The sequence below is a fragment of the Pelobates fuscus genome, chromosome 1 (assembly GCF_036172605.1).
Source record: "Pelobates fuscus isolate aPelFus1 chromosome 1, aPelFus1.pri, whole genome shotgun sequence".
In the NCBI taxonomy this organism is placed as follows: Eukaryota; Metazoa; Chordata; class Amphibia; order Anura; family Pelobatidae; genus Pelobates; species Pelobates fuscus.
The window spans coordinates 335,280,793-335,569,150 of NC_086317.1; the positions used below are offsets into that span (position 1 = coordinate 335,280,793).

The 288,358-nt window shown below is 42.5% G+C and overlaps 2 protein-coding genes across 10 annotated transcripts in view; both read left to right on the forward strand.

Annotated features, from left to right (window-relative positions):
- The first annotated feature begins 121,819 nt into the window (after positions 1-121,819).
- TMTC4 (transmembrane O-mannosyltransferase targeting cadherins 4) lies at positions 121,820-236,999 on the forward strand. 6 transcript variants are annotated; one of them, XM_063425305.1, is made up of 21 exons: positions 121,829-121,907; positions 123,107-123,157; positions 129,405-129,692; positions 130,112-130,240; positions 130,839-131,049; positions 132,919-133,034; positions 138,131-138,344; positions 138,909-138,996; positions 155,679-155,773; positions 163,715-163,807; positions 164,560-164,721; positions 167,501-167,703; positions 172,211-172,382; positions 173,975-174,106; positions 174,644-174,723; positions 196,042-196,149; positions 196,263-196,404; positions 226,605-226,719; positions 229,224-229,336; positions 231,295-231,364; positions 235,021-236,999. In XM_063425305.1, the coding sequence occupies exons 5-21, from the start codon at positions 130,891-130,893 to the stop codon at positions 235,170-235,172; spliced, it is 2,214 nt and encodes a 737-aa protein (XP_063281375.1). In that variant the 5' UTR covers positions 121,829-121,907; positions 123,107-123,157; positions 129,405-129,692; positions 130,112-130,240; positions 130,839-130,890; the 3' UTR covers positions 235,173-236,999. The 6 variants fall into 6 exon arrangements, with proteins under 6 accessions (XP_063281411.1, XP_063281375.1, XP_063281384.1 ...); XM_063425314.1 differs by lacking the exon at positions 123,107-123,157; XM_063425329.1 differs by lacking the exon at positions 123,107-123,157 and having other exon boundaries at positions 129,405-129,446.
- A 23,067-nt stretch (positions 237,000-260,066) lies between these two features.
- Positions 260,067-288,358, forward strand: part of GGACT (gamma-glutamylamine cyclotransferase) — an 86,644-nt gene continuing 58,352 nt past the window's right edge. For 2 of the 4 annotated variants that reach the window (XM_063425363.1, XM_063425385.1), the window contains exon 1: positions 260,067-260,184. The gene's annotated coding sequence lies outside the window, so the exon portion shown is untranslated. Of the gene's footprint in view, positions 260,185-264,464; positions 264,533-264,562; positions 264,797-288,358 lie in introns of those variants that run through there. The other 2 variants (XM_063425371.1, XM_063425379.1) reach the window with 2 other exon arrangements.

Consider the following 288,358-nt stretch of genomic DNA (forward strand, 5'->3'; position numbering starts at 1 on the left):
TACAATAGTGCGTTGCTGGGTCTTCAGGGCTTAGAGGCTGAACCCCGGCAGGGCTTCAAAAATATTGCCTGGTGAGCATAAAAGAAAAAACTAGGCCTGCATAAGCAGACTCCTTCCAAACTGCTGTGAAGGACAGGAAAAAAGACTGCCTGATGGGAAGGGGGTAGATCTATTTATACCAGTTTCAGAGTTCTGTTTCCTGTCCTTTCTGCTGTGAGGGGAGGAGCTAACCCATGAGTAAATGCTGCCATGATTGATCAGGAAACACAGGTTGTGTCTCACAGAAGACAAAATATAGTATGAACAAAATATATTCTAATATAACTGGGAGGTGTTCTTTTCACATAAACATGCATAGAAAATGCCTTCCATAATGATATAGTAACTTCATTAGTGTAATTAAGGCACTACTGGCTGTACAAGTGACCAAGGTAGGTCCATTGAACCTAGGTTGCACTTTTTCCCTTGGACTGAATCCAGGGCCGGTGCAAGCATTTTGGCGCCATAGCCGAAAACAAATTTGCCGCCCCATTTGCTTCACCCACTCATGCAGACTAACACACACGCTGACTCAAGTAGACACACACTGACCATGCAAACTAACACACAGGCACTAACCCTTGTAGACTGATGCACACAGACTCATATGCACACACTGATCCATGCTGACACACACATACAGACACACTGACCTATGCAGACACACACACATACAGGCAGACACACTTACCCATGCAGACACACATATAGACACACTGACCCATACAGACACACTGACCCATACAGGCAGACATACATAAACATACTGATTGAAGCAGACTAACACACATTCTCTGACATACCTTACCTTCATTGCTGTTTATTTCCTGCGCCTGGCTGCCCATCACGTCCTTTCTCTGCACATTTCCTGTTATGCTCCCGCCCACTTCTCCCTACGTCCAGGGGAAAGGGCGGGAGGGAGAAATTGTAGCGCCTGCATGCTGCCGCAATGCACGTCTGAAAGGGGGGCCTAGCTGAGCGGGCTGTGGTGGATGCCATCGGACCTGTGTTCTACCGGGCGCTAGTGAGCAACAACTAAGTGCTTTCGAGCGCCAGGTAAAATGGCCGTCGGCATACTTAATATAATCTAACTTGTCAGGGCCGGCGCCTGACAGAATCTATTGTGGCACCACGGTTTCAGTATGGTAGAATTTGGCTGATATATTTCAAGCTAGATGTCCAGGCAGACTAAACAGAAACTGTATCATTATGTTTCAGGAATTTTCAAATTTCTTCATATTCAATCTGGCAACCACACACTGAGACCATTGATATACTTATTATATTTGGCAATCATGTTAAGTTTTCACAAATCTAACTCATTGCAACATACTAAAAGATAAACTCTGGGCACCAACGCTAGTTAGTTAATGCATTTGATTTGTTTTGGCCTTCTTTCAATGTTTTTTTTTCTCCCTGTTCAAATTTCTTTAGTTCTGCTTAACCCCTTAAGGATGTTAGGACATCCCATGCTATCCTCCACAGAGTTGGCTTTAACAATGTTATGACAGCATGCAACATCTTACAATTTTAGTGTGACCAGGGTTAAATTCTTGCTCACACCATATTTTGTCACCCCAGACTGACTGATGTATGTGTATAGCTTTTTAAATGCCATCTAAATCCCAGCAGCTGGGCGATCATGCTCAGCCACTGGAATTTTAACCCTGCCTTCATAGAGAGGGGAAGCTCCAGATTCTCCCTGCATGCCCCCTGTAACGGAATGCAGTATAATAGTACACGATATCCGTTGGTATCTTCAGGAAATCCACAGTCAGAGTAGAAAGCAAGGCAATATCCCCAATCCTCCCAATAACCGGACGAAACACAGTTTGGGAGTCAACTCACTCGGTTTATTCACAAGCAGCATATTTATACAGTTCCCCATGCAAGGGGTTTCCACACAGATAATCCAGGGGATTTCTCCCAACATGCATTGTGACTTTCCCAACAGGCATTGCTGCACGAGATGGATACTCCCACTAAAATGGACGATTAAGTGGATTATCCCCTCGTGCAGCAAAACCGACAATTGACTTTAAAATATATAATTCACACAATATTCGGTACTTTGGAATAACCGAACGTTCGGTAGATAGCTGGGGTCGGAGCGCACACTTTGGGAGAATACCGCTCCGATCCCAGCTGAATTGACCGAACGCCGCACATAATACATTTAAACATGGAAGTTGGTCTAAAAGTACCGAATAAGTACGGGACACATAATGTACCGAACGCGGGACTCCTGAACGCTCTGGAAGTCCAGCGGTGTTCGGATCATTGAGTAGCCGTTTTCAGTTCCAGGCTCTCGACGACCGCTGCAGAGACAAAGGATCCAAGATGGCCGACCGCCGCATGTTCGGTAGTCGAACGACGGCCACCTAGGAGAGCCCTTAAGTACCGATTGCAACAATGTTGCAATCGGTTAATTGGTACCACACAACTTGTGAATGTGTGGTCGACCTGGGGAGCCCGTATTCGTACGGCGAACGGCCAGGATAACCGTGTTTCGTCGTACGAATGCTTGTATGCTGGCAGCGTACGGCTGTCAGCATGCGAACGGCCATAGCACAATACATATACAATCAACGGAACACATTATACATTCAGCCTACGGACAACCTATACTGCATATAGCTCAGAAGTGGCTAGGTTTGCCACAATGCTCCCCCAGAACCAAGCCGGCATACACAGTCTGATCCCAACGGATCGGCTTAGGGATGTCCGGGAGAGTACCCACAGATCACTTCTCGAGTTCAGTCTGTCTGGATAACCCATCAGCGTTACCGTTTTGTTTTCCGGGCCGATAATGAATGGTAAAGTCAAAGGGCTGCAGCGCCAAACTCCAGCGCAGCAGCCGGGCATTGTCTCCAGATACACGGTTTAGCCACACTAACGGGTTGTGATCTGTGAGTAAGGAAAAAGGTTGTCCGTACAAATATGGCTGTAACTTTTTGAGGGCCCACACCACGGCCAGGCATTCTTTCTCAATGGCCGCGTAGCTCACTTCACGCGGCAGCAACTTGCGGCTTAAGTAGGCTACGGGGTGTTCTCCGCCATCGGCTCCCACTTGGCTCAGTACTGCCCCCAATCCAAACATTGAAGCGTCTGTGTGAACAAGAAATCTTTTAGTTGGATCAGGAGCAGTTAACACAGGAGCATTAGTTAGAGCCGTTTTGAGTTGCTGGAATGCCTGCTCACACTCTGGGGCCCAGACAACCTGTCGGGGTAGGTTCTTTTTAGTCAAGTCCGTTAGGGGTTTGGCCAGGGTGCTATAGTCTGGAACAAACTTCCGGTAGTAGCCGGCCGTCCCTAAAAACGCCAGCACCTGAGTCTTAGTCCTGGGGGTAGGCCACTTGGCTACGGCCTCAATCTTGGCTGGCTCGGGTCTCTGCTGCCCACACCCTACTCGGTGTCCCAGATACTGCACCTCAGCCATACCTATGTGACACTTGCTAGGCTTTAACGTTAACCCAGCCTCCCCAATACGATCTAGGATCGCCCCTATATGGTGTAGGTGGTCTTCCCAGGTCTGGCTAAAGATGGCTATGTCATCTAGATAGGCACAGGCATACTCCTGGAACCCGTCCAGTAGCCGATCTACCATCCGCTGAAAGGTAGCCGGAGCGTTTTTCATTCCGAAGGGCATGACCTTGAACTGGTACAGGCCAAACGGAGTGACAAACGCCGACTTCGGGATGGCGTCATCGGCTAGCGGAATTTGCCAGTACCCCTTACACAAGTCAATGGTAGTGAGATACTGGCCCCGTGCCATCTTGTCTAACAGCTCGTCTATCCGGGGCATCGGGTAGGCATCAGACACCGTTTTGTCATTTAGCCTCCGGTAGTCGACACAGAACCTGGTGGTGCCATCCTTTTTAGGTACCAGGACTACCGGCGATGCCCAGGGGCTATCGGAGGGTTCGATAACCCCTAGCTGTAGCATTTCATCGAGCTCGGCTTTCATATGGGTACGGACTGATTCCGGAACCCTATATGGAGCCTGCCTCATAGGTAGCTGTCCCAGGGTGTCTACTCGGTGAGTGGCTAGCGGAGTGTAACCAGGTAAATTGGAGAAGGTAGCTCCTTTGGCTTCAATCAGCGCTTGTACCTGGGCACGCTCCTGGGGGCTGAGCCGCTCCCCCAGCTGAACTCCCTGGGAGGGCTCTATCGGTGTCTCGGGTTCTAGTAGGTCAGGTAAGGGTAAGTTCTCCTGATCTTCTAAGGAGGAGGCACATATTGCCGTCACATCCTCGATCCTCTCATGGTAGGGTTTGAGCATGTTCACGTGGAGCATGCGTCTCTTCCCTACCCCTGAGCAGGGGCCGATCACATAGGTAGTGTCGCATCGCTGCTCCACTACCTGGTATGGGCCTTGCCAGATGGCCTGCAGCTTGTCTGTGCGGACGGGTTTTAAAATTAAAACCTTCTGTCCCACCTGAAAGCTGCGGTCTCGGGCTCCTCTATCGTACCAGCGTCGCTGTCGTTGTTGGGCCGCCTGGAGGTTGGTGTGTACAGCCTGAGTGAGCGCCTCCAGACGGTCCCTGAACTCCAGTACGTAGGATATGATAGGGGTTTCGTTGGTAGTACTCTCTCCCTCCCAATGTTCCCTAATCAAGTTCAAGGGTCCCCGCACCCTTCTCCCAAATAGTAGCTCAAACGGGGAGAATCCTGTCGACTCCTGGGGAACCTCTCTATAAGCAAAGAGTAGGTGAGGCAGAAACCTCTCCCAGTCTTTGTGGGTCTCCCCGAACGTCCGAAGCATCTGCTTCAGCGTCCCGTTGAACCTCTCACATAGCCCATTGGACTGGGGGTGGTAGGCGGAATTAACTATCGGCTTAATGCCACATACCTTCCACATATGTTGGGTAACTTCGGCCATAAATTGGGTACCTCGGTCCGAGATTATCTCTTGGGGAAACCCTACCCGGGAAAACACTTTCAATAATGCTTCCGCTACGGTCTCAGCATGGATATTAGTGAGGGCCACAGCTTCGGGGTACCTGGTGGCGTAATCCACTACAGTTAAGATGTATCTTTTGCCAGAGGGACTGAGTTTTGGCAGGGGCCCTACAATATCCACCGCTACTCGGCTGAAGGGTTCTGCGATAATGGGTAGGGGACATAGCTTGGCCTTGTGGCGATCCCCTCGTTTACCTACTCGCTGGCAGACGTCGCAGGAGGTGCAATACTGTCGCACATCCTGAGAGATTCCGGGCCAGAAAAAGGCATGCGTTAAGCGGTATCGGGTACGGGTCATCCCTAGGTGTCCTGACAGGGGGATATCATGAGCGATTCTAAGCAGCTCCTGCCTATACTTTTGCGGTACCACTAGCTGTTTGTTAGTCAGGGTGACAGACCCCCCCACATCTTTTGTCGTGACACGGTATAACAACTCTTTCTCCCAGATGTACCGCTCCCCCTCTAGCCCTGCTTGGTCTGTTTGTGCCCGGTCCCTATATACTTGGAGGGTGGGATCGGTCTGGACTTCGGTCGCAAAGGTAGTCGGGGTATCCCAGGGTATGGGGGTCGGTTGGGGGACATGGTCTCTTACCTGAGCCTCAGAGTGTATCGGTGTAGCCGTGGTGCGAGCCTGTTGCCGGGTGGTTACGGGGTGTGCCTCCTGGTAGGGAGCCTGGGGAATAAAAGCGGAAGTCATTTGGCCTAAGTCATTCCCCAGTACAACATCTGCAGGTAAATTCTGCATAAGCCCCACTTCCACAGTCCCCTCTCCCACACCCCAATCCAAGTGTACTTTGGCAGTAGGTAGCCGGTATACTGCTCCCCCGGCCACCCGTACTGCCACTGAACCGCCAGTGTGGGTTGCGCCTGGTACCAAATGTGGTGCAACCAAAGTTAAAGTGGCTCCCGAATCCCGGAGCCCTTGTACCTCCTTCCCCTCTAGGGTTACTAGCTGCCGATGATGTTGTCGGTTGTCGGTGGCTCGGACCGACATTACTTCGTGGAGCACCCCTAGAGGCTCCTCAATTTGAGCGCTCAGCAATTCTTGGGTGGCGGGTGCTACCTGGTAATGGTGTGCAGCCGCCCTTGGTGCCAAATTTTGTCGCACATGATTCCAAGCTTGCCGGCTCCGGTTTTGGGTGCACTCCCGAGAAATGTGTCCCCACTGCTTGCAGGTGTGACACTGAATGTTAGCCCGGCCGTTGTATCGGGAGGGGGGTGGTGGAGTATTCAGTGCTGGCCTGTGCAGGGGTACGTTGGGGCCGGTAGGAGTAAAATTATTGGGTGGCCCTGTAATCCGAGGGAGAGTCTTATGCTGTGATCCGTGATGCCTCCTGGCATCAAAATGCTGATCCGCCAACCTAGCGGCTTCGGGTAGGGTGAGTGGTTTACGGTCTCTCACCCATTCTTGTGCTTCTGGGGACAAACCATTAAAAAACTGTTCCAGTAGCATAAGCTGTCGCAACTCCTCCATATTCGTAGCGTTGCTGGCCTGTATCCAGCCTAGTGATGCTTGATCCAGCTTGTGCGCCCACTCTGCATGAGAATCTTTCTCAGGTTTGCGCAAGCCCCTGAACTTGCGCCGGTATGCCTCTGGGGTAATAGCATACCTCTCCAAGATCGCCCTCTTTACTTTAGGGTAATCTTTGCTGTCCTCTCGAGGTACAGCACGGTAGGCTTCAGCTGCCCTACCCGATAATTTGCCTGCCAGCAGCGGCACCCATACTGCGGGTTCCAAATCGTGCAAATCGCACAGCCGCTCAAAATCCTGTAAGTACCCATCAATTTCGTCCTTTTCTTCACAAAACGCTTTAAATGCGTGATGTGGGACTTTGGGCTTTACCTGTCCGTAGGTGGAGGCAGTAACAGACTCTGCCCTAGGCGGTGTTGCTGGTGGGTTGGTTGCCATCAGATAATCCTGTACATCCGATACCATCACGGTCAATATTTCCAACGGTACTGGTTGCGGCAGAAACGCCAACCTGGTTCGTAGCTCTTTCTGGAATGGGGTCTCTTCCATGGCTGGTGGAGGTGTAGCGCTGCGGGCTCTGTCTCCCTCCATCAGTTCAGCGATCAGCACAGCCTTAGATTTGTTGCTGGCTATCTTGCCCCTGGCTTCCAGTAGCTCTTTTAAAGTCTGTCGTTTCAGTATGGTATAGTCAATCTCCATACGAATTGCCCTTGCTTTCCTTGTTCGGTAGTTCCAGTTTACACGAACGCTGCTTTTCGGCTGTAAGGTTCGGATCCCACCGCTGCCACCAATTGTAACGGAATGCAGTATAATAGTACACGATATCCGTTGGTATCTTCAGGAAATCCACAGTCAGAGTAGAAAGCAAGGCAATATCCCCAATCCTCCCAATAACCGGACGAAACACAGTTTGGGAGTCAACTCACTCGGTTTATTCACAAGCAGCATATTTATACAGTTCCCCATGCAAGGGGTTTCCACACAGATAATCCAGGAGATTTCTCCCAACATGCATTGTGACTTTCCCAACAGGCATTGCTGCACGAGATGGATACTCCCACTAAAATGGACGATTAAGTGGATTATCCCCTCGTGCAGCAAAACCGACAATTGACTTTAAAATATATAATTCACACAATATTCGGTACTTTGGAATAACCGAACGTTCGGTAGATAGCTGGGGTCGGAGCGCACACTTTGGGAGAATACCGCTCCGATCCCAGCTGAATTGACCGAACGCCGCACATAATACATTTAAACATGGAAGTTGGTCTAAAAGTACCGAATAAGTACGGGACACATAATGTACCGAACGCGGGACTCCTGAACGCTCTGGAAGTCCAGCGGTGTTCGGATCATTGAGTAGCCGTTTTCAGTTCCAGGCTCTCGACGACCGAACACCGCTGCAGAGACAAAGGATCCAAGATGGCCGACCGCCGCATGGTCGGTAGTCGAACGACGGCCACCTAGGAGAGCCCTTAAGTACCGATTGCAACAATGTTGCAATCGGTTAATTGGTACCACACAACTTGTGAATGTGTGGTCGACCTGGGGAGCCCGTATTCGTACTGCGAACGGCCAGGATAACCGTGTTTCGTCGTACGAATGCTTGTATGCTGGCAGCGTACGGCTGTCAGCATGCGAACGGCCATAGCACAATACATATACAATCAACGGAACACATTATACATTCAGCCTACGGACAACCTATACTGCATATAGCTCAGAAGTGGCTAGGTTTGCCACACCCCCTGCTTATTGTGATTGATGCTGTGCTTTGAAAAAAGGGGAATAAGGGGCACACCCGGAACATACATTTGCCCCTGGTTGGATACCTCCACCATGGACCGCTTCCAGGGCCGGCCTTAGGGGTGTGCGAGCTGTGCGGCCGCACAGGGCGCCATGGAGCAGGGGGTGCCCTGCGGCCGCACAGCTCACACGGGCCAGCCGGGATAAAAAAAAAACAAAAATTGAGGCGGGGCTTACCGTGAGGCGGGCGGGGCTTACTGTGCGGCAGGGGCGGAGCTAAAATGCTGTGTAACTGCTGCAGGGGAAGCAGGAAGGAGTCCCTGCTTCCCCGAACAACCAGAATCCAGGACCTGCACTGCCTCCACAAGGAACAGAGGTAACTATGTGATTGTCTGCTTGTGTGTGTGACTGTGTGTGTGTGTGTCTGTGTGTGTGACTGTGTGTGTGTCTGTGTCTGTGTGTGTGTGACTGTGTCTGTGTGTGTGACTGTGTTTGACTCTGTGTGTGTGACTGTCTTCCTGTGTGTGTGTGACTGTCTGCCTGTGTGTGACTATCTGTGTGTGTGTGACTGTCTGTGTGTGTATGATTGTCTGTGTGTGTGTGGCTGTGTGTGTGTGTGTGTGTGTGTGTGTGACTGTCTGTGTGTGTGTGACTGTCTGCCTGTGTGTGTGACTGTCTGTGTGTGGCTGTCTGCCTGTGTGTGTGTGTGTGTGTGTGTGTGTGTGTGTGACTGTCTGCCTGTGTGTGTGACTGTGTGTTTGACTCTCTGTGTGTGTGACTGTCTGTGTGTGTGTGTGGCTGTCTGCCTGTGTGTGACTGTGTGTGTATTTGACTGTCTGCCTGTTTGTGTGACTGTGTGTGTATTTGACTGTCTGTGTGTGTGACTGTCTGTGTGTGTGACTGTGTGTGGCTGTCTGCCTGTGTGTGTGGCTGTCTGCCTGTGTGTGTGTGACTGTCTGCCTGTGTGTGTGACTGTCTGTGTGTGACTGTTTGTGTGTGTGTGTGTGTGTGACTGTCTGTATGTGGCTGTCTGCCTGTGTGTGTGTGGCTGTCTGCCAGTGTGTGTTTGTTTGTCTGTGTGTGTGTGTGTGTGTGTGTGGCTGTCTGCCTGTGTGTTTGTGTGTGTCTGTCTGTGTGTGTGTGACTGCCTGCCTGTGTGTGTGGCTGTCTGCCTGTGTGTGTGTGACTGTCTGCCAGTGTGTGTGTGTGTGTCTGTCTGTGTGTGTGTGTGTATCACTGTCTGTGTGTGGCTGTCTGCCTGTGTTTGTGTGGCTGTCTGCCAGTGTGTGTTTGACTGTCTGTGTGTGTGTGTGACTGTCTGTGTGTGTGTGTGTGGCTGCCTGCCTGTGTGTTTGTGTGTGTGTGTCTGTCTGTGTGTGTGTGACTGCCTGCCTGTGTGTGTGGCTGTCTGCCTGTGTGTGTGTGTGACTGCCTATGTGTGACTGTCTGGGCAGACTAGATGGGCCGAATGGTTCTTATCTGCCATCACATTCTATGTCTATGTGTGTGTGTTTGTGTGTGGCTGTCTGTGTATGACTGCCTGCGTGTGTTTGTGTGTGTGTGTGTGTGTGTGTGTATGGCTGCCTGCCTGTGTGTGTGACAGGGTGTGTGGGAAGGGGGAAGGAGTGGGGGAGGGGGGGACGGGAAGGGGGGGCGCTGTGAAGATTTTTCGCACAGGGCACCCAAATGCCTAAGGCCGGTGTTCTGTCAGAATACTATACCTCGTCAGATTTCTATACCGGAAGTGACGCGGCCGCACCGGATGTGACGGAGCCGCACCGGACCTGACGTTTCGGAGCAGGAGAAGGAGGAGCAGAGCGCCGCGCAGGCGCAGAAGAACAGGTAGGATTATTTTTTTATCACAGTAAAGAGATGAGGATGCGTACTGCGCATGCGCGAAGAACACACTGCGCCTGCGCTTGGAGCCACAAGGGGGGGGAGGTAGGGCATCTAATGGGACAGCGCGCGTGCGCACCAGCGGGCAGGGAGATCGATTCTGCCGAATATTCATTCGATCTCCCTGCCCCACACTGCGCACGCGCCACCCAGCCAGGACAGCCTCGGACACCGCGCATGCGCACTGAGGGGGTATAGAAATCTGATGGCCATATCTTCTGCTAAGAAATCTCCTACCCCCGAGTGCGCATGCGCGGTGTCTGCATTCTGACATCTCTCAGGTAAGCCTCGCTCCCAACACTCTCAGCCATCAGGGGGGACTGTGCTGGGGGGGCTGTGCTGTATTGGGGGGACTGGACAGTATTGGGGGGGCTGTGCTGTATTGGGGGGGGGCTGTGCTGTATTGGGGGGGGGGGCTGTGCTGTATTGGGGGGACTGGACAGTATTGGGGGGGGGTCTGGACAGTATGGGGGGGCTGTGCAGTATTGGGGGGGTCTGGACAGTATTGGGGGGGTCTGGACAGTATTGGGGGGAACTTTGCTGTATTGGGGGGGACTGTACAGTATTGGGGGGGCTGTGCTGTATTGGGGGGGACTGGACAGTATTGGGGGGGTCTGGACAGTATTGGGGGGGCTGTGCTGTATTGGGGGGGACTGGACAGTATTGGGGGGGTCTGGACAGTATTGGGGGGGACTGTGCAGTATTGGGGGGGGACTGTGCAGTATTGGGGGGTCTGGACAGTATTGGGGGGAACTTTGCTGTATTGGGGGGGCTGTGCTGTATTGGGGGGGACTGGACAGTATTGGGGGGGTCTGGACAGTATTGGGGGGGGACTGTGCAGTATTGGGGGGGTCTGGACAGTATTGGGGGGGTCTGGACAGTATGGGGGGGGACTGTGCAGTATTGGGGGGTCTGGACAGTATTGGGGGGGCTGTGCTGTATTGGGGGGGACTGGACAGTATTGGGGGGGTCTGGACAGTATTGGGGGGGCTGTGCTGTATTGGGGGGGACTGGACAGTATTGGGGGGGTCTGGACAGTATTGGGGGGGTCTGGACAGTATTGGGGGGACTGGACAGTATGGGGGGGTATGTGCAGTATGGGGCGGTCTGTGCTGTATATTGGGGCTGTCTGTGCTGTGTATTAGGGGGCTGTGCGTTAGATGTGGGGGGGTTGTGCGTTAGATGTGGGGGGGGGAGGGGGGGCTGTGCAGTGCAGTTTGTGGGGCCTGTGTGTTATATGTGTACAGCCCTGGTTTGACTACAAATCATTTTGTTTCAGAAATCTCAGACGCCATGGCCTGCTTTTTGCTAAGAAAGCCCAGCTATCTAGTCACTCACCAGGGGTGGATGAGAAACTGCACCCCAGCCAGAGGGACTGCCCCACATCTGCAACCAAAACTGTCTGTCACTGAATTCTGTAATCTCCGTGACATTGTGCATTGTGTATGTATGGTACTCCCAATTCTTATATTTAATACGGTGTGTCTCTCACAATCTTTGTGTCTGTCTGCTGTAAATATGTGGCACGCAAGTCTGCATGCACGGTGTCTGTTATGCCATTTTACTCTAACCATTATATTTTTGTGTGTGTCACAACTCTGCCAAGCATGTTCTCCTATGGGGCACGAAGTACATAAAGAGGAATGAAGAAGTCCACGTTTGAGGCTCGCGTCCAGGGTGGATTATTGAAGTGCCATCTGACAAGTGACAAGTTTCTTCTGTTTGCACGGCAACTTCAACATTGTGTACTGTGATCAGAGGTAGGTAACCGTAGGCAGTCCACATGCTGTGAATTACATCTTTGCCAGCATTATGGGAGGTGTAGTCCAAAACATCTGGAATACCGAATGTGTATGAATGAAAAGTATGGTGTGTGTGAATGGTCAGTAACAAGGGTTGAAGCCTTGACGTGGCGTTACTGCTCACATGTGTATTCATGTGCCAATTCAACCTATGTGAGTCACTGTAATACTTATAAGGTAACCAAAAGTACTGTGATTGTGGAGAATGAAACGCCTGTATCACCTACACACTGCTTACACTGTGACCTTATCTCCTAAACACGGCTTACACTGTGACCGTATCTGCTATAGACTGCTTACACTGTGACCGTATCCCATAAACACTGCTCATACTGTGACCCTATCGCCTAAACACTGCCCATACTGTGACCGTATCTCCTAAACACTACTCATACTGTGACCGTATCTCCTAAACACTGCTCATACTGTGACCGTATCTCCTAAACACTGCTTACACTTAATTAACAGGTTATCGTTAATTCAAGACAAATTACTGTAAATGTAAAAATTGTTAAGAGTTTTAATCTTTTTAAAAGTTGCAATATACAAAAGTCAAACAATATTTTATTTCCAATTTAACAAAAAAGTGAAAAAGTATGTTATCCATTAATTAATTACATAATAATTGCACATGTGGCCGAATATCAGATATTGTTATTGTCAACCCCCTCTTACTCTGTCACCCCCCCCCCCCTCTCACTTTGTCACCTCACCTCATCACCCCCTCTCACCCTGTCACCCACCACACTACGTCACCCACTCTCACTCTGTCATCCCTACTTTCATCCTGTCCACCCCATATCTTACTGTCACCTCACCACCCCCTCTCACCCACCACACTAAGTCATCCCCCTCACACTATATCCCCCCCTACTGTCACTCACCCTGTCATCCCCCTCTCATTCTGTCATCCCCTCTCACCCTGTCACCTCTCCTCATCCCCCTCTCACTCTGTCATCCCTCCTTCCACCCTGTCACCTCACCAACCCCTCTCACCCACAACACTAAGTCATCCCCCTCACACTGTCACCCCCTCCCCCCCCTTACTGTAACTAACCCTGTCATCCCCCTCTCATTCTGGCACCCCCTCTCACTCCGTCATCCCTCCTTCTACCCTGTCACCTCACCACCCCTCTCACAGACCACACTAAGTCATCCCCCTCACACTATGCCCCCCCCTTACTGTCACTCACCCTGTCATCCCCCTCTCATTCTGTCATCCCCTCTCACCCTGTCACCTCTCCTCATCCCCCGCTCACTCTGTCATCCCTCCTTCCACCCTGTCACCTCACCAACCCCTCTCACCCACCACACTAAGTCACTCACCCTGTCATCCCCCTCTCATTCTGTCATCCCCTCTCACCCTGTCACCTCTCCTCATCACCCCCATCACACTGTCACCCCCCTCTTACTCTTTCACTCTCACCCCCCCTCACTGTCACATCTATTCTCACACGGGCACCACTCTCCGCACTTTGGCACCTCCCTCCATACACACTGTCAACACTCTGGCACCCTCCTGCTCTTTTACACTCACCCTGCCACCCCCTGAAGGCAATCATTATACACACTGTCATAAGACAGAGCTTTGCCATAAACTCAGTGCCAAAGGCCACAGGCAGTACACAAACATACACTTGCTCAGAGAAACATACATACAGATACAAGGATACTCACTGCCAGACACACACTCAGGTAGACATTGCAACGATGTAAACAGAGACTAGCTCTCTGTATCCAGTGCTGGAAGCTCCCCCATCAATATATTTACAGCTTCTTATACACAAAGTCAACTGCTATTTTTTTTTTCCTTTTCAATAATGGTGTTCGTGGTGGCCTCATGTATGAGTTCCGACTAAAGCCTCGCCAAGTCTAGAGCCGCCACTGTAGTACAGCCCTTCAATATCCAATAGTCTCTTATGCAGGGACTCCTCAAATGGGTTTGCTCCTTCCCTCTGGAACTGTAAAAATAAAAAATAGTTACAACTCACCAAATCGTAACCAGAAAGCATATTACAATGTACTAATTTTATATTATAACAAACTACAATTTCAATGTTGAGGATTGGAGGCGTAGAATAGAAAGAATGGTAGAGCTTTTTCAATTTTGAATACAAGCATCTCTGTGACCCCTTTTAGTTTGTTAGAAATACCCAACAGTTTAAACATAGCGCAATCTGATAGTAAATGGTTCAAGTATCCACCATCGGCTGCCATTGTTAATACATAGACATTTTAGAGGGCTCTCAGTAAAATTAAAATGGTCAGAAATTTGGCAGGGAACTTTTTTGTAAAATTCAATATTGGTTAAAAAAAGGTTTTTTCCCACCATTTTTTGAAGCTCAGCTTTGGCTCTAACTTAATCATTTCCTGACATTTAGGAGTATTCTGTATAACCTGCTATGTGGGGGGAGAACAAACCGCGTGTAGCTGCAACGCTGCACCTAACCAAATAATTGAACAGGTTTTACATTATGGTAGATCATGTTAAAATGACATTGAATGTGTATTGTCACTTAAAACGTTTTTTGGGAGTGATTTAATAATAAACACATTTCTAGCAAGATTGGATCCATGAGGATTTAGAGTATGAATACATATTTATTTGCCTGATAAATATTTCATGCAGTGTGTGATATAACTGACCTTTATACTGGAGTAGGGCAGACGATATTTCCAGTCGAGCATTAGCTACATCTTCTGCAGAGGTCTTCACTGCCTGTATGGTTCTGGTCTGAAGAAACTCCTTGGCAAACTGTAATACATTATTACATTTGTAACGGCAATTCACATGTATGATGAATAGCTTTTACAATGGTACATGAATGTTTACCATCAAGATCAAAACTCCACAGCTGCTGGAATCCTCCTGGTTGCTGTGATGCAAAACATGGATATTCCATTGGGCTACTTCTTCTTCAGGAATATACTTCTCCAAGAACATACTATGAAAAAATAACAAGAAATTACACATAAGTTTTAATTGAACGTTGTGCACATCAGTTTAAGTGAAAAAAACTTTTTCCCAATACACACTCACCTCCAGTTGTGCTGTACTTTGCATACATAATTATGTTCATTTCCTAGTGGGTCCATTAGCACAATAACCTTCTTTGACATGATGACAATCTAAAAGATAATTCGGGAAAACACAAAATTTTCTTTATGACATTCATATTATTGGTGTATACAGCAGGTGTGTTCTGCGGTGTCAGAGGGATGTAGGTAAATATCTGTATATGTAACATAATTACATGAATTATAAAAGCACATGATAACACAAGTAAAGAAAGGTTAATTAACGTAGTCATATAGTAAATACCACTAGAATCCAGTGAGCCCCGAAGTTCACAGGGCACAGCCAGAGATCTTCCACAGGAATCCTCATCTGAAGAATACAGAGAAATCATTTTGTTTGTATTTTTTATAACATAAAATTGCATAACGAGGCAACAATGTGATTATTTGCTGAACTCATTACCATATGCTTACCCAGATTCCCCTGCAGTAGTAATATCACTGCGAATTTAAGATTTCTGTGGGAAAAGCAAGTCTTATGGCTTGACAGGTGTGTGTAGATCTGTGTTTAACAAAGCACTGACACATTATAAATACACATCTCTCTCTCTCTATGTATAATATGTGTGTGTGTGTGTGTGTATATATACAGTAGTAGTAGAAGGCAGTAGTAGTCAGAGTTGTGATAGGAGCACTTGGGCTGTGACTCCCAAGTTAGGGGAGTGACTTCAACAGATTCCAGGTGGGACATCTGAGATCGCTGTCCAGAAGAGAAGATATTGCGCAGAACCCTTCAACTCCCAGGCCGTTGGTAGAGGACCCGAGAATGAGGAATAAACATAACAACCAGGAGAGGGTGAGAAAATCTATTTTATTTTTGTTAATGTGTGTGCGTGTGTGTGTATGAATAGCAGTTATTGAGACAAAAAACTAACCTTTCCAAGTCTATCCAATTTTCCAGAAAATAATGCCGATGAAACTACTGCATCGAACTGGTGAATAGGTTCCTGTTTAAAAAGATTCAGAGTAATAATGTAGAATAACAATGCAACAAACATACAACACAAGCATACACTAAGTCACACTTGCCTGATGCTTTCCAATCAGGTGATGAAGGTATGCATCAATCACCTGCAATATAGAGAAATAAAAATAAACAATTTTTTATTAGAGAATTTTGCTTTTTATACATTTTCTCCAGTGCAGACTCTTACCTCATCAACCAGCCACTCTGTCCCATGCAGTGTTTTGAAAGACGACTTATATAGTTTGACTTGTCCGACAATAGCTTCCACCAGGTCGTCATCTTCAGCACTCCACGGCCCTTTAAATGGAGGGGGGAAAAAACAAGAAACTTAAACCGCACTTAAGTTATTGTACTATTGGGACCCAAAGCTAATACAGGTCGAGTATGCCTTATCTTAAAATTCTAAAGTATTGGTTCCAAATACAGCAGCCATTCTGCATGAGCTCTCCTCATATATGCAAATATTCCTACATCAAAATAACCTATGTTCAAAAGCATTTGTGATAAGGGTGTCACTCAACCTGTATAGGTTCTTTGGTATAGTATTAACTTGTAGGGCTAATAAAACAAGAACATAATGCCAAACAGCGGCAACTATAAACAAGGGCCAGAATGGCCAACTGAATGAAAGGCCAGACCAACAGGGCACGGCCAATTGAATGACCAACAGGGTCTAAATAGAAAATGAAGACCTTTGCAAATGCTACCTCTGTCTTCCATGCTCTGCTGTAAATTCAAAGATGCAGAAGGCTTTAAAAAAAAACAATATTAAATTTAAGCAACTACATTTAAAAAAAATATTGTACAAACAGAAAGAATATGCTGGGGATACAGAACAAGCACACTACATGCAATATATGTGTATGCAAGCTATTCAGGAAGGGAGTTTGGTTGTACCTCCGTAGTGCTATCCTGTCTCTTCTGGGCAAATTGAATCACCGAGGTCCTTTCACTTTGCTGCCCGGGGCATGTTGCTTGTTTACTCCTTCTATATGGCTTTATGTGGTTAATATTAATCTTGTTTTTCAGAATAACACCGGCATAATTTGCCAATTTAACCAAATTGCCATAAAGCTCCTTGATGACATATGGGCCAAGGAAGTCAGGTTCAATTCTTCCACCTTTTCGACCACGCTTCCTCATGTTGTAGAGGAGAACCTCGTCGCCAACACTGTAGTTTAAATGCCTGTATTTTTTCTGTACTCTATTGGCATACGCTACCTTCTGCTTTTCTTGCGACTTGGCAATGTTCTCCAGCGTTTCTTTTTCTCTCGACTCCCTCGATGACTTCCTCTCCTCCATATATGTCACATAATTCATCTCCCCCGGCAGAACGATATTTGAAAGCTGGAAAACAAATTGTTTAAATGGTAACACAATTCAGCATGAATGATTTTTTTTAAATAGAAATCATTTTTTATTTAAAAATCATCTTTCGTAGTACAGTTTTCAAGGAAAAAAGTAATTGATAGTTATGAAGATTAAAATGCTTACGGAAACAAGAAGAACATGTTTATTTGTATATGCACACTACCTTTAACCCCTTAAGGACCAAACCTCTGCAATAAAAAGTCATGTGACATGTGCATGTGCATGTGCAAGTGCATGTCATGTGTCCTTAAGGGGTTAAAGACAGTAAAGCAAAACTTTACCATATTATAGTTTATCAACAAATAACATTCAAATGTAATGTGCCACATAAGTTGAAAAAAAGCAAGTAGTTCGAATTAGGTGAGATCTGTATATACAAAACAATTAGTCCATGAAATATAGGCAAATATTTGACGGTGGACATGACAGACAGACATAAATAAATAAAAAAACAGCTACCGGAAGATCAACAGGAACTTCAGCTGGGAAAACTGCCTCCCTCCCATACATCAGAACAAACGGAGAAAATTTGGTCGTTGTTTGGACCTTTGATCTGATGGCGAATAGTGTAGCTTCCAAATACACGTCCCAGTTGTTCTGCTTTTCATTTACCAATTTAGAGAGAGCTCTAGAATGAAAAAAAGAAAAACATTAATACCATTTACAAAACTCTACAAAGTAATGTGAAATTTATAGCTCTAATCACTAATCGAAACAATTAGTTCAAATAAAACCCTGAATGGAAAGTAAAGTTGAATGAAACTTACCTCTTAATAGTGTCATTTGTTTTCTCATCCAGCCCATTTGTCTGCGGATGATACGCCGCTGTCACGCTTCTTTCTATTCCTAGAACGCTGCACATCCGGTCATTAAGCTTAAAAAAAAAATAATTAAAAAAAAAATACATACAGGTATGTCTCATTTAAAAAAAGTTAACTTAATCATTTGTACATGTATGGCACATGGAAAGTAAACATACTTGATTGACAAATTCTCTCCCCTGGTCAGAAAGGATCCTTTTTGGGCAACCATGTCGGTAGATCAGGGAACATAGATGACGTCCCACCTCGGCAGCAGTTTTTGACTTCAAAGGAAAAGCCTCTACCCACTTGGAGAAATAATCCGTGGCCGTTAAAATGTACAGGAAACCATCCACTGTCTTTGGGAAAGGGCCTGTCAGGTCAATCCCAACCAGCTCCCAGACAGCAGACACCTAATGCGATGAAAAAATAAATATCTATTTATTTGTAATAGACCAATGTAATAATAACTCATGTTATTATATACTAGACATTTACCTTAATACACTGTAACGGCTGGGGAGCTAACAGAGGCTTTCCAACCGTCTGACACTTTGCGCATTCCTGGATCTGTAAGAAATCAGTTGTTAACCTGTGTAAAGCATTCATAAAAATTGCAAAACAAAAAAACTATTAGTATGTACCCAGTTCTCAATATCTTTTGTCATTCCATGCCAAAAGAATCGTGAGGAGATTGCCAACCGCGTCTTGACAATTCCTGAATGTCCTCCAATTGGTGCAGAATGAAATTCTTCAAATATCCTTCTCGCTTCTTCTTCGAATTTTACGACTCTTTTGCTGCCGACTAAGACCTTTCCTTCTGTAATAAAAGGAAAAACTTCAAGAGCAACATTCTTCAAAAGCAACTAACCTTGCTTATATTGAAGATACTCAACCTTCAATGTATATTTGGCAGCGGCCTTTCTAAAGCATTGTCTCTGCGACTTATTATACCCGGATGGGTATTCTCCTGCTGAGAGGAATTGAAAGATTTCGTCATACTTCTTCTCCATACCTATAAATGTAGAACACCATTCTCGGGTAAACTATTACAATCTTTCACAGCCGTCATTAGCCATCTGCTCAGATTAATAAACAATCGACAAATGTAGACAATATAAAAACTACCCTAATTACCATAAGTAAACCATATCTAAAACTATCCCTTTCACATTGTAAAAGGAAAGATTCCCCACCACGCTGTGTAACGTCTGCTTACACTACACACTACATTGCAACAGATATAAATTAACTGCAAAGCATATGAGGAGAAAACTGTAAAGTGTGATAAATGTCACAACACAATATGAGTATTACTCACCGGCGGAGAAGCTAATCAGACCGGACACTGTTAGGCAAGAGATTAGCCTGTGAGGGGACAAATTAGCCTGTGAGGGGACAATAAGGATAGTGTTGTAAAATATGATATTTCTCATGACGATATAGGAATTATTCACGGCTACACAGTCTGATAAGATCTGACACTGACAGGCAAGGGATGGATTCAAATACAAAGTCGTTGAGGGGACAATATAAGGTCAATATTGTGAGCTCTGATAAGTGTCTCATCACGATATGGGTATTACTCATGATCAGGAAGTCTATACAAAGCAAAGACTGCTACGCAACTAAGATCCTCTTAACACTTACTGTAAACAGTACAGTGTGTTATATATAGCACAATGTGATATAGTATAGAACCCACTGTTCTATAAATATAGGACAATACAGCCTTATCGTCTCTGCTACAGAAGGTGTAGATGTTCATGGACTTTATTTTCCATGGGTTTCTTTGGCTAAACTGCACAGCTACCCAATATCTAAGCACCGGGTCTATCAGTGCAATATGTATATCCTGCAATGCTGGTAGATACTATTCAAACTACCAACTTTGATTTGTATATCCACTGGCAATGAGGGATTTACATACTGCACTGATAGCTCAGGTTCGTAAAGGATATTAGATGTATCTAGCACACTGGCAATTCTCTATAAGTAAGTACTCTATAGTAGAGAAAAACAGCAATATAGCTGGATGCTTCAAGAGAAACACAAGCTCCTTCTTGGTAAATCACGCACACACTTTATTCCTGTTCATAGACAGAATCAGTTGTGGATTCAGCCGGTTTGTACCGGTTTGTGTGAACCTGTCATTAAAAGGGACACTCCAGGCACCCAGACCACTTCTGCCCATTGGAGCGGTCTGGGTTCCAACTACCATCACCCTTAACCCGGCAAGTGTAATTATTGCAGTGTTTATAATCTGCAATAATTACCTTGCAGGGTTAAGACCTCCTCTAGTGGCAGTCTATCATACAGCCACTAGAGGGACTTCCAGGTTCCTAAAACCCAAAGAGTGTTTTAAATGACGCTGGACGTCCTACGACTGTGGATGAGGACCTCCAGCGTCGCCAGAACCCATATAGGAAAGTATTGAATACTGTTTTTCTATGAGCAGGTCTAATGCCGCACATGCGCATTAGGTCTCCCCCGCCGGCTGGGTAGGAGCATGGGCGGAGCCTGACCCAGCGCTGAGGGACTTTGGCGCTGGATTCAGGTAAGTCACGGAAGGGGTTTTAACCTGATTTTCATCCCTATTGATGATTTAACCCTGCAACTGTAAATATTGAATTTTTCATAAACTGCAATATTTACCTTACAGGGTTAACTCCTCCTCTAGTGGCTGTCTACTAGACAGCCACTAGAGGGCACTTACGGGTGCTATAGCATCGCTGGAGGTCATGACGCTATGTGAGGACCTCCAGCGTCGCTGAAATACCCATAGGAAAGCACGTAAAGCATTTTTCAATGCTTTCCTAAGTTGAGGTCTAATGCGCGTGCACGGCATTGCCGCGCATGCGCATTAGGTCTCACCCGCCGGCGCCCGTGCATGCGCAATTGGTCTCCACCGCCGGATGACGTCGGTGGGGGAGGAGCATGGGCGGACCCGGAACACCTTCAGCAACCTGGGATGGGGGATGGGAGGGAAAGGGGACCTGCAGTGCCAGGAAAACTGTTTGTTTTCCTTGCGCTGGAGTGTCCATTTAAAATTTAACAAGTTCGCCGAACCGGTTGCTACTACGGCTGACTGAAGTGTCGGCTCAAGGGCCGACACCAGAAGGGGCCTCGCACCCGGCGGCATACAGCACCTCTTGCTCCCTGATGATCTAGTGGTCTGCTCCAGCTCCCTGGTGGTCTGCTCCAGCTCCTTGGTGTTCCAGAAGGCTGGGTATGTAGTGTCCCATGGCCTCCCTGTCTGCAGCTCCGCCGGGCGCATAGCTGCCGACTTTGGAGTAGAGATCTCGCGATCTCCGGCAAATCACAGCATTGACATGGGTTACCACGGCAACACTGTTACCTAAGCTCTTAAGCTCTCTACTTTGTACAAGGAGGCTCTGAGAGACTACATACCCAGCATTCTGGATCACCAGGGACCTGGAGCAGACCACCAGGGAGCTGTAGCAGACCACTGGATCATCAGGGAGCAAGAGGAGACCAGTGTACCACCAGGGGCTGGTGGTTGGTAAGTGAACAACAGCCTCCCCACCACAAACTGTCATCACCTTCCACATGGTCACCTTACACCAACACTGTCACAACCTCCCACACTGTCACCATCACCACCCCATACACACACACACACTGTCTCCCTTAAAGGACCACTCTAGTGCCAGGAAAACATACTTGTTTTCCTGGCACTAGAGTGCCCTGAGGGTGCCCCCACCCTCAGGGACCCCCTCCCGCCCGGCTCTGGAAAGGGGTTAAATCTTACCTTTTTCCAGCGCTGGGCGGAGAGCTCTCCTCCGATCCGCCTCTTCTCCTCCCTATCGGCTGAATGCGCACGCGCGGCAAGAGCTGCGCGCGCATTCAGCCGGTCACATAGGAAAGCATTCATAATGCTTTCCTATGGACGCTGGCGTGCTCTCACTGTGAAAATCACAGTGAGAAGCACGCAAGCGCCTCTAGCGGCTGTCAATGAGACAGCAACTAGAGGACATAGGGGGAAGGCTTAACCCATTCATAAAAAAATGGGTTAACCCTAGAAGGACCTGGCACCCAGACCACCTCATTAAGCTGAAGTGGTCTGGGTGCCTAGAGTGGTCCTTTAATGGAGGCATAGACAAGGCACAGAGAGGCTGAGGGCAGAAAGATGGCACAGAGAGGCTGAGGGCAGAAAGATTGCACAGAGAGGCTAGGGCAGAGAGATGGCACTGAGAGGCTGGTGTAAGAGAGATGGCAATTGCAGGTTGTTTAAGGGGACATGGCACTAGTAGACTTTTTTGAGGCACATGTGGCTCATTGGCATGACATGCAGGAGTTATGCATTTACTGCTCATTAGCATGAGATACCAAGTTTATATATTTATAGCTTCATTGGCATGATATATTGTATATTGTATACATACATACATACATACATATATATTTATATCTATCTGTGAGGGATGGAGTCTTGGTCCCAGGCAGCACATTGCCTTTGGCAGATTCTTTAAAGTTGGAAACATAGTCGGAACTAGTTACTAAAATTTGTGAATCACACTACTGTACAGAATACATGGTGTACACGCTGTGATGGGATTTCAGCTAGGTCCAAAATCTCCATGTGGCATTTACAAGTACCATACTGCCCATAAAGCCTAATAATATAAGGTAATACTGTGTATCCTGTTTGACGATTGGTGTAAGGGTATAGTAGGGGATGTGTAGCTTATAAAAAGCTTGTTCTCCATTTGCTCAGTGCTGACATTTTGGACATGAGTTCAGCTGTGCAACGTACAGATAAGACAGCAAATTATTCATTACAGGGTCACTACCTCACCTTAATGAGGGCCTGGTACTCCAACTTCAGCCGCTGCTCCAAAGTATTAGCCAAATTCAGCCAAGAACCAGCCAGATACAAGGCAAAAAACAGCAACTGAGCTCAGCTCAACCAGCTCCAGAAGGTTCTTCTGAACTGTTGAAGTGCTTCCTGTTGCATCAGAGTCCTTTGACTGCACTCTTCTAATCTTACAGGAAGGGTTCTTATCTCTGTAGAATAAACACAGTGTATATCAGTGTCTTTACAACCCCTATCCCTGCCATTAAGCTCTCTGTATAACATTAACTACCCCCCACATCCTGTGTATCACACCATAACCCTCCCCCCATCTCCAGTGTGTCACCTTCATTTACCCACATCTCCTGTTACCCCCATAGCCCAAGCCCATCTCCTGTGTGTGACCTTCATTAACCCCATCTATGGTGTATCACCCCCATTAACCCAGCATCTCCATTATTATTATTTTTTAAAATTCTTTATTTTATTTGTGCAAAGATATTACACACAAGTTCACAATGCCACACCAGCTAGAGTAAGCAAGCATAACTTCAAACAGATTTACAGTTGTTTGGCATTAGAAAACACTGCACATCTCCCTTATTTAACACCACATTAACTTACACTGTGTATGTTACTACACAGTGAAAGCTGTGGTGCAGAAATCTAATAGATGTAACGCGGCGCATCCACCCGAAATCTATCATAATGCTATACCCCGAAGCCTGATGGCGCAAATTCGCGCAGCTGATCTCTTGTCACTTCCAGTGACGTAAGTGCAGAAATCTGATAGTTATACTTTTCAAATAGAATAGGAGGTTACACTGGGCATGTGGGATTGATGGGGGTTATACAATACGGAGTTTAATGGTGGGACACACAGGGATAGGGGGTTTATGGTGTGACACACAGGGATGGGGAGGTTAATGGTGACTAATACACTGGGGAGTGTACACTGCCCCCCATCTAATACACTACCCCCCACATCTAACACACAGTCCCCTACATCTAACGCACAGCCCCCTACATCTAACACACAGACCCCCTCACGTACTGCACAAACAATATACTGCAAAGGCCCCCTCCCTCAAGTGCTGCACAGTGGGTTTGTCTCTGGCACCGGAACCATCAGTAAAGGAGTGTAAAATTGAGAGTGATCACCTTGTTTTTCCCACAAATCAAAAAAAAAAACTCAGAACAGAAGATTGAGGATAGTGGTTAACAAATTAATGAAACTGCAAACACTAAAACTAACTTGAAAAAAATAACATTCACAGTATGAGCAGTGTTTATGGGATACGGTCACAGTGTAAGCAGTCTATAGCAGATACGGTCACAGTGTAAGCCGTGTTTAGGAGATAAGGTCACAGTGTAAGCAGTGTGTAGGTGATACAGGCGTTTCATTCTCCACAATCACAGTACTTTTGGTTACCTTATAAGTATTACAGTGACTCACATAGGTTGAATTGGCACATGAATACACATGTGAGCAGTAACGCCACGTCAAGGCTTCAACCCTTGTTACTGACCATTCACACACACCATACTTTTCATTCATACACATTCGGTATTCCAGATGTTTTGGACTACACCTCCCATAATGCTGGCAAAGATGTAATTCACAGCATGTGGACTGCCTACGGTTACCTACCTCTGATCACAGTACACAATGTTGAAGTCGCCGTGCAAACAGAAGAAACTTGTCACTTGTCAGATGGCACTTCAATAATCCACCCTGGACGCGAGCCTCAAACGTGGACTTCTTCATTCCTCTTTATGTACTTCGTGCCCCATAGGAGAACATGCTTGGCAGAGTTGTGACACACACAAAAATATAATGGTTAGAGTAAAATGGCATAACAGACACCGTGCATGCAGACTTGCGTGCCACATATTTACAGCAGACAGACACAAAGATTGTGAGAGACACACCGTATTAAATATAAGAATTGGGAGTACCATACATACACAATGCACAATGTCACGGAGATTACAGAATTCAGTGACAGACAGTTTTGGTTGCAGATGTGGGGCAGTCCCTCTGGCTGGGGTGCAGTTTCTCATCCACCCCTGGTGAGTGACTAGATAGCTGGGCTTTCTTAGCAAAAAGCAGGCCATGGCGTCTGAGATTTCTGAAACAAAATGATTTGTAGTCAAACCAGGGCTGTACACATATAACACACAGGCCCCACAAACTGCACTGCACAGCCCCCCCCCCCCCCCCCCCACATCTAACGCACAACCCCCCCACATCTAACGCACAGCCCCCTAATACACAGCACAGACAGCCCCAATATACAGCACAGACCGCCCCATACTGCACATACCCCCCCATACTGTCCAGTCCCCCCAATACTGTCCAGACCCCCCAATACTGTCCAGACCCCCCAATACAGCACAGCCCCCCCCCAATACTGTCCAGACCCCCCAATACTGTCCAGACCCCCCAATACAGCACAGCCCCCCCCAATACTGTCCAGACCCCCCCAATACTGTACAGTCCCCCCCAATACAGCAAAGTTCCCCCCAATACTGTCCAGACCCCCAATACAGCACAGCCCCCCCAATACTGTCCAGTCCCCCCCAATACAGCACAGCCCCCCCAATACAGCAAAGTTCCCCCCAATACTGTCCAGACCCCCCAATACTGCACAGTCCCCCCCCAATACTGTCCAGACCCCCCCCCCCAATACTGCACAGTCCCCCCCCAATACTGTCCAGACCCCCCCAATACTGTCCAGTCCCCCCCAATACAGCACAGCCCCCCCAATACTGTCCAGACCCCCCCAATACTGTCCAGTCCCCCCCAATACAGCACAGCCCCCCCAATACTGTCCAGACCCCCCCAATACTGTCCAGTCCCCCCCAATACAGCACAGCCCCCCCAATACTGCACAGTCCCCCCCCATACTGTCCAGACCCCCCCAATACTGTCCAGACCCCCCCAATACTGTCCAGTCCCCCCCAATACAGCACAGCCCCCCCAATACTGTCCAGACCCCCCCAATACTGTCCAGTCCCCCCCAATACAGCACAGCCCCCCCAATACTGTCCAGACCCCCCAATACTGCACAGTCCCCCCCATACTGTCCAGACCCCCCCAATACTGTCCAGACCCCCCCAATACTGCACAGTCCCCCCCCAATACTGCACAGTCCCCCCCCAATACTGCACAGTCCCCCCCCCAATACTGCACAGTCCCCCCCCCAATACTGTCCAGACCCCCCCCAATACTGCACAGTCCCCCCCAATACTGTCCAGACCCCCCCAATACTGTCCAGTCCCCCCAATACAGCACAGCCCCCCAATACTGTCCAGACCCCCCCAATACTGTCCAGTCCCCCCAATACAGCACAGCCCCCCCAATACTGTCCAGACCCCCCCAATACTGTCCAGTCCCCCCCAATACAGCACAGCCCCCCCAATACTGCACAGTCCCCCCCCATACTGTCCAGACCCCCCCAATACTGTCCAGACCCCCCCAATACTGCACAGTCCCCCCCCCAATACTGCACAGTCCCCCCCCCAATACTGCACAGTCCCCCCCCAATACTGCACAGTCCCCCCCCCAATACTGTCCAGACCCCCCCCAATACTGCACAGTCCCCCCCAATACTGTCCAGACCCCCCCAATACTGTCCAGTCCCCCCCAATACAGCACAGCCCCCCAATACTGTCCAGACCCCCCCAATACTGTCCAGTCCCCCCCAATACAGCACAGCCCCCCCAATACTGTCCAGACCCCCCCAATACTGTCCAGTCCCCCCCAATACAGCACAGCCCCCCCAATACTGCACAGTCCCCCCCCATACTGTCCAGACCCCCCCAATACTGTCCAGACCCCCCCAATACTGTCCAGTCCCCCCCAATACAGCACAGCCCCCCCAATACTGTCCAGACCCCCCCAATACTGTCCAGTCCCCCCCAATACAGCACAGCCCCCCCAATACTGTCCAGACCCCCCAATACTGCACAGTCCCCCCCCATACTGTCCAGACCCCCCCAATACTGTCCAGACCCCCCCAATACTGCACAGTCCCCCCCCCAATACTGTCCAGACCCCCCCAATACTGTCCAGTCCCCCCCAATACAGCACAGCCCCCCCAATACAGCAAAGTTCCCCCCAATACTGTCCAGACCCCCCAATACTGCACAGTCCCCCCCCCCAATACTGCACAGTCCCCCCCCAATACTGCACAGTCCCCCCCAATACTGTCCAGACCCCCCCAATACTGTCCAGTCCCCCCCAATACAGCACAGCCCCCCCAATACTGTCCAGACCCCCCCAATACTGTCCAGTCCCCCCCAATACAGCACAGCCCCCCCAATACTGTACAGTCCCCCCCAATACAGCAAAGTTCCCCCCAATACTGTCCAGACCCCCCCAATACTGTCCAGACCCCCCCAATACTGCACAGCCCCCCCATACTGTCCAGACCCCCCCCAATACTGTCCAGTCCCCCCAATACAGCACAGCCCCCCCCCCCCAATACAGCACAGCCCCCGCCCAATACAGCACAGCCCCCCCAATACTGTCCAGTCCCCCCAATACAGCACAGCCCCCCCAGCACAGTCCCCCCTGATGGCTGAGAGTGTTGGGAGCGAGGCTTACCTGAGAGATGTCAGAATGCAGACACCGCGCATGCGCACTCGGGGGTAGGAGATTTCTTAGCAGAAGATATGGCCATCAGATTTCTATACCCCCTCAGTGCGCATGCGCGGTGTCCGAGGCTGTCCTGGCTGGGTGGCGCGTGCGCAGTGTGGGGCAGGGAGATCGAATGAATATTCGGCAGAATCGATCTCCCTGCCCGCTGGTGCGCACGCGCGCTGTCCCATTAGATGCCCTACCTCCCCCCCCTTGTGGCTCCAAGCGCAGGCGCAGTGTGTTCTTCGCGCATGCGCAGTACGCATCCTCATCTCTTTACTGTGATAAAAAAATAATCCTACCTGTTCTTCTGCGCCTGCGCGGCGCTCTGCTCCTCCTTCTCCTGCTCCGAAACGTCAGGTCCGGTGCGGCTCCGTCACATCCGGTGCGGCCGCGTCACTTCCGGTATAGAAATCTGACGAGGTATAGTATTCTGACAGAACACCGGCCCTGACCGCTTCCTAGCTGGAACAGGGGACAAACCACAGCACTTTTGCCTACAGTTGCCGTGGCTTGACTGGGGTCCTGGGACTGCTCCCTCCTGGAGCCAAATAGGGAACCCGCTCTAGCCACCCCCAGGACTGGGCGACACTCAGTCCTGGGAGCTCTAGTACTTACAAGGACTTTCCCTTTGAATCCTCCACACTAGAAAAGTGATCAGTGATTAGCCCTTTCCCCTCCCAGTAACCAGACGACACCTAGTTCTGGAAGTACAAGCTGGAATGTTTTATTCTGGCCAGATGGCCTGCTTTTATACAATTCTGAACACAGACAAGCATGCCCATGACACTCCCACAGAAAACAGGATAATCCCTCCCCTATGCCTGGGAGATAATTGAGTCAGGAACTGTACAAAACTCAAATATCTCCAGCCACAAAAAAACACATTTCACAAACACCCCAAAAGCACCTTAAAAATACATTTTAAGAAACCTAAAAGTTACACCCCTTGATATCCCCGATCTGGGTGACCAACGTATCCAAAAATCACCTAGATAGGTTCAAGGGTTCTGGAATTTCCTGGAAGTCCTAATTTGACCGACCGCACACGAGGCTCCTGCCCAAAACAGATCCATAAGATCAGGGCTAGCGGTCGGTCTAGTTCGGTAGTTTAAAACCAAACAAACTACCGAACATAGTCAATAGTCATAGTCAATAGTCTTACCCTGGAGCTTGTTTCCCTTGTTCATAGGAATGTTTCCTCACACTGCATCCCTTTCATACACAGAAACACACCTTGCATCCCTTATGCATACAAAAACAAAAAAAATTGCATCCCTTACACACAACCAGAAACACACAATACATCCCTTAACCCCTTAAGGACACATGACATGTGTGACATGTCATGATTCCCTTTTATTCGAGAAGTTTGGTCCTTAAGGGGTTAAACACAAACACACACTGATTTCTATCCCTTAAACAAAAACACACTGCTTCAACTACACACAAACACACTGCATCACCAAAATAAATTGATATCCCTATACACTACATTCCATACGCACATACATTAGATCCTCTACAATAACATATAACACATCGCTCTGTGAGCGAACTCATGGGTGGAACATGTACGTGGACTTATGGGTGGGCATTATGGGCATACTCACCATCAGGCCCTGGGGCCCAGACCTTGAGCTGTGTAAGGGGCCCCAAAAAATGGAGCTGCTTCCTGTTCTCCCAGAACATTGAATTTTGTGACCACCGTTAGCCTCCAGGGATCCTGTTCTACACCAGACCTGTGGAGCCAAACTGCAGCCAGAGCCCATCACCATCCTCATTTGGTTGTATGTAGGCAATATAGTATATTATTAGTGACACTAATCTCTAATTTACCTCACATTAAAGGGACACGATAGTTCCCAGAACCACTGCAGCTTAATGAAGTGGTTCTGGTGTCTATAGCCTGTCCCTGCAGGCTTTTTAATGTAACATACACTATGTGCAGCACTGGCGTTAGTTCATATGCAGATCATATGGGTGGAGCATTGTGATGTCACATGGGAGGTGGGGGAGCAGTAAATCTTTCTTTTGCCTAGGGCAGCAAATATCCTTGCACCGGCCCTGGCTATCCTCTGCAGCAACTTAGATTAATATCAATAAAATTTCTCAATTTTTACAAAGGGGTACGATGGCCAAAATTAATCTCACTGGGCTTCACTTTTAAGATTTCTCTGACTGCAAGTCCCAGAAGCCTCAAACAGCCAAAAGAGAGTGTACAGTCCTGGGCCAATCTCAGTTATGGGCTCTAAGACAGTGATTATTAATTTTGGCACTGCAGACACTATGTGCCTGTCTATGTCTGTGTGTACCTTTGTTAATGTGTGCCTTTCTATGTGCCTGTGTGTACGTGGCTGTGTCTTTGTATGCCTGTCTGTTTTAGTGTGCTTCTGTGAGCCTGTCTGTATGTGCATGTATGTGCCTCTGTGTCTGAGACTGTGCACCTATCTGTGTGTTTCTGTCTGTACTTAAGCAATGCCTCTGCTCAGTACACAGTTTGACAAACGGCCTATAGTTAGTTTCAGAGAATAAGATTTTTGTAGATGTTTAAAAACCTTCCAAAATTACCTTCATTCAATGTAATAGCTTATCTCACACCTTTACAAATTATATATGACTTTTTAGGAGTTTTATTATTTAATTTATTTATTTTTAATTCTAAATTGCCTTTAGCAGTCATGCTGTTAAATGATCATGAGTCCAATACTTTTTATTAGTTCAAGGGTGGTACAAAGGTCCATTAGTGTGATTGAGCAACAATGCAAAAGTCGTTGGATCACAGTGGTCCCCTTAATTATATATCCAAATGCTCTAAACAATAGGGGTCTGCTCAGTGGTTTCTGACAAGATATTTGAATATTTTACGCAATTCAACACATATGACCAAATGTAGGTTATAATAAAGATGGCCAAAAGTAGATCTCTGGTTGTTGTGGAACTACAAACCCAGCAATACATTGCCAACAGCAAGGTAATGGAACAAAAGTAGAAAATGTGAGTATGTACATGTGTGATGCTAGAAATAACAAACACCGGGCTTCATGGTAGCCGAAGACATCTTGGGAGAGCTTCTCCACTAGCTACTGTTTCAAGTAACTTAATTGCCTCTCAATCAGCACAATTGATGACTTACCTGCTCCTGATAGGGAGCAGTACTGTACCAAACAATGCCAGCATTTGATTCTATTGTCGGGTTCAGTAAGGTCTGGTGATGGCGTCAGGCGGCCGATCTCCTGGCCCACACATAATTGCCTCCTCGCAGTGACTCTGCATTGTGCTGTTTCCCTCCCCCGTCTGGCCCGGTGCCCACTGTGCTGATCCTAAGCCTCTTCAGACTCTGCTTACCGTTTTCACTGCAGGGTGGAACAAAACTATACTCCCAAAATGGTGGATGATCTCCTTCATCAGGGAAGCACTCAGAAACCAATCCCTCTTACAACAGATTATTAAAATACACTTTAGCTTATTTAGGACTAGCACTATTTAATTTGTCTTCCACGTTGGAATTAGTATAGGACCCACCGATATTGGGGTACTGTGTAGTAGTGGTAGGCTTAACACAATATGGTCATATGGTGGAACTGAATCCCCATATGTGTTTGTTGAGATAGAAGTAGCCTTATAGAATTTTAAAAAATATTTTTATGTGTGCGCTGTTCCCTTATCTGTATCTTGTATACATTTTAGTCTCTACGGCAGCACCAATGCTGAGAAATGCATGTTCAGGTTGTGCCTCCAATTCTCTTTTTCTCTTCACTATGTAACTTTGGAGTCCAGACCAGATTCCTTTTTGATTGAGCACCTCACGCCTCCCCATTTTCAGATGCCCCTTTGAATGTGACCACAGGAAAGTTTAAATTTGAGGAAGTTTTGCACAGTAATGTCACTTTAATTACATTTTTCATTTGATTTAGGTCAGATATATGAAATGCATTGTTGGTATTTACATCAAAGCACTATTTTAATTGTTTTGTTTTGACACTCCATTTTTTTTATTTATTTTTTTTAGTCAATCTTTCTTTTATTAAGGCATGTGCAATAGGGTACAGAATAAAAAGAGGGGAAATGCAATAGTGGTATACAGATAAGGGTTAATACAGCGTTAAGTACATTTCCTGCTAAACAATGCCTAATTTTATTATTTTTATGTAGGTTAACGAGTTTAGGTTCACGTTTGGTTTTGAAACGGTTGAACAAACATGTTTAAAACAGAGTTTTAACAACAAGAGGATAGCAGGCTATTAAACCTTGTAGTTTGGTCTGTAACGGGGTTTCAGTTATACTTGTGACCCTCAAGTAGCCGCAGCTTAGAAACATCAGAGTGTTATATTGGCATAATCTCTCAATGTATGGCTATTGCCAGTTGAAGCATCACCACACGTAAGAAGGCCTAAATTAATGGTAAGGTTTAGAGTGTTGGTAACACTGGCGCTTTTGGTACGGGATGGACCAGTTTTAAGGATAGGCACGTATTAGCTGTAAGCGTAAATCATAACTGTATTCGATTCACTAGCTAGGGTGAGTCAGAAAAAGAGAAAAACAAAAACATTGCTAGATTAACTATGATCATACACGTAAAGCAGAACATACCGTTCATTCCGAGTAGAAATATATAGCTCCTCACTTACAGTGCCTGCCAGGTAATACGGATAGTCAGGGCCTCATAGCATACATGAATAAACTTAAATGATACATGCTTATTATGTGCGGCTGCGGGTATGCAACGTTATTGATGATACAGCCTTATGATATTGTTGCGGGCGTGAAAAACACAATGTCGGCTAATGTTATGTAACATGGCATAAATGACAGATTAAACTTAAGCTAGCAAGGACGTAAGAATTTCAGCTGACGTCCGGGAGAGATAAACAGCATAAACGGAATAAACAGTTTAACCTTGCAGAACTAGCTATGCCGGTCTGGCAATATAATTCTATTGAGCATGCTAGATCTGGTAAGTGTCAGTGTCGCCGTTGTTACAGGCTAGGTCGTCTGATCAAATAGGATACCACGTTTAAGCGATCAAGTCCAATTAAGACAAAACATTAGCTGTATATCAGTCCGGGTGTGCTTAGGGAGATAAACTCTCCAAAACCTTTGTTTGCTCGTAAAAGATGTATCTCCGTGTGGTTGTTGGGTCAAGAGTCTATGCCGCGGCGGCCATAAGTGTACCTTCTGAGTGTAGATGCGGCCTGTCCTTAGTACAGTAGTCGGCTTCAGCCTATACCCGTTGCAGGAGTTTGCCTCATGCTGTTGATTTTCGCCTCCGGTGGGGCGCTGGTCCACGCTGGCGGGCTGTATAGGGCCACTGCTGTGCGGGTGCGGGGAGAGGTGATCCTCCAGCCCCAGGCTGGTGAGCAGGCCTGCATCACTGTGCCACAAACCCGGTGACTGCCAGAGTCCGAGTTTACTCCTCTTATGGGAGAGCCGGGGGGTCTGGTGTTGTGCCGCCGCTTACGGCGCTGGGACCTCCGCCGATGTGGGAGATGCTTTCGGGCTTTAGCCCTGATGGCCTTCAGCCCAGGTGTGCTACGTGGAGTAGGGATGTTCGGCTGTGGGACCGCTGTGCCCGAGGACACCCTCCTCACTCCCTGTCGCGTGTGCCCAGACTCACCGGCGTGTAGCTCGGTTTGTGAGCTGAACTGGGCTGACTGCATGCGCTGATCCAGCTTCTCCCAAAACCGGAGAAAGGTTTCTTCAAGACGTTGCAGGATGTCTGTGTTATTACTGTGGCTGGGCATGTAGTTTTGAGGCTGGCTGCGAGTGTGAGGTGAATCTATAGCCGCCATCTTGAACGTGCCACGAGGCGAGCTTGTTCAGGGCCTTGCTTTACGCTGGTGGTAGAAGTTCTCCACTGCGGTTCTGAGTGGTCCAGGATAACCCCCACTGGACCGGGGGGGGGGAGGTGAGTGAGTAAGAGGCTGCAGTCGCCGTACCTGTGCCCGGAGAGCGGCCGTCTCCCCGTGGCTCAGACCCTGGTAGGCCGCAAGCCTCGGTGTGTCCGTTTGGCTGTGCCGGAGCTTGGAAGAGGCACCGATCGATGCAGCAGCCTCTCCTAGTCGCAGTCGTCGTGGTTTGCCGGCTGTCAGCCACGATTTTCATGCAGAATTCCCCGTTTTATTGTCCCCAAACGTGGGAGCTCTCGCCCGACACGTCTGGGCTGCTTGGCTGCTTGGCTCCGCCCACTCCATTTTTTTATTGCGTTTTTATTACATTAATTTTGCATTATGTATTCACAATGCTCTTACAACAGATTATTAAAAAAAACTTAAGCTTATTTAGAGCTAGCAATATTTAGTTTGTTTTCCACGTTGGAATTAGTGTAGGACCGATATTGGGGAACTGTGAAGTAGTAGTGGACATAACACAATATGGCCATATGGTGGAACTAAATCCCCATATTTATTTGGCTGCTAGAGGTGTTTCTTCTGGGGCAGAGGTGCTTCCTGGCAACACTGAACTTTCCTTATAGAGATACATTGATGCATGGCCAGGGCTGTGTTTGACTTTTGCTGACTCTGCCTCTGATCTGCCTCCTTGAAAGCATTGTGATAGGCTCACAGAATACTTCTGATAATGTCAGCCAAGCAGGCAGATCAAGGGCAGAGGTAACAGCTGCAGACTTGAATACAAGTAAGATTTTACTTTATTTAGGTTTGTGTGTCAGGTTCTCTGGGGGCTAAAATATCTTATTTGGAGGGTGTGCATTCCAATTTTCACAGCTGGTCACCATGCACCCATGTACTGTTTGGGGCATTGTTTGAAGCCGGCCAATTTAATTTACCCCCATCAAATCATATACATTTTTAAAGTAGACAACCCAGGGTATTCAATATGGGGTATGTCCAGTCTTTTTAGTAGCCACTTAGTCATAAACACTGACCAAAGTTAGCATTTTCATTTTTGTTTGTGTGCTAAAAATGCAAAAAACAGGGGGCGGAGCCTAGCTTCCAAGCTGAATAGAGTTGCCTAATCCAAGCTCCTGAACTAACTCACTATTTCAGGGGAAAATACCCAAACCTCTTGGCACAAAAGCGTTTAGAGGGCCACGGCTGTGCTGGGGACACCCGGGTGAACTCATGGACACTTGAATCTTCTTTTTACCCACACGGGAACCCAGAAACGTCAGCGGAAGCCTGTGAGGGACCAAGCAGGGGAGAGGCGACGCTTTCCCCACTTGCAACCTCACACAAAATCCCTCACCCCTCAAATCTCCTACCCCCTAGGGACCGGCGGGTGTTATCCTGGCCCTCGCTGGGCATCCGGAGCTACTTACCTGGACTGACCCGCCAGCGAAGCTCAAGCATCAGCAACACTGAGCTATGAGGCACATGCAACATGGTGGCTGAGCGCTCTTGACAAAGAGCAAGCCAGCCCACACATCCGACGCACCACTGTGGACAAGATGCCGACGTCGAAAGGAGCCTCGGCAAGCTGTTTAGCAGATTCTGGGAGAAGTTACGAAAATGCGCACAGGCAACCCAGATCGAGCAGCGAGTCCCCCTGGAAGCGGGTGAGCAGGGTCACAAACAGCAGGGAACTAGGGGGCCACCCTTGGGCACAGCACCTAAACACACATCTCCACTCATCTACCATAGCCCAACCGGGCTGAAGGCCAAGAGGGATGCGACCCAGAGGAAACCACAAAAGGTCGATCCGAAAGACATATTACCAAGCTTTAGAATGGCCGGACCTAACATTACAATACAACAAGAAACAGGGCCAAGAATAAATCAAGGACAGGAATAACAGGAATACTCAGGAGTCGATACAAAACCTGGTCAGGATACTGGAAAACACGAGTCAAATACGAAGTCGAGGTCAAAATACCAGAAATCACGAGTCAAATACAAGGCCAGGGTCAAACACAGAAAATCACAAGGGAATCTCTAGGAGCACTAAACGAGGTTCTAACAGAAACCCCTATAGGGCCATGAATGGGGGCTAAAACAAGCCTTAAAGAGGCTTACCTATGTTTTGATAGGTCCACGTCATCACTGCAATCCAAAACAGATTAGGTTCGCAATGATGACATGGTCACTTTGAAAGTGAGAGCGACGTCACGTCCATATCTACATATAGACATCCTGCCACGCGGCCGTGTATTTCAGTCAGATCGCGCGGCATGAGGAGGTGTGCTAGGATCGAGTGAGGTAAGTAATGCCACATCACCAGAACAACAACAGCTTAACGCAGAGAAAAGGCAGTGTTTACATTGCTGCCTAGGGACACCTGCAGTGGCAGTCACTCAGATGGCCATTAGAGGTGCTTCCTGTTTTGCAGCATTGACATGCAGAGAGTGGAGATGCTGAAGCATTTCTATGCAGAGATGCTGATTGGGGCAGAGCACTGTTTTGTCATAGCCATAGTCTATAGGATAGCATTGGATTGGCTTAGTGTTTGGATTCTGGACACTATAGTGTCCCTTTAATGCAAGCTCCACTTTCTTTGTTTATATAACAGAGTGTGAAGCTTGCCTTAAGCTCCACCCTTTGTCAAGATTTGTCAAGCGTAGAAAAATACATAAGACAAAATAGTCCCTACTTTGTTTTATGTTTGAAAGAAAACAAAATCAGAAATGAATGAAAGAACAACATATTCTGGAAGAGAAGATATTTTTTATTTATTTATTTTATTTTTTTAATAATTGTATTCTTCAATGGCACAGGCAGAGCATCGGACACTAAAGAGAAAGAGATGAAACAATAGGAGAAAGTAAAATTTTTTTGGTGACAGAGCCACTTAAATAGGCTGGTGGGGAGATAAATACAATGAGCCTTGTCTAGTGTCCCCTGTAGTCCGGTCAGCCTTAACAGCAGAGCTGCAGGAACAGTTCTAAAGGCTGTAAAACTCAGTGCTGTCCCAACTTCTCCAGTATCTGTGTATTAGGCTGGACAGGAAGTGTAAAGGATCACTTCCCATCTGCCCACTAACAGGCAATGCCTTGCAGGAGGAGCAGGAGAAGCACTTAGTGATGCGCTCCAGCATCCTCAATCTGACTGGCTTGCAGAAAACCTAGCATGGGTGATGTCAGGGTAACCTTGGACCTCCATGTTTACTCTCCCATTCTAAGGTCCGGTACACATTACTATTCTATAATACTCTGCATATAGGATCCCAGTATTTCCTGACATTACAACAGGGCCATGATGGATTCGACAGGTGTAAGTACCCAGGCAGGTCCATACGATACCCATTTTGAGGAAATGGATTATCGCATGGGACAAATACCCCTTGCCTTACAGACCCTGATAAATTATTCTACTCCTGGACCAGATGAAGGTCGTACTCCCTCAGCAGCCTCCCTGCCTACTAGGCCCAAAAGTGGCTACAGTGGGTGCCTCTTCTCATAGCAAACCACCGTTGCATTATTGTGGGGCACCAGATGCTTGCCATTGGTTTTTAAACCAGATCAATATCTACTCTGAATTCCAGCCTCATTCATATCTAACAGAGTGAAGGTGGGCTTCATCATAACACTGCTACTTGATAGCGATTCCTCTCTGGGAAAACAACAATCCAATAGTTTACAACTATGTCACTTTTGTAGAGGCTTTCAGGCATACTTCAGGAAGTGACAAGGGAGGGAGGGAGGGGGAGAAAGAGAGTGATAAGGGAGGGAGGGAGGGAGGGGGAGAAAGAGAGTGACAAAGGAAGGGAGACAGATTGACATCCATCACACACACACACACACACACAATCACACAATAATGCAACCCTTACACACACAGAAACACACAATGCATTCCTTACACACACTCAATGCACCCCGTGCACACACACACAATCACACAATCATGCAACCCTTACACACACAGAAACACACAATGCATTCCTTACACACACTCAATGCACCCCGTACACACACTCAATGCACCCCTTACAGACGCACACACTGCATCCCGTACATACAGGGAGTGCAGAATTATTAGGCAAATTAGTATTTTGACCACATCATCCTCTTTATGCATGTTGTCTTACTCCAAGCTGTATAGGCTTGAAAGCCTACTACCAATTAAGCATATTAGGTGATGTGCATCTCTGTAATGAGAAGGGGTGTGGTCTAATGACATCAACACCCTATATCAGGTGTGCATAATTATTAGGCAACTTCCTTTCCTTTGGCAAAATGGGTCAAAAGAAGGACTTGACAGGCTCAGAAAAGTCTAAAATAGTGAGATATCTTGCAGAGGGATGCAGCACTCTTAAAATTGCAAAGCTTCTGAAGCGTGATCATCGAACAATCAAGCATTTCATTCAAAATAGTCAACAGGGTCGCAAGAAGCGTGTGGAAAAACCAAGGCGCAAAATAACTGCCCATGAACTGAGAAAAGTCAAGCGTGCAGCTGCCAAGATGCCACTTGCCACCAGTTTGGCCATATTTCAGAGCTGCAACATCACTGGAGTGCCCAAAAGCACAAGGTGTGCAATACTCAGAGACATGGCCAAGGTAAGAAAGGCTGAAAGACGACCACCACTGAACAAGACACACAAGCTGAAACGTCAAGACTGGGCCAAGAAATATCTCAAGACTGATTTTTCTAAGGTTTTATGGACTGATGAAATGAGAGTGAGTCTTGATGGGCCAGATGGATGGGCCCGTGGCTGGATTGGTAAAGGGCAGAGAGCTCCAGTCCGACTCAGACGCCAGCAAGGTGGAGGTGGAGTACTGGTTTGGGCTGGTATCATCAAAGATGAGCTTGTGGGGCCTTTTCGGGTTGAGGATGGAGTCAAGCTCAACTCCCAGTCCTACTGCCAGTTTCTGGAAGACACCTTCTTCAAGCAGTGGTACAGGAAGAAGTCTGCATCCTTCAAGAAAAACATGATTTTCATGCAGGACAATGCTCCATCACACGCGTCCAAGTACTCCACAGCGTGGCTGGCAAGAAAGGGTATAAAAGAAGAAAATCTAATGACATGGCCTCCTTGTTCACCGGATCTGAACCCCATTGAGAACCTGTGGTCCATCATCAAATGTGAGATTTACAAGGAGGGAAAACAGTACACCTCTCTGAACAGTGTCTGGGAGGCTGTGGTTGCTGCTGCACGCAATGTTGATGGTGAACAGATCAAAACACTGACAGAATCCATGGATGGCAGGCTTTTGAGTGTCCTTGCAAAGAAAGGTGGCTATATTGGTCACTGATTTGTTTTTGTTTTGTTTTTGAATGTCAGAAATGTATATTTGTGAATGTTGAGATGTTATATTGGTTTCACTGGTAAAAATAAATAATTGAAATGGGTATATATTTCTTTTTTGTTAAGTTGCCTAATAATTATGCACAGTAATAGTCACCTGAACACACAGATATCCCCCTAAAATAGCTAAAACTAAAAACAAACTAAAAATTACTTCCAAAAATATTCAGCTTTGATATTAATGAGTTTTTTGGGTTCATTGAGAACATGGTTGTTGTTCAATAATAAAATTAATCCTCAAAAATACAACTTGCCTAATAATTCTGCACTCCCTGTACACAGAAACACACCTTGCAGCCCTTACACATACAAACACAGATTCACACAATGCATTCCTTACACACATATCAGGACATCCCCTACACACTCCACCCCCTGTGAACAAACTCATTGGTGGAACATGAAGGTGGACCCTGGGATCCAGACCTTGAGCTGTGTAAAGGGCCCCCAAAAAATGGAGCTGCTTCCCGTTCTCCCAGAACATTGATTTTTGTGACCACAGTTACAAACAGCCTCCAGAGAGCCTGTTCTACACCAGACCAGTGGAGCCAGACTGCAGCTAGAGCCCATCATCATCCTCATCTAGTTGTAAGTAGGCAATCTAGCATATTATTCGTGGCACTAATCTCTAATTTATCTCACATTAACCCCTTAAGGACCAAACTTCTGGAATAAAAGGGAATCATGACATGTCACACATGTCATGTGCTATAGAATGTAAGCTCGATCGAGCAGGGTCCTCTTCGACCTATTGTTCCTGTAAGTTTATTTGTAATTGTCCTATTTATAGTTAAATCCCTTCTCATAATATTGTAAAGCGCTACGGAATCTGTTGGCGCTATATAAATTGCAATAATAATAATAATAATGTGTCCTTAAGGGGTTAAAGAAACACTATAGTCCCCAGAACCACTGCCGCTTAATGTAGTGGTTATGGTGTCTATAGCCTGTCCCTGTAGGCCTTTTAATGTAAACACGGCGGCACTCCAGCACTGGCGTTAGTTAACATGGCAGAAAAATAATTGGAAAGGGTTAGGGGGGCTACTAATAAGGATAGGGGGAGAGGGGTAGGTAGAAAAATAATTGGAAGGGTTTGGGGGGCTACTAATATGGATGGGAGGAGGGGGGAGGTAGAAAAATTACTGGAAGGGGTTAGGGGAGTACTAATATGAATGGAGGAGGTAGGGTGGGTTCTAATATGCATGGAAGGGGTTAGGGGGTACTAATATGCATGGAAGGGGTTAGGGGGGTACTAATATGCATGGAAGGGGTAGGGGGTTAATTTCGTGGAAGGGGTAGGTGGGGTTCTTTTGTGCATGGAAGGGGTAGGGGTGGTTCTAATATTCATGGAAAGGGTAGGGGTGGTTCTAATCAGGAGGATCCCGGCACTGTATCCGGGTAAGTAAAACCCCTTCCCTGTAGTGACCCTTTAATGTTATTATTTAATCATTTATATAGCGACTGCAAATTCCGTAGCGCTGTACAATGGGATAAACAACTCCTAGTTTACGGAATAAGAATATACCCGGCGAGTAAAAATGCTATCCCCCCAGATTGTTTTGGGTTCCTATGCCCATGCCCATGCATGCTTAAACTCCTTTACTGTGTTAACCTCTACCACTTCAGCTGGAAGGCTATTCCATGCATCCACTACCCTCTCAGTAAAGTAATACTTCCTGATATTATTTTTAAACCTTTGTCCCTCTAATTTAATGTCCTCTTGTTGTGGTAGTTTTTCTTCTTTTAAATATAGTCTCCTCCTTTACTATGTTGATTCCCTTTATGTATTTAAATGTTTCTATCATACCCCCCGTTTAGTAGCCCTTCTCTGAACTCTTTCTAAAGTATCAATATCCTTCTGGAGATATGGTCTCCAGTACTGCGTACAATACTCCAAGTGAGGTCTCACCAGTGTTCTGTACAATGGCACGAGCACTTCCATATTTCTACTGCTAGTACCTCTCCCTATACAACCAAGCATTATGCTAGCATTTCCTGCTGCCCTATTACATAGTCTGCCTACCTTTAAGTCATCAGTGCCTTTAAGTAATCACTCCTAAATCCCTTTCCTCAGATGTTGAGGTTAGGACTCTATCAAATATTCTGTACTCTGCCCTTGGGTTTTTACGTCCAAGATGCATTATCTTGCACTTATCCACATTAAATGTCAGCTGCCACAACTCTGACCATTTTTCTAGTTTACCTAAATCATTTGCCATTTGGCTTATCCCTCCTGGAACATCAATCCTGTTACATATCTTAGTATCATCAGCAAAAAGACATACCTTACCATCAAGACCTTCTGCAATATCACTAATAAAAATATTAAAGAGAATGGGTCCAAGTACAGATCCCTGAGGTACCCCACTGGTGACAAGCACAAGCTTCGAATATACTCCATTTACTACAACCCTCTGTTGCCTGTCACTCAGCCACTGCCTTACCCATTCAACAATATTGGAATCCAAAGTTAAAGATTGCAGTTTATTGATAAACCTTCTATGTGCAACAGTGTCAAACCTTACTGAAATCTAGGTAAGCAATGTCTACTGCACCACCCTGATCTATAATTTTAGTTATCCAATCAAAATATCAATAAGATTAGTTTGGCATGATCTCCCTGATGTAAACCCATTTTGCCTCTGATCTTGAAATCCATGTGTTTTTAGATGTTCAACAATCCTATCTTTTAACATGGTTTCCATCACTTTTCCCACTACAGAAGTAAGGCTTACTGGCCTATAGTTGCCCGACTCCTACCTATTACTTTCTTGTGAATGGGCACAACATTCACTAACCAATCTTCTGGGACTACTCCTGTTAACAATGATTGGTTAAATAAATCTGTACACCACTGAGCTCTTTTAATAAAAAATTACTTAGTACTAGTAAATTATGCCCCTACTCGCTATACCGCGAGTAGGGGTATGTCTATTAAACAGTGAGCAGCCACTGGCTGCTCACTGTAAAAAAAAAAAAACATTTCCCCCTCCCGGCACCCACCCCTGAATGGCGGGTGGGGGCCCTATAGTAAAATAAGGGGGCGACCTATTGTCCTCCCCCCCAGTCCCTAAATTAGAATAAGGGGGGGGACCTATTGTCCGCTCAGGGGTGGGGGCCGGGGGAAGGACAATAGGTCCCCCCTCATTTTAATTTAAGCCCCCACCCACCGCTCGTGGGTGGGGGCTGGGGGGGAGGAAATATGCCCCCCCCCCTTATTTTACTTTAGGGCCTCCATTCAGGGGTGGGGACCGGGGGGAAATGTTTTTTTCTTTTTTTTGGTTTTATTTTTGATAGGCTGCTCACTGTTTAATAGACATGCCCCTACTCACGGTATAGGGAGTAGGGGCAAAATTTACTAATACTAAGTAATTTTTACTAAGTATTAGTACATTTTGCTGAAAGACCAATTTAGGTCTTTCAGTCTTTTGGTAGATAACTCCCTAAAACTGTGGGAATTAGAGCGTTATCTACTAAGTGGCTGCAAGAGAAGTCCCGAAGTCCCGAAATTCTGAAATGCTGAAGTGCCGAAGTTCTGAATTGCCGAAGTCCCGAATTTCGGAATGCCGAACCGAACCAAACCTTTTCTCCATGCACATCCCTAGTTCCAACCATGTCTCCCTTGTCTACGGAAGTTCTGGAACAATACGTTAAGGTGAAGGAAGTGTTTGATAACGGTAAAAGACTAATTATTACCGCCCCTATGATTGTGCCATTGACCTAATACCGGGTACCATGCCTCCTAGAGGTACTGTATATCCTCTTTCCGCTTACGGAAATTATTATAGGAATACATTAAGGAAAACCTGAAAAGGGCTTCATTAGAAGATCCTCATCGTCAGCAGGGGCAGGGTTTTTCTTTGTGTCTAAAAGGAAGGTGATCTCAAGGCCTTGTATTGACTACAGAGGATTGAATAAGATTACTGTGCATAATACTTATCCAGTACCTCTTATACCCGAGTTATTTGACAGATTAAAAGGTGCTAAAATCTTCAACAAATTCGATTTAAGAGGAGCATATAATCTTGTCAGGATACGTAAAGGAGACGAGTGGAAGACAGCCTTTAACACCAGATATGGACATTACAAGTATACAGTTATGCCTTTTAGGTTATGCAATGCTCTGGCTGTCTTCCAAGATCTCATAAATGACGTATTAAGATATTTTCAACAAGAGTGTGTTATAGTATACCTGGATGATATCTTGATATACTCAAAAGACAAAATGACACATCACAAACAAGTGATGAAAGTGTTGACCAGACTGTTACAAAACGGTTTTTATTGCAAACTAGAAAATACTTTTTTTTTTCTAGGCTACGTAATAACAGGAGAAGGGATTGAAATGGATCCCAAGAAATTGGATTCCATAATCAAATGGCCATTACCTAATGGACTAAAAGCTATACAGAGATTTATAGGCTTCTCGAACTATTATAGATGCTTTATTAAAGGTTTTTCATCTATTGTTGCTTCTATAAAGAATATGAGTTATAGAAAGGTGTTAATCCCAAAAAGTGGTCTAATGATGCCTTGAAGGCTTTTGAAGACTTAAAATTGTATATTGCATTTGCTCCTATACTAGTCCACCCTGATCCCAACCTCCCTCTCTTACTTGAGGTTGATGTATCAGAGACTTGTGTAGGAGAAGTGTTGGCACAATGAAAAAAACATGACCAACACCTTCATCCATGTGGCTTCTATTCAAAAAAGCTATCTGACACAGAAAGAAGATATGAAATAGGAGATAGGAAACTTCTTGCTATATTTTTGGCCTTAAAGGAGTGACATCACCTCTTAGAAGGTACTATACACCCTGTAACTATTTTAACAGATCATAAAATCCTCTCCTATATTGGAGAAGCCAACCGTTTGTCAGCTAGACAAGCTCGTTGGTCCCTTTTTTTGGCCAGGTTCAATTTCATTCCCGCTTATAGACCAGGATCTAAAAACTCGAAAGCAGATGCACTATCCCGACAGTTCAAACCTCTTGTCGGTCCTGAGCCGAAGGTTTCCTCTGTTGTTTCATAGCCAACACCAGTACCTGTATCCAGGGCCGGCGCTACCATAAGGCGGCCCAGGCGGCCGCCTTAGGGCGCACCGGCCCTGGGGGCGCAAAATCAGGGTGACCGGAAGGAGGGAAGTGCACTGCGCTCCCCTCCAACCGACGACCTATTGTAGCGTGGCCGAGCGCCCGGTTCTGCGGGCACGCGAGGGAGCACTCTCCCATGTGTGCTTTCTCTTCAGCTCCCTTGCGCGCCGCATACTGATACCGGAGCCGGAAAATGACGTCATCTTCCGGCTCCGGCATCCCTACGCGGTGCGCGAGGGAGCTGAAGAGGAAGCACACATGGGAGAGTGCTCCCTTGCGCGCCCGCCAGCCAGCCAGCTAGCCTGCCTACCCGCCCAGGAGCCCAGCAGCACCACTGGACCCCAGGGAATCCCTTCAGCACTCCAAAAAGGTAAGGAGGCTGGGGGATTAAATAAAAAAAAAAAAAAGTGTTAGTGTGAGTGTTAGTGTGTGTGTGTGTGTGTGTGTGTCTGCGTCTGCTAGTGAGTGTCAGTGTGTGTCTGCTAGTGAGTGTCAGTGTGTGTGTCTGCTAGTGAGCGTCAGTGAGTGTGTCTGCTAGTGAGCGTCAGTGAGTGTGTCTGCTAGTGAGTGTCATTGTGTGTGTCTGCTAGTGAGTGTCAGTGAGTGTGTCTGCTAGTGAGTGTCTGCTAGTGAGTGTCAGTGAGTGTGTCTGCTAGTGTCAGTGAGTGTGTCTGCTAGTGTCAGTGAGTGTGTCTGCTAGTGTCAGTGTGTGTGTCTGCTAGTGAGTGTCAGTGTGTGTCTGCTAGTGAGTGTCAGTGTGTGTCAGTGAGTGTGTCTGCTAGTGAGTCTCTTACTGAGTGTGTTTGTGTGTGTATTAGTGAGTCTGTTTGTCTGTTAGTGAGTGTGTGTTTGTCAGTGAGAGTGTATGTTTTGTAAGTGAGTGTGTATGTATGTCTGTCGCTGAGTGTGTCTGTCAGTAAATGTGTGTCCGTTAGCTGGTGTGTATGCATCTGTTCGTGAGAGTGTGTGTGTGTCTTCAGCACTTACCTTTCTCCCTTGGCGCTGAGGATTCCTCCGCCTCTCAGCTCCGAATGCTCTTGCCGCGCACGCATTCAAACCGCCCATAGGAAAGCATTACTCAATGCTTTCCTATGGACGTTCAGTGTTTTAGAATAGCGGAAGCTCCTCTAGAGGCTGTCAGTGAGACATCCACTAGAGGCTGAATTAACCCTCGGTGAAACATAGCAGTTTCTCTGAAACTGCTATGTTTTCAGCTGCAGGGGTAAAACTAGAGGGACCTGACACCCAGACCACTTCATTGAGCTGATGTGATCTGGGTGTCTGTAGTGGTCCTTTAACCCCTTAAGGACCAAACTTCTGGAATCAAAGGGAATCATGACATGTCACACATGTCATGTGTCCTTAAGGGGTTAAGTGTGTGTGCATCTGCATGCACTGGCGTACATACCGCGGTCGCAGGGGTCACAGCCCTGCAACCCCTGCGACCAGGTGCCCGCCGCCATGTGTTGCGGCCCCGGCTCGCGCAGAGTAAGCGCGAGAGGGGGGGGGGCACGGATCAATTTGCGCACTGGGGCCCCATGGGTCATGTGTACGCCACTGCACCTACCCTGGTGTCTGCCGCAGGCTGTGTGGAGGGGGCGAGGATATGAATGACATCATATCCCTGCTCCCTGTGTACCACACAGCGTGGCTGGCGCCCTGTGATGGGGCTGGGCTGCAGGACAGGACTCCAAGGAGCCAGACAGCATGCATCCAGGGGACAAGATTGAACTGATGTAAGTATGTAATTGTGTATGTCTCTGTATGTATGTATGTATGTCTCTGTATGTATGTATGCATGTAGGTCTCTGTATGCCTGTATGTCTGTACAAAATGTATGTGTCTGTATGTTTCTGTATGCCTGTATGTCTCTGTATGTACAAATGTATGTGTCCGTATGCCTGTATGTCTCTGTATGTACAAATGTATGTGTCTGTATGCCTGTATGTCTTTGTACGTATGTGTCTGTATGCCTGTATGTCTCTGTATACCTGTATATATGTATGTGTCTGTATGACGGTATGTCTCTGTATGCGTGTATGTCTTTGTATGCCTGTATGTATGTGTCTGTATGCAGTGGTGTATCCTGGTTTTGTGCTGCCCTAGGCAGGACAAAACTCAGGCGCCCCCCCCCCATCCCCCCGCGCCACCCCCACCCAACCTTTCCCCCCGCCCCGCATTCTAAATACACACACACACACACTCGCTAACAGAAACACACACACACTAACAGACACACTCACACTCACTAACAGACAAACACACTCACTCACTAGGAGACACAAACTAGCAGACACACACACTCACTGACATACACACACACTCACAGGCAAACACACACTAACAGACACACACAGTCACACACTAACAGACACACACACACACACTAACAGACACAGACACACACACACACACACTAACAGACACAGACACACACACACACACACACACACTAACAGACACACACACACTAACAGACACACACACTGACAGACACACACACTGACACACACTAACAGACACACACACACTAACAGACACAGACACACACACTAACAGATACAAACACTAACAGACACACACACACACACACACTAACAGACACAAACACTGACACAGACACACACTAACAGACACAGACACACACTAACAGACACAGACACACACTCACCCACCCACATTAACACATTTTTTTAAAATTTATTTTTAACACATTTTTTTTAACACATTTTTTTTTATTTATTTTTAACACATTTTTTTTTAAACACGTTTTTTTTAAATTTATTTGTAACACATTTTTTTTAAATTTATTTTTAACACATTTTTTTTTTTTATTTAACACCCCACCCCCAGCCTCCTTACCTTTGGGAATGCTGGGGAGGGGAGGGGTGTCTCTTCCTCCCTGGTGGTCCAGTGGCTGCTGGGCGATCGGGCGGCACTGCGGCCGGCGAGGGAGCACTTCCCCTGAGCTGTCTGCTCAGCTCCCTCGCGCACCTCAGAGTGAGGCTGGGAGCCGGAATATGACATCATATTCCGGCTCCACCTCCCAGCCTCACTCTGCGGCAGGCGAGGGAGCTGAGCAGACAGCTCAGGGGAAGTGCTCCCTCGCCGGCCGGCCGGCCGCCCGCCCGCCAGGCAGTGCCGCCCGATCGCCCAGCAGCCCGCCGGCATGTCTGTTAGCCGCAAGGCTAACAAGACATTTGCCTTGGGCATTTGGGGGCGGCTTTTTTTGCCGCCCCCTGGAAAATGCCGCCCAAGGCAAATGCCTTGTTTGCCTCGCGGCTAATACGCCCCTGTCTGTATGCCTGGATGTCTCTGTATGTATGTTTCTGTATGTCTATTATGTATGTATGTGTCTGTATGACGGTATGCCTCTGTATGTATGTCTTTATATGCCTGCATGTCTCTGTATGCATGTATGTCTCTGTCTGTGTCTGTATGTCTCTGTATGATTATTTCTGTGTTTGTATGAACCTTATTTTAAACGAGGGTGGGGGGCACCAAAATGCATCTTCGCCTGTGTAACTAAAAATCCTAGCACCGGTCCTGCCTGTATCCAGTATCCTCTTGTTTCAGATATCATAGCTAAGCAAACCGTAGCTCCAGGAAATACCCCTGATGGCAAATTGTATGTCCCTCCTGAACACAGTAATATACTCCTTTACCATCATGACAACAAGATAGCAGGTTATCCCGGTATATGCAAAACCTACGAATTGATTGCTAAAGAGTTTTGGTGGCCGTCCTTACGAAAGGATATTATGTTTTGACCTGCTGTGTCTGTGCTAAAATCAAACTTTCCCATACCCTTTCTTGTGGTCTATTTCAACAACTTGAGATACCCAGCAAACCATGGGTTAGTATTGTTATAGACTTTATAGTCAATTTACCCATATCTGAGAAGAAAACAGTGATCTTGACTGTAGTGGACAAGTTTACCAAAATGTCCCATTTTATCTCTCTGCCCAAATTGCCCTTTTCACCTGAATTGGCCACTATCTTCGCCAAAGAGATTTTTCGTATTCATAGTTTAGCTAAGGAAATAATCTCTGACAGAGGCTCCCAATTAATATCCCGATTCTAGAGGGCCTTTTGTTCCCAGATGGGGATTTCTCGTCGGCTTATCATCCACAATCCAAAGGGGCAGCAATAAGGACTAATCAAAAAATTTAACATAACTTAAGATGTTTTGTATCCGCTCATCAGGATGATTGGATTGGCTTGCTTCCATAGGCTGAGTTTGCACTGAACAGCAGGGAATAAAGATGGTTGACGAACATACGGAGAACCTAAAAGGAAGACCTGGGGACATGCTCAACAACTCCCGATTCATAAAACCTCTCTAGATAAGAAACATTCCGATAAACGTAGGCTTGCTGCTCCTGTCTTTTATGATCTGGCTAAGTACTAAACATATTCACCTGAAATATGTTTGCTCCTAGGTTTTTAGGTCCTTACAAGGTGCTCAGGCGTGTTAAACCGGTGGATTATCATCTAAACTTGATATAAAACACACAGAAAAAACAATAACTATCCCTTACGGAGATAGTGAGTGGTATACTAAAGTGCCTGAATTATAAAAGCAGCTCAACACAAAAAGTGGAATACCCTAATCCACAGTAATGTGCAAAATACAAAAAGAGAGGTATAAACAATATACCAACGAGTGGAGTGCTATAATAAATATAAATAATCTGGCGGTATACTCACCCCTCCAATACAGTGACAAAATATATCCAAATGTACATACAAAATAAAACAGCAAAAAGAAAATATAGTGCAGATGGTTTACAGAAATGAAAATGAATAATAGTAGCAATTGGCTTAAACCACCCACGTGGATTGGAGCCTATAAACTATTGGCTCAGTAAGTAGCTCCTTTTTGCCTTTAAGGCAGCAACACACCCCTTTGTCCCAAACAATGTTCTCCTGGGGATATAGAGCAAACAGAGAGAAAGAAACCACATAGGTCGGATTGTACAGAGAGTAAATATAATGTAATAAGGTGGTAATAGTTATGCTCACCTTAAACAGAGCCTTGAATTCCTGGCTCTGAGGTTTGTTGGCAGCATGCTAATTTAACTGGGATAGCATTCCCCACATTAAATTCCTGGAGGCTAGAAAGGACTTTATGGACTAATATAAATCTAGAATAAGCGATCTGGGATATCACTATTTGCGCCAAATAGGAGGTCCCCATAACCAAGCCGGCTTAAACGGAACCTTAATTCAGAGAAGGTGTGGACGGGGGAGAGATATTACAGATGTCCCCATCAAAGTACTGAAACATCCGGTTGGAGGTTGGCGGAAATGATGTAACGGACTGATCCGTTCGCCAGGTCCGCCCCCCGCCGTCGGAATAATATTGATCTAAATGATCAGAATTTCAACAAATAAAGAGGTGTTACAGAAAAAGGGATCAATAAAAAAAACAGGTAATGGCAATTAAGAGAGAAACTATTAACAGATAAAGGGATTTTAATGAGAATAAAATAAGATTTAATGATAACATACCCATTTTCTATAACTACAGTCATGGTAGCCGTCAATTTAAAAGAATTATTAATAAACATTGTTCAATTTTAAAGGAGGACCCAGTTTTGTCCACTATTCTACCAGACAAACCCAAGGTGGTTTTCAGAGGGCCACCCAACATGAAAAAGCTACTAGTAAGGAATCACATCAGAAAACCATGCAGTATAAAACCAATTGACACTAGGAAAGTTTTTTTTGGCTGCGGGATGTGCTTGGCGTGCAGGAGCACTGGATGTAAAAAAAGACATATAGGGAAATTCCAAAGTACTAAAGAAAATGAAGAATTCAACATAAATAACCTTGTCACTTGTCATTCAACCAATGTAGTGTATCTGTTGGAATGTCCATGCGGCCTCAAGTATGTGGGCCGCACAAAACGAAATTTGCACACCAGAATAGAAGAACGCGTAAGGAACATTAAGAAGGGATATGAAGGACACAGTGTATCTAATCATTTTAAGACTGCACATAACAGCAACCTTCAGGGACTCACGTTTATGGGCATATACAAAATTTTAGGTAATTGGAGAGGTGGTGATTTTAATGAAATTTTAGCTCAAAATAAAATGAGGTGGATTTTTAACCCTGGGACTTTACAACCCAAAGGTTTAAATATAGATTTCGAACTCATTTCCTCTAAATTATTTTTAACATATATTTTCAGAAAATTTTTACAATTTCAATTTTATCAATATTATATTATATATATGTACCATCTGTAATATCTTATGTCATTTGTTTTTATGCCCATTTTCAAAATGGAGTTTTGAATTTCACTGGGAGGAGCTTGCTTTGATTGCATTTCCACATACAGAAAGTTTTTTTATTGATCCCCTTTTCTGTAACACCTCTTTATTTGTTGAAATTCTGATCATTTAGATCAATATTATTCCGACGGCGGGGGGCGGACCTGGCGAACGGATCAGTCCGTTACGTCATTTCCGCCAACCTCCGACCGGATGTTTCAGTACTTTGATGGGGACATCTGTAATATCTCTCTCCCGTCCACACCTTCTCTGAATTAAGGTTCAGTTTAAGCTGGCTTGGTTATGGGGACCTCCTAGGTGGCGCACGATGTCCCGTCTGTGACGTTACTGGAGCCCACTCCCCCTGGCCGGCTCCCGGACCCTTATATGGGAACAACTTTTTTTTTCTTTAAATTCTTTATTTTATTTGTGCATGGTTTGACATTGAGCATGCAGAGCCACGACAGCTGCTGCAAGCAGTTTCATAATATCACATAACGTGGCAGATTAGACAGCACAGTTTTTTCTATTTTCATCATGAAATTAACAAGCTATAGGACAATAGTGGTTTGTGATAAACATGCTAGGCTAAGTGTGTACATATTAAAGTCATTGTCGCTTGGTGTTACAGTGTGGTATGTTACTTTGCTTTACGTGTAAGGGAAGATGTTTATAGCTAGGGCAACATTGCAAGTAGACATTCTCGCTTGGTTGATTACGTATGTTGTATGACATGCTGCAGTGTGGTTGCGGTGTGTTGGTTGTGCGTTGCCTGTAGGGTAGCAATACCTATGCGAGCGTGTGCTTATGAGTGCCATAGGGTTATTACGCAAACATAAAGGTGCGAAGGTACATTTAAATGCATCAAAACAGACTTATTGTATGTTGCATGTTAGTAGATAAGCTTATCAGGTATTACAGGGTAAGTATAACCAGTAGGTAACATGCTAGAGACATTTTATATATATGTACCGCTGAGTAATGTAAAATTAAACATAACATAAGAAACATAGACTGCAGCCAGCTTCTACAGCACTGGGAGCTGGTGAAGGACGACTTCTACAGCTGATACTCAGCCAACACCACAGTCCGGTAAGGAGATAGAGTGTATCGCCGTATCATTGCCTGGGCCTCCTCCTGCCCCCTCCAGACCAGTTAGGAGATGGTGGTCTCCCAGACTGTGCATCAGAGCCGATCTTCGCGCCCAGGCCCAGGTGGGAGCCACATCCCTGTGTCCAAGGGTCACCCTGCAATGTGCGGTAGGACTGAGTCCAGCATGCTTGAGCATGTCGCTCCAACGAGCCCCAGCCGTGGCCCGCCCTGGTGCAGTGCCTCTTTCCTGGCCGGTCGATGGGTCCCGGGTGTGTGGGCTTATCCGGCACTGCTTGCTTAACGTCCTCCTTCTGCGGGATGATTGCCGACAGGGGCCCTCCCAGGTAGTTTGCGGTTTTGGTAAGAGGTAGCTGGCTTGAAGGCTGTGCCGTCGAGGTTGGTGCTCACATTGCGCATTCCGTCTGTATCTACTCCTCGGCGGTATCTCCAGAGAAACACACAGTTGGGGCTGCACCATGCATCGTTCTCCGATAGGTGGGCACTGATGGACAGGGGCTTGTCCGTTCTTTTGCCGCTTTGTCCAGAGTTGTGTGCACAATTTTTCAAAGTCTTGTACCAGCGGGTCCGCCATGTGAGTAGGCTGTAAGCAGGCCTTCGGAGAATCGGGCTAAGGTCTGGTGGCCATCTTGATTTGAGCCTTAGGCTCATGTGGCGGCGTGGTATTGCCTCCGAGTGCTGTTATGGGGCAAGGACCGGGATAACCCCCCCGGTCCAGAGGGGGGGTATCGGGACCGGGCCCGCGATGGATCAGCTTCTCTGTTGGGCTCCGTAGGGCAGGATAGTGGAGCGGCGGCCGTCCACTCCACTCACCGCCGGGCAGGTCCCGCTTGGTACGGCAGTGATCTCTCCCCCGAGGGACTAAAACTCCAGGAGCAAGCCTCTCCTCGGCTCCGGTGGCCCTCAAGCACCGAGGGTCGCAGTTGTGAGTCATTTAAGTTATCAAAAGTCCCGGTTTTCAGGCTTAATAGTATTTGGTTTGCAGGAGCTGGTCTGTCCTGCGACCATTCAGCTCGGCGTCCCGGCCCCGCCCATATGGGAATAACTTTAAGAAGCTGTCCCACTAAGCTAAGTTGAAGCTTATGATATTTCCCCTCAAATAGTGATATCCCAGATCGCTTATTCTAATCAATTAGGTTGTTCTGGGCAGCGATGGAGGGCGGAAGTGGCGGATGTTTCTTTCTAACACGTCACTTCACCAACCACTGCCCTGATTGGGTGCCTTTTATGATAGCCCCATCCAACCACCAATGAAATTCTCTCTAATCAAGCTATTCATTTGATTGACAGGCAATTCAGCCAATGTGAGCTTTTTTCCACAGGTGATTAGAACATATGAACCATATTAAAAATTCTGATCTTATGATTGGATAATTACACATCTAGTGACCCCAAAGGGAGGATCCATATGAATTTTTGAACACTTATAAAGCAGAAGATTCCTGAGGCTACTTTACAGCTACTGAGGAAGCTCATACAAGAGTGAAACGCGTTAAGCTGGATTTTGGACTTTTTCACTTGGACTTTTTTCATTTTGGTTATATGCTTTTGAATAGTCTAGCATTGTCTTTATTATTATCTTTTATTTTTACAATAAACCGTTACTCATACAAGAGTGAAACGCGTTTAGCTGGATTTTGGACTTTTACACTTGGACTTTTTTCATTTTGGTTATATGCTTTTGAATAGTCTAGCATTGTTTTTATTATTATCTTTTATTTTTACAATAAACCGTTACTTTTTATATTGATTTATATTAGTCCATAAAGTCCTTTCTAGCCTCCAGGAATTTCATGTGGGGAATGCTATCCCAGTTAAGTTAGCATACTGCCAACAAACCTCAGAGCCAGGAATTCAAGGCTCTGTTTAAAGTGAGCATAACTATTACCACCTTATTACATTATATTTACTCTCCGTACAATCCGACCTATGTGGTTTCTTTCTCTCTGTTTGCTCTATATCCCCGGGAGAACATCGTTTGGGACAAAGGGGTGTGTTGCTGCCTTAAAGGCAAAAAGGAGCTACTTACTGAGCCAATAGTTTATAGGCTCCAATCCACGTGGGTGGTTTAAGCCAATTGCTACTATTATTCCTTTTTCATTTCTGTAAACCATCTGCACTATATTTTCTTTTTTTGCTGTTTTATTTTGTATGTACATTTGGATATATTTTGTCACTGTATTGGAGGTGTGAGTATACCCCCACATTATTTATATTTATTATAGCGCTCCACTCGTTGGTATATTGTTTATACCTCTCTTTTTGTATTTATCATCTCAACTTACCTCTTGCTTTACACATCCCCAGTGTGTTACATGTGTCCTTGTTGAAACCATTGACTTGTAATAGATACACCCATCAGGTTGTTTCTCCTTCTTCTGTTCAAGTGGAAGGGCAAGAGAAGTATAAGATCCATTCTCTACTTGTTTCCCAGGTTTCTACGGGTAAACTACAGTATCATGTGGACTGGAAGGGTTACGTCCGGAAGACAGATCTTGGGTTGGCAGTTCGGTTATCAATGCTCCTCGTCTTCTTCGCTCCTTTCATTCCCGCTTTCCTTCCCATCCTGGTCCCTTCCGCCTGGTGGGCGGTTCTCGGGAAGGGGGGCCATGTCAGGGTACCTGCCATGCTTACCTGGGTTGGGAACTGTTGGCAAAAGGAGAAGGATCCTCTCCTCATTCCCAGGCTTCCGTCCAGCGGTTCCAACACTGGTCGCTGTGGCTCCAACCCCTTATATGACGCGGCACGCAAGCACCGACGTCATGACGCAAATTACTTCACTGCGGTGCGTAAGTGCCGACTTCATGATGCCAATGACGTCACGGCCTGCCAAAACGTCCGACTTCGAACGTTTTGGGGGAGTGGCTTAAAAATCTAAGAACCAGAATTTAAAAGGCTTGTTCACCCATAGCACTTTGACCTGTTGTGGTTTTTACAGTCCCAGTAGAGCAAACTCCAGCACTAAAAGCCTAAACCTGAAAATAAACGCTTAACGTTAATCCACGGTTTAACTCCTCTTACAAACTTAATATCTTATGTACCCCAATACTAAATTTAACCCAACTCTAACTCTACACTAAATAATCCTTAGCCAGTCCTTATACCACAGCTTTAACCCCTCTCAAGCTGTTAACCTTCTTAAACCTAAACACCCTATGTAATCTAACTCTGACATAAACCCCTTTCTAAACTTCAACCCCCTCTGTACCTTAACCACTTCTAACATTACCTTTAACCCTGCATGCTTTAACACAGCTACAAACATCCAGATGTGAAACCCCTTGCTCACGGTGCCTAGAGTGGTATTGTCTATACCTCACTGATGAGCATTAACAAGGCTGAAACGATAGCATGGGGCACAAGATGGGCTAAAAGCAGTTTGAGATCTGAGCAATGACCCACCAAATTACAAGCTTCTTCAGCTGTTGTCCGTTTTTGTCAGTATTCTCTGACACTCTGTTTTCTTGTTCTACCTCTTGCACAGGTTTTTACCACCTGGAACTCTTATTGAGACAAGATTACCAGTATTATACCAAATAGAAGCCTCACACGGAACTGAATTGCTGATACCTTTTTCTTCAGAAACTTGATGAGTGCATCTGTCCAAGAAATGTAAGCTCTATTTTCTTGATACAGACAACACATCCTTAGATTAATTTTTACAACATGAAGCAAAGGTTAAACAACATCATTCTTTAGAAGATCCCATGATCACAGTGGCAAATAAATATTTCCTTTCGTTTTCCTCCTGGAATGTATTTTAACACATTTATTAAGATGAAAACCACCAATGTTAACGCAGTCTAACTCTAAAACATGCCCCCCACATGTAAACTGATCTCTAGATTACAAGAGAAATTACTGCCTTTGTATACTTATGGACTGATGTGATAACTGGAAATAACTTCCATTAGCACTTTGAAAAAACCCAGCTGACAGTAAATGAATTTCATTTGATACCAACTGAGAAAAATATTGGCTATTGAGATATTCTTTGTTCAAGGATATTGACAGTTAGCTTGAATCTGCGTACCATTGTTAGAAAGTCAGAAATCCTCCAGATGTTACCCACTACAAATGGTTTAGAAATTTTGATCCATTTATAGTATCTAAATAATTCTAATCTCCTTTTAAAGCACATTTGTTTGATGCTCTCATATGGCTCCAATTAATTGCACTATTAGAATTTTAGCACCAAAACAAGCCTAGTCTATTCATTTAAATTTTTAAGTATAAAATTGATAAATGTGTTTGGCATGTTTTTTTGTATAGATGTAATGTTTTTACTGTGTGATATTATGTCTAGAGCATTGGATAGTGAAGTGGGAGTTGGTAAGAAGCTCAAACCTTATTTTAAAATAATATGTGTTTTTATTATGGAGTACCAGCATTTTAAATTGACTAACTCTGTCTCTCAAAATACCTGTAAATGACAGTGGGATTTACGCCTTATAGTAAACATAATAGAAAAACAGCATACTGAAAAAGAAAATATGCATATGTACTATTTATATGTACTAGGAGAGGTCTGTCATCCTCCACTAGTTGGTGGTAAAGGTGTCTTAGGCATTGACACCATCTCTTATTTTTTATTCCCATTTTTATTTATTCTTTATTTTTGTGTGCATAAGTGTGACAAACATTCTTGCAATGCCCCAACATCAGTGGCAAGACATGTAGTTGAACAACGTATAACAGTTATAAGGTATTCGATTGCACTGCACATTTTTGAAGTGGTATGGGGTACAAGCTAGGCAGAACATGTCTAGAGGAGATTTTAAGAGAGAGCTTCTATTCTATGCATGCAAGTTCATAGACATGTATACAGAGATAATAACGTAGGTTGTGAAACATGCTTATGGTTCTGAGTTAAAACAGTAAAACAGCAAGATTATACCACGCTACAAATAGAACCTGGCACGGGCTGTAGATTATCAGATGGTATTGGTTCACTGGGCTCCTGGGTGCCTCAACGTTAAAGCCAGGGCTGTCTTTAACGCGGGGCAAACGGGGCAGCTGCCCCGGGCCCAGTTGCTCCTGGGGGGCCCAGAGCAGCTGCCCTGTGGGCCCTGCGATTTGCGCAGCCCCCCTTGGACCCGGCGGTGCAGCCGCACCGGCCCGCACGCTGAGGAGGCTCCCCGGGTGGCTCATGCACTAAGGGCCACCCGGAGAGCATGTGTGAGCAGGGGCCCGGTCTGGCGCTGTGACACTTAAACAGTGCGACCGGGCCCCTTCCTGTACCGGCTGGGAGGAAGTGAAACTTCCTCCCGACTGAGAACACAGCCGCGCGGGAGGAGAAGCAGGGAGGGGAGTTCCAGAGGAAAACTCCCATCTGCCTCAGCCTGCCACTGGACCCCAGGGAAACCACCCTCCAGGAAAAGGTAAGAACCTGGAGGGTGGCTAAATGTATGCTTGTGTGTAAGTATGTTTGTGTGTATCAGTATGTCTGTCTGTGTATGTATGTATGTGTGTGTGTATGTCAGTATGCCTGTGTGTCAATACTTCTGTCAGTGTATGTGTCTGTGTGTGTCAGTGTATGTGTCTGTGTGTGTCAGTATATCTGTCAGTGTATGTGTTTGTCTGTGTGTCAGTATATCTGTCAGTGTATGTGTCTGTGTGTGTATGTATGTCTGTGTGTCAATACGTCTGTCAGTGTATGTGTCTGTGTGTGTATGTATGTCTGTGTGTGTCAATACGTCTGTCAGTGTATGTGTCTGTGTGTCAGTATATCTGTCAGTGTATGTGTCTGTGTGTGTATGTATGTCTGTGTGTGTGTGTCAATACGTCTGTCAGTGTATGTGTCTGTGTGTGTCAGTATATCTGTCATTGTATGTGTCTGTGTGTGTATGTATGTCTGTGTGTGTGTGTCAATACGTCTGTCAGTGTATGTGTCTGTGTGTGTCAGTATATCTGTCAGTGTATGTGTCTGTGTGTATGTATGTCTGTGTGTGTGTCAATACATCTGTCAGTGTATGTGTCTGTGTGTGTCAGTATATCTGTCAGTGTATGTGCCTGTGTGTGTATGTATGTATGTCTGTGTGTCAGTATGTCTGCCAGTATATATTTGTGTGTCAGTGTATGTGTGTGTCAGTATGTATCTGTGAATGTTTTAATGTCTGTCTGTGTGTATGTGCCAGTACGTCTGCCTATGTGTATGTCAGTATGCCTGTGTGTGTCAGTATGCCTGTGTGTGTGTCAGTATGCCTGTGTGTGTGTCAATACGTCTGTGTGTGTGTGTGTGTGTCAGTATGTCTGCCAGTATATATTTGTGTGTCAGTGTGTATCTGTGAATGTTTTAATGTCTGTCTGTGTCTGTATGTGCCAGTACGTCTGTCACTGTGATTGCACATTGGGCGTAATTGGGGGGAGGGATAGGAGGGGCAGGGCCCAAGAAAATGCATTGCCCAGGGTCCTAATCATATTAAAGACGGCCCTGGTTAAAGCCATAATCAAAATACAATAAGCACCCCCCCCCCTGTGTTATTGACAGGAGAGGAAGAGTGTAAAGGGAAGAGGGAGAGAGAGAAAGGAGAAAAACAGTAGTGAGCTGTAATTAAGGGTGAGTCCACTTTGATGCCACTGCAGCCTAGGTAAGTATGGCATTGTCACAATATTTCGACATTATGGCATTGAAGTGGCGACACACTTTTAAGGTGTAGGCAATATAAACAAGCTTATTTAGCTATGTCAGGGGATTATCAACATGCAACATGAACATTGACAGGCTGTGCTAGCAGACATTTGATTGTGGTGCAATAATTTGATTAAAGAATATTTGTATAGGCAGCAGAATGTGAACGGACTAAAGTAAAATAAAAATTGACCAAGAGGCATCTCAAACAAAATAAGTGGGCAACAGGCATAATGGAAAGAAACAAAAACAAATATTCAGCAGGTTCTAAAATTACACGTGGTGGACCAGCACTATGCCAGAGATACAGTCCCGGTCACCATTCAGGCGATGCCCTGCAGAGGTAAAGCAGAGTCCCTGCGTGGTAGATTTTTCAACAGGCTGTGAAGCACTTGAGCGCAGTAGTTGTCGTGGCTCAAGCACAGCAGGATCCGGACGGACCATCCCCCTGCACTTCGAGCTTGTGGGAGGCCGGTTTTCTGGTAAGCCAGTTTGCGTAATGGTGGGCTGCAGAATCCATGATAGCCGCACTCCACCGTTTGCTTGTCATGACCGGCAGGTCGCTGGTGCTCCGCTCGGGTCCGGTCAGGGCAGGGGTATGACATGTGTAGTGGATAAGGCCTTGCTCTCGCCATCTTGCGGTGAAGCACTCCCCTACACCTTCTGCAGACCCATCTTGGGGCCGTTATATTCAGCGGTTGTGTTCGGAGCTTAGGGGCGACACCTCTAGGGGGTTCACCGACCCAAGAGGGTTAGTGACCAGATAAGTGAGCTGTTGCGGTCTTGCCTTGTGCTGAGGGTTCCCACCTTTCTCCAGTGCAATGGTGTCCCACCTGTCTGCTTGGGGCTGAGCCGCTTGAGTTCTCTGTCGTTCTCGTAGCTTTTGCCAGAAGCCCTGGAATATTGCATCCAGATAATTTAGGACAGTTTCCATCTGAGTTGCATCTGAGTCTCGCCAGCAGCTATGTGCACGGGTAGTGGTCCCGATAGCACCTTTGCACCACCAGGTATGCGTCTGTGGCAATACTTTGAGCAGAGGTATTGGGTTATTGTAATTAAATCAAATTAAGCGAGGAGCTCACTCTCCATGCGGCCGATCAGCATGGCAGCCAAGCCCCGCCCCCCTTCATTCCCATTTTTCATTCAAATCAAACTCATTTTTTTTAGTTTGATATTAAATCCATTGTTTTTGTACATTTTGTTTTGTAAACATAGCTTTATGTTAATCTATATTTCCTCAAGGTTATTTTATCTTCATTTTGCCCCATATCTGTTTAACTCCAAGCATCACAACCATTACAGCCCAATGAAAAATCACTTAGTAATAATAAAGTAATAAAGGAAATAGATTAAATAGAATTTGGATTGAGTGAAAGGCAGAGGGATATGTGGAGAAACATATAAGAAGGAAAGAAGAGGTGGATAAATGTTTAATGAAGATAGTATGAGATTAGGGCTGGATTTCAGGTCGGCGGACATAACAGGAGTGATACAAACTATATAAAAAGCAAGTGAAGAGTAAAAACACTAATAGTGGAAATTCAATGTGCTGTTAAAACAATTACTGACGTGTCCCTCCCCACAACAAATAGGCAATTCATTAAACAAGGGAAGGCAGGTGAAAGTGCACAAATGCACACAAAGTACATAAACAGATTTACATACGGTACATATTACCCCTCTCAGGATTTTCATGAGAATCTGAAACAGATTTTTAAAAAATCACATAATATGGAGTAGTATGTAACACTTCTTAAAACCACTCAAGTAATAAAAAGGTATTTCACTCACATACTCCTGAGTCAATTATAGTTGACTTAGTCTTTAAGTGCCCTGGTTAGATATCACATCTGCCAGGCTCCAGGGTCTCCTCCAAAGTCAGGAGACTTTTGGGACACTTGTATACACTTTGAGAAAAACCCAATTGGGGTTGAAACACTCCAATGCACTTTTATACTCATTTTATCTTATATGTTAGATTTAATTTATACTCTTCTGTGTCAGGACGATACAATGGCCCAACACGCAGAATTAAATTAAACAGAGAAAATGCTTTTATAGATAAGCGTATTACCAAGCCTTAGAATGGCCAGATTTAGCGTCCAAAGGATAGTCATTAACAAGCCGAGGTCAGGGATACACAAAGAAACATAAACGGATAGACAAGCCAAAAGGTTAAGATTACAAGCATAAGGGATAGTCATTGGTCCCCTTCTATTTTCTCTATATACTCCCTTTCTTGGCAAACGTATTACCTCTGTTGGATTCCACTACTACCTGTACGCTGATGACACTCAGATATATCTCTCCTCCCCGGACCTCTCCTCTGCCATCCTGCAACGTGTCACTGCTTGCCTTTCTTCCATCTCTGACTGAATGTCCTCCCCCTTTCTAAAACTCAATCTCTCTAAAAGTGAGCTCCTTGTCTTTCCCCCTCCTAATACTGATCCTCCTCTTTTGTTTTCCCTTCAAGTTAGTGGTATCCACATAAGCCCATCCTTGCAAGCACACTGTCTTGGCGTCATACTTGATTCTGACCTCACCTTTGAGCCTCACATCCAGTATGTTGCCAAATCCTGTTGATACCAAATTGAAAACCTAGCCCGTATATGCCCCTTTCTTACGCAAGATGCTACCAAGGATCTTGTCCATGCTCTAGTAATTTCCCACTTGGATTGTTGTAACCCTCTCCTAATTGGTCTTCCCAAAAGCCATATTGCCCCGCTAAAGTCTGTAATGAATGCTGCCGCCAGACAGATTTTTCTCTCTAGTTGGTCCTCTCACCCCTCACCCCTCTGTCAGTCCTTTCATTGGATTCTTGTATCCTATAGAAGTCAATTAAAAGTGCTAACCCATACCTATAAAGCACTGAACAATTCTAGACACTCTTATATCTCTTCACAGATCCATAGGTATGCCCCTTCTCGGTCTCTCCGCTCTGCCTGTGACCATCTCCTGTCCGCTGCTCACACCCGTACGGCCAACTCACGTTTGCCGGACTTCTCCCAGGCGGCTCCCTTCTTATGTAATAGCCTGCCTACCACCATTAGACTCTCCCCTAGTCTTCAATCGTTTAAGAAGTGCCTTAAAACCCATCTGTCACGGCACGGGTGCATTATTTATTATTACACTATGGAATACTATCCTTTAATGTAATTTGTGTAGTAAATGGCACAAATTACAGAGATGGTATTGCTGAGGTCAAAAGGGGTTACATGAGGTCAGATGACAGAAGGGGTAGTATGAATGGCATAGCAATGTGAAAAGGATTTTACTATATGGATGTGAAGTAATCAAGGCTCTGCAAGGTGTGAAGTTCTACACTTGGAAAAAGTATGAATGTCTCTTCATCCATTTAGCATGTACCGTGTAAGGGATGAGCCAATCTCTTTGATATTTAAATGCCACGAAAACATTCATATTTACCCCTCCCCCCCCCCCCCCCACACACACACACAGAATAATAATAAAGCCTCATTTTTGTTATATTTGGAATGTGACAAACGTCATATTCTAACCAAGTCCAAACATGAGTGGCCTAACTTGACCATAAGGGAAGGAATTGTGATGTCTGTCCTATTGGATTGCAGGTGGGGCGTGCAACATGTCTATGGGATGGGAAAATAATAACAAATTCATAGAGGCAATTATTATTTCTGTGGTGGGTACATAAGAGAAGATAAAACCAAATGTTTCCATTGGGATTGATGTGGGTCTGGACACAATGAGGTGGTCACTTAGTATCTCTATAGATACGCCTTAATCCACCTCTGGGTGAGGCGTGGTAATCCACAGGGTATATCTCTAATGATCCTGAACGGTGCTAGAGTACTTGCTGGGGCCAAGAATCTAATTCTAAGTGAGTCACCATCTTTCCTTGCCAGAGACCCCCTGGGCAGAAGTTGATTTTTGAAAATCTTAATGAGCAATTAGGATTTTATCCTTTTTGGTTTTTATCTGTTGTTGGTGTAAATAGTTTGTTCATCATATATTTTTATATGCACTGTGACTACATTTTGCTCATAATAAACCTTCATTTATTAAGTTCTGCCTTTGTCTGGTTAAGAATCACGTTACCTGAAGAGACTAGTTAGTATTTTTGTAATTCCTTAAATATTGTACTAAGTAATATTTGGTGGGTTTTATTATTGATTTACCTGGGGGGACCAAAGTCTTGGTGGTGGCAGCGTTAAAATAGTAATAGTTATATTATTATGTTTAAGTGTGGGTGGTGTTAAATAGGGTGATTTTGTCATTATTTCTGGTCTAGTGCAGACAAATAGTGTTCTTTAACCCTTTAACCACCACAACTACGTCACGCACACTCTTGGAGTAGGGTGCGTTCGTGACACCATCTTTTTTGAAAAACTTATGGCCTTCCAGAGTAACCTCTACCTCACATATATGTCTCTTACTCTCTTCTAGAGGGCAGCACTTTACTCTCTCCTCCAGCTCTGCTTCACTCCCACCTTATTTGATTGCTATTTCCTGTCCTAATGTGTTTTATACCTGTCACGGCTCCCCGTTCTTCTGTCGGGTAAGCCGCACATAAACTAAGCGGCCACACCGACAGAGATATTGCATATTTACCTTGGTCACTGTAAACCGCTGCCTGACCTCCTACCATTATGGTCCCCAGCTAGTACAATGTTCCTAGAGACGCCGGCCGCTGCGGTTCCGGTTTTAATAGTAGACTCATCTTCGCCCATCTCGAAGATGGCGCCAACGTGCATGTGGCGTCACGTCAAAGACGCGCACGCACGTTTTGGGGTCAGAGGCCAGAGACAACTAATTACAGACTCAAGAGGGTTATTTAAACCCAAATTACCCTTTGGTCAGTGCCCTGTCGTGGTTTCCCTTAGAAGGTTATCCGAAAGTGTGTTCCTGATCGTGTTTTACTGGTTTTTGACTTTGGCTTTGTTTTGACTTCCCTGATTTCTGGTACCCTTGACTTTTGGCTTTTCATTATCGCTGTGTCTTGTTCTGTGTCCCTGACCTCGGCTAGTTTTCTGAATATTCTCGGGTACATTCAGTCCGGCCATTCTAAGGTCCAGTAACCGTTACCCTTAGTTCTAGGGTGGGATACTATTCTGCGTGCTGGATTAGTATAATCCTGACAATACACTATAGCTGACTCGGGAGTATTGTCATGTGGAGGGGTGCACCTATTACTCCCACAAGAAAGAATGGATCCAGAAGGAGCAATACAAGTGGTCTTCACCAGATGAAGGTAAAAGCCACGTAAAAAACGGAGGGTACAAGCGCATATTTAAATAATTAATATCCTTATATCCTTATGTATACTTAATTTCCGTGAGCTGCTATTACACCGTGGTTATTTTTCTATCAGAAACTGTGGAGAGAAGGAGTTTCAGGTGTAGCGCTCTAATTAGTAATAGTGGATATGATAGTGTATAATTTAAAACTGGATATACCTTAAGGGATAGTGTACACTTTTATGTAGTCCCAACACTTTCGAATGAACCTTAAATAGGAAACATAAATTATATTTTCTGGCATTAGACTATTCTGACTTTCTAGATTTTAACAAGATTGTTTGAGATGTTGTACGGTCCATGTGATTCTGTGATTTACTGCTCTTATCATCAATGCCATTTGTCAACTTGTACATACCGGGTGCTATCTTCCTATCATGCAGTGTTATTGTTATACTTCGTCTCTATTTCTTTTTTATTTTTTGATACAAGAAACATTTACTGAAAACAGTTTTAACCAAATTTTAAGTGAGTGGATTCAATCAAGTTATTGTCCCTTGAGAAAGGTACTAGTAACTGTGCCAAAACATCGGGGTATGTTTGAAACACGGTCCAGCCCTTTGAGGTAATATGCTAGTGAGCATCTATGCCTTTGTGATTTAATTGTATGCTATTACTGTTTTTTGTAGGATTTCAATATTGTTATTATTGTTACTTGTTTTTGTCTTGTTTAATTTGCTTTAGTCACCTTCTTTTAGTTCAACCGCATTTTGCATATTTTGCCGTACATTTGTGTTTGATTTGTCAATGCAATAATAAAAATGTTAGTCTGTGTCAGGTTTATAGCTCATTGCTTTCAGGATATCCACTTTTGTATCTTTGCTGATTAATTTCCTTTTAAACTCCTAGAGTACCATTATCTTGAAGCTCATTTGCCATATTTAATTTAACCTTATAAACGGCAATAGCTGTGCAATGTAGTCCCTGTAATACATTTTTTATTATTTAAATTTGTTTTGGTACTCATAGTGTTAAACTGATTTATTCAGCGTTTAGATCAAATTGATGGTCCAAAGCTTCATTACAAAATCAGCATAGGAGATGTAACTATTTCACATTTTTGTTCATGTTGCCAAGTGGTAAAAATCATTGTACTAACATTTATTTGCATAAACATCTAATTAAAGCTTTGCATTGGAGCTTTTGTCGAATTTGACAAACATGTTATCAAACTAATGCATTTGCTGGCATGCAAAAGGTATTATTAGGTTAATTACAAACTATGAGCATGGTTACTACTTGCAAACAGCTCTGTTTATTTCATGCAAAATTTAGTTTGCTTTCTTTTCCAAAATAATTTTGCACCTGGTTCAAGTTATTGTTTATGAGCAAACTATAAAACAATTTCTCTAATGGCATTCGCTTCTGTTAATTAGGATGCATTTATCACAATCAGTTATGAGCAAAATTAAATATTGGAGTAGTTTATATATAAACCAAAAATACAGTGCGAGTTCTTTTAATTGCATTTAGCTTAAAGGGAACCTATAATCCCCAAATTAATAAGCTTTTTGGGGGGATTACATGTTCCCTTATAATCACTTTCAGTACTGTCCACCCACCTTTGCAGAAATTACCCAGTTGTGAAGACAGAAGCACCTTTAGTGGCTTGCTTATTCCATTAATGTAAACATTATGTTTTGCTTAAAAGGGTTAAAAATACAGTACCACTGCATCGAGATCACTTCGTTGAGATGAAGTCATCTGGGTGACTTTAGTGGTCGTTTAATACAGTTGTGTTAGGTTACACGCTATATATTCATATTAATAAAAGTAAACCTATAATCAGTAATATGTCCTAATTTGTAAAAAAAAAAAAAAAAGAAATTTGAGAGATGGTAGGGGTCATGTACCCTTAACCACCAACAGCAGTAGTGCCTTCCTTGGCCATGAGTACTGCTGACACCTCTTCTTACTTACCTTGTTCCCTGCGCAAAGACACAGTCACTGCAACTGCTTGCTTTGCCTTCTTCTTCGTCGATAAACACATTGATGACTTCTGTGTTCTTGTCCAATCTAGTGCTTCTCATGGGAATTTATTGTGGACAAGATGCACATGCAAGGCAACACACGGTGCTTGTCCAATCAACGCTCTCGATGAGAAGCATTGATTGAAGATCCAAGTCTGATTCAGTTATTGCAGAGGAAGAGACTCTAGTGGCTGTCAGTGTGTATATGCAGGTGTATTTAACCCTGCAATTAAATTAATACAAGAGGTGTATTTAACCCTGCAATTAAATTAATACAAGAGGTGTATTTAACCCTGGAATTTAAAACATTGTAATGAAATCATTATGGGTGTCATTAGTGTCTTTTAAATTTTCAACAATGAGGTGTATTTCAACACCTGCATATACACACTGATACTTTTTAGGTAGTCAGGAATGATGCTATCCAATCTACAGGGCTTGCGCCTCTATAAACCCGTGTTGCACCGAGACGTTACCCTATTGTCGTTTATCTCTATGACTCCAGAAGCCCGCGTGGACCCCGTCTGATTTTCAGTTATCTGATTAGTTTGTCCTATTTTCTCTTATCTTTTGGCATGGCATTTCTTTTTCTTCTACCTCTATATTCATTTTAATCACAGCTTGTTCACTGATTCTCTTTTGCCTCTTTATCTTCTACAGACACAGCTCCTTAGGGACCTTAGTATGCCGGTACTATTATTACCATTTATTTAGTGCCGATATTTACCATAGCGCTTTACAATAATACACTTGGGATATAAAACAGCAAGTTTTGACATACAATGTAATGTGGAAATGAAAAGGGGCCCTGCTTAAATGCACTCTCAATCTAATAGGAAGGGAAAGAGGAACACATGAGGATGAAAATTGTGTCTGAGGAGGTGATGATGGATATGAGGCCTGTGCTTAGTTAATTCTGTGAAAGTAGTACATGGAGGCAATTTAAAGTGAAGAGTTGAGTGGACTGTAAAAGCATGGGTTGTATGTGCAGGATGGGATGACTGTTATGATGAGCAACTATAAAGGAAGATGACAGGCTTTCTTAAAGAGCTGCATTTTAGTGATTTCTTAATTGACTGGAGGCTAGGAGAAAGACTAATAGGACAAGAGCATTCCATAGATAAGGTGTGTTGCGGTCACCGGCCCGCCGAGCCTCACGGCCGTGCCCGACCGGCACGACCGCACCGACAACACGATCTTACCTGCTCGTCGGCGAGCCGGGAACCGCTCACTCACTTCTTCCGGGCATAACGCCCGAATGCAACATGGCGCCGACCACGTGGTCGCGTCTATGGATAGCCCCGCCCCCGAGAGTTATACCGACGTGTGCGTGACGTCACGACGTCAACGCACACGCACGTTTTGGGGTCAGAGGTCGCCCTCTGACCAATCATAGCATAGAGAGGGGTATTTAAACCCCTAATTAACCCCAGTACTTTGCCCTGTCGTGGTTTCCGTTTCCTGGTTTCCTGAGAGTGCTATTTTCGTGTTTATGATCTCCTGGTATCCTGATCTTGGCTTTTCCCTGGTTATTCTCATCTCTGGTTTCCCTGACTTGGCTTGTTTAAACGGTATTGAGTATTTTCTGGCTTCCTTGACCTCGGCTTTCCCTTTGACCATTCTCTGTCTCTAGCGTATTAGTCCAGCCATTCTAAGGTCCGGTTTACGCTCTATCCTGTTATTTTCCTTTTCTTACTTATGTATATGTTTACATAGTTTCTGCGTGCTGGACCACACTACTAGCCGTGACATTACGACAGGGCCATGGATCCTGCAGAACTATGCAAACATATGATTGCCTGTGAAAATAGGGTGGAGGATATGGACCACAGGTTAGACCAATTTGCCCAGGCATTTCAGACCTTGCTCCAGAGGACTGCCTATTTAGAGGTCCCTCCTGTACCACCTGTGGTTCTGCCACCTGTAGTGGTTCCCGTACCACATAAACCACCGTCCATAACCCTTTCACCTCCCCCTCGTTATAGAGGTGATTCTAAAGAATTCAGAGGTTTTTTAAACCAAATTGAATACCACTTTGAGGCCTCCCCAGGTTAATTCCCTACAGATAGATCAAAAATAGGCTGATGAACCAATTAACTGGAAAAGCCTTAACCTGGGCTAACCCCTTATGGGAAAGTGGAGACGCAGTAGCCCGTGATTACAGTGCCTTTCTCACAGCTTTTAAGGCTACGTTTGAACCTAAAGGCAGGGAGAGGAACGCTGCCAAAGCCCTTATGAGAATAAAGCAAGGCAGTCGTTCTGTAGCCGATTACGCCATAGAGTTCAGAACATTGGCGTCTGAAGTTGATTGGACCAATAGTGGTCTGGTGGCTGCTTTCTCTGAAGGTCTAGCTGAGAGTATACAAGATGAAACCGCAGCTAGAGACCTTCCGGTTAATCTTAATTAGTTTATTGCCTACATGATAGACATTGATAACCGGCTCAGAGAAAGAGAGAAAAACAAACAACGTAACAGACGTTCTAATTTGTCCATAGCTCCTCGTTTCTCTAACCCAGTGGTGAGTAGCCAAGCGCCTCTTCCAGAACCTGAACCCATGCAATTGGGTAGCGCTAAACTCACTGAGGCAGAGAGACAACACAGACGTAACGAAGGGTTATGTATGTATTGTGGCAAGAAGGGACATCAAAGATTGTCATGCCCGGTTCGGCCGGAAAACTTGCACACCTAAGGCACGTACGGGGACCGACCTTAGGTGTGATGTATATGTCCCCTAAATTGACTAAGAACCGTTTCCTTGTCAAAGTTACCTTGTCTTTTAAGAAGACCACTGTTCAGTGTGAGGCTATGATTGACTCTGGGGCAGCGGAGAATTTCCTAGACAAAGAGTTCTCTGCAAAACATCTCCTGCCCTTAAGACAAAAAGAGAAACCTATAGCAGTCGAGGCCATTGATGGAAGGCCTCTTACCCAGCCTTTCATCACACACGAAACTCTGCCAATCACTGTCTCAGTGGGTATTCTCCACTCTGAAGAGATGACCTTTCAAATCATATCTTCACCTACATGTCCGATAATACTCGGTTTCCCTTGGCTCCTGAAACACAATCCACGTTTGGATTGGATTGAAGGAGAGATTGTCAGTTGGGGTGAGAGATGCAAAGGTGTTTGCTTTAAGCAAATCCCACAACCTATTGGTACCATTAATGTTCCTATTGCACCTCCCTTGACCAAACAAATACCGCCGCAGTATATGGATTTAAAAGAGGTATTTAACAAGGTCCAGTCAGAGGGGTTACCTCCTCATAGACCTTATGACTGTACTATACATTTATTACCAGGGACCATGCCTCCAAAGGGAGGAGTATATGCTTTGTCCCCCCAGGAAAATCTTTGTTTGGAAGAATATATAAAGGATGCTCTCAGAAAAGGTCATATCCGTAGATCCTCCTCACCAGCCGGGGCTGGGTTCTTCTTTGTCTCTAAAAAAGAGGGGGACCTACGCCCCTGTATCGATTATAGGGGTTTGAATAGGATTACCATAAAAATGCCTATCCTATTCCCCTTATATCAGAGCTGTTTGACAGATTGAAGGGAGCTCGAGTCTTTACTAAGCTCGATCTCCGAAGTGCGTACAATCTAGTCAGGATTAAGGACGGTCACGAATGGATGACCGCATTTAACACAAGAATGGGACATTACGAGTACCTGGTTATGCCGTTTGGATTATGTAACGCTCCAGCGGTATTCCAGGATTTTATTAACGATGTCCTAAGAGAGTACCTTCACATGTTCGTTCTAGTGTACCTGGACGACATTCTCATCTATTCCCCAGACCTAGAGACACATCACGAACATGTGAGAATTGTACTGAAAATCCTGTTACAGAACGGTCTTTACTGTAAACTGGAGAAATGCCAGTTTGACCAAACGGAGATACAATTCCTTGGGTACGTTATATCTCCGTCTGGTTTCCAGATGGATCCCCGCAAACTGGAGGCAGTCTTACAGTGGCCATTGCCCAAGGGCCTTAAAGCTACTCAACGCTTTATAGGTTTTGCGAATTACTACCGCAGATCCATAAAGGGATTTTCCTCCGTGATTTCCCCTATAACCAATTTAACCAAAAAAGGAGCAAATTGTATATCTTGGCCCAAAGAAGCAAGAGAGGCATTTGAACGGTTAAAATCTTTATTTTCCCCAGCACCTGTCCTGACCCATCCTGATCCAACCAAACCATTTATCCTAGAGGTGGATGCGTCAGAGACAGGAGTTGGAGCCATTCTGTCTCAGAGAGAAAGTCCTGATACGCCTTTACATCCCTGTGGATTTTACTCTCGCAAACTCACACCTGCAGAGAAGAATTATGACATAGGGAATAGGGAATTTTTGGCCATTGTACTTGCCCTTAAGGAATGGAGGCATCTCTTGGAAGGTTCCAAAGAGCCACTTTTGATCTTTACTGATCATAAGAATTTGGCTTATATTGGGGACGCTAAGAGACTGTCCTCTCGTCAGGCTAGATGGTCATTGTTCCTCTCCCGATTCAATTTCGTAATTACGTATAGGCCTGGAACTAAAAACACCAAGGCAGATGCACTTTCTAGGCAGTTTGAGACAGAAGAAGTTCCGGAACAGGAGATATATCCTATTATACCTCCTGAATGCCTCATTGCCACTACAGTTTCCGAAGTGTCTTCTCCACTCTTCTGTGCCATAATAGCAGACCAAACTCAGGCACCTGTGGGAAAACCTCCGGACAAACTGTATGTGTCACCTCCGTTCAGAAAAAAGGTACTAGAAATGTTCCATGACAACCTCACAGCGGGCCATCCTGGAGTCCATAAAACTCTCTCTGCTATCTCCAGGAAGTTTTGGTGGCCTGCTCTTAGAAACAATATCAAAGATTATGTTGGGGCATGTCAAATATGTGCCGTTTCTAAAGTTCCTCCTAGTTCGCCCCCTGGACTGTTACAACCACTGCCCATACCTAATGCTCCATGGACCCATTTAGCCATGGATTTCATTGTGGATCTACCCAGTTCAAACGGGTTTAATACAGTCCTTATGGTTATCGATAGATTCTCAAAGATGGCACATTTTGTCCCACTTAAAAAACTACCATCTGCTCAAGATCTAGTTCAAATATTCTTGAGAGAGATCTTTCGGTTGCACGATGTACCCAAAAGCATAGTATCTGACAGAGGTACTCAGTTTGTTTCTAGGTTTTGGCGTTCCTTTTGTAAACAATTGGGCATCGAACTCTCCTTTTCGTCAGCGTATCACCCTCAAACAAATGGAACAGCAGAGAGGGCGAATCAGTCTTTAGAAGCCTATTTACGTTGCTTTATAAATGCCAATCAGTCTAACTGGTATGAGCTCTTACCCATGGCTGAGTTCGCCAGGAACAACGCCACTCATGAATCTTCTACTCATAGCCCGTTCTTTGTAAATCAGGGTTATCACCCCACTGTTTTCCCTTCTGAATTCTCAGACACGGACATCCCTGCTTTGAACACCCGTTTAGAATCGATTCATGATACTTGGGATTCTGTCCATTCGGCTCTGCAAAAGGCTTCATTATGTGCAAAGGTCCAAGCTGACAAGAAACGGGGTGCTAATTCTGTCTATCTTCCAGGTGACAGGGTGTGGCTCTCCACAAGACATATCAAACTTAGGGTCCCGTCCATGAAATTTGCCCCTTGATACATAGGTCCTTTTCGAGTCATCCGACGTATCAATCCAGTGACCTATTCATTGGCACTTCCGGCTCATATGAGGATTGCGAATACTTTTCATGTGTCTCTACTCAAGCCCCTTACTTGCAATCGATACACCAGGTTTTCCACACCTCCTCCACCCTTGATAGTAGGTGACCAAGAGGAATACAAAGTTCGTTCTATCATGGATTCCAAAATGTCTAGAGGTGTCTTGTCCTATCTTGTTGACTGGAAGGGTTATGGTCCCGAGGAACGTTGTTGGGTTCCTGCTGACCGGGTTCATGCGCCCTGTCTTGTCCGGTCGTTTCACAACCGCTTTCCTCTTAAGCTGGGTCCTTCCCGCCCAGTGCACGGTTTTCGAGTGGGGGGTACTGTTGCGGTCACCGGCCCGCCGAGGCTCACGGCCGTGCCCGACCGGCACGACCGCGCTGACAACACGAGCTTACCTGCTCGTCGGCGAGCCGGGAACCGCTCACTCACTTCTTCCGGGCATAACGCCCGAATCCAACATGGCGCCGACCACGTGGTCGCGTCTATGGATAGCCCCGCCCCCGAGAGTTATACCGACGTGTGCGTGACGTCACGACGTCAACGCACACGCACGTTTTGGGGTCAGAGGTCGCCCTCTGACCAATCATAGCATAGAGAGGGGTATTTAAACCCCTAATTCACCCCAGTACTTTGCCCTGTCGTGATTTCCGTTTCCTGGTTTCCTGAGAGTGCTATTTTCGTGTTTATGATCTCCTGGTATCCTGATCTTGGCTTTTCCCTGGTTATTCTGATCTCTGGTTTCCCTGACTTGGCTTGTTTAAACGGTTTTGAGTATTTTCTGGCTTCCTTGACCTCGGCTTTCCCTTTGACCATTCTCTGTCTCTAGCATATTAGTCCAGCCATTCTAAGGTCCGGTTTACGCTCTATCCTGTTATTTTCCTTTTCTTACTTATGTATATGTTTACATAGTTTCTGCGTGCTGGACCACACTACTAGCCGTGACAAGGTGCTGCTCATAAGAAATCCTGTAGACGAAGATTGACTATTTAGGTAGCATTGGTTCAAGCTTTGGATGTTGGGTTTAGCCTTTACCTTGACAAGAATGATACTATAACGTAATACAAAACAAAAATCAAAAGCAACTCAATAAACCTTTATAACACAAAAACTGTGGTGATCATGTTAAAAAAGTGTCATGTTCTCAAAAGCAGCCTATAGTAGAGAATGGGGAACTACAAATGATCTCCTTGTTTTCTTTAAAGTGACAATTCCCAAGGATCCAGGCTCTATGTAAAAGACAAGGTGATTATTTTATTTAACAATTTAGAAATACAGTGCTAGCACTCAATGCTCAAGACACTAAAGGTATGAATATCACAGTAGCTTATCCTAAACCTACATAAAAATGAAATACTTTAAAATATATGATAATGCACTCAAAATAATAAAAAAAGTTAAACCACAATGTGTTTATTAGTTTTTGTTTAATTTTTATTAATGTTAAAAAAATGAAAAAAATGTATTTGTTTTACAGTTTTGGAAATTTCTGCTAAATCCATGTACGATACATACATACGCATCGTGTAATAGTGCATAAAGTGCGAAAAAAATATGAAACTGTACAAAAAATATAAAAACAATGCCCTCCTATATTTTACTCAGTTGCTGTGCAAGACCATGTAACACAGGGAACCAAAAAAAACAACAAAAAAACAAAACCATATTCCTACTTTTAAAAAAAAGACAAAAAATCTAAATCGGTAGCTTACAGATTGTTATATATTAGTATTTAAATGTTTTTATTGTATTTCCAATTATACATACAACAATTAAAGACACACATTATACAAAAACAATACAATACAAAAGTTAAATACATATATATAAATTATTAAAATATTTATTTTATCTATTTAATCCATTGGTCATAATAGTGAATATAGTTTAAATTATTATTTGAGTATGACATTCCCCTCTCCATTTCAAGTTGGAATATAAGTTGTTTTTTATACTGAGTGAAATCTGGAGTTGATATTTGTTTCCAAGATCTTGCGATGACTATTTTTGCAGACATAAGACAGTGAAGAATCAATATTTGATGATTTTTTGGGAGTTTACCCCAATTAAGATGAAGCAGGCCAGTTTCTGGAGATTTCTTTAGATTTATATGAAAAACCGACATAGTAGAGTATATCGAGTCCCAGAATGTAATTATTCTTGGACAGTTCCACCAAATATGTATCATAGATCCTTCCTGAGCTAAACATTTCCAGCAGAGTGGGGAATTAGTCGCAGATATTTTAGCCAATCTAGTTGGAACTAAGTACCATCTATGAAGTACTTTAAAAAGTGTTCCTATGATATTAGGGCAATGTATATGCATGCTTTTTAACGAATCTCAAGGGGGAACACCATTCCTTGTCTGTCATTTTGTGGTTCAAATCTTTTTCCCATTTCTTATTAGCTGAAGGTTCTATACTTGAGTAAGATTGTCTAATTCCATGGCTGTGGAACTGACTGCTTTAGTCTCCTTTCTTTTAAAGATTTTATGTATTAAGTTCTTCTTGTCTCCTTCAAGCTTTAAGAGGAATTAATTTAAAAAACCTCTCACTCTTAAATAAGTGAAAATTTCTTTATCAGAGATATCGAGTTTTGATCTTAACTTTTTAAATGTGCTCAAGTTAGAGTTTCGGAGGAGATCATCAATGAAAATTTCCTTACGAGCTCTCCAAGTGCTAAGGTTTAAGTCAGGCATGACTCTCTCAAGAAGTCGAATGTTTGCTCCCTCAAATATTTTATTAGCTGTATTAAGATTTTTTGTATTAATTACCATTCTTCTATAAGATGGTTTACAATTCTTGAATTAAATTGCATTTAATAATATTTAAGATTGGCAAAATCATGCCATATCAGGAGAGCTAAATCTTTTTTTTTCTGTTCTTAATGTTTCTATCTTAAACCAAGTTGACTCTCTCGAGTTTTGGATCTGAAATTTATGGATATGGGTAATAATGTTGGCCCTAAATATATACTTTATTAAAGGGTATCCCATACCTCCTTTATTACTTTTTTTGTTAATATTTGAAATTTAATTCTTGGAGTCTTTCCTTTCCATATAAAGTTAGATAGAGAATTCTGAACCATATCTAACCAAGGCTTGGGAAATTTTAATGGGATCATATTAAAAAGATAAGCCCGTTTAGGGATAATATATGCCTTTATAGTATTGACTCTTCCCCACCAAGAAATCTCTAGAAGATGCCATTCCTTAAGAATTCCATTAGTATATTTTATCATTTTCAAAAAATTAGCTTTGACTATATTTTTTGGTTTTGCTGTTATAGTGATTCCCAAATATTGGAAATCTTTCTTAGACCAATGGAAATTGTAATTATCCTTTAGAAGACTCAAAGAGGAAGGATTAAGATTTATAGTCAAAGCAGTAGTTTTATAGATGTTAATTTTATAGTTGGAGATATCCCCATATTTTTGTATCTCCTGCACTAGGTGATCAAGTGAGATTGAAGGATCAGTAATAGAAATCAAAACATTGTCTGCATATAAATAGATCTTAAATTCAAAGTCACCTATAAAAATAACTCTCATATCAGAGTTATTTCTAATAGTGATCGCAAAAGGCTCAATAGGAAGAACATACAAAAGGGGAGACAGGGGACAGCCCTGCCTAGTCCCGTTTGTAATATCGAACCATTCTGTACAGAAATCAGATCCCACTATACAGATTGCTATATATTAAATCACCCCTAATTGTAAAAAATAAAAAAATCATATAACAGAATAAAAGAAGATGATTGCGGTAGTACTACACTGTTTCCAATGAGCTCTAGAGAGCACATCATACAAACATTTCATTATTAGAAGGTCTCATAAAGGGCTCAGTGGCATAACTACCGCCAGTGCAGCCGGGGCCTATGGGGGCCCAGCACAGGACCGGTAGTTTCACCACTGATTTATGCTGCTGAGGATCTAATGGGTCCTCTGGGCAGGGCTGAGGCAGTGCACAGAAGTGCCTGGTTAGCTGGATGGCTGCTCACTGTGTAGCCACAAGTGGCACTGTACTGGGAGGAAGAGATCACTACCTCCTAGGTCACAGAAGGCAGCATGGGGGAGATAGACAGGGAGAGGAAGCTTAGCTCTGCACAAGGCATTGGAGAAGTGTCAGTATGTGTATGGGTATAATAGGTCAGTATGTGTATGGGTCAGTCTGTGTGTGTATAGGTCAGTCTGTATGGGGGGCAGTCAGTGTGTATGGTTTAGTCTGTATGGGGGCAGTCTGCATGTGTATAGGTTAGTCTGTGTGCGTGTGTGTGTGTGTGTGTGTGTGTGTGTGTGTGTGCATGGGTCAGTCTGTGTACAGTTGCAAGAAAAAGTATGTGAACCCTTTGGAATGATATGGATTTCTGCACAAATTGGTCATAAAATGTGATCTGATCATCATCTAAGTCACAACAATAGACAATCACAGTCTGCTTAAACTAATAACACACAAAGAATGAAATGCTGCCATGTTTTTATTGAACACACCATGTAAACATTCACAGTGCAGGTGGAAAAAGTATGTGAACTCCTAGACTAATGACATCTCCAAGAGCTAATTGGAGTGAGATGTCAGCCAATCAATGAGATGAGATTGGAGGTGTTGGTTACAGCTGCCCTGCCCTATAGAAAAAAACACACCAGTTCTGGGTTTGCTTTTCACAAGAAGCATTGCCTGATGTGAATGATGCCTCGCACAAAAGAGCTCTCAGAAGACCTACGATTAAGAATTGTTGACTTGCATAAAGCTAGAAAGCCTTGCTGTTCATCAGTCCACGGTAAGACAAATTGTCTATAAATGGAGAAAGTTCAGCACTGCTGCTACTCTCCCTAGGAGTGACCCTCCTGTAAAGATGACTGCAAGAGCACAGAGCAGACTGCTCAATGAGGTGAAGAAGAATCCTAGAGTGTCAGCTAAAGACTTACAAAAGTCACTGGCAAATGCTAACATCCCTGTTAGTGAATCTACAATACGTAAAACACTAAACAAGAATGGATTTCATGGGAGGAAGCCACTGCTGTCCTCCCATGAGGAAGCCACTGCTGTCCAAACAAAACATTGCTGCACGTTTACAGTTTGCACAAGAGCACCTGGATGTTCCACAGCAGTACTGGCAAAATATTCTGTGGACAGATGAAATCAAAGTTGAGTTGTTTGGAAGAAACACACAACACTATGTGTGGCGAAAAAGAGGCACAGCACACCAACATCATAACCTCATCCTAACTGTGAAGTATGGTTATGGGGGCATCATGGTTTGGGGCTGCTTTGCTGCGTCAGGGCCTGGACGGATTGCTATCATCGAAGGAAAAATGAATTCCCAAGTTTATCAAGACATTTTGCAGGAGAACTTAAGGCCATCTGTCTACCAGCTGAAGCTCAACAGAAGATGGGTGTTGCAACAGGACAATGACCCAAAGCATAGAAGTAAATCAACAACAGAATGGCTTAAACAGAAGAAAATACGCCTTCTGAAGTGGCCCAGTCAGAGTCCTGACCTCAACCCGATTGAGATGCTGTGGCATGACCTCAAGAAAGCGATTCACACCAGACATCCCAAGAATATTGCTGAACTGAAACAGTTCTGTAAAGAGGAATGGTCAAGAATTACTCCTGACCGTTGGGCACGTCTGATCTGCAACTAGAGGAAACGTTTGGTTGAAGTTATTGCTGCCAAAGGAGGTTCAACCAGTTATTAAATCCAAGGGTTCACATACTTTTTCCACCTGCACTGTGAATGTTTACATGGTGTGTTCAATAAAAACATGGCAACATTAAATTCTTTGTGTGTTATTAGTTTAAGCAGACTGTTATTGTCTATTGCTGTGACATAGATGATGATCAGATCACATTTTATGACCAATTTGTGCAGAAATCCATATCATTCCAAAGGGTTCACATACTTTTTCTTGCAACTGTATGTGGGGGATCAGTCTGTGTGTGAGTATGGGTCAGTCTGTGTGTGTATGGGTCAGTCTGTGTGTGCGTATAGATCAGTTTGTGTGTGTGTGTGTGTGTGTATAGGTCAGTCTGTGGGGAGAGGGCAGTTTGTGTATGGGTCAGTCAGTGTGGTGGGGGGCAGTCAGTGTGTTTATAGGTCAGTCTGTGAGTGGGGGGTTAGTCTGTCTGTATAGGTCAGTCTGTATGTGTGTGTGTGTATGGGTCAGACTGAGTAAGTGCTGGAGCTCCAAAAGAGATACCTCTCATTTTGTGACCTCCCCTGTACCTGGTGGATAGGCAGCCCTCTGAACCACCACAAATCTGATTGTGCCAGGTCCCTCCATGCAAGGTAAGAATAGGGAAAGTGGAATATTTGTTGGTTTTATTTTAATTATTAAAGCAAAAATTGTAAACTCCCTTCCTTTCCCACTCCCTATACCCCCCTGCACACAGTATAATCCTCACAGACAGTAAACCCCCTCACATATAGTACACTCCCACCCATACAGACTACACCTCTCCATACATACGCAGTGCACCCCCACACACTTCATCCCCACATACATTCACCCCCACACACAAACACATATTTCAACCCATTACACACGACTTTCCGATAGATAGATAGATAGATAGATACACACGCTCCTTACAACCTTGATAAGCACGGAACACCAGTACACATGCACTCACACTGCAGTCCCTAGATGCACACACTTTACAGGCCATATCAGCACACACAATATCAAAATAACTTATACACGAGCATGTGCACATACAATACAGCCCCTAGCTATGCATGCATGTATTGGGGCTTTATAATTTTTGTGTGTCTGGCTAGGGACTGTAGAGTGTTTATGTATGTGTTGGTAGGGGTTTTACAGTAAGTCTGTATGTGTCTATGTGTATAGGGGTTGCATTGTGTGTGTATAGGAAAGGCTCTAGTATTTGTGGATAGGGGACTAGTGTGTGTGTTTATAGAGGGATGTAGTGTATAGGGGGTATAGTGTATGCTTAAGGTGTAGGGTGTATAGAATGTGTAAGGGGGTGTAGTCTGTGTAGTCCCTATAATTACTTTGCAGAGAGGGGGAAATACTGATCCGTTGTGGTCTTGTGGGTCTGGCTGGGTATCCGGTCTGCACCTCTGCAGAGTGCAGACCATAAGCATTTCACTCTTGAGCTCTGGGACTTACAGTGTCAGAGCATTGCTGTGCTAACCTGTGGCATAGCTTTGACACTAACCAACAGAGCTCACAAGAAATACATATCATCTGTACCAAGTTGAGGTGGTCAACATATGGCAGGGGCTGGCAGGCTCTCTCCACACCCTGGCATTAGTTCTCCCACCTGCATTAAAGTTAGGTGGGGAAGGGAAATCTTTAATCTCCCCCACCTTCCCCTTAAAGGACATAGAACCCTATTAGCTGCTGCCTTGTGTGTGCAATAAGGTAGATGCTTTGATCTCCCCTTTCATACTCGGCCCATAACCATTGCAGCCCACCAGGCACTTGACCAATGGCCAGTCCAGGCCTGCAACACAATACCTAAACAATAGAGGGTTGTGCAGAATTTCTCTTCTCCAGCAGTTACCTAAGGGGCACAAGACCCCTAGTCGTAAGTAGACTGGTCGAGCTCAATATTACGGATGTTTTGCTTTTATAGTAGGTGGCTGCTTTGAGAAGCAGCTGCTTGATGTAAAATGTAAAAACACAGAGATCCTAACTTTATGAAATATTAAATTTAATGGTTGATGAATGTGCCACTTTAATGCTTTTTTTCTTTCAACGTGAAAGCTGTAATATTAAATGGAAAAAAGGCTGTACCATTAAAAGAATGAAGAAGAGGTCACCCCAAAAAAGAGATCACTGCATAGAAATAATTACAGCCATCCCATCTGGGCTCTACTAATGGTAAGTGATTTGTAAAATCATTTAAATAATAAGCAAATGTTGTCAAGAGGTTGCACTATTATGTTTTCTTTGTTTTGTATTTTTTAAGGGTGTTTTATGGGAAATAAAGATTAAAGACCTTTGTAGAAATAGTAAATTAAAATTAAGTAAAGTGTTTTTTTAATCAGTTTATTACATTTATTATGCACATTGTAAAAAAAAAAATGCCTTTTGCGAGGAAAAACAAGGTGAAAGTAAATAGAGCATTCCACTGTTAAATGTAAAAAAATAAAATGACCATTTACAGTAATAAATACAATTCTTGTTTCCCATTAAAACCCCCAAGCATTTTGTGTTTTAGCCTGATCAATATAACATTTCTTCAGAAAAATAAGTAATGCTATATTAACTAATGACCAGTATTTAATAGACCGTTGTATTGAAATTTTGTTCTGATTATATATCTACAGCTTCATTCATATTGTCTATCCTCTGTAGAGAACCACATTTCAATATGTTGCGAAATAGATTTCAACATTTGTTAACATTTCATCTGATAGACATAATATTATTCACACTGTGTGTATTACCTCTCCTTTATCTAAATGTACATCACAGAGCGCTATATCTAGCAAAACAGCTCTGGATATGTCATCTGTGATAAGACTATCACTGCCAAGCATGTAATATACTTTTACATATTTCTGCAGCTGTCGCTTAATTCATTGTTATTTTATTATTGGTTTTCATCATGGTTACGAATGATTTAAAGAGTTTCTAAGGTGTCGCCTACATGAATTAATGAAAAATATTCTTTATTTATTTACAAGTAACATCATTTTCCTTTTCATCTGCGGGGACAATACATCAGTAGTTAAGATTTCTATTGACTTAAACATGGCATATTCTTATTGATTTCATTCTCTGATACATTCGTTTAGAGAGCAGTTAAACACTTTTAGGGTGTTCTGCCAAAATAAATTGTAATAAGTAATTTTAGAAAACAATGCTCATATACAGAAAAGAGTACTGAATCTCTGTCCAAAGAAATAGTACACTACTCATTTGGCAATCTAATAGGTAACACACAATCATTTTGTAGATCTTAAAGGGGAACTGACATTTCTTTTGAATTTATTCCATTGAATAAAGTATTGAAAATCACCTGTAACTTTTTCATGTGATGCTCCATGTCCTTAGATATATATCAAAGGAACTCTACAGCTATCATAACTACTTTAATTGACTGATGAGGTTATGGTGCTTTTAGTCTGCAGGCACCGGGGTACTAATCTGTTTACTCATCGTTTGGTAGGGATTCTTGGTCCTCGTTAGCCTGAAATCCAACCTCCATTGACGATATGGTGGTGGAGCAGCCATGCTCCATTTCATGTCATATCAGGGGTAGCATTCAGTGATTGGCTGAGAGCATCAGCTGAAAACTCTCAGCTTATCTCTACCCCAATCCTAGGTAAGAACTTCTATAGCACAAGCTCTTCAAAACCACCATATAGTCATCGGATGCATTAGGCTGCTTTGACCAAAAATCTGTACAAAACATATTAGAAGTAATGCGGGACCCACCACCCATAGACTCCAGGAACGATAAACAAATCATCCTGTTGTAGTTTTTATGGTGCCTATAGTGTGTCTTTCGAACATGACATCACAAACCAGTTCAGACATTGAAAACACTGTAAATGTAGAAGGGTAAGCAGTTTGGCATTCTATGTCTTCCTTTCAGACTGAGGAGAGGGAAACAAGTTCCTCTACCCCTGTCCGCGCACACACACACACCGTCATACTGACACACACAGGCATACTGACACACACAGGCAGACATACTGACACACACACAGACAGACATACTGACACACACACACAGACAGAAATACTGCCACACACACACACATACTGACATACACACAGACAGAAATACTGACACACACACACACAGACATACTGACACACACACAGACATACTGACACACACACTGACAGAAGTATTGACACACACACAGACATACTGACACACACAGGCATACTGATATACACACACAGATACACTAAAACACAGACAGACATACACACACAAACATACTGACATACATTTAGCCACCCTCCAACCACCCTTACCTTTTCTGGAGGGTGGTTTCCCTGGGGAACAGTGGCAGGCTGAGGCAGTTGGGAGTTCTCCTCTGAAACTCCCCTCCTCCCTGCCTTTCTCCTCCTGTGCGGCTCTGATCTCCGGTGGGAGGAAGTGACGCGCGGCACTCACTTCCTCCCAGCCGGCTAACGAACAGGAAGGGGCCCGGTCACGCTCTTTAAGCGTAACAGCGCCCGACCGGGACCCTGCTGACACATGCCCACCGGGTGGCCCTTAGTGCATGGGCCACCCGGGGGCCCTCTTTAGCATGCGGGATGGTGCGGCTCTGTGCAGCCGCACCACCGGGTCCAAGGGGGGCTGCCCAAATCGCGGGCCCACGGAGCAGCTGCTCTGGGCCCCCCAGGAGCAACTGGGCCCGGGGCAGCTGCCCCATTTGCCCCGCGCTAAAGACGGCTCTAGTTACAACAAAACATAGTCTGTTACTCAGCATGTATTTATTCTTCACAACTCACAGAGCAGACATGTCCAATTCCTTTTGCTGATATACACATGCCTGCTGTAGCCTCCATCTAAATGGCTAAAACCCAAATATAAACTGGCAAGAGAAAGTAAATCTGGAGGTGTGTCCATCCCAGCATGTTCTGCACAGTTACTACAGGAGCTGGTTAAAGAAACACTATAGTGTCAGGAATACAGACATGAAGTATACTGTATATAGATACTGAAGTTCTAAATGTTTAGGTGTTTACATTTTTAGATACCGTTTAGATGTCCTGCCCCCATTGCCTCTTGTAAAAAAAGGTGTTAACTTACCTTTTTCCAGCACTGTGTTGTCACAACTGCCCCACTCCCACTCTGCCTCCATGGGTGAGATAATCAAATTTGATTATCTCAGCTAATTCAATGGTTTCCTGTGCTGCGCCAATCAGCATCTCCTCATAGAGATTCATTGAATCAGTGCTTCTCTATGTGGAACGTTTAGAGTCTGCATGCAGGGTGTGGAGATGCTGAACGTCATTGGTGCACACTGTCATTGGTGCACACCGTAAGGGGTAAAAAGCCTGCATTGACAGGCTGTAGACATCAAAACAACTACATTAAACTGTAGTTCTAGTGTCTATAGTGCCTCTGTAAGGACAAATTGTATATTGTGCAGATTTAGCCTAAAGGTCACTGCCAGCATACACCACATCCATTCCCCACAGAACAAAAGCATGAACACCAAACAGAGAGAAAGGAAATAAACAGAGAACAACAAACAGGTGTGTGCTCAGGAAAAATAGTAGAAATCCTGCAACGGTACTGGTGCCTGGTAAAGGACAGGTCCAGACAGGCCTACCAGCTAGAGAAGGGGGCACATCTAGGCATGGGTGTCCTGAGGCGAGTTGCCAGGCTGAATACTACTAATAGAGGTGGTACTTCTATGGTGGTCATGGCAGCAGATGTAGAGGTGTCCGCAGTACTATTGGTACTAAGTGACCATGGCTCTACTGCTACTGATGGTTTGAGGACCACAATGCCTACACTTCTTCAAGATAATATTCTTCAGATTATGGCGTACCATTAATGATGGGGTTTATTTTTATTATTTAAAAGAAATGGGGATATGATGTGTATGCTCTAAACTAGCAAAACCTTTTTTTAATGACCACTAAAGTCACACAGACCTCATCTCAAAGAAGTGGTCTGTTTGCAGTTGTCCTTTTTTATGTTTACATTTTATTGCTTTCACAGGAGTATGGAACATTGTCCAAAAAAAGCAGACGAAATAGTAAGCAATGTATATATCAAAATATTGCGACAGGTAAATCGTTTCATCATTAATCGTTTCATCATTAAACAAGCTAACTTAATTATGAGCACATGTACCACTTATTTCAATATTTCTGTTTCATTCCTTTGAACTAACTAAACTAAGCAAGCAGGATGTTGGTAAGGTCCAAAGACATTGTAGAGTGTGGTGGAGGTTCTTGTTGAGTTTTTTCATCACACAGGAGCTTGTGCCTTGTAGTCTGTGCGTGTAGTCTCGCCTCATTAAAGTTTTAGGTTGTTGAGAGCGAAGCAGACACAATGGGAAAGGATGGTATTGGGTGTGCTTTCCAGTATTTAGCGATCATAGTCTTTGCAGCAGTGAGGTTATGCAAGATTAGGAGCTGGGTGGGACATTGATGGGCTGTTGACATGTCTAGGAGAAGACACTGTGAGAGACAGGCCAGTAACTTGCTGTCAACAAAGGATGTAAAGCAAGCATGTCAAACTTGCGGCCTACAATGAGTACCTTTGTGCTGTGGCTGCAACCAGTCACAAGACAGGAAACATCTTTCCCTGCCACAGACGATTGTGTGCTACAGCGGTCCAAGAGCGCTAAGCAATAGTCCACGCCGGACATGCGCCCAGAGCATGTGAAGTCATACCACGTTGCGTTGCGGTGGTAGCGCTAAGGTGCGCAGATGGGCTGTCTGCATAGCAGGCCAGCCACACCCCCTTCAATCCTGTTAGCAGTGCCAGAGGAGGACCTACCCTGCTTGAGCAGAGAAGAGCAGGGCTGAAACTGGAGGAGGGGGGCTTATCTTAAGGAAGAGAATCTTGGGGGACCTTCCTGTGTATAGTGTGTTACACTTGGAAGGAGGGGGGCAGTGTATTAAATTGGGGGAGGGAGGGCAGTGTAAGAAATTTGAGTGTTGGGAGTGGGGACAGTTTATTATATTAAGGGCAATGTATTAGATTGGGGAAGGGGCAATTTATAAGAGTGGAGGGAGGGTAGGCTGTGTATTAGATTGCGGGTGGCAATGTATTCCATTGAGGCAGTGTATTAGTTTGGGGCAGTGTATTAAAATGGGGGGACAGGCAGCGTGTAAGAGTGGGGGAGGCTTTGCATTAGATTGGGGAGGCAGTGTGTTACATGTTGGGCAGCGTATTACTTTGGGGGCAGTGTATTAGAGTAAAAAAGTGGAGGGAGGGGAGGCTGTGTATTAGATTGGGGGAGGCAGTGTATTAGTTTGAGAGGGTAGTATATTCGATGGGAGGGCAGTGTATTAGAGTGGGGGGATGGGCAGCATATAAGATTGTAGGGAGGGGCAGTGTATTAGATTTGGGGGCCGTGTAATGGATTTGTGAGCATTGTATTGGATTTGTGGGCAGTGAATTAGAAAGGGGGGAGTCGGCAGTGTATTAGAATGGGGGATTTGGTCTGCAACTCCCCATGGAGTTCAGCGTTTTGCCACATATGCTCCTTCCCAGATCCATAGGGGCAAATCAGGGGAGTGTTGAAAGAGGGGAGTGGTAGCAAGGTTGATTGAGACAGCAACTAAGAAGCCCCATGTCTTATGTATATGAGTGTAAGAGACAGTGTATTTACAAGTAATGGTCGCTTATGGGGGGGAAGCCACATCAGATGCCTGAAAGAGTATGGTCTTAGGAATGCATTTTCCAATGTCAGCCATTTGAGTGGACAGCAATGAGGTAAGTTCTGGGGGAAGTGTAGTAAATTTGAATGTCAGAACTCTCAGATCACTTTTCTTTGGGTGAGTGCGGAGCAAGCAATCATTTACTCTAGGGTATCATCGTTTCCAAAGAAAAGGGGACATGTGGCTTTGCAATTGTTTCAGCAGAGAGGTAGTGAAAGCGTGGAAAATAGATAAAGGAACAGGGGAAGAGCACTCATTCTGACAGCATTAATTCTCCCTAACCATAAAAGCTTCACTTTGTCCTATTGTTCATATAGGTTTTGTAAATGATTGATTAAAGAAGTTTAATCAATCAAGTTCTCGTATGAGTGAGTTGTGTAGTTTTGCAAATTTACACCCAGATATTTTAGTGTACTTGTACGCCACTCGAAAGTGTAGTCAGCCTTCTGGGGGAGTCCTATCATAGGGGCTTGGGTTTTGGAGCTGTTATTTTGTAGGTAGCTGTCCCATAGGATTCCAGTAGGTTCTGTAGGGCTGAGAGGGAGGTAAAAGATGTAAGCTATCTGGGGATAGGTGAAATGTCTGTGTGTTATGTGTAAAAGGTGAATTTATGTATTTTAAAGTGTTTTACTGTCTTTGTGTCCCCATGTGCTTAATGGAGTCTGTCTCTGTGCTGGGAGATAATTGGATTACTTCTCCAGCACAGAGAAGGCCCTGGAAAGCTAGGGGTTTTAAAAGATACTTTTAGTAACTTTTGAACCCCTGGTCTGATCCATGCCATTTTTTAATATGTTGTTCCCCTGAATGGATTGATTGTGGATATGTAATTTTGTGTGAATGTGATGTATGGTTTTGAAGTTATAAATATTGTGTAAAAAGTATATTTTAAACTGTATGAATAATGGGATTATGTGTCACACTAAGGGGAGGGGAGGTGTGGGAGGTAACATCTATGTCATTGGTTCTTTTATGCCTCCCCCTGGGTGTGGCCTGTATGTGTGAGTTGGAAATAAAAGCCAGGCTGGATGAGCCAGTCCAGAGTTCCTGTTTTTACCCTCAAAGTGATGTGTCGTCTCATTATTGGGGGGGGAGGATTTATTGCATGCTGTTCCAGTTGACTGCTAGGAGTGCAAGCCTATTTGTATGGTTCCTATTCAACGGTCTACAGCATTCCTATGCTTGAGAAGGTTCATATGCTGCATCGGTTCGGTGATTGTGGTGTCTGCCAGAGTGCTTGGAGTCCTCAGGAAGCACTAGGAGCATCCATTAACGGAGGTACCCAGTCGGGGTGCCAGGTGATCCGTTACATTGGTGGCAGCGGTGGGATGGCGTCCTAGTGTGAGGTAAAGCAGCTCAGAGACACTGTTTGGATTTACAAATTGAGGGCAACGCTAGCAGTCGTGCAGCGCCCCTGGGAGCAGACAAGTATGGAAGGTTCTGGCTCTGGAGATGATTGGCTGGCCGAGGTGAGGCAGCGAGTGGCCGAGTATGGGGATGATATACCCATGGAGACACGCCGGGTGATCTGGAACCAGGTCATGGCTGAGCGAAACACAAGGCTGGACCGAGAATTCCGGTTGGCAAAAGAGAGGAAGTATGCTCAGCAGCAGGAGCGTTACAGCAGCCGAGTAGAGGCTGCATCCGAGGAGGTTAGCCGTCTTTCCCTGAGGCGGCGGGAGGAACCCGAAGTGGGGGTCCTCATAGACTGGTCCTGTGAGGAACCACAACAGGCAGGTAGAGATGGGACCAAGGTCTCTCCACCGGGCCCACCGGGATGCTGGGCAGCCGGCCCAGATCCCCAGCAGCAGCCAGAGTTGCCAGGTGGGGAAGCAGGTGGCCCTTACTCACAAATGTTGAGGGGCCTCACGGATTGGTCCTGGGAAGACCCACAGATGGCAGGTGGAGATGGGACTGCAGTCTCTCTACCGGCCCTACAGGGATGCTGGGCAGTCGGCCCAGATCCCCAGCGGCAGTGTGCGTTACAGGGAGCTGAAGGTGCCGTTCTTGCTCCCCAGCGGCAGTCTACGGTGCAGGGAGAGGAGCCTGTTATCCCCTCTCCCCAGCGGCTAAAGGTGTGTAAGGGAGAGGAGTTTGTTATTCCCTCTCCCCAGCGGCAGCGCAGCTCACCAAGGGGAGACAGTAAGCCCCTCACCAGCGCAGATGGGACCGTGGTCTCTGCGCCCTGCCTACAGGGAGTACAGAGGGTCAGCCCTGCTCCCCAGCGGCTGAAAGTGTGTAAGGGAGAGGAGTTTGTTACCCCCTCTCCCCAGCGGCAGCTTAGCGCACCAAGGGGAGACAGTAAGCCCCACACCAGCGCAGATGGGACCGTGGTCTCTGCGCCCAAGTTACAGGGAGCTGAAGGGGCCGTCCTCCCTCCCCAGCGGCAGTGTGATTTGTTGGGAATTGGGAGCCCAGTCTCCTTTCCCCAGTGGCAGAGTGTCCAGCAGGGAATAGAGAGCCCAGTCTCCTTTCCCCAACAGCAGGACACTGCATTGGGAGGAGCGACAGTCGGTCTCCCTCCACAAAGACTGAAAGTATGCATGGGAGAGGAGATTGTTACCACCTCTCCCCAGCGGCAGAGTGTTCTAATGGGAGGGGAGCTGGTTACCACCTCTCCCCAGCGGCAGCTTAATGTACCAGGGGGAGACTGTAAGCCCCACAACTGTGCAGATGGGACTGTGGTCTCTGCACCTACAGCACAGGGGGTAAGGACAGTCAGTCCTGTCCCCCAGCAACAAGGCTGCTTAGCCAAAGGGGAGACAGTCGGTCTCCCCCTCCAACAGCGGAGCTATGTATCCAAAGGGGAGACAGTCGGTCTCCAGCAGCAGAGCTGTGCAGCTAAAGAGGAGACAGTCGGTCTCCAGCAACCAGGCTCCAACCAGACTACTCCCGTGGTAGTGCTGGCACCAGGACAGAGTACCGCTGGTCTCTGCCCCCTCAGCAACCCACCAAGGCAGCCTACCAGTCCCCCACACAGCCGTGGTAAGGCACCTGGACATGGACAAGATTCTCCCTTACCCAGGTGTAGTAACCATTTATTGCGGGTGGGCTGTACTGCTGTTTCTGTCTTGTGGGTGGGCTGCTGGACTAACAAGGGCACTGACCGGCAAGAGGTCAGGTACCCTGTTAGTCTGTTTGGAAAAGGGGAGAAATGTGGCGAAACCAACCTCGCCACTGGGCCCTGGAGAAGCCTGTTTGCTAGCCTCCTACCTGCTGACTATGGCCCCTGGGTTATTTGGGGCATATTGTACTTTATATTGCTGCAACTGGCCCTTTTAAAATCATCGATGGACATATTGGGACTTTTTGGGATTGTGGCGAAACCGACCTCGCCACGTGTCCTTGGAGAGGGCCGATTGCCCGCCTCTTGCCTTTGGACTGTGGACCAGACTTTATGGGAATGTGATACCCCAGATAGCTATACCATGGAGCCTATTCATAATGAAAGACTATGGGAAAGACTTTAGCTCCATGGCAATTGTACTGTGTGAGTAGGATCTGCGCGCTATTCGGTAGTTTTGTGCGCGCAGATCCCAGCTATCTGGGGATAGGTGAAATGTCTGTGTGTTATGTGTAAAAGGTGAATTTATGTATTTTAAAGTGTTTTACTGTCTTTGTGTCCCCATGTGCTTAATGGAGTCTGTCTCTGTGCTGGGAGATAATTGGATTACTTCTCCAGCACAGAGAAGGCCCTGGAAAGCTAGGGGTTTTAAAAGATACTTTTAGTAACTTTTGAACCCCTGGTCTGATCCATGCCATTTTTTAATATGTTGTTCCCCTGAATGGATTGATTGTGGATATGTAATTTTGTGTGAATGTAATGTATGGTTTTGAAGTTATAAATATTGTGTAAAAAGTATATTTTAAACTGTATGAATAATGGGATTATGTGTCACGCTAAGGGGAGGGGATGTGTGGGAGGTAACATCTATGTCATTGGTTCTTTTATGCCTCCCCCTGGGTGTGGCCTGTATGTGTGAGTTGGAAATAAAAGCCAGGCTGGATGAGCCAGTCCAGAGTTCCTGTTTTTACCCTCAAAGTGATGTGTCGTCTCATTATTGGGGGGGAGGATTTATTGCATGCTGTTCCAGTTGACTGCTAGGAGTGCAAGCCTATTCGTATGGTTCCTATTCAATGGTCTACAGCATTCCTATGCTTGAGAAGGTTCATATGCTGCATCGGTTCGGTGATTGTGGTGTCTGCCAGAGTGCTTGGAGTCCTCCGGAAGCACTAGGAGCATCCATTAACGGAGGTACGCAGTCGGGGTGCCAGGTGATCCGTTACAGTATGTATCTTGCTGTTGTATACAGCAAGATGGAACCTCTATGATTCTGCTAAATTCAAAGCCACTACATACTCAGCACTCTACTTAATAGCAAGCACCTATCTAATTTCTTATGCATGGGGCATCCTTTCTAATTTCCTGTATGCAGATAAATGTGTAATCCTTTTGCGTTAATTTAGTCAATTAGTCAATTAAAGCTTACAATAGTATTTGAGGAAGGCAGCTAGATATCATTAGGTGTTCTGCCCAAGCATACTTACAGGAAGAGGAAAGCCTCAGCTGTCCCCCTATAGGGTGCTATGTAAAACAATGTTTAGCACATCTGGGTCAATCATAGCACATCAGAAAACCAATCCGTCTAGAAGCAATGTAGAGAAGAGTTCATTCATTACACCACATAGACATGTTATTTAAAATTGCCATGGTTTATGAAAGTTCATTATTTTCACATTTTCACATGTTTGATCTGTATTTCAATTCAGTGAAATAAAATAGGTGAGGATTAAGTCACCTTTTTAGGCATTTAAAGAGTCTTATTCAGCAGTCCATTTCTTACCTAATCTTATTCTCCATTCCTAAAATGAACACGCAGATACATAACACTTTTCCTGTTTATTGTGGTCTTACTATTTTAACTATTTGCTACATATTATGTGTCTAGCTTTGTCAAACATATAAAATCATGTTTCAGGTAAAGTTTTAACATGAAACTATGATACCAATCCACAATATGAGGTACATAGAACTCAGACTGGTCATAACAAAAACACCAAAGGCTCCATGATTTCTGTGCTCAGACTAAAGATTAGCTTGTGCAGAAAAGGGCAGCAGTGATAAGCTGACATAGGCTGAGAGAGACGGCTAATGGTAAAATGGTACCAATTGACTCCAGAGACGTAACAGGTAATGGCTAAGTAAACATTTATAATAATTACATTTTCAGGCATTTTAATGAATAAAAATAAGCCTAATTAGCAAAGGAAGGCCTATAAATATTTAGTAAATATTCACAGACATATATTGTTTCTGGGGTACACATATATATATAGAAAAGCTGAAAATGACTGCACTCAAAGGACTTAGTATAGGTAGTAATAAAATATAACTTTTCATTTATGTCTTTAAAAATATATATTTAAATTATCTTTAATGACATCAATTAAAAGTTATATTTTATTACTACCTATACTAAGTCCTTGGAGTGTGGTCATTTTCAGCTTTTCTGCATTTTGTGCCTGACCAGCACCAGGCATTGATTTCTAATCCAGGAGTGCTAGCATCACGGTAAATATATATATATATATATATATATCCAAAAAATATACCGGCGCTCAAGGAGTTTCCAATCTTACATTTTCTTTTATTCCAAAAACGACATCAACGTTTCAGCTCCCCATGGAGCTTTCATCAGGACACCTACTATACAATACTAAAAGGCTTATATAAGAAACTAGTAATGACAGTACTTACATGTCCAGGTGATCCTCATTCGTTCCCGCCGCCGAGCGTGCCCCGGTCGCTTCCACGGGAGTGTATTCACTTCCGAGTATCGGCCCATGTGACCAAGAGAAATGAGAAAGAGATTCAATTGGCCAAGCGCACCTCGTTCCTAGGCAACTAGAGACTCACACGTCTCCTTAGTTAGTAAGCGTCAAATGTTCATCAGACTGCTGTAGTATTAAGATAACCAAAGTTCAATCAAAATAAATAAATAAAAGCGGTGTGCAAAATAAAACTGAACATAATATATATATATATATATATATATATATATATATATATATCAAAAAGATGTGGCTGCACTCACGGATGTTTCTTTAAAACTTAGCTTTTATTCAATCCATAAAACCGGCCCTCAACCCCTCTGTTCCTGTGTGTCCAACTTGTCTGGTTACAACTACATGTTTGTTCATCCACCCACTGTAAAAAGGTTGCAGAATTTGTTGGTGCTATATAAATAATGGCGTGATACCGGAAGTCGGAAGTAACTTCGCTGGCTGGGAGCGTGGGAGACAGAGTAAGAGAACTACTACTTTCGTTTTCGTTTTACTTGGAAAGTGCAACTCTGGACCTTTTGAACTCTCACACTAGCGATAGAAAGACTTACTTTATATTTTATAAGTTATTTTTATACACATTTTTATGTTGAAATAAAATGGATTTTTACTTCTGAACGGACCGGCTACCGAGTGATTGTTCCCAGTTATCTACCTACCGGATCCCACGATCACAGGGGACTGATCCCCCCAGAGCCAGATAGTCTGGAGTGGTACTACAACCACTCCACAATTGTGAGTTTGGAATATTCCTCTTCAGCTATATTTATCTGTTCCACAATACTGCACTAGGTCTGTGTCTTTTTATATTTTCAGATCGGACCATCTAAGCAGACCTGTGCAAGTATTAATTATTTATTATTTTTGATCAGTGTGTACCTTGTCTGCACAAGTCACTTGATATATGGGGTTTTCCCATTATATATATATACTTGCGATTTTGTCACCAATCACTTGATATATGGTGTTTTCCCAACATGTGAATATACCTGCAATTTTACAGCTAATTGCAAGATAAATCTGCATGCTTTGCACATTTTATTGTTGAAGTGATATATTTATTTTGCGCACCTACTTTTTATGGTTTACAACTACATGTTTGTTCATCCACCCACTGTAAAAAGGTTGCAGAATTTGTTGGTGCTATATAAATAAGAAGAGAATAATAACATAATAACTACAACCCTCTGTTGCCTGTCACTCAGCCACTGCCTTACCCATTCAACAATATTGGAATCCAAACTAAAAGCCTTACTGAAATCTAGGTAAGCAATGTCTACTGCACCACCCAGAACTATTATTTTAGTTACCCAATTAAAAAAATCTATACTTTAGATTAGTTTGGCATGATCTCCCTGAAGTAAACCCATGCGGATCTTGAAATCCATGTGATTTTAGATGTTCAACAATCCTATACTTTAACATGGTTCCCATTACTTTCCCCACTACTGAAGCAAGGCTTACTGACCTATAGTTGCCCGACTCCTCCCTATTACTTTTCTTGTGAATGGGCACAACATTCGCTAACTTCCAATCTTCTGGGACTACTCCTGTTAACAACGATTGGTTAAATAAATCTGTTAATGTTTTTGCTAGTACACCACTAAGCTCTTTTAATAACTTTGGGTGTATTCCATCAGTTCCATTGACTTATTAGTCTTTACTTTTGACAGTTGAAATATAACCTCTTCCTCTGTAAACTCACATGTAACAAATGACTCATTTGTAGAGATGTCGCGAACATAAAATTTTCCGTTCGCGAACGGCGAACGCGAATTTCCGCAAATGTTCGCGAGCGGGCGAACCGGGCGAACCGCCATACACTTTAATAGGGAGGCGAATTTTAAAACCCACAGGGACTCTTTCTGGCCACAATAGTGATGGAAAAGTTGTTTCAAGGGGACTAACACCTGGACTGTGGGCATGCCAGAGGGGGATCCATGGCAAAACTCCCATGGAAAATTACATAGTTGATGCAGAGACTGATTTTAATCCATAAAGGGCATAAATCACCTAACATTCCTAAATTGTTTGGAATAACGTGCTTTAAAACATCAAGTATGATGTTGTATCGATCAGGTAGTGTAAGGGTTATGCCCGCTTCACAGTGACAGACCAAACTCCCCGTTTAACGCACCGCAAACAGTCCATTTGCACAACCGCAAACTCCCCATTTGCACAAGGTTGGATACCAAGCTAGCCATGTTCCGTTACTTGCCCTCACTGATGTCTTGAAGGCTTTGCAGACCAGGTATCAGTGGTCAGATGGACCCTTGCCCCAACACTGTGTGCCAGACATGCCATTACTTCCTTTTGCACAATCAAGTACAGGTTAGGGATTGCCTTTTGTGCAAAGAAATTTTGGCGGGTACCTTCCACTGCGGTGTCCCAATAGCTACAAATGTTTGGAACGCCTCAGACTCCACCAGCTTAAAAGATGGCGGGCTAAGAGTAGGTGTTTGTGATGTGAGATCATGTGCCTTCGCAAAGCAGTTGTACCTAGGTGGGTGTTGGACTTCCCACGACTCAGTTTCTTTTGGCACAGGTTGCAAATGGCATTGCTGTTGTCAGAGGCAGACACACACAAAAAATGCCACACTGCTGAGCTCTGCAATGACGGCATTCTGGTGGTGGCAACAGCATGCGTTGATTGGCGTGCTGTCTGGCTGACCCCGGGTGCCGATGCATGCTGTCTAACTGTGCCACTAGCTCCTTGCGACGACCTTCCCCTGCTTCCAACTCGTCTCCTCCTCCTCTCTGTCTCCCCATCTGAACTTTCCCCCTGTTCTTCTTCTCTTCTAGCGGGCACCCACGTGACATCCACGGACGCATCGTCAACATCAACCGCTTCACTTGTACCTAACAACTCAGCAAAGGAAGCAGCAGTGGGTACAACATCATCATCATCACACCGTACGTCCATGTGTGTAATGCTGCCTGACTGAGACATATCCCTGTTATCTACATCCTCTGGCAATAATGGTTGCGCATCACTCATTTCTTCCAACAGATGTGTAAATAACTCCTCTGACAGATCAAGTGAAGCAGCTGTGGTGCTAGTGTTGGTGATGGAGGCAGGCGGGCGAGTGGTAACTTGAGAGGTGCCCGAAGCTAAGCTGGAGGAGGATGTAGCGTCAAGGTTCCGAGCAGAGGCTGTAGAAGATTGGGTGTCCTGTGTTAGCCAGTCAACTATGTCCTCAGAACTGTTCAAGTTCAGGGTATGTGGCCTCTGAACACTGGGCATTATTCTAGGGCCAAAGGGAATCACAGCACCACGACGGCCCCTGCGGGGTGGCCTGCCTCTGCCTGTCATTTTTTTTCGATTAGTGGTACTATGTGTGCAAGCTACTGTGACAACAGATAGGAGTGGCACTGTGCACTGGCAGAAGTTGGCAGAGTAGACGCTGTAGGCCTGACACACACGCTTGCAGACAACTAACTGCTATTCAATCTATTACAGTCAAAATTTTATTTTATTTTTTTAAATGTACACTACTGTTACACCAGATATGAGTTGCACTGGTGTGACACTGTGCCCTGGCAGGCCCTGAAACGCACACACGTGTGAAGGAAACTGACTGCTATTATATTACAGTCAAAAAAGTTTTGTTTTTTAAATGCAAGCTATTGTGACACCAGATATGAGTGGTGGCACTGGGCAAGTGGGCACAATATACGCTGTGAGCCTGACACACACGCTGACAGGCAGGCAACTGCAATTAGATTACACAGGAAAAAAAAAAGCAGACTGATGTTCTAGCCCTAAAAAGGGCTTTTTGGGTGCTGTCCTTACAGCAGAGATCAGATGAGTCCTTCAGGACTGTAGTGGACACTGAATACACTAGCCTAGCTATCGATTTCCCTATTAAATCAGCAGCAGCTACACTGTCCCTCCTCTCACTAAGAATGCAGCTTCCGGGGGGCGGGGCCTAGCTGTCATGGAGGAAAGACGCACTTCGTGTGAGCTCCCTCAATATCTCACTTTAAGCAGCTATCAACAAGCGAATTTCACCCCAGAAGGGGATGACCCAGCAATGTTGCTCCTTCCTGACCGACCCAACATGCTTAATAGCGGTCAGCAACTCGACAAAGTCTTACTTACCTCCGCGTGGCAAGTGTGGCCTGGTGCTCACCGGGCGGGAGAGGCGGACCATCTCCCGATCCTGGGATGCCAGGAGCAGCTACTTCCTGGCAGGAGCTCCGTTACCCCCCCCCCCCCCCCCTCGGACCGATGGGGGTTATCCCGGTCCACCCCTGAGAGGCTGTCTGGAGCTAATGGAAGCACAGAGCACAGCCGCCCAGGCTGACATACTCATCTGCGACTCTCCCAATATGGCGGCAGCCGCGTGTCCTCCTGGTACCAGCAAAGCATGGCAGGATATTGAGTCTAAGCTGGACAGACTCTTTAATCAATTTTGGAAGCAAATAACAAGCAGGAAGCCCTAACAAGCTCCACCACAGCCCCAGCAAGCTCCACCACAGCTAAGCGAAGCAGTCCCCATTAAAATCCACCAACGCAAAAGGCGTCGAAGACGGGACCGGAGGCACAAACATAAATTCAGAGCCTGCCCCACGTCAAGCACTCGCCTCCACCTTAAGCCACCACAATCCCGCACCGGACGTGAAGCACCACCGGGACAGATCCGACCACCCAACAAAACAAGCTTCCACCACCTCAAGCCGCGAACCCGGCACTCAGCCAGAGACTTGCCTTTGTTGTTCCAGGTATCAGGTTAAAATATAAAATATTTAAATATACATTTAAAATATATATATATATATTGAAAGAGCAATTTCCTACTTGTATTTATAGGCCTATAACTTGCAAAAAAAAAGCAATAAAGCATGTAAACACTGGGTGTTTTTAAACTCGGGACAAAATTTTGAATCTATTTAGCAGTTTTTTTCATTAGCTTTTGTAGATAATTAAAAGATTTTTCAAGTAAAAGTCCAAAAACATGTGTTTTTTAAAATTTTTCACCATATTGTATTTTTTTTTAAATACAATATATGACATAATACAAATAATGGTATGTAAAGAAAGCCCTTCTTGTCGTGAAAAAACAATATATAACTTGTATGGGAACCGTAAATGAGAGAGCGGAAAATTACAGCTAAACACAAACACCACAAAAGTGTTAAAACTGCTCTGGTTCTTAACGTACAAACATCGCAAAAACAGGCCGGTCCTTAAAGGGTTAAACCACACTGACTGATGACCACTGGATCCTAAACTTATTCTAAAATCCCAGTAGGGAGTTTAGAATATGTGTGCTCCTGGCACAAGCAGATATTTTGGTTCCAATTCACATCAGGAAGATTAAAGTCACCCATGATGATAACTTTCCCCTTCATTGTCATTTTAGCCATTTCCTCAACTAATAGATTATCCAACTCTTCTATTTGTTCTGGGGGCCTATAAATCACACCTGCACGAGTTACTGTGTGATTACCAAATTCTAACGTAACCCAAATGTACTCTATGTTCGCCTCACTAACTTTTATTAGGCTAGATTTTATGCTATCCTTCACATACAGAGCCACCCCTCCCCCTTTCTTGCCTTCCCTGTCTTTTCTATATAAAGAGTATCCTGGTATTGCTATGTCCCAGTAATTTTTCTCATTATACCATGTCTCAGTAACAGCGATTAAATCTACATTATAAGTTGCCATTATTGCCACAAGTTCATGGATCTTATTCCCTAAACTGTGAGCATTTGTAGACATGACTCTAAGCTTATCATTTTTTTAACACACTTGCTACAGGCACCTTCTGTTCTTGTTTTGGGGGGCAATTGGATTGATGTTTTATCACCCTTTTGCCCCCCACCCCTCCACCCCCTTTAGTTTAAATACATCCTAGTAAAACCTCTGAACTGCTCACTGAGAACATTCACTTTTGAGAAAGATGCAAACCATCTTTTTTGTACAGTTTATTTCCATTCCAAACAGAGCTACCATGAGATATAAAGCCAAATCCTTGCTCCTGACACCATTCACCAAGCCACAAGTTAAAGTCCCTAATACGCATCCGCCTACTGTTCTGAGTGTTATGCACTGGCAGAGAATGCCAGTGTGTGGAAGAGTGTGGAAGCAACCTGCCGTATATCATTGGCAAAAACACTAAAAACTTCCTTTACCTCTGAAACCTCACTGCAAGCCAAGTCATTTGTTCCTAGATGGACAACTATATCCAATTCCCCTTCCTGCTTTGCTCACTTAACAATATTACAAATACATCTCCTGTCTCTGTGAGCAGTAGCTCCGGGAAGACATCTCACAAGACCACTTATGATAGAATCCCCCAACAACAACTGCTTTCTATTAGGCTTCACCATAGTCATCAAGCCTGTCTCCACAACACCACTACACTTGGAGCCTGAGCCTGTCTCCACAACACCACTACCCTCAGTGCCTGCCTCCATAACACCACTACACCTGGTACCTGAGCCTGTCTCCATAACACCATTACACTCTGAAAGTGCAGAAAATTAATTATATAGAGCAAAAGACTGTGCAACATGCCTTTTATCATCAACTGTAAGTCTACCAGATCCTACAGTAATCCATCTGCTATTCCTTATACGTCTCTGCGGCAGTGGCTTTGCAGCAGTTCCAGCCTGAGTTTGTTTACCACATAATTTACAAATCTCAGACTTAAAAAATACAATCTCCTGCCTCAATATAGAGAACTGTCTACATATTAGACAGCATCCAAATCTCCAAAAAGTGGAACGTGAAACAAATGCATAACAACTATTACACTGAACTAAGTCTGCCATTGTAATGAGGTGAATAATTTATATCAAACAAATATAAATTTTTTTATCCTCCGGTATACCTCAGATTACCTCCAGTTTATCTCCAGAATATCTCCAATCACACACTTAGAAGAAGCACTTAGAAGTAGCAACCCTTATATAACTCCTAATATCACCACCTACTAGAAAAATTTAACACCTGAGTAGGCCTATGCTTATTTGCAAACAATAGCTAATTGAACAACAATCAATAGCATGCACCTAGCTAATCAAATCAAATGCCTTACCAATTACCAACAGGAAAGCAAACCTTGTGCAATCAGTAACCTTTTACTATAGATGAATCTTACCTGTAACATTAAAAAAGAAAACTCTTAGAACAATCGTAGACAGTTGGAGATTCTGTAAAACTCTCCAGAATTTCTCCAATCACACACTTAGAAGTAGCACTTAGAAGTAGCAACCAAGACTTCACGAGAGCAAATACAGAGGATTCACCACACATCCTCAAGAATAGAAAGGCCAGATTAGACTTGTTAGGGGGAATAGAGGAGTGCAGAGAGACTCCTCGTCCAGACTACATAATTTTGCCATACTTATTAGACAAACTCCTGCCTGTCAGGATTACGAATTGAAAGCAAACCTCCACTGAGCCCTTTATCCCATGTATTCTTATATTTACCAAGAAAAGGACTTTAAGTGTCCTACAAGTTTCCTGATCATCAAGTATTTTAAGGACCATCTCAACATATTTGATGTTGCCCATAATAATAATAATAATTATTTTCCTTTGTCTGAGGGTTTTATATTGATTTCATTATTCTTTTGCAAGGACACTTGTTCTTTTCTGGTCAAATTGCTATTAAAGACAATTGGTTAACGTTCAGTGTTTTAATTTCCCTACACGCTGATTCAGTGAAAAGATTTTTCTTTCCTGGTTGTTGATGCTGTAAAATCATTAGTAGCTATTAGATAGCGGACTGTTTTGGGATTTTGTCTTTTAGCTATGCCTGAACAATTCTCTGTGCACTTTGCAGGCATTTCCTTTAGCCAGCTGATTCAGTTAGAAGGCAGCTAAATCTAAGTCGGAAACACATTACAAAGCTATGTGCCTATTAAGTTTCAGCATGCTTAAAATACCATATTAAGAGCCATACAGTCTAACTCTAAATCATGCATGTTTATGGCAAAATGGGATTCTATATTGTCTAGGTCAGCCATTCCCAACCCGTGGCACACGTACCCCCAGGGACACAATCCAGTGCCCCCGGGGGTAATTCCATGCAGTTTAGGAGGTCTTATTCACGTAACATAGAATCCAGGAAACTTGATAGTGAGATCTATAAAGGACTCTATGGGGATCCAGTTACTTTATGACCAACTGAGGAAGCCAACGATTTGGTGAAACATGTTTTGGTATAGGACTGGATGTATATTGGACTTTTTATTGAATTCTGAATTTATTGATGTGCTCAATTTGGTTTTTATCCAAGTGTGTGTGTATGTATGTATGTATCTATATATACATACATATATAAAAAGGATTTTGATTCACATAATCCAATTATAATTTTTAGACATGTGCATTTCGTTTCGGGCTATTCGGACATTCGGGTACTTCCGAATGTCTGAATAGATGAATTGCCGAATTGCTGAATTGTCAAAGTCCGGAAGTTCCGATATTACCGAATTTCCGAAGTGTCGAAGTTGCCAAAGTTCCGAAGTGTCGAAGTGCCGGAGCACAGTATTGCCTAATAACTAATATACTTACCCAGTGGAAGAATGAAGAATGTTACACTGTATACAATTTTAAATAAAAAGTATACAAACATAGCCAGGATTCATTTGACTCATAACTCTCTGATTGGTTACTTTCAATCCACCAATCACAGAGTTATGAGTCAAATTACACAGCGTGGGAAAATTCCAAAGAACTTTCCCACGCTGTGTAAAATGACACAGAGCACTCTGATTGGTGGATTTCAAGCCAACCAACCAGAGTGCTGTGACAGGTAAATGTAGAGACTTACCTGTCAGAGCACTCTGATTGGAGGGCTTAAACCCACCAATCAGAGTGCTCGAGTGCTCTGTGCCTAATTGCAGGGCGGGGCAAGGCTGTATAAGCCTTCCCCTGCCCTGCAGAGCTCAGTCTGCCCAAAGCCCTCCATGGGTGAAGTAGGATTTATTTTTTTTGCGCTCGTTGTTTTTTCTTTTTTAGTGCGTCGGTTATTCTGGATTTTTTATTTGGCCCTTTTTGGGGCTGAAAAAACAAGATTTTAGAAGAAAGAAAACATAAAATGGTAAGTTTTTTTTTTTACAGGTACTTAGTTAATGGTCCCCCCCTCATTATTTTTTGGAGACCCCTAGTCACTTGGGGGAGGGGGGGTTAATTTTTTATTTAGGGCCCCCACCCGCCGCTCAGGGGTGGGGGTCAGGGGGGAGGACATTAGGTCCCCCCCTTAATCTAATTTAGGGCCCCCACCCATTGTTGAGGGGTGGGGGCCAGGGGGGAAGACATTAGGTTCCCCCCTTATTCTGATTTAGGGCCTCCACCCACCGCTCAGGGGTGGGGTTAGGGGGAGGACATTAGGTCCCCCCCTTAATCTAATTTAGGGCCCCCACCCATTGTTCAGGGGTGGGGGCCAGGGTGGAAGACATTAGGTCCCCCCCCTTATTAGTATTTAGGGCCCCCACCCACCGCTCAGGGGTGGGGGCAAGGGGGGAGGACATTAGGTCCCCCCTATTCTAATTTAGGGCCCCCACCCACCGTTCAGGGGTGGGGCCAGGGAGAGGACATTAGGCTCCCCCTTTATTATAATTTAGGGCCCCCACCCACCACTCAGGGGTGGGAGTCAGGGGGGAGGAGCTTAGTTCCCCCCCATTATTATTATTTAGGGCCCCCACCCACCGCTCAGGGGTGGGGGCCGGGGGGAGGACAATAGTTCCTCACTGTTTAGTTCTCAATGTTTAATAGACATGCCCCTACTCGCTGTACAGCGAGTAGGGTAAAAATTTACTAATACTAAGTAATTTTTACTTAGTATTAGTAAATTTGGCTGAAAGACCAATTTAGGTCTTTCAGCCTTTTGGTAGATAACTCCCTAATACCGTGGGAATTAGGGAGTTATCTACTCAGCGGCTGCAAGAGAAGTTCCGAAGTGCCGAAGTCCCGAAATTCCGAAATGCAGAAGTTCCGAAATGCAGAAGTTCTGAAGTGTCAAAGTGCCGAAGTGCCAAAGTTCCAAAGTTGCCAAAGTCCTGAAGTGTCGAATTGCCGAAGTCCCGAATTTCGGAATGCCGAACCGAACCGAAAATGTTCCCCATGCACATGCCTAATAATTTTGCCTGTTTACAAATCAATGCTAAGACCCCACCTTCAATATGCGGTGCAACTCAAGTTGGGAGGTGGGGGGGGGGGATAATTGCAATTTTGGGGTTTTTTCATTCTTTATTTTTGCTGTGCACAAGAGTTACAAACAAGCCTGCGACGCCACGATTGGGCACCAGTTTCAAAGAAGGATATTGCAGAACTAGAAAAAGTGCAAAGGTGAGCTACAAAAAAAGTAAGGAAGATGGTTCTTTACAGTAAGAACAATAAAGATGTTGGATTCAGGGTTGAACGTCATGGATTTTAGTCTTTTTCAACCTAGACAACGATGTAATTATATGTTCTGCACTGCTATAGATCCATACTTTACAAATGTCTCTATTTCATAGGGACAGTCCCCATTTTGGCCCATATCTTCTGTACCTCTTTTCTAGCCTAAGGCAGTGGCATTGAAGGGGGGAAGGTCTGCCCAGAGTGCCACTCATTAGGGGGGTGCCCGGGACATACTTTGACAGGGGCAGCAAACGCTGCCCTTGTGTCTTATTTAAAGGGCCTGGGCTGCTTACAGGAGTTTTCACGTTTGTTTCACCTCCAGCAGCAGCAGTTCCGCAAGAGCATTGCTGCAGGTCGCTATGGCAACTCATGGCAACGCTTTTGCAGATCACAAGAGCAGAGAACCTGCTGCTGCTGGAGTTGAAACGAACGTGAAGACTGCTGGGACCCTCTTCACTGGACATCCATGCTGTGCCACCGGACCACCAGGGAATCTAGTGTCCCCCATTCCTGGACACAGGTAAGAATCAGCGGGGAGTGGGGAACCCAAACAATACAAACTACTTACCCCCTGCAGCACTTATCCCACCCAACACACACACACTGCATACACTATACACACACTTGTACCTGTGCATCTGTATGTGTGTCTGTGCATCTGTATGGTGTGTGTCTGTGCCCATGTGTGACTGTGTGTCTCTGTATCTTTGTTTTAATGTGTCTGTATGTGTTTGTATCAATATTTGTGTTTGTATCTGTGTGTCTATCTGTGTATGACTGTGTTTTTATTTATCTGCATGTGTGTATCTATGTGTCTGTGTATCTGTATGTGTGTAGCGGTACTTACCCTCTCCAGGGGCCGGCCGGGGTCCTCTCTTCTCACCGCGCGCGGTCCTGCTTTTACACGGCTCATCCGACGACAATACCAGAAAGGCGGGCAGTGACCGCGAGAGGCGGTCACGTGTCCCGCCTGACTCTAAGAGTGCGCCGCGTTTCTCGGGCTCGCTCTTAAAGGTACAGTGGGAGCCGAAATATGAAACGGTCTCCCATTGGCCCCTGTCATGCCACATTCCCCATACACTCACATTTTGGGGGCGTGGATACGACAGGGGCCAATCAAATTGAAATCTAGGGTATTTATACTCACCTTTTCCCTTAGTACCTTGCCCTATTGTGGTTTCTGTTTCAGTTCCCTTTAGCGCTTGTTGTGTTCAGTTGTGATTCTTCGTACTTGACCTTGGCTTTGTTTCTGACTCCGTTTATCTCTTTATCCCTGTATTGTCCTGTTTGCCGGCTTACTGATTTCTGTGTACCAGACCTTGGCTAGTCCTTATTTACACTGTCTCTTTGTGCCCTTGACCTCGGATCGTTCCTGACTCTGTATTTCTCTCCTCTATGTCGAGTCCGGCCATTCTAAGGTCCGGTAGACATATCTCTGCTCTTTATTGTCAATTGTTGGACTAAATCTTGCGAGTTGGGGTGAACTACCGTGACATTACGATAGGGCCATGGACCCCGCAGATTTAGCTCAGCAAATGGCTTCTCATGAGGCTAGATTCATAGAGCAGGATCACCGTATGGATCAGATAGCTCAGGCCCTCCAGACGCTCTTATCTAGAACTAATCCGGTAACCGTACCAGATCCTCCTGCACCTCTTGTCTCAGAAGTGTCTACCATGCCTAATGCTTATGCACATTTAACACCTCCTCCTAGGTATGGAGGGGAAGCTAAGACATGCAGGGGATTCATTAATCAAGTGGAATTCCACTTTGAGATGTATCCACGTTCCTTTCCCACTGATAGGTCTAAAGTTGGGTTGCTTATGCACCAACTTACTGATAAAGCACTTGAGTGGGCAAATCCTATTTGGAAGGCTAATGGGCCCATGGTGCATGATTTCAATAGCTTCCTTACGGCTTTTCGTAGAACCTTTGACACAACTAACAGGTCGAAGAATGCCGCCAGAGCATTAATGAGAATTAAACAGGGATCTAGATCTGTTGCTGACTATGCTATCCAGTTTCGTACCCTTGCTTTACAGGTAGATTGGAACAATAATGGGCTTACTACCGCATTTATGGAAGGTTTATCTGACACTATATTGGATGAAGTAGCGGCTAGGGAGCTACCTATCTCATTAGAGGACCTTATCGACTATCTTATTGATATAGATAATATGATTCGTGACAGACTCTATAATAAGAATAGGAATAGACATTTTGTTACACTCAATACTCCTAAAATGGTTAATACTGAGAGCAACAAGGTATCAGAGGAGGAACCCATGCAATTAGGGGTTGCCAAACTCTCTGATGCTGAAAAATTGCATAGTAGAAAGGAGGGACTTTGCCTGTACTGTGGTAGGAAGGACCATATGATAAGAGAATGTCCCGTGCTTCCGGAAAACTCTCGCACCTAAGGCCTTACAGGGGACTGGCCTTGGGTGTGATATCTGAGTCCCCAAAATTGCCTCTTAACCGATTGCTTCTCCCTGTTTCTCTGCATATGGGAGCGAATAGCATAGCTGGGCACATACTAGCCCTGGTTGATTCCGGGGCAGCTGAGAATTTCATAGATTCTGGTTTTGTTAAGAAAAACAACATTGCCATTAGAGAGAAGAAGACAACCTTGGCCGTTGAGGCCATAGATGGTAGACCTTTATGCTCCCCAGTTATTACACATTAAACTGAATCGTTGCATATGTATACAGGGATTTTACACCTTGAAACCATTCGGTTTCAGGTCATTACCTCTCCCTCTTCTCACATCGTGTTAGGGTACCCATGGTTACGTTCTCACAATCCCATTTTTGACTGGGAGTCAGAACAAATAGTATCGTGGAGCAAGACATGCCAAGAGTCTTGTACCATTAAAGTCACCCCTTTGAATTCTATTAATGTTCCTACTACTCCTCCTTTGTCTACTGTTATACCTCCTCAGTACTTATCTCTCAAATCTGTCTTCGATAAAAGGGAAGCTGACAAATTACCGCCTCATAGACCCTATGATTGTGCTATTGATTTATTGCCTGGCACTATACCTCCCAAAGGCAGGGTGTATCCTTTATCCCTTCAAGAAAACCGTGTCATGGAGGAGTATATTAAAGAATCTCTACAAAAGGGGTTTATTAGGAGATCCTCATCTCCGGCAGGAGCTGGATTCTTCTTTGTGTCAAAAAAGGAGGGTGATTTAAGACCTTGTATCGATTATAGAGGTCTAAATAAAATCACCATAAAAAATGCTTACCCATACCTTTAATCACGGAATTATTTGAAAAGCTCAAACACGCTACTGTATTCACTAAACTGGACCTTAGAGGTGCATACAATCTAATACGTATTAAGAAGGACCATGGATGGAAAACTGCATTCAATACTAGGTCTGGTCATTATGAGTACACTGTGATGCCATTTGGTCTTTGTAATGCCCCAGCAGTATTTCAAGAATTTATTAATGATGTCTTACGAGAGTTTATTCACATGTTTGTAATAGTGTACTTGGATGACATATTAATATATTCTACAGATTTGCATACTCATCACATACATGTCAAAACAGTTCTGAAAACCCTTCTTGCGAATGGTCTTTATTGTAAACTAGAAAAGTGTTTATTTGACCAATCCGAAGTCCAGTTTTTGGGGTATTTGATTTCTGCTCAGGGTTTTTGCATGGATCCCCAGAAGCTTTCTGCTGTCATAGAATGGCCCCTACCTCAAGGTTTGAAAGCCATTCAGCATTTTCTTGGTTTTTCTAACTATTATAGAAGCTTTATCAAACGTTTTTCTTCTATTGTAGCGCCTATAACCCGTATGACAAAAAAGGATGGCAATACTCGTGTCTGGTCCCCCAAGGCGCTTCAGGCTTTTGAATTTATTAAAATTGCGTTCGCCTCTGCTCCTATTTTACAGCATCCTGTCCCCTCTTTGCCTTATATTCTTAAAGTTGATGCTTCTGATATTGGGATAGGTGCTGTCTTGTCTCAAAGAGAATCACCTGAAAAGCCATTGCATCCTTGTGGCTTCTTTTCCAGACAGATGTCCAAAGCAGAAAAGAATTATGATGTAGGCAATCGCGAACTCCTTGCTATTATTTTAGCACTTAAGGAATGGAGACATCTACTAGAAGGAACTAAGGATCCCATCCTCATTTTTACGGATCACAAGAACCTTTCCCACCTTAGTGAAGCAAAAAGATTGTCTTCTAGGCAGGCCAGGTGGTCACTGTTTTTATCTCATTTCAATTATATCATCACCTACAGACCAGGTGATCGTAACACTAAAGCAGACGCTCTGTCCAGACAATTCGAAACTGCTGACAAACAAGAAATTGATGTTACCCCTGTCATTCCCCCGGACAGAATAACAGCTACTACTGTTCTATCTATTTCTTCTTCCCTCTTGCAAGCTATACAGGCTAAACAAAACATGGCACCTAGTAAGAGATAAACTGTTCGTTGATGTCCCAGAGAAACGGGACATTATGTCATTGTATCATGACACAAAAACTGCTGGACACCCTGGTATTTCTAAGACATTATCAGCAGTTTCTAGATATTTTTGGTGGGCTTCCTTACGCAAGGACGTCACCGATTACGTTCATGCATGTACTAAATGTGCCAGTATGAAGTCCTCTCACAGAGTTCCTTGTACGTTGTTGCATCCGTTGCCCATACCCGAGAGGCCTTGGTCCAATCTATCCATGGATTTTATTGTTGAATTGCCCCTTCAAATGGTAAAACAGTCATCCTGATGCTAGTGGATAATTTTTCTAAGATGGCTCATTTTGTGTCTCTTGTCAAGTTGCCCTCATCTAAGGAACTTGCCTCTATCTTCGCCAGGGAGGTGTTTCGGTTGCATGGTATTCCCGTATCGATTGTGTCCGATAGGGGTAGCCAGTTTATTTCCAGATTCTGGAAAGCCTTTTGTTCAGAGATGGGTATTTCTCTCTTGTTTTCTTCCGCTTACCACCCCCAGTCTAATGGAGCTGCTGAACGTGCCAACCAATCGCTAGAGCAGTATCTTCGTTGTTTCATGTCCCACCATCAGAACAATTGGGCTGACCTTCTTTCTTGGGCTGAGTTTGCTCGTAATAACGCTGCTCATAAATCTTCAGGTAAAAGCCTTTTTTACGTTGTTTATGGCCGGCATCCCGTTGTTCTTCCGGCTGCATTCTCCTTACAGGGCATGCCAGTTCTGGATGAACATTTGACTGGTTTACGTACTACTTGGGAGCAGGTTCAGTGTTCTTTGGTGGATTCCGCTGCTCGCCAGAAGGTTCAGGCTGACAAGCATCGCAGGGCGGCTCCATCCTATGTCGTGGGGGACAGGGTTTGGCTTTCCACTTGCAATATCCGCCTTCGTGTGCCTTCTATGAAGTTGGCTCCTCATTTTATTGGTCCTTTTCGTATTTTACATAAGGTTAATCCTGTTTCGTATGCCTTGGATCTTCCTAGGAACCTACGTATTCCTAACGTCTTTCACACCTCCTTGTTGAAACCCCTCCTGTGCAACCGTTATACCCGGCATGTTCCTCCTCCCCCTCCTGTTTCTGTGGAGGGACATGAGGAATTTGAAGTGGCTGCTGTACTCGACTCTCGTTTTCTTAGGGGTCGCCTCCAGTATCTGGTACATTGGAGGGGCTATGGGCCTGAAGAACGCAGTTGGATTTCCGCTGACGCTGTTCTCGCTCCTCGCCTTGTGCGTTCTTTCCATTCTCGTTTTCCTGCCAGACCTGGTCCTCCCCGCCCGGTGGGCGTGTCTTCAGGGGGGGTACTGTAACGGTACTTGCCCTCTCCAGGGGCCGGCCGAGGTCCTCTGTTCTCGCCGCGCGCGGTCCTGCTTTTGCATGAGCCGCGCGCGGCTCATCCGACGGCAATACCAGAAAGGCGGGCAGTGACCGCGAGAGGCGGTCACGTGTCCCGCCTGACTCTAAGAGCACGCCGCGTGTCTCGGACGCGCTCTTAAAGGGACAGTGGGAGCCGAAAAATGAAACGGTCTCCCATTGGCCCCTGTCATGCCACATTCCCCATACACTCCCGTTTTGGGGGCGTGGATATGACAGGGGCCAATCAAATTGAAATCTAGGGTATTTATACTCACCTTTTCCCTTAGTACCTTACCCTATCATGGTTTCTGTTTCAGTTCTCTTTAGCGCTTGTTGTGTTCAGTTGTGATTCTTCGTACTTGACCTTGGCTTTGTTTCTGACTCCGTTTATCTCTTTATCCCTGTATTGTCCTGTTTGCCAGCTTACTGATTTCTGTGTACCAGACATAGTCCTTGTTTACGCTGTCTCTTTGTGCCCTTGACCTCGGATCGTTCCTGACTCTGCATTTCTCTCCTCTACGTCAAGTCTGGCCATTCTAAGGTCCGGTAGACGTATCTCTGCTCTTTATTGTCAATTGTTGGACTAAATCTTGCGAGTTGGGGTAAACTACCGTGACAATGTGTCAGTGCATACATCTGTGTATCTATGTATCTGCATGTGTGCCAGTGTGAGTATGTGCATACACCTCTGCATTTTGCAAACACTACACACAAATACACCCCTATTATTACATAAAAACACATCCATATTTTTTATTAAAAAAAAAACACTACACAAAAATGCACGCCTGCATTCAAATGCCATAACAACATGCAAACACAACACTACATTCACTCACTCATACTCCATACTAAAACATGCTTAGATACTCGACCCCCCCCCCCCCCCCAAACACTCCTCAGTGCTAAATGCATGTGGGTGGTTTTTAAATTATAAAGTTGGGGGTGGGATGCCAAATGCTCCAGGTACACCCCTGGCCAAATGCACTCTTTTGTAAGAACTCAATATTGTTGGTGTGTAACAGAACTCAAAATAAATCATACAATAAAGAGTCTTTAAACTACAATAAAAATGCTTAGAAATCAGTCTGTGCAAATAAGATACAGCATTCTTGTAAATTAAATTTAGTTGCATAAATTCTCATTTGTAAAACATCTAAAATTTGACAGTAAAGTCCCGCTCTTAGGCACACCCCCACGCACATCCATAAAGTTAAAGTGTTCATCTTTCTCCATTTGAAATGTTAGGAGCAGGTGCCTACTCTGCTCATTTAACCGACCAGGGGAGAGGTCTCTGGCGGCAGCGAGGGAATTCAGTGTTCCAGCTCCTCATTGCTCCCTTGTGCGTGCCGTCTGAAGTGAAGCAGGGCGCCGGAATATGACGTCAAATTCCGGCACCCGGCATCACTATACTGCGTGAGGGAGCAGTGAAGAGCAGATAGAAGGACCCCAGGGAGGGTTTAGGGCATTTTGGTCGCATGCATTTTGGTCGCATGCATTTTGGTCGAGGCAATCTGGTCGCCATGCATTTTGGTCGCATGGCATTGTGATTGCATGGATTTTTGTCGCCATTTTTACCATAACAAAAAATATTTTTTTTTATTGGTTTTGAACATATTTTAAGGTTGAATATAGTTAGGGAAGTAGTTTTGAGTGATTCCTGAAGTTTTTAAAAAATTTCAGTATGGCAGTTATTTGAATTCTACTTAGCGAATACAGTATACTAGTTACACAGAATGAGCGCACAATTGTAACCCGTAACCCGGAACCCACTACCCCTAACCCTAACCCTAACCCTAACCCTCTAACCCTAACCCTCTAACCCTAACCCTAACCCTCTAACCCTAACCCTCTAACCCTAACCCTTACCCTAAGATATTGACACCTTATATTACCCAAATGACACCTTATATCAAAATGCGGCCAAAATGAATGGCGACCAAATTGCATGCAATCAAAATGCACAAACAGTGTAATTCGACCAATTTGTCACGACCAAAATGCATGCGACCAAATTGCATGCGATCAAAATGGTTGATACCCCCAGGGAGATGCCCCACATCGGCTCCAAAAGGTAAGGAGCAATAACGAAAAGAATGTGTAAGTGTGTGTGAGTGTCTGTCAGTGTGTGTGAGTGTCTGTCTGTCAGTGAATATGTGTGTGTGTGTGTCTGTCAGCAGGTATGTGTGTCTGTCAGTGAGTGTGTGTGTGTGTGTGTCAGTGTGTTTGTCAGAAAGTATGTGTGTGTGTGTCTGTCTGTGTGTGTCTGTCAATGTGTGTGCGTGTCTGTATGTGTGTGTCTGTCAGTGAGTGTGTGTGTCTGTCAGTGTGTCTGTCGGTGTGTCTGTCAGCAAGTATGTGTGTGTCTGTCAGTGTGTGGCTGTCTGTCTGTCAGTGAGTGTGTGTGTCTGTCTGTCAGCAAGTATGTGTGTGTCAATGAGTGAGTGTGTGTATGTCTATCAGTGTATCTGTATGTGTGTCTGTCTGTGAGTATGTGTGTGTGTATGTGTGTGTCTGTCTGCCTGTGTCTGTCTGTCAGTGAGTATGTGTGTGTCTGTCTGTCTGTCAGTGAGTATGTGTGCGCCTGTGTGTGTGTCTGTCAGCAAGTATGTGGATGTCTGTAAGTGAGTATGTGTGTCTGTCAGTGAGTGTGTGTGTGTCTGTCTGTGTGTGTGTCAGTGCGTGAGTATGTGTGTGTGTCTGTCAGTGAGTATGTGTGTGTGTCTGTATGTGTGTTTCTGTCTGTCAGTGAAAATGTGTGTGACAGCGGGAGGATCAGATTTGGCACAGGGTGGTAGAGGGGCGTGCTGTGGTTTAGTAGAGGGGGGGACTGGGATTTAGTAGAGGGGGTGCTGTGGGATTTTGATACTGTACTTTTTAAAATAAACCTAAGTTTCTATGAAAATGTAAGGGTTTTTTTTTTGCGGCCCACATGAACTTAAACCTTGTTTATGTGGCCCATGTCAGACTTTGAGTTTGCCTGTCTGTCTGTCAGCAGGTATGTGTGTCTGTCAGTGAGTGTGTGTGTGTGTCTGTCAGTGTGTTTGTCAGAAAGTATGTGTGTGTGTGTGTGTCTGTCTGTGTGTGTCTGTCAATGTGTGTGAGTGTCTGTCAGTGTGTGTGCGTGTCTGTATGTGTGTGTCTGTCAGTGAGTGTGTGTGTCTGTCAGTGTGTCTGTCGGTGTGTCTGTCAGCAAGTATGTGTGTGTCTGTCAGTGTGTGTCTGTCTGTCTGTCAGTGAGTGTGTGTGTCTGTCTGTCAGCAAGTATGTGTGTGTCAATGAGTGAGTGTGTGTATGTCTATCAGTGTATTTGTATGTGTGTCTGTGAGTATATGTGTGTGTATGTGTGTGTCTGTCTGCCTGTGTCTGTCTGTCAGTGAGTATGTGTGTGTCTGTCTGTCTGTCAGTGAGTATGTTTGCGCCTGTGTGTGTGTGTGTCTGTCAGCAAGTTTGTGGATGTCTGTAAGTGAGTATGTGTGTGTCTGTCAGGGAGTATGTGTGTGTGTCTGTCTGTGTGTGTGTGTGTGTCAGTGCGTGAGTATGTGTGTGTGTCTGTCAGTGAGTATGTGTGTGTGTCTGTATGTGTGTTTCTGTCTGTCAGTGAAAATGTGTGTGACAGCGGGAGGATCAGATTTGGCACAGGGTGGTAGAGGGGCGTGCTCTGGTTTAGTAGAGGGGGGGACTGGGATTTAGTAGAGGGGGTGCTGTGGGATTTTGATACTGTACTTTTTAAAATAAACCTAAGTTTCTATGAAAATGTAAGGTTTTTTTTTTTGCGGCCTACATGAACTTAAACCTTGTTTATGTGGCCCATGTCGGACTTTGAGTTTGACATGCTTGAACTAGAGGGTTTACTCATTCCATACTGAAAATAAATCTTGTCCCTATAGGCCCTAGTAGAGACTGATTAATGCTGTGGGAAAGGTATCATAATAGTGCTGGTGTATCATGTGAAAAGGCATAAATAGTTTTTGAAATTAGAAGCCTGTAAAACAGAAGGGAAACAGGAGGATAACTAGCAGTACATATCAAGAAAACTTCAACAGACAAAGTTTTTAAGACCTAGGAAGCTTGGTACTGAAGTGAAACTGAACTTCCATGTATACACCTGGGTGAAGCAAGTGAATCCCTATGTATCCAATGATTAAAGGTGTACTTAATGTAGTTAGCTGGTGTTATTCCATAGTATTAACTAAAAAATCATACTCCTTGTTTCCATGTTGATTCAGCAATCATATTTTCCAAACAAGCTTGAGATCTTGTTCACTGCCTTAAACATGGATTCCTTTGTCTGTGTTTGCTGTGTACAACAGCTTTGAAACACAGCATAGGAAAAGATGCAAAGCCAGTGAACCATTCATGGACAGCTGTTTCATTGTTAATGCAAATCACCAGCATGAGGTTGGTTACTGGTTTGCTTATTGAGGCTTGGCAGTGGCGCTTGTTGCTATGGCAATGCTCTGCGGATTGCGAGAACAAAGGACATGCTGCTGCTGGATGTGGGGACTCCTGTTCCCCTCTTCACTAGGCAACCATACTGTGCCACCGGACCATCAGGGAATGTAGTGTGTTCCCCCTTCCTGGACGCAGGTAAGAGTCAGGAAGGGACACACACACACACACTGCACGCACACACAAACAATACACACTGCTCACTATACACTCATTATACACACACAGACACACTGCATACACACTATACACACACACTGCACGCACACACACTGCATAAACACTATACACACATTGCATACACTGCACACATACACTGCATACACTACACACAGAGGCTACTAAAAAAAAAGACTGGACATACCCCATTTTGAATACCCTGGGTTGTTTACTTTTTCAAATAGTATGCCAAGATGGGGTTAATTTTCATTCCTGGGATACCATACAGTCTCAAAGGCAACATAGGCCCAGCAAACCAATCTGGCAAATTTCAATGGAAAAAGTGAAAGCCCTATATTTGACCCCTGTAAGTTTCCAAAAACTCCAAAACCCTGTGCATGGGGGTACTGTGGTACTCGTGAGACATTTCTGAATACAAATATGTGTATTTTTTTGCAATAAAATTTACATTATGAGTGTATGTACAGTATTATGACATTCACAGCTAAAATGTCATGCAGAAGATTTTTTTTCACATTCAATTATGTTTCATATATAAATATGTGATATGAAATGAAAGCCCTGTTTCTCCTGAACAAAATTATATATAATAAGTGTGTGTGCACTTAATATGAAAGAGGTGAACAACATATAGCGCAAACTCAAGGTTTTGTTTACGTTTTGTTTTGATCACAACTTGTACAATTGGCTCTGTCCTTAAAGGGTTAAAGGAAAATAAACAGTATAGTTTTTTTTTTTTTTGCACAGTTGATCTGATACAGGATTAATAAATCACATTTTATGCATAGACTGGTAAAAAGAACTCATTGCTGCCATCTAGTGGATACTTTTAGAAAATACATTTCAAATTATGGCACATATTAAAATGTATTTTAACTAAAACCTACTTCATAGAAAAATGGAGCCACAACCATGCGTCCACAGTCTTTGGAATCATATGTAATGTTTGGTGCAGGCGTACTTTTCTGTTAATACTGGGATGTGCGGATGTGTTTGTATATAGTGTTGGCTTTTAAATGTGGGTGTACATTTGTTTGTAGTATTGGTGTTTGAGTAAAGGGGTCTGTTTGTATATAATTTTGGTGTTTGACTGCTGCAATCAGCTCATCTACCCCCACTCCTGCACACCATCCTAATTAACCCCCAATCCTGCATACCAGCTGATATACCCCTCACTCCTGCCCTCCAGCTCATTTACCCATCAGAATTTTACCAAAATTTCTACCAAACGGATCTGAGCGCAATTTGGATATGTTATGCGCTTAGATCTGGGCTATTCGGGGATATAAAACTTGTGGGGTTCCTGTAAACTATGAATATGTTTTTGGGGTGTTTTATGTATATTTCCTGTAACTGAGAGATTATTGAGTTACTCAGTTTTGACTCAATTATCTCAAATAAATGGGTCGTCTGGGAGTGGCTTGTGTATTTGTATGCAGACCCCATGCTTGGGGTCTGTGCATTAAAGGCTGTGTTTGAGCTGAATAAACCAGTTGTACTACCAGAACTGTGTGTCATCCAGTTCCTAGAGAGAAATAGTGCTATTCATTCACATTCCAGTGCCTTGTTCCTGAGTTCCTGTCTTCACGGATCCAGTGAAGGAAAAGTCCTTGTCAGGACTAGTGCTCCGCTACAATGTCTACAGGGAGTGCAGAATTATTAGGCAAGTTGTATTTTTGAGGATTCATTTTATTATTGAACAACAACCATGTTCTCAATGAACCCAAAAAACTCATTAATATCAAAGCTGAATATTTTTGGAAGTAGTTTTTAGTTTGTTTTTAGTTATAGCTATTTTAGGGGGATATCTGTGTGTGCAGGTGACTATTACTGTGCATAATTATTAGGCAACTTAACAAAAAACAAATATATACCCATTTCAATTATTTATTTTTACCAGTGAAACCAATATAACATCTCAACATTCACAAATATACATTTCTGACATTCAAAAACATAACAAAAACAAATCAGTGACCAATATAGCCACCTTTCTTTGCAAGGACACTCAAAAGCCTGCCATCCATGGATTCTGTCAGTGTTTTGATCTGTTCACCATCAACATTGCGTGCAGCAGCAACCACAGCCTCCCAGACACTGTTCAGAGAGGTGTACTGTTTTCCCTCCTTGTAAATCTCACATTTGATGATGGACCACAGGTTCTCAATGGGGTTCAGATCAGGTGAACAAGGAGTCCATGTCATTAGATTTTCTTCTTTTATACCCTTTCTTGCCAGCCACGCTGTGGAGTACTTGGACGCGTGTGATGGAGCATTGTCCTGCATGAAAATCATGTTTTTCTTGAAGGATGCAGACTTCTTCCTGTATCACTGCTTGAAGAAGGTGTCTTCCAGAAACTGGGAGTTGAGCTTGACTCCATCCTCAACCCGAAAAGGCCCCACAAGCTCATCTTTGATGATACCAGCCCAAACCAGTACTCCACCTCCACCTTGCTGGCGTCTGAGTCAGACTGGAGCTCTCTGCCCTTTACCAATCCATCCATCTGGCCCATCAAGACTCACTCTCATTTCATCAGTCCATAAAACCTTAGAAAAATCAGTCTTGAGATATTTCTTGGCCCAGTCTTGACGTTTCAGCTTGTGTGTCTTGTTCAGTGGTGGTCGTCTTTCAGCCTTTCTTACCTTGACCATGTCTCTGAGTATTGCACACCTTGTGCTTTCGGGCACTCTAGTGATGTTGCAGCTCTGAAATATGGCCAGACTGGTGGCAAGTGGCATCTTGGCAGCTGCACGCTTGACTTTTCTCAGTTCATGGGCAGTTATTTTGCGCCTTGGTTTCTCCACACGCTTCTTGCAACCCTGTTGACTATTTTGAATGAAACGCTTGATTGTTCGATGATCACGCTTCAGAAGCTTTGCAATTTTAAGAGTGCTGCATCCCTGTGCAAGATATCTCACTATTTTTAACTTTTCTGAGCCTGTCAAGTCCTTCTTTTGACCCATTTTGCCAAAGGAAAGGAGGTTGCCTAATAATTATGCACACCTGATATAGGGTGTTGATGTCATTAGACCACACCCCTTCTCATTACAGAGATGCACATCACCTACTATGCTTAATTGGTAGTAGGCTTTCGAGCCTATACAGCTTGGAGTAAGACAACATGCATAAAGAGGATGATGTGGTCAAAATACTCATTTGCCTAATAATTCTGCACGCAGTGTATATCTGCTTTATTGGTGAGTGGATAAGTAGGTAGAGATTAAAAGACATGCAGATAGGATTCAAGTATAGATTAGGAAAAACCAAAAACAATCACTATATACTCAAAAAACGAATAAACCCTTTAACCCCTCAGTGACCAGGCCATTTTTCAATTTTCTTACCGTTAAGGACCAGGGCTCTTTTTACATTTCCGCGGTGTTTGTGTTTAGCTGTAATTTTCCTCTTACTCATTTACTGTACCCACACATATTAAATACCGTTTTTCTCTCCATTAAATGGGCTTTCTAAAGATACCATTATTTTTATCATATCATATAATTTACTAGAAAAAAAAAAGTAAAATATGATGAAAAAATTAAAAAAAAACACTTTTTTGAACTTTAGGCATGGATTCTCATCTCCTGTTAGGTGTTACTGCGAAAGAACACACCAATATGTGTTCAGCAACATTTCCCGAGTACAGCAATATCACCCATGTATAGGTGTGTTGGGTTCTCTAAGGGCTAAATGACCTTATTTAGAGAGTGCGCATTCCAGTTTTCCAACTTGAAATTTTTAAAGTTGGCCATCATGCACCCATGTCCCATTTGGGACATTTTTTAAGCCGACCAATATAATTTACTCCATCAAACCAAATGTTTTTGAAATGTAGACACCCTAGAGTATTTTAACACTTTCCATGCACTAATTCTACCACCAGTCTCTGTCAAACGTTTGGGTAGTAATTTTTTTTGTTATTTTTCTCACACATTCTACTTTAGGCATGGATTCTCAACTCCTGCCAAAGAACACCCCACTATGTATTCAGCAACATCTCCTGTACAATGATACCACCTATGGATAGGTTTGTTGGGTTGTTTAGGGGGAGCAAAGCCAAATGTCTGACATGTGTTTTTCAAATTTTACATATCTTCTCTGCTTATCTTCATTTCAGATATCCCAATTTGTTTTCTTGTCATGAGTGTGCATATCTTTGAAAAGTTGACACCCCACGGTATTGTATATGGAGTGTTTTGATGCCTTTGATGCAATCGTTTTAGTCAAAAAATTGGAGAAAGTGTGTGGTGGTAATTTTTCAATTGTCATTTTTACACACACATTGCTTTTTGACTGTGATTTAGGAGAGCTTAAGTTTAGTTTTTGCAAGAAAACACTCCAGGATGTTTTCTGCAAGGCCTCCTTAGCACACCAAACATACTTTTGCCAGGATTTTGGGAAGGTCCAGTTACAATTGTATGACGTAATTTGAGTTAAAATTTAGAGTATTTCTTCTGATTCCTATCTTTAGCTTATCACATACCCAAGTTTTATTTATTGCCATGAAAGTGTATATATTTGAAACGTAGATACCCCGAGGTATTGTATATGGAGTACTTTTATGCAACGGTTTTAGCCAAAAGAAATTGGAGAAAGTGTGTGGTGGTAATTGTTCATTTTTACACACACATTGCTTTTTGACTGTAATTTAGGAGAGCCTGTTGTTGGCTACTGCAAGAAAACACTCCAGGTTGTTTTCTGCAAGGCCTCCTTAGTACACCCATGCCCCAAAAAAAACTGAACAGCAAATGTTAAAAAAATGTAAAATGGACCAGTGTGTGGTATTGTTTGAAGCAGTCCCCAATGCATAGTCCAGGGCAATCAGGACAGTTATATACAGTATCTTTTCTCTGCCCCCTCTTAAAACAGACTCTGCATCTTTTTGGGGGATTCTGCTTGGCCGCAGTAGGGAGAATTTTAAAATGAAATGTGTAGCCCCAACTCTGCTCTCTCCCATCACCGACCTGGGAGCAGGTGCATCACGGTACAAAATCCCCCAAATGATCTGGAGTTGAAACTGTAAAAAACACAGTTGCATCCCGGGATTTGCTTTTTTTAACAACAAAAAAGTGTTGTGGGTTGCAATCTGCATTAGGTAGATTGCAACCTTTTTTGTACCAGGCCCTTGTCTTGCCTATAATTAGGTAGGGCTGCAGCAGCTGATCTGCCAGCCAGATCAACCCAACCCATATGCCGGTTATAAGCCTTGATGCACACTGGCTTCCTTGTGCTCTCAGCTCTGCCACGTACAGAGACCTCCACAGTCCCCTCAGTGTGGATGGGGGTAAGAAGGTACACATCCTTCTTGTCTCTGTACTTAACTGCCAACAGCTCCTCTTGGGGCAGAGCTGAGGTCTCCACCTTCATAGCTGGGTGCGTGCAAGTTGTACTGGGTAACCTGCGCTGTTCTTTTTGATTGTACCGCAAGCTACTATATCAAAACAGTACAGTTGCTTGAACAAAGGGACGCTTATATAAAAATTGTCAGTATACACGTGGTACCCTTTGCCACTGGTTCCCATATGTTCTGGGCAACCTGGAGGGTCAAGATGGCTATCCTTTCCCTTGGACACCCGGAAGGCCTGAGTATACCCAGTCTCGCTATCACAGAGCTTAGACAACTTTACACCATACCTGGAGCGCTTGGAAGGAATATACTGCTTGAATCCCAGCCTTCCCTTATACTTCATCAGGGATTCATGCACGCATATATTCCTTCCAGGTGTACAAGCCTCCTCAAACCTGGCAGCCAAGTGTTCCCTTTAAACACTCAATAACAATACAGAGATAACCAGAAAAAACTAAAAGGGGGGAAAAATGTATATCACCAAAAGTGAATAATAAATATATACAGAAATATATTGTGTGCCACAATCACACTGGATGAATTTTTTTTATATCATAAGATATAAAAAATTCTTCCAGTGCTCCATAACCCATGTAATATATGTATTACAATGTGGTTGTGGTGCACAACATATTGGTTGTACTATTCCTAAACGGCATGTTAGACTTGCGGAACACTTTTATAATATCAGAACCCATAAACTAGATCATAGTAGGATACTTTTTTGGCCTTTGGAATCGATAAGGTAGAAAGAAATTGGAGAGGGGGGAATATTGAGACACCACTCAATATGAAAGAAGCCCAATGGATTTTTAATTTAAAAACTCTTAATTTAGGACGTAATCAAGAGATAGATCTGGCTGGGCTTATTTAGCTTTTCTACCTTCCCCCTTTTTTGTCTCTTGTTTTCTTTATTCTATTTGGACTTCACCATTTTTTATAATTGTTTTTATATGATTCTAATCCCCCTTTTTTTAGTTTCAGAGATTGATCCCAAAATTAAGAAAGAGAAAAATGCTTTTCTTTCAGATACATATAACGATAATTGTTTTGTACAAGGCTCAGCACCACAGCTACTTCCTTTTTATAATCATAATTTTTTATTATTTTTCTTTTTTTATTATATTATATTATATATATATATATATATATTATTTTTTTTCTTCATATTACCCAACCTTTATATATATATATATATATATATATATATATATATATATATATATATACACACACACACACACATACATATACACACATACACCCTGTTCCAAATTATTATGCAAATTCTATTTAAGTGTCACAATAATTCAATATTTTGTTTTTCAGTTTAACTCATGGATGGCATTGTGTCTCAGGGTTCTTTTTATCACTGAAAACAATCTCAGACACCTGTGATAATTAGATTGCCAGGTGAGCCCAAATTAAGGAAAAACTACTAAAGGAGGGTTCCACATTATTAAGCAGAGCACCATTTTCATGCAATATGGGGAAGAAAAAGGATCTCTCTGCTGCCGAAAAGAGTGGAATAGTTCAATGCCTTGGACGAAGTATGAAAACATTAGATATCTCACGAAAACTTAAGTGTGATCATCGCACTATTAAGAGATTTGTGGCTGATTCAGAGCACAGACGAGTTCGTGCAGATAAAGGCACATTGAGGAAGATTTCTGCCAGGTCCATGCATCGGCTCAAGGTGTAGAGTCCTCCAGAGTCTTGCAACTGTGCATAAACCTTCTATTCGGCCACCACTAATCAATGCTCACAAACAGAAACGGCTGCATTGGGCAGAAAAATACATGAAGACTAATTTTCAAACAGTCCTGTTCACTGATGAGTGCCGTGCAACCCTGGATGGTCCAGATGGATGGAGTAGTGGATGGTTGGTTGACGGCCACCCTGTTCCAACAAGGCTGCGACGTCAGCAAGGCAGTGGTGGAGTCACGTTTTGGGCCGGAATCATGGGAAGAGAGCTGGTCGGCCCCTTTAGAGTCCCCGAAGGTGTAAAGATGACCTGTCCAAAAACTCACAAGTTCAATGGATGCAAGACTTGTGAAGCTGCTATCAAATAAGAGGTCCTATGTTAAAATGTAACGTGACCTGTTAAAATGTTTAAAAAGTTAAAATGTTGTTATAAGTTTGATTAAAATAGCTTTTGATTTCAGTAAATATCCTGCAAACAGAACAAATGACAATTTTCTGTTATTTACAACCTATAAAGTGTTTTGAAACGTACTGTGCGTAATAATTTGGAACAGCGCATTGTATGTTTTTTATGTTAAAAAAAAATACTGTTATCATTAGGAGGTTTGTTCAATAAAATTTGAATTGTACTCTTAATAGTTGATAACATAAGAATTATGCTTACTGTTATTTACATCAGTTATTTAAGTAAATGAGAAAAATATCATTTGCATAATAATTTGGAACAGGGTTTATATATATATATATATTATTATTATTTATCTCTATTATCATTTCTCTTTACATTATCTGTTGTGCTCTGCCTTACTGCTGTATTTTGGATTGTATTAGAATTATTGCAATAGGAAAGCCTATTCCTTCTCTGCATGTTGCTTTTCCATGCACTATATTTCCCACAATTCCACAACGATATGGACGGCCTCACCATATTACTTCTTCAGGGAGAAGTACGGAAGTGACAGTTATACGCAATGAGACGACAACCTGGGAGTCCGGTGTGCGGTCTAGAGTGAGACGCACGTCACTCCAGTTGCCGATCGTTGAATCAAGTATTTAAGAGGAACACTATGGACTATACCTGTACATCCCTGAAGAAGTCCAAATAGGAAGAAACACGTACGTTTTTCTTTTGTTTTAATCTGATTTTATTTCATTCTTATTTGTTACTCTGCATATTCACTTCGGGAGCTTGCCGAAGTCCGGATACCACACTGTGTGGAGATATGCTCATTCTCATTTGATGTCTAGTAAGTGCAATATTGTTAAAAAAAAAAGACCCATTTGAAGATTGTCTACAGATCCAACAGAAAACATGATAGGGTAATGAATAGGGGCCAGAGCAAGCGTTATATAGACTTACCTGTGTACTGATTGGTCCACATATTCATTGCAACTCAAAACAGATTAGGATCGCAACCAGCCGATTGTCACAGTTCTCCAAATCGCCAAATGTGGTTGCCCCAGAAGTGCCCAACAGGGGATTTGAACCTGGGTACTTTGCGGCCCTGGGCCTGCTTTAATACCTGTAAGCCACAGCAGCTCCTATTCCTATTTCTAGCCCTGTTCTTTCGGACTATGTCTCCAGCACTAGGAGACTGGACTATTCCTGTGACTGCTCCTGTCCATCTCAGTCCACCTGAAGCAGATGCCTAGGCAGAAGCAGATGCCTAGGCAGATGCCTAGGCAGTGTCAGTTCATTTACTCTGGTTCCTGTATTTGTGTTCTTGATCCAGTGTTCTCAAGACGGCTACTGGCCTTGGCTTATCCTCATTTATCCTGACCTCTGGCATCCTCTGACCTTGGCTTATGTTCATTCATCCTGACCTCTGGTATTTTCTGACTTTGGCTTCTCCTCGACGATCCTCCTGCTTGTGTCCTTGTCTGTACTGTGACTTGGAGCTATTTACTGCACAGACTCACAGGCCAGGTGGCTTCTTATCTGGTCACCTTGGTCTGTGTTTATTTGCAAGGGTGAGCGTATATCTCTGCATACCGCACTCCACATCAGGTAAGATTCCTGACACAGATTTGCGTGGAATGACAACCTTATATAGAGTGTAGGCGTGACGTCAAGATTGTTCTTAAAGTGACCACGTTATCATTGCGATCCTAATCTGTTTTGAGTCGCAATGATTATGTGGACCAATCAGTACACAGGTAAATCTATTTAAGGCTTGCTTTGGGCCCTATTAATTGCCCTATCATGTTTTCTGTTGGATCCTCGTTTAGAGCTCCTAGAGATTCCCTTGTGATTTCCTTAGTTTGGCCTCGGCTTCGTATTTGACTCGTGATTTCTGGTATCCTGACCCGACTTTGTCTTGACTCTGAGTATTTCTGTAATCCTGACCTTGATTTATCTTGACCCTGTTTCTTGTTGTATTAATACGTTAAGTCCGGCCATTCTAAGGCTCAGTAATACGTCTTTTGGATCCACCTTTTGTGGGTTTCCACTTTCCTGTGTGTTGGGGTAAGACAGACAGATATGCCTTATTTTCCATCCATTCAGTGAGTTTTCTACCACCCCACCCCTATGCTGATTAAACTGCACCATATATTTTTTATTTCTTCCCTAGATATTATTTATTGATTTCTGTCATTTATATACAGGTTGTATATATTTATTATTCACTTTTGGTGATATTTACATGTTTTTCCCCCTTTGTTTTCTGGCTATTTCTGTATAGATTAGGGAAAAGCCTGGCATATTGGACATAGCTAGTGAGATGACTGAATGATATGCCTGATTAGTAGACTCCATGGAGCAGCAAAGTACCACAGAAGAGTTTACCCCACCCTGTGAACGTTAGTCTTGAACACATAAAGCAAATGTGGGTCAGATGGGGGAGGGGGAAGACAGGGAGGATGAGCCCCCCCCCCCCCCCCCCTTTGCACTTTCTTTTACAACATAAAAGAGAGTGCAAAACTATGAATAGCACCGGGGAAAAAATAGTCACACCGCGTGAGTGGCCTTCCAAACATGGTGATGGCTACTCTTGCCAACTGCAGATCCCATACACATTATTAGTCAGGTGACTGCAACATTGGACAGGTGTCCTGGGGATGGTCGATGTGTGAATACAGGAATCTTTGAGGGATCCAGGTTAGACAGGTGTATAACCTTGGCTCCAGCAGCCTCTGTATCTCACATTCTATCCCAGCTCTGTATCTCACATTCTATCCCAGCTCTGTATCTCGCATTCTATCCCAGCTCTGTATCTCGCATTCTATCCCAGCTCTGTATCTCGCATTCTATCCCAGCTCTGTATCTCGCATTCTATCCCAGCTCTGTATCTCGCATTCTATCCCAGCTCTGTATCTCGCATTCTATCCCAGCTCTCTATCTCGCATTCTATCCCAGCTCTCTATCTCGCATTCTATCCCAGCTCTCTATCTCGCATTCTATCCCAGCTCTCTATCTCGCATTCTATCCCAGCTCTGTATCTCGCATTCTATCCCAGCTCTGTATCTCGCATTCTATCCCAGCTCTGTATCTCGCATTCTATCCCAGCTCTGTATCTCGCATTCTATCCCAGCTCTGTATCTCACATTCTATCCCAGCTCTGTATCTCACATTCTATCCCAGCTCTGTATCTCACATTCTATCCCAGCTCTCTATCTCACATTCTATCCCAGCTCTGTATCTCACATTCTATACCAGCCATGTCTCACATTCTATCCCAGTCCTGTCTCACACATTGAATCTCAGCCCTGGGTTACACACTATGCCTGGCACTACCCCCGCCCACAAAACATGTGCCGGGCTGGTCCCAGCGTGTTGCACCGTCTGCCGAACACCAATGTGGGGCCGGTCTTGTCATGACGTCACCTTTTGTTCTGCCCCGCACTCTTCCAGGCTGCTCCGCCCCCGCATCCGTACAGGGTTAGTTATGTTCGTCCCTCCCGCCTCCTGCTTTCCACGTGTCTCTCCTCCCAGCTGTGTGTGGGAAGAGCAGGCGGGGTGAGTGCCAGGTAAACAGTGTGTGTCCTGTTAGTCCCCGTGTACAGCTGGGCGCCACCTACCTGAGTCCTAGTGCGCTGAGTGTACACACCTCCCTGCAGGCCATTTCTTGGTAGTTTTTTTAAATCTTATTTTATGGGTTAAAGGGTCAGTTTGTATTTTAGGTGCATTGAGATGTACTGGAGTTTTAAAGGTAAAATGATGGTGTTCTGATCCAGATGTAGTATAATTAGGGAAATGACCTCATAATGTGCTTGTATAGAAGATACTGTGTAAAAGGGTTTCTCCAAGTCATTGGAATACTATTGTATGCATATTAAAGGTAAGACATCTTACCATGCTGTATATGCAATAAATTATCCAGACTTTGCAGTTAAAAAAATATATAGGGTAGGTGAAAGCTGCAGAAATGTTCTCTTTCTCATGTTTGGGAAATGGACTGTTGGAGATATTAGACATTTTCTGGTGTTCTGTACAGCACCGCTGAGAGTGCTTGCATTAAATTCAATGTAAGGGAATTGGGCATTGCTGTGAATGCCCTTTTTTACTTTCCATAGGAAAACATTGAGCTGTACCACAGTATCATAATGTCCTAACCTGTGAAAGCATGCTGTATCATGGGAGTCTATCTGTCTGATCTGTTTTACGGTGTACATTATTTTTGTAATTCATTATCAACATACTGTATTTATAGTAGTTGGTCATTTCCACACTGGATGGTTTTACAGGTCTGCCCACTCCAATGGTAAAAGTATATACTTCCTGCAACAAACAATATTTACATATTGCAGGATAGTTTGGTAAACTTTGCAAAGCTCAAAAAGTGCTTTGCGTATCCCTGTTTTAGACATTACCTTTAAGCATTAGCAGTATTAATTCCATTCATATGTGTACATTATTCAGTGTCATATGAACATTGGTTGCCATGCCATCAAAACATGGACAGAATTCATATTGCTTATGAGGAAGAAGCGTATGCATTAACAATATGCTGAGTGAGGATTTCGGCCATGGGTACCATGAGACCATTGGTTTGGGTGGGTGTCAAACAATTTGCACAGTACCAGGAGCTAATGCCATGCTGTCACTAGTGCCTCTACAATAGCTTTAGAGTTCGCAATGCTTCAATTGCCACTTTAATCTGGATTTAAAAAAAGTAAATTCTAGTTATGTTTAAGAAGGAAAATAAAACCTTTAAAAAAATGTCTAGGGTCCAAAGTGCTAAAGGTGGAAGAGGAACACTCTATTGCTATCCTCAGTGGTAACTTTACTTGCTCTTAAACTGTACTCTTCTCCGTTTTAAACAATATGGAAAAATGAGGTCCTCATTTCCACAGGAAAACTAATAAAGGGCCATTCATTTATCCACAAAGTAGATTGCTAATACCCTGCTGTGAGAACTTGACTCGGGGAGGCTGCTATTGAAGAGGAAAGTAGAAATATTTATCTTCAGATGTCAACCTGTCTAGCTTAATGTTAGTTTTTATGCAAATACATTAAATCTGAGAAGCCCTTCTATTGTAGATGATCAGGTTTAATAATACCCTAGAAATGAGGTGTTGTATTGTTATCATTTAATAACATCACACCACATGTCTAATCTGTAGAAGAATATTTTAATATAGTTCTGTCTGACATAATAACTACTGGAATGAATCGTACTTGAATATCTGCCGTTGAAAAATACAAAATGTCACAACTAGGAATTGCATCACATCTTTTGCGACATATGGTTATGTATCAGTTTTTGGGGAAAAAAAATTAATTCCTCTTTTAGCCCATTTATGCAGCATCAGCATACTGTGAGGTGTTATAATAGAGGTAGGCCCAAATACAAATGGTGATATTATTTCATATGACAATTGGCAGAATAACTATATAGAAAAAAAAAGCCACAACAAATGTATCAAATGTAGATTTTTTTTTAAAACGATTCTGTCCCTAACCAGACATAAGATCTGATGTGAGATATTGTTGCAGATCATAAATCTACAGTATTATTATTATTATTGCAATTTATATAGCGCCAACAGATTCCGTAGCGCTTTACAATATTAAGAAGGGGATTTAACTATAAATAGGACAATTACAAATAAACTTACAGGAACAATAGGTTGAAGAGGACCCTGCTCGATCGAGCTTACATTCTATAGGAGGTGGGGTGTAAAACACATTAGGACAGGAATTTGCAATCAAATAAGGTGGACTGCCCTTTAGGAGAGGGCAAGAGACAGGTATGTGAGGTATTGGTTAGTCTTGGAGGCCATAAGCTTTCCTAAAGAGATGGGTTTTAAGGCACTTATTAAAAGATGCAAGACTAGGGGAGAGTCTGATGGCGGTAGGCAGGCTATTCCATAGGAAGGGAGCCGCCCGCGAGAAGTCCTGCAAGCGCGAGTTGGCCGTACGAGTGCGGACAACGGACAGGAGGTGGTCACGGGCAGAGCGGAGAGACCGAGAAGGGACATACCTATGGATCTGTGAGGAGATATAAGAGGGGCTAGAGTTGTTCAGTGCTTTATAGGTGTGAGTAAGTACCTTGAATTGACTCCTATAGCATACAGGAAGCCAATGTAAGGACTGGCAGAGGGGTGAGGTGTGAGAGAAACGACTAGAGAGGAAAATCAGTCTAGCAGCAGCGTTCATTACGGACTGTAGGGGTGCAGTACGGCTTTTGGGAAGACCAATCAGGAGAGGGTTACAGTAATCCATGCGGGAAATTACTAGAGCATGGACAAGCTCCTTGGTAGTATCTGGTGCAAGAAAGGGGCGGATGCGGGCTATGTTTTTAAGATGAAATCTACAGGATTTGGCAACATGCTGGATGTGAGGCTCAAAGGTGAGACCAGAGTCAAGTATGACGCCAAGACAGCGCGCTTGCAAGGATGGACTGATGTTGGTACCACAAACTTGAAGGGAGAGCGAAAGAGGAGGATCAGTATTAGGAGGAGGAAAGACAAGGAGCTCAGTTTTTGAGAGATTGAGTTTCAGAAAGCGGGAGGACATCCAGTCAGAGATGGAAGAAAGGCAAGCAGTGACACGTTGCAGGACGGCAGGGGAGAGGTCCGGGGAGGAGAGATATAGCTGGGTGTCATCAGCGTACAGGTGGTAGTGGAATCCAAAAGAGGTAATAAGTTTGCCAAGAGAGGCAGTATAAAGAGAAAATAGAAGGGGACCAAGGACGGAGCCTTGGGGGACACCAACCGAGACAGGGCGAGGGGAGGAGGTATCATTAGAGAAGGAGACACTGAATGAGAGTTGGGAGAGATAAGAGGAAAACCACGAGAGGACAGAGTCACAGAGACCAAGCGATTGAAGAGTTTGAAGAAGGAGAGCATGATCAACGGTGTCAAAGGCCGCTGAGAGGTCAAGAAGAATTAGTAGTGGCCTTTGGATTTAGCTGCGATTAGGTCGTTAGTGACTTTGATAAGGGCAGTCTCTGTAGAGTGGAGAGGGCGGAAGCCAGATTGAAGGGGGTCAAGGAGAGAGTTGGAATTGAGGAAATGAGACACACGGGTAAAGACAAGTCTTTCCAGAAGCTTTGAGGAAAAAGGGAGCAGGGATATGGGACGGTAGTAAGAGAGGGTGGATGGGTCGAGGGATGGTTTTTTTAGTATAGGCACTACAGTGGCATGTTTAAGGTCAGCAGGGACGATGCCAGAAGAGAGCGAGCAGTTGAAGATGTGTGTTAGAGAAGGCACGAGACAAGTGGAGAGAGATCTGATAAGGTGAGATGGGACAGGATCGAGTGGGCAAGTGGTGGGGCGAGAGGAGCAAAGAAGAGCAGCCACCTCTTGGTCAGTAGCTGGGGAGAATGTCTGAAGGGTAGGAAAGGCATGATCTATGTGTGATTGAGAAACAGAAAGGCAAGGAGGGGATAATTCTTTCCTTAGCTGTTCAATCTTGTCAGTGAAGTAACATGCAAAGTTATCAGAAGTAAGGTTAGTTTTGGGGGTGGCCACAGCAGGGCGAAGAAGAGAATTAAAGGTGTCAAAGAGACGCCTGGGGTTGCGGGAACATGAACTAATGAGAGAGGAAAAATAGGACTGTTTGGCAAGGGCAAGGGCTGCACTGTATGAACACAATATGAATCTATAATGGAGAAAGTCTGATTGGGTACGAGACTTCCTCCAGGAGCGTTCAGCACAACGGGAGCATCTTTGCAGGTAGCGCGTTAATTTAGTATGCCATGGTTGGGGGCGGGTCCTCCTCGAGGTGCTTGTTTGTAGTGGCGCTGCAGTGTTCAAGGCAGATGTAAGAGTAGAGTTATATATGGAGATGGCCAGTGAAGGACAGGAGAGGGAAGGGATGGACAGCAGTTGTGAATCAATGTCAGCTGACAACTGTTGGAGATCAAGAGAATTAAGGTCCCTCCTGAGTTGAGGGGGGTTAGGCTGAGGTTGTTGGGTGAGGGGGTACGCGAGAGCAAATGATAAGAGGTGGTGATCAGAGAGTGGATATGGAGTGTTGCAGATATTAGTTACTGTACATGCATAAGTGAAGATTAGGTCAAGGGTATTGCCAGCTACATGGGTGGGAGAATTTGCCCACTGCGATAGCCCGTGGGAGGAAGTCATTGAAAGTAGTTTAGTGGCTGCAGAGGTCAAAGGTGGGTTTATAGGAATATTCAAGTCCCCGAGAATTAGGGATGGAATGTTAGAAGAGAGGAAATAGGGTAGCCAGGCAGCAAAGTGGTCAAGGAAGAGAAGAGGGGAACCAGGGGGACGGTAAATAACAGCAATGTTAGCAGAGAAGGGTTTGAAAAGGCTACAAAAACTAAACACAAACTGTTGAAGGCAACTGGACATAGAATTTGCCTTCTGATTATCATATTCTTTCTTTTTAGTTTAATTTTCCTCATTTAAGAAAAGAAAAAGTGAATTAATTTGCACTGTTGACAGTATAATTTCTCTATACTTAATTTCTAGAAGATATTATACATGATGTATCAAATATGTTTCACATTCACAATAAAAAATGAATGGGAAAAAAAAGATGAAAAAATATTCCCACTATGCCACAGCCTGTGCACCACAGAGCTAGTAGCCCAAATATCTTCTCATTTATATCTTTGTATAGCACCTGGTCTAAGAAACCTATAGACTGAAGAAATATAAGATTGCGATTAAAGGAACATTATAGTGTCATGAATACAAACCTATATTCCTGATATTATGGTGCTGGAATGTAGCATTTGGTCCCTGGCCACCCTCTCTCCAGAGATTGTAAGTGGTTTTACTTACCTTTTCTTCCACCCCACGGCTTGACCTGCCTCTGTGGCTGAGATAAAAAATGTGATGGTGCTGGATGGACGTGTGGCACCTCGGCTCCACAATGAAACTCTTATAATCAGCCCAAAACTACCTTTTCTCCCCCCAAAAAAGAACAGGCAGCAGCCCAAGAAGGCAGAGGGGACTCATGTAACCCCTCCAGAAGTCGATATCGGCCCCTGTCCTACCGGCAATGCTGACTCCTGGGCAGCTGGTATTCAAAAAACCTTTTCTAATCCATTTGACCGGTACAATTATATATTACCAAATATATGCATCACTGTCCAAACTGTCTTGGAAAAGGATTCTGAATAATTCGTTTAATTAACCTAGAAAACAGTTAATCTTAGCACATTGGTGCATATATTTGGTAATATATAATCGTACCGGTCGAATGGATTAGAAAAGGTTTTTTGAATATTGGATTCGAATTTTCAATTTCAGCATTAATACCTTTAGGATCCCCTATATATATATATATATATATATATATATATATATATATATATATATATATATATATATATATATATAGAATCTGACAATAGAGAGATCCTAGTTGCATATTCATTTACCTTTCGTTAAAACTGATTCAAAAGGATTTAGAACAGAATTCTGGGACTCACTTGTTAAATATCTTATCCCAGCATACTGGTATGAAATAGCGATTTGAGGTTATTTAACCCTTATATTTAGAATCTTTTTTTCCTTTCCCTTTTCAAGTACAGCAATAAGCACTTCCAGGATCTCATACACCATACCTAACTATAGAGGGACCCTGGGTGCATATTCATTTATTTTATTTTCTATCTTTTGAGCTGATTTGAAAAGGATTTAGAATAATTTTTGGGACTTACCTACTAAACAGTTAACTTCAGTACATTGGTATTTAATACTTATTTACACATATGTGATAATCGGATATTTTATCCTCGTTGATTTAACAATTTTTTAAACAGAACTATTAAAAGTTATATTTTAAAGATGGGACACTCTCTTTTTTCGTTTGCTCTGTGGGTTAACCCCTTTATCGAGTGTTCCATTAGCTTCCTCACTCTCTCCCTTTTTTCAGTGATATAAAGGTATTTTCATAATCACTTGGCAAGAAGGTTTAGATTACCTGTCTTGAAGGTGTTAATGATTTGAGGCTGTATGATTTATTAACTGCTTGAGAGTCGGGAATATGCAGCAAGTGGTACTACAAAGTCTGACTTCTCCTGAGACTTTGCTGTCAGAGCAGTCTTTGTCATATTGCAAAGAGTGGGAAGTAAAATGGACTCTCCCCGCTAGGAGCATTCTGTGACAAGCCCTCCATTGGTGAAGATGAAATATTTTTTCTTGTGGCTTGTATTTTATGTTTTGTGGTGGATTTATTTAATTATTTTGTAATCAGTCCTTTTTTGATTTTAATTAGTGGCATAAGGAATTATGGATTTTTATTCAACCATTTTTTGGGTCTGCAGAAAAGAAGACTTCTGATGTATAATTATTTTACAGGTTTTAGATTAAATATTTTAGCCTTATCTCCACTATTATTCAGGTGAGGGGGGCAGGTAGGTAATTTATTTTAGGGGGTGGGGATACCTGGCCACCGAGGGGGGGAAACAGGGCACTTAATATTATTTAATTAGAGCCCCCATCCAGTGGCATGGGTGGGGGAAAGGAGAATGTAAACTACCCCCCCCCCCCCCCCCCTCTTAAAATTTATAGTAAAAACAGGAAACGGTGATATACTCGTTCCTCATCTTTTCATTACATGCTGCAAGGATTCTTATAATTAAAAAAAAAAATTACTATGGTGACCGTTGCCCTTTAACCCCTTAAGGACCAAACTTCTGGAATAAAAGGGAATCATGACATGTCACACATGTCATGTGTCCTTAAGGGGTTAAGTGATGTATCTGTGAGTGTTCGGATACTGTAGGGTTTAATGGCTGTCTCTAGGTTGAGTATTGGGCGATACATGTTCCAATGCTGCCTTTTAGTGGGAGTTAGTGTCGGGCAGTTGCTGTTTCTGCTGCCATCATTAAAATGGTGACAGGTAGTACATGGCATTGTATGTCCTGGTCTGCCCGAGATTACTCTGCCTCCGACTGCGTGCAATGTGATGCGTGAATACTATCGTCTGTTAATTACAAAGAATAATAGCACAGATAACATCATCATGCAGTATAGTATTCTGCTGAAATATGTTGTGATTTTATACAAATCTGAAAAGGTTAACTGTCTTTTAACTTGCAGACCATTGCAAACTTAGAAGAAAACAAGAACATCTGTACAGGAGTAAGCTGCATCATTGCTTCTCTGAAAGGCTGATCAGATTCCCTTTCATTGTGCAGAGAGAGAACATGTAACCACATATGGTAGTGAAAGGAAAGTATTCTGTGACACTGACCAATTGGAAGGTAGATAGCAGTGACCAATCACTATCTACTAGGAATAAGCCAATAGACAAGCTCTTTGTACAAACCATATGGAATACAGAAAGTGTTGATGTTACGTTGCAGAATAAGCAGCAAATGAAATCTTGTATGTTGTCTTTTTTTTTTTTCTCTTTTACTTTGTTGTGGTATTTTTTTTTTTCTTTGTTTCATCCTTCCCATTCCTACCTTCCTTTGTGATGGAGACACAGTTCCAGCTCCTACGGGCAGGCAGCAGCTGCAGGAGAGAGGTGGCTTCAACAAAGGCACAGGCAGTAGTACATTTAACAATAGCAGCAGCATTGCCAGCATCTAGAGAGGGTGGTTCCAAGCTGCATACAAGCAGAGAGGGACAATGACATTGCTGTGAATCTTATTTCTGAATAAATCCTGCTGTATACATGTAGAATAGCCATACTAATACCTAGAGAATGTATTCATTGTCACAGAATAATGTCTAGTAGTTAATATTTTGTTGATGTTTGTTTGTACTGTGATTATTAAATGTATCATGTTTTATCCCCCCAGCCCTGGACTGGCACTCGTTAACCCTTGAGTGCCAGACAGTCATGAATCACATTCTCTGTCATGCAAAGTGTCATATTTCTACGCCAAGCTGCGCACACAAGACAGGAGCAAAGTTGAAAAGTTGTCAAGGTATTTATTGTATGGCTCATAGGTGTCTGAGAATCCAGTTATAAAAGCAGGCTGATGCTTTCTTATAATTTGCACTTGACTAACATCTGATACTTGCTTACATCACAAGCAAGCTAATTCCACTTCCCTGAGCTCCAGGGGGTTTAGTAAAGTTTCCTCTTCCTGATCAGACAGTGTTTAATTAGTTCAGCTGTAAGGACGGATGAGTCACACTTTCACTTTACACAAGCTGACAACACTTTAGCTAACGTTGGAAAATTGGAACAGCTTAATAAACATCGATATCGCAGTATACGCTAGTGTTTGGTAATTGTGAAACATGACATGACAATATGGCACTTTTTTTTTTTTTACAGAAAAAGATCATCAATATTTAATTTGCTTTACAATTCAAATAAGATCATACAGTGGGACAGTTGCCAAAAACCATTTCCATTAAAAAAAAAAAAAAAAAAAAGCGTGTGTGTGTTTGTGTGTACTTAAAGAAATAATATACCGTAAATAATTTAATTTACACATACAATTAAGAGTTAGTATATATTTTTTCTTAGATTGTTTTTATTTATTTTTATTTGTGATATGTTTTTTTTATTTCCAGACTTGTGACCATTGAGGATGCTGACATGTACTACTGGTGATGATATCTTAAAATGGCATTATCAGAAAATCTGGATCACGACATCCCATTTTTTTACATCCCTACATTTTGGGCCAGGTGTCTTATAGGCTCTTTAGCAGTTGTCTGCTTTGCAAATAGTTACAATGGAAACTTTGTATTTGATGACTCTGAAGCCATCATCAATAATAAGGTGAATATGTACTTTGTTTGTGAATGTGTCGTTATGTACACCTAAATAAAAATAAATGTCATGGCAACACAAATGATGCCTTCTATAGATAATGTGTTTCTCTCTGGAGTAGAAAAGATCTCTCCTGAAAGGCCCCCATGGTCTGCAAGCGTGCTTCACCAACACAGAGAGCATCTCTCAGAGAGTGATCTGACAAGGATGCTAGTGGGAGTTCACAGGGAGCATTGAAGTTGTCTCTGATAGGAAGTACAGAAATAGCTCATTATATACCAGGGAGATGGTTGCCTCTCCACATCCCTCCTTTTTTATTTATTTATTTATTTTTTTACTCCATTCTCTTCCCTTACAGAGGTAAGCTGCGGAGATTGAGTGAGACAAAATTTTTCATATGTCCACTTGCCAGTGCAGGCTCAAGCACCCCCCCCCCCCCTACAGCCAACTCGGTATAGCAATCAGAGCCTAGTGTTTGGAATACAAAGCTAAAGTCCTAACACTATAGTGTTCCTCAGCAAACCCTTTGAGCATTTACCTTATTCCAGCAGTAAGGTCCATTGGAGCTAGCTCTACCTCCTCTGACATTATCGCAAGGGGGATTCTAATGTGCATGCATTAGGTCTTCCCAATAGGAAGTTTTGAATCAGTGCGTTCCTGTGGAGATTTAGAAGTTGCTGGATCTTCTCATGCAAAAAAATCTTCTCATGCAAAGTGGAGTTAAACTCCTTGGAAATGCAGGAAACATCGCTAGTTACTGTCTGGTAGACCGCCACTAGAGGCAGTCTTAACCTTGTAGGGAAAACATTGCCGTTTCTCTAAACCTGCAATATTTTCAGCTGTAGGGCTAAGGGGACATAGACATTGCACCCAAACCTTTAATGGTCTGTGGCTTAGGGTTGGGAAGTTTTTAGCTTTAAGAAAACTTAATCTGGAGTCGCCCTAACTGTAAATATCCCCTAAAATGAAAAGGGGAATTATCACTGTCCAGAACTTTCATTAAGGAAGGAAAAAAAAAGGGAAATTAAATATAGAAATCCACATCTCTTTTTACTGCAGATGAGTATCTCCATCTTAGCTGTGTGTATGACTTGTGAGTAAGCATCACAATTTAAAGGGACACTATAGTCACCAGAACAACTACAGCTTATTGAATTTGCTCTGGTGAGTAGAATCATTACCTTCAGGCATTTTGCTGTAAACACTGTCTTTACTTTACAGCCTAGTGATAACTTTAAAGTGTTTACTTTACAGCCTAGTGATAACTTCACTGGCCACTCCTCAGATAGCTGTTCAAGATCCTTCCTGGGTCATGGCTGCCTAAAATGCATCCAAACATTCAGCATCTCCTCCCTCTGCATGCAGACACTGAACTTTCCTCATAGAGATTCATTGATTCAATTCATCTCTATGAGGAGATTCTGATTGGCCAGGGCTGTGTTTGAATTGTGCTGGCTCTGCCCCTGATCTGCCTCTTTGTCAGTCTCAGCCAATCCTATGGGAAAGCATTATGATTGGATCAGGCTACCACTTCTGATGATGTCAGCAGACAGCTTGTTTTTCTGAGTCTAACAGCATGCAGAGTTACAGCTTCAGGCTTGACTACAGTAAGATTTTTACTATATTTATGGAGGCATGAGCGGCCCAGGGGAGCTAGATGGTGGTCAGGAATGCATGTTTGTGTTCCTGACCCTATAGTGATCCTTTAAGAGTGTTTTTGTGTTTTGCCACTGAGGGATACTTAGAATGTAAAGAAGGGAAGTAGTGCACCCTTTCTGTGTTACGTCTTTTCTAGAAATCCCTTCCTGAAATACTACTGTAAATTAACATCTGATAATATATGTATATATGTGTTTTTTTGTTTGTTTGTTTTTTTAGGATCTTCGAGAAGAGATCCCAATTGGAGATCTGTGGTTGCATGATTTTTGGGGAACTAAACTCAACAGCAATGCTAGTCACAAGTCCTACAGACCTTTAACAGTTTTAACATTCAGGTAAAATATTATTTCATAAATAATATAATCTTAATTCAGTTGTGACTTGACCAAGTTAATCAAATACAGTTCTACACTACAGCTGCAAGATGCATTTCCCACAAGTAACATGTAATAGAACTATGTAAGGTAATTTATTCCTTTTTAAAATCTCTAATATACAAAGAAAAATCACATTGAAGAATAAAATGATGCAATGATGCAGTGGCATATATATATATATATATATATATGTGTATGTATATGTATATGTATATGTGTGTGTATATATATATATATATATATATATATATATATATATCTCTAAAACTAGAAAATGTTTAGTGCCCGAATCAGGTCATCTTTGCTAACATGCTTATATCTTTGGTCCCTTATAATAATCTTTTGTAACCATGTCATTCTCATTGTCACACTATGTAAGATCCTTCTATTGGCATTCACTCCTTTTTATGGTCCTATTCCTCCTCCTGAACAATATCGACTTTTATTTATTTTAGTTATTTATAGGTAAGCAGAATTTAGTTCATGCCACTGTTTCGCTACCAAAAAAGAATTGGGAAGGCCATTCAGCAGCTCCCATGGTCACTATGACTATGGGAGATGCAAAAAGGCTGCAATATTGCCTGACCTAGTGGCTATGCAATATCAGCCATTTTTGCAATTCCGATTCTGAGTTGATATAATTGATTGCAATCGTTTCTATTTTGTTATCTTACATTAATTAAAAATTAGTTGAGCTGGAGTAATTTCAAGTTCAAAATAAGGATTTTATCCAAAAATGAAAGGGGAAAAAGTAAGTGGACAATTGAATACAATTCAACCCTTACATCGTACAAGAACAAAGCCTTATCACACATCCAATCTGTCCTTCAATGTGGAACAAATAGCGCCTCATCTTTTCCCAACTGAGTCTGTGGTACTAGCAGGCACCCAAAGTTTCAGCCAGCATGGTGAAACCACTACAATGAAAGGCATTTGAAAAAACAGGGAGCTGCAGCAGATATTTATTTATTTTTTTACATTTTTTATTCATTAAAAGATTTTAGAATACTTTTACAAAATACTTTTAGAAACATCTTTGAAGGGGAAGGTGAGTGGCCAGTTGGAACTTAACTAGCAAATGATGACAGCTTTAATATCAAAATGAACAGTAGGGTAATCCAAATTAAGGAAATAAAACATGAGGAAAGCCATTTTCTCCATCCATTTTGGGGGCATTTGTTAGTATTGGGGATCCAGGATGCATGTAATCGTAAACCCTTTGGACAGTGGTCGTGGACATGCCAATATCTGCAGGTCAAGCAGACAAAGTGCTACACACTCTTCTTCTCATCCCAATCAATCAGAGGGTCATCAGTAGGAAGCAAAAACACCACAAGTATGTACTACTGAGGGAAGTGAAATGTTGGTTTATACTGGCATTGGTGAAATTACCTTTCACAACCCATATTCACTTCTGTGCCACACAATTTACACTTTACAATTCACACTTCTTGGGAGGATTCAAAGTAATGCCAGACTTCAGCAATCTTTATTGGCTTCAACCTTTTGGCCTTGTAGCTGGTGAAGATGTGGGGGAATTTGCATCTTTGGAAGCTGTTGCAAACCTAGCCTCTACACTAGCACTTGGTTGACTTGATAAAGTGGTGAGGGCACAGTAGGTGGAGAAAATAGTGCAATCATTTATTCTCTCCTTTTGTAATTCTTCTGTAGCACAGATTTTCTCCTCGGACAGACTTAAATAAATGTACACATACATTTTGAATTTTCTTTCTCCAAATTGTTAATAAAAACAAATAACAACTTAAATGTATCACTACTGCAGTCAAACTGTCTTGAAAAATCCTGCTTGGAAGTGTAGCGTGTTCTACTCCTCCTCCCTTTTTCCCCTCTGCTGGTCAGTTGTAATTTGTTAATTTTTATTTATTTGCTACCTCTTGGTAAACTGAGCTATTTCTCTGACCCCACCATTCCATCCTCCTCTTTTCTGATGCCAAAAACGGCACAGCGAATCAAGAACCAAATAAACATGTTCAGGCTTGTGTGAGTCGGTTCCTCTGAGGTTTGGCCTTATGGCAGATTGGAATTTCGGCCAATCATACAATCAGCCTAAATATGGCCAGACTGCAGTTCAACCTGAAAGTAATCTCCAAGTATAACGTGTTTTTTTTTTTTTTTGTTTGTTTTTTTTTGTAGTGCAAAGTGTTTTTACTGATTTTATAACATATTTTTGGTATTTGCATTTTTCATATATTTTAGAATCTTCTACATTCTATTCAGGTCTGAAACTCCTTCTAGGTTTAAGGATAAGAAATATTTAGAAAATGTTATTTAACCCCTTAAGGACCAAACTTCTGGAATAAAAATGAATCATGACATTGATGTAGAATTATTTAAAAATCTTTATTGCACCTGTATTGAATTATTGTACTAACTCCATTTTAATCTCACATAACCTCACATTATGACAGACCCTCCATTTTGTCTACATTACATGACAGAATTTCCCAGCAACATTTAGTACAATGAACAGAGACTGTATTTTCTATAAAGACATGACTAACCCCGGAATTGCTTAATCTCCTGTAATTTGCAACATAGTATAATCTGAAGGCCATGAGAACACTGTACTAATGAAATGTTCTATTCATAAAAAGAACCCTGAGCCTGATCACGAGTCTGACATCACTAACTACCCAAAATGGCTAGCCGCCAGATTCCCCCTCCCATCGAGTAAAGACGACATCCCATGATGGGAGGGTGCCCCACTAGTCACTCAAATCCCTGAGCCAATTAATAATATTGATGGGTGGACACTGACATAAGCCACTTAACATTTAATCCAATTAATGATGTTTATTTGTTATTATCTGATATTCAATGATGATGTCATTTTGCCTTTAAAAGGGTCTGCATACCTGTTTTCTAACCAGATGCCATTACATTTTCTGAAGTGCTTTTAACCTGAACTCCATGTGTCAGTGTGAACTTACTTCTGCGTATACGCAATTTAATCATCTCAGATTTGGACAGGAACAGATAGAAATTTAAACATATTTGTTTATTTCTAAATTAATCTACATCAACATGTCACACATGTCATGTGTCCTTAAGGGGTTAATATTTTACAAATGTGAGCATGGCAGTGATGACCAAATGTATTCAGTAATAGAATTTACAATCTGCAACTGTAAACCCAATTTCTGAAACTGCACACATTTAGATATAAAGTTAGACAAAAAAAAAGTTGATAGTCGAAGAGTTCCTTCTGTAATAGAAGCACAATCCAAGATCTTGTTAAGCTATGGAATGTTTTAATTTTTTTTATTTTCTTTATTTTGTATTTATGCTGTAAATTTTTGTGTCCCCATGTTGTACTGCTTCACGGGCATAATGGAAGGGGGGATGCTAAACATGCACATGCCACTGCCTGTCTATCCTTGGATAATGGCGGAACCAACACCTGAAGTAGGGGTCCTGGATCCCTAGTGGTCCAGTGGGGATTAAACTCCCTGCTAGTTAGCCTTTTTATCTTGTAGGGAGGTTGGCTTGGGTATTCAGTTCAGTATTCAGTATTCGGGGTACAGTTTTGAATTTGAAATAAAAATCTACTTTTAATCTTGAGCTGTTTCTTCACATATTTCTTGTGATCCTCTCCTGTATTCACTCTAATACATTTATAAACATATCCTTATTGGCATTGCTTATTAAACAAAGAGCATATACAAACTGCTGCTAAAAAAGCAAACTGTTGTAATGATTATACGGAATATGCTGGCGCTATATAAATACCAGTAATAATAATCATTATATGCAATCTTACATAGTTACATAGTTACATAGTTAGATAGCTGAAAAGAGACTTGCGTCCATCAAGTTCAGCCTTCCTCACACCTGTTTTTTGCTGTTGATCCAAAAGGAAAAAAAAAAAAAAAAAAAAAAAAAAAAAAACCCCAGTTTGAAGCACAATTTTGCAACAAGCTAGGACAAAAAATTCCTTCTTGACCCCAGAATGGCAGTCAGATTTATCCTTGAATCAAGCAGTTATTACCCTACATTGAAAGATTATATCCTTGAATATTCTGTCTTTGCAAGTATGAATCTAGTAGCTGTTTGAACATCTGTATGGACTCTGATAAAACCACTTCTTCAGGCAGAGAATTCCACATCCTGATTGTTCTTACAGTAAAAAAACCTTTCCTTTGCCTTAGACGAAATCTTCTTTCTTCCAGTCTAAACGCATGGCCTCGTGTCCTATGTAAAGTCCGGTTTGTGAATAGATTTCCACACAATGGTTTGTATTGGCCCCGAATATATTTGTATAATGTTATCATATCCCCTCTCAGACGACGTTTTTCTAAACTAAATAGGTTTAAATTTGTTAACCTTTCTTCATAGCTGATATGTTCCATTCCTTTTATTAATTTTGTAGCCCGCCTCTGCACTTTTTCTAGTGCCATGATATCCTTCTTTAGAACAGGTGCCCAAAATTGCACAGCATATTCAATATGTGGTCTTACCAGTGATTTATAGAGAGGCAAAATGATATTCGCGTCCCGAGAATGAATGCCCTTTTTCATGCATGACAATACCTTACTGGCCTTGGCCACTGCTGATTGACATTGCACATTGTTGCATAGTTTGTTGTCTATAACAATTCCCAAGTCCTTTTCGTGTGTTGTTATCCCTAATTCGCTTCCATTAAGGGTATACGTTGCTTGTGTATTCTTTACGCCGAAGTGCACAACTTTGCATTTTTCAACATTAAATTTCATCTGCCATTTGAGTGCCCAGTCCTCCAGTCTATCTAAATCCTTCTGCAGCAAAGTAATATCTTGCTCACATTGTATTATTTTACAAAGTTTTGTGTCATCTGCAAACACTGAAACATGACTTTCAATGCTGTCTTCAAGATCATTTATAAAAATGTTAAATAGAAGGGGTCCCAGAACAGACCCCTGAGGGACACCACTTGCCACCTCTGTCCAGCTTGAAAATTTACCATTAACGACAACTCTTTGTATTCTGTTTTTAAGCCAATGTTCTACCCAAGAACAAGCATTTTCATCGAACAATCTGTTTGTGTCTTGTTGCAGAATGAATTACATTGTTGCAGGAGGACTCCATCCAGTGGGCTTTCATGCTGTTAATATAATATTACATTGTTTAGTCTCTGTTCTGATGCTTGATGTCTTCTCAATCCTGTTTGGTGTGGCTGGCAATAATAAAAGTAAAAAAATTACGTATGCCTCGAAAGCATCGTCCTTGGCTGCTTTGCTTTTTGCTGTGCACCCTGTACATACAGAATGTGTAAGTATCTTTGTTTACTTAACATTATATCATACATTTGTAGAAAAATAATAATGCTTCTGTTGTGACTTTTAAAGGTTAAATTAAATGTTTGCATTCATAGTAATGTGATGCTACGTTACTAATATAGTAACGTAGTTCCTTTCCTATGTGTGTAGTCATTTTTTTTTTATTTTTTTTTAGTTACTTGATGCATTTTGCAATGGCAAGACACTTTTAAACCTGTTTAGGGGCACAGAAGTTTTGAGACATATGTAAATAACGCATTAAATCTCAGACTGGGGAGTCCATTAAATGAGGCAGAAATTCTCACTACAGTTTTTAGAGGGAATTTTCTATGGAAACAGTAACTGTTTGATGTTCTGGTTTATTTGATGCAAAGTGGGAAAATAATTGTTTTTTTTTTTTTCTCCTAACTACAAAAAGTATGACTAGAATCGAAAGAAGCAAAAAATAAATTAGCCTGCTAAAAATGTAATATTTATTTGTACCACAAACAGATTATTTTAAATCTCATGCTGTATCACATGATAATTAGTTTGTTCATTTTTGTTTCTTTTGAAGGTTTCTGGAATTGTTGGTAGAGCAGACCTGCTCTGTGCATTATTTGTTGTGTTATCCTTCCTTGGATACTACAAAGCCGTTTCAGGATGTAAGTACCCAAGGTGGTTGCTTTTTTTTCGTTTGAGTTTTCCATCAAAAAGTGAGTTAAATGAGGAACAATCACGCTCTTTTTCTTTTTCATTTCTCAACTTTCTCCATAATTTAAAGCATGGTGTATTTTGGTGTAATATTGCTGTCCTGGGTGAAGAGAGTAGTTTGATTCACCACTTGCAGTACTGTTACCCAACATATTTTAATTGTGCATGTTGGCTTTTATGCTAAAAGGTTAACGAACCTGTCATTTAACTGCAGGTTTGACCTCAGTGCCATTGTTTTTGTTTAAAGGAGCACTATAGGGTCAGGAACACAAACATGTAAATCTTACTGGTATTCAGGTCTGGAGCTGCTTGCTTGTCCCGGTTTCCTTTTGACCTGCCCACTGCCTGCTGACATCAGCAGAAGTGGTAGCCTGATCCAATCACAATGCTTCCCCATTGGATTGGCTGAGACTGACAAAGGGGCAGAGCCAGCATGATTCAAACACAGCCCTGGCCAATCAGCATCTCCTCATAGAGATGAATTGAATCAATGAATCTCTATGAGGAAAGTTCAGTTTCTGCATGCAGAGGGAGGAGATGCTGAATGTTTGGATGCATTTTAGGCAGCATTGACCCAGGAACGATCTCGAACAGCTATCTGAGGAGTGGCCAGTGAAGTTATCACTAGGCTGTAATGTAAACACTGCATTTTTTCTAAAAAAGACCGTAATTACAGCAAAAAGCCTGAAGGTAATGATTATACACACCAGAACAAATTCAATAAGCTGTAGTTGTTTTGGTGACTATAATGTCCCTTTAATAAAAAAATAGTTTTGCAGCTTTCTTTTGCATTACCTTGCCCTTATTTTAGAAGTACTCTGGGTACATAATCAGTTCAGCCAGTGAGAGGCATGTGTGAGCTGAGATGCTGATGTGACTCCACTCCACAGCCAGTTACTGTACACTTATCTACCTTTACCCTTTGCACAGCTTTGAAATATCATATAGATAATAAAAGAACAGTGAGTTGCTGTGGAACAAGCCAAGACAGCAGCTACACTCACACTGATTTCCCACTCCCTAAACTACAATGTATACTTTCCAATCAGAAATTTTTTTTTTGTGAAAAGGCATGGTTTTACTGCAGAAAACAGCAAACACTATTTATTAACCCTTTAAGGACAAATGCTATTTTGAGATGTGATGTTTGTGGCCGAGGCCTTTGTGGCACTTTACCATGTATTCATTCTACCGCAATTTCACTGTTTAAGTACCACCATACATATTATTATATATCATTCCTTTAAAGAGGAAATAGGGCTTTATTTTGATACCCTATATGTATATATAACAGAAGTAATACAATCTAAGAAATACTTTTTTTCCCTCAGTTTTACAATTAATATTTTTTACACACAAAGTGCAACTAAAGAAAGGAAACAAAAATAAAAAAAAATCAGCAATTTAGTACTGAATGTGAAAGTGCTCACTACATCTGTGATTTTAATGAATTTTTAGAAGTTATCAAATTGCAAAGAGTGAATTGTGGCTTTAAAGTTAAATCTTTGCAAAAAGATTGCAACTTTATATTGTAGCCACATAATTCAAAACTGCTACACAAAAGTATGTATTAGTAGAAAGTACATTCCCCAGACTCTATATAACTAAGGTAATTTTGACAGATTTCATTTGGCCATTTTATCACATACCTAGATCATTAATTCTTTGTGTTCATTTATTTGTTTTTTGGGGGGGGTTTGTTCCCCACACATTTTATTTTTGGGAAAATCACAGACCATGTGTGTCCCACTGCTGTAAACACTCCATCCATATTTGTATTCTGCTTCTGTTATCTAATGATACGTCACATGTATAACTTTTCCCTTAATCCTACCTATAATCTAACCCAACAACGATATGCAATGAGACCTCACTAGTGTCTTTTCAGACCCTCAGTGTCTTGGTGTCTCCCTGATACTGGGGGCAATGTAAAATCATGTAGCTGAGCATAATCACTCAGCTGCATTATTTAGATTAATTTAAAGCACTTGAGCTCTGCACGAATTGTGGCCCCATCATTCAGGTATTTAATAATACCTTGGACTCCTTGGTACCAACATGGGTTTAACTCTAGTGGTACTTTTACTTCATGACGATCTATGCCATAATGCAGTGTAGGGCTTTTAATGTCCATTAAAGCGTTCGACCATCATGTAGTAAAAGTACTACTATGGTTAAATCAAGTCATGTGGTCCATAGGTGGTTAAATACAGCATGAATATAAGGTCAAACCTATCACTTGCACTTTTATTGTATTCTCCCCTTCATGTGAATGGTTTTCATAAATCCAATCATAACTATCCTGGGGTAGCAAAGCAAATATCATGAAAAATACAATCTGTGTATAAAATAACACAATTTCTTCAGGAAATCTAAAATATATAAAGAAATCACACAATAGTGAAGTATGTACAGGAATGAGTGGTTCAATCCTGGAGGTAGAGAACTTACAAGATCATACTGGAGATCTGCGCCTATCTCCCTTCCAAAGGGTATATATATGTAGAGAAACGTCTCCTTCAGAGTAGATATGCGATGTGGTGCAGCAGCATATATTAGGACATCCAATCCTCAAAAGGAAAGAGATATATAGAGCAGTATTGTAGCAAAAAGAGAATTTATTGATACAAAATGCACTTACATCAATGAAAGGTAAAAACAGCTTGTCTCCACTATCAAGTGGTACCCAGGAGCAAGGAGTCCCTCTGTGGTAAAATGAACAATAAGAACAGGAAAAAGCCAAAAACATAAAAAGTCTCTAGCTGGTATCCAACGCGTTTCGTCTTGCAGACTTCTTCAGGGATATGCCATAACGTTCACACAGTCCTTTCCTTATATAAGGCTCAAAGGTATTCAATTTTGCCGCGAAAGGGAGATCATACTTCCGGGTTTCGTCTTTGCCGGTTGTTGATTGGCCGGACGCGGTGACGTGTTCCGGCCGTCTGTGTAAAGGAAGGCTATTTCCATGTTCCACTTTGAAACGCATGCCGTGGTATCACCTAAAAACTTAAAAAGCTTCCGGGTTCCACCATGGAACGCACGGCAATCTCGGCAACCAAAAGGTTGCAGAGAAAGAACGAGCGCCCAGGGCAGAGCAGCAGGAGGCTAGTTATAAAGAGTGCATAGACTGGCCCAAAAACCAAAAATAAAATGGGATGAAATCAAATAAAAGCAAAAACAAAAAGCAATGATCAATACATAATAAATGGGCACACAAAGGTATAAGTGCCACACATACACCAAAAAAGGATACATAATAGGATACATAATCAAAAAATAATGAAAAAAGAAATAAAAAATAATAAAAATAAATACAAAATAAATGAGAAAAAATAATGAATAACAATACTAATGATAAATAGAATAACCTAAAACGCTAAAAGGTCACTAAAAATTGGAGAGGAGGAAGTAAAATTAATGACTTAGCCAAAAAATAAGCTTTTTGGATTTATACATTAAAAACTCTAAACGCAGGCCTTAATCAGGATATCAGGAGTCAGAACTCACATTCTTGTCTAAGACCCAAATGATTCTTTTGAGACATTTTTAGCGTTTTAGGTTATTCTATTTATCATTATTATTGTTATTAATTATTTTTTCTCATTTATTTTGTATTTATTTTTATTATTTTTTATTTCTTTTTTCATTATTTTTTGATTATGTATCCTATTATGGTTTATGTGTGGCACGTATACCTTTGTGTGCCCATTTATTATGTATTGATCATTGCTTTTTGTTTTTGCTTTTATTTGATTTCATCCCATTTTATTTTTGTTTTTTGGGCCAGTCTATGCACTCTTTATGTGTATAACTAGTCTCCTGCTGCTCCGCCCTGGGCGCTCGTTCTTTCTCTACAACCTTTTGGTTGCCGAGATTGCCGTGCGTTCCATGGTGGAACCCGGAAGCTTTTTAAGTTTTTAGGTGATACCACGGCATGCGTTTCAAAGTGGAACATGGAAATAGCCTTCCTTTACACAGACGGCCGGAACACGTCACCACGTCCGGCCAATCAACAACCGGCAAAGACGAAACCCGGAAGTATGATCTCCCTTTCGCGGCAAAATTGAATACCTTTGAACCTTATATAAGGAAAGGACTGTGTGAACGTTATGGCATATCCCTGAAGAAGTCTGCAAGACGAAACGCGTTGGATACCAGCTAGAGACTTTTTATGTTTTTGGCTTTTTCCTGTTCTTATTGTTCATTTTACCACAGAGGGACTCCTTGCTCCTGGGTACCACTTGATAGTGGAGATAAGCTGTTTTTACCTTTCATTGATGTAAGTGCATTTTGTATCAATAAATTCTCTTTTTGCTACAATACTGCTCTATATATCTCTTTCCTTTTGAGGATTGGATGTCCTAATATATGCTGCTGCACCACATCGCATATCTACTCTGAAGGAGACGTTTCTCTACATATATATACCCTTTGGAAGGGAGATAGGCGCAGATCTCCAGTATGATCTTGTAAGTTCTCTACCTCCAGGATTGAACCACTCATTCCTGTACATACTTAACTATTGTGTGATTTCTTTATATATTTTAGATTTCCTGAAGAAATTGTGTTATTTTATACACAGGTTGTATTTTTCATGATATTTGCTTTGCTACCCCTTTAATCTGTACTGTCACTTGTTGGTGTAGTACAGATTTCCCCCTTTTTATCATATAAGATTGGTGTATGTGAGGTACACGTTTGGGTGTTTTAGCATTGTTCTCTGGTCCTTTTGGGATTTTATACAGTACATTTCTTTTTCATAACTATCCTGGAACTAGGGTTAACGGAGATATACATTTGTTTTCAGCTAAGGCAGTGTTAATGCTTTAGATAAATGTATTGGGCTAGTTTGCACTAACTGGAAAACTTGTTACAAAAATATTGTGATTTAACTTTTATGCAGGCAATTCAATAATTCACATTATTTTTATACATAATTTGGTGTTTAATAAATTACCCTTTATTAACCATTATCACAATGTCTGGTATTTCAGTTAATGCCTTAAATAGACTTCTTAGCTTGCTTTTTAATGGATTTAGTTAGTACTAGCTCCATTGTTAGGACAATACCAGTGGCTATTATTTTTACAATTACGGGGCCCTGTACAAGTTGCCTTTACCTGATTATGCAGTTTGTGCATTGTTACCTACATTTTCCCTTCGTATAGTGGCAGTACTCACAGTTGGGATGTTCCTTCCAATCTGGGACAAGAAGCTCCCCCTTCTTCCGGTTTTTATGCCTGTGCTCCGCCTGCTGCCTCCATAAATCCTGTATGCCCTGTACACACGCCAGTTCTTCTTGTCCCGACAACGGGACGGACAGGTTCCCCAGTCTGGTGGAGAAGGTGCGATCAGCACAGGCTGCTGATCGAGGAGGTGTGCGCCCGATAGCTCCCCGGGCGGGAGCTGAGTGGCAGAGTGTTTTCCGGTCTGGCGTTACGGAACGCGACCAGGTAGGGCTATTTATGTGTTTTTTTCCTCAGGAGTTCCCGGGCGGTCCTCCTCGTGGGACTTTACGCATGCGCACAGCAGTGGAACGCACGCCCGGGTGGCGTTGCGTTCCACCAAACCCGGTATCGCGCTACTGCGCATGCGCTATCCGGAGTTTTGGCGCGAAATTTCAAAATGGGTATATAAGCTGTGCTGAACCCTTCTGACCCCAAGGGTGGGTGTACAGTTCGGTTTCTCCGTGTCACCAGCCCTCCTACACGGATCTCAGGTGGATAAAGGTGAGGTTTAACTATTTAAACTCTCCTCTTTATCACCTATTATAGTGCATGCGTTAATTTTCTTTAAATTATTATTAATTGCTTCCTTATTCTGGTTTACAGATATGTCCAGCCCTATAGCTCCGGACAAGGCAGATAAGGACAAGATGTCTACTTCTGTGCCCAAAAAAGCCACAAGCAAGTCTAAGCACTTAAGTTGTCTGGAATGTGCTGTTCCTCTACCTGACGGATGTCGCAAAAAGACATGTAACCAGTGCGCTTCTGAATTACTTGAAAAAACAAAACAGTCGGATATGGCATCCTTCCTGGGCTGGTTTCAGGAAAATTTGTCCCAGACATTTGAGTCTTTTAAAGATACGATGAAGAAAGACCCTGCAATTCAAGAGAAATTGCCTAAAAAACGTAGGAGGAATAGATCCCCTTCTGAGTCTGACGTCTCTTCTGGAGAATGTTCCCTTTCTTCCCCTTCGGATATTTCCAGCCTGGCTTCTAGTGTGGAGGAGGGTTTTCCACCAGAAGAATTGAAAAGATTCATTAAAGAAGTGAGTGTGGCTTTTCAAGAGACGGAACCTACCAATGTGAAGGTTAAAGGTTTCCCTATGTCTCCAAAAATATTGGATCTCCTTCACAGGGAATGGAAGAATCCTGAAAGACGGGCGTTCATTTCAAAACATTTTAAACTGCTGTTCAAACTACAGTCTGAGGAAAAGTGGGAAGATCTTCCTAAAGTCGATATTCAGATTGCCCAACTATCTAAGAAAACCACTATACCCATTGGCGAAGTCTCAGGCCTCAAAGATCCTATGGACAAAAGAGCCGAAACTTCATGTAGAAGAATATACCAGGCCGCAGGTTTTCAGTGCAGAGCTGAAGTTGCGGGTTCAGCAGTGCTCAGAGCCCAGAGTGTTTGGCTTCAAGCACTGGAAGATTCCCTTATGGGAAAATCCGATACGGACCCTTCCCATCTCATGTTCCTGCTGAAGCTATCCAATGAATTCCTTTCGGATGCTGCTGAGGAGTTTCTTCGTTTATCAGCAAGAATTATGGGGTTATCATCAGTAGCCAGGAGGGCTATTTGGCTTCGAACATGGACAGCTGATTCAGCATCGAAAGCAGCTTTATGTGAATTACCCTTCGAGAGGAACAAGCTGTTTGGTACTCCGTTGGAAGACATTATTAAACAAATGTCAGATACAAAGAAAGCCCTTCCGCTGGAACCAAGAGCCCAGGGATATAAGAGATTCCAGTACAAGGGCCAGCGGTCCTTTCGTTACCAAGGGCGGTTTCGCAGGTTCCACAAACAGGGTGGCAACAACAGCCAGTGGTCTAGGCATGAATCCAACAGACAAGACAAAAAGAGGAAGTTTTGACGCCAAAAGAGTGGGAGGACGCCTTCGGTTCTTCACCCACCAATGGAGAAAGAGTACTTCAAATGGGTGGATTTTAAGAACCGTTTCAGAAGGTTACAGGATAAAGTTTTCATCAAGTCCCCGGCCATCCTTCCTTCTGTCAAGCTATCCTTCAAAGGTAAAAACAGAGGCTCTGCTTACGGAAGCACTCATCCTTTTAAGAAAAAATGTGGTGGAGAAGGTACCCAAAGGTTGGGAATTTCAAGGAGTCTACTCACGCCTTTTTCTGGTGCAAAAAACAGATGGATCCTTTCGTCCGATCCTAGACCTAAAGCAAGTCAACACCTGCATACCATACCAGAAGTTCCGTATGGAGAGCATTCTGTCTGTAACACACATATTACAAAAGGGAGATTTCATGGCAAAGTTGGACTTAAAAGACGCCTATCTGCATATACCAGTGGCAGAATCTTCCCGGAAGTTTCTCAGATTTGCAGTTCTAACGAGAAGGCGAAGGATTCTCCATTTGCAGTTCAAGGCTCTTCCCTTTGGCCTATCTTCAGCTCCTCGAGTTTTTACAAAAATTCTGGCACCCGTGGCAGCAGTTTTACGTCTGAAAGGTATTGCGATTGTTCCATACCTGGACGATTGGTTCCTGAAAGCCCAGTCAGGACAACTGCTAGAACTTCATATCAAGATTGCAAGGAAGGTTTTAAAAGATCACGGTTGGATCCTGAACCTGGAAAAGTCCGAATTAACTCCGTCTCGGAGTTTAGTATTCTTGGGGCTTCGGATAGATTCACAGTCCCTATCTCTTTTTCTTCCAGAAAAGAAACAAGTGGGGATTTTCAAAGCAGTATCAAAGCTGCAAAGAAACTTAAGCTCAATCAGAGATGCTATGAGGTTGCTAGGCCTCCTAACGGCTACAATACCGGCCGTCGCCTGGGCAAAAGCGGAATCCAAACCGTTACAGTGGGACATTCTGTCCCAGTGGACGCGGAAACCGGAAGATCTGGACTCTCCCTTCCGCCTATCCGACACGGTGAAAAGACAACTGAACTGGTGGAAAGTAAAAGACAACATCTCAAAGGGCCTGTCGTTCGCACTAAAACGGTGGATTACGATAACCACAGATGCCTCCCAGACAGGTTGGGGCGCTCATCTAGGCTCTCATTTCCATCAAGGGCTTTGGAACAAAGAAGAGGCATGCGCTTCCTCGAATTTCAGGGAATTAAAAGCGGTTTGGGAAGCTCTGATTTCCTTCGGTTCTCTCATCGCCAATCAGTCGGTAAGGATTCAGTCGGACAACGCCACTACGGTGGCCTACTTGAATCGCCAAGGGGGCACAAAAGTAAAAGCTCTTCAAGATCTTTGCTACCACATAATGGCTTGGGCCCAAGTGAATCTTCTCGCAATATCAGCTACCCATATCAAAGGGTCTCTAAACGTTATTGCAGACGACCTCAGCAGAAGCCATTGGTCTCAAGCAGACTGGGCTCTATCAAACGAAGTTTTTCTGGAGCTGGCTGCACGCTTCGGCAGGCCAGAGATGGACTTGTTGGCAACAAGGAGAAACAGAAAGGTGCAGAGATTTGCGTCACTTCATTCAAGAGATTACCCAGATGTCCTAGACGGTCTATCGATCCCTTGGTTTTTCGATATGGCTTATGTCTTCCCTCCTATAGCCCTTATACCACGAATTGTTCAGAAAATAAGATGGGAGAAGGCAAGAATTCTGGCAGTCCTGCCCTTCTGGCCGAACAGAAGTTGGTTTTCGGAAGTGGAAAACATGGCCATCTCTCGTTGGCACCTCCCGGTCTCTTCTCACATTTTAGAGAACGTGAAGCTTCCAGAAGAAACCCTAGCAATGTTTCACCTGACGGCATGGTTGCTGCAAGGATGATACTCCAAGGTCAGGGTCTTTCTGACCGTCTATGTGACGTTTTGCTGTCATCTGTCCGCTCGTCCACTTCAAGAATCTACTTTAGGGTTTGGATGAAGTTCAGAACCTGGTGTTATCTCCGGAATTCTGATCCGGCCAAAGCCTCAGTTCCGAAAATTCTTTCTTTTTTGCAAGATGGGTTTGAAGCCGGCCTAGGGGTATCTACACTCAAGGGCCAGATTTCTGCTCTTAGTCACTTCCTGGTTCAGGATATTGCATCTAACCCTCTTGTTCGAAGGTTTATTAAGTCCATACGGTTGAAGAGGCCTCCCAGACTGGTTTCCTTTCCTACATGGGATTTGTCTCTGGTTCTTCAGGCCCTTTGTGAACCACCATTTGAACCGTTGTTTCAAGTCTCCATCAAATTCCTTACCTTCAAGACGGCCTTCCTGGTGGCGGTTACCTCCGCTAGGAGAATAGGTGAAATCCGAGCTCTATCATCTTCGCCGGAGTTCACCATTTTTCATCAAGAAAAAGTAGTTCTACATCCCAGACCTTCATTTTTGCCTAAGGTTATTTCAAGTGCTACGATCAACCAGCCTATTGTTCTGCCAGCCTTTTGTCAATCACCCACATCTGAGCTAGAAAAGAAATGGCATCTCCTAGATGTTAGGAGATCCCTGAAATGCTACCTTCGGAAAACTCAGGAGTTTAGATCCTCAGATCATCTTTTCATCTACTTTCAAGGCAAATGTGCGGGTAATGCTGTCTCTGGACCCTCATTAGCTAGATGGCTGACAAATACCATCAGGTTGGCCTATCGCTCCAAAGGGATTCCCCTTAAATTCCCATTAAGGGCTCATTCAACTAGGGCTATGGCTACCTCATGGGCTGAAAGAGCTGCGGCTTCGCCTGAAGACATCTGCAAGGTGGCTACTTGGTCTTCATTGCATACCTTTATCAAGCATTATAGGCTGGACATATTCTCATCATCTGAGGCTGATTTTGGGCGTAAGGTGTTGCAAGCTGTGGCCTGCTGAGTCCCCACCCTTTATTTTTTACAGGGATCTTGATATATCCCAACTGTGAGTACTGCCACTATACGAAGGGAAAAACAGCAATTTTACTTACCGTAAATTCCTTTTTTCTTTGTATAGTGGCAGTACTGGCTTTCCCTCCACTTTTTGTATAGATTAAATGAATTTTGCATGATTCGGTCTCCGTTTGGGTTCTTTTTTATTACTGGCGTGTGTACAGGGCATACAGGATTTATGGAGGCAGCAGGCGTAGACTGACACTGATTAAATATATATAATTATTGTTATATATATATTTATATATAATATAAAAAAATATGTAAATACGTAAAAAAAAAAAATTAAAAATAAAATATAAAAAAATATATAGATGTTTTATTTCGTTCTAACTGTATTGTGATATTAATATATATATATTTATATCAAAATACACTTGAATAATATATATCTATATACATAAATATATACGTATATATCACTATATATATATATATATCTTGAAAAAGACCCTAAGGGGTCGAAACGTCGATTTGATGATTTGATGTAACCGTTTGTCACAGTAAACACTGAAAAAGAAGTCCTTTTGGAGTGCTCTGATTTTTTTTTTCTCTGATTTTATATATATATATATATATATTAATTCTACACATATATTTATGTAATATTTTTACATAATTAGGTATCCTAATTAATTACAATTAGCGGGACCTGCCTGACAACCCATGCCGAAAGTATAGGGAATTTAATTCGCTAGCACTATATTTAACCCTATAACTTTCCAAGACACCATAAAACCTGTACATGGGGGGTACTGTTTTACTCGGGAGACTTTGCTAAACACAAATATTAGTGTTTCAAAACAGTAAAATGTATTACAACGATAATATCGCCAGTAAAAGTGACGTTTTTTGCATTTTTCACACACAAACAGCACTTACACGGACGATATTATTGCTGCAATACTTTTTACTGTTTTGAAACACAAATATTTGTGTTTAGCGGAGTCTCCTGAGTACAACAGTACCCCTCATGTACAGGTTTTATGGTGTTTTCAAAAATTACAGCGTCAAATATAAGGCTTGTGTTTAATTTTTTTCACATTAAAATTCGCCAGATTGCTTACGTTGCCTTTGTGACCCTATGGTAGCCCAAGAATGAAAATGACCCCTATGATTGCATACTATTTGCTATAGTAGACAACCCAAGGTATTGCAAATGGGGTATGTCCAATCTTTTTTAGTAGCTGCTTAGTCACAAACACTGGCCAAAATTAGTATTTGTTTGTGTGTGAAAAATGCAAAAAAATGCCAACGCTAACTTTGGCCAGTGTTTGTGACCAAATGGCTACTAAAAAAGACTGGACATACCCCATTTGCAATACCTTGGGTTGTCTACTATTGCAAATGGTATGCCATTATGGGTGTAAATTTATTTCCTGGGCTACTATACAGTCTCAAAGGCAACGTAACCAATCTGGCGAATTTCAATTTCAAATGTAACGTGCTATATTTGACCCTGTAACTTTCCAAAACACCATAAAACCTGTACATAGGATGTACTGTTTTACACGTGAGACTTTGCGGAATACAAATATGTGTATTTTATTGCAGTAAAAGCAAACAGTATTATGACATTGACCGTTAAAATGTCATGTAGAACTAAAAAAATAAAAAAAATCGTATTTTCTCCCATTTTTTTCATATTAAATTATGTTTCATAGTTAAATATTTTATATTAAATGAAAGCCCTGTTTCCCCTGAATAAAATAAGTTAAATTAATAAGGGGGGGGTGCATTTAATATGAAAGAGGTGAATTACGGTTGGACAGACATATAGCGCAAATGCCAGGTTTTGTTTACATTTTGTTTCGTTCACAACATGTACATTTGGCTCCGTCCTTAAGGGGTTAAAACAGTAAAAAGTATTACAGCAATAATATTGTCAGTGTAAGTGCCGTTTGGGTGTGAAAAATGCAAAAAAACTTCACTTTCACTGACTATATCCTCGTTGTAATACATTTTACTGTTTTGAAACACAAATATTTGTGTTCAGCGTAGTCACCCGAGTAAAACAGTACCCCCCATGTACAGGTTTTATGGTGTGTTGGAAAGTCATAGTTAAATGCTAGCAAATTAAATTCCCTATACTTTCGGCCGGGGTTGTTAGACAGGTCCCGCAAATTGTAATTAATAAAATTACCTAATTATGTAAAATTATTACATAAAAAAAAAAAAATAACTATAACTATATTTATATATATATATATATATATATATATATATATATATAAAAAATGTATATGTGTAGATACTTGTGTAGATAGATATATATTTTGTTCTATGTGTATTTTGATAGATATATATATATATATATATATATAAATATCAAAATATAGTTAGAACGAAATTACACACTTTTTTTTTTTTAATTCTTTTATTTTTAGTGTGCTTTGATTTTTCATATGAAAAATGCACCCTCTTAGCGTGTTAATATGTTAGGATGATGTACCAACTTAGCATGCTACTAACCGAGGTCAGTCATGTAAATTCACTACTTGTACTCACGAATTTTGCTATTTTGCATCGCTTTAACCAACATCCTGATCTACTCTACATTACTTTAACGTATAAAATTTTAAAATATATAAATAACTATTTTTTTTTAATGTAATAATTTTACATCATTAGGTAATTTTATTAATTACAATTTGCGGGACCTGTCTGACAACCCCGGCCGAAAGTATAGGGAATTTAATTTGCTAGCATTTAACCCTATAACTTTCCAACACCCCATAAAACCTGTACATGGGGGGTACTGTTTTACTCGGGAGACGTCACTGAACACAAATATTTGTGTTTCAAAACAGTAAAATGTATTACAACGATGAGATATATATATATATATATATATATATATATCTATCAAGAGGGCTGCACTCACCTGAACATTATACATTATAGGGTGCTGCTGGGGCGAAAATATACAGAATCCAGCGCACTCGCTTATTATCTAAACAGTGATTTCAAATCTTAGAGATTGTAATAGTTTTATTTAAAAACACCTCACCTAGGCAAAAAATGATGGGGTTTAGTTACATTATATGATCATACATTGCATAAGCCTGCCAACTACGTCAAAGTACCCCATATTCGGCAGGTCCTATCCTACTAGCAGCCTAATGCTTGCTCTTATGAGATTAATCCACTTACTTGGGAAATACATCCTTCCTGGGACTCTCTGCAAGTCAAGGCTAAATAGGGCCCTGGAATGAGGCACCTGTAACAGGGAGAGGTGCAAAACCAAGGAGTTGGCCTGGGACTCCCAAATATATAAAAGAAACCAAGAGGGCTGCACTCACCTGAACATGCATACATTATAGGGTGCTGCTGGGGCCAAAATCTACAAAATACAGGTGTGTGTGTGTGTGTGTGTGTGTATATATATGTGATATATATATATATATATATATATATATATATATATATAAAAATAAATCAACCTTTACCTAATAGCTATGTTGTCAGAATGTAGTTATGCAGTCGATGTCTAGCAGTGTTAGGGTACCTTTGCTAGGGTATCCGTTATATGAGGCAAGTGCTTATTTGTATGGGCATAATTTTCATGCTAAACAGCGAGTCTAGGCATTTAATCTGAGGCTGCATCAATACATAGGAAGATGCCTAGGGTTGCAGTGTGGCTGACTAAGCATTTAAACACATATAAGCAAGACAATAAAGAGTAACTGGCACACTGCACAGCGCATAGGAGACATCGGAGGGGGAGATCGAGTTCTGTGGGCGCTGTGTGGCTCTCAGGGATCAGTGTCCAGTGCAGCCGGCGGCCGCCCGCCCCATGCAATCAGTCCGGTGTTTGCTTTAGGCGATACCCATGTCAGGTATGCTTTTGCTGTGGGCTATTGGCTTCTCCAGGGTTGAGGTGCGGAAGGGGCAGCACTCACCTTCTCGTTGGCTTCAGGCAGGTTCAAGGCCTGGTGACTTCGGGCTCCAGACCCCATGTCCCATAAGGTCCAAGTCCCGTTTGTCACGCGGTCAGTGGAGGGTCCTGTTGCATGTTCGTCGCTTGCGGCGGGTTGTTTTCCGCCCACGTGGTGTTTACTGCGGGGTAAGCGACCCTGTGGCCCTCAGCTTGCGTGGGCTGGTCCTGGGCTTGGTAGTTTGCTGAGTAGGTTTTGCGCCTGTTTGAAGGCCATTGTTATGGGCAAATGCAAATATTACAAGTTTTAGAATGAAATGTTGTATTTCTTAAACTGTGTACTTTGTCTTTAAGCGATATTGCAAACTGATAAGGTGTTAGAAATGGAACATATTGTTTATCATAGATGTTTCTTTAAGCAATAACCTTAGTGCATAATATGTTTGCGCCATTTTGTCCCAGACGAATTACAATAACAATAATGCATAAACAAGTTTCAAGGATATGCTTTGACTCTTTCAGTACGTAATATACTGTGGTAACCTTAGTAGATAAGGATGTTCAGACTTTAAGATGCCATGACGTATGCACCCTTTAGTTATGGCCTCGTATTTTTGCCAAGTTAAGGGAGGTCCTAAAATGAATAAAGTAAAAGAAGTGTTACTTTTTCATATATGAACTACGGTGACCCTAAAATGAAGACACCTAAGGTATAAATAGGTGTACTTTTAAATGTTAAGGAACAGAGGAGAGACTTGGAGACAGACGCTGCTCCATCTTATAATGACAGAGAGGCTGACATGATGACATGTTCAGAAGGATAACCTATTAATTATATTTGCAAGCATTTAGTTTAATCTTATAAACTCTGCTATAATGGATTTTATATGTCTATATTTATATTTTTATATAAAAAATATCTAAAAGACAAAATGTTATTGCTTCCAAGACAATCCTTATTTTATATTGTATTCTCAATTATTTATATATGTTAAATAGAGGATCTCTTACACCAACTATATAAAATTATGGCTAAGATATCTGTATGGTTATCCCTACTAAGTTCTAAGACGTTGTAGTGGTAAATAAGGGAACCAGCCGCGGTTACACCATCAGTGTTTGGGCTGAGGCCCCTCTGGGCTTCCCCTTGTCTTGGTTGCTGGGTTACACTCGCCTCTCCAGCTTGGCCCAGAATCGGCATATAGCTTGTCTATACGTTGGAGTGTTCGCTCCACGAAGTGTGTGCGAGGCGTGTGTGTCGAGTCGGGTTTGCCAGCGGAGGAGAGGCCTGCAAGAGGTATCCCCTGAACCGCCGGCATGTCGGGGTCAAGTTGGGTAAGGTTTTTCTGCCCAGTAGGTTTTTAGCTCGATTTTGCTGTCAAATGATGTGCCAGACTCAGGAGCTCATGCAGCACGCGTCTGGACTGCTCCGTGGTCAGGCTCCGCCCCCTATATTTTTTTTTAATGTATTTACATAATTTTTTCTATTATTTTTATATATATATATATATATATATATATATATAAAAAAATAAATCAATGGAAAATCCTTGCACACAGGCTGTAAATATAACACATCTTTGCCGGGTGCTCACCCTGGGACTTTCAATATCCAATAAGAAACAGTAATGGTAGCACTCACAGTCTTCAGTTCATAAATTCTTCTTTATTATGCAAGTATTAAAACATGGGTTCCAGGATCAACGTTTCAGTCCTCTCTCAGGACTTTCATCAGGATCCTGATGAAAGTCCTGAGAGAGGACTGAAACGTTGATCCTGGAAACCCATGTTTTAATACTTGCATAATAAGGAAGAATTTTTAAACAGAAGACCGTGAGTGCTACCATTACTGTTTCTTATTATATATAAATATATATAATTTTTAACTGTAATTAACCTTAAGGGGTTAAGCGGGGAGGAGAGGGGCAGAGACAGTGTCAGCCAGGGTACAGGCATGCTCCCACTGCGTTCTGCAGGGGGATCATGCGTGCAGTTACATGTGTCAGACTATGCAGATCGCGGTCACTGAACGCAGGGGGACTGCCTGGGGGCCCAGGCATGTCACCCGACCACAATCTGCAGCGGGAGAATGCCGCGGCCACATGTGTCAGACGATTTTAAATCGGCTGACACATAGTAAATACTGATCGCAGTGACAGCCTGTCACTGCGATCAGAGGCTGCAGACCGAGGTCATTGGGCACAGGGGGGCTGCCTGGGTTGCCCCCCCGACCGCGATCTCCAGCAGGCTAATGCCGCCGGCCACGTGGGCGGCAAGAACGTCTAGCACGTTCTATCCCATACGCTGGCGTTTAGAGCCAGCCCCTTAAGGACGGCATAGAACGCCCACCATCCTTAAGGGGTTAAATGGCAATTGGATGAATACTTGCTAAACTAACATAATATTCAGGAATAGAATTTTTAGTTTGTGATGTAATAGCTTCCTTATCCAAAGAGAGATCAGACTGCCATTCTGGGGTCAAGAAGAATTATTATTTTTTTCTATTTTTGTTGCAAAATTGACAGCTCTTCATACTGTTTTCTTTGGGTTTTTTTTTTGTTTTTTTTTGCTTTCTTTCGGATTAGCAGCAAAAATGTGTGAGAGGCTGAACTTGATGGATGCATGTCTCTCTTCAGCTGTGTAACTGTGTATTATTAATGTCGATTGATGACTATTGTAATCTCTAACTATTTTCCCCTACAGTTTACGTTGGCCATTCCTCTGTGTTTTGGGTACTTTTGAGTGTTTTTCTGAGTGCAGTTGCTATGCTGTGCAAGGAGCAAGGAATAACTGTTTTGGTAAGAAACTGCCATTATTTTACATGTGAATCATCCAATTTTAACCACAATCTTCACAACCGAACTAATCGATGTGTTCAGAAATAAGTTATTTTCTGATGAGTCACCAGACCTTGCAACAATCTGACCCTTTTCTTACATAGTGTAAAAATTATTTGTATAGCATGATATAAGGCTGTAGGTAAGAGGTTCCTGTGTCAATTCCAATGCACAAATAGCATGTCTTACAATTATTAACTGTTCGGTCATAATAATAATATATGCTAATATGTTTTAAGATGCTTTATTTGAATACAAAACATGAATTTTCAGAGCAAACAGAAAACTGGAGTACAACTAAAGATAAAAACTGTGAATTAAAAATAAAGCCCCAGAGGGGCGTGGCCTAGCGGCGGAACGGAATGGCCACATAAACGAATAACTCCTCAGACCTCACCCGCATATCGTGAGAAAGCAGCCACATCAAACTGCGATGGGGAAACACTCCAAACCCGGTAGCACCCCTAAGCCCTCGGGGTCACGCCAAGCGACAGTGCACGCCTCCATGCGGTAATTTCTGGCCGCGACGCCGGACCCGAACTTCCAGCCGGCGTCTGAGGCCTACACGCAGTCTGAAGCATCCACTCCTGGCTCATACTCCCCAGAGAGGGAAGACCACATGGCTACCCCCCCACCCCCCAGGCGGACTGGCTTAGCCTTCTGAAGGCATTACCAACTTGGGCAGACCTGACCACTGCTACCACAGCCCTTCAGACCTCCATCAGGGCGGATTTTCAATTGATGAGGGCAGACATTCAAGGTATGGCGGACCGCATGGCCCAACTTGAGGCTGACCACGACAACCTAACAGCGACGCAGACGGCGCAAGCAGTGACCCAAACTCACCAAATGACCCAAATGCAGGCTGTGGCACGGCACATAGAGGACCTGGACAATAGGGGCCGCAGAAACAACTTAAGGATACACTGCCTGGTGGAAGGGGAGGAAACCCCGGCCCAACTGACACACTTGCTCACAGCCATATTCAACGGCCTCCTGACACACTTGCTCACAGCCATATTCAACGGCCCCGTGGAGACCCCCATAGCATTCGTCAGGGCCCACAGAGCGTTGAGACCCACAGGCCCCCCCGCGGGACGTCATCTACTGCCTGGAATCTTACGCATTGAAGGAAGAGATCCTGCATGAGGCCCACAACAAAGAGATTGTGCACAACGGCGGAACGCTTCAGCTCTTCCCAGACCTCTGCCCGGCCACACTAGGGTACCGCAGGGCTTTAAAACCACTCACTAGAGCGCTGGTCACCCAGAAGATACGATACAGGTGGACCTTCCCGACAGGCCTGATAGCCAACACAACAAATGGCCCCAGACAGGTGCGCACGGCACAGGATCTGCAGGACCTCGTGGAGGAACTCCAACTGCCCCCACTTCACCTGAGGTCAGCCACCGCCACAACGACGACCCAGAACTCGGATGGAAACAGTGAGGCCAGCCGGGTCGCTCTTGTGCTGTAGACTGCTCTACCAGCAGTTTGGAGGCTTAGGTGAGACGGGACATCTACCCAATGGGGTGGACCGGACCACACGGGCCTCCCGAGCCCTGGTGGATGCCTAAGACACGCTACGACGTTTGAGGCTAGGGCCTCCCAACTGACATACCTTCTGACGATGGCTGGACAGACTACCTGGCGGGTAGAGATGGAGGACACAGGCATCTCTAGACACACCACCCTCTACACTCAGGTTGCAGGAAAAGAACTAATTCAAAGGGAAGAAGAGGAAATCGGCCACGCTCCCACCGGACGGGGGTGTATAGTTTACGGCGGGGGGACTCGGCTTGGCCGGCTGGTACGACCGGGCCGACTCCTGCCTTGCCCACACCTTTACCTTATTAGGTTACATGGTTAGTTTGTCAGTTAACGGTTTTTGGTTGAATTTGTTACTTCTCGCTGCGCTGTGCTCTCGCCCAAGGAGCCCCCGGATGCGGGGAGGGAAACTTGCCCTATACCCACTGAACGACGATCGAGACTCCCACACCCATTCACCACCTGCCCCGTGCCCTCCATCCCCCCCCACCCCCCCACCTGATGGTAGCCGACCTAGCCGCACACCGACCTTGCCTGCACCGGCCACCCACACGAGAGCGGAGATTAATCTCCTTACCATAAATACCAAGGGCCTGAACGTACCAGAAAAATGCTCCACCGTGTTACGCCACTTCCACGGTCAGAGGGCACAAGTAGTGTCTCACCGACAGCCGATACACCCAGTGCTTTCTTAGTAATAACCCAGAAGGGAAGACTAAAGACACAGCATTACTGATACATAAATCGCTGCACTTTACTCCCACCGATACACTAAGAGACAAACAGACCGACCTTACATGTTTGCGTGCCTTTATGCCCCCAATAGGCGCCAACACCATTTCCTGCGCGTAGCGACCAGGGCCATAGCAAGGTTCGCCGAGGGTTGCCTGATCCTGGGGGGTGACCTGAATGTGGCACAGAGGCCGACCATGGATACGTCCACGGGCACCTCCACACTACCCCGCCACATCTTAATGGACATAGAGAAGACCCTCCGTGAAAATAGACTTGTGGACTGCTGGAGGGCAACACACCCGGTGGACCGAGTTTACAATTTCTACTCGACTCCCAACAAGACGTATTCCAGATTGGACTATTTTCTCATGCCACATTATTATCTGACGGAAATCCGACGGATGGTTATAGGCACGGCGACCTGGTCTGACCACGCCCCTGTTATGATGACTCTGACCCCACTGTTTAAACCCACTTGCCCCAACTGGAGGCTCAATGACTCCCTCCTTAATGGCACGGTTGTGATGATGGAGTCCAAACACAGACTTGAGCAATATTTCGCTGACAACGACACACCTGACGTTACGCCCTTCTGCCTGTGGGAGGCCCACAAATGTGTGATGAGGGGACACTTTATTGCGACGGGAGCGGCCATCAAACGCGCAAAGGCCGCTAGACTTAAAACCCTACTGACTGAGATACGGATAATAGAAGACAAACACAAACTGACACACCTCGCAGCCGATGGGGCGAAACTGACTACTCCATAGAGAACGCTAACTACCATAGGGCATACTTACACACCAAGGCATTCTTCTACACTAATGCTAACAAATGTGGTGCCCTCCTCGCCCGCATGATTGCCAAAAAAAAGAGCATCAGCGTACATCCCCAAAATTAAAGACAAACAGGGGCAGGTGCAAAGCATGCCACGAGACATGGCGGATGCTATACAGACTTATTATGCGGACCTATATGTACTAGACACACACCGGACGGACGGGGAACTAGCAGACAGGCAAAACCGGACAACACGATACCTAGAATCACACATCGGTGCACGCCTCCCGCTATAGACACGCTCGGAACTAGACGAACCGATCACAACACACGAAATAGCATGGGCCCTCAAAACGGCTAAACCGGGCAAGAGCCCAGGACCGGATGGTCTAACCATACGGTATTATAAGGCCTACTCGGAGCTCCTCAACCCACGCCTCCTGGCGGCGCTCAACGCGATCCGCGACGGGACATGTATCCTAACACAGACCCTGGAGGCGAACATCGTCTTAATCCCCAAAGATGGGAAGGACCCTGAACTATGTGCCAATTACCGGCCAATTTCTCTACTCAACTGTGAACTGAAAATCTTCACCAAGATACTCTCGCAGAGACTGAAGTCCTCCCTCCCGGACTTGATACACGGGGACCAAGTGGGATTTACCCCACATAGAGAGGCAAGGGACAACACGATCAGGGCGTTGGCCCTAATCCACACAGCAACATCCAGCAATGAGGGCCTTCTCCTGCTCTCCACAGACGCGGAGAAGGCCTTCGATAAGATCTCCTGGGATTTCATGTTCCAGGTGCTGGAGGGGCTCGGAATGGGACCATTTATGATGGCCTGGATCAGAGCGCTATACTCAGGACCGACGGCACAAATCTGCGTAAATGGAGCCTTCACTGATCCTTTCCCGATAAAGAATGGGACCCAACAGGGCTGCCCCCTCTCGCCCCTCCTCTTTATACTAGCCTTTGAACCATTCCTGAACTCAATCAGGAACAACCCGCTTATCCTGGGGCTAGAGGTAGGGAAGCGGAAACATTCGGTAGAAGCATATGCGGACGATTTACTATTCTTAGTAACCAAACCAGAAACCGCGATGCCAGCAATACTGAAGGAATTCGACACATACGGAGAGCTCTTAAACTTCAAGATAAATTACTCTAAGTCCATGATACTTAACGTATCATTACCGGCTCGCGAGACGACGACACTGAAACGACCTCCCGTTCCAGTGGTCAGACACCTCTATACGATATCTAGGGACAAAGATCATGAAAGATCTCACCCAGCTATATGCGGCCAACTTTCAACCGCTGTTGCACACAATCCAGAAGGACCTCAGGGACTGGGAGCAGGTGCGACTCTCGTGGTTCGGCAGGGTTGGAGTCCTTAAAATGAATATATTACCGCGGGTGTTGTACCTGTTCCAGGCCATCCCCAGCGCCATCCCGGAGGCCTTCTTCACCTCCCTCAGAACCATGGCCCTCAGGTTTGCCTGGCAAAATATGAAAGCGAGAATCAAACATGATGTACTCACGTTCCCGAAAGAAAAAGGAGGGCTCGCCCTCCCAGACTTTAGGGGTTACTATAGAGCCACTCATATCCAGCGAATAGTAGAGTGGACCAAATCAGGGGTTGCTAAACCCTGGAAGGACATAGAGGCCGCACAGGTGGGTAGACCCATCACCGTCCTCCCCTGGCTAGACCACCAGCAAGGCAGACAATTGGCGGCCCCACACCCCCTTATTAAAGCGACCATGCAGGTGTGGCATAAGCTAGCCACACCACTGTCACTCACCACCACACCGTCCCGCTGCTCCCACTGACCCACAACGAAACCTTCCCCCCAGGGAGGGAACCAAGGACGCTAACCAGCCTATTGGGACATGAGGTCCCACGAATACACCACGCTACCACCAACGGCAAACTCAGGACCCTGGAAGACATGACAGGAAACACCAACAACCCATTCATGCTACAGTTCAGATACAGACAATTACAAATGTTCACACACACAATCTTTCAACTACACAACACCTCTAGACCACTGACCCCATTTGAAGACATCTGTATGGACCCAGATCCCCTAGTTAAAGGACTCTCCACAATCTATGGCATGCTCATGCGGATGAGGAGGCAGCCACCCCCAAGTTTCATGGGGAAATGGGAGGTGGCGTTAGGCACAACATTCACACATGCCCAATGGGACCAGATATGCACTCTCACATTACAATGCGCACCGTCCAGTGGAACGCAGGAAACTGCCTACAAAACGCTAGCACTATGGTACCGCACCCCGCACCAGACACACAGATATGACCACACGACTGATGACGTTTGCTGGAGATGCACGAACCACACAGGCACCTATCTCCACATATGGTGGGACTGTCCAATCATCCAACCATACTGGGAGGCCATATATCAGATCATCAAGAGATTCACCGACACCCCACCACCAAAGAACCCTGCCACATTCCTTATCCACTGCACCACGACGAAGGCATCAACTTACAAAAAATCCCTCACAATTCGGATACTTAACGTGGCTTAGAGCCTCATCCCCATTTACTGGAAAAAACAATCCGCCCCATCACTGGGGACCTGGTACCAACACATGGAGGAACTTGAAGCTTTTGAAGCTCTCCCTACTGGCAGAGGGGAAAACGCAGGTTCACCTGCCGCACGCCCTGACTTCCAGGACTTGCTACACTGACCGTGACGGCATAGACTGGGCTATTGACAGACTGGAGGAAGAAAGACATTCACCCTCCCTCTCCCCCCCTCCCCCATTTACCCCCCCACTTCCCCGGTGGGCCAGTGCGAGGCAGCGCGCAAGAGCAAAGGTTGAGATCAGACGAGGAGCCGCCCCAGACAGACAGGCCCGAGCACAAGTGATAGGACACGGTACACCCATGAAGGCAGATAAGGGGAACAGGGGGGAAACTCACCGCACCGACACCAGTTGGAAAAGAGTCACCGAAGGGGAAACAACGGGATCACAAACTAGAGTACCAAATACATTGGGTAGCAAGACACTAATAGGGGACCACGGGGCACAGAGGGGCCCAGGCAGCATTCTCCGTGAGCAGACCCAGCGAGGGTGACAACACCCTCACTATCCCCCCTCACGATAACCGACACCCGCCCCTAGCCTACAGACCACCACCTGGGACTGCCGGGACAAAAAACAAGACCGAGCATAGTGACCCCCCCGGGGGACCCAGAACCATGCTTGTTTTGTTACACACACTTCAGGACCTGCGGGTTCGCTATGGATGAGCTAGGCCTGCTCACGGGTGACCGAGATGACACAACAAGATACATGCGTGATTAGACCTACGAGCCCATAAGGTTTGATACTCCCCCCGGCTACCCTGATAGATGCTACTGTTAAGTAATGGGACCTGCGAGTCCCTTGCACGGCGGGTCACGATGATACACTAGGACCTGCGTGTCCCCAATGTCTGCATATATATGTACCTATCTGTTCTTGCATACCTTCTGAAGCCCTAACAAAAAACCCAGTAGGACCTGCGAGTCCACACAGCGGTTTCTTTCTTTTAAAAGTATTTTGTCTAAAACCTAAAATTAATATTATGCTCAATAAAAAAATATATTTACATAAAAATGATGCCCCATGATTCTTTTTATTGCATTATATAGATAGGGCAAGTTTCGATGCAGTGGTTTTTTTTTGTTTTTTTTTATCTACCTGCAGCTACGGATAGCCCCTTCCTTATAAACTCCTTCTGTGCAGTTACACTCATATTCTAGGATGAATGAAACTGCTTTGTAAACTGATGGCAGCAATACTATAGCTGTTGTCAGTTTACAGTTCCATTAACTGTTTAGGGAACCAAGCTTCAATCTGCTATCAGCAAAGCCAGGTTCTGAGTATGCTTGGTCCGCAACACAGAGCGCATTCCATGGTGGGCACAATTGACATTGGGCAGCTGGAACTAATATGTTCAACCCACCTGACTGAGCGCTCTGAAATGCTGTCGTAAAGCTACAGCAATTTTATTTATTTTGCTAATCTCTGAAGCTTTAAACTCTCAGAAATGATTGTTCGCTTAGTGGCCCCTGTTTGCCATAGTCTTGCACTTTGAAAAATAAAATAAAATAAAATAAAATAACATAGTGGTTTATTAAATTAAAAGCTGAAAATAATTGACCAGGGAATATAATTGTGAATTATTTGTATTCTAAATAATGTGGCTCATATTTTCACTTGCCTCTGAGTGAAAATGTAGCCCTGCACATGGAGTGTATGGTAAAGTTTTAGTAACTTTTAAAGCCTGCTAGAATCATAGGACTAAATATTTCAGGGTGTGTTTATTAAAATATATATATATATAATTTATTTTTATTTTTTTATATTTTCCATACTAGGAAGGGTGATGGAACTGCAGTCTCTGTTCTTTTAGATTTAGCCTCCACATATATGCTTAAGTTTTGCAGGAAACATTTTGCAACTGTGCATGTATTTCAGTTGTGTTACAGAAACAGGCTGTTTGGGTTTATTAAAATATACTGCATTTTATTCCAGAAACATAGGCAGCCGTTTTCACTTTAAAAATAAAAAATTAGATACTTTTTTTTTGTGTGTGTGGTTATGTTAAGCACATAGTAAGTAATACTAACCACTGCACGTTTAGATGAGAATGTGCACTTGTGTTTTATTCTTTTTAATATTCACTCTGCATATATTAATATCCAAGAGTGATGTTATGAACTGCTCGGTCCTCTCAAACTTGATTGTCCCTTGACTCTTATTTTTATTAAAAATGCAGGCCCTTGAAATGATAAAAGGCTATTTTGTTCCCTAGGGATTGAATGCTGTATTTGATATTTTTGTCATCTGCAAGTTAAACATGCTGGAATATATCCAAAAAGTACTGCGCAGGGACAGAACATCAGAGGTGAGCATATCATATTCCCCATTCTCAATTCAGAGCAGATTGCTCCACTTTTCAGTTACAGCACAGTGTGATGTCATGTCTGTCTCCTAGCGCCATTCTTGAAAGGAACAATTTTCATATTCTTTCACCTCTTCCTCTGCCCTGCAATTTTGATGTTCTAGTGAAAATACAGATTGAACTATGCATATTTATTCAGTATACTGAGACTCCTAACATAGCTGTAGGAAAAAAATAGATTAGGCTTGAAAAAATGTGAGAGAGAAAGGGGGGAAAAAAACAAACCAGATTTAGCATGAACATAGAAACCGTGCTTCTCCTCTGATACAGTCATAATAATGGTTTCAACAGCATAATTGCATAATGTCGTCATGCAAACATGAAATAAGAGAAGTGTGTGTGTGTTTGTATATATGTATGTATATTATATATATATATATATATATATATATATATATATATATATATATATATATATATACTTGAAAACAAAAGATTCAAAAGTAAATTGTATATAGATATAACCGCAATTAACATTTCAATTGTTGGTGTGCACATGTATGTATGTTGTTGTTTGTATATACACTTGAAAACTAAAGAGTCAAATGTAAATTGATGTTATCTCGATATGAAAAATAAAACTTATGTATATATTTAACAAATTCCTTTGTCATCAGAGTAGGCTGACTTACAATGTCAACATCTTTTTGGGGAAAAAAAAGAAAATCTTTTCTTTCTCTTCTTTTTATTTATAGACTGTTTTATTGTTGAATAATGGGCTATTTTTAAGGATAAGCATTTTGGCATCGGGTGGAATATCTATGCTTTATATACGCTGGCATATAATGGGTACTGGACCACCTGCATTTACAGAAGTTGACAATCCAGCCTCTTTTGCCAGTAGTTTACTGGTTAGGGTAAGTGCTGTATATTTTTGGTAATGTTCATCAGTTTACTAGGGTATGTGTGTTCTTATTGGAAAAAAATCTTAATTTCTATAGGAATTTATTTTAAATCTGATTTTACACTTCAACAAGAATACAAAGATTACATAATAGTGACATTGACTGTTGCCTATTCAAAATGATATAAAAGAGTGGAGGAAATGCAGAAAATACTAGGGCTTACACATAACACAGCAGAAAAGAATTTAACATATTTGAAATAATAAAACGATGATTCCTTATTCACAAATCACAAAAATCACAAACAGTTTTTTTCTTTTTGTAATTTGTGAATAAAGTCTTTCTTTATTGTACAATATGCTTCAAACCAAACTGTAAAGTAAAAAACATGTTGTCCTGCATTCACTAAAACATTATCAACAGACTCAAATGGAGTTTAACATATAGTAAGAAGGAGCCCAAGATTTACGCCCCTCTCATAGAAACGTAGAATGTGACAGCAGATAAGAACCATTCAGCCTATCTAGTCTGCCCAATTTTCTAAATACTTTTATTAGTCCCTGGCCTTATCTTATGGCTACAATAACCTTATGCCTATCCCACTGTGTTAACCTCTACCACTTCAGCTGGAAGGCTATTCCATGCATCCACTACCCTCTCAGTAAAGTAATACTTCCTGATATTATTTTTAAACCTTTGTCCCTCTAATTTAAGACTGTCCTCTTGTTGTGGTAGTTTTTCTTCTTTTAAATATAGTCTCCTCCTTTACGTTGTTGATTCCCTTTATGTATTTAAATGTTTTGATCATATCCCCCCAGTCTTGTCTTTCCTCCAAGCTATACATGTTAAGTTCCTTTAACCTTTCCTTGTAAGTTTTATCCTGCAATTCATGAACCAGTTTAGTAGCCCTTCTCTGAACTCTCTCTAAAGTATCAATATCCTTCTGAAGATACGGTCTCCAGTACTGCGTACAATACTCCAAGTGAGCATGAGCACTTCCCTCTTTCTACTGCTAATACCTCTCCCTATACAACCAAGCATTCTGCTAGTATTTCCTGCTGCTCTATTACATTGTCTGCCTACCTTTAGGTCATCTGAAATAATTACCCCTAAATCCCTTTCCTCAAATGTTGAGGTTAGTACTGTATCAAATATTATGTACTCTGCCCTTCGCTTTTTACGCCCAACATGCATTATCTTGCACTTATCCACATTAAATGTCAGTTGCCACGGCTCTGACCATTTTTCTAGTTTACCTAAATCATTTGCCATTTGGCTTATCCCTCCGGCAACATCAACCCTGTTGCATATCTTAGTATCATCAACATAAATACATAATTTACCATCAAAACCTTCTGCAATATCACTAATAAAAATATTAAAGAGAATGGGTCCAAGTACAGATCCCTGAGGTACCCCACTGGTGACAAGCCCATGCTTCGAATATACTCCATTGAAAACAACCATCTCTTGTTTGTCACTCAGACACTGCCTTACCCATTGAACAATATTGGAATCCAAACTTAAAGCCTCGAAACAACTAAGGGAGTGAGAGACAGGAGAATTTTTTTTGACACTTTCTGATAATTCTGGTGTTAGTGCAGAGATCTTCATATTAAGAGGGTTTTTCACTGGAACCCAGAGCAGCTCACATTTTCCTCTCCCTCAATCAATTGTTGTTCACTGAGGGACAAGTGACAGACTGCGTGTATAAGCCTGTCTTTTTTTTATTTATTTATTTTTCTATAGCTGGTGCAGTGGTTGAAGAGTCGATTGAGGGAGCATGCAGGCATATAAAGTCATAGGTTTATTTTGTTCCATGTCAACCATTGTTCTAAACAGTTTACTTTTCTGTCTTTGAATTCATTATTGGAAGAGGAGAAATGGAAATGTGGTGTTTTTGTTCTCCTCATTTGCTTTGTGTGCCCTGGCTTTGCCTAGATTATGATTTCACTATTTTTAATTTTTTTATATATATATTTTAAAAGAAAACTGAGAATCACGTGAACATTTTAACTCTTGTTATTGGTGATTAGCAGTGTTTTATTCAGTGATGTCATTTCTAGATAACTGACTGTTCTTCTTTAAGACACCACACCTCTCACATTGAATTGGCAAAGTGATTCTAAATGTCCTACTCACATTGAGTCTTGCAGGAGGACTGCCACCATGCATACCATAGTGCAGGGCTGCCCAACAGGTAGATCCCCAGATGTTGGAGAACTACAACTAACATGATGCTATGTCATTCTAAATTCATTCTAAAGGCGCGCAAAGCATCATGGGAGTTGTAGTTCCACAACATCTGGGGATCTACCTGTTGGGTAGCCCTGCCATAGTGTATGTGTTTATTCCTTTGTCATGTGCTAACAACACTTCAGTGACGTATTGCGACCAGATGTCTAAGAACCAATACATTAATTGAATATAGTCTTCCTCTGTGATGGAAAACAAACACCAAGGCTTTTCAGTCAAATGTTAGTAAAATTAAACTTTGTCCTGCAAACTCTACACAGTGTGGAAAGTATTACAGGGATTGATATCCTTTTAAAAGACTGAGAATTGCCCAATTTCCAAGCTTCTCAGATAAGATTGTCATGGGAATGCCGTTCTCTAATGGCGAATATACATGGGTTAACTTGTTTTTTGTTGTTGTTGTTTTTTGTGTGCATATTGCCTTATGCAATATTTGGGGAAAATGTGTCCTTTTTTTTAGTGGTGAAATATTTACAAAACTAAATGAATTATAATGTATACTTTTTTTTCTTTTTCTTTTCACCCTTAATGGCAGGTAATAAACTATAATTACTATTATTCTATGAATGGATGGTTGCTACTCTGCCCTTGGTGGCTGTGCTTTGATTGGTCGATGGGATGCATACCTTTGATTAAATCCTTCAGTGACTGGAGGATAATTGCACTTGTGGCTCTATGGTGTAGCCTGCTTGGCTTGATATACCAGGCTTTATGCTCGAGCGATGGTCATAAGAGAAGGTACGTTACAGCATGTGGACATTCAGTCCAATTGAGTGATTTATTTACTACTTAATTTGGTGGTATGGTAACCACAGTGACTTTGCAACATGCTTCATTCAGTTATTATAGTAACTGATCATAGTGCAATATGCTTTTCATGCTTACATAGTGAAACATCTCTCAAAAATAGTAACCTCTGTATCAAATGGATCTTTAAATGTAAGTACTTTAAGAATTTAAATATAATAATTTTAGATGCTGTTTCTAGAGTGTGCATATGCCTCCTCCTTCAAAAAAGAATAAATGAAGCATAAATTTTACTTTTTATTGGAAAAGTTAATTGAATACTGAAGCTTCCCATCCACCCCCCTGCCTTTTTCCCCCCTGCTCTTTATTTTTACAAAATTGCACCCACTGCATGCTATTTCAAATATTCATCAACATCCTACTACCCAGTGAACAAGGATAGGTAGGAGAGACTACCCACCCCCGCCCCCCTCTATTACCCAATTTGATTTAGGTGGGGAAGGCATGGGCAGTCCAGGTGTTTTCCTGCTCTGTCCGTTTACCCATAATAATAAGTAAATATCCAAAAAACGAATTGATACTACAAATATTGTAAACTATGGACAAGAGTGGAGTATTCCTATCAACCAGGATATGCAGTTCTTGGTGATGGGCAGGCAGTTTCTTTTCTGACTTGAGGCCTGCCACAGGCAAGAGGCAGGTCTGCTACAGGGAGGGCATGGCTGGGGCATGTAGCATGTGGTCTGCACCTCTGACATATGCAGTCCAGCGCTCTCGAATGAGTTGGAGTGCATGCTGGGAATCTGAATCTGAGTTTTCACAAATTAAATTTGCATAGAAAAATTAAGGCAAAAGGAAATTCAGACTATAGCGAATAACCCTGTAGGTTAGGCATGTGTATGGCAAAATTGTTCGGTTCGGCACTTCGACACTTTGGTGATTTTGGAACCTTGGCGACTTCGGAATTTCGGAACTTCTCTTGCAGCCGCTTGGTAGTTAACTCCCTAATTCCCACCGTATTAGGGAGTTATCTACCAAAAGGCTGAAAGACCTAAATTGGTCTTTCAGCCATATTGACTAATACTAAGTAAAGATTACTTAGTATTTGTAAATTATGCCCCTACTCGCTACATTTATAGGTTATCATGGTTACATAGAAACTGATGGTAAATGCAAATTACAGAAGGGCAATAATCAGTAGACTAATTTGTCCGTCAGTGGCATTACAGCGCCTATGTCTGGGTTATGGCCAATGTACCGGTATGGTATCTAATATTAATAATCGCGGTCAGGAAGTAGACTGGACATATTCTGGAACAAGTCCGGGAGAGGGGTCTTAGAACATTGTTATATATATATATATATATATCTATATATATATATATATATATATATATATATATATATATATATATATATAGATATATAGATATATAGATATATAGATATATAGATATAGATATATAGATATGGGGAGATATGGAGATATGGGGAGAGATGGATGGAGATAGAGATAGAGATACATTTACAGTTTTGTGACTTTCTATCCTATCTTGGGGTACCTCCCTTGTTTAGAAAGTCATTCCACGGAAGCCATATGAGGCGGAACGTCTGATACTTCTTGGATATAGCATATGTGAGTTCTTCCATTTGTTTTATTCCTTCCACCTTATGTATCCATTCCCTAAGGGATTGAGGGTGCGGGTTTTTCCATTTGGCCGGGATCAATAGATTTGCCGCTGTAAGAAGGTGTGTTATGAGGGATAGTCCCTCTTTCGTAATGCCAGGGGGTGGAAGGAGGAGGATCAGGTATTCCGGGGAGAGCGGTATCGAAGTTGTAGGGGCATTTCTAGTACACAGTGAGCAGCCAGTGGCTACTCACTGTTAAAAAACAAAAATAAAATAATAAAGGGTCCCCCCTCCCAGCTTTTAAACTAAAGGGGAGGCCTGTTGCCCCCACCCCTGAGCGGCGGGTGGGGGCCCTAAATTAGAATAAGGGGGGGGGCTATTGCCCCTCCCCAGCCCGCACCCCTGAGCGGCGGATGAGGGCCATAAAATATTGGCAGGGACCTATTGTCCTCCCCCCCGGCCCCCACCCCTGAGCGGTGGGTGGGGGCCCTAAATACTAATTAGGGGGGAGGACCTAATGTCCTCCCCCCTGGCCCCCACCCCTGAGCGGTGTGTGGGGGTCCTACATTAGAATGAGGGGGGGGGACCTAGTGCCCTCCCCCCTGGCCCCCACCCCTGAGCGGTGGGTGGGGGCCCTAAATTAGAATGGGGGGGACACCTAATGTCCTCCCCCCTAGCCCTCACCCCTGAGCGGTGGGTGGGGGTCCTAAATAAAAAAATTAACCCCTAGTCACCCCCCTCCCCCCAAAAAATTAACCCCTACCTGCCCCCCTCACCCTAAAAATAGTGAGGGGGGACCATTAGCTAAACCTGTTAAAAAATAAATAAATAAATAAATAAACTTACCATTTGATATTTTCTTTCTTCTAAAATCTACTTTTTTCAGCCCCAAAAAAGGCCAAATAAAAAACCATAATAACCGCCGCAATTTAAAAAAAAAAAGAAGAGCGCAAAAATTATAATCAACCTTCACCCGGCGAGGGCTCCGCGCAGACTGAGCTCTGCAGGGCGGGGGAAGGCTTGCCCCCACCCTGCAATTAGGCTCAGGGCACTCTGGTGGGTTTAAGCCATCCAATCAGAGTGCTCTGACAGGTAAATGTAGAGACTGACAGGGAAGTCTCTATATTTACCTGTCACAGCACTCTGATTAGTTGGCTTGAAATCCACCAATCAGAGTGCTGTCATTTTACACAGCGTGGGAAAGTTCTTTGGAATTTTCCCACGCTGTGTAATTTGACTCCTAACTCTGTGATTGGTTACTTAATCCACCAATCAGAGTTATGAGTCATATTACTCAACGTGGTAATCTTTACTTAGTATTAGTAAATTTGGCTGAAAGACCAATTTAGGTCTTTCAGCCTTTTAGTAGATAACTCCCTAATTCCCACGGTATTAGGGAGCTATCTACTTATTCATTCCTGTCATTACATTGACAGGCTAAGTAATTTAAATTTTATCTGAATGTGTGTTACTTGATTGTTGTAAGTGTTGCAAATGCTTACAGCTGAATCCTGGCTATGTTTGTATACGTTTTATTTAAACTTGTATACAGTGTAACATTCTTCTTCTTCCACTGGGTAAGCATATTAGTACTTAGGCAATACTGTGCTTTGGAACTTTGACACTTCAGCCACTTCGGAAATTCGGTAATTTTGGAACTTCGGGAATTCGTCACTTCGGCTATTAGGACATTCCGAATTGCCCGAAATTCGTCCGAATTCATATTCAGACCGAAACGAATTGCACATGTCTACTGTAGGTATCCAGGAGTCTAGGCATTATTTTGTGCATCAGGAAAAGTAGATTGAATGACCACTTGAGTCCCTTAGACCTACAGATAAAAAAATATATATATATATATTTAATGTGTATATATATATATATATATATATGTATTTTACATATATTTTACACGCCGCTATATGTAATTCATTTTCATGGGTCTCAGGGGAGAAGTAATTAATTTTTTATTTTTTTTTAAACTTATGGCCCAAAACTTACAATAATACGGATTTAGCCTAATCCAAGTATCTGTTTTTACTTCATTTCCTACATGACATGGATGGCTAGCCAGATGCTTGCGAAATAACCAAATGCGTAAAAAAATTAAAAAAATACATGTGTATATTCATATATTGTGTATTTGATATGATATAATTAGCAATACAGATGGCAAAATAAGGGCTAATTCCTTTCTATGTTTTACATATTAGTGCATGTAATTTTCTTAAACTTGACAGAATTATTTTTTTTTTGGGGGGGGGGGGGGTCTTAAATTTTTTCATATATTGTGTCCTTTTTATTTGTATGCTTTAATGTAGCACTATGTGATCATTGCACTATCATAATATTTACCAGAGAGGTCAGTAAAGCATTGGAATATGTAGTCAAAGGTTCGTGAAAATGTGTTTGCATTTATAATCGTTTCATTAGTCTTTTTTATTTGTTTGTGTACTTTTTATGATTTATATAAAATAAATGTCTGATTTAATTATGAATTACAGTTTGATACTGTATTTAAGAATGAACATCAATTCGACATGGGGAGAAAAACAAAAAATAACATAATTTAGCCTGCTGAATAGTTATAAGAAAATGTGTATGTTTAGTGTGTGTATTCAATACAGATTTATTTACTTATTTTTGTACACACACCCGTTGGAAGTGTAGTGACTATAAAAGACCCAAAGTTATGTTTATTTTTTTTATATATATTTAATGAGGGCATAGGTACCGACCTATAGCTATATGAATACTCTGAAAGCTGTAATATTTTCAGGCGCCGTGGCTTGAAACTTGGATGTAGGTACGATTGTTTTTTGTTTTGGTTTTTTCGTTAAATAAATTACATTTGTTTTGTCATTCACAGAATTCTAACACTTGGACTAGGATTTCTCATCATTCCTTTTCTTCCTGCAAGCAATATGTTTTTCCGAGTTGGATTTGCTATTGCTGAGAGAGTCTTGTACTTACCTAGCATTGGTTACTGCTTGTTACTCACCTATGGCTGTAGTAAAATCTGTAAGCAAGTTAAAAACAAGGTAATAATAGATTAATTTATTTTTTTGCCAATCTTGCCCATATCTAAATGATTTACTGAAACTGTATTTCATACATGTTGCTGTCTATCCAATATATAATTTTCCCGATATTTAAAGTTTTGCCTCCTATGGCAGCCATGATTCTATACATTATAAGATCCATTGATCAGCCATAACATTAAAACCACGTGCCTTATATTGTGTAGATCCCCCTGTACTGCCAAAACAGCTGTGATGTGTCGAGGCATTGACTCCACAAGGGCTTTGAATGTGTAGTATCTGGCACCAAGACATTAGCTGCACATCTTTTAAGTCCTGCAAGTTGTCTCCATGAATTGGATTTGCTGTTCCAGCACATCCCACAGATGCTCAGTTGGATTGAGAACTGGGGAGTTTGAAGGCTAAGGCAACACCTTGAACTCTGTCATGTTCCTCAAACCATTACTGAACAATTTTTCCCACTGAAAGAGGCCACTGTCTTCAGAGAACATCATTGCCCTAAAGGGCAATACATGTTCTGCAACAATCTCTAGGAGGTATGTGTCAAAGTAACATCCACATGAATGCCAGGGCCCAAGGTTTCCCAGAAGACTATTGCCCATAGCATGAAATGTCAGTCACTCTTCAACACAGAACAAACACTGAAAATAAAATAAATAAAAACCGAGAGGTCAGTTCCTCTGACGTCATTTCCGGCAGCTGATATAATTCACCGCCGTAAATGACGTCCGAGGAAGTGACAAATACAGAATAACGCTTAAAAGTGTGCCAAGGAACGAGAGAATAGCATGCCAAACGGGATTTAAATATTGAGGGACCTCCAGTGGACTGTTATTACACTTTGAAGAAGACTCTGAAAAGTTTGAAACACGTCGGTGTGCTTTGTTGTACTTTTATCTGACCTTTTTAAATAAATGTAAGTTTAATCTTTTCCTTTTTACTCATTTATAATCTTGATGTTGATTCTCCTTCCTTGCACCACTTTTGGTAGATAGTAACCACCACCTACCAGGAAATCCCCATAAGACTCGTCAGAGGTGCTCTGACACAGTCGTCTAGCCATCTCTATTTGGCCCTTGTTAAAGTCTCAGATCTTTTCGCTTTCCCATTTTTCCTGCTTCCAACACATGAAATTCAAAAAATGACTGTTCACTTGCGGTCTATAATATATTCCACCCCTTGACAGGTGCCATTGTAACAATATAATCCATGTTGCTCACTTCACCGGTCAGTGGTTTTTAATGTTGTAACTGATCAGTGTATTATGGAACACCAATATGTTTAATACAGTATACATAGTTATATTTTTGTCCAATAGCAAGGTGTAAAGTGGGAATGTATACTTTTTTATAATCCAGCCGTCTGTGTACCTACATATGACGTTGCCCGCTGGTGGCTGAGGCCACTTTTATAAGCTAAACTAAGATCATATTGATGAACTATTTCTAAATATAGATTTTAGGGAACTACAACTTTTTTTTAATTTGATCTTTTTTCTTATCTACTAGGTTGACTATATATCTCTCTCACTAGTAGGAATATGTATGTAATAATAATATATTCAACTTTTTTTTTTTTTCTCCTCCTCAAAGAAACTTATGACTGCAGCCATACTGGGACTGTTGGCAATGAATGTGGTACGCAGTATATACCGCAGTAACCAGTGGAAGTCTGAAGAGCTGCTGTTTTACAGTGCTCTCTCTGTCTGTCCTCTGAATGCTAAGGCAAGTCAGTATATGCATACTAAAGCACTACTATAGCCAAACAAAACAGAAATATTATGGGAGACCCACACATTATTTAGAAATGCCCCATTATTTGCATTTTTTATTCAGAATCCATTCATTTCTATATTGACCTATAATAATATGGAACTGAACAAATCCATTGTATCCATTTGATTTCAGACGACTTTCCTTTCTCGATTTTTGTGTTTATTTTCTTACTGTTGGGCAGAAATAATATTAAATAATAAGTAAAGGTCAATAATATATATTTTTTTTTATGTAGTGTTTTTTTAATTATTATTATTATTATTAGTAACCAGAACAAGATTATCGTAAATTGACAAGAAGTTGGGCTAGGATACTTGAGATCCTGTTTGATACCTTATTAATTATTTGTTTGTAAATACATACGTTTTACCCAAATCAGATATCAAAACACCTGTTTTTTGTTAGTAATGTTATAATATGGATTGTATTACGGTCATCATAATCCTGTTTGGTCACCATTTTGAATCTAAGCAATACATTTTTCAGGTGCACTACAATGTGGGTAAAAACTTAGCAGACCGAGGCCATCAAGCAGCTGCAATTCAGTACTACAGAGAAGCTGTGCGGTAAGAGTTGCATTTTGTCTCCGTTTATCAAAGCAGAATTATCAGAATAAGTAATAAATACATAACACAAGTGAAGGCATAATACATATATTTATACCTTGTGACTCATTGGCTGCTCATTGTTTAGTAGACTTACCCTCGCCCATGGCATGGTGAATGGGAGCATAAGGGAGGTTTAAAATATTGCTTATATTAGTGTGGGGGTCATGGGCTTATTTTTTAAAAATGTATTTATTCAATATTTGCCTATATATCAACTCTAGTTGTTGAATCCGATGAAGCCACATATCGGGCCTTATATGCCTGATAAATGGAATTAGATTGCCTCAACTGTTCAAATCAATATTTATGAGCACCCAATTAGCCTTTTAATTGCAGTAATTGAATCAATCTGGGCCCATCAAAGCCTTATCAGAAGCTGAGAAACTGCCAGTAAAGTATACTGGCTCTAATTAATTTGAGGCCGATGTATATTGTGGGTAGGGACCTGGATAGAGGTTCCTTGGAGAACTCCGTTTTTGGTCCAACCACTCCAAAACTACTTGACAATAAGCTTTGGAATGGTGCCAGTATACTCTTAGCACCATAACCACAAAATGAGCTGTAGTTATTATGATGCTTAGAGTGTCCCTTAAAATACAAAAATACTGATTTAGGCACTTAATTGATCTTGATACTGTAAGAATTTAAATCATTTTGTTTTAGCCGATTCCCAACCTTGACCTGGAGCTAGCAGACTGAGCTCTGTCCCCCCCATTTGGACCAGTGGGGGTTATCCTCATCCCCACTGGGGTTTTGGATCAACCACCCTACGACTAGGAGAGACGAGGCCTCTCAAGCAAAATGACCACATCACTAGGCCCTGCAGCCATGAGTACACCAATTGCTCTTGTGGAACTAGTACTCCTGGCATTTGATCACAAATGTTCTCTATTCTGGGCAAAGCTATCTGGCAAGGGACTTGCCTCTATCCCTGCTGACAAACCAGTTACATTCTGGAGCTGTCCTGCTGCACATAGCTGCATTTACATGCCTCCACCACGTGTTTCCAGACTAATGCACCACTGGAGATGGTGGCGGATGGCTGTAACCCGCCAAATGTACCTACTGTTTTTCCCTGTGGGTGGAGGAGTAAGCTCCCTCTCCCTCAGCATGATTGGTATGAACAGAGACCCTTACTATTTGTGGCAGGGTGCGGACTGGGCCCTTGCACCGGGGATGACCACAGTGTACTCTTTAACTGCTTACATGCCGTGATATTGTTTATTAACCCAGTGGCGTATATATATTCTAGTAATTGCTATATGATTGAGCTTGATTTCATTCCAACATGTACCTTCTCAAGTTAAGTAAGATATTTCAGCTAGTTGACTTTTTTATTTTATTTTTTTAATCTGACCTTACTATGTTTATAGAAAACTGCTATGTTTATAGTAAAAAGGGTAAAACCTAGCTGGACCTGGCACCCAGACCACTTCATTAAGCTGAAGTGGTCTGGTTGCCTATAGTGGTCCTTTAACCCCTAAAGGGCTGAGCCCGGTGTACACGTTTTGATCAAATTAAAACGTAGAATTTAAATCTGTTCAACAGTAATTCACCTCTTTCATATTAAAGGACCACTCTAGTGCCAGGAAAGCATACTCGTTTTCCTGGCACTAGAGTGCCCTGAGGGTGCCCCCAGGGCATATATATATATGTGTGTGTATATATATGTGTGTGTGTGTATATGTGTATGTATATAGCGCTCTCTCTCTTCCCCTCCCCAAAGTGGGACGGACGGCATAGCACGCCCCCCAATCCTTGAGGGAGGGGTTAAAATAAAGCATTTTTTGTTTGTTTTGAAGTCCTAGGAGAGTTTTCCTTCATGTTGGAGAAATAATTTACAATGTTAAGTTCTATCTTCATTTTTTTTTTTTTTTTGTTAAATGTATTTATTTTTTTCATTTAACATAGAGGGATACAGAAAGGAAGAGGGGAGGGAACAATACATTACATCGTTGGTATCTTTTACATTGAAGCTTCCTCATGCATGGTAAAGCCTGTACAATGAAACATTACATCAACACAGTATCATCCCATATCACATCATTGTAATGTAATGTCTTAATTGTTGTTCTTGAAGGGCTGTGATGTGCTGTCGACCTACACTGACACTTACGACCTTTTGTCTTCTCTCCTTATTGTATATGTATGAAAGGATGTTCGTAAATTGAGATTTGATATAGGATAGAATTGGAAGTATTCCAAGTTATATATCTTTATCGTGGTGTTATCCCGCCCGGGGGGATATAAATTGTACCTTTAACTTAACATTACTATGAAACCTTCCCATGTGCTCATATTCCAGTATCGTGTAGGATGTTCTTCATCTAGATACTCTAATACCTTATCTGCTTGTCACCTTGACTCTAACCTCATGCCTGTCCCTTAATAGCTGTGTAGCAGGGGTAGTAACTGGGGTAAAACTAGGAAGGATCTAACAGGGGGGAAGGGAGGGGGTGATATGGTCTGTTATCTCACAAGGTTTTAACTCAACCTGAGTGTTCAACATATCCGTTATACAGGTAAACTTTTATTCTGTCTCCATAGTTCCCATTTGTCCCATGCTGTGGACCACATTTTGTTTCTGGATCTCATCCTTCTTGTTTCCATTTCATATTTTTTAGCTACGTCTATTTCCTCAAGGCATTTTTGAAAGTTCGGTGGGCCAGTTTTTAACCATGATCTCCCTATTGCAGCTAGGGCTGCAATTATAGAGTGGTATGTTAAGTAGCGGTCGATTATTTGTAGGTCTCGCGGTAGCACCAACAACAGATATGTGTCTGGCATGTGTGGTAACGTTATACCTGTGATTGATTTAATCATGCTGGAGACCTCCTCCCAGAACAATTTAAGCTGCGGGCAGGACCACCACATATGGATCATGGTCCCCACTTCTGCTTGGCATCTCCAGCATGTCTTAGGTCTATTTGCATCAATTTTATGAAGTTTAGCTGGTACTAGATATACCCTATATAAGACTTTCCTACTAATTTCAATATGTGTAGTATTTAGTGTAAGGTTTTTATGCGCCATAAATATTTGTGACCATGTTTCATCAGGCACCTTCTTGTTAAGGTCTCTTTCCCATGCTTTTTTGAAATTTGGTTCAGGTGATTGATCATACTTTGTGATCATTCGATATATATGTGATAGCATTCTGGGAGGAGGTTTGGAAGATGTACATAATTTTCCCACCTCTTTTAACATATCACTATGTTGTTGCGGCTTGTTGGAGCTTGAATGCTTTCCTACCCATGATTTCAATTGCAAATATGAAAAATGAGCTTTCCCTGGTAAGTTAAATTGCTGGGTGAGAGAGCTGAAATCTGCCATGCGGCCGTCCACCATCATTTGTGATATGTACCTGACCCCATGTTTATTCCATAAGCCATAGTCGAACCCGGGGATAAGGATTTTGTATATCTGAAGAGGTAGGACTGGTGGTATGTGCGAAGCTAAGCGGCCTCTCCCTATGAGCTCGTCCCAAGTTTGGAGTGTCGCTGCCGTTATTGGGCTAATGGATATCTTCTTGGGTCTATGTTCATTGGGCAGCCAAGCCAGCGTTGGGAGTGTAAGCCCCCCCGCCAGTGTGTTCTAGTTTCCCCCATGACGGTGGGTTGGTATAATGATGTGAATGTATTAATGTGCTTAACATAGCTGCTTTATAGTATCGGGCTACATTTGGCATCCCCATCCCTCCGTCCTTAAAGTACTTATACATAACATCTGCCGCTACTTTCGGACGTCTCCCCCCCCCCCCCCAGACAAAATGATTTATACACTTTTGAGATTCCCTAAGGAATTGTTTTGGTACTTTTATCTGTAATGTTCTGAAAAGGTATTGCAGTCTGGGTAGTACCAACATCTTAACTGCTGCTATTCGTCCCCTCCATGAGACATATTTATTTTTCCAACTTTGTAGTTGTTGTTTAATTGAACTAAGTAGTTTTATATGATTTGCTTTATAGAGTCGGAGTAATTGGGGTGTAAGGTCTATACCCAAAAAAGTCAAATGGTTTAGTCTCCAATCGTATGGGTATTTGGTTTGGAGGAGTTTAAGTTGCGTTTTGTTTATGTTTAAGCCCATAACTTGCGTCTTAGTGGTATTAAGTTTGTAATATGAACAATTGCGGAATTCTGTTAATATAGATTGGAGTGTTGGGATGGATGTCTCTGGCTTGGAGATGGTGAGCATGACATTGTCAGCGAAAAGAGTAATTTTATGTGTTTCGTCGCCTATATGTATCCCGCGTACCTCTTGGGAGTTCCTAATACATTGGGCCAATGGCTCCAATGCCAATATATAAAGAAGAGGGGACAGTGGGCAACCCTGTCTAGAACCGTTGGAGATACCCAGTGTTTTTAACGTAAAACCCCCATTCGAAATTTTTGCCGTTGGATTACCATATAATGCGGATATTATAGTAATAAACTGCTCAGGGAATGCGTACTGTCTGAGTGTTGTTTTCAGGTAATCCCAGTGTAGCCTGTCAAATGCTTTTTCTGCATCCAATGACATGGCCACACTGGGTTCCCCCGTTTTCTGTATCAAGTGAAAGATGTTGAGCAATTTCCTAGTTCCATCGGAGCCTTGTCTACCCCGAACAAACCCTACTTGGTCATCTTTTATCAACTTTGGCATAAGGACTCCGAGTCTGTTAGCATAGATTTTAGCAAGGATTTTTAAATCCGTATTAAGCAATGATATGGGGCGCAGATTTTGGCATTTATTGGGTGGTATCCCTGGCTTTGGCAGGGTCGTGATATGTGCAAGTAACATTTCTTGTGGTATGTCGCCTGTGGTTATTATATGGTTATATAGTTTTTCTAAGTATGGGATTAACAAAGTGGAGAAGGTTTTAGAATATAAATTTGTGAACCCATCTGGGCCTGGGGATTTTCCCTTAGGTAGTGCTTTAATTGTGGCTGTTATTTCTTGATGTGTGACGGGTTCTGTTAACATGGATTGGTCCATATTTGTAAGTTGTGACAGCTGGGCTTTCTCCAAAAAAGTCACTATTTCTGCCTGTGTTGGTTGATGTGTGTGTTTGTCATCCTTCAAATTATATAGCCCAGTATAGTAGTCCGCCATCATGTCGTTGATTGTTTGGGGGATTATAAATTTTTTGGCCTTTTGCATCTATGAGGTATGGGATTTTGGCGTTTTGTCTTTTTTGCCTTAATGTCTTGACTAAATTTTTCCCTGCTTTGTTTCCTTGGGTGTAAGTTGTTACCTTTAATCTATGTGCTATCGTAGCCGTCACCTTCACTTGTATATCATTTAGTTGTCCTCTGATATTGTCTATTTTTTGTTGTGTGGCGTGGTTTGGGGCCTGAGTCTGTATACTCGTTTCATCTCTGAGTGATTTCAATAATGAAATGTATTTTTGTTTTGCTTGCTTGTTTATGTAAGAAGCTTGACTAATCAGGGAACCCCGAATAACCGCCTTGTGCGTTTGCCACAGTGTGTCCTCTGATATGTCAGAGGTATCATTTATATTGAAGAAAGATGATAATTCTTCCTTAAGTTTAGTGTATACTTCTGGAGTAAATAGGAGGCGGTCATTAAGTCGCCAGGGTGTCTGTCCCCGTGTTATGAACTTATCGGTTAGTGTTAGCATTACTGGGGCATGGTCAGACCATACAATATTTCCAATTTCACTATGTTGAGAGTTCAATATTAAATCCCCAGTTATAAATATATAATCAATTCTGGTATATGTTTTATGTACATGGGAATAGAATGAAAATTCACGGTCATTTGGGTGGTGTAGTCGCCAAGCGTCGTATAAGTTATATTCAGCGAGAAGTTTCATAAGGGGTGCTGCTTGTTTCCCCAGGAGTTTAAATCTAGGTGAGGCCTCTGTTAGGGTAGTATCTAGGCCTGTCTGTAGCGTATGATTCAGATCACCACATACAGGGAGTGCAGAATTATTAGGCAAATGAGTATTTTGACCACATAATCCTCTTTATGCATGTTGTCTTACTCCAAGCTGTATAGGCTCGAAAGCCTACTACCAATTAAGCATATTAGGTGATGTGCATCTCTGTAATGAGAAGGGGTGTGGTCTAATGACATCAACACCCTATATCAGGTGTACATAATTATTAGGCAACTTCCTTTCCTTTGGTAAAATGGGTCAAAAGAAGGACTTGACAGGCTCAGAAAAGTCAAAAATAGTGAGATATCTTGCAGAGGGATGCAGCACTCTTAAAATTGCAAAGCTTCTGAAGCGTGATCATCGAACAATCAAGCGTTTCATTCAAAATAGTCAACAGGGTCGCAAGAAGCGTGTGGAGAAACCAAGGCGCAAAATAACTGCCCATGAACTGAGAAAAGTCAAGCGTGCAGCTGCCAAGATGCCACTTGCCACCAGTTTGGCCATATTTCAGAGCTGCAACATCACTGGAGTGCCCAAAAGCACAAGGTGTGCAATACTCAGAGACATGGCCAAGGTAAGAAAGGCTGAAAGACGACCACCACTGAACAAGACACACAAGCTGAAACGTCAAGACTGGGCCAAGAAATATCTCAAGACTGATTTTTCTAAGGTTTTATGGACTGATGAAATGAGAGTGAGTCTTGATGGGCCAGATGGATGGGCCCGTGGCTGGATTGGTAAAGGGCAGAGAGCTCCAGTCCGACTCAGACGCCAGCAAGGTGGAGGTGGAGTACTGGTTTGGGCTGGTATCATCAAAGATGAGCTTGTGGGGCCTTTTCGGGTTGAGGATGGAGTCAAGCTCAACTCCCAGTCCTACTGCCAGTTTCTGGAAGACACCTTCTTCAAGCAGTGGTACAGGAAGAAGTCTGCATCCTTCAAGAAAAACATGATTTCATGCAGGACAATGCTCCATCACACGCGTCCAAGTACTCCACAGCGTGGCTGGCAAGAAAGGGTATAAAAGAAGAAAATCTAATGACATGGTCTCCTTGTTCACCTGATCTGAACCCCATTGAGAACCTGTGGTCCATCATCAAATGTGAGATTTACCAGGAGGGAAAACAGTACACCTCTCTGAACAGTGTCTGGGAGGCTGTGGTTGCTGCTGCACGCAAAGTTGATGGTGAACAGATCAAAACACTGACAGAATCCATGGATGGCAGGCTTTTGAGTGTCCTTGCAAAGAAAGGTGGCTATATTGGTCACTGATTTGTTTTTGTTATGTTTTTGAATGTCAGAAATGTATATTTGTGAATGTTGAGATGTTATATTGGTTTCACTGGTAAAAATAAATAATTGAAATGGGTATATATTTGTTTTTTGTTAAGTTGCCTAATAATTATGCACAGTAATAGTCACCTGCACACACAGATATCCCTCTAAAATAGCTATAACTAAAAACAAACTAAAAACTACTTCCAAAAATATTCAGCTTTGATATTAATGAGTTTTTTGGGTTCATTGAGAACATGGTTGTTGTTCAATAATAAAATTAATCCTCAAAAATACAACTTGCCTAATAATTCTGCACTCCCTGTATTATCGTGGGAGTCTGATATTCGGTTGGGAGTTTAGACAATACTTTTTGTAGGTCCAATCTTTGGTTTTCATTAGGGCTGTATATTCCCACTAAATTATAAAGCTCATTGTTGAGCTTACACTGTAATATGAGGTATCTACCCTGTGCATCCTTTTTAACATGCAGAAGTTCGAACGATATTGAGGCATGTATGAGGAATGAAACTCCCCTTGATTTAGACGTGTAGGTTGAGTGATATTGCGTGGGGTAATCGCCAATAGCAAAACTAGGCACTCTATTATGAACAAAATGCGTCTCTTGTATGCATAAGATATCTGATTTCGTCTTTTTCGCTTCTTCTATCAGAAGTCTCCGTTTGTGTGGGGTATTTAGTCCCCGTGCATTAATGGAGTATATTCTCATACTTTAATTGAAGTATGTAGGTGTTTGCATATGAGCACATTTAATAATTAATTTTATTTCTTGGTCTGTGTGTAGGCTTCGTTTATGGCCTATTTCATAGCGCTGGTTACTAGCTCCATATACTCCACCGCATGGGTACAATATTATAGGCGTGAGGATAGCGTTTTCTCTGAGGTGATGTGACCGATTTGGGGGTTGGAATAGGAAAACTAGGGGGGGGTATATAACTAAATACAAACCGTCTCGTCGAGACTTTATGTGGATTTCCCACATCGTGGGGAGTACAGGAAGTAGTTCCTTCCATTAACGTGGCTTGGGGCACATTCTATTTAGAGTCATACTTTCCCGGCCATGTACCACCTTAATCTACAATCTACCAATTAAGCTGGTTCAATGGATGTGGTACTTTGGCGCGGCCTCATCTTGATTCCCGACTTATTCACTATTGTGTGCTTTGGGGCCTGCATGCCTTATAGTTACCCTTATGTCTATGACCTCATTAGTGTGCTAGGGTAAGAAGCAGTTGGGGGGTTCATTCCCCGTTACCTGTAGTAATATACCATATCTGTATACCTTGCCAGCAGTAAGTAAATAAGAAATTAAACAGTATTAATAACATAAACCTTAGTCAAATAAAATATTCGGCTGCTCTCCCCAGTTGCGCCCGCCCCCCCCCCCCCCCCCCCACCTCACCCGGACTTCCATAGGGTACCCAGTTGTTATGTGTCCTCTTCCCAGGCCCACCTCTACCTGAAACACCACCAGGGTGTCAGCCGGGACAGAGTTATGCAGGTTCTTCCCCCGCGGCTCTTTCCCCGCTCTGCTCGCGCCAGGCCCCAGTTCCGATCCCACACCGGCTCCCTCCATGCGCTCCTCAGTGTGGCAAGCTTGTATTGTCCGGGATGTGCGGGGAATGAGGCGCAGTGTCCCCAAGAAGAGCTTCCTGTCGTCGTCACTTTTCAACTTGTTAGTAAAAGTCTTTGCTTACCAGGATCGTTCTGGTTTTAATGTTTCTCGTGGATTGTATTCCACTCCGATTGCAGCGTTTTCACTGGTGGTATATGTGTTGGCAAATTTTCAACTGGAAGGTCCCATTTCCGCAGATATTGCAGTCCCTCTTCTGGGGTGCCCATAATTATAGTGACCCCATCCTTGGTAGCTATCAATTTGGTGGGGTATCCCCACTTATAGCAGATGCCATGTTTCCTCAGGGTAGTGGTCACCGTTTGAAATTCTTTTCTCTGCTTCAGAGTTGCAGCTGACAAGTCTGCAAAAATCTTGATGTTGGAGAATTCTTCTGGCGGCGCAGATCGTAATCTGCTGCCCCGAAGGATGTGTTCTTTAACGTGGTAATAATGTGCTCTTAGTACCACATCCCTAGGTGTGGTTTGTGGCAGGTGTCGAGGTTTAGGGATACGATGAGCTCGGTCTACTAACAACATGTCCGTTGGTATCTCAGGAGCATACGCATTTAGGAGGCTTCGTACATAAGCAGGTAGGTCTGCATTAGTGACTGTCTCCGGGACTCCTCTCAGCCTTAAATTATTTCGGCGAGATCTGTCCTCGAGATCCACTAGTTTCCCCTCCAGAGCTTCAATTTTCGCCACCATACTCTCCACATTTGTGGCTAAATCGTTATGGGCCGTGGTAAATTCGTCGTATTTGCCCTCCATGTGGGACGTCCGCCTTCCCAGATCCTGTATGTCCTTCCTCATGGAGTCTATCATATGTTGCCACGTTGATATTAGTTTGGTGGAAAGAGTTTCCAAAGCTAGTGTTAGGTCCGCTTTAGTGATTGGATTCTGGTCCTCCGGTATTGTTAGTCTGTTTGTAGCTACGCCGCCATTTGGATCCGAACTTCCATCTGGGCTTGCGGCCTGCATCACCATAGTTGTAGAGCACTGTTTCTGGTTAAAGAACGCAAGCTTTTCCTGCTTTGCCGAAGCTTTCTTGCTTCTTTGATGAGACATATCGGTTCTTTCAGGTCCGATGGGCTTGTGATTGTCAGGATTGCTTGAGATTCTGTGCCACTTCGCCGGAGCAAGGTTTTACACGTCCATCTTGCTCCTTGGCTAGCCATGCCCCCCTATCTTCATTTTAACCTCTATAGTTGCTGGTTTTTGGTTTGGTTTTTGGGTTCCAGATGATATTACATTCTGATCACAGCGGCCGGTGCCGGGTTGCCAGAGCTCCACCGTGATTGTGTGTTTTATGCATGAATAATATTGCACTTACATGTTTAATACGTGTGAGTTCTGTGTATAACTTTGTTTAAAATGCATTTTTTAATACAATCCGTTGCATTACATTCTACAGTTATCTTTGTATATAATGTTATGGTATTCGAAAAAGATTTTTGAGCCATCAAAACTCAAATACATTATTTCCAAAAGGTTTCCACAAAAGGCTTTTCGCCACTAGCGTATAATTTCCTACAATTACCATATTAAAGTTTACCAAATATGCTGGTATGAAAGTTGACATTTTAGGTGTAAGAAAAAAAAATAAAAATCTTACAAACTAGTGGTTGACTAAGAAACCTAACATAAAGTTGTTGATCCAGGCTGGGACAAAAATAAGGCCTTGGCCTAATGCTTTCACTCTTCTCGTGTCTCTTTATCACCTACAACTTATTTTCTATGGAAAGAAGATTTCTGAAGTGCTTGCCATCATGGGTATCACTAAGCTTGTGATGTAATTCCAGTAAAATACAAGTTTAGCAGGCTAAGATTGCCACAAGGCATATGTATGTATATGTGTTTGTAGTATCAGTTAGTTAATAACACGTAGCTAAGATACTGTTATCACTGTACTGACCAGGTGCAGGAATGTAAGAACTGGAATTACGCGTCCCTCTCCTTTGTATCAGATGAGCCACGTGGTTAGACCGGATGGATGAGTTTAGACTCTATTTATTAAATAGGTTAAGGGTATGTGTGGGTGTAGTTAATTGTGGGAGGAGCTACAGTGCTATATAAGGAATGTACTCTATGTATTCAGTACTCAGACTTTGCTGTATTTTGGTGACGCTAGTCCCTCTGAGTCCCGATCGGTGATCCAATAAAGAATCTCTTCCTTCCTGAAGAAACCTGTGTCCATCTCTCTGTGCTTGGCTTCCGTCAGTTTCTCCGGTATCATTTGGTGCATTGGCCGGGAAGCTCATCGTTCAACGGTAGCTGAGAGGCAGAGGCGTGAGACGGTCTATCTTTGCCCACGTTCTCTACGGCTGCACCCCTGAACTTCTGCGTGGACCTCCCTTCGTCTCGGCGCCACTGGTCTGTTGTCCAGGAGATCATCGGCCTCTACGTGAGAAGTGCTGGGGTGTCCCCGTCGATGAGTGTGAACTCAGGTTCAGGAACGAGGAGGTAAGACAACTGCTGTTTTAGACGGCAGGACCCACTAGGGGTATACCGATTGTGCGGTAGGCCCAAAGGGGTTTTGAATCTGTGTATCTGCCCCCTCTGTCGGAGGGAAGGAGCGAAGGCGCACCGCTCGATCGAACGCTCTTTAGTCAGACCGTTTGATTTGGTTAGTCAGGCGGGGTCCTGGTGTAAATAGCCCTAGCCGGACACCGGTGTCTTGTCTAGACTAGCGTTCTAGGGTGTATATTACGTTCGCTAGGTCGGAGGGACCGGGAGACTAAGCGGCGCCTGTGTAAATTCGGTTCGCTAGTTCTCATCCTATCTGGGCTAAGTGGGAAGGCGTGTAAATTTGGAACCCACTAGACTTTTGATAGTGCGACTAAGAGGCGCCTGTGTAAATTCGGTTCTCTAGCTCGCTATATATGTGGTGATTGGGCAGTGTGGCTAACCAAAACGGGTGTATATAGTTTTAGGTAGTCCATTCAAGGTACTGGCCAATAGTTTAGTTGGGAATTGTAAATGTGTTAACGATTGTTTTAGTAAAGTGTATATCTTGTTAGATAGCGCGAGCTCAGCCGTCTAGCGAGAGTGTTAATAGTGTGTTGCTGTATTATAGTGCACGGTACCATAACCCTGTATATTTACTGACATTATATAATAAGTACTAATCATTGTCGTCCATTGCATGTTTAACACCATAACCACTAATAATTGTATTGTGACCTTAACTTGTGCTTTGACCTATGCTAACCGTACTGTAACCGCTATTTGTAAAAGACGATGTTACTGGGGTGTGTTATAGACGGGTAATTCGTATATAGAGAATTATAGCGTGGGTGACTGTATAGTTACGCCAAAGGGCATAATATTGATTATATAGTGACTGGTGTAACAGCTGTGTGTGTACGGGAATTCCCTGAGTGTTTATTGTTATTGTGTACGTTTCACTTGGTAACCGTACCACGTGGTGCTGTTGCCAGAGGAAACGGGTGTGACTGTTGAATAGTACGCGTGTATAGTATTCGTTGTCGACGACGTTCCATTGTTAAGTATGGGTGCGTCGCAGTCAACGATTCCGGATCCCTTAGGATGTATGGTTAAGAATTTTAAAAAGGGATTCAAAGTTTGTGATTTTGGGGTAAAGATGTCTCCTGTACGTTTGGTCACTTTGTGTACTAGGGAGTGGCCTACTTTGGTTGCGGCATGGCCGCCACGTGGCAGTTTGGATCCAACTCTGGTACAGCGCTTACACGTGGCTGTATCGGGTAGGCCTGAACTTTACGGCCAGTTCCCTTATATTGACTGTTGGAGACAGGCCGTAAATGACTCGCCAAAATGGCTCCAGACATGCCACGAGGAGCAGTGTCGCCTCATGGTAGCTAGGACTTGCTCGTCCACTAGGACTGGTGTTAGGCCCATTTTGGACACGCCCCCTGAGTCCGAGATCCCTTTGCCGCCCCCTTACTTTCCGTTAAGAAGAAGTGACGCAAACGCAGGAAGTCCTGCACCCCTCCCCTCATTACCCTCATCCACTTCCGCTTCCTCCTCCAGTACAGGATCCACCCCCCCTCGTACTAAATCTCCCCTTCCGGAACCAGAATCCACCCCCATTAGAAACGAATATCCTGATTTGGCGCCACTTCAGACTTCCGGTCAAGCTTCATCTAGCTCGGCTCGAAGTGTTTTATTTACGACCTTTTCCCAAAACCAACCTCCCACATCCCCATACCCTATCTCTCCCCGACCGGAACCCATGACTGACGCCTCTCTACGTAGCCCCATCCAAACCCGACAGTTGACTGGTGCCCAACAATTAAAGCACTATCAGATGCCTCTTCGTCTGAATCCCGGGTCAGCTTATATCGATGCCGCAGGTCAAATGGCACACGCTGACCCAGTCTTCGTATATGTCCCATTTACCACAACCGATCTTTTAAACTGGAAGACCCATAATTCCTCGTATACTGAGAAACCACAAGCTATGACTGATCTGTTCACCTCAATAGTACAGACGCATAATCCGACATGGGCTGATTGCCAGCAGTTACTAATGACTTTATTTAACAATGAGGAAAGGACAAGAATAAATCAAGCAGCCATTAAAGCATTAGAGGATAGAGCCCGTGCTTTGAACCAAGCCAATCCAGCAGCATGGGCCGCGACACACTATCCCAACACCGATCCCGATTGGAACGTAAATGGTGCTGATATGGTTCAACTCAGAGCCTATAGAGACGCTATAATTGCTGGCATGAAAGCCGGAGGAAAGAAAGCCATTAACATGTCGAAGACAGTTGAGGTGATCCAGAAAAGCGATGAAGCGCCCAGTGTCTTTTATGACCGATTATTGGAGGCATACCGCTTGTATACCCCCTTTAATCCGGAAGACGCAGACAATTCCCGAATGGTTAACTCCGCCTTTGTCAGCCAAGCATACGGAGATATTAAGCGCAAGCTACAAAAGTTAGAAGGGTTTGCAGGTATGTCCATCACCCAACTAATGGAGGTAGCAAATAAGGTCTATATGAACAGGGATACAGAAAGTAAGAAAGAGGAAGAGCGCAAGATGCGTAAAAAGGCTGATATGCTAGCGGTAGCGATCGCAGGCGTAGATAAACGGGGCCCAGATAGAGGCAATAATAGATGGAGTAGGGAGCCTTTGAGTAGGGATCAATGCGCGTATTGCAAGGAAGAAGGGCATTGGAGGAACGAATGTCCGCAAAGAGAGCAGTACGAGAGAGACCAACCCAGGGCAGGCTACGGAAACTTTAGAGGTAGAGCGAGAGGTAGAGGAGGCCCCGGAGGGAGTAATGGTTATAGAGGGAGTAATGGGAACAGAGGAAGTGTTAGGGAAGACAGGTATATTCCAGCAGCGCAAAGGTCCCGCGATAGAGAAGGTAGGGACTTTGTAGGATTGGCTGACACTGTCATGGAGGACTATTGATACCGACCGGGCTCCATCCCCCTTGGTCGAGCGGAGCCTATGGTCGATGTATCAATAGGGGGGAAAAGGAGTGCGTTCATGATCGACACTGGTGCTGAACATTCAGTGGTGACTAATCTAGTTGCTCCTCCATCTGGAAGGATTATTACTGTGATAGGAGCAACTGGAAGAAGTGCTGAAAAACCGGTTCTTAAAAGTCGACTCTGTACATTGGGAGGCCACGTAGTAAAACACCAATTCCTTTATATGCCTGAATGTCCAGTCCAATTGCTGGGACGTGATATGCTATCAAAATTACAAGCGCAGATTACGTTCCTACCAAATGGAACAACATCCTTAAAGTTTAATGGACCTTCAGGTATTATGACTTTATCCGTACCAAAGGAAGAAGAGTGGCGACTTTATACAGTGTTGACTAGCCAAAACCCTAGGAGTGATGAGACATTGTTTAACATACCAGGAGTTTGGGCAGAGAACAACCCACCAGGACTGGCCCGCAATATTCCACCAATAAAAATTGAACTGAAACATGGGGTTTATCCAGTGAGCCTAAGACAATATCACATTCCGCAGAAGGCTAAGAAGAACATCCAATCCTATCTGGATAAGTTCATACGGTATGGTATCCTAAAATTCTGTACTTCCCCCTGGAACACCCCATTGCTGCCTGTTCAAAAGCCCGGCACAGATGAGTATCGACCTGTGCAGGACTTAAGAGCAGTCAATGATGCGGTTGTTAGTATACATCCAGTTGTACCCAATCCATATAACCTGCTTGCTTTAATTCCGGGCGGGGCTACTTACTTCACAGTCTTAGATCTCAAAGATGCCTTCTTTTGCCTCCGAATTGCCGCAGAAAGCCAATGTATTTTCGCTTTCCAATGGGAGAACGCTGTAACGGGCTCAAAACGCCAAATGACTTGGACAAGACTGCCCCAAGGGTTTAAAAATTCACCTACCCTATTTGGTTCAGCTCTAAGTCAAGATCTACTGGATTTCGAGTCTATCCCAGGAGAATGTGTATTGTTACAATATGTAGATGACTTGTTGATAGCAGCAGTTACAAAAGAAAAATGTCAGCAAGCAACGCACGATCTACTACATATTCTCTGGAAGGCAGGATACAAGGTGTCCAGGAAGAAGGCTCAGTTGTGTTTGCCAACTGTCAAGTATCTGGGATTCCATATCTCTGAAGGTCAAAGGATTATGGGGCCAGAGAGAAAAGAAGCTGTCTGCCAAATACCAATACCCAAGAATAGAAGACAAGTGCGAGAATTCTTGGGGGCAGCAGGCTTCTGTAGGATATGGATTCCCAGCTATGCGATACTGGCAAAACCTCTGTACGCAGCTATCAAAGGTACAGAGCACGACCCCTTCTTATGGACCCAAGAACAGCAAACGGCATTTGAAGATGTGAAGAAGGCTTTGATGAGTGCCCCAGCATTAGGTCTACCTGATCACACACGACCATTCTACTTATATGTACACGAGCAAAGAAGAATGGCTGTGGGAGTATTGACACAGTACTTGGGATCATGGCAAAGACCTGTTGCCTACATGTCTAAGCAACTGGATGCAGTGGCCAGCGGACTTCCACCTTGTCTAAGAGCCGTAGCTGCAGCCGCCCTGCTAGTAGCTGAAGCCGATAAACTCACTCTGGGTCAAGAACTTTATGTACGAGTCCCACATGCAGTACAGACGTTGTTGGATTACAAAGGAAATCATTGGTTTAGTAACAGCCGTATGACCAAGTATCAAGCAATGTTGTGTGAAAACCCAAGAGTGCATTTAGAGACTGTAAACACCTTAAATCCAGCTACCCTTTTGCCGCAACCTACTGAAAGTCAACATGATTGTTTGGAAGTAATGGATGAAGTATTTTCAAGTAGACCAGATCTTCGTGATTTTCCCATCCAGAACCCCGATGTTCAATATTACACCGACGGCAGTAGTTATGTGAAAGAAGGGATCCGCTATGCAGGATATGCAGTGACAACAATAGACAAGGTGATAGAAGCTCGGCCACTGGCGAAAGGAACATCAGCACAAAAGGCAGAATTAATAGCACTAACACGAGCGTTACAATTGGCTGAAGGTTTAAGAGTAAATATCTATACGGACTCTAAGTATGCGTTTTTAACCACTCATGCCCACGGAGCTTTGTATAAAGAAAGAGGACTACTGAATTCAGAAGGCAAAGAAATCAAGTACGCAGCTGAAATCCTACAACTATTGGAAGCAGTGTGGGAGCCGAAAGAAGTCGGTATCATACATTGTCGAGCGCATCTGAGAGGAGATGGTGATGTAACCAAGGGAAATCGGATGGCAGATAGTGCAGCTAAGCGTGCTGCTGAATCAGGAAGACAGGAGTATGTGGGGCATATAGCTGCTCTTATACCAACTCCACTGTCCCAATGGACTCCAGTTTATACAGCTCAAGAAGAGGAGTGGTTAAAGACTGAACCGGGAAAGTATCTGGAGAACAAGTGGTATCAGCTAGAAGATGGAAGAATAGTTATACCAGCATCGCTAGCGGTAGAAATTGTCCAAAATTATCACAACGGGACACATTCTGGGAGAGACAGTACTGAAGAATCTCTTAGAAAACATTTCTACATACCAAGATTGTCCAACTTGACTCAGGCCATTGTACGCAGATGTGTAACGTGTGCTAAGAATAATGCAAGACAAGGACCAGTAAAGCCACCAGGAGTTCAGTTTATGGGGGGACTCCCCATGTCCGATCTACAAATAGACTTTACAGTAATGCCTAAATCGGGTGGACATCGTTACCTGTTGGTAATTGTGTGCACCTATTCAGGCTGGGTAGAAGCATGTCCTACTCGTACAGAGAAAGCAGGAGAAGTTGTAAGATTCCTGCTACGAGAAATAATACCCCGATATGGACTACCCTGTTCTATAGGATCGGACAATGGTCCAGCTTTTGTTCATCAGTGCCTACAACAACTGACTCATATGCTTGGTATAAAGTGGAGGCTTCATACTGCATATAGACCCCAGAGTTCTGGTAAGGTAGAGAGAATGAATAGAACTATAAAGAACCAGTTGGCTAAAATGTGTCAGGAAACCCAACTTAAGTGGAACGTTCTCTTACCCATAGCTTTATTGCGAATCCGCAGTACCCCTACCAGAAGGATGGGCCTCTCTCCTTTTGAAATCATGTATGGGCGACCACCTCCCGTACTTGGTAACTTAAGGGGGGACTTGAGTCAGTTGGGAGAAGGAATTACCCGGCAGCAGGTTGTAGAGTTGGGTAAGACTATGGAGGAGGTACAGAAATGGGTACAAGATAGATTACCTGTGAATATTTATCCCCCTGTTCATAGTTATCATCCAGGAGACCAAGTGTGGATTAAAGAGTGGAATAATGTACCGTTAGGGCCCAAGTGGAGAGGTCCTTATGTTGTTCTTTTGTCTACCCCTACAGCGATAAAAGTAGCCGAAGTAACTCCGTGGATACATCACTCCAGGGTTAAACCAGCAGCAGTCGATTCTTGGCAAATTACAGCAGATCCAGAGAATCCCTGCAAGATCCGGTTGAAACGCACTACTCAGTCGGAGTAACGAGGAATTATTGTGGATTACAAATTTTATTGTTACAGGTGTGAGTGAGAAGGCCATAATAAAGCCTGTCCGCTTACCAACACATAGTGTATAAGCCAGGAAAGTCTCGAAGGGACACCTGTGAAGACGAGCAGAACTCCATTCCCTGCAGCCCTCACATCCTGGAAGCTGAGGTTCCATCGCACGGACGAAGACTGAGGATGACGGCGAAAGATGTGCTTTTGATTGTGTTTATTTATATGTGTTTTTATATTCAGGAAGGTAGAGGTACCGACACTCCTAGCTGTGAGGTATGCATTAAGACTACGAGAACAGGTAACCATATTTCCCAAACCCTAATTTGGCATTCACAATACGAATGTAAAGGAGAGGTATCAAGATGTAGATACCTAAATATAGACTATAGTGTGTGCCATTTAAGAGTAGGAGAACCTAAGTGCTTCAGTCCGGAGTATCAGCCTCGTACAATTTGGTTGACTCTCAGGAATGGAGATCCTCAGGGGACCCTAATTAATAAAACGGTGTTAGAATCCGTACATTCTTCGGGTGTTCTGCTATTTGATGCATGTAAGGCGATATCAAGTGGTAGAAAACCGTGGAATGTATGTGGGGATCTTAGATGGGAGAGGACGTATGGGTCTAATGATAAATATATTTGTCCCAGTAGTAAAAATAAATATGTGAGTCCTAGATGCCCAAATAAAGACTATAACTTTTGTCCATATTGGTCTTGTGTGGGGTGGGCGACTTGGGGACAGACAGTAGATAAAGACATGATAGTGACTAAGTTGCCGACTAGCCCTTATTGTAAGTCTATGGAATGCAACCCAGTCCATATACTTATTAATAACCCCGACAAGTTCCTAGATAAAGTATGGAAATTTATTTGGGTTTCAGATATACGGGACGGGTTTAGATCCTGGGACATTATTGTTTATAGGAATAGAGACTGATACGGTATCCTCCCAGACTCATCAAGTATACCATTCCTTTTATGAAGAGATGAGTATAGATAATAAGATCCCCCATAACGCTAAAAACCTGTTCATTGACCTAGCTGAAAGTATTGCCGGTAGTCTTAATGTTACCAACTGCTATGTGTGTGGAGGTACTAACATGGGAGACCAATGGCCTTGGGAAGCAAAGGAGGTAATGTCCGGTTCTGAGGCAGTTGACCAACTAATATCTACACAAGCCGATTATCATTTGAGTGTTAGAGGTAAATCTGAGTGGAGATTAAAGACCTCCATCATAGGTTATGTTTGCATAGCAAGGAAAGGAATAATGTATAATACTTCTGTAGGAGAATTAACTTGTCTAGGGCAAAAAGCTTATGATGATGATACTAAAAATACAACTTGGTGGTCGGCTTCAAATGTCTCAGAACCATCTAACCCGTTTGCTAGATATGCCAATTTAAAGGATGTGTGGTTTGATCTATCCATCACATCTACTTGGAGAGCCCCAGCAAATTTGTACTGGATCTGTGGTAAGAAAGCCTATTCGGAGTTGCCACAGGACTGGGAAGGGGCATGTGTGTTGGGTATGCTCAAACCATCCTTCTTCTTGTTACCGATTGAAACAGGTGAGACTTTAGGTGTTAAAGTGTATGATGTGAATCATAGGAAGAAAAGGGGACCCTTAGAGATAGGCACCTGGGAAGATAATGAATGGCCTCCCCAGCGTATCATAGATTATTATGGGCCAGCCACGTGGGCAGAAGATGGTACCTTTGGTTATAGAACCCCAATTTATATGCTCAACCGTATTATAAGATTACAGGCGGTGGTTGAGATTATTACTAATGAGACCTCACAAGCACTCAATCTTCTAGCGAAGCATAATACCAGGATGAGGACAGCAGTGTACCAAAATAGATTAGCCTTGGATTACCTTTTGGCAGTAGAGGGAGGTGTATGTGGGAAGTTTAACCTGAGCAATTGCTGTCTTCAAATAGATGACGAAGGGCAAGCAATAGCTGAGCTTACTAGCCATATGGTTAAACTAGTGCATGTGCCTACTCAGGTATGGAAAGGGTACAATCCAAGTAGTTGGTTTGGTAGCTGGTATGAGTGGTTTGGAGGGCTTAAGGCAGTGGTAGGTGGAGTCCTACTGATTTTACTGTTGTGTCTACTCCTACCGTGTCTTATACCCTTAGTAGTTAGGTCTGTGCAAAGCCTGATAGGAAGTATAGCAGAGAGGAAGGCTGCTGCACAGATAATGGCGATATATAAGTATAAGGCTCTAGATCAGGGAGAACCAATGCAAGAAGATGAATGTTGAAGATTCACATCATAAGATAAGTCTGGTCTGGTTCATGGTAACCTGAGGTATATGCAAACCAAGGTTAAGTGATGCCTCAAGTAATTGTGAAATATCAGAGGCATCAAAGGGGGGAATGTGATGTAATTCCAGTAAAATACAAGTTTAGCAGGCTAAGATTGCCACAAGGCATATGTATGTATATGTGTTTGTAGTATCAGTTAGTTAATAACACGTAGCTAAGATACTGTTATCACTGTACTGACCAGGTGCAGGAATGTAAGAACTGGAATTACGCGTCCCTCTCCTTTGTATCAGATGAGCCACGTGGTTAGACCGGATGGATGAGTTTAGACTCTATTTATTAAATAGGTTAAGGGTATGTGTGGGTGTAGTTAATTGTGGGAGGAGCTACAGTGCTATATAAGGAATGTACTCTATGTATTCAGTACTCAGACTTTGCTGTATTTTGGTGACGCTAGTCCCTCTGAGTCCCGATCGGTGATCCAATAAAGAATCTCTTCCTTCCTGAAGAAACCTGTGTCCATCTCTCTGTGCTTGGCTTCCGTCAGTTTCTCCGGTATCAAGCTGAAGACGCTCAGGCGTGATTATATACTCTCTGCAAAAAGTTTGTGGGAGAACTAGCAGGTGACATTACCACTTGCACTATCGTATGATTCATAAGTTCACATGGCTAACTGGCTGAATAGCTGTGTGCCATCTATCAGCAAAAACATAAACTACACTGTAATGTTTTGTTTGTTTATGTTCAAACTCTGACAATCTTGTTAATCGTAGTGTAAAATAATTAACAGTATAAATTATGTAAAACAACATTTATCTTTTTTATATGAAACTGGACTATTGGACTTCTGTTGCCTAAACAAAGGCCAAATCATAGGTGCCAAAAGTTGTGCGTTATTTTGGGGGTCGAATTATCTGGTAGTTATAGACCTAAACCTATATAACACCTCTAAATTCTGGTGGTCGACATGCCAGCATATACAGTACATTTCTATTTATTTTTTTGTTACCAACTTTGACTCAAATAACCTAAAATTGCTCCCTACTTCATTGGTCCAATTTTCTCCTCATTTAGAATTTCTGCTGAAATGTAATAAATACTTTTCTTTAGAACTGTACCACACCACATAAAATACATGTCCTAGAGGTAAGCAGTTTAAAAATAAGACCTCCATGCATATCTAAACATCAATGCCTATCTTCTTTATTATACAGATTAAATCCTAAATATGTACATGCAATGAACAACCTTGGAAATATCCTGAAAGAGAGAAATGAGCTACAGGAAGCTGAGCAGCTGCTGTCACAAGCCGTCTCAATACAGTAAGTGGTTAAAGGAAGTTAAAAGATGATTGTGGTAAATTACTCAAATGAGGCAAGGTAGTGTGTGAGACATTAGGAATTCTTATCTTTTGTTTGTTGTCAATTGTGTTTAGGCCTGATTTTTCTGCTGCATGGATGAATTTAGGTATTGTGCAAAACAGCCTGAAACAGTTTGAAGAAGCTGAAAAAAGCTATTTAACTGCCATCAAATACCGGAAAAAATATCCTGACTGTTACTACAACCTTGGTCGTCTGGTAAGTGTGCATTTAGCGAACTGCCTTTTGCTATATTTGTATGTGTTGAGTGGTTTTAAAATGGAGATAATGTGGCGGAACAATTGTTGACTTCAAATAAGAAATAAATGTGATATTCCTTAGATTATATATTTTAAGTATTATATCTACAGGAAGAAAATGGGATTGAATAAACAACATTCTTATGGCAGCGTGCTACTGTATTTTACCACACGCTAGCTGAAATACATGATATGCAAAAATCGTGCCAAATTTACAAGGTACAGAACTAGTCTTCTGATTGAAGTTAAAGGATAAGTGACATGAGCGCAATAGATGCTGTTACTTTTGGCTAGAAATGTCATTGGACTGTTGAAATAGTAAGGATGGTTTATTAATTTATTTTTATTTTGTTTAGGGAATTAAAACTTGCAGTACACACATGACAAGCATTATGTGGTAGAGCAGGGGCTCCCAATTAATTCCCCCCCCCCGGGATTAAAAAAAAAATATATATATATATAAAATAGCGCAGATTTTTTTTTTTATGTGCCGGTGTGTGTATCTGTGTGTTTGTATCTGACACACACACACACACACACACACACTGGCACATTGTGGTACACAGATACACACCTTGATACACAGTGTGTATCTGTGTGTGTGTATGTAATCTGTGTGTCAAGGTGTGTATCTGTTTGTATGTGCCAGTGTATATGAATCTGACTGACGGATACACACACCTTGGCATACAGTGTGTATCTGTGTTTGTATGTGCCAGTGTGTGTCAAGGTGTGTATGACACACACACACACAGGCACATAGAAACACACTGGTACATACACACACACATACTGACATACACACTTAGATACACACAGTTACACATACACAAACCTTGACACTCAGACACATATACTCTTTGACAGACACACATACACTATCACTGACACACACATACTCTTTTACAGACACACAAACACATACAAACTCCCTAACAGAAACACATACATTTTTTTATTTTTTTTATTTTACTCCACCCAGCCCCCCTACCTTTGGGAGTGCTGGCATGGAATCTCTGTCCCATTGGTCCAGTGGGGCTGCTGGGCAGAGCGTGCGGGTGGCGAGGGAGCAGTGATCTTTCAGCTCCCTCGTGCGCCTCTTAGTGATGCTGGAGCCAGAGTGACATCATATTCCGGCTCCAGCATCATTGCTGTGTGCGCAACGGTGCTGAGCAGGGAGATCACTGCTCCCTCGCCGCCCACGGCCATTTTATTTTTGGCGGAACCCCAATTGTGTTCTAGAGTTCCGCGGAACACTTATTGGGAAACGCTTTGCTAGAGTGTAAGAATCATGGGAGGAGTAATCTGCAGTTTTTATTAATCCTATCATAAATTACAAGCACTCATTGTTGACTAAACAAGGTATGAGAGAGCGAGAGACTCTCATCAGGACGTGCAAAAATGCAGCATTGCCTTTGACTGAATAACCATATATATTATATATTCCATTTTTCTCAGGTCTGGCTATAGTGGCCAAAATCAAGGGACTTTTCTCCTAACACAAACTATCTTAGCGTATCTTTGTAGGAGTCTGTTTCCTTGGACAAAGACTTTGGACTTTCTTGAACAGACATATAGACAGATGTCAGTCTGACCATTTTGTGTTGTGCACCCCAACAGTTTTCTTAAATTTATCTTATTATTTAGAAATAAAATATGGCTTGTGGTGCATAGCTTTTAAAATGACCAATCAGTGTACAGTACAGGCGTTAAAGTTGTAGTTTTACAACGGGTGGGGTCTGCCCAATTGTATTATAACTTTAATCCAACTTTTACTACAGCAGTAGTCCTCACATTTCTCATCATCCGCTAAACCAGGGGTGTCAAAATCATTTGCTCTGGAGGACAAAATAGTTATGGAGGGCCAAATGCATAAAATGTATATGTACACACACATACAAAAAAATAAAGAACATCTTCACTTAAGAAAAATGTAATATTTTACTCTCTTACAACTGATAAAAAGGTGCATTTCTGTGTAGTGGTGGCATTTGAATGTAGTTGTGAGTTGCATGTACTGTTGCTCTTTGAATGCAGTGGTATATTTCTGTGAAGTGTTGGTGCTTGAATACAGGGGTGTGTTATTGTGTAGCGTTGACAAAGTGCCATATGAAGTCCAATGTGACAACTAGACCAAAAAACACATGCTGGCTCACTGTCGGTGTGGAACTGAAAACTTCAAATAGTTTTTTTGGGGAATTTCTGATACTAGAAAAAGTGTATAGACAGTGTGCACATCAAGAGAGTCCAGGACAGATGTGCCTCCACAGTTTTTGATAAAGGCATTGACCAGAGTTAGGTCTCATTATGGTTTTAACATTAATGCACTCTTTACTTTTATAATGATAACCGTCCAGATTTGCATTTATAAAATGAAGAGTTGCCCTTGTGTTTTTATGTATGTATCTGTCTGTGTAAATCAAAGCCGTGTAAATTAAACCCGTTTTCCTGGCACTAGAGAATCCTGGAGTGCCCCCCTCCCTCTTGCCCCTCATGCCTCGTCGCTGAAGGGGTTTTAACCCTTCAGATACTTACCTGAATCCAGTGCCTCGGCGCTGGGTCAGACTCCGTCCACGCTCCTCCTTTTGTCCTTGGTTTGATGCTTCTATAGCACCGGTTCCCAAACCAGTCCTCATGATCCACCAACAGTCCATGATTTATGCATTTCCCTTTTTTTATTCCAATGGAGACACTGACAAAACCTGGACTGTTGGTTGGCCATGAGGTCTGTGGACTGGTTTGGGAACCACTGTTCTATAGTCAGTGGGATATAATAATAATAGTTTAGTAACCTGTATGTTTGATAAATAGTATAATAGCAATAGAGTTCAGAGGCTGGATCTTTGGTTAGAAATCCTCACATATAGAAGTACTAGAAACATTTGCAGTCTTGCCATCATAATTAGATTTATTATGATATCTGTACAGCATTGTTCACACGCTGTAACAAAATATTTTCTTTCTAAGCATCTAGCACCATCCATGTGAGTTGCCATGGTGATGAGAAACCTAAAACCTGTTTCATGTGCTATTGCACCTTAATATTAATCTCTGCAGAATGGAGCTCTGCCAGTGAATTGAAAACCTCGCCTTTGAAGTAATCAAATCTACTTCACATTGTTCTCAGTAATTTATCATTCAAACGTTTAATGAAGTCAAACAAAGGTGTTACAGTAGGAAGGGGAAATTTAGGTTGAAAAGGATTAATTTGTCCAATTAAGGCATTCCGGTACTTTGTTCATTTATGCATAGGCAAAGCTGAACATTGATATTCTTGCCAACTAAAGGTCAGTGTCTACTATACAATTTGTATAATGTAATCCCATTAAAGACCATTAGTTACAGAAAATGTGCCAAGTCAGTTTTTCTATCTCTTCCACAGGTCAAAGTACTTGGTTATTAAATAAGGCTGAGTTTGTTTTTGTTACGGTTTAGTTAACTTGACATGGTGAAAGAGTTCTAAAATCCAGCATTAAAATATGTAACTTTTATCACGTTGTTACTCCAAAATACGATTTAGATCAGGTAGCAAAAAGCACAGATTTTTTTTTTAAAAGAATGCAATAGATGAGCATTCACTATTTTAGTGAACCAGATTTTTTTTCTGTGCTATGCAAAATCTTTTAAAATTACAACCTTGAATGATGCTGACAGTTTTTTTTTGTTTTTGTTTTTTTTACACAAGCTGGCACACAGCCCTGTTACAATGCTGCCACCCACCCCGTGCGTTCCCTGTTAAGGATTAAGAAGTATGTAGGGGTGTAGAAAAATACCCCTCTCTCTCTCATTAGAGATTCTTTATGCCTGAAACTCAAGGAAGCAAGGTGAATAGTTAGTGTAGGACCCACCTTAGAGGTTTGCCTTGATGTGGCAGGTGGGCATCCATCTAATGGCCATTGGAGTTACTAAATAACCTTCATATATTTAGATATGCACAGGGATTTGGAATAGTGCACATGTAACTCTTTTTCTTTTCTTTGTTTTTTGCTGTACTGTATATGCCTATAGTTGATGTAGTGTGTGTAGGGCCTGTAGAGTATGTGTGTGTTTGCTTACAATGGATCTATTGTGTGCATCTAGTGTGTGAAGATGATCCTGAATCTGTATAAGGGGTCTAGTGTGTGTAGATGATCCAGAATCTGTATAGGGGATCTAGTGTGCAGAGTATCTCCAGAGAGTGTGTACAAGGGATGTAGTGTCTGTAGGGGATCTAGAGTGTAAGAGTGCAGTTTGTGAATGTGTTGGGAGGTAGTGTGTGTGTGTGTGTGTGTGTGTTTGTTTGTGGAGGGCAGATGGGAGCAAAGCAATTAAAAAAATATTTTTTTTTATATTTCCCTGCATTCTTACCTTTTGGTTCAGGAAGGGGGGACTTTACAACCCTGGTGGTCTGTGAACTCTAACCTACAGCTCCTGTGTCTAGAGTTCACGCTGCAAGATTCGGCCTTTGAGTGTTGCAATGGTAACTGTGGAAATGCTCTGACCTCACAAGAGGAACCCACAAGACCCGGGAGAGTTGCAGGCTTGAAACACCAGCTCCTCCTCTCCCCTCTCAAGATTTCAGTGCCTTTGGGTCGGTGAGAGAGATCTTCCCACAGGCTGGTCTTGGCACACTGCAGGGCAGGTGCTTGGATAGTGCACTGGCTGGCAGGGGAGATCCTCTGAGCTCCCCTCTGTACCTTGGTCCTTTGCCATCGCGGCCCATTGGCCGTATGCCCGATGGTCAGTCGAGGCCTGGGCATGTTTTAGCTTCATGCCTATGGTAATATTCACACTGCTGAAATTGTCCTCTGTAGTTCGTGGTGCTCGCTTCAAATGAGACTACAACTTATGATTAGCCCCTCACCTTTGACCTCAATAACCAACAACCCGGATATAGCTGGAAGAACCCACACCCACCGAACTACAGTGAGGGGAAAAAGTACTTGATCCCCTGCTGATTTTGAATGTTTGCCCACTGACAAAGAAATGATCAGTCTATAATGTTAATGGTAGTTATATTTTAACAGTGAGAGACAGAATAAAAAACACATCCAGAAAAAGCAGGTCAAAAAAGTTATAAATTGATTTGCATGTCAATGAGTGAAATAAATATTTGACCCCTTCAACTTAGTACTTGGTGGCAAAACCCTTGTTGGCAATCAGAGGTCTGACGTTTCTTGTAGTTGCCCACCAGGTTTGCACACATCTCAGGAGGGATTTTTTCCCCACTTCTCTCTATAGATCCTCTCCAAGTTATTATGGTTTCGAGGCTAACATTTGGCAACTCGAACCTTCAGCTCCCTCCACAGATTTTCTATGGGATTTAGACGGGCCTGTACATGTGCTTTCGTGAGCAGGGGTACCTTGCAGGCGATGCAGGATTTCAGTCCTTCATGGCGTAGTGTGTTACCAATTGGTTTCTTGGTGACTCTGGTCCCAGCTGCCTCGAGATCATTAACAAGATCCTCCCATGTAGTTCTGGGCTGATTCCTCACCGTTCTCATGATCATTGAAACTCCACGAGGTGAGCTCTTCCATGGAGCACCAGACCGAGGGAGACTGACCGTTATTTTGTGTTTCTTCCATTTGCGAATAATCACACCTTCTCACCAAGCTGATTGGAATGGTGGTGTAGCCCATTCCAACCTTGTGTAGGTCTACAATCTTGTACCTGACATCTGGACAGCTCTTGGCCATGGTGGAGAGTTTGGAATCTGATTGCCTCTGTGGACAGGTGTCTTTTATACAGGTAACCCTTTAAGAGACTGCTCCTAATCTCAGCTCGTTACCTGTATAAAAGACATCAGGGAGCCAGAAATCTTGCTGGCTGATAGGGGATCAAATACTTCTTTCACTCGTTGACATGTACCGTATTTTTCGCTCCATAAGACGCACCTCACCATAAGACGCACCTAGTTTTTAGAGGAAGAAACCCAGAAAAAAAATATTCTGAACAAACTGTCCCATAGTGTTTCTTACTATGGGACAGTTTGTACAGAATATTTTTTTTCTCCCCTGTCCCATAGTGTCCCCCCCCCCTCCCATAGTCTTCACCCACCCCCTCCCCATAGACTTCATCCACCCCCTCCCCATAGACTTCATCCATCCCCTCCCCATAGACTTCATCCACCCCCTCCCCATAGACTTCATCCACCCCCTCCCCATAGACTTCATCCACCCCCTCCCCATAGACTTCATCCACCCCCTCCCCATAGACTTCATCCACCCCCTCCCCATAGACTTCATCCACCCCCTCCCCATAGACTTCATCCACCCCCTCCCCATAGTCTTCATCCACCCCCTCCCCATAGTCTTCATCCACCCCCTCCCCATAGTCTTCATCCACCCCCTCCCCATAGTCTTCATCCACCCCCTCCCCATAGTCTTCATCCACCCCCTCCCCATAGTCTTCATCCACCCCCTCCCCATAGTCTTCATCCACCCCCTCCCCATAGTCTTCATCCACCCCCTCCCCATAGTCTTCATCCACCCCCTCCCCATAGTCTTCATCCACCCCCTCCCCATAGTCTTCATCCACCCCCTCCCCATTGTCTTCATCCACCCCCTCCCCATAGACTTCATCCACCCCCTCCCCATAGACTTCATCCACCCCCTCCCCATAGACTTCATCCACCCCCTCCCCATAGACTTCATCCACCCCCTCCCCATAGACTTCATCCACCCCCTCCCCATAGACTTCATCCACCCCCTCCCCATAGACTTCATCCACCCCCTCCCCATAGACTTCATCCACCCCCTCCCCATAGACTTCATTCCCCCCCCATAGACTTCATTCCCCCCCCCATAGACTTCATTCCCCCCCCCATAGACTTCATTCCCACCCCCATAGACTTCATTCCCCCCCCCCCTTACTGTCCCCCTCCCCTTGTCCCATAATTACTTACCTGTCTTGCAGCGTTGGCCGGCAGCACAGGGCGCACCGCGGTAGTGGAACTTGAATTTCATGTTCCGGTTTCCGGCGGGACTGAAAGGAAGTGCGCACTCAGCTTGGGCACACTTCCTTTCAGTCCCGCTGGAAACCGGAACATGAAATTCAAGTTCCACTACCGCGGTGCGCCCTGTGCTGCCGGCCAACGCTGCAAGACAGGTAAGTAAAGCTTCATATTCGCTCCATAAGACGCACAGACATTTCCCCTCACTTTTGAGGGGGAAAAAAGTGCGTCTTATGGAGCGAAAAATACGGTAAGTCCATATATACATTTTTTTAACATGCATTTTTCTGGATTTTTGTGTTATTCTATCTCTCACTGTTAAAATACACCTACCATGAGGGGCGGAGCCGAACGCCGACCAAGATGGCCGCGTGAGACCAGGGCTCCATGCTCGGCGGATGCAATAGCAAACCCAACTCGACCACGCACAACCGGGTACTCACTGGAGGAAAGCGACGTCGCACCACAAGGGAAAGGGGAAAGGCAACGGCTCGTCTTTTTTTGCCACAAAGACCCAGCAGAAGCTGGCGGCCGGTCAGGTAGGCCTCCAAGATGGCGACCATAACTCTGGGGAGAGTCAGGGTTCACACAATCTATCCTGCAAAAAAATGCTGGATGCCCAATCTCACAAGCTCATGGCCCATTTCCACACATCCATATCTGACCTGAAAAAAGAAATCCAAGCCATTGGGACAGGACAGAACACCTAGAAAATAAAATGTAAACCCATGCAACGGACACAACACAATGTTAACCAGAAAACAGCTAGAGGCACACCTATCCTCCCACGATACCAAACTAGCAGACCTTGAAGACCGGTCCCGCCGCAACAACCTGAGGCTACGAGGAATACCGGAATCCGTGGCGATGGGGGACCTACAGGCATTCGCTACAGGCCTGTTTCAAAGTCTTTGACCTGACTTGCCTGTCCAGATGCTCCTCCTTGACCCACAGGGTGGCCATAGCGAGGGCAGCTCCAAAATCTGCTCCCAGAGACGTGCTACTCCGCGCACACTACCACCACATCAAGGAGGAGATACTCAGGGCTAATAGAACAGCTAAATCTCTAGCTGAAGCTTACAAAGATGTCCAAATACTCGCTGACTTATCTCCAGCAACGCTAGCCACACGGCAACTCTTTACCCCAGTGACAACCGCCCTGAGACAACATCAAATCCAATATAGATGGGGTTTCCCCACCAAGCTGATAGTCACTCGCAATGGGCAAGCCACCACGGTACTCAGTCCAGATGATGGCATACAACTTCTGAGAAAATGGGATATACAACTTACAAATGCACCCCAGGCTCTCAGTGCTCTACCTCATGAGTGGAAACGAGCGAGACGCTAACCGTCACGCGCAACACATATCCTAAAGCTACTGTTGGCTCTACTTCTCAAGTTCCAATGATCTCTACGGACTTTGTTTCTCCACCAAGAGCTTTTCCATATGGTCAAGCACCCCAGGCCACGGACTGCCGAAGACAGCTAACTCAGACCTCCAGTGCAGCACGAGCACTATGTGTGGCGTATCTGCTATACACCTAACCGCACAACGCAAAGCTGGGCCTATCCACCACCTGACATTGGACTTCCTGAACCCTGCTAGAGATACCTCTGGGCAGTAGTGGATTCACACATTCCTCCACACAAGGAGATTGGCTATGCCCGGGACTATCTGCAGGGAAGCGCCCTCTCCAAGGCACCTGCCAGGCGTAACCTCAGGTTTTTCATTTTTAACTCTAGTCCAGTGTAAAATGGGGCTACGGGGATTAAGATAGCTGGAGATAGGGGGGGCACACTCCCATTACAACCCTATAAGTGGGCTTCCTATCTAGACCCCCCAACAAACAGAGACAAAGGGTATCGTTTAACTGACCATACTGGGATAACACCGCGAGGTCCCCTCCAGACAACATTGATCCCCCAATATACCCCCACAAAACTGAATGAATGCTGCTAAGGTATAATGGCCCCCATATAGTGACGGAGCAGTGGGGATGGGAGAGATAAGTGTACTGTCCCGAGACAAGTCCCAAGCCTGTCCTATAGACGGAGACAATGGAGAAACGAATAGAGATTTAGTTTCAACACAATGTAGACTTTTAATGTTTGTTAATTTGTTTATACATTGTTTATACATTGACCCCCTAAGGGAACTGGGCAACAAAATCAGTACAGTCGAATCCAATCCTGTTCGCCGGAGGGCGAATTAGACTGACTCAATGGGGTCAGCCCCGAGTCAGCCCTGAGTGTTTACCTATTCAACACGCGGCAGGTTACTCTTCACTTTCTATCTTTTCATCTTCTTTCTTCTTTTCCCTTTTCTTTGCAGGAGGTACGGCGGGTGAGGAGGGGTGGGAGTCCCACAGCGATATGGGTATATTACCACATCGCACCGAACACACATCATGCGTATAATGTTGCATAATGTTAAAGGGTTGAATACCGCCTCAAAACGACATGCTCTATACAAAGAAATAAGGCAGCTCCAAGGCGACATGGTTTGTTTACATGAGACACACTTCCGCAAATCTGACCCATGCCGCTTTGGCATAAAACAATTTCCCTATCAATTCCATGCTACCTCCGACACAAAATCCAAGGGGGTGTCCACGCTCATCAGCAGTCAGGTATCTTTTTCCTTAATCAAAAAAGTGGCAGACCCCAGGGGACGCTTCATAATAATTATAGTTCGGATTAATGACGTCACATACACAATAGCCAACATATACGCCCCAAATGATCACCAAAGATACTTTTTAATTAAGGTTCTAGCCAAAATAGACGGTATCCATCAAGGCTTCCTTATCTTAGGGGGGGATTTTAACTGCATCCAGGATCCAATACTAGACTCTACCTCTGACAAAACACCCACAAGACTCAAAACAATGTCAAAATTAGCCAGACAATTAACCGCCCTCTTCCACTCTTACAATCTCTATGACGTATGGTGGACTAAACACCCATTAGACAGGACATACACTTACTACTCATCTGTACACAACTGCTACACTAGAATATATAGATGCTACGTGAAAGGCACACACTTAACACAGGTCTTGGACTGCAGGACGGGAGACATTGAGTGGTCAGATCATGCTCCAGTAATCCTTACGATCGCAGATAAATTGGCCTTCAAAAATAAACCTCCATGGCGACTTAACGTATCGCACCTCCAAAATCCTCAATTCACTGAAAGCATGCAGACAGATATAGACCAATACTTCACTGAAAATGCCCCACCATGATGTCCACGGATACACTGTGGCAAGCCCACAAAGCAGTTGTGCGCGGCCTGTTTATAAAACAGACCGCCCACATCAAGAGAACCTCCCAGTCCAAACTCCAGAAATGGAGTGAGAAACTCGGACAGCTCAATAACCAAAACCAAATAAAATCTTCTCAACACCTTAGGAAACAAATAATGCAGACCCACAAGTTTCATGCTGAAAAAACTGAAACTATCCCACTACACTCAGGGTAACAGGGCGGGGAAAAAACTAGCTTTCGCACTAAAAGAATTGCAAGCTAAAGCCAGGATCCCATATATACACTCAGACATGAACGAAAAGATATTCTCCCCAGAGGCTATAAGTAACGAATTTGCCTCTTTTTACAAACAACTATACAACGTACAGATCAATCAGGATCAACATCACGCTACAATTAAGGAGTTCACTACCTATCTAGACCACATTAGCACTACCACGCTGTCAGCGGACGAAAGGGAATCACTGACTAAACCAATAACCTTAGAAAAAGTTGAGACTGTCATAAAAAATCTCCCAGCCAATAAAACGCTGGGCCTAGATAGACTGTCTAACATTTATTATACATTTTTTTGTAAAACTCTGGCCCCCTACTTACTTTATTCAATGATGCGGTTCTCCAATCTAAATTACCCCAGGACATGATAGCCGCGACAGTGATCACCCTACCAAAACCGGGCAAACCCCCCACACATTGCAAAAACTTAAGGCCCATATCTTTACTTAACTTGGATGCCAAAATATTCGCCAAAATCATAGCCAACAGAATGTCAGACGCCCTCACGACACTAATCCACCCAGACCAATCTGGATTTGTAAAGGGTAGACAGGGAACAGACAAGACTAGGAAGGTGCTAGATATCATGTTTTCGAGGAACGAAGGGGATAATAGTGTCCCTTGACGCCGAAAAGGCATTCGATTGCCTTAGCTGGAACTTCCTTGAGGGCAGTGTTGAAAAAATCTGGATTCCCGGACGAATTCCTGTCCGCGGTGCTAGCGCTATACAACATACCCACAGCAAAGGTGCTCTATGGAGGCTTCATCTCCGACTCCTTCGCCATCACCAATGGGACGAGGCAGGGTTGCCCGCTGTCTTCCCTTCGGTACGTCATGGCCCTCGAGCCACTGGCGACCCAAATTCGAACCCACCCTGGCATACAGGGAATACGCATAGGACAAACTGAACACAAACTCAGTCTATTTGCTGACGATGTCCTCCTCACCATCACACAACCTAACATCTCCCTCGCGACACTCAGACGTTTTGGCAGAATACAGCAACTTCTCATACTACTAATTAAATACGACCAAAACACAAGCCATGACAATTAACCTGAACCACAAGACGACACACAGCCTCAAAACACACTACGAATTCAACTGGAGAGACGACTATATAACATTCCTGGGCATAAAACTGACAAAGAGCCGACACAACCTAATCAAAGCCAACTACCTCAGGGTGGCCTCCGACATCCGCTCTAGCATGGATAAATGGAAAGACAAATTCCTCTCCTTGCTGGGCCGAGTAGCAGCCTTTAAAATGATGCTGCTGCCAAAGCTACAATTTCTGTTCCGCTCCCTACCAGTGGAGGTCCCAAGGCCCTACTTTACCCAATTACAAAGACCTATCGACAGGTTTCACTGGCCGCCGCAAATCATGCATTCCAAAGGCCACAGCCACTAGGAAGCTAGGGGACGGGGGAATGGGTAGACCAGACATCCTAGCATACTACACAGCCACACTGCTCAGTCACGCCATTGCAGCTCAATACACACAGAACCAACCACCGTGGGTAGAAATTGAGTCACACTGGTCCCTGGCAGAGGGGATCTCTTGCCTATTTTGGACACCAAAGCCCCTGCGACCACAATTACTAAACATATTGCCCACCACGGCCCTGATGCTAAGGACATGGGATGGCAAAAAAGATAGGTTCTCGTCCTGGAGTCAGATCTCGTTAGCTACACCACTTAAATGCTTCAAATACTACATTCCCACCTTCGACAGCAGGGGATGGGACGCAGGGGAATACAGTTTCTCCACCAAATGTGGAGTGGGGAGGGCTTGACCCCCTTCCCCAAATTAGTCCGTCACCGGACCTACCCAACACAGGCTGCCTACCATATTTGCAGCTGAAAACCATTAACCAAGCAGGATCTCTCAACCCGCCAACAGTACAAACCATGACCATTATGGAGAAAACGTGCGCAGGACTGATACCAAAAAAGAAGGTAATAGCGACATGTTATGATGCAATTCTGAGGGATGGTAAACTCCCTATGCCTAAATATACAACGGACTGGGGAAGAGACCTAGGCCGTACGATACCTGACGCTGCATGGACTGGGGCCTTCAAGGTACATAAAAAATACACGAGATGCAATTCCCACTTAGAACTGATACGGAAAATAGCCACCAGATGGTACTTAACACCAGCAAGGTTAGCACATATGTTCCCAAACACCTCGGACAAATGTTGGCGATGCACCATAGGTAAAGGAACAATGCTCGATAATCAAACCCTTCTGGGAGGGAATAGCCAAGCTAATTGGGGAAGTATTACACAAACCAATTAAGAAATCAGCGGAATTCTTCCTGCTGTTCATGTTTCCTGAACAACTCACAAAACAACAAGGGACCCTGGCATTCCACATACTGATAGCAGAGAACTTGCTATTAGCTAGGAGATGGAAATCCACTATAGCCCCCCCATAGGGGAAGTGATCCAACCGATATTGCTTAACGGCCAGTATGAAAAGATGGCTAATGAGAGTTCTGATAGACACCACAAAAAAAAGCTGACTGCATGGGGCAAATGGAATGAATGGCTGGAGGGGAATGCATATGTAAGTACTGCAGCCCCAGACATATCAACCCCATGACAAAGGGGATCTGTAGTCACAATAGGAACCTTCAACCTACATAGCCTGAAATGAGCAAAACTCACAGGGACACTCGCCAATGCCACCTACCCCCAGCCCAACCAACAAGACCCACAGTGGCATTATACCTGTCTTAAGTAAACCCTCCTTCCTATACTCTTTCTCTCTCTTTCTCCTTTCTATAGGAGTCCTTACATCCAGCCCAGAGCTGGAATTTCCCGGAAAACCCGGTGTCCACAAAGGCAGCACTACACAAGATGTTAAAGCACCCAAACGCAGCTCCATAGTAGTCTTCAGGAAACCTAGACACGGCACACCCACTAAACTCCTTCTCCAAGCTGGGCAAGTACCGGAGAAGGGCCTCCCCAACAGCGGACGCAGCCCACAAAAGGCAATCAAAGTCAATGAACACTCAAAATAAAGCGGCAAAAGCTGCCTCGCCTACAAGGAGTGACCCAGCTCTTGCCCCGGAGTGGCAGAACTCGCAGAGACCGACCGAGAATGCGACGGAACATGAGGCCCAAAATGGCAGCGGCGGCATTTCGACCACTCCGGAACAGCAGCAGCCCGCGACCACACCAAATGCAGAACTCTCTACCGGCACTATACATTACCTGCCAAGCGGGTCGGATTTCCACACCAAGACTTTTCTCTCCTGCACTTCTGGTCCACAGGGAACGTAGCTCAGACCATCGCACTGGGAAGCCGACGAGACCCTGCAGGGCATAGGCTGAAGGACTAGACCATGGGGCAACTGCACAGACATCAGGACCGTAGCCTCCAACAAGGATGCACATAACACACAATTTAAAAAATGGGTCCATCACACACAGCTATACAGACCCATAGCTGTGTATAGGCATACACCACGCACCTAAACCCACTGGGCCTTCGCAACCGCGAACAAGCACCTACACAATATACCTACCTATATGCTTACCTCAAGTGCTAGTTAGTGCAACCAGAGCTCACTCATATTACAGATACTGACCCGCTGACACTTGGACCAATGTTTGTATATCTTAACACCTATTATAAAATAAAATAATTGGATAAGTGTAGCTCCAGCTTTTTCCTATTATATTGTATTTATATGCTGGGTTCCACTCCCATAGTACCTTGAGTTGTTGTTTTTTAAATATAGGATATCTATTGAAAATCAATAGGAGTTTGCAGGACTCTGTGGAGATGGTTGCAATATAATTACCATAAATAACAAAATAACCAAATGGTATAACAAATGTATCAGCTGTTTGTATCTATTCTTCCCATATGAGGGCAAGAAGGATGAAAAAAATCAGCTGGAAATAAATAATCTAGTAAAGGTTCCACAATATATGTTGACCAGTACACTTGAAGATGAATAAATTAGGGAAAAATTGCATGTAATCCCACTGTAGTAGAAAACGAATTTTGTCAATTATACTGTGCAGCCGACAGATTGGTTAAAATATGCACGATTTTATTTAACAACAATTAACTGTCAAAGACTCACACATAAAATATAAAAGACATTAAAAGTTCATGGGAGTTCCCAAATATGGAGAGCAACTGCTGTCTGGTTAAAGTTACGAGTGTCCAAAGAGATGTAAAAATCTTTTCTCACCGGCCGGATGAAGTCAGATGTGGACCTCCTCGTGTTATGGACAAACTTGCTGGCAGCCGCGTGCGTTCCACTGCGGCTCCGGTTTGCGTTCCAGCTTGCTCTCCTGGGACTCAGAGTAGAATGCCGCCTTACGCGTTTCGTGATCCAGAGATCACTTCATCAGAGGATGGCATTCTCGGTTTTCTCAACTGTTAAGTACATTCTGGTCTAATTGTTTCATTGAAACAGTAACTCTTTCTTTGCTGGAGCATATTTCATTTTGGTATCGAATTAGTACTACATAAATCCTTTAACATTCTTTATACAATTATCATAGTAGCATTAACTCTTTCTCTGCTGGAGCCTGTTTCATTTAAAATCAAATTTCTACTACATAAATCCTTTTATATTCGTTATAAAATCCATACACTTCAATATTTTTCATTATCAGTAAAATGAATTAAATCACTTTGTATTTTCAATGAGACAAGTATCAATCAGCCCATAATTACTTGAAAAAAACGACGAAAATTTAGTTAATTAAATGCTAGCATTGCTTGAGCATATCCTATCATAAGTCAAAAATAATAATGTTTGGAAGATTATGCATTGAACAGAAGTTTATCTCTATGAGTGAGAAGCAGTAAAGTACAAGAAATACAAATGGGAGATAATTAGAATAAAATTGGATTTGAATCTGGAAATACAAATGAAAATATAAATAAAAATATAAATAAAAATAAAAATAATAATAAAAATAAAATAAAATAAAAAAAAAATAAAAAAAATAAAAAAAAATAAATAAATAAAAAATAAAGTAAAATAAAATAAAATAAAATATAATAAAATAAAACATAAAAAATAATAAATAAAAATAAAAATGAAAATAAAAATAATAAAAAAAATAAAAATAAAATACAAATAGATATAAAAATGGACTACATTAAAGATTCTTAAAATGTGATATACTGGAAAATGTAATCTAAAAATTATTTACTCATTAAAAATGAATAAAAATAGGGATACTTTTGACATAATAGCTAGTTCTCCTTTCGATGGTTTTCTGAAAAACATAAAAATTTCTCGTTATTGTTCCATCCTATCATAAAGGGATATAATGATACTAAAAAGTATACATATTCATATAAAAAGTGATAAAACATATTACAAAAATGCATTCAATTCAAAATCAATATTGAGTCCTAATGGTTCCAGACTATTAAGTTTAAAAATCCATTTAGCCTCAGCTCTATCCAGGGCTTTCTCTGGATCTCCTCCTCTCCAATGTACGTTGACTTTCTCAATAGCTAAAAATTTGAGACCTTCTGGATTATTTGAATGGAAATTGGAGAAATGTCTTGAAAGGTTATGGGTGCTTAATCCTTTCTTAATATTCCGTATATGCTCACCCAACCTTGTTTTAAATTTTCTTTTGGTCCGTCCCACATAGTGTCTTCCACAGGGGCATATCAGGAGATAGATCACACCACTCGTATTACAACTCAGAGTTGTTCTGATTTTAAAATCCTCATCTTGTTTCATGTTTTGAAATAGTTTAGTTGTTGTTGCCTGAGTCGGGTTATTCTTGCAACCCAAACATTTGCCACATTTGTGGAAACCCACGTTATCTAGATTTCCACTCTTTTGTTTTATGTCTTTAAGTGTTGGGGCTAGCATATTTTTAAGATTGGGTGCACGTGAGTAAATGACTCTAGGTTTTACATCTAAAGTAGTGCCTAATACACTGTCCCCCTTCAGAACTTTCCAGTGTTTATTCAAAATGTTCTTTATTGTTCCTGCTTGGTTACTAAATTGGGTTATGAAAGCTGGGGTTTCACTGTCAATTTTCCGTGGTTCTTGCCTAGTTTCTAAGGTTGCTTGTCTCGGCAATTCCAGGGCTTTCTCCATAGCACTAGTTAATCTTCTTTCATCATATCCTTTGTTCCAGAATTGTGTTTTCATCTTTTCCATTTGGATTTTACAAACATCCAATTCTGTACAGTTGCGTCTAATACGCCTAAACTGTCCATAGGGTATATTGTCAAGCCATGTCCTTTTGTGGTGGCTGTTCGAGGGAATAAAGCTATTGCAATCAACGGGTTTGCTGAAGGTTTTGGTACAAAGCATCTCTTCTTTAACATATATCTCCAGATCCAGGAATTCAACTGAGGTTTTAGAGTGATTAAAAGAAAACTTCAAATTATAAGGGTTAAAATTTAAATACTCCTTAAAATCTTCCAATGACGAGAGGCTTCCTTCCCAGATGAATATGCAGTCATCAATATAGCGTCGCCATAGGACCAGGCTTGCGCCGAATGGGGATTTATTCCAAATGAACTCCTCTTCCCATTTTCCCATAAAGAGATTAGCATAGCTCGGCGCAAACCTGGTTCCCATGGCGGTGCCCTCTATCTGTAGGAAAAACCTTTGTTGTGCCCAAAATGAGTTGTGACTTAGGATAAAAGCAATAGACTGGACAAGAAAGCTAATCTGATCATTTTGTAGTTCTGAGTACTTGGCAAAAGAATGTTGGATGGCCTCACACCCTTGAAGATGTTGAATCACTGTATATAAGGACGTCACATCTGCAGTGACTAGGATGTATTCCTTTTTCCATTTTATAGTTGACAGCGTATTGATTACTTGTGTTGTATCTCTCAAGTATGACTGTAATTGGATCACCATAGGTTGGAGAAATTGATCTACATATTGGGACAGATTTGATGTGAGTGAGTTTATTCCTGAGATAATGGGTCTCCCAGGGGGTTTGTCGAGGGTTTTGTGGATCTTTGGCAGATGGTAAAAAATTGCCGTTCTTGGATATTTGCAGTATATAAAATCATATTCTCTTTTGCTCAGAATGCCTCTGTCTTTCCCTTCATCTATTAATTCAAGGAATTCTCTCATGAATTGTTTCTCAGGATTTTCTGTCAGAGGTAGATAAGTCTCCTGATCATTTAATAGCCTTGCAGTTTCTGCCTCGTAGTCTGTAATATTCATAATTACCACTCCGCCTCCCTTATCTGCAGATCTGAGGATTATCTCGGGATTTTCCATTAGTGACTTTAACACTTGTCTTTCTTTCCGAGTCAAATTATCTTTGTCTTTCTTACTCATAGTTAGATTCCTCAAATCTTTTTCGACCAATCTTTCAAATACCTTGATATTATCACTCTTCACATGTTGTGGGTAAAATATCGATTGGGGGTGGAGGTTTGTGTGGATATACTCTTCCTGTTCATTTGTTTTGGTATATTTGTTCTCCAAAAAGAATTTTTTCACTGTTAGTTTTCTGATGAATTTGTGGAGATCAATGAAGGTGTTGAACTGTGAACTCTTAGCATTGGGGGCAAACTTAAGACCCTTCTTTAATAGAGTCATTTCTTCATTACTCAAATTATAGTTGGATAGGTTGAACACGCTTGTAGTTTCATCTTCAGCTTCTGCATTTACTAATTTTGGTTCAGTTCTTCTTCTCTTCTTATTCTTTTCCTTTGTATCGGTGATCTTGGTAGATCCCTCCTTTCTCTCCAAGTCTTTTTCAGTGCTGTTCTTGTTTCTTCTCGTCTCTCTAAAAAATCTCCTAAAAAATCCCTGTTTGGTGATAAGTTGGTAGGTGGTTCCACATGTTGTTTTGCTTTAGGAGATTTAAAGTGAATTTCTCTTTTTTCTCCTTTATCTTTCTCCAGCTTTCTCTCACCATGCGGAATTCTCATTTCACGTCTCTCATTATATGTATTTCTATTCCAAGACCGAGTTCTCTCTTTTCTTGGGGAATGTTGCTGATTTCGGTAATGATACTGATTTTGATAGTGATGTGATCTTTCTTTGTCTTTCCTAGGATACTTTGTTCTTTCTTTTCTCACTGTTCTTCCTTGATTCCATCCTGAGTTTGGTTCTTCATATCTTTGATATTTTGTTTGTGTAGGATTTCTTTTCACTTGTTTCCTCCAATTTCTCTGTATTCCTTTATCATAATCTTCTTTATCCCTCATGATTTTTTTCTTTTTACCATCTCTTATTCTGTTATCCAAATCCTTGACTCTTCTTTCAATCTTATCCAAGAGTTCTGCATACTGGCCATCTCGTGTTTCTGGGGATATTTCTTTTTTAATTAGTTCAATTTGGACCTCTAATTGTTCTAGTTCCTTCTTTTTTTCATTAATTAGAAAGATAATGAGCAATAGGGACCCCTTATCTAACAGTTGGTCCCATTTTTTAATTAGATTTTCATCTTTGTTTTTGTAAGCCAGGGGTTTTTGCAGCCTCAGCCCTCTTGGGACTAAATTATTGGATACATAGAACTCAAAGCTGGTAATGTCCCACCAGATCTGTGTTTCTTTTTCTAGTAGCTCTCCTAATTGGAAGATTTTTGATCTGGTGCAGACTGGTTGTGGTATAGGGGTGTCGTTAATCTCACTCCTAATTCTATTGGCTTCATTAGACATCATTTGCTGGAAGGCATTTCTCCTTTTTTCTCTAATGAAGTCCAAATTTCTGTTCATAGCCATATCTTATCTCAAAATAGGTGGAGAAAATAGCAAATTTAAAAAGCAACTTAATAGATAAACGCCAGTATCCACTGGTGAATAACTTCTCAAGTTTAGATAATGAGACCGGATATGTATACCATAACCACTGTGTCACTGCAGAAATAACCGCCACCTACGGTTGGAGAGTATAAATATAGGATATCTATTGAAAATCAATAGGAGTTTGCAGGACTCTGTGGAGATGGTTGCAATATAATTACCATAAATAACAAAATAACCAAATGGTATAACAAATGTATCAGCTGTTTGTATCTATTCTTCCCATATGAGGGCAAGAAGGATGAAAAAAATCAGCTGGAAATAAATAATCTAGTAAAGGTTCCACAATATATGTTGACCAGTACACTTGAAGATGAATAAATTAGGGAAAAATTGCATGTAATCCCACTGTAGTAGAAAACGAATTTTGTCAATTATACTGTGCAGCCGACAGATTGGTTAAAATATGCACGATTTTATTTAACAACAATTAACTGTCAAAGACTCACACATAAAATATAAAAGACATTAAAAGTTCATGGGAGTTCCCAAATATGGAGAGCAACTGCTGTCTGGTTAAAGTTACAAGTGTCCAAAGAGATGTAAAAATCTTTTCTCACCGGCCGGATGAAGTCAGATGTGGACCTCCTCGTGTTATGGACAAACTTGCTGGCAGCCGCGTGCGTTCCACTGCGGCTCCGGTTTGCGTTCCAGCTTGCTCTCCTGGGACTCAGAGTAGAATGCCGCCTTACGCGTTTCGTGATCCAGAGATCACTTCATCAGAGGATGGCATTCTCGGTTTTCTCAACTGTTAAGTACATTCTGGTCTAATTGTTTCATTGAAACAGTAACTCTTTCTTTGCTGGAGCATATTTCATTTTGGTATCGAATTAGTACTACATAAATCCTTTAACATTCTTTATACAATTATCATAGTAGCATTAACTCTTTCTCTGCTGGAGCCTGTTTCATTTAAAATCAAATTTCTACTACATAAATCCTTTTATATTCGTTATAAAATCCATACACTTCAATATTTTTCATTATCAGTAAAATGAATTAAATCACTTTGTATTTTCAATGAGACAAGTATCAATCAGCCCATAATTACTTGAAAAAAACGACGAAAATTTAGTTAATTAAATGCTAGCATTGCTTGAGCATATCCTATCATAAGTCAAAAATAATAATGTTTGGAAGATTATGCATTGAACAGAAGTTTATCTCTATGAGTGAGAAGCAGTAAAGTACAAGAAATACAAATGGGAGATAATTAGAATAAAATTGGATTTGAATCTGGAAATACAAATGAAAATATAAATAAAAATAAAAATAAAATAAAATAAAATTAAAAATAAAAATTAAAAAAAAAAAAATAAATAAAAAATAAAGTAAAATAAAATAAAATAAAATATAATAAAATAAAACATAAAAAATAATAAATAAAAATAAAAATGAAAATGAAAATAAAAATAATAAAAAAAATAAAAATAAAAATAAAATACAAATAGATATAAAAATGGACTACATTAAAGATTCTTAAAATGTGATATACTGGAAAATGTAATCTAAAAATTATTTACTCATTAAAAATGAATAAAAATAGGGATACTTTTGACATAATAGCTAGTTCTCCTTTCGATGGTTTTCTGAAAAACATAAAAATTTCTCGTTATTGTTCCATCCTATCATAAAGGGATATAATGATACTAAAAAGTATACATATTCATATAAAAAGTGATAAAACATATTACAAAAATGCATTCAATTCAAAATCAATATTGAGTCCTAATGGTTCCAGACTATTAAGTTTAAAAATCCATTTAGCCTCAGCTCTATCCAGGGCTTTCTCTGGATCTCCTCCTCTCCAATGTACGTTGACTTTCTCAATAGCTAAAAATTTGAGACCTTCTGGATTATTTGAATGGAAATTGGAGAAATGTCTTGAAAGGTTATGGGTGCTTAATCCTTTCTTAATATTCCGTATATGCTCACCCAACCTTGTTTTAAATTTTCTTTTGGTCCGTCCCACATAGTGTCTTCCACAGGGGCATATCAGGAGATAGATCACACCACTCGTATTACAACTCAGAGTTGTTCTGATTTTAAAATCCTCATCTTGTTTCATGTTTTGAAATAGTTTAGTTGTTGTTGCCTGAGTCGGGTTATTCTTGCAACCCAAACATTTGCCACATTTGTGGAAACCCACGTTATCTAGATTTCCACTCTTTTGTTTTATGTCTTTAAGTGTTGGGGCTAGCATATTTTTAAGATTGGGTGCACGTGAGTAAATGACTCTAGGTTTTACATCTAAAGTAGTGCCTAATACACTGTCCCCCTTCAGAACTTTCCAGTGTTTATTCAAAATGTTCTTTATTGTTCCTGCTTGGTTACTAAATTGGGTTATGAAAGCTGGGGTTTCACTGTCAATTTTCCGTGGTTCTTGCCTAGTTTCTAAGGTTGCTTGTCTCGGCAATTCCAGGGCTTTCTCCATAGCACTAGTTAATCTTCTTTCATCATATCCTTTGTTCCGGAATTGTGTTTTCATCTTTTCCATTTGGATTTTACAAACATCCAATTCTGTACAGTTGCGTCTAATACGCCTAAACTGTCCATAGGGTATATTGTCAAGCCATGTCCTTTTGTGGTGGCTGTTCGAGGGAATAAAGCTATTGCAATCAACGGGTTTGCTGAAGGTTTTGGTACAAAGCATCTCTTCTTTAACATATATCTCCAGATCCAGGAATTCAACTGAGGTTTTAGAGTGATTAAAAGAAAACTTCAAATTATAAGGGTTAAAATTTAAATACTCCTTAAAATCTTCCAATGACGAGAGGCTTCCTTCCCAGATGAATATGCAGTCATCAATATAGCGTCGCCATAGGACCAGGCTTGCGCCGAATGGGGAATTATTCCAAATGAACTCCTCTTCCCATTTTCCCATAAAGAGATTAGCATAGCTCGGCGCAAACCTGGTTCCCATGGCGGTGCCCTCTATCTGTAGGAAAAACCTTTGTTGTGCCCAAAATGAGTTGTGACTTAGGATAAAAGCAATAGACTGGACAAGAAAGCTAATCTGATCATTTTGTAGTTCTGAGTACTTGGCAAAAGAATGTTGGATGGCCTCACACCCTTGAAGATGTTGAATCACTGTATATAAGGACGTCACATCTGCAGTGACTAGGATGTATTCCTTTTTCCATTTTATAGTTGACAGCGTATTGATTACTTGTGTTGTATCTCTCAAGTATGACTGTAATTGGATCACCATAGGTTGGAGAAATTGATCTACATATTGGGACAGATTTGATGTGAGTGAGTTTATTCCTGAGATAATGGGTCTCCCAGGGGGTTTGTCGAGGGTTTTGTGGATCTTTGGCAGATGGTAAAAAATTGCCGTTCTTGGATATTTGCAGTATATAAAATCATATTCTCTTTTGCTCAGAATGCCTCTGTCTTTCCCTTCATCTATTAATTCAAGGAATTCTCTCATGAATTGTTTCTCAGGATTTTCTGTCAGAGGTAGATAAGTCTCCTGATCATTTAATAGCCTTGCAGTTTCTGCCTCGTAGTCTGTAATATTCATAATTACCACTCCGCCTCCCTTATCTGCAGATCTGAGGATTATCTCGGGATTTTCCATTAGTGACTTTAACACTTGTCTTTCTTTCCGAGTCAAATTATCTTTGTCTTTCTTACTCATAGTTAGATTCCTCAAATCTTTTTCGACCAATCTTTCAAATACCTTGATATTATCACTCTTCACATGTTGTGGGTAAAATATCGATTGGGGGTGGAGGTTTGTGTGGATATACTCTTCCTGTTCATTTGTTTGGGTATATTTGTTCTCCAAAAAGAATTTTTTCACTGTTAGTTTTCTGATGAATTTGTGGAGATCAATGAAGGTGTTGAACTGTGAACTCTTAGCATTGGGGGCAAACTTAAGACCCTTCTTTAATAGAGTCATTTCTTCATTACTCAAATTATAGTTGGATAGGTTGAACACGCTTGTAGTTTCATCTTCAGCTTCTGCATTTACTAATTTTGGTTCAGTTCTTCTTCGTCTTCTTCTCTTCTTATTCTTTTCCTTTGTATCGGTGATCTTGGTAGATCCCTCCTTTCTCTCCAAGTCAAAGATATGAAGAACCAAACTCAGGATGGAATCAAGGAAGAACAGTGAGAAAAGAAAGAACAGAGTATCCTAGGAAAGACAAAGAAAGATCACATCACTATCAAAATCAGTATCATTACCGAAATCAGCAACATTCCCCAAGAAAAGAGAGAACTCGGTCTTGGAATAGAAATACATATAATGAGAGACGTGAAATGAGAATTCCGCATGGTGAGAGAAAGCTGGAGAAAGATAAAGGAGAAAAAAGAGAAATTCACTTTAAATCTCCTAAAGCAAAACAACATGTGGAACCACCTACCAACTTATCACCAAACAGGGATTTTTTAGGAGATTTTTTAGAGAGACGAGAAGAAACAAGAACAGCACTGAAAAAGACTTGGAGAGAAAGGAGGGATCTACCAAGATCACCGATACAAAGGAAAAGAATAAGAAGAGAAGAAGAACTGAACCAAAATTAGTAAATGCAGAAGCTGAAGATGAAACTACAAGCGTGTTCAACCTATCCAACTATAATTTGAGTAATGAAGAAATGACTCTATTAAAGAAGGGTCTTAAGTTTGCCCCCAATGCTAAGAGTTCACAGTTCAACACCTTCATTGATCTCCACAAATTCATCAGAAAACTAACAGTGAAAAAATTCTTTTTGGAGAACAAATATACCAAAACAAATGAACAGGAAGAGTATATCCACACAAACCTCCACCCCCAATCGATATTTTACCCACAACATGTGAAGAGTGATAATATCAAGGTATTTGAAAGATTGGTCGAAAAAGATTTGAGGAATCTAACTATGAGTAAGAAAGACAAAGATAATTTGACTCGGAAAGAAAGACAAGTGTTAAAGTCACTAATGGAAAATCCCGAGATAATCCTCAGATCTGCAGATAAGGGAGGCGGAGTGGTAATTATGAATATTACAGACTACGAGGCAGAAACTGCAAGGCTATTAAATGATCAGGAGACTTATCTACCTCTGACAGAAAATCCTGAGAAACAATTCATGAGAGAATTCCTTGAATTAATAGATGAAGGGAAAGACAGAGGCATTCTGAGCAAAAGAGAATATGATTTTATATACTGCAAATATCCAAGAACGGCAATTTTTTACCATCTGCCAAAGATCCACAAAACCCTCGACAAACCCCCTGGGAGACCCATTATCTCAGGAATAAACTCACTCACATCAAATCTGTCCCAATATGTAGATCAATTTCTCCAACCTATGGTGATCCAATTACAGTCATACTTGAGAGATACAACACAAGTAATCAATACGCTGTCAACTATAAAATGGAAAAAGGAATACATCCTAGTCACTGCAGATGTGACGTCCTTATATACAGTGATTCAACATCTTCAAGGGTGTGAGGCCATCCAACATTCTTTTGCCAAGTACTCAGAACTACAAAATGATCAGATTAGCTTTCTTGTCCAGTCTATTGCTTTTATCCTAAGTCACAACTCATTTTGGGCACAACAAAGGTTTTTCCTACAGATAGAGGGCTCCGCCATGGGAACCAGGTTTGCGCCGAGCTATGCTAATCTCTTTATGGGAAAATGGGAAGAGGAGTTCATTTGGAATAATTCCCCATTCGGCGCAAGCCTGGTCCTATGGCGACGCTATATTGATGACTGCATATTCATCTGGGAAGGAAGCCTCTCGTCATTGGAAGATTTTAAGGAGTATTTAAATTTTAACCCTTATAATTTGAAGTTTTCTTTTAATCACTCTAAAACCTCAGTTGAATTCCTGGATCTGGAGATATATGTTAAAGAAGAGATGCTTTGTACCAAAACCTTCAGCAAACCCGTTGATTGCAATAGCTTTATTCCCTCGAACAGCCACCACAAAAGGACATGGCTTGACAATATACCCTATGGACAGTTTAGGCGTATTAGACGCAACTGTACAGAATTGGATGTTTGTAAAATCCAAATGGAAAAGATGAAAACACAATTCCGGAACAAAGGATATGATGAAAGAAGATTAACTAGTGCTATGGAGAAAGCCCTGGAATTGCCGAGACAAGCAACCTTAGAAACTAGGCAAGAACCACGGAAAATTGACAGTGAAACCCCAGCTTTCATAACCCAATTTAGTAACCAAGCAGGAACAATAAAGAACATTTTGAATAAACACTGGAAAGTTCTGAAGGGGGACAGTGTATTAGGCACTACTTTAGATGTAAAACCTAGAGTCATTTACTCACGTGCACCCAATCTTAAAAATATGCTAGCCCCAACACTTAAAGACATAAAACAAAAGAGTGGAAATCTAGATAACGTGGGTTTCCACAAATGTGGCAAATGTTTGGGTTGCAAGAATAACCCGACTCAGGCAACAACAACTAAACTATTTCAAAACATGAAACAAGATGAGGATTTTAAAATCAGAACAACTCTGAGTTGTAATACGAGTGGTGTGATCTATCTCCTGATATGCCCCTGTGGAAGACACTATGTGGGACGGACCAAAAGAAAATTTAAAACAAGGTTGGGTGAGCATATACGGAATATTAAGAAAGGATTAAGCACCCATAACCTTTCAAGACATTTCTCCAATTTCCATTCAAATAATCCAGAAGGTCTCAAATTTTTAGCTATTGAGAAAGTCAACGTACATTGGAGAGGAGGAGATCCAGAGAAAGCCCTGGATAGAGCTGAGGCTAAATGGATTTTTAAACTTAATAGTCTGAAACCATTAGGACTCAATATTGATTTTGAATTGAATGCATTTTTGTAATATGTTTTATCACTTTTTATATGAATATGTATACTTTTTAGTATCATTATATCCCTTTATGATAGGATGGAACAATAACGAGAAATTTTTATGTTTTTCAGAAAACCATCGAAAGGAGAACTAGCTATTATGTCAAAAGTATCCCTATTTTTATTCATTTTTAATGAGTAAATAATTTTTAGATTACATTTTCCAGTATATCACATTTTAAGAATCTTTAATGTAGTCCATTTTTATATCTATTTGTATTTTATTTTTATTTTTATTTTTATTTTTTTTATTATTTTTATTTTCATTTTTATTTTTATTTTTATTTATTATTTTTTATGTTTTATTTTATTATATTTTATTTTATTTTATTTTACTTTATTTTTTATTTATTTATTTTTTTTTAATTTTTTTTTATTTTTATTTTTTATTTTATTTTATTTTTATTATTATTTTTATTTTTATTTTTATTTATATTTTCATTTGTATTTCCAGATTCAAATCCAATTTTATTCTAATTATCTCCCATTTGTATTTCTTGTACTTTACTGCTTCTCACTCATAGAGATAAACTTCTGTTCAATGCATAATCTTCCAAACATTATTATTTTTGACTTATGATAGGATATGCTCAAGCAATGCTAGCATTTAATTAACTAAATTTTCGTCGTTTTTTTCAAGTAATTATGGGCTGATTGATACTTGTCTCATTGAAAATACAAAGTGATTTAATTCATTTTACTGATAATGAAAAATATTGAAGTGTATGGATTTTATAACGAATATAAAAGGATTTATGTAGTAGAAATTTGATTTTAAATGAAACAGGCTCCAGCAGAGAAAGAGTTAATGCTACTATGATAATTGTATAAAGAATGTTAAAGGATTTATGTAGTACTAATTCGATACCAAAATGAAATATGCTCCAGCAAAGAAAGAGTTACTGTTTCAATGAAACAATTAGACCAGAATGTACTTAACAGTTGAGAAAACCGAGAATGCCATCCTCTGATGAAGTGATCTCTGGATCACGAAACGCGTAAGGCGGCATTCTACTCTGAGTCCCAGGAGAGCAAGCTGGAACGCAAACCGGAGCCGCAGTGGAACGCACGCGGCTGCCAGCAAGTTTGTCCATAACACGAGGAGGTCCACATCTGACTTCATCCGGCCGGTGAGAAAAGATTTTTACATCTCTTTGGACACTCGTAACTTTAACCAGACAGCAGTTGCTCTCCATATTTGGGAACTCCCATGAACTTTTAATGTCTTTTATATTTTATGTGTGAGTCTTTGACAGTTAATTGTTGTTAAATAAAATCGTGCATATTTTAACCAATCTGTCGGCTGCACAGTATAATTGACAAAATTCGTTTTCTACTACAGTGGGATTACATGCAATTTTTCCCTAATTTATTCATCTTCAAGTGTACTGGTCAACATATATTGTGGAACCTTTACTAGATTATTTATTTCCAGCTGATTTTTTTCATCCTTCTTGCCCTCATATGGGAAGAATAGATACAAACAGCTGATACATTTGTTATACCATTTGGTTATTTTGTTATTTATGGTAATTATATTGCAACCATCTCCACAGAGTCCTGCAAACTCCTATTGATTTTCAATAGATATCCTATATTTATACTCTCCAACCGTAGGTGGCGGTTATTTCTGCAGTGACACAGTGGTTATGGTATACATATCCGGTCTCATTATCTAAACTTGAGAAGTTATTCACCAGTGGATACTGGCGTTTATCTATTAAGTTGCTTTTTAAATTTGTTGTTTTTTAAATACTTACAATAAAAAATGTTTTTAAAACCTATCTGGAGTCTCATCACCATCTTCTACTACAGTCAGTGGGATCGTTGGCCTGTACTGGCACCTCTGAATCTGTCACACAGAGCCTGGTACGGCTCTGGAGAATGTGAGTGGTAGTCCTATACCTGTTCCCTACTTCTTAATATTATACAGTTCACACTATGTTGTATTTTATTTTTGTATTTTAGGTATCATTCCCTTACAGTTCATCATATGGTGATATTAATTGATTTTTATATTTGCACTGTGTAGGGTGTACACACTGATATACTGTATTTATTATTATAATTGTTTTGTCTTTGGTGTGTATGGGAAGCACCATTATATCAATTACAATGCCTGCAAAGTATTTTAACTACATATAAGATTTTTATTTTTTTACAGTGAAGCGCCTACACACTATTTGCTTTTACTATTTTCATGTTTCCCTGTATAAAAAAAATAAAAATGTGTTCTGTGTGATACATTTACAGGGTGAGTAAAATGTTAGCATTTTTCACATAAGCGTCATGGACATTGTAAGCAAAAACATTTCATGGACATTACATACCACTTAGATGCAATTGCAGTTTAATAGAGTTTAATAGAGTAAATTACTTTCAGATATAAATTATTGATAGTCTATGATAGTCTATGATACAGCCGCACAAAAAAACCTCGCAAAGACTGCTTTTTTGATGCAAGATCTAATCTTATGCCTGAAAACGTGCTGTACTGAAAATAAAGAATCCCTCATTTCCAATTGGGTTGAATAATAAGCTTTTCAAGTCCATATTGAAAAGAAAGATGAATGAAAAGTCCTGGGAAAGCACATACCCTGTGGATGTGATTGCTAAAATGTTTACCTCTATAGTAGCACTGATGGGTAGGATATTTAAGCAACAGCTCTGGGAATGCTTTAAGGAAGAGATGGGTCTTCAGGAGTTTTCAAACCGGTAAGAGAGAGATGGCTGATATGAGGTGGGAGCTTGTTCTAGTGGTAGGGGACTTTTCAGTGAGCATCGCAAAGGAGCACAAAGTTATAGGGGTGGTAAGAGTGTGCAGGATAAAGCAATGGGGAACAAATAAGGGTATTGCAGTATATGAGAGAGGGAAAATGGGAAGGAGGAAAGTTGTGGAGGGATTTGTAAACCAAGGTGAGGGGTTTGGAAATGAAGCGCAGTCGAATTGGAAGCCAATGAAGTTTTTGGAGGAAAGGGAGTGGTATAGGCAGGGACATGTTGAGAAGAATGCAGGCAGTTCCACATTGAATTTGATGAAGTGGAGTAATGGAGTATTAGGAAGGTCAAGAGTTCCAGTAGTCCTGCCAACTGCATGGATGATAATCTGGGAATGAATAACACGTCGTGTAGCAGAGGTGGTGAAAAGAGGATACATCTTCTAAATATTGAAGACTAGAAAACAAATGATGGAAGTAACCGTGGCTATTTTGTTATTTCTTGAAAAAATTCAAAGATGACACCTAGAGGGCTGAAATGGAGATCACAAACATTTTTCAGATTACTGTGGTGGTGGTTCTTAGATCTGTCTCCAAAGTATTTCATACACATTACTCTGTTTTATTGTTATGGTGGGTTCAAGTATGTTATGGCTGCATGCACACACACAAATATTTTCTCCAAGCTCAGAGCTATATGCTCATATTATGATCCACATAAAGTACAGTTGTGTGTGTCCATACATACACTGTCCCAGCACAGCTTGTTCAATTGAAGGAGACTGACTTGCATATAAGCAGGTAGTGCAGGCTCATGATGCACAAGTATTTGGACTACTAGCTAGAGTAACTATGCTGGGAATGGATTTTCCCAACAGATTTCAGAGAAAATAGCAAAACTATAAGGATGTTTTAGGTACATTTTCAAGGACCACTTTCTTGCATCATAACTACTACAATAAAATACAGTTGTTTTGGTCATTGGAGTGTTATTTAAGCTAAGCATGCTGGGTTGCAAAGCTACACTCCAAGTGGAAAATGTTTGAGTGAAATAGATTTGCAAAACGTGGTGTAAAAGCAAGTGTTTGGCAAAAAAAAAAGTGGAGCAGCCATCATTAAAACCAACGTAATGTTCCTGCTGTTTACTAAACTTTTAGACCATAAGTTGGACATACCATTCTTGAGTTGAGATAAATCCCAGAAAACGGTTGTTGGGCTCCAACTTAATTTTATGCAGCAAATCATGCTTGGTCTGATGTGGGTGATGTTTTTGACATTTGTAGATTTTAAATATTGATACAAGTGTATGTATTAATGTCTTTTTCAGTATGCCGACTTAAATCGCCATATGGACGCACTGAATGCCTGGAGAAATGCCACATTTTTGAAACCAGAACACAGCTTAGCTTGGAACAACATGATCATTCTGCTTGATAATACCGGTAGTTTTAGGCTCTACTTGCAAGCCATAAATTTCTTTCCATACTTATTTCACATTTGTGATAAATATTGTTTTTGGCAACGTACATATTTAACTCCTTTGCAGCATGCAGTGTTAAAGCTCCCTTCATAATCAGTAGTGCACTTAGTGACAGCTAATGTACTAAGCAGTGTGTTGTTAGAAATGGCATTGATAAGATTTGAAATAGAATTAAAGTGTGTGACAGTGTCCCTTCACAAATTGCTTCTCTAACAAGTACAGGGGCAACTCACAATGAGAACATGTTTTCCAGTTTGATCCTATAAGTTCCTCAAAAATCTGGTTAAGATTTACATTTTAGTGGGTGTCTCTTAACTTCCAACCTTAATGGCCACGTGAGCACTGGGCTTCACCGACGTTACTTAGCAATACGCACCTACCCGCTGCTAGAAACACAGATTTTAGGCTCCATTGTCGTTCCTCCGGTACATCACCTGTTTAGCTATGCCATCCTTGGAAAACAATGAAGAAAACAACTTGTGAGTCAGAGGGCTTCCTGAGCAGCCGGGTGAAGGCAATCTGATGTCTTCTTTGCCATATTCAGGCTTCTCCTACCTGACACACCAGACCATCTATGGCCTGCTGTGGTCAAGGGTTGAAGATCGTGAGGACTCCTTAGATGTTATCATCCGCTTCCCCCACTATCAAACAAACAAGTCTTTCACTGCGTCCATCCCACCTACCGAGACAAAGAGCTTCAGCTGTTTCAAGACCTGGCCTCAACTACACTTCAAAGATGCAAGGCGCTGGAAGTCCAGTGCTGATCTATATTACCCATGGGGTGTTCTGAGTACGTTGATCCAAAAGTACTAATGCCCGGGGCTGATTTACTGGCTTTCCTCTGAGGCTTGCGATTTGAGATCCTGGAGGCTACCTTTTCCACCTTACAAGGACCCGCAGCTTCCAAGGGAGTTGTACTATGCCAGAGAGGATGCTGCTTGATTATGAGGACCCATGCATAGGGCCGTTCATCACCTTCATGGGCCGCAGTGGGACTTCTGGTTCCAGTTTGTCAACGGACAAACGGGGATACTATGCTGCTTGATAACATTTGCAGATAAGTTTCTTGAACAAGTACTGCAATTATTTGTTTCCTTTAACCACGGTTTCACTTGCCACTCTTCTGTTTAAATTTAAAATCACACCTTTTTGTTTACCTTAATGTACTCAGAAGCTACCTCCTTAATGGTTGTCAGTTTCTGCATCCGGCATGGACTTGCACGTTGGCGTACACCATTCTGAGCACATAGGGACTGATAAAAGTCCATAACGTCTAACTTTTCCTGAGGATTGTGCCTTGACCATGCAGGTCTTACAAGCATAGCAAAGATTTGTCATGTCACATTCTGTACCAGACCATCTTGTACTTGACAGTTCTCAATGCATACTAACCTTTGGTTAGGTAGTCATGCAATCTCATACTGGAATAAACTATAGTCCACACATAATGATCTGCATTGCGAATGGACAATCTGATTTTAAGTAAGAGGAAGGTCCTAAATAAGCTGTTATGGTCATGCAAAAGGGTACAGGCACATTAGGAAGACCAAAATTACCTTAATTTTGTTTGCCCTCTTCCTGTTGCCATTACACATGGCTTCACACAAGTTGATCTACCCACCGTGGATACCTTGGACCAGATGGCAGTTATTAAAAGTCATTCCGCAGTTATTAAAAGTCATTCTGCAAGGATCTAGTGACTGATCTGGAGACTCTCTTTAATAACTTTGACAAAAGGTATTCCCAATGACATGAATCTAGCTAACCTAGTCCTAATCCTAAAATGGATGAGAAGAGTCACAAATCAACTAGAAAATACAGTGTTTACATGAGAGGCTGCAGGAAGCTATTAGTTCTCACCCGAACAACCTCATTAAGCCGAACTTGTTCAGGTGACTATAAGGTCCCTTTAATATGTTTTTTACTTCAGAATATTAAGCTACATGTATAAACTTATGTTCTTGTTCTTCTTATTATATAAAATAGTGCATGCACCCTCTATTCCCCAAATGTAAAGCATGATACTGAGCCTGAGGACTTCCGTTGGGGTACCTCAAGCTTGACTGTTACAATCTTATGCACTGCAAAAATAAAAAACATCAATGGTTTTACCCATTTAGGTAAATTGTGCCCTGGGCCCTCCTGGCCATCAGATGTTATGGCGATCGGAGTGTCCTTGTAATTCTCCCATTGCACAAGCAAATTCCCAAGCACCACCCAATGTAGTTCATATGCATCCACCATTGTCTGCTTCAGTTAGATGATTTTATTTGCACCTTCAGTTGCAGTTTCACAAAGTCATATTCGATGACCACTATGAAATCCAAAACTTGATCCAATTAACTTACATTTATTGCAACAATATAGCTTTTTTTTTTTTTTCAAAACATTTGAAAAATTAATGTTTGGAAACCTGCAGCTACAGAGATTAATGTCTTTCACATCTCATTTATGCTTCATTCTCAGGAAACCTAGCTCAAGCTGAGGCAATTGGAAGAGAAGCCTTGAAGCTGATACCAAAGGACCACTCCATTATCTTTTCATTAGCAAACGTGTTGGGGAAGGCACAGAAATACAAGGTTAGCCATAACCCAACAACCATGTGAAGAATGGAGTGGGTATTATCTATAGACGTCAAGTACGATTGCAACATAATTAGAGTCTGTGCTTCTATTTAAAGTCATTGTTGCCAGGAAAACACTGCTCAAAATTTTTAAATGTGAGCTGATCATAGTTTTTCAATGGCATTCTAAGTGTCCGAAACATGCTTATTACAAATGTTATGGTACATTCTATTCCTCTGTCTTTGCCTCGTTGTTCAGTGTCTTGTAAAACTGCAGTGATTTGTGGGTTAAAAAAAACAAAAACAAAACTAAAGCTGTAAGAATTGCCACTCTGGTTCTGACGTCATTCTTTCCTGTCCACAATGTTAAGTCTTGTGTACCACATGTGCATCACTGAACATATCTATCCTCTATCAAGCTGTACAAAGGTTTATCAGGGAAAGAAAAAACCCAGACAAAAAGGATCCAATTTGGTAGAGATCCTCCTTTGTGGTTGCCACTACAAGCCTACATTTTGGTTAGAGATACAGTGAATTTACCCCATTTTTCACATAACATAAGCGCACCAGTGTCAGAATTTACATTATGCCTCTAGCAAAGAAATGTTATAATGGAATGCAGCTGTTTGGGAATGTGCTATTTAAAGTAGTCGCTATAGAGTGCTTTTCATTAAAAAAAATAGGATATATTTCCAATATATGATACTTTACTAACAAAAGTGTGTCTTGCAAATTTTAAATTTTTCATGTTTGTTTACAGGAATATGTGGGGTTAAAATGTATCATAAAATACAATGTGGTCTAGTATATGAATATCTCTGAATATGAGAGATTAGTGTTGATGCACAAAGGTTGTTCTTTCTTTCACAGAGTAGGTGTGAGTGGTAAAAATGATCAAATACCCTGCCAATGGATATTTAAACCACGAAAAGCTACAAGATTCCTGACATACACACAAATGCCAACAGAATGTACAAATATTGACTGTGTGGGCATAATGCCAATTCATCTGTACGACCTATGATTTTGCTGTGTGTACATAAGGCCTAAGGTCACATGCCCAAAGGTCCCCTCTTAGGTGCTAGAATGTAGCTTTATACATTCAAGACATACAGGCTTCTATATGCGGTTACGGGATGTAGATGGACTGAACAGAGATCATTTGAAGCTCTGTGGTTAACAAAGTGTGTATATATATATAATTGTCTCATCAGTAATAATTTTAAGTTTGTGTAATATACATTTGTGATATGCAAGAACTGTAAGCCTGCACACAGTGCACGTTTCATTGTATACATATCATTTTTCCATCAACATGTGAGTGTCACTAAAGTAATGTTCTAGTAATATATTCTGCAACATATAAACATAATGCATGTATTATGTATATGTGAATAATATTCATCTTCTAAAATATCTTGTACTGCACACTGTTTTTCACAGTATGCCACCAGGACCTTCAAACACTGATTGTTAGTACAGTAAGTTAACATGCTCACTAGTCAATGTATCAAATTTGCAGATAAACTGTCCACCCTTCTTTTTAGTATGGCATTTAAAAATAAAAGTCTAACAATTTCTTACTGCATTGCCAGTGCCAGGACACCTCTGCTGCAGCACCCTGTTCTGCCTTTGAATATGTTATTACAGGGTTAAAAAGATAGGACCACTGCACCCAAAGGACCACTGCACCCAAACCACTTCATTTAGATGAAGTAGTCTGTGATATTAGTGGTCCTAGAAAGAAAAAACACACCTTTTTATTATGGAGTGACCCAGTAGATTGCTGAAGGATAACATATATAGATGGTACCTGGACCAGGCTAGCCAAGCCTTGGAAACTAAATTGCTGTGCGTGATGCTGAATCTATTGCTAACTATCCCTTCATTAAAAGTAGTTGTGTTTTTTGGGGGGAGGGTTCTGGCATACAGTAGTTACATAATTTTCATGAATGTATTATTTTGCTCATTTAGGAGTCTGAAGACTTGTTCCTTAAAGCTATTGAAGCTAATCCTTCGATTGCAAGTTATCACGGCAATTTGGGTAAGAGCCTTTTTGATTCAGTCAGTTGCATTATTAAACTGAATAAACTGTCACTGAGGTAGACCTATACTTTGAGATATTTTCTTATTGATGGAGCGGAAAAACTAATTATCAAGCAACGTCAGGAATGAAACGTCAAAAGGCATATGTTTAACAGTCCATTCTCACTGTGTAGTAATTGAAAGGGGTAAAATCAATTTCAATCAAAAATAAGTGTTCACAAAAGACCCACATATTGAAGTGAAGCATTTCCATTATGAAAAGATGACTGTTAGCTCTGCAAAGGCCTCCTTCTGGAGCCCTTTTGTTTAGAAGCCACATGTATAGAATAAAAAAATGGAAGAACCTCTTTTGAGGCCTGTTCGTTTTTCAACAGAATTCTGTCAAAGTTTTGAAGGCACGCTGAGTTAAAACATTCATGAAAGGCAATAACATTGTGGAGGAAGTGGACATGGCAAAACACAGATGCACATTAGGTCAATCAAATGATTTTCTGAGCAGTTGGTGAGATGATTAGCACCACATATATTCTATAGTCAAGTCCGCTTTCTGTTTGGGGGCCCAGTTTATTTCAATAGTTAATGTTCTTATTTGGCAGAATCATGGTCCATGCATACATAACTGTAAGACTGCTTATTTATATTCAATACAGGGTTTTTAGTTTAATAATTATGAACTAGAAATATTAGTATACGTATAAGATAACATATGTCTGTGTGGTGTGTGTGTAAGCATAGGAAATGTATATCATATGTATGGACATCTGTGTTTGTGTGCATTTTTATTATTTCTATTGGCATTTATTTTGTAAGGGGGATTATGTTTGTATATATAATAATGTATACACATATTTCCTTATAGAGTTGGGATTTTAAAAATTCAATTAAGATTTAGGTTCTTGTTTTATTAAAGTTGATATATTAACGTAATTTTTGGGTGCCAGGTTTCTCCTAGGAGGAAGAGAAGGAAAAAAAAAGCAGTGCTTTTTGAAGAAATAAGATTATTTTTTCTTTCTAAAGAGCATTACTTAAATATTGATTCATGAGATGGGAAACCAAAAAAGACATTTTATACAACTGGAGAATCCAATGAAGAGCGGTGATTAAAAAGTGTTACGTGGATAGATCATAGTCTAGACAATCTTTGGTTCAGAATCATACCAATGAAAATGTTGCTATAGCCAAGAGCCTTAGAAAAAATAGCTAAACACTTTCTAAGGATTTTAAATATAGGACCAGTAGACAATCATCTCGCGTCTGTTTATTTTTATTTTTTTGTGTTTTACTTTTTTTAAATACCGGTATATATTTGTATTCAAGACAAGAACAATACAGGCATATGCAGTTTGAAATCAATACACAGAGTGCAATAAATAAATACCGGTATATATTTGTATTCAAGACAAGAACAATACAGGCATATGCAGTTTGAAATCAATACACAGAGTGAGACAGAAAAAAGAAAGTAAAGGTGTAGATAATGTATGATTGTAACATTCACAGACTCCCACATTGGTGCAAGGTTCAAGTAATAGGAGAGTGGGTTTAGAAAATGTTCTATATAATAGTATTGGAGCAGAGATTTACATGTTCTGGGATAGGGATGTGTCCCCTGAGTATCTAATTTGTACTCGATCAGAAGGTAGTGTACATCTTGGGTGCCCAAGTTAAGAATGGGATTAATGGGGGTAGGGAAGAATTAAAGAAGAATTTTTGTTAAAAAAATAAATAATAAAAAAAAATAATCATCCATTGTTTTTTTGGGGCGGGGTGGGATGGAGGGGAGAAGACAGCCCCTGGCAAGTGACTAAATATCAGAAGTTAAAGGAATGTCTTTGTAAATATCAAGAGCCTTTGCACAATAAATTCCAAGTACAAATACAAAGGTTGTCACAATGGAAGTGGATGGTTGAAACACAAATAGTTGATTACATCATGATCACTGCAAAAGGGCTGGATCTCATAACCTCTGGGCTTGTGGTTCTTTCAGACAGCAAGGGAATAATAAGAATTAAGAGCATATCTGTGCATCAGGAAGAGCAAAACTGAGTTTGTTTGGTGTTGGCATGTAAGTGCTACTGAAAAACCATGTCAAGATGTTTTCCCCCCAGTAATATGATATATTTTCAAACATTACATTTGTTAATCTTTGGCACATATGCTTCTCTTCCAAGTAAGGTGAAGATATATTTATAAAAGTGTGTATTTTTCTACATAACCATGATGGAGAGAGATGTAGTAACATTGAATCTAGATCAGGAGTAGACAACCTATGGCACTTCAGATGTAATGGACTCCATTGATTGTAGAGTGGGGAGTGTGGGCGCCTCTATTACCGTAGGCCACGCTGATTGGGTGCCGATAGCAGAGTATGTCGGGTAAGATATCTCCCAAGTCGTCAGGACACTTTCGGTGCGATGGATCCACAGTGGAGTGGTTTGGAACTTGGAGACCGGGATTATCTCTGCATTTGTGGCAGAAAATGCAGGAGCGCTTCTGTACAGCTTGGCGGCCAAGCTCCGCCCCCCAACATTTTATAACTTTGGTGAATAATACTGAAAGCATTTTTTTTTTTTAACATATCTGTTCACTCACACAGCTAGTCACTCACAAATGCATAACTTGCCATTCACTGAAATACACAGTTGCTCACATATACCTAACTAAATATTGCAGTGGTAGGTATTTACTTGCAGTGATCCGCAATAGTAGTGGCCAGTAGCAGAAACTACATCTGTGCTACATGGATTCCTGAATATGTTGGTTTAATCTGCAGGAAAATATAGATCACATTATCACAACACAGTCGCAATGTGATCCCGTCTGCTAGTATATTAGACTCCTTCTTTTTTTTTCCTATTTACATTTTTGTCTGTTTGCTTTGTTTTACTATGTGCACATGCAGGCCATGTCCCTCTTATTCACAGCATTATCACATTACTGTGATATTCATACCTCTATATTGTCCTAGTAGGGTCCTCCTCATACTGAGATAATTTGTCTCATTTGTTGGTAAATAGGAGCTATATAAATGCCAATAATAATGAATATTCCTTAGCTATCTTTTCATTAGGAAAATAAATGTCAGTGTTGCTGTCTTTGTACAATTATATATTGGATGCAAAGGTTGATTATGCACAGAATTGATTTCTAAAAAAAAGTGAATTTGGGATAGATGTTTGTAATCGATAAAAGGGTCATGCTACTCCTTTAAGCTGTACAAGTGAAAAGGGAGAGGCTACATTTATAATGGTTTTGTAATTTTTATCTTCATGGATTCTCTAGTTAAGAATGGTATAGGTCTGTCTGTTCCATATTTATCAAAACCGGTATTTATATATTGGTCCATAAATGCCTGTAGGCTATACATTTTCTCGTTATGTATAAAAATGTTAAACAAAGAGAATTCATCAATCCTGTCCTTTTTAACCAGTTAGGAGAAACTGCTGCAATCATTATATAGTATGTGTAAAGGAGCACGTGAACAGGTCTTACACCACTTGCATTCCTAGGTTCTGTTTCACGTCTTAGATTTGTGTTTGTGCCAGTAAAGCTGTGGATAATACAATGCATCATTGCTTTAATGTTTTCATTCAGATACTTGTTCAAAAACAATATTGTTCATTACCTAAATACTGAATTGCGTTGCTATTTCAGCTGTGCTGTACCATCGCTGGGGAAAACTGGAACTGGCCAAGAAATACTATGAAACCTCCATGAAGCTTGACCCCTCTGCTCCAGGTACAAAGGAGAACTACAATCTGCTGAAACGCAAGCTGGAACAACTAAAAAGGAGAGAGCATTTATGATTTGGAATAGCAGAAATAACTCTCTTGTCTTATAGGCACCTTTATCTGAAGAACCAGCAAAATATTTCCTTACATTGATTGACTGTTCGAAGTACTGTATTTAGCCATAGCACAGAGAGTGAACGACGACACCTGTGTGTGTGTTTGTTTTTTATGTGGGGGCTTTTTTTTTTTTTTTAATCTAGGTAGTGATTGATTAATATTCAATCTAGGATCTAATTCAAAACTACAAATGGTCAGTGGTTATAACAATTTAATTAGGCAATTTGCACTGGTGACTATAGTTGCAGTTTTATGAGCCAAGTAACAAACAGAAAGTACCTCAAATTTAGATTAACTTTTGTTTGATTGCTGCACGTACCATTTTGAAATTATGTTAAAGGAGGGATTTTTTGTTTTGTTTTGTTTCCTGCCTAGGTGCACTTCAATGAAAAAGCTTTAATTTCATTTTTTTTTCTGTAAACTTTGCAACTTGTGTAAATATATTATTTTACTACACTAGTTAACTTGAGACTGTTTGCCTGGTTTTATGGTACTGAGCGGGAGAATTGTCTGATTTCTTAATGACTAAAACAGGGGTGCCCAAAAGGTAGGTCCTCAGATGTTTCTAAACTACAGCTAAAGGCATGCAAAGCATCATAGGAGTTATAGTTCTACAACATCTGGGGGATCTACCTGTTGAGCACCCTTGGACTAGAACATTTGCATATTAAAGCTTGGACCATGCACCTTAAATACATGTCCGTTTCAGCATACTTGTGTTCTTGACTGCTTGCAATGCATGAAACATATACATTTTAGTTTGTCTGTAAAATATGAGGTTTTATTTGGAAATTATTGAGCGAGTATCACAAAAGAACATGAGCTACCACAGCCTCTGGGATTCCATTCTGGCATTGCCAGTCAAGGAACATGCTATGTTCTAAACAGCGCTCCATACTGATACTGGTCTGTGGTCTGCATTCACCTAAGCACATAGAAGGGTGAAGCAGGCCACTTCAGCTTTATGTACTTTGGGGCTACTCTCTTATTAATTATTTTGGTAATGTTTACCAACATAGTGGCATGATTTTTTTTTCATAAGTACTTCTACATGTGGCTTTATATTTAAAGTACCAGTTTTCTTTACTGTGTTAAACTCTATTTATCATGTGACCCTTTCCATTCTGATTTTGTTGTAATTGATGAGTAATCTCAAAATGAGGATTTGGCATGCATTACCAGATCATTTAGAAGAAAACGGTCTTTGAAAGAACACCATGTGTTGTAGTGGTTATAGTACCAGGAGTGTCCTGGTGCCCTACCCATTGTATGTAGGCACACAATTTTACAATGATTTGCTCCCCACTTCCACAACTTCATATGGAAAACCAGAAGCTCCCAAGCAGGACCTTACATTATCCCCCTTGAGCTACGCCCTGCAGTGCAGAGCTAACTGATTGGCTGAGCATGTCAGCTGATTGCGTTAACCCCAGAGCTGCTGGGGTTAGCTCAGATAGAGAACTTCAGACTCTGTGTCCTATGTACTGGAGGCTTGGAATTTGGTGCCTGGTAAACCCAAGGTAAGAATTCAGAATATTTAAAAATGTTTCTGGCACCATAACCACTACAGTGGTTATGTTCCAATACAGTTCCTTTAAGAATCTTTAGTTTATTGCATTTATTTCATGCATTGCCTTAATACTGTACAGTTTTTGTGTTTCATGTGGGTGTTCGAAATAGATTGTATAATGACTTTCTGATTGTTGTGTATTTGTAGTCACGTTCGCCATGTTATGTTTTCTGTTTGCTTGGCTCTTTTCTGTCAATAAATCTCTCAGGATTGTGTATTGCTGCTGCAGTCATTTTATATACGGTTTTCATTATAAAAGAACAATACTAGTACTTGTGTCTGCGTGTAGAACTCTTGCACTCCTCACAGGTTAGAAAGAACCTAAATTGACACTTTCATAGTTATGTTAGCTGTTTGCTTGCTTGGCCAAAGTAAAATGTTTTTTGAACATATTATGGTGCTGTTTGACAAAACGTAGAAACAACTGAATTCTATCATAAGCATGCACTAGGACCTAGTTAAATCATTTTTAAATGGGGCGGGGCCTGATACCCAAGATGGCTAGACGTGTTCTTCTGTAGCTCCCGGATATTGAAGCCTAAAACAAGCTTTATAAATGGATTCCTTCAACTTCAGTGGTTATACACTACTCATAGACGATCCTGAATCCCAGGACACACATGCAACCCTGATTTGGGGGCAATTCTCTACTTGTGTCCCACGTCTGAGACCTATCACAGCAAACGCGCCGGCAGCTGGTGAAAACGGCCAATTCCCTGGCTCTGGGCGCTGTCCAGTTTTTATAAAAAAAATTTAAAAGCATAAAGTTTCAAAAAGTTTACAAAAGTAAAAAAAAAAATACATAAAAGGCTCATTACCACTATACCAGAACGAATTATCACATGCTAAGGGTCAAAATATTCCTTTTGAAATACCCCAGGGTGTATTTTTTATTTTTTTAATGGTATGTGCAGCGGACCCTGGGCCTGCAGCGGACCTCTCAGCGGACCTCTCAGCCAGACTGGAACTTTTATATGATCAAGCATACATTCCACCAGTAACTAGAAGAGACCTAGTTCTGGGAGTCAACTGATTTTTTTTTTCTCGCAACACAAAGCTTTTACGCACTGGGTCTCCAACACAAAATTACAAGTGTTTTCCTCCCAAGAGCCTCTGGGTTTGAGAGATAACAGAGTAGGAAAACTATAACTCAATTATCTGTTACAGAAAAAAAAAATATATATATATATATAAACAAATCCAAATAGAGATGACTGCACTCTACGGTCTTCATATAAAATCAAATGTAGTTTATTGAGTATACATTAAAAATGGGGGAAAAAAATCAACGTTTCAGCGCCACTCTGGGCTTTCCTCAGGATCAACAAAAATTATATACATTACAACTTATGTATGTAATTTTTGTTGATCCTGAGGAAAGCCCAGAGTGGGGCTGAAACGTCGATCTTTTTTTTTTTTTCCTTTTTTAATGTATACCCAATAAACTACATTTGATTTTATATGAAGACCGTAGAGTGCAGTCATCTCTATTTGGATTTGATATATGCATCAGCCATTTGACTTTGGCACCTGGCAACACTTAAAGAAAGCGTGAGTGCAAGGAACCTTTTTTCATTTTTTATATATATATATATATATATATATTCCCCCAAAAGTACCACCAATATAACCAGGACCCCACAAGAGTTATATCAGCCGGATAGCTCTGGTCTGAGTGCCCAACTTGGCCAAATATCACTCAGATCGGTTTGGCAGAATAGAATTGCCACCAGGGTAAATTTCTGATCGGCCAACCGTGAGGTGATAGCCCAAAATAGTTCCAGGGAAATAGGTGCCCCGGCCGTTCTCTGTTCGGGGGTTCCTGTGCGAATACCATACAAGGTATTCCCTTGGTTTCAGGGAGCGAATTGCATTCAACTCCCGAACAAGGACCACCCCTGTACCACATTAAAACCCTTACACCAATTAACATAAGTGCGAAACCGCAAGGGAAGTAATTAATGAATGCTTCCCCTGGGTGGCCGCCATTTCGTGTAACCGAACACACGTGGTTGACAAAAGGATGGCGGCCATTTTGTCTCCTGAACGTGGGCAGCGGTACTTGAAGTAGCTTGATAAAGACCCTGAAGGGTTGAAACGTCGCTGTGTAGCTGCTGGTTCTAATAAATTGCCTATTTTTTGGAATTCGTTGGAGTGCCTGGATTATTTTCTATATTTTACAAGTTTATATTTGGTCCATTCTGGTACTGGGACTTGTCCAGTGAAAAAGCACCCTGGATTCCTGGATGAAGGGCTGAGTGCACTTCCATTATTTCTTTATATCTATACAAGCAAATCTTTAGGCTGAAACGAGAACCTCCCCGATTGGAGGCAGAACACCCCTGCACACACACAGATCTACATAAACACTACACATGATTACCAAAAGACCTACCCACACCCAAATCTTCCCCCAACCCCCCTACTATGCAACAACATAATTAGTACAGACAGCAAATGGATCCCTGGCATGAGCCTGGCTACGTCCATCGCACATCACCCCAAACCATGGTAAACCTTATCCAAACCACAAGGGGGTGAACACCACCCACAAGCCGACCTTCAAGGTTACTGATTAAGCAATGAATGAATGTGGGAAACGTAGACTTGCAAACCTTGAAATATTACTGTATATGTACTACAATGACCTATGCAATGCCACCCTACCCTATTTGCCTTCTGAACCCCCATTATCTTGAAAAATAAAAATTGCCAAATTCAAAAAAATAAGCAGAAATCCTATACATATTGTGTACTCTATAAATAAGAAACATAAATTATTATTATTGAATTACTTTTCCTAAGCTGGACATAGTAAGCACATGTTATTGCCAAAACTGTGGGGAAATTTTTTTTTTAAATTTTTTGCTTTTTTTTTTTTAATTATTGAGCATTTATATATGTATATGTGACATCGAATTAAATCCTCCTTTGCCCTCTAAAAAAACTGTATATAATATGGTGCAATAAATGAGAGAGATGCAAATTACGTTTGAACACAAACAGCCAGCAAAAAATTCTAAAGTTGCTTGTGTCCTTAAGGGTAAGTCCAGCTTCTGAAGCTGTGTCCTTAAAGTAACACTGTCAAGTCGAACTTACCTTTATTTAATCGATTTCTCTTCTCTCCCTCTGTCAGGATCTGTTCTTCATTTCTTCCTGTCTGCTCTAGTTTTCTTTAAAACATAAGACAAAGTAAGGACTACTTGTCTTATGGAGGTTTTCTACGCCTGAGCATCTCTGACCAGCGGAGGAGCAAAGTGTGCTTCATTTCTGGTGGTCAGAGAAATGTTACCACAATTCTTAGCTTTCCTTCCTTTTCCCGTGATGCTTCCTGTCAGTATTCCCGAACGTCCTGTCATTTAGACAGAACGCTGGCGAAACAACCCAATTTGCGTCTTAAAATGAATGAGAACAGTTTCTCCATTCGTGTCAGAACGCAATTCGGGACTTTGTTCAGATTGGAATTTCATTCGAATTAATGAAACTCTGATCTGATTCGTGCCGCGGTTGCATCTTGCAGCCGCTTAGTAGATAACTCCCTAATTCCCACGGTAACAACCTAAATTGGTCTTTCAGCCACATTTACTAATACTGCCCCTACTGATTCAACCAATCAGAGTGCTAGTCATTTTACACAGCGTGGGAAAGTTCTTTGGAATTTTCCCACGCTGTGTAAAATGACACAGAGCACTCTGGATGGATTTAACCCCTTAAGGACCAAACTTTTGGAATAAAAGGGAATCATGACGTGTCACACACGTCATGTGTCCTTAAGGGGTTAAAGCCATCCAATCAGTGTTCTGAGCCTAATTGCAGGAGGGGGCAAGGCTTTTTTATATGCCTTTCCCCGCCCCGCGGAGCTCAGTCTGCGCCGTGCCCTTGCCAGGTGAAGAAGGATTAATTTTTTACTGTCTGTTTTTTTCTTTTTCGTCAGATTTTTTTGGCGCTCAGGTTTTTTTATTATGGTATATGGTATTATATATACCATATGGTATTATGGTTTTTATTTGGCCTTTTTTTGGGCTGAAAAATGAAGATTTTAGAAAAAAGAAGACATCAAATGGTAAGTTTTATTTTTATTTTTTACTGGTAGTTATTTTAGTTATGGGTAGTTTTACAGGTAGTTATTTTATTCCCCCCTCACTATTTTTAGGGTGAGGGGGGTAGGTAGGGGATTCTTTTTTTATTTGGGCGGTGACTAGGGGCTTGGGGAATTTTAATTTAGAGCCCCCACCCGCCGCTCAGGGGTGGGGGTGGGGGGGGAGCGAGGATGATTTTCTTTCATGGCCCCCACCTGCCACTCAGGGGTGGGGGCCAGTAGGTCCCCTCCTCATTGTCTTTTAATGGCCCCCACCCAGGGGGGAGAAGGACTAAAGGTGTCCCCCCCATTATCATTTATGGCCCCCACCGCTCAGGGGTGGGGCCCAGGGGGAGGACAATAGGTCCCCCCCCATTATCCTTTAGGGCCCCCACCAGCCGCTCGGGGGGGGGGGTTGTTAACCCAGATCAGAGATAGCTCTGATCTGGGTGAACAACATAACCAACAATCACCCAGATCAGATAAGGGGTTCAGAAATTTTATGTAAGTCATATTGTTGCCCAGGCGCAGGCATGGTCCCATGCGTAATACAGTTCCATAGAATCGCGGCCAAGTGCCGCTGGAGGACCGACCAGGAACCACCAGGTTTTCATGCCGAAAATAGTTCCAGGGCATTCGCGGCTAAGTCCCCCTGAAGTCTATTAGGATTTATAGTCTTTTTGTTTTTTTTAAGTGTTTTTTTATTTTTTTATTTGACAATCTTTATTTTGTCCTATTCGAAAGGGAGGGGGTGCAGAAAAGAAGGGGGGTAGTTCAAAATGACATTGTATTTCTATGTAACAGCGTCACATACAATGTGTGGTATTACCGAGAATACAGTACATGTTGTGTTGATGGTAGTCAATCGAAGGTTTCATTTCATGTTTGGCAATTTATTGAAATATTTGCATTGAAACAACTGCGAAGTACTAAATATACATTGCATCCTTCACATACATGGTAGACTTTTACAGCATTCTTAGTTGTGTTTTGGCGGTTTCTTGTTGTTATTGAGGTCTGCCTTGCCAATGTGTGGTGTCTTATCTCGGTTAATGGTTACCGTGTCTGTTTGCTTTTGGTTTCAGAAGGGGCTATAGGGTTCTTGGAGGTGGGGGGAGGGGGGATTCTGTGGACCTGACATCATTCTTGTCTTGCTCTTGGTTACTTTGCCACATTTGTTGGTTCTTCGTGGCATTCAGGCCTGTCTCCCCTCAACTATGTACATTGTGGGTTCTAGTTCAGCGTTGCCCTGGGTCTAGTGTGTTGGTTGGGTTGTCCCCAGGAGCCCCGATCACGCCTCTCTAGGGGAGGCGCTCGTCTTGTTCCCCCTGTTCTAGCGATTACCCCTCTCTACTGACTCCCTTTTCCGTTCCTTTTCGTGTCTAGCCTGTTTTTTTATTTTATTTATTTTTTGGTCCTATGGTTCCATCTCATCCTCTATCCCTGTCTTTTCCACGTATAATTCCCACTCGTGTCTAGCTTTTGCGATGTGTTTCGCTGGGTGGAGCTGCTGGTTAGTCCCTATTTCGTAGGTCAGGTTAAGTGATGTCTGTTGTATCAGGTCTGTTCGTTTGGGTGCTTGTGTCTGTTTCCATCTCCTTGCTATCAGGAGGTTGGCAGCTATCAGTATGTGGAACATTAAGCTGGCTTGCGTCTTTGTGTATGTTTCAAGTGATATGAATAGTAAGGCGCATTCCGGTCTTAGCTCTATTTCGACTTGTAATGCTCCCCTAATCGTCTCCTCCACTTTCCTCCAATATTCCCTAAGAACCGGGCAAGTCCACCAAGTGTGGAGCATTGTGCCCTCCTCTGTTAAACATCTCCAACATGTTTTGGGGGAATTGGGGTATATGCGCGCCAGTCTGGTTGGCACTAGGTACCACCGGTATTGTATCTTGCGCATGAGTTCTAGATGGGATGAGCATCGACATCTGCCTTTATGAGCCATGAAAGCTCGGGTCCATTGGTCGTCTGAGAATTCCGTGCCCATGTCTTTGTGCCATGCTTCTCTAAAGTTGTCTACTTGCGTTTGTTGGCTCGAGTCATTGAGTAGTGCATATAGGATTGAGAGTGGTTTCTTGGGCATGGTCATAGATACACAAGCGTGTTCTATGCTTTTCGCGTATATTGGGGTAGTCGAGGTGGTGTTGTGTGCCAGTATTCCCTTTAGTTGTAGGTAAGAGAATATCATGTTTTGTGGTAGGTCGTATTCTAGTTGTAGTTCTGGGAATTGTTTCATTTGTCCCTGTCTGTACAAGTGTTTAACTAGCGTGCATCCCTTGTCTATCCATTTGCGGTGGTCAAAAGTGGGGTGCGCTACATGAATGCTAAATATGGGGGTGGCTAGTGCCCAGGCGTCTGTGTACCCAAACTGTGGTTTAGCCTTGTCCCAGATTTTTAGCAGGGTTTCTGTGGTGGCGGGCATGTTTGGGAGCGGCGGGCGCCGCCCGTGCGGCACCCAGAAGAGGTATTTAAGGCTTTTGGGGCACGTCCAGGTCGATTCCATCTCTATCCATTGCGGTGGATTTTGGGCTGTGTGTGCCTGAAGAGCCGTGGACAATATTGCTGCTCTATAGTATGTCCGCATGTCTGGCAGTCCCAACCCTCCCTGTTCTAATGTCTTGGTAAGGATCTTCGTGGTTACCCTTATTTTTTTGTGTGCCCAAACAAAACTTGTGATAGTTTTCTGCATCCGTCTCAGGTACGTGTTTGGCAGGGGGATCTGTAGTGTTCGAAGTAGATATTGATATTTTGGCAGTAACATCATTTTTACTGCTGCCAATCTCCCCACCCAAGACATGTATTTATCTTCCCATTTTTTCAGTCGCTGTATTCTCTGTGTAATCTTCCGTAGTTGAGGTTCATGAGACCCTATGGGTCTCTTGGGATTCTCGGGCCTAGGAATGTGAGGTGGTTGTCTCTCCAGTCCAGTGGGAATGAGAGTTTGAGGTGTTCTATGGTGCATTGTGGCAAGCCTATCCCTATCGCATGGGTTTTTGTGACATTAAAAAGTGGTTTTCTGGTATGCCTATTGCAACACACAGGGATGAGGGAGTCTGACTTTCGGTAAATTGCTCAAAACTGGAAAAAAAACAGGAGTTCACCAAAACCTGTCTAAAAGTGCAATAGTAAAACGGACAACCTGAATTGGTGTATGTATTCCAGGAGCTAATCCACCTAAAATGGCTTTTGATGTATCACCAATAGGAAATTAATAGTTAGAAATAGACCAAGGCGTAATTCAATATTTCAGGGAAAAACAGTGCAGCAGTAATGTGTGGTGTGTACACCTTTAAATCTGCTACAGGCAGAATGATTGGAGTACACACCAAATGTTATACTTCATAGGTGAAGTTGTAAACCATATAAAATAGAGATATAGTATGTAGAACTATTCTCTATAATGTGATGGAATTTAAGTCACCTGATTTTGTGAAAAATACAACCATATAAGGTGTGTACGTCTTCTAATCTGTTATATACAGACAGAGTGAAGTGTACACCTCTATGATATACTTTATAGTAATATGTAAACCATATGTAATATAGGGATGCAGTATAAGGAACTGCTTCCTATTTTGCAATAAAGTGAGGTATCGCTTTAAAATAGAAACTACTTATGCTCTAAAAGACTAGATGTAAAAATATATAATTTAAATGACAAAAAGTTTATTATAACAAATATACATTAAAATGTTAAAATATATAAAAAATGCAAGCCAGGAACGATGTGCAAGAATGTTACCAGCAAAAATGTAGTCCTTGTTTGAGCCTTGCCACAGGGACCGGCTAGGATGGATATGGATACTTTGTGTTGCAGTTGTTAATGTTTTGTGACATTAAGTTTATAGTACGATTGTTCCCCGTATCTCTCGATTTCCTGCAGGAGGTTTGGTAGTGATATTTGCGGCTGTGTAAGTGTAAGTAGTATATCATCTGCGAGCAGGTTCGTTTTGTACTCCCTCCCCCCTATCCCCATACCATGTATCGCAGGGTTTTCCCGTATTCTCACCACCAGCGGCTCCAGCGCTAAGACATATAGCAAGGGGGACAGGGGGCATCCCTGTCTCGTGCCGTTCGTGTGTCGGAACGGCTCAGACAGAAATCCTGCATTGATTCTACTTGCTGAGGGCTCACTGTAGAGGGCCCTCACTACTGACACAAAACTGGGGGGGATATCGAACTTGTTTAGCACTGCTCGTAGAAACCCCCAGTGCAGGCGGTCAAAAGCTTTTTCAGCGTTGAGGGAGACCAACAGTCCCCCTCTCTGCTGGCTTTTCAGGTGATGGAGGATGTAACGTAACCGCTGGCACCCCGACCGGCTTGATGGATGCTCCTAGTGCTTTCCGAGGACTCCAAGCACTCCGCCAGACACCATAACCACTGTAGACTCCCATGAACCGCCGCAGCTTGGTTGGGGTCTCGCCACGCTACCCACTCTGGACCCAAGACCAGGGACCAGCTTCCAGTAGGTCAACCTCTCTGAATTCCAGAGAGCAGTAACAGGAACAAGCTCTTAGCAGAGCTTAGTGATTATACCCTGGGGGGAGTATAGTGATTATAGCAATCCCCAGAGTGTAGTTCTCCAATCCACCAAACATGAGCCGAAACTTCACAGGTACAAGATGATCTGAGGTGCTAGCACACCCAGTCTGGCTTTTATTACAATCTTTACCAATACAGGACCGCCCACAGGGAGGTATAAAACAACCAATAACATAATAGTACAACCCACAGTTTCCCTCCCCTCTGCTTGGGAGATAATTGAGTTTCTTACTGTATCTACTCAATTATCTCCCAGCTAAAACTTACAAATTTTTATAAATTTTTATAACTTTATGATTTCGTATCACACGGGAATAAAACTTATATTTTCATGAACCACATAACTTGGGGACAAAAATATTAAAAATTCGTACAAATCGGTTCAGTGGTTCCAGAGATATTGAAAAAGTCTCTTTGGACCGACCACACGCCTGTTTGTATGCCCAAGACAGTTCCACAGATTCAGGCTGTGTAGTCGGTCTATTTCTGCCTTGAAAATCGGCAAAGTCCCATCCGAAAGTGGCGTTCGAATAGTCAAACGCACTTTGACTTCTGTCGAAGTGTCAAAGTAAAACACGGTTAAACTTCCTTGGTGGTCGTTAGTCGATTGGCGGTCTATTTCCCATGAAAAGATGACAAAGTCCCATTCGAACGGGCGTTCGAATGTTCGAACGGGACTTAGTCTCCAGCTGCGGTGTCGAAGGGTAGGGGAAGGTACAGGTCACCGCTGACCGCGTTCGACTGTCTAATGGCGGCCACTTCGACTACTTCGGCACTTTGGCAACTTCGCACTTCGACGGCTTCGGCACTTCGACTGTATCCGAAGTTCAGTGTCAAAGTACCAAACAGTTAAACGGCCAGAAACAGTAGAATATAAGTCCATTATGCCCAAATATTGTGCTTGAATGGCCAAATAACCCAGGGGCCATAGTCAGCAGGTAGGAGGCGGGCAAACAGGCTTCTCCAATGCCCAGTGGCGAGGTTGGTTTCGTCACAGAGGATATTGATGACATTCCTGGTATTATCTGGACCCTGTCTCCCCTTGATGAATCCCACCTGGTCAGTGTGGATGATTTGTGGCAGAATGTTTCCCAACCGGTTAGCAAATAGTTTAGCGAAGAGCTTCGCGTCAGTGTTGAGGAGGGAGATGGGACGGAAGTTTTGTGGTAATGTGGGAGTCTTGTTGGGTTTAGACAGTGTGACAATATGGGCAGCCAGTGTTTCTCTGGGGAGTTCTCCCTTATGGGCTGCTTCTGTGAACATTCTGGCTAGGTAGGGTGCTAGTATAGTGGTACACTGTTTGTAGAAATTCAATATACAAAATATAAAAGAGAGCGCATATACTAAATAAATAAAAGACTTGCGTAATAGCCAATATATAGTCTAGATAAAGCAATAAGAGTAGTACTCTAGGTATTCTGAGAATGCTAGCAGCTAAAACGAAAAAAAATTCCCAATTCCTATATAAAAATGCAGATATAAGTTTCAGCGCTTAGTAGATAATCCCCTTAGAAGTAATAAGGGTGCATTTATATGCAAATAGTGTCTGTAATATTAGACAGAAAAACTAAACAATGCTACAAAAACCAAAAACAACTAAAGTTCAAACTAGTAGTATAAGAAATATCACAAAAGAAGTCCAAAGTCTACAAAATCAGCATGCAAAGTCCTGCGGAAGAAAGTCCAGATATTGTAGTGGTAACTAGGTGTCCAAAAAATATGTAGCGATACCTTAGGTAAAGAGAGACAAAATAATATATAGTGTAACTCTATAACAAATTTATTGCCCAGGGTATAAAAAGGTCCCCCCCCCAACATAGAAACTCATACAGAAAATAAAATTTGGTACTCATCATTGTGCAGGACCTCGTAACTGCTCGTTTGACGTTCAGACTGATAGTCCGGTTCCCCAGAATAGACGGCGGGTGCCTGGTGTACTCAGGAGGGCTGTCTGTAATTGTATCAGTGGGGAAGCGCTGGTGGTAAGTCCGGCTTCTTTCAAGAGCTTGTGAAGGAGGGTATGCTACAGATGAGATTTCTCGCACCCTATCAACGCGTTTCGCCCTTCTTCCGAGGGCTTTTTCAAGATAGGTGCTCCAGACATTGCTTGGCAGTTATATACTTTGCCGGGCAAACTAATTCAAATTTCTTAAACCCTAATTAAAAAATAACTACTACACATAAACGCCAATTATAATACAGTAATAGACATGCAAATCTTAAAAGCTGTAATACAATACCATCCTGGTGTAGTTGAAAGGCAATTATAATATAGTAATAGACATGCAAATCTTAAAAGCAGTTAAACAATACATCCTGGTGTGGTTAAAAGGCAACCTAAAATATTGTTAAAATACATAAACTTTAAAATATTCAATGGTACCAATAGTAGAGATTGCTGTTGGCATATTTGTACGTCTTGCTCTTACATTTTAATATTGCTATTAACATCGTTTATCAGTCTAAAATGGTAACATACCGTAAATGTTTCATTGCTGGTAATCTAATAGATAATCCTAACATAAAAAATTGGTGAACGCTCCTAGTTTAGGAGTTATATTTTTAACAAATGTATATAGGATAGCCAATTGTCTCTAGTTTTCCCTTAAGGACATAAACTTAATAACATATGTATCTCTAGAAAAGAAAATGCATGATGTTATGCACAAAACACCAATAATAACAGTTTTGTTTGAAGATTCCTAACCAGTTAAAATATATATTCTCGCTAATATTTGCGTATAGTAAACATATAACCCCTATTTGCTAATCATATTGACACTACAATATGTGGGCTAGTTCTTTTTCGATTCTTTATTTTTGCAGTGCATATGATTACAGTAATGCAATTCGGCCAAGCAAAGGTACACAGAAAGAAATGTAAAGCATTAGATCACAAGTGCTTGGCTTTTGCGAACAGCGCACTTTTCTTTTTTATAAAACAATCATGACAAACAGTTACATGTCAGTGGTGCGTGTTTGTGGGTAGGCATATGAGGGTTGTAGGATTTGACATGTGATTTGAAGTAATGTGCTTAGTGTAGCAGGAGGTTGGGGGGCCTGTGTGACCCGACTGCGTCAGGAGGGTTCGTGTCGGTCAAACCGGTTTCTCTATGACCCCGGTTAGTGTGGGCATCGTGCCAGTCTGTCAAGTGTCTAAGCTTGTGCCGGGGCTTAATTTGTGTGCTAGTTACATGTGCTATGTTTAGGCAGTGGGTACCCCTAACCAAGGGGGCTGCGGGGGGGGGGGGGGGAGGGTGAAGGGATTTATGGCGAACTGTCGCTCTGGTTTGCTGTTATTGCTATGTAAGAGCTGGTGTGCCGTCTCCCAGGGGAGCTGCCTATTGTTGGGCTTGCCCGTTAATGTGCCGCCTTGACTATGGGCGTTTGTGCGCAGTGTATAAAAATAGGAGGAGAAACTATAACAAAAACTTATTGGAAAGGAAAATAAAACGTTTTTTGCATATGGTGGACTTGGTGTGGAAAACAATATTAGTGAACGTGATAGCCTCTGTCAGCTGGTACAGTTCAGGTCACGTGGGAGTCCGAGGTGCCTGCTCTTGGGGTGAATGGTCGAACCGTCGCTGGGTCCCAAGTTGTCGTGCCGGTTGCGACTGGTTGAGCTGGTGTCTGCGGTGTAAGGCCCATGGTTGTCAAGATTGCAGGGATTTCTTCTTGGGATCGTATGGTGTGGTTCGTCCCGTTCCTAGTGACTTGCAGGGTGCCCAGGGGTCCCCATCTATAGGGTATTCCGGCAGTTCGTAGTTGAGTTGTAAGGGGAGTCATGGTCTTGTGCCACTGCAGTGTAGCCTTAGATAAATCTTGTTAAAACGAGAGGTGGGAGTTCTCGAATTGTACCAGAGCTTGTCCCCGCAGGGTTGACAGAATGCGGTTTCGGTCTGCGTACGATATGCATTTCACGATGACGTCCCGTGGTGTCATATTGGTGCTCTGTGGGCTCCTGGCAATTCGGTAGACCCCATCTAGGGTTATCTTCTTGGCGGTCCCGGTTGGCAATATGGTTGCCAATAGCCTCCGGATGTAATGGGGCAATTCCTCCACGCCTATCTCTGTGGGCACTCCACGGACTTTAACGTGGGTGCGGCGGTGGCGGTCTTCCAGTGCTGTCAGTTGGATGAGCATGGAATGCTGAGTGCTTTGGAGCTGGTGGACCGTGTCTCCAAGCCTAGTGACCGCTTCTTGTACCTCACGTATAGTGCCTTCTGTGGCCTGTACTCTGGTGGCGACTGATTGGATCTCCCTTTGTGTCAGGGCCCTGTCAGCTGCTATCATGCTGTGCAGGTCCTTTAATAAGGCCTTGAGGTCGTCCTTTGTGGCTGGAGTTGGACCCCCTGTGAGCACCTGGGAGGGCTGTGTCATATCCTCAGATGTCTGACTGGGCTCTGTTCCTTGGGTCTCCCGTGCTTGCTGGGATAAGGCTGCCTCTGGGTTTTCACCTGTCTGGCCTGCTTTGCCTTGTTGTGGTTTTTGGAGCATAGCTCCGATGTCCCTACCTTCAGGCTTCTGGGATCGTCGGCCCATGATGTATTCTGAAGGTGGAGGAGGTGAGTTTCGGGTATTCCCGGGTGTTCCGTATCCTAGTGGGCCGCCCAGGAGTGTCTCCAGGGAGAAGCGTGGCGGCTGGAGGTAGGCCGTGGCCTTGCGTTTCGGCGTTGGTCGCCCTGTGGGATCAATCGGTGCAGCGTTTTCCCCTGGGTAGGATGGTGAGGTGTCCGTGTTCGTGCGGCGTCGGATTTGTGCGGTATGCGCCGATTAAGGTAATAGATGTCGGGAGCCGACAGATATGGCGTCTGTCTTGTCCCGCTAGCAAGCTCTGACCCATGTCTATGTGGGCTAGTTCTAATTCTGCATTTAAGCCCGAGGGGGTGAGAGTTTTCAGATTGTAGATCCAGAACATTTCCCGGTACGTTAAAGTTTTGCTCAATTCACCTCCCCTCCAAGGTACTTCTATTTTTTAAATACCACAATACAAGAGAAGTGTCGGATCACAGTTGTGGTGTGTTCTGAAGTGATTAGAGAGGGATTGTTTGTCAAAACCTCTTTTAATATTGTAGGCATGTTCTCTGAGTCTGACCTTAAGTGTTCTTTTTGTTTGGCCCACATATTGGAGGCCACACGGGCACTCCAGCATATAGATGACTTGTTTGGTGTTACACGTGATGCAGTCCTTGATATCGAACATTTCTTTTGTTACCGTGGACTGGAAGGTTGTATAATTTTTCCCTCTAGTGCTTAATCTACATATGTTGCAGTTGCCACATTTATAGTATCCTTTCTTTCCGGTTAAGAAATGATTGGGTTTTATTGGCTTATTGTAGCTATGTACTAGTTTATTTTGTAATGTAGGGGCCCCCCTAAAAATTACCCTCGGTTTTATAGATAAAAGCATAGCTAAAGCGGCGTCTTGCCGAAGTAAATGCCAGTGTTTCTGTACGCTTTTTTTTATATATAGTATGCCTGAGCGCTATAGTTAAACACTAAAGGGCATAAGTCCTCAGTGTCCTTATCTGGTTTAGCTTTCTCCTGTTTGTTATGTAAAAGTGTTGGACGTTCTATAGTTGTTACTTTATGAAGGGCTGCTTCTAATATTTTTTCATCATAGCTTTTTTCTATAAATTGTTGTTTTACCTTTTGGAGTTGTTGATCGCATATTTCAGGGTCCGTACAGTTTTTTTGGACTTTTTTAGAAATTGGCCAAATGGGACACCTGATAGCCATGATGGATAGTGGCAGCTAGAAGTCAAAATATAGCTGTTCACGTCCACACTCTTGAAAAAAGTCTTAGACTTTAAAGTTTTTTGTTGATCCGTATATAGGACCAAGTCCAAGAAATCTATGTTTGTAGAACTATACTTGTGTGTAAAGGATAGGTTATATTCATTCTTATTGATGTATGTTAGAAACTCTATGAGCTCTGCCTCCTTTCCTCTCCATACAAAAAAACAATCAATGTATCGTCTATAGAAGACCAGGTTCGCCCCCCACTGGTGCCCTTGCCAGATGAACAGATTTTCCCAGTTGGCATAGCTTGGGGCGAACCTGGTCCCCATAGCGGTACCATTCGTTTGCAAATATATATCACTACCATACCAAAAAAAGTAACGATGTTAATAGCAATATTAAAATGTAAGAGCAAGACGTACAAATATGCCAACAGCAATCTCTACTATTGGTACCATTGAATATTTTAAAGTTTATGTATTTTAACGATATTTTAGGTTGCCTTTTAACGACACCAGGATGGTATTGTTTAACAGCTTTTAAGATTTGCATGTCTATTACTATATTATAATTGCCTTTCAACTACACCAGGATGGTATTGTATTACAGCTTTTAAGATTTGCATGTCTATTACTGTATTATAATTGGCGTTTATGTGTAGTAGTTATTTTTTTATTAGGGTTTAAGAAATTTGAATTAGTTTGCCCGGCAAAGTATATAACTGCCAAGCAATGTCTGGAGCACCTATCTTGAAAAAGCCCTCGGAAGAAGGGCGAAACGCGTTGATAGGGTGCGAGAAATCTCATCTGCAGCATACCCTCCTTCACAAGCTCTTCAAAGAAGCCGGACTTACCGCCAGCGCTTCCCCACTGATACAATTACAGACAGCCCTCCTGAGTGCACCAGGCAGCCGTCGTCTCCTCTGGGGAACCGGACTATCAGTCTGAACTTCAAACGAGCAGTTACAAGGTTTTTTCCTGCACAATGATGAGTACCATATTTTATTTTGTGTAAGAGTTTATATGTTGGGGGGACCTTTTTATACCCTGGGCAATAAATTTGTTATAGAGTTACACTATATATTCTTTTGTCTCTCTTTACCCAAGGTATCTCTACATACTACTATTTTGAACTTTAGTTGTTTTTGGTTTTTATAGCATTGTTTAGTTTTTCTTTCTAATATTATAAACACTATTTTGCATATAAATACACCCTTATTATTTCTAAGGGGATTATCTACTAAGCGCTGAAACTTATTTCTGCATGTTTGTAGTAATTGTGGTCGAACCCGTCCGGTCCCGGGGATTTTCCCGACGGAAGATTTTTGATTAGGTCCCCTATCTCTTGGGCCTCTATTGGCCCAGTTAGGGCTGCCTGTTGTTGGGGTGTGAGCCTAGGCAGCTGCACCCCGTCTAGGTAGTTCCCGATGCTAATGTTAGATAGGTGTGTTGTCTGTGTGTCGTTCTGAATGTTATATAGTGAGGAGTAATATGTTGCGAACACCTCGCTTATTCCCTTGGGCGTGGAGATTTTGGTACCAGTCTGGTCTGTGAGGTGAGATATTTTCTGATTCGACTGTCTTGTTTTTAGTCTTTGAGCCAATAATTTGCTTGCCTTATTTCCTTGTGTGTAGTGTGTTATTTTGAGCTTCTGCATGTGAGAATTCATTGTGTCTAGTGCTTGTTGGTGCATGAGCTTTGAAATTTGAGTTATTTTATCTTTCGTCTCTGCAGATGGGGTTTGTTGGTTTAGTCTATTCATCTCATACAACTCTACCTGCCATGCCCGTAGTTGAGTTTGGCGTGATTTTTTTACATAGGTCTCCCTGCGTATTAGCAGGCCGCGCGCTACTGTTTTGTCATAGTGTTGTATCAGTGGTGTCTTTTGTGTCGTTTTATTGAAAGTATGTTTGAAGGTCCCCCATCAGGGAGTTAGCAAATTCTCTATCCCTCAACAAAGAGTTGTTAATTTTCCATGGGCTGCGATGTTTAAAGTCGTAATTGTTTTTGTATTCTAAGGTCACTGGTGCGTGGTCGGACCATGTGATTTGCTCTATGTCGCTGTGTAGGAGTTGGTCTACCGCTGCGGTGTGTGACTCTCCATATAGATGATGGTTGTGTAAGAGTTTCACAATAGCCCTGCATTGTCTCTTTAAGGGGCGGTGGTGTTTCCGGTGTGGTGGTAAGGTTGTGTCAAGTTGTGGGTCAATTATGTGGTTGAAGTCTCCCCCTATCACCGTGATACCCATCTGGTTGTGGTTTATTTTAATTAGGATTTTGTGCAAGAAGTTTCTCTGGTTTCTATTCGGGGAGTAGACATTTACGATGGTGTATAGCATGTCATTAAACAACCCCTGGAGTATGATGTATCTACCATTCGGGTCTATGTCTGCGGAGTGTAGTGTGAACGAGACGGCTTTGTGTATTAGAATGGATGCCCCTCTAGCCTTCGTGGGAGACGTAGCGTGAAATTGGTGTGGAAAGTCGGTGGTCAGTATTGTTGGGTGATCATTGTGTCTGAAGTGTGTTTCTTGGAGGCATATTATGTCTGCTCCCAGGGCTCTAACTTCCCTGTTTAGCAAGTGATTTTTTACTGGTGCATTGAGGCCCCTGACGTTAAAGGTACAGAGCTTCACAGTGGCTTGTGAGTGCGGTACGCCTTACATCTCACGTGACGGTCTATGGTTTGAGGGGTTCCTGCTCTCCCCAGCTTGGTCGAGCTGAGCAGTGTGTCCCTCTGTGTATTAGGTCGTATTCCTATTGGGCTTGCGGAACATTTGGTGACCTTGTTCTGGCAATTCCCAGGCCTCGTCAATATTCGTGTGGCTGTTAGTGTCGGGTTATCCACTAACCCTGATGTCTGTTTGGCAGCAATTTGCCCAACATGTGGGGTGAAAACATAGCATAAAACATACATCAATACAGTAACATAAATGAAAGTATTTACATAAACATTCCTAACAACTAGTGGTGCCGTTGAGCCGGCGTGGCACTGCATATTCGTGCCTTGGGGGAAGAGGCTTATGGCCTCACGTCCTTTGGGAGCTGTCTCCCTCTGCGGCTATTTTGTTTTGTACGTTGGAAAGTTCCAACTTTTGTCTAAAGCCTTAGACATTAAACTGATGACTGGTGTTTCATTTTTATTTTTTTTACTTTTCTACCACTATAATATATCCCTGCATAGGGAGGCGTTTGTGGATGTCTCTCTGGCTGTGCACCTCTGATTCGGGTGGGTATGCTAGTTTGGTGCGTCTCTGCTCATTGGCCAGGGTGGGGATTAGTAGCCCGGGTTCTGCGATCCCCTGGTCCCTCTGTGCTATAAAGTAGAAACCCCCACCTGTCCCCTTGCTCAATCAGGAGCACATAAGTCATACTGTGTGTGTAGTGCAATACCGTACTTTACCCTGCCCGGTAGTTGGTGGTCTTGTGCTTATAGGTGCCACCTCCACATGCAAAGTCTCTGTCTCTTATCTCTTTTTCACCCTCTTCCATTCCTGTGGGGCCTTGGCCCTATTCCTCTCTTGTTCCGTCGATGGTATGACAGTTATGTTCAAATCCAGCAAGATTCTTAAGCCGTCCTCCGGGGATCCAATGACGGTGGTTTTCCCTTCTCTCAGCACCAGATGTTTGGTAGGGTAGCCATCTGTATGTGGTTATGTCTCGGAAGTCGTGTCTTCTTTTTAAGGTGTATGAGGAGATGTCCGCATATATGGTGGCCCCTTTATAAGCCGTTGGTAATTCTTTCCTTCTTCTGCTGGCATTGAGTGTTGCTTCCTTGGCGTGATAATAGTGCATTCGTAGTAGGATGTATCTTGGTGTGTCAGCCGGTAAGAATTTTGGTGACTGTGGATCCTATCCAACAGGAGCAGATCCTGTGGCAAGTCTGGAGCCAGTTCCCTCAGCAAGCCCATGATATAAGTGGTGAGGTCTTCTGTTTTAACCACTTCTGCAACTCCTCTTATTCGCAGATTGTTGCAGCGTGCCCGGTCTTCCATATCCGCAATTTTGAGGTCCAGGCTGTCCAGTCTTGCGACCAGGCCCTCTACCGTGTCAGCCAGGGAGTTGTGAGGCTCCGCCATTTCTGAGAGTTGATTCTCCGCGTGCGAGGTGCGCTGGCCTATATCTTGTATTTCTTTTCTAAAGTTTTTGATGGCGTATGATGTATCTACCATTCGGGTCTATGTCTGCGGAGTGTAGTGTGAACGAGACGGCTTTGTGTATTAGAATGGATGCCCCTCTAGCCTTCGTGGGAGACGTAGCGTGAAATTGGTGTGGAAAGTCGGTGGTCAGTATTGTTGGGTGATCATTGTGTCTGAAGTGTGTTTCTTGGAGGCATATTATGTCTGCTCCCAGGGCTCTAACTTCCCTGTTTAGCAAGTGATTTTTTACTGGTGCATTGAGGCCCCTGACGTTAAAGGTACAGAGCTTCACAGTGGCTTGTGAGTGCGGTACGCCTTACATCTCACGTGACGGTCTATGGTTTGAGGGGTTCCTGCTCTCCCCAGCTTGGTCGAGCTGAGCAGTGTGTCCCTCTGTGTATTAGGTCGTATTCCTATTGGGCTTGCGGAACATTTGGTGACCTTGTTCTGGCAATTCCCAGGCCTCGTCAATATTCGTGTGGCTGTTAGTGTCGGGTTATCCACTAACCCTGATGTCTGTTTGGCAGCAATTTGCCCAACATGTGGGGTGAAAACATAGCATAAAACATACATCAATACAGTAACATAAATGAAAGTATTTACATAAACATTCCTAACAACTAGTGGTGCCGTTGAGCCGGCGTGGCACTGCATATTCGTGCCTTGGGGGAAGAGGCTTATGGCCTCACGTCCTTTGGGAGCTGTCTCCCTCTGCGGCTATTTTGTTTTGTACGTTGGAAAGTTCCAACTTTTGTCTAAAGCCTTAGACATTAAACTGATGACTGGTGTTTCATTTTTATTTTTTTTACTTTTCTACCACTATAATATATCCCTGCATAGGGAGGCGTTTGTGGATGTCTCTCTGGCTGTGCACCTCTGATTCGGGTGGGTATGCTAGTTTGGTGCGTCTCTGCTCATTGGCCAGGGTGGGGATTAGTAGCCCGGGTTCTGCGATCCCCTGGTCCCTCTGTGCTATAAAGTAGAAACCCCCACCTGTCCCCTTGCTCAATCAGGAGCACATAAGTCATACTGTGTGTGTAGTGCAATACCGTACTTTACCCTGCCCGGTAGTTGGTGGTCTTGTGCTTATAGGTGCCACCTCCACATGCAAAGTCTCTGTCTCTTATCTCTTTTTCACCCTCTTCCATTCCTGTGGGGCCTTGGCCCTATTCCTCTCTTGTTCCGTCGATGGTATGACAGTTATGTTCAAATCCAGCAAGATTCTTAAGCCGTCCTCCGGGGATCCAATGACGGTGGTTTTCCCTTCTCTCAGCACCAGATGTTTGGTAGGGTAGCCATCTGTATGTGGTTATGTCTCGGAAGTCGTGTCTTCTTTTTAAGGTGTATGAGGAGATGTCCGCATATATGGTGGCCCCTTTATAAGCCGTTGGTAATTCTTTCCTTCTTCTGCTGGCATTGAGTGTTGCTTCCTTGGCGTGATAATAGTGCATTCGTAGTAGGATGTATCTTGGTGTGTCAGCCGGTAAGAATTTTGGTGACTGTGGATCCTATCCAACAGGAGCAGATCCTGTGGCAAGTCTGGAGCCAGTTCCCTCAGCAAGCCCATGATATAAGTGGTGAGGTCTTCTGTTTTAACCACTTCTGCAACTCCTCTTATTCGCAGATTGTTGCAGCGTGCCCGGTCTTCCATATCCGCAATTTTGAGGTCCAGGCTGTCCAGTCTTGCGACCAGGCCCTCTACCGTGTCAGCCAGGGAGTTGTGAGGCTCCGCCATTTCTGAGAGTTGATTCTCCGCGTGCGAGGTGCGCTGGCCTATATCTTGTATTTCTTTTCTAAAGTTTTTGATGGCGCTGTCCATCTTCCCCACAATCTTGTCTGACATCTCTTCCAGAAGTTTTTTCAGGGTATTGTGGGTCAGTGGGCTGTCGTGTTCACACTCGCCATGCAGGGTCTCTGTTTCGAGTTCCCCTCCGACGCCATCTTGTATGTGCTCTGCCTGATTTGGGGCCTTACCCTGTCCTGCCCTCGAGGCAAAAAAATAGCTTTTTTCTTCCCTCTCTCCGGTCCGCTTGCTTTTGGGCTGGGACATCTTGGATTTCAGCGGTTCTCGGCCGCTTTTGTCGGCTTTAGCTTATTTTAATGTCTCCTAATTAGCCGTCGTGGCCTGGAGCTCTAGTTACATGCGGCTGCTCCGGTCCGCGTCCAGGACACGCCCCCATATTTTTTTTTTTAAGTGAGCATTCAGAGGCTGCTCACTGTTTAGTAGACATGCCCCTACTCGCGGTATAGCGAGTAGGGGCATTCAGGAGGTTTTAATCTCCTTTATGCTATTATGGGGGTCATATTACATATTACAAGGAGGGAGCTGCGTGCCAGTAGCTGCCTCCTTGTAATAAACTGAACGAACAAACGAACACTGATATTCAGTGTTTGTTTGTTCGTCTGACATTTCTATTCATTCATTCTTCTTTCTGACGAATGAATGGATTAAATTCCCTTTCGCATGCCCAAGTGTTTAACTGGGCATGTGCGGGAATCTCACAGCACTATCTAGTGTGGGCAGATGACATGTCCCACAGGGACTTCGTCTACCCACACAAAGATGGCGGCGCCCTGAACTTAGGTCGGGGCTGAAAATAAAGTAAAAAAATAGATAATATGGGGGGCTTAGAGGCGTTTGGGGGTGACTAGGGGTCCGTTAGATGTAGTGGAGGGGGGTTAAAAAAAAAAGAAACGGGTTCGGCCATGACAGTGCCGCTTTAAGTGCAAACATTGAAAGGTACAGAGGTGGTAACGACTTTTCTTGTTTTTGGGTCTTCGGTGTCAGCCACCTGTAGGTAATGCCTGCTTCCGGAAGAAGTTTGGTGAGTGGCCACATTGCTTTACGCCATATGAGTGTGTCTCTGCTCAAGTCTTGGAAGAGAGATTTGGCAATTCTCCAACTCATATGGGGTCTTCCCTTGAAATGCCGCCAGTAGGCCCAGCTTGTCAGACATTGTGCAGCAGCATAGGATGAGATCTCGTGGCGCCGATGTAGGGGCTTGGGGTGATTTTGCTGTCCTGTACACTCCGTCGAATATAAACTGCTTGGCCTGTTTGGACGGCAGAACTGTTGCCACTAGGCGCCTGATGAAATGGGGCAGTTCTTCCAATTGTAGTGTTTCTTGGACCCCTCTTATTTTTATATTTTTCTATCTGCCTCTGTATGTTAAGTTGTCTGGCCATTGCGGACCAATAGCGTTCGGTTCGGCAATTCGGACATTCGTAAGCATCCCTCTCTTGTTTTGCCACTTTTCAGAAATCTGAAGCACTTTGCCACCACAACCACTTACACATCTGAAGGGCTTCCTAACCCTAAACACCACAACCACTTACACATCTATAGGGCTCCCAGTGCCAGGATTTAGCTGATTGGTCAAGGTTCCTGTCATCATTCATGTAATTTTTCCTCCCTCTCTTCTTTTATCACTTTTTTCAGAAATCCAAAGCAATTCGGCAATTTGGTTCGGTTCGGCACTTCAGAAATTCGTAAGCATCCGAATTTCACGAAATTCGTTCGAATGTACTTTCGGAATGAAACGAATTGCACATGTCTACAGGATACCAGAAATCACAAGTCAAATACGAAGCCGAGGTCAAACACTGGAAATCCCAAGAGAATTTCTAGGGCCACTAAATGAGGATCTAACAAGAAACCACGAGAGGGAAATTAATAGGGGCTAAAACAAGCCTTAAAGAGGCTCAAAATAATTCCCAATGATCCATAATGATCCATGTCATCTGTGCAACCCTAAACAGCATTGGGTCGCCTAGATGACGTGGTCCCTTTAAGGTCATGACGTCATGGCAATATTTTTTTTTTTTTATTATTCTTTATTTTTGCATTGACAGTGGTCGCAGTTTACATGGGCTTACTAAAAAGCCAAACATTGGTAAATATCGGTTTACAGAAAAGAAATGTTGCAGTGGCACATCGTCATATCCCATATCTATGGTGTCGTATAAAGGGTGCACATTATCAGTGGTTTTCAGTTTCCGTTAGTTAAACATAATTAACATAAACAACAATTAAAACTATGGTCATGACAATATGTTATTTATAGGGGCTGCAGTTTGTCCTGTGAACCAGCAGAGGGAGCCGTTCGAGGACAGACGTTAAGCAATCTATTCGGGCCACGTGGAGCATTAGGGCCGTGCGGCCGAAGGACTGAGGCAATGCGGCAACGCGGTACATTCTGCACGCGTGGCCAGAGGAACGGCGCGGGCACCGGGTTAAGGTAAGTTTGTGACACCTGGATTGTCTACTTTTGCAAATGGTATGCCATGATGGGGGTCATTTTCATTTGTGAGCTGCCATATGGTCTCAAATGCAACATAGACCGAGCAAACCAATCTGGCAAATTTCACTGCGTAACAAATGAAATTTGCAAGTAACTGTAAGCATACGAATATATAAATTTTATTGCAGTAAAAGCTAACAGTATTATAACATTCACAGTTAAAATGTCATGCAGAACTTGGACAATAACAATATTTCTTAATTTCTTAATTTTATTTCTTTTCATTCATATTAAATTGTTTCATATATAAATATTTGATGTGAAATGAAAGCCCTATTTCCCCTGAACAACATGATATATAATAAGTATGGGCTAATATGAAAGAAGTAAATTGCGGTTAAATTCTAGGTTTTGTTTTGCTTCAGAACTTGTACAATTGTCTTAATTATATTGTGTTACCCTTCTGACTACTAGCTTCCATGCTAATAATGCCATGTTAATAATTAAAATGACTTTGCAAGCAGGTGGAGTTTCTAGTCACCTTAAATCAGGAAGGTGATCTAACAAGGAAACATAGACAAGCTCTTTCTGTAACCGAACCAAGAGCCACATCTTTAGCTGGCAATAATTATCTGTGTTTCTTGGCACTGTACCTGGTGAGTTGGAAGTTCCATTGCGCTGTAAAAACAAGCTTGGCTTAACATGTTCATACAATGTTAGTGTATTTCTGCATAGATCTGTTCATATCATATTGCAATGTGCACAGTACATCTATTTGCCAACGGAAGTTCAGTCAATGCATTGGAAATGTGTACCTAGTCTTTTTTTGTAAGGACTTTAGAAAGTGACGCAATGGTACGTATCAATGTTCTGCTGCTTATTCCTTAGAACGGGCGTGCAGTTTATTAGGGGGGGTTAAATGCTGTGCAGTTATCTGCCAGTGAGTAAATCAGCATAGATTTTTGTGGTTAGATCAATATTGAGTAAGCATGTTCAAGTGAAGCACTTTGATTTTTATTTATATTTCTGCATTCATTAAAATTCACATAAAAATCTTCAGTAGGAGAAAAAAAATTGCTTGATTTAGACATCACCTGCGACTTAGACTTCAACATTTTGAGCTAGTACTGCAGGAAGGATAAAGATCTAGGCTAGCAGCAGAGAACTTTCGGAGGTTTCCAACAGTGCCCGACAGAATATTAATGCATTACTCTCCTGGGTTGCATTTTCTATCACTGTGAAATCTGTTCTATCATTATGCTATACCTCGTCAGATTTCTATACCCTCGTCACTTCCGGGGAGGGGAATCAGCTGGATCCTGTGCTGCACATGCGTGCTAGCACTCCTGCTGCTCCTCCACAGCAAGGTCCTGGAAGGTAAGTAAAACTAGTTTTACACTTTCATTATAGTTAGTGCATTCACTAAGCTTATGTACATGGGACATTTAGGGTTAAGTGAGGGTTCAAATAAGGGTTAGGTAAGTGCTTCTAACCTCTCTCACTCTCTATTCTTACCCTAACCCTTGGGGTAAGGGTTAAAATAAAGTGTGAGAAATCACTATTTAGTGATATTCCCCTATTGTGAAATATCACTAAATGTGAACAAGTCCCTAATCCTAACCCTAATTTGAACCCTAAGATTAACCCTAAATGTCCCATGTCATAAGCTTAGGGAATGCACTAACTATAATGAAAGTGTAAAACTAGTTTTACTTATCTTCCAGGACCTGGCTGTGGAGGAGTAGCAGGAGTGCTAGCACACATGTGCAGCACAGGATCCAGCTGATTCCCCTCCCTGGAAGTGACGAGGGTATAGAAATCTGACAGGTATAGCAGAATGATAGAACACCGGACTGGTCCACCGGGATACCGGGAAATTTCCTGGTGGCATGTGGGGCCAGGCACAATATATAAAACCACTTGAAAATTATTTTTTTCAGTGTGTTGGGGGGCTACTGCACCTAACTGGATGCCTGCACTGAGGCTGCCAGCAGCTGATACATCGGCAAAGTCTGCAGCCTGCTAGCAGCAGAAGCCCACCCCCGCACTGCAGCCCCACCCCCAGTCTCAGCAAGCCTCAACCTTTCACACAGGAAGAGATAACCTCATGCTGCCCTGCAAGTCTCCACTGCCAGTAATCGGTGTAACGATACCTTACCTTATCCCTCCGGGATCCGCGCAGTGGGGCGTCCTCTCTTCTTGCTTCCGGGAGGAGGCACAGTCTCTTGGACGCCGCCCGCTCCAGACAGGCATGCGCGCCGATGTCAGCATAATTATCCCGCGGGTATTCAAACATTACCACGCCCCCAGACCTTTTGGGGGTGTGGATTTAAAGCTAAAGGAACCACACTATAAAAAGGCGCCTTTTTCAATTGTTCAGTGCCCTATTGTGGTTCTTGATAGTTCCCTTTAGTGCTCTTGAGATCATTTATTTGTATTTACTGGTATTTGACTTTTGGCTTTTCCTCTGACTATTCTACTCGCTGGTTTCCTGATTTTTGCTTGGTTATTCTCGTGTGCCTGCTTTCCGTACTCCCTTGACTCTTGGCTATTCCTTTCGACTACTCCTTGGCGTTTAAGTCCAGCCATTCTAAGGTCCAGTATACGTCACTTTCTAATTACACTCTGCGTGTAGGGGTCACTGTCGTGACAATAGATACTTCTAGATTTGCTTAGTGATTGTGTGTGTGTGTGTGTGTGTGTGTATGTGGGTGAGTAGGCTTGTCAGTAGTGAGCTTGTGGGTGTCAGTGATTTTTTTCTGGGTGTCAGTGAAGTTTGCTGTAGGGAACTTCTGTGTGTATGTGTGTCTGTGATCTTGTCTGTAGTGAGCTTGTGTGTGTGTGTCATTGATCTTTGTGTGTGTGTGTGTGTGTCAGCCATCTTCTCCGTAGCGAGCTTGTGTGTGTATGTGTGTCCGTGATCTTATCTGCAGTGAGTTTGTGTGTGTGTGTGTTTTTGTGTGTCAGTGAGCGTAACACAATTAAACAAGTGAAAAAATGGCACTATCAATAAAAATTAAAAAAAAATAAGAGCAGCACCTAAACAGTATATTAGCCCAAAAAACACTCTTTAAACCACAAACATTTTTTTTCCAGTTTTTTTCTTGTTTGTGTGTATGTGTCAGTGATCTTGTCTGTAGTGAGCTTGTGTGTGTGTGTGTGTCAGTGAGCTTGTCTGTAATGAGCTTGTAGTCTGTCTTGCCAGGTTCACTTTAACGTACAACTATCAAGGCACTAAATATTATTTATCATAGTGATAGAGATAATATTTATGTGCTTTTGGGGCTGTTATATTGTTACTAACCTGCAGTCCCTCACTCCCGACAATCCATGGATGATAAAGTGCTGTAACATTCCTCCTCCAGGCCACCACCTGTCTGTTATTATTCTGTATATATGTATATATATATATATATATATATATAATATTGTAGTGAGCTTGTGTGTGCTTGTATGAGTGAGCATGTCAGTATTGAGATTGTGTGTGCTTGTCTGTTGTGAGCTTATGTGTGTTTGTGTGAGTGAGCTTATCTGTAGTGAGCTTGTATGTGCGTCAGTGAGCTTGTGTGTGTCAGTAGTGAGCTTGTATGTGTTTTTTAATTAGTTTGTCTGTAGTAGGCTTGTGTGTATCAGAGTTTGTGCGTCAATGATCTTGTCTGTAATGAGTGTGTGTGTTTGTATGTATGTAGTGAACTTGTGTATGTTGGTGTGACAGAGTTCATGTGTAGTGAGCTTGTGTGTGTGTCTGTGTGTTTCATTGAGTTTGTCTGTAGTCAAATTGTGTGTCAGAGAGCATGTCTGCAGTACATTTGTGGGTGTGTGCCAGTGAGCTTTTCTGTTTTGTGCCATGGAGTTTGTGTGATTTATTCAAGTGGAGCATGTATACTGATGTCGATTCGAGAATGGAGGATTGCCCTGCTTAGGGAAGTGTCCCTAAGCAGGCCCATAACAACAGACGGGCAGTCTGGAGGCTATGTGTTACAGTACTGTAGCACTCATGGATTGTCTGGAGCGGGGGGCTGCAGTTAAAGGGATTCTCCAGTGCCAGAAATACATATTAATTTTCCTGGCACTGCAGGACCATGGAGTGCCTCTCTCCCTCCCACCCCCCATCCCAAGTTGCTGAAGGGGTTAAAACACCTTCAGTGACTTACCGAAGTCCAGCGCCGATGTCCCTCGGTGCTGGGTCAGGCTCCACCTACTCTTCTCTCCCACTGATGTCAGCCGGCGGGGAAGACCTAATGCTCATGCGCGCCAATCGCCGCGCACGCGCATTAGACCTCCCCTTGGTAAGCATTATTCAATGCTTTCCTATGGAGATTTCAGCGATGCTGGAGGTCATCACATAGTGTGAGGACGTCCAGCGTAGCTGAAAACACTTTTCGTGTTCTATGAACACGGAAGTCCCTCTAGTGGCTGTCTAGTAGACAGACACTAGAGGAGGACTTAATCCTGCAAGGTAAATATTGCAGTTTATGAAAACTGCAATAATAACACTTGCAGGGTTAAGGGTAGTGGGAGTTGGCACCCAGACCACTCCAATGGGCAGAAGTGGTCTGGGTGCCTGGAGTATCCCTTTAAGTAACAATATAACAGATGCCAATGCACATAAATATATAATCTATCACTATTATAAATCATATATTTAGTGCCTTATGAGACACCCACTGACTGACACACCCACACCTGTTGACTGTTGACTGACACATCCACTGACTGACACACACATGTAGGCGCACACACACAAACTATGTGTGGGGCTGGAAACATTTTTTTTCTGGGGCTGCTTTGTATTCCCAGTCCGGCCCTGGATCTAAACTAAACTTTATGCTTACTAATTAATTTTAATATGTGTGGTCATGGTCCACAAGGCCTCTCCTTGCTGTTTTGCATTTCTCCTTCATGCTATTTCTATCTCCTCTGTGTGGCCAAACAGCTAACCGGGGAAAGTCCAGAGGGAGGAACACGAGGGACAAAGTGGTTGATTATACCTATCCAGTTGAGGTAAGCAGTATCTCACAAGGTATCTATTCTCATGTAATGTGAAGACACATTTTTCCAGAAAGCATACATTTAGTTTTTTATGTTATGAATAGATATCAGAAGCCATATGAAATAGGATTGTTTGTAATAGGATAATGCAATTATATTTGCAATACTGAATTGTCAACATGTACAAACATGCCTGCTTTTCTATGTTAATGATCATTTTTCTAAATACTATAGGATTCCCAGCACCTGGAATATAACCCCTTTGCTTCAAGCAAGGTAATGTTTAAGATTCACTTCCTACCTCATTATTTGTCAAAAATATTTGTGACGGTAACCAGGTTTCAACCAAAATAAATTATTAAACCCCCAGGCTGCCAAACTAACAAATCTGGTTTATATAACAAATTAAAAAGACAGAATTGATCTCATAGCCCTCTGGTAAAATAACTATTACAATTAACTTGTAGCAGTTATGATGCCTAGAGCGTGTGTTTAGTGATTTAGCTATTATCATAAACAAAGCCCTTCAACTTGTTAAACAAAAAGGCTGCTTTTTTAACTGCTGCAATTTGACCTTTGTCCATACAGAGCTTAAACATTATATTTTTATTTTTTTTTAATTCTTTATTTTTGCCAGTTTTAGCAAGGTTAGCAAATATAGTAATATACCGTAGTTCACAATCACTTATGTGACAAGTCGCACATAGAACATTGCGATATCTTTTGAACTTTGAATCCACGTAACATTATATTAACATAACAGTCTTACATAAGGCTTTAGAAGTCGCAAAATAGGTGGCAACGGTTATGTAGGTCTCAGCTATAATTGTGCTGGTATGTGACTGTTAGGTTTTTGTACCCGCCTTAAAAGGGTTTGTCCTTTTGTTGTTTCTTGTATATGTGTTTCAATGCGAGTTGAGTGAATGATGAGTAGTTTTAATCCTATGGAGAATGGGAAGAGGAATGAGGAGAGGTGACAGGAGATGAGGAGGGAAGAAGATAGAGGAGGTTCAGAGAAAGTTACAAGATGAAGGGAAGTTTCGGGTCCTGATCGGAATAGGTAGCAAGCAGGTAAGCGGGGTGGAAGAGTAGAGGGCAGCCAGGTTGTACCCCTCCAGGCGCCCGAGACGGAGTCCAGGTGGAGCTCTGAGTTGCCTAAGTCCCCCCCCCCCCAGTGTCCCTGAGTAAGCTTTCCATGGCTCCCAGATTCGAGTAAATTTCTTTAGTGTCCCCCTGACATGAGCTGTTTTTCCATGAGATAGTTATCCTTAAGTTTATTGAGTACCGTGGCCATGGTTGGGGTCATTGGGCCGATAATGTAATGTTGTGTAATAGAGCCATCTCTGGTCCCGCCCAACTGTCAATTGGTCTAGATAGCAGGAACACCTATGGGTCAAGACTAACATGTATTTGTGGGATCTGGGAGGCCAACTTCCCCACCTCCTTCCAAAATGTGACCACTAGGGTGTAGTGTACCATCTGAACATTGTTTTAAAGGCCTGTTCCTGCATCGTCACAGAAATCAATGTTTTACTATTGGCCTCCCATATCTCCTGCCAATCAGTGCCCTCTAGCACTTCTTCCAGTTCCACCTCCCATCTGCTAGTATAGATCAACTCTCCCTAGTCCGTGGTGGTGGAGCAGAGGTGAGATTATATATTGCTGATCAGACCCTTCTGATATGTCTCAGCGTCACACAGCTTCTCATAAAAGGTGGGCCGCTTACGGGACACTTACTTTATGTGAGGTAAGCTTGCAAACTCTCGCATCTGAATGTATCTGAAGAAATTTGTGATTGTTAATTTGTATCTAGTGTTAAGTTCGTTAACAGAGATCATTTCGTCGCCTACATATATTTGGTGTATACGTTGCAGTCCCGCATATTCTAGGCCCTTATAGTCTCGTGCTCTCATGCCCGGGGGGAAGGCTCTATTTCTAAGTAAGGGCATCATGGGGGATGGGAAGGACATCAGGTCGTGTTTTTGTGCAGAGTTGTCCTAGACGCGGATGGAGAGGGTGGTTGACGGGCAGGTGGTTCGCAGTGGTGCCCTATGTTCTTTTGGAAGCCATATATGTAGTTGTGGGAGATCAGCGTCCATCATCAGGGACTCTAAGTCCACCCATCTCCTCTGATCTGGGGGATTGTGTCATAGGGCTACCTGTGTGAGTTGGGCAGCCACATAGTAGTAATGGAGGTGTGGGAGTCCCAGACGTCTGACCTTTTTGGGGCTGTATAGAATATTGTGTGCCACAAGGTACCTCTTGTACTGCCAAATGAACCTATTTCTCTTTGTAGGGGTGCTAGGTCGTTTTTGACAATTGGCAGGGGTAGGGCCTGAAATAGGAATAGTATGCGGGGAGGATGTTAATTTTTATTGAGTGAATAAATCCAGGATATCGGTTCCAGGATCCAGGATCCAGGATATCGGTTTGTCTGTCCACCTCTCCATGTCGTCTGTCAATGCCTGTATAAGAGGGGCATAGTTGGCCTGATATAAGTTCTCTGGGTTAGCAGTGAGATTTATCCCCAGATATTTCATATGGTTGTGTGCCAGTCATATTTTTATACAAAAAAAAAATAAAAAAAATCGTTAATTCCACTTGAATACAGCCACATAATATATCCTGCAATCAAAGACTTATAACATTAACATTACAATATAATACTGTCTTACAAATACAAGACAATGCAAGGAAGCCTAATTGGCAAAAAAGAAAAAGAGAGGGAAAGTCATGAGTGAATTGTCCAGAGTATAACTAATATTTGTGCCATTCGTATTTTATACATGCTGCTGATCTGTGCTGTGTCCGCCACCGAGAGGTCTAAGGAGAGAGCACTGGACTTCTCCATGTTCACCTTGTAGCCTGACAAGTCTCCGTAAGTGGACAGGAGTGGGACCAAGGCTCTCATAGATTCTCTACTATTCGTTAGTGTGAGGTGGACATCGTCTGCGTATCCCGATACTACGAAGTTCTGGTCTCGAACTTTTACTCTGTGGATGGAGGGGTGATTACGAATGGCCTGCAACAAGGGCTCCAGGGACATCACAAACAGCAGTAGCGAGAGGGGTCAACCCTGCCTCGTACCATTGCTCAGTGTGAATTGTTTTATTGTGTGCTCCAGTTATTGTGATCTGCGCCGTGACGATAGTGTACATTGCTCGCACTGTGGTTATGAAAGTGTTCGGGAAGTTGGAACATGTAGGGCCATTTTATTAGTGCCGGGGTATCTGTGGTTGTAAGCTTCCATATCAGGTCTATGTTCCTCCTGATGTTCTCAAACAATTGTCTCCTGGGGATGACTCCCACATGGTCTGCATGGATTCCTCTGGTTTTTTTAAGTTCTCTGTCTTTAAAAGTCTTTAAAAGGCAGTGTTATGCACTGTAGTTGTAAACCATCACACTCACTGAGAAATGTTATAGGTGAGTTTTTCACCTATGCAGCCCCATTTCCTTCATGCTCAAAACCATATTTGTTCTGGACTAGAAGTTAAACATTTAGAAACAAGGTATCAATAATGCGTGACGTCTTCAAATATATACTAGCTTTTTATTTATCTTCATGTACTTTGCAAGATTTTACTTCAGGAATCTAATATTTTTATACTAGTTTTATTTATTGATATTGATACTAGTTTTAATAATGTTATTGGCACAATAGAAAAGTACTATGGCTTAATAAGGGACTATTCATGAATTTGAAAACAATGCATGTGGCTAGTCCTTAATGAAACGCTATAGGTACCCAGACGATGTCACCGCAATGAACCTTTTAACTTTACAGTTTACATTGCTGGTTAACCTTCCTGTAGTGGATGTAAACATGACAGCCACCAGAGGCGCTTCTGTAAAATAGAATAATAATAACTGTGTATTGTATCAGAAGACCATCGGATCAGGGACGGACTGGGAATGCAAAGCAGCCCTGGCCGTCATTGTGCCATGGTAGTGTGTGTGTGTATATACAGTTGTTCTAAAAAAGTTGCATACCCTTGGAAAATTGGTAATATATAGTTGCAAGAAAAAGTATGTGAACCCTTTGGAATGATATGGATTTCTGCACAAATTGGTCATACAATGTGATCTGATCATCATCTAAGTCACAACAATAGACAATCACAGTCTGCTTAAACTAATAACACACAAAGAATGAAATGTTGCCATGTTTTTATTGAACACACCATGTAAACATTCACAGTGCAGGTGGAAAAAGTATGTGAACCCTTGGATTTAATAACTGGTTGAACCTCCTTCTTCTGTTCTGTTGAGCTTCAGCTGGTAGACAGATGGCCTTACGTTCTCCTGCAAAATGTCTTGATAAACTTGGGAATTCATTTTTCCTTCAATGATAGCAATCCGTCCAGGCCCTGACGCAGCAAAGCAGCCCCAAACCATGATGCCCCCACCACCATACTTCACAGTTGGGATGAGGTTTTGATGTTGTTGTGCTGTGCCTCATTTTCGCCACACATAGTGTTGTGTGTTTCTTCCAAACAACTCAACTTTGGTTTCATCTGTCCACAGAATATTTTGCCAGTACTACTGTGGAACATCCAGGTGCTTTTGTGCAAACTGTAAACGTGCAGCAATGTTTTGTTTGGACAGCAGTGGCTTCCTCTGTGGTATCCTCGCATGAAATCCATTCTTGTTTAGTGTTTTAAGTATTGTAGATTCGCTAAGAGGGATGTTAGCATTTGCCAGTGACTTTTGTAAGTCTTTAGCTGACACTCTAGGATTCTTCTTCACCTCATTGAGCAGTCTGTGCTGTGCTCTTGCAGTCATCTTTACAGGACGGCCACTCCTAGGGAGAGTAGCAGCAGTGCTGAACTTTCTCCATTTATAGACAATTTGTCTTACCGTGGACTGATGAACAGCAAGGCTTCTGGAGATACTTTTATAACCCTTTCCAGCTTTATACAAGTCAACAATTCTTAATCATAGGTCTTCTGAGAGCTCTTTTGTGGGAGGCATCATTCACATCAGGCAATGCTTCTTGTGAAAAGCAAACCCAGAACTGGTGTGTGTTTTTTATAGGGCAGGGCAGCTGTAACCAACACCTCCAATCTCATCTCATTGATTGGACTCCAGTTGGCTGACATCTCACTCCAATTAGCACTCCAAATGAGCACTGTTCAAAAATCTGCATACCCTTATTTCTTAATACTGTGTATTGCCCTCTTTAGCATCAATGACAGCATGCAGTCTTTTGTAATAGTTGTCTATGAGCCCCCTAATTCTTGCAGGTGGCATAGCTGCCCATTTGTCTTGGCAAAATGCCTCCTGGTCATGCAAAGTCTTTGGTCATCTTGCATGAGCCACACATTTGAGATCTCCCCAGAGTTGCTCAATGATATTAAGGTCAGGAGACTGTGATGGCCACTCCAGAACCTTCACTGCCAGAAAGAAACCCGGTTACAATATGCCCGACAAGACCTTGACACGCCTCACAGCTTCTGTAATTTGGAGTGACGAGACCAAAATAGAGCTTTATGGTTACAACCATGAGCCCTATGTTTGGAGAGGGGTCAACAAGGCCTATAGTGAAAAGAATACTATCCCCACATGGTGGTGGCTCACTGATGTTTCAGGGGGGTTGAGGCGTGAGCTCTAAAGGCACAGGGAATCTTGTGAAAATTGATGGCAAGATGAACGCAGCATATTATCAGAAAATAACTGGCATACAATTTGCATTCTTCTGCACAAAGGCTGCGCAGGGGATGCTCTTGGACTTTCCAGCATGACAATGACCCTAACCAGAAGGCCAAGTGGTTACAACAAAAAACTGGAATTGTATTTACCGTAAATTCCTTTTTCCTTAATATAGTGGCAGTACAATAGGGATGTACTTTTCCCTGGGATAAGCATCTGAAATTAAAATAAACATACAAAGTTCCTCCCCCAATAGGTATGACACCAACCTGCCATGAACCTTTAGTTCTCTTTCTTGTTTCATCATGAACGAGGCACATGGTGGACCTTGCCTGATAGCCTCCCAGCTAGAGAACTGAGTGGCCACGCTCCAGAATTACGGAGCAGGTATGAGTTCCTTGCTTTATGCCGAGTGTGATCACTGGCAAAGAAAGTGGGATGTCTTTAGAGGCAGCAAATCACTGCCCGATAAAGATGCAAGCGCACAGCAAAGGAACGTACGCCAAGGAGGCTTTGCGTCCACCGAAGTTCTGATCGTGCTACTGCTCATGCACGATTGGAACTTCTGAAAGTTGGCGCAAATTTCTTTTAAATGTTGTCTCTTTAAACTGTGCAGATCCTGCTGACAACATGGATGCTAGCCAGAACAGATTTATCATGTCACCAGCAACCCCACTAGGGTCAGAGGTTTTAAAGGTGAGATTTGTTTAGTCTCAACTCTTTAAAATCTCTGTTGTCTGTTTTACTATTAAGCAAATTTGAATTATAGAATTTTTTGCAGATATGTCTAGTCCTGATTCTTCTGAAATGATGGATAAAGACAAAGTGACTACTCCAATACCAAAAAAGGCTACTTATAAAACAAAACATCTGGTATGTAGCGATTGTTCCACACCACTACCAGATGATACAAAAAGAAAAATCTGCATTCAATGTTCGTCCTTAACGCTTGAAAAATCTAAGCAACCGGACATGAAATCATTTTAATCATGGCTTTAAGACAACCTTGCCCAAACATTGAAATCATTCAAAGAATCTGTAAAGTCAAATGTACCAGCACCCGTTCAAGTACCAATTAGTAAAAGGCATAAACGGAAAAGACCCTCATCTAGATCAGAGCTGTCTTTGGGCGAATGTTCAGTGTCTTGGTATTCAGACACAAGAATTGATCCGACAACTGTTGGAAACCAACCAGTACAAAAGCTGCAGAGGACATCAAGAAAGATCCTGTTTTGTTTTTTCTGTCGGCAAAGAAAAGACCCGAAGTTTGATGAACATAAAAACCGAAAGGAAGGGTGCGGAGCCTGACCTCGTAGCTGCACGGACGTGCATGCCACGAGCTCCTGCCGAGCGGGCGGAATCTGTGGCTAAATTCATGGCTACTGAGCCCACAGCACATCCAGGGTGCTCTACCCACACTGTGGGAGCACCGCTGAACGCAACGATGCCTCACAGATGCCCATTGGAACCGGGTAGCCGGCACACCGCGTGCGGCCTAATGGCGATGGAACTGGGGGGAGGCGGCCGCTCTCCCCAGGGCCAGACCCAGCAATCAACGCTGATGGTCCCCTATCCCCCCCCTTTGGACCGGTGGGGGTCATCCCGGTCCGCATTAGAAGCCCAGCTTCCACCCGACCGCCACTGTATACCAAGTACAGCGGACACGTGGCGGAGCCCAGACCACACAAGATGGCGGAGGCCCCTTTGCAGATGTTTCAAAATCCCAGCCAAACACATGAGACTCTCCTCGACTACTATGACTCCAGGCTGGAGGCAATCTTCCAAGCCTTCTGGGACAAGCTGCAGGCAAGTACCACCAACACCCACCCCACACGAGGTATGAAGCGAAGCCCACTGGGGATGGCGGGAAAACTACCCACGGGGAGGACACTCACCCAGGCAACACAATATGCCATCCACCGCACCTCCAAGCCGGGAACCCACCCGCCGTATAAACCGCAAAAGCAGAAGATTCCTCGCTGCAAGCGGCGCCAAGCACCCAGGAGACCCGGTCACATCACCTCTAGAAAGGACTCAAGCCTGCAGTGTCATCAGGTGGGCCCAAAACAAGGCCTGGGGCTGGACCGCGACCATACCAGGCCCCTGCCCAGACGATGGGCCAACGAGCCAGCGGAGCTGCACCTTGCTGTGCCCCAGCAGGACTCTCACGCACCTCCAGTATCTTTCCCTGTGCTGGGTATAGGCTAAAAGTGGACCCACACGGCAAGAACCACAGAGGTAATCGCTTAAAGCCTCTACTACAATAGACGCTAGATATGCCAGATCGCAGCCCTCTACACAGAGACTCATTGCCAATGCAGAATTGCAAAGAAATGTACACTGTTTGACCACTCTTATCTAGCTAACACTCTCACAATACGCCTTACATAATTGTATATTGCTGTACCGCACATAACACTCATGATATCACAGAGCCTGTCAGCTAACCACTTATAGAAGCTGGGTTCGGCTGCCTGGCACTCATGCATAACTCGCCTTCTTCACACTTGCAAATTACAAGCATGCATCATACCTATGGCTTCACATAGAAACATATGTTCAACGGCAAAGACTACACTCTATGCTCCAGTTATTCTTTATTAATGAATCTCACAATTGCCGACATAACTAATCTACTCGCAACGAACTTAATCGTGCATATAGCCTGTCTTATAATTAAAAAATGTGCAACTGTTTATCGCCATGACATTGTATACATTACCTTGCCTGTGTCTGCTGTTGTGGCATCACAGGATTGTTTGTAATCTTTACTGCACCAAAAATAAAGAAATAAAAAATAAAAAAATAAAGGGCATTTTTTGCACAGATAGAGAGAAACCACTTAAAATCCATGGATCTTGAATCTGGTTACAAGAGGATACAAAATCAAATTCTCAGATATACCAAGACCAAATTTCCTTATATTCTCTTACTGATTAAAGCTAAAAAAAATCAAGCTCTGTTCTCCGCTACTGTAACACTATTAAAAAAGGTGTCATAGCGAGAGTTCCAAAGATCCAACAACTTCAATGAGTTTACTGTCTGTTGTTCTTGGTCCCAAAACCAGATGTGTCCTTTTGTCCCATTCTAGATCATAGCGAGAGTTCCAAAGATCCAACAACTTCAATGAGTTTACTGTCTGTTGTTTTTGGTCCCAAAACCAGATATGTCCTTTTGTCCCATTCTAGATCTGAAGGGAATAAACAGTATGATTCCATATCAACACTTCAGAATGAAAGTTGCTTCTGTCATGCATACACTTCAGAAAGGAGATTTTATGGCAACGTTAGATTGGAAAGACGCAAATCTGCACATACCTATGGAGCAAGTCTCAAGAAAATTCCTAAGGTTTGTCATAAAGCGAGGTTCCAAAGCAAGCATTCCATGAGCAGCCTTCGTGCAGAAGAATGCAAATTGTCTGCTAGTATTTTCTGATAATATGCTGCATTCATCTTGCTATCAATTTTCACAAGATTCACCGTGCCTTTAGCACTCAACCTCATTACCAAAAGTAATGCGTCCGTTTTGCGGGCGCAGGCATGACGTGAACCAAACTAATTAAACAAAGACTTATTTAAACTTAATGGGCCCTAGATTCTGTGTCCTATTGTGGTTTCTATTCCCAGTACCCTTAAGTGTGTTCCTTGTGTTATTGTATTGTATTGACCTGATTTTGACTTTCTCTTTACCCTTGCCTGTTTTGTTTCCCTTCTGATTATCACTGTGTATCTGACTCTGGCTAGTTCTCGTTTTTGCTGTCTCTCCATTACCCAGACCTCAGCTTGTATTTCGACTACTCTTTACTCTATCTAACCTTATCTGATACATAAAGGGAATCAACACAGTAAAGAAGTAGACTATATTTAAAAGAAGAAAAACTACCACAACAAGAGGACATAGTCTTACATTAGAGGGGCAGATATTTAAAAATATCAGGAAGTATTACTTTACTGAGAGGGTAGTGGATGCATGGAATAGCCTTCCAGCTGAAGTGGCAGATGTTAAAACAGTGAAGGAGTTTAAGCATGCATGTGATAGGCATACGACTATCCTAGCTATAAGATAAGGCCAGGGGATGAGAGTATTTAGAAAATTGGGCAGACTAGATGGGCCGAATGGTTCTTATCTGCCATCACATCCTGTGTTTTTATGTTACTAACATGTAGTCCGGCCACGCTAAGGCCCGGTAAGACATTTATATTCCCTTTGTCCGTTCCTTGCTATCCTAAACTCGTGTGTTAGGGTTATACTCTGTGACACAGACAATCTCACTTACACACACAAGATCATTGACAAACACAGACAAGCTTACAGGTACACACAAGCTTTGTACAGACAAACTCTCTGACACACACACGCTTACTACAGACAAGCTCACTGACACACCCAAGCTCATTATAGACAAGCTCACTGACATACATACATACACATGCTCACTACAGACAAGCTCACTGACACGCACATGCTCACAGACACACGTACACTTGATCACTACAGACAAACTCACTGACACTTCCCCCAACACTTCCCTCTATAATTCCCTTGCACTCCTCTGAGGAGTACAAGGGGAAATTACTTAAATGGTAAAGGTATTAGGGCTGTCTCCCTAGCCCAAAGTGTTGCGGCCCACCGGGAAATTTCCCGGTGTCCCGGTGGGCCAGTCCATCCCTGCATCTGATTGGCGCATCGCAGCCTTTTACTGCGCGCCTTTTTCTGTGGGAAAGCATTGGATTGACCCAAATCATCAACAGTGATCTTGGCTAAAGAGGCGGAGCATCAACGAGGAGACCAGTTTTGCATGGAAGAAAAGGTAAGTAAACTACCCATTTTAACTCTGGCAGTGCTGGCCTGGTCACCTAAACGGTGACTAAGGCACTATTGTATTAGGAATACCGATTTGTATTTCTAATGCTGTAGTGTTCCTTTAAAATCAGACAGAACAAAAATAAAAGCAATAGGGCAGTAAGGTTTTATCCAAGCAATGCATGCAGCTATCCCTGTAAATCCTATTTGTTTTCTTATTTTGATGGTATATAAAGCCTTAAAAATACTTGCAATTCATTTTATTTTTTTCAATTAAATGCCACTTTTTATTTTGTGTATGTGTGTGCTTGTCCACGTGCAAGTTTGTGCTATTGTTTATTTTCTAATGTTAGAAAATGCACCATTTTATGGAATATTTTTGTGAATGATCTATTTTTAATCCTATTATCTTTATTTGGTACTTTAAAGATTGCTCACTTATTTTTAGTTTTGGTATTAATTGGCAAAAATCTAACCCAAAACATTAAAATATGTAATAGTGAACACAGGAATGTCCCTGCAAGATTTGATCTCATTAGACTTTGGCTCATTCATTTTGAGTGTGGTTTTGCCGAGTTATTGTGCCAGAGGCCTTGCACTATCATTAGACTTATTAAATAACACATGAGAACGGCAGCTTTTAGATGTTTAAATGGTGAATGACCTATCAATGACAACTGGGAAAGCAATGCGGCTTTTAGCTCCTAAAAATAATGTTTATGCATGATTTCACTTAATTTTTTTATGGATCAACTCACTTCTGAATTATTAAGTGACCTAAAATTTCAGAAGTTAGAAGCATATTTTGTTTAGGAAAAAAACATGTTAAGCTAGTGACACCAAGTGTTCAAAGGAAAAGAAAACAAATGGAGAGGGAAGTTGAATTTACAGTTATTGAGAGGCTTCATCTGTTCTTAATTTACAATTTATTTTTATTGTAAAATAGTTCACTGTAAATTGTGAATGTCTCATATAGCCTAGTATTAAAAAAAACAGAGAGATTGTGCAATACTGAAAAATACTCTAGTTTATATTAGTCTACCAGGCAATGGTTTATTTTTTTATTTTTTTTAGAAACCATGTTCAACGTTCCTGCAACTCTGCAGCAAGATGTTCGGGGGGTATGATACACAACATTGTTTTCTAGACATGTGCATTAGTTTTTTGGACGAATACGATTTCGATTTTTTTGTATTCGTTTACTAAAACTTAAACGAAATTCCTACATACAAAATATAAGCTAAACGAAAGGGCAAATGTTTAATAGACTCCATGCTGCATGCTGTCATTGCTCCATTGTGACCATGCTGGCTTCCCTGCACATGCACACATACTTCAGAGGGCGGCATTCATGCCGCCCTCTGAAGTCCTGAGCGCACTATCGCGAGCTGAGCTGACTGACAGCTCAGCTCGCGGTCTTTGCCCGCACCCTCTCCTCTCTGACAGGCTGGAGAGAGAAGGCGCGCACACAGTGCCTTCTCTCTCCTGCACACGTCAGATGTATTTTCAAACGTCTGGCGTGTACAGGGCCTTTTTAGGGCCCTGCATGATAGGAAGTCCCTCTAGTGGCCGTCTGAGTGAGGGCCACTGGAGGTATTCCTATCAATCAATGTAAACACTGTATTTTCTCTGAAAATACAGTGTTTACATTAGATTGCCTGCAGGGAGCTATATATCTCACCTGAACAAATACATTAAGCTGTAGTTGTTCAGGTAACTATAGTGTCCCTTTAAAATTCACATTAAACAGCATTGCCAAAGAGCATAAATTATCACCCTAACAGAAACAGATACGAAAAGTATAAATAACATACAAATGAAATGCCAATGCATATTTTAAATTTTAAAACAAAAACGTCGGACATAGCTTGGTTCTGAATGAACCTGACCTGACATTTATACTTGTAGAAGTGCCAAATTCTGTTGAAATTGACACAATAAAATGTAAAATTGTAAGCAAATTTTAACAATATATAACAGTAGAAATTTGACTTAGGGATTTTCATCTGCCCACCCAGGGTTCAAACCCCCCATTAGCAATACGCCTGCCTTCTTTGCAGTAGAACATACCTACCTGTGAGATGATAAAACATGTTGACTTGGTCTTGAGTTAAATGAGTTTATTCATAGTTAATAATTCAACTATTTCACAGGCAGAAAAAAAAGGCAACTTGCCTCCAACACCTCCTTCACTCTTAGTGAAAAGCAATCCGCAATGTTAAATGCACCCTGTTCAAATATGTACAGTGAGGGGAAAAAAGTATTTGATCCCCTGCTGATTTTGAACGTTTGCCCACTGACAAAGAAATGATCAGTCTATAATTTTAATGGTAGGTGTATTTTAACAGTGAGAGGCAGAATATTAAAAAAAAATCCAGAAAAATGCATGTCAAAAAAGTTCTAAATTGATTTGCATGTCAATGAGTGAAATAAGTATTTGATCCCCTATCAATCAGCAAGATTTCTGGCTCACAGGTGTCTTTTATACAGGTAACGAGCTGAGGTTAGGAGCACTCTCTAAAAGGGAGTGCTCCTAATCTAAGCTCGTTACCTGTATAAAAAACATGTGTCCACAGAAGCAATTAATCAGTCAGATTCCAAACTCTCCACCATGGCCAAGACCAAAGAGCTGTCCAAGGATGTCAGGGACAATATTGTAGACCTACACAAGGCTGGAATGGGCTACAAGACCATCGCCAAGTAGCTTGGTGAGAAGGTGACAACAGTTGATGCGATTATTCGCAAATGGAAGAAACACAAAATAACTGTCAGTCTCCCTCGGTCTGTGCTCCATGCAAGATCTCACCTCGTGGAGTTTCAATGATCATGAGAACGGTAAGGGATCAGACTAGAACTGCATGGGAGGATTTGGTTAATGATCTTAAGGCAGTTGGGAACATAGAAACAATTGGTAACACACTACCCCGTGAAGGATTGAAATCCTGCACCGCCTGCAAGGTCCCTCTGCTCAAGAAAGCACATGTGCAGGCCTGTCTGAAGGTTGCCAATGAACATCTGAATGATTCAGAGGAGAACTGGGTGAAAGTGCTGTGGTCAGATGAGACCATAATCAAGCTTTTTTGCTTCAACTCAACTCGCCGTGTTTGGAGGAGGAGAAATACTTCCTATGACCCCAAGAACACCATCCCCACCGTCAAACATGGATGTGGAAGCATTATGCTTTGGGGGAGTGTTTCTGCTAAGGGGACAGGACAACTGCACCACATCAAAGTGCCAAACGTCAGCCTCAAAACCTTTATGATTTTGAAAGGATCTGCAAAGAGGAGTGGGACAAAATCCCTCCTGAGATGTGTGCAAACCTGGTGGCCACAAGAAATGTGTGACTACAAGAAATGTCTGACCTCTGTGATTGCCAACAAGGGTTTTGCCACCAAGTACTAAGTTAAAGGGATCAAATACTTATTTCACTCATTGACATGCAAATCAATTTATAACTTTTTTGACATGCGTTTTTCAGAATAAAAAAAAAAAAAAAAAAAGATTCTGTCTCTCACTGTTAAAATACAACTACCACTCCACACGGAGATTCAATAGTCCAGCTAGCTTAAGCGATATATAATACACTAAAAAATGTGCAAGTTCTCTGCATGTCATGTTTCTGTTATATTTAATGACAAATGCACTTGTGAAAGCTATTGTGGCTATACAAGCACTGCTGTAAATCTTATGCACAAAAAAAAAAAAATACAACTACCATTAAAATTATAGACTGGAGCGCTCAAACGAAATGGCCGCAACTTGCTCAAGCTCCGACAACGAACAAATGACGGGATACAAACAACGCTCTCACCGCAAAACAGACGGAGCAAACTACCCACCTTGAACCGCCCGGAGGGGAGCCACAACCCGATGCCTTTCTTATTCCCGCAACCTAGCAGGAAACTACGCAGAAGGCCTGGGGCCTATTCCGAACCGCGCAACACACGGCCAACGTGGGAAATACCGGAGTGGCCAGAATCCTATCTATACTCCCCCTCTTACCAGAACCAACACCCCCCACAAACCACTGCAAGCATGGGTAAAAAGAACCAGAAGACCCCACAGAACATTAATAAGGACACGCAAGATATAGGCGCAATATTACAGCGCCCAACTGTCCCAAAGATGGCGCAGGAGCAACCAGAGAATAAGAGGGGCTTGAGATGCGGCCCACAGGCACCACGCAGGCCGGTCCGCACATAGCCGAACTGGTACCGGGACACAACCAAAACCCAGCCACAAAACAGGACATAGCAGACCTGTTACACGAAATGAGGCAACTCCATGCCGCAGATTTGGACCTGCTCAAAACCGAAATCACGGCGATTACGGCACGCACTCAGGCCTCAGAAGAAAACATACTTGACCTATGTCAGGAGGTACAGGGCATGAAAGAAACCCTATCCCAACTACAAACCTACCAAACCATGCTCCAGATGAGAGCGGATCAAGCGGAGGATCGCCATAGGTGGACAAATATCAAGATAAGGGGCATCCCGACTCTATAAGCCTAGACTCACTGTATTTCTGAAAATTGTGTGGATGTGTGTTCTAGTTTAAAAATGCAATGCAGGGGCAGGGCCTGACACCTAAGATGGATGGACCCATTTCTCTGAAGCTCCAGAGTTACGGAGCAAATTTGATGGAAAATACCTCAAGAAATCCTCATCAACTAACTACAAACGACAGCAGAACAACCTCTGCATAGCCTGTCACACTGCATAGGCAGATTACACCATCCTTAGGGGTATTCGATCCAAGAGGTCCTGCGGCCTAGCACGACGAGAGGCTTGTTGCCCGGGAGAGGCGGACGATCTCCCGGTATAGGCCCCACAAATACTCTGACTCTTTGCTGCCCTGTCCCCCCCCCCCCATCTGGACCGGTGGGGGTCATCCTGGTACCCACTAGCTGAAAGCGCTCACCTTTATTGCTTATAGTTGAGCACACACATCAGAGACAAGGGTCTCAGCAAAATGGCGGACGCACCAATCATTCCGAAGCACCCTCATGTACAATCCAGCGGAGTTTACACTTGCCTGGTGGAGCAGTCTCTCAGGCGCCTAGACGCGATTTCAATTCTTCTGGGCAGAATTGGAGAAGCGCACAGTCCCGTCGCCACATCAGCCTCAGATAGAGGTACAGGGGCATCGGAGAGCGGAGCAGAGCAGACAACCCTTGGGTGCAGCCTTTTCCCCAGCACCAATTACCTCTGTTGCCCGCCTGCCTAGACTGAAGGCTACCAGGGGCCTACCCCCACAGTACCAACCACCTCGCTGGAAGATCACACACTGGCGGCGGGACTCCCAGGCCATCCGAGGCTTCCACTCTGGGCGGGACTCTCAAAGCCGAGTCCATGTTATGAGGAGGCCTGCCCCTGTCAGGGCTGGAGATGGGCCTCACATTGCCCTCAGCGTGCCACTTCCCTCAGCTGCCTTCAAGACCTGGCTGCCGGCCTGGGATCGGGTGAAGAAGCCAGCTCCCTCACAGAATCTCACCTGCTCCTTTCCACCAGGTGGTCTACAAAGCCTGATATCGGGACACTCGAAACTAGACTTTGTGCTGCCCCAGCAGGGTATAGGCTGAGTTAACCCTTCACATCCCCGGCACTACACACATAATCACGAAAAGCCTACATGCTCAACAGCCAGGAGCTGATGTTCTTTTTCATTTGGTTTCCTTCGTTTGAATGTCGATCTCCATACCTATGTACCTATGGGGCCTCCTAGGGATTTATTTTCTTCACTATAAGCAGGCATAGTACATAGACTTTAATCACTACCGTCACTCTGTTTATATAGTCTATCATGCACTGTGCTATTACTATCTTTATCTTTATTAACTCGCCATAACACTGTGCATACAACTTACAACACACCAGTTAAGCTGTTAATTCTCTGTAACATGCACTATGCTATTCTGGTCTCCACTAACTCACTATAAGCACACACAGTGCATACACCGTTCATTACTACCGCTAAGCTAATTGTACCGACCAACATGCACTAGATTATTCCTGTGTCTATTAATTTCATAGCATGTTACCTTACTATATGTAGTTACTCAGTGTTAGACTACAAAGCACATCTTCATTAATCCTTATGCATTTTCATACACTGACACATCTTGATTTAAACAAAGAAAAGTACCCCAAAGGGATAAACCTGAAGGGGGTAACCCTCACTTGAATGCTAAGTGAAACAAAAAGAGAAAAGAAGGACCTCTGGAGCATAAAGCCCCTATGGACCATGTGCGGTTGCCACTCCTGATTGAATATATAAAAAATAACTTTTATTAAATCCTTAAAATTGTCTGTCGTAGGATCATAACCAAAAAATAATAAATAAATTGAGAAAAAACAAAAGGAAAAAGAAAAGTAAGGCAGTGCTAGGGGTGAGACCTGCTAAATCAGCAACTAAGGCTGAAAAAATTTAAATAAATCTAAATGGTAAATAAAGCATATACTGGTCTCCCAATTACAGCTCATGTGCTATACTATGACTCTGTGTGTGTCTGTGAATAGGTAACAACAAATGTACTGCTAGAAAAAATATATATTAAGTATCTAGCTAAATAGACACACTGTTGCTAGAGCCAAACACCCTCAGACCTCATACCCGTGGGCTGAATAACATAGCAACAAATTAACTGGAATCAATAAGTCGTCGGATAGAGGGAGAGACACAACTGAACAAAACCCCTCGAAAAAGCTCTTGCTAAATTGTAGAAAATATAGCGGAAAGCCAACTGCCCAGTGATTTCAACGCTGACAGTACTGGCTATCGCTAGAGCTCCGTGCCAGAATGGGAACGTGGAGGGACAGAGGAAAAGTTGTGGACTACAGGTACAAACTCCTAAATCTGCCTTCTAATGGACTGGACTAATTGTCCCAGTCCTAGGTATCCTGAGGTTGTATGGCACCCTGCCCTAGCCCACAATAATATCCCCCGATGTACTTGTTTGTCCTTGTTTGTCCTGTCTAAAAGAGAGGTAGTAGCAAGTGGATAAGCTGTACCCTGCCTAAAAAACAAGTCTGAAGCCTGACACGCGTTTTAGCGCTCTCTAGCGTCTTCGTCAGAGGCAATAATCTCTAGCTGTGCCCTGATTCGTCTGTCTTTTTAAGTGAGTCGCTAACCAATAGGGGATGGGGGCGTGTAAACCATAATTCCCGCCATAACTGATGGGAGGCATATGACACGCCCCCAGAAGACGTATCAGTACCCTATTGATTAGATGATCTCAACGGACACTGGCCCTGACGGAAAGTTAACCGTGATTTATTTAGATGCTCGGTCACAGGATGGATAGCCCAGATGGGCATTAACCCAGGTGGTGCCTTATCCTAGCAAATCTATATAGTGTATCACTCTTAAAGTGATGAATGGCACGGTCCGTGGAATGCCCTATCACCTCCCGATCTAGAAGTTGTGAAGCATAAGTGACTGCAGGATCTTAAAGTGATAACGCCAACACTGACAGTATACTCAAACGAAAATGAAACATACATCTATTACATAAAACAGGAGAAAAGTGTAAACCAAGGGGGGGAGGGGATATAAAGGTGAAATGTACTGCTCTTCCAATATATATAAAGATAGAGGAGAAGAAAATATCCACAGATAATTGTATAACTTCTAGTAAGGCAACTCCTACAGCTACAAGGAGAGGGAGGTGCCTTGAAAACAGCACTAGACCTATAATGAATGGACCCCCTAAAACTGGAAAATAATAATAGATGAACAATAATAAAATGAGCAAATAGTGATAGCAAATGCTTGAAAAAATGGTGACAGTCCTAAGAGGTACTATCAGGAGCCTGATAAAGTCATGTTTCTGTAAACGACGCACTGACAACAGACTAAAAGGGCATCATTGATATTGATGATGAAATCTTAATCTACATTGAAAAAATGAAATTAACATCATAAATATACAAAATAAATGTAATAAACAATCAGTATCATATCTCTCCAAATAAAAAACAAGATACAAAGTAAACCCTTCATTTAAACCTGCAGGAACCAAGGTATCGAAACTGTGAATCCAGAAACATTCACATGTGGTGTAACTACCTTCCCAAGTTGGGGGTCTTGTGACAGAAGGGGCCAAAATCTGCTCAAAATGCTTTTGACCTGATGCCAGCCTGCATCAAAATCAGTCACGTATCTAATCTGTTCTATTGATGGGGGACTGGTCTTGTCTTTCAAGAGTTCTGACCGATCACTCAAAAGAGCTCTGTGATAAGCCTGTTTCAGGCAGCGGATTGGGTAACCCCTTTCCTTAAATCTAGTTCTCAGCACTTTGGCCTGAACTATGAACTCATCTAGAGTTGAGCAATTTCTCCTCAATCTGAGGTACTGCCCCACAGGGATTCCCCTCTTAAGGGAGATGGGATGGTTGCTTTCCCATCTCAACATAGTGTTGATTGAAGTGGCCTTCCTATATAGGGTAGTCTGTATATTAGATGCAGGTGACACTGTAAAGGTACAATCTAAAAAGTTGAGAGATGATCCACCTATCTCAACAGTAAGTCTTAGATTGAGGTAATTTATATTCAATTCTTGAACAAAGTTTTTAAAGGAATCCCTGGTGCTGGTCCAGACAACGAGGATGTCGTCAATATATCTCCTCCAAAGGAATATATTGTGCGTGTATTTCTTAAAGTAATCAGAGAAAACCACACATTGCTCCCACCACCCTAGGTGCAGGTTAGCATAGGAAGGGTCACACAGAGTACCCATAGCTGTCCCCTGCACCTGGTGATAGACCTTCCCATTAAAGAGAGAGAAATTGTGAGTTAAGATGAAAAGCAAGAGATCGAGTACAAATGTCGTGTGTTTCTGATGTACAAGTCCCCTCGTATTCAAAAAGTGCTTTACATGGTTAAGTCCACTCTGATGGGGGATAGATGAATACAGGGCCTCCACATCAAGGCTACAAAGCAGTGCTCCCTCAGGTATGGTCACCGTTGCTAGACACCTGAGAGTGTCCTTAGTATCCCTCAAATATGAGGGTAATTGTTGTACGAAGGGCCGTAATATGTTATCTATATATTCACTGGCCCTGCTTGTAAGGTTACCAGAGCCTGACACAATCGGTTTGGCTGTAAGAGTGGAATGCTGCTTATGTACCTTGGGGAGGCCATAAAACGTGGAGACAACTGGGTTTCTTCACATATATATATGAATACTCGTCTCTACTTAGAACTCCATCATCAAATGCTGTATCTAGAAGGGATTTGAACTCATGCTGGAATTTGTTAGAGGGATCAGAGGAGAGGATCTTATACGTTTGACCATCCAGAAGTAGATTATCTACCATCTGGATATATTGTGTCTTATTCAAAACCACAATATTCCCTCCCTTGTCAGCCGGTTTAATGACGACATCCTCGTTGTCTTTAAGATCACACAGGGCCCTCCATTCACCACTGTAGAGGTTGCTCCTAGGTCTAGGTTCTAGAGAATCTATACTGATTTTCTGAATCAATTTAAAGGTAGATTCTACATTCTATATTTTTGAACTCATTGAGATCAGGGGTAAATTTGCTTTTCGGGTGTAGGTCCGTATATGCTGAGCCCGGGGTACAATCATTATCTTATTTTGTATTTTTTTTTTAATTCTTTATTTTTTCATCTTGACAGAGTCAGCAATAATAAACAGTGGCTGCATGACTTGTGCAAAAGTCATAAATAGTGAAATATAGTACATCACATTAAAAAGGAGAGTGTACAATGCCTTTGAACAATAACTCAGTTTACACAAGTAGTTATCCCTTGGCTGATCGTCAAAGATTTTTCAGTAGCAAAAATGACATTAAGCCATCAGATGTGCGTTGCATTTTGCGTTAATATTTTCACCGAATCTTATATCATACCCTAACAGAGGGGTGGGTTATCCGTTGTTACGAAGAGGCACCAACAGATACCCCATATATCGTTCACCAGCGTCTTTCTGTGTCAGAAATCTTACAGCATCGACCAGTCCTTTCTACTGGACTGGACTAGAAAAAGAAATTGGACACAGGATAGAGAAGAGTACAGGAGAAGAGAAAGAAGAGAAAGTTGGGACTAGTTTGGCAGTTATCTGGAGGGGGTGTCAATCACCTGTTAGTGCTAAGTGGGAGGTGGGGGGAGGGAACCGTCAGGCGGGATAGTCACGTCAGCCTTGCCCCATGTCGCTGCTGTCCCAGGGTTCCCATATTTTAAGGAATTTTTTATGTGAGCCTTTTACTCTGGCCGTTAATTCGTCCATTAAATGGATTTCTCTAATTCTCGCTATTACCTCAGGTCAATCATTATCTTCTAAAAGGGAGACTAAGTCCTGCAAACACATATATTCCCTTGCACTAAATCGCAGTTCTCTGGCTTTTTTGTCATTGATATTGAGAAAGTGTTTATGGAGTGCCAGCTTTCTACCAAAAAGGTGAACATCCTTTAACCAATTGAACTTATTGAATGGAGGGACCGGAACAAATGATAAACCCTTCATTAGAACTTGGATCTGAAGCTGTGACAGGGGAATATCTGAGATGTTGATAGCTTTGGTGTTGCTGACTATTGCCGTCTGCGTCCCCTCCCCCTGTATCTCGTTTGCTTGTGTTGGGCCTGTGGTTCCCCCATTTGGGGGTTGAGCCCTAAAAAAGTAACGCCCTTCTTCAGGATGCCACTGGTTGAACGTGTATTATGTGTATCTTGCCGAGTATTGTTCTTGTCATTGTCAGTATCTGATGTCTCATATTCGGACGTGGTGCACTGGTCTGAATCAACTCTTGTGGTTTTTTTTAAATCTTCTATACACTCTATCAGTCCTATAATCTTGATTATCCCTTGAGAATTTTTTGTGTTTTCGGGTTTTAATAGAGTCCTGATATTTATTCAGGTTTGACTGTAATTTCTGTTCAAGGGTTTGAAAGTTAGGGTCTTCTACCAGATTTTGGATGGATTAAACAGCTCCCTTAACTTGTTCATTCACTCTTGCTAATCTCTTGGTTTCAAACCTACAGATTATATCCATAAATGTTCTAGAGCATAGATTGGCTGCCTCCTCCCACTCCTTTAGGAGCGCAGCATCATCCATTTGTATATTTGGCATGATTTGTACCCTTAAACCTCTCGGTATCATTGATTTAGTAAGATAATTCTGTAGTGAGGAGATCTCCCACCCCAGTCTGATCTGCTGCTTACACAGACCCGACAGAGATCGGGACCTAACCTCTATACTTGTTTCTTGGGATAGGGGAATAGTATCCCTATCCGAAAAGACAGTCTCAGCATCATTGCACCATTGTCCTGGATTCTGTAATTGAGTTAGAAAATTCGCCATGTTTTGGATTATATAAAGGAAAGGGAGAGATATGATAAGACACACAGTATGGTACTGAAACCTCAAGAAATGAAATTGAAACAAAGAAAAGTACCCCAAAAGGGAACTTGGAGTGTGTCTATGGCTCTAGCAACAGTGTGTCTATTTAGCTAGATACTTAATATATATTTTTTCTAGCAGTAAATTTGTTGTTACCTATTCACAGACACACACAGAGTCATAGTATAGCACATGAGCTGTAATTGGGAGACCAGTATATGCTTTATTTACCATTTAGGTTTATTTTATTTTTTTCAGCCTTAGTTGCTGATTTAGCAGGTCTCCCCCCCCTAGCACTGCCTTACCTTTCTTTTTCCTTTTGGTTTTTCTTAATTTATTTATTATTTTTTGGTTATGATCCTACGACGGACAATTTTAATGATTTAATAAAAGTTATTTTTTATATATTCAATCAGCAGTGGTAACCGCACATGGTCCATAGGGGCTTTATGCTCCAGAGGTCCTTCTTTTCTCACATCTTGATTTAACCTGTATTTTATTTTAATACACAGTATTTTTTATGCCATGTTACAATCTGTTGACGAACGGTCTCATACAGCTATTGTGGCGTAGCAGACCTAATTGTTAATTCATGCACAAACAAAATAAAGAATAAAAAACAAAAAAATATGTAATGCAGACACTTTTAGATTATGTTCAATACTCCAAAAAGAATGGGGTAAATATAAAATAGGATAGAAGTTCCACAGTTGAATTGTTTGAATTTGCTGTCTACGTATTGAGTCAAAGACCTCAACGACTACCTCAGAGTGTTAGAGAGAAGAAAATGAAGAATGCTCTGCCACATCTTATGGTACTAAGAATGACAATGCAAATAGAAATGATGAAGCCACTACTAGAGAAACAAGCAGCAGGAATCTGATTTATTTGAAAATAATAAAAAGTTCAAAACAACATAAACAACCTTTTTACATGCAATAACCTTTTTATTCCATGTATTAACACTCCTTGTGTTATCTGAAAGTCAGACAAAAGAAGACATCACTTCATTTACAACACTTATCATAGAAAGTGACATAATTTGAACACACAGATCAGGTCTTTGTAAATGGGATCAAATGGCAGTTCCAGGATGAACCAGGCATCATGGTATCACACACTGACACACATGCCAATGCACTGATACACAAATGCAGATACATACATTAACACACAGACAGGCAAACACATACACTGACACACATGCACATACACACAATGACACACATCCAGATACACAGACATACAATGACACTCATACAGATATACACACACTAACACAAATACACACCCTGGCACACATACAAATACACAGACACACTAACACACATACAGATACACAGAATGGCACACAGATACACAATATGACGCACATGCTGATACACAAAGGCACACTTGACACAGACATGGATATTGACACAGATACACAGACACACATCCAGATACACACAAATACACATACAGACACATAGATATAGACACACATGCAACATGTAAATTTTTTTACATACACCCGCCTGTTTCCTACCTCTTTGGGTCCTGATGGGTGGTTTCACTGCGGCCTAGTCTGCTGGAGAACCAAATTGGTGTTCTGCAGCGATTTACCCATCGGGTGACCCACCCACTTAGGGCTGTAACCGCAGGTGGTTCCCTTATTTACCACTATAACGTCTTAAAGCATAGAACTTAGCAGGGCTAACCATACAGATATCTTAGCCATAATTTTGTATAGTTGGTGTAAGAGGTCCTCTATTTAAAACATATAAATAATTGAGAATACAATATAAAATAAGGATTGTCTTGGAAGCAATAGTTTTGTCTTTTTGGATATTTATTATATAAAAATATAAAATCCATTATAGCAGAGTTTAAGATCAAACTAAATGCTTGCAAATATCATTAATAGGTTAACATACCCTTCTGAACATGTCATCATGTCAGCCTCTCTGTCATTTTAAGATGGAGCAGTGTCTGTCTCCAAGTCTCTCCTCTGTCTCTTAACATTTAAAAGTACACCTATTTAT

Bases quoted from the DNA above. Each gene is read 5' to 3' on its own strand.
- TMTC4 (XM_063425305.1), top strand. From the start codon at position 130,891: ATGGCATTATCAGAAAATCTGGATCACGACATCCCATTTTTTTACATC. The intron at 131,050-132,918 runs GTGAATATGTAC...TTGTTTTTTTAG, and splicing joins AAGCCATCATCAATAATAAG to GATCTTCGAGAAGAGATCCC. The intron at 229,337-231,294 runs GTTAGCCATAAC...TTGCTCATTTAG, and splicing joins GGAAGGCACAGAAATACAAG to GAGTCTGAAGACTTGTTCCT.